Source organism: Spermophilus citellus (genome assembly GCF_964194105.1).
Source record: "Spermophilus citellus genome assembly, chromosome: 4".
Classification (NCBI taxonomy): Eukaryota; Metazoa; Chordata; class Mammalia; order Rodentia; family Sciuridae; genus Spermophilus; species Spermophilus citellus.
In genome coordinates, this window is record NC_138185.1 from 10,606,583 (window position 1) to 10,894,940 (window position 288,358).

General features: G+C 42.4%; 1 protein-coding gene and 1 long non-coding RNA gene across 2 annotated transcripts; both read left to right on the top strand.

The window, feature by feature from the left end:
• Nucleotides 1-88,848: 88,848 nt before the first annotated feature.
• DOK5 (docking protein 5) lies at nucleotides 88,849-235,931 on the top strand. The gene is made up of 8 exons (XM_081289687.1): nucleotides 88,849-89,366; nucleotides 159,450-159,557; nucleotides 188,914-189,028; nucleotides 189,123-189,242; nucleotides 191,825-192,014; nucleotides 204,837-204,972; nucleotides 229,196-229,316; nucleotides 235,206-235,931. Exons 1-8 carry the CDS (start codon nucleotides 89,301-89,303, stop codon nucleotides 235,268-235,270), a joined length of 921 nt encoding a protein of 306 aa, XP_081145813.1. The 5' UTR covers nucleotides 88,849-89,300; the 3' UTR covers nucleotides 235,271-235,931.
• Nucleotides 93,672-103,609, top strand: LOC308646565. The gene is made up of 5 exons (XR_014021424.1): nucleotides 93,672-93,945; nucleotides 101,109-101,176; nucleotides 101,800-101,973; nucleotides 102,086-102,159; nucleotides 102,517-103,609. It is a non-coding gene; the product is annotated as an uncharacterized lncRNA (long non-coding RNA).
• Nucleotides 235,932-288,358: the final 52,427 nt, after the last annotated feature.

Sequence of the window (288,358 nt, forward strand, 5' to 3'; positions counted from 1 at the left end):
ACCTTGACTTGTTCTGTAATAGGGTCATTTAGTCCAAACTTCACCAGTTTTGCTGGGTCCCCCTCACTACTGTGTTGACCCAGTTATTTGCCTGTGTGAGCATTTGTAAAGACAGGGGCCATTTGACTTTCCCATGGTTTTTTACAACTTTCTCTTCTCCCTCTGAAGTTCTTGTCTTCCTAGAGCTTGGAGGAGCCTTTTGAGGGCCCTTCTGGGCAGGCCAGCCTAGGTGGCCGTCTCATCTCTCCTGCATGTGTTCCTGGGAAGCTCCCTACACTGCAGATCCTCTACGGTGTCTGCCAGTCACTGCTTTGTGTCTCATTGAGATTTGTTAAAATCTATCATCCTCTGATGGCTCCCCACCCCCAGGTTCTGAAGTATAATTGATAAATAAAACCTGCATATATTTAAGGTGTACAGTATGATATTTTGAAATACTTTTGCTACCATTGAGTCAATAAACACTCTCACACCTCACATATTTTCAATTTTGTCTGTTTGTGTGTGTAGCACATACAAAATCCACTTTGTTAACAAATTTTACATATGCAATGCACTATTATTAACTATAGTGTTCACGATCCCATTAGGTTTCCAAACCTTATTTCTGCCTAACTGAAATGGTGTACCCTTTAATCAATCTCTCCCACTTCCTCTACACCCAGAAACTGGCCCTCTTCTCTCTCCTTCTGAGTCCTATTTTTTGGACTCCACGTGTAAGTGAGATCATGCAGGATTTGTCCGTCTCTGGCTTATTTCATTTAGCATTATGCCCTCCAGCTTCAGCCATGTTGTTGCAAAGGGAAGATTTCCTTCTTTTTAAATGATGAATAAGACTGAATAATAGGTAAACCACATGCTCTTTAACCTCTGATCCAGTGATGGACATGTAGGTTGATTGCATACTTGGCAATTATGAACAATGTCCCCATGAACATGGTAGTGCAGATATTCCTTCAAGATACTAATTTCACTTCCTATGGATAGACATCCAGAAATGTGACCGTTCGATTACGTGGTAGCTGTTTTTTTTTTTTTTGTTTTGTTTTTTTTTTTTAGGAACTCCATACTGTCTTCTATAATACCTGTACTAATTTACCTTCCTCCCAACACCATGCAAGGATTTTCTTTTCCCTACTTCCTTGCCAATGGTTGCTATTCTTTGTCTTTTGATAACAGTCTTTCCAACTGGCAGGAGGGGTATTTCAGAGTGGTTTTGACTTACAGGTGATAATGATGTGGAACACATTTTCATAGACCTGTTGGCCATTGGTATGACTTCTTTGGAGAAATTTCTGTTCAGATCTTTTGCCCCCTTTTCACCTGATTATTTGCTTTTTATTTTAATTTTGATTTTTGCAGTTGAGTTATATGAGTTCTTTATCCATTTTGAATATTGACCCTCTCATCAAATACCTGGTTTGTGAATATTTTCTCACATGCCACAGGTTTTCTTTTCACTCTGTTGATTGTCCCTGTGCTGTGTACTTGTCTGTTTTTGGTTGTGCTGTCTCTATTTTCAGTATCATATCTAAAACTCACTGCCCAGACCAAGGCAATAAGATTTTTCACTATATTTTCTTCTCCTGGGATGCTTTTAACCAGTCTGCTCCTTATCATTTTCCCCAAGCAGCTAGCCAAATTGTAGCAGGAAAACATGTTTATTTTAATATTTTATTCAGCATATTAAACAACCAAAATGTTATTACAAAAAGAAATCTGAACAAAATCCAACTCCTACAAAAATCATTACAGTGTATTTTGTTTGGAATCTGAAGCTTCTTCCTGCACTATTGGCAGAGATGATCACCCTGTGCTGCATCTCAGGAAATATCCTGGATCAGAATTACATCATTACTCTTTCTGCATCATTGAGAAGCCATTGGAATGCACAGCATTTTCAAAAGCCAAAGTCCACAGAGGGGGAAGCAGTCATAGAACTCAATTTAATTTCTGTTGTTGTTATTGTTCTTGTTATGTTTGTTTTAATAGGGAAACTGGTTTGCCTTAGATTTTTTTTCTGGATTTTCTTGCATTTGGATTAGAAATAATGTAAGTTTGACATTTCTTCTGAGGCATACGTGTCCTTGCCAATTTATTCTTTGTCTCAGCGCCTGCTGTGGGGATTATGCATCTGAGACAATTAATAATTGTGGGATGGTGACGGTTCTTGGCTCAGAACTCCTAAAAGAGCACCATAAAAAAAAATCAGAAACACAGAGAGGGTAAGAAAACAAGGCCTGTTTCTCTTAATTTCACATTTGGGTTAAGTTTTTAATGTAAGTCCTTATTAATAAATTTTTCCAAGAAACCAAGCACAAATAGTTAGATAAAGTAATTTTTTTAACACCACAGTGGATTTAAAAATGGTGTTCCTGTGTCCAGGCTCAATTTATATAAGAGCTTTTCAATTCTTGGTACAATGAAGGAAAAATACAAGCCATTTCCCACATCAGTGCCTAAGGAAATGTTGTATCAGCGGATGGCCAGGAAACAAACAGCCCAAGGTTCACCCACTGAGTCTCACATGTGCACTAGTTGCACCCACCAATGCATACACACTTCGCCAAACACTAAGGCATGAGCCTTAATCTGGAACTCTTTCCCCTTTATAGGAAGATGTCTTGGTCCCTGTGGACAAACAAAGCAAGTGACACTTGTTGTGGTAGCAATTTCAGATTAATGGCCTCCTTGAGTGTGAAAACTAAAAGAAATGATACCCAGTTAGAAGAATTAATCATGTCTTGACAGCCTGCCCTAATAGCGCCATTTTTATTGCTATGTGGTCAATTTTGTTTTCAGACTGAAATCACTCAGTTATATATCATCTGTGTTGTTTGCAACAGCTTTCCTAGTCTGCAATCCAAAATCCAGAATCAAGAAGGTGCTGGAGAGAGGTGGCTGGTGATACATTTTTCAATGAATCGGAAGCTTGGAGTCAGCTTTGATTTTTAATCAAATGCAAACAATGATGATACTAAAAACATGACCAGAGAGCTGTTGCCTTTGAAGTCAGAGATAAAAAGCACATGCAAAATAAGAGATAAGCTCCCTCTCTCTTAAGGATAATTCTTTCTCAGTGTTATGAAATATAAATACAAATGGGATTTTTGCCCTGTTGCTCCTGTTTGGTCTATTGATATGTTTCTTTATAATATGTATTATTTTAAATACTGTTATAATGGGTCAAAATCATGGGGACTCATTGAACATTAGTGGAAATTATAAATGTGTATTTGGAATTACAAATGGTAATTCCAACCCAGCCACCTTAATTAAAAATACAGTTAATATTTTTGTGACAAGTCCCTTAGAAGGTCACTTAGCTTCAGTCCCCTCTCTTAACCCTGACCCCCTTTTCACCTAACTTTCCACACAAAAGGCCATTCTGCTCAAATCTAAGGCAGGTGATGCCGCTCTTCTCTCAAAGCCTTCCCATCTCCTCCCGGCTCACTCAGAGCAAAAAAACAAAGCTCTCTTAAGATCTGTGGAGCCCTAGAGTAGGGGCTGGCAAACACAGCCCGCTGGCTGAATCTAGCCTTTCCTTAATTTAGTACAGTTGGTGAGCTAAAAACCATTTTTAACATTTTTAAATGGTTGATAAAACTCAAAAGAACATTTGTGGCATGCGAGAATGATATGAAATTCAAATGTCAGTGTCCATAAATAAAGTTTTATTGGCGCACAGCCACACCCCCATCTATTATGCATTTTCCCTGATTGCTTCTGTGCAGCGATGGCAGAGTTCAGCATTTTCCATTGAGACTGGATGGCCCAGAAAGCCAAAAATATTTACTATCTGACTTGTTATGGAAAAAAAAAAAAGCGCCAGCCCTGCCCTGAGCCCGCCATGACTCCTCTGCACCATTCTCTTATCTTCCCAAGTCCCAAACAGACTCAGCACCTGCTCCTTGTGGCTGTTGTTGGGACAGGGTCAACTCTGTGCTCAGGACCTTTGCATGACTCCTCCTTCAGCTGGCATGTGATTTTTGTTCTGCAGTTTCCCTCCTCCTTTTCTTCACGCACTTATTTTGAAACCTTCTGAGTTCTGAGCCATCCTATTTAAATGCAAACCTCTTCCTTTCACTCTTTTTCTTTCTTTTCTTTTCTTTTTCTTTTTTTGCAGTAAATTTGTCTTCCAAAATTGTCTCATCTCACATTGTCAATTTTTTTTACTTATTTTATTTCTTATTTGTCTTCACATTCTTCAATGTAAGTTCTATGAGGTCATAAATTTTTTTATGGTTTTCTTTTCTTTTTCCAACGATTTAATTCTTAAGACTAAACCACTGCCTGGGCTTGCAGTAGATGCTCAGTAAAGGCCTACTGTTTCAGTGCATGATGAATAAACATCACACACACACACACACACACACACACACACACACACACACTATGGTCATATCATCTATCCACTATATAAAGATAAGTTTGCAAGAGTTAAATGCCTAAGACAAAGCCTGGAATTTCATTTGCCTTCACAATGATCTTACAGGTTCTTCTTTTGGAGTGTTTTCCCATTATTTGTGGAGGAAAAGCACTCTTCTCACCCTCCCTTTTGCAACATCTTATCTGTCTAAAGGCTTCATCAAAACAGGTGCAGGCAGGGTTCATGGACAAAGCACCTGCAAGTTCTCTAGACACTGTTCTTGCAATGGCCCTGAGCAAAACTGTCCTTTCTCCATCCTCATCATCATGGGTTCAGTCCCTCAGATCCCCTTCATTCCTGGAGCAGTGATTACAGCAGCCCACTTGCCAGGAAGCCTGCTCATGCCAGGCGCTCTGCATGGTCATAGACTTGCTCCACTGGAGGGACACTGCTGATGGTGGGGACATGGTCGGTGCTAGTGAGAGATGAGAAATGGGACACGTGCCCAGATGCAGAGGTAGAAATGACGACCATGCCGCTGACTTGCCACATTGGAACAATCAGAACCACGTTCATGAAAGGTTGACATCAAAACAAGAGAGATGCCACCAAGAAAAAGAGCAGATGGTCAAAATGGAACCTGAAACCAACAGGAGTGTGGGAAGAGATGTCAGGGATGTTGGAAAAGTGTGCAGAGCCCTGTGGAATGAGGGAGGATGCTGCGTTCAAAGAACTCAAGGCAAACATTCAGGAAAAGTAATGAGTTAGGGGCAAAAGGTGTAGTTGGAGACTTGGGGGCTGGAGCAGTACACACCTAGTCTTAAGGCTGGGTTAAGACATAAGACACGTGATCTCTGTTCTCAGAGCAACAGGGAACACGCCTGTGCCTAAAGGCAGCAGGGAAGTGATGGGTGGCATGATCAGATTTGCACTTTGAAAAGATGGCTCTGGTTACACCACTCAACCCCAGATGAATCCATCTTAAAGCCCATGATATCTGTCCAAGCGGCCTCTGCCTGAGGTCCAGGTGTGCCTTTAAGCAGTGTGGTTCCCCAAGGTCTTGGGCAGAGGACAATTACCTGAATAGAGACCTAGAGCACATGAGGGGGAAACAATCATGCAGATAATTGAAAGAAAAAAGATATTTGAAAGAAGAAATGAGAGATGAGATATCATCAGCGGTACTCATGGGATAGGTTCTGGAATTCTTGAGTGCATCCCGAGAAGCGTTCATTGTGCAGAGAGAAGTCCCTTAAAGTCATCTCTGGGACATAGTAAAGAGTTGATCAGTGTGCCATGTGGCCTCAGGAGAGCTGGAGTCACAAACATGGCTTAAGAATCAGACAGCCGCAGAGTTTAACAATGCTCTTCCTCTCTCGCACAGCTTACTTCATTTCTCAGAGACTTGGTTTGGTTGTCTACTAAATGGGAGCAAAGGCTGACCTCCTATAGTTCCTGGAGAAACTAAGAAAGCTTGTGATGGAAACTGGCTGAGCAGATACTGACTCTGCCCCGCCATGCCACCTGGGCCATTCCACAGGCTCTTGAAGGCTCCTGCAGAACACACGGGGGGCCACGTAAGATTTGGAGAGAAGTTCCTATTTTGTTTTGCACTGAGATATTTCCTCCCTCAGCAGAGCTGATCTAATTTGTTTGATCATGGCCTCAGCTGCACCCATCAATAATTAAATGAAATATCTCACCGACTTGCATCTTTGGATTTTTCTTTTTAATTCCTAGAGTGGGGAAAGCAGTTAATGAAACAGTCAAATAAAAGTCAGTTATCCTTCAAAGCTGAATTTCAAAGGGAATTTGAATGAGCATCTACAAGATCACCAAGAATAATGTGCTTGGGGAGGTGTGGAGATTGGATCCACCTCTTCAGATTGCATATAATGCATTTAACTTCTTGCAGCACAGAGTATCAGTTGGAAAATAAATGTAACTTTCCTGTGGGGTATAAGATATTGCCACGAGAGAGTATTTTTCATCAAAGTTTTCTATGACATTATTCAAAATAATAGCTGTATTAGTCAAGACAAACTAAGCTATGCTTCAGTAACAAATACTGTGTAACTCAGAAAACACACCCCAAATGTCCATGATAGAATATAATAACACCTGTGTGATTCATGTCATGGTCTAATGTGGGTCAGGCAGCCCTCCTTCACTTGGGTCACAATGTCCCCCAGGTTTATGAGGCTGAGAGAGATGGGTGAGGCATGCTGGTTCTGAACAGCACTGGCTTGAGAATTGTCCCCCTTGCGTCTACTTATGCCCAATCTCACTCCAAAGACCACTTCTTAGATTTTGATGGGGTCACATGTCCTGCAGTGGGGGACCAGGATGGGGGCAGGGAGACTGGACAGAAAGCTCCTGCAATCCTAGGCAGAAGTGTGATCTCCAGGCAGTGCCTTGGAGTTTACCTGGGTTGGTTGAGTTCCCTAGCCAGAGCCACCACTCTGGCTTCTATTAACTAGAAGGTAATACCAACCTCCCTTCTCCTTTGGCTTCACTCACTGTCTCTTCCCCCTACTTGGTGACCAACGTGCCACCTGCACTGTCCCTGACTAGCTTGGCCTGGTAGACCATTGCCAGAACAAAGTCCTGTTCTGTGTCTGCTGAATGGACGAAGCATCTTTCCTTCATTGCAATTCAGTGCCATAGATCTGAATCTGCATTCTCCACGGGGAAGCATTGCACTGAACACATAAGCCGACCCTAATGTGAGAGCCATGGGCTTACATAGCACATCTGAAGTCAAGCTGTTATTATCTTTATTATAGCTCCAAAGGATCTGGCATGAAACCCATGCTCCCATATGTTTCTGGTAATAAAACTTTCTTGGAATCACACAGTCATTCGGCCTCAACCATGAGGAACCCCTGCTGTGGCCTGCTGGGCACTGAGACAAAGAGGTGTTTCTTGTTTATCTGTGTGTTTTGCTCCCAAAGCAGAAAGCATTGCCTTTTAGCCACACGCCACACTGAATGTCCAGCTTTTGTTTATGTTGAGCACTGAATCAATACTTACAATAAGTGATTAAATACAGCCCAGAGAGCCCACCATGGGCCAATTCATTAAAGGGGGAGCATCGGGAAGGCAGCTATAGAGTAGGACAGAAAAACATTAGTCTGAGCAAAAGGAGACCAGGACTCCAGCTCTTGCTGTGCTACTAAGTGGCTCTGTGACTTATCTTCTTTGCTCTTCCATTTTCTCTTGTATACTTTAGAAGGTAAATCTGGAAAACCTGAAGCCCTTTGCACCACTCACATTCTGTCATTATATTCTTTACAAAAACCTATTAGGAGACTAACCTGCTCTTCTGAATACATTCTAAAATAAATACATGAAAACACTTTTGTTGGAATATTATGCAGACATTAAAAAGTTGTGTTAAAATAATTAATGGTGTGGGTTATCATGTAAAAAATAATTTCAAAAGTAATATAACCATAACTTTAAAAAAATTAAAAAATATATGTACATAGCAAATAAGTGGCAGAAAATTAACAGTTTATTTTGGGGATAACTTTATTTCATTCCTAATATTTTTTTTCTGTATTTTTTTTCAAACATTCAAAATTCTGGTAAAAATCTTTCACTTCATTGTCTCTCAGATTTGAATCTTGGTGAAATGTTCAAATCTTGATTCCCACCTAGTGGTTTACCACTAATGCAGACTATAGTCCCCCTCTACCTTTTTACAACAAGTATTAGTAAAACACCCTTAACTATCATGACATTAAATTCATAAACAGGTTGGGGATGTGGCTCAAGCGGTAGCGCACTCGCCTGGCATGCGTGCGGCCCGGGTTCGATCCTCAGCACCACATACCAACAAAGATGTTGTGTCCGCGGAGAACTGAAAATAAATATTAAATTCATAAACAATATAACCTAACTATACATACATGATTGTTATACTAGAATATTATCATACAGAAGAGAAAACAGTGTAAATTCCAAGAAATAGTATGCATTTTAAAAATATAAGTGCTTAAACATAACTGCACTAGAAGTCACAATGCGGTCTCTTGAAATTCATGCACGTAGGTGGAAGGATGATGGATTCAGCAGCTTCCAGCACAGGTTGACCCATGTTTGGTGGACAGCAATGCAAATACTGTGATCAGATTTGAAACAAGAAAAGTTGGTTCCAGCAAAATGGAATACAGGTCTAATATTCCCTGACTTATACACAAGGTTCATGTTTGGAGAAGTCATGGAATATTAGAATACTCAAAATACATCATATTTCTAGAGAAATGGATTTATGTTCTCATCTGTTACTTTTCATTCATTGATGGCATTTGAATATCAGGTGAAAGGTGGGACGATTCTTACTCAGACAAGATCATCTTATGTTCTTGCATCTCAACCTCCTCTCCCAATTCTGCCAAGTTTTTATAGAACCCTCAGGATTAGGAGAATAAAAAAAAAAAGTCCCTATGTATTTCCAAACTCCTCTCCAGGGAAGGAACAACACCTGCAGGAAGCTCAGTTGTGCGTCCTTAGTTTACCACTACCACTTCCGCCAATCGCGGAAATCCATTCCCTGGTCCTTGAGGACAGTGTGCACATGCTGGTCAATCTACCTGGGTTGTCCTGCCTCATTTTCTCCAATTTAAGGTGTCTTGGCATCTAACATAAACTGTTATTTTATGTGCTACTAGGAAATTTTTTAAATGCTGCCGAAAAAATATGACTTGTTATTAAATGTCAAATATGTTCCAATTTCTGAGATATAAAATGCAAAAAAAAAAAATGGGCACTTAGAATCAGTGAAGTCTAGTCTTCACCCTTCACAGTCAGGCTGTATTAGGGTGAGCTAATTCTTAGGTGAGGAGGATGCAGACTCAGAGGCTGACATGGGGCACACGCTGGGGCCACCGCCAGGAGGGTGGCTTGCCTCTCCTGGTAAGCTAGGGTATGGTTAAGTATTTGGAAGGTTAAACAAGACAAATCTGGTGCACAGTAAGCCCTGGAGGACTGTTATTTGTTTTATATTATTATGAACAGTCCTATCTCACCTCCACTGGATTCAAGTCAGAAGATCCATTTCTTTTGAAGAGCTGACTCAACAGTCACACAAATTCCCAGCTTCTATCTGGTCTCCTTCCTCAGGCACACAGGCTTTGAGAATAAGGCAGGTCCAGCCATTTGGGAACACCAGTGCCTCATGGAGAAGCCAGCGCACAGTGGGGCTTCAACCAGCCTCTGTAGCTGGAAGAAAATTGACACCTTTGATTTTCAAACTCCTCCTCCTCTTTTCTTCAAAAGAAATCTTCAGCAGAAACTTACTGCGCACCCACAGAAGAGATGCCACATGGGCTGAAGTTCTTGGAAACCTCAACACCAGCCATATGCCATCCCCCCATCCCCAGCCATCAGGAGGTTCAACAGGGGCCCTGAAGATCTTTGAGGAACATTTTGGGAGGAATTGACACTTCTGTGTGCACACACACATGCACTTGGAGGCTCTGACAGGAGAGATCCCTTGTTCCTCTAGACATGACAGCTGTCATTCACTGGGTGTTGACTCTGCCAGGCACCATGCAAGCACTTCCCGGGTGGGAACTTAAAAAAAAGAGAGAGGAACTGGGAGATGCATGAGTGAGAAATGAAAGATAGAGACCAGGCAGAGATATACACAGGGTTTATGGAGAGAGAGAAAAAATTTTGAAGTCATTCTGTGTTGTAGCCAAGGGAAAAGATAAACTGACACCCTTTTTTCCCCTTAGGCCTCTTATCAAGCCTGCTGCATCTGTCCTCTGCATTTCAATGTTAGCTTCAGTGTGGCCTTGGCCAGGGAGATGGCTGCCTAGGGCTTTACAATGTAGGAGAGTTCTAGGTCCCTTGTTTGTCTAGAAGTAGGGTCTCTGGAGGAGTCCAGAGCTGTAGTGGCAAATAGAAGCTGGGCAAGGGAGCAAGGGGAGCCAAGGGAAGGCTCAGAGAGGAGAAAGGAGAAAGCCTGCACATAAGGGATTTCCTTCCATTGTCCTGAGCGCTCACAAAAATTATGAAGATTGGAAGGTGGAATTGGGCGATGGGCCTTTAGGTCAGGAGCTAAATGAAGTGGGGTTCAGTGGGCGAGGAGGCAGCTGAGAAGTGAGCCAGATGGGATTTGGGGGTTCCCCATGGTGAGCTGGACTCTGGGAGAAGGGAGCAGTGAACTTGCCGAGGGGAAGGGAGGGGTGGGCAGGAACCTTGGTGCTGGGCCAAGATCTAAGTTCTGGAGAAAAGACTTGTCACTGCCATCTCTAGGGAGTAGACTTGTGAGGAGGCGGGGAGGGGAAGGGCAAATCAGTTACCTAAATGAGGCCGGAGTGTGGGTGAAGAAGAAGAGTGCTGGGTGAATGGGAGAAGGTGTGTGGTCATTGTCCTGGGCCCTCGGGCCAGGATCCCAAAGCAGCTCACATCCCGGAGGGGAGAGCAAAGCTGATGGGAGAAGGTGATCCAGTCACTGGCATCAATGAAAGAAAAGTGGCCCAGGACTAATCACACACACACACCTGGGGTACGAAGCAGGTTTATTGTCCGGAGCCTGACAAGGCTGCCCTGCAAAAGGGGAGGGAGAGCAGCAGCCAGGAGGGAGAGCAGGTGTTGTGATTGGGCCAGAAAATGGAGGGGGTTTTTGAGATGATGTGAATGGGCTCGTGGTGTGAGGCGATGGAAAGATCTGAAACAGCCCAGACAGTAGGGTCCACCTTGGGAGGGGTAATGGGAGGCACTGACAGACGGAATAGGGGATGGTCCTAAGGTCAGGGTGAGGACCAGGGAAAGTCTAGATGGAGGCGAACAAGAGGGGAGAAGGAAAGCCTAGCCCCCAACTTTGTGAGGATGTCCCTTCCCATAAGGGAACAGGCACTGTGGAATGACCAAAAAGGAGTAGGTAAAAATCAGAAAGCCAAAAGCACAAACAAGCATAGGTGTCTGTAGGGTTGGTAGTAGGCCCCCAGAACTTCTTGAGGACTGAATATGTAGCCCCAGCACCTGGAAGGAAGAAGACAGGCCCACCTGAAACCCACAGCTACCCTGGGTTCCTGTGGAGCGATAGTCGCGGTTGGGTGATGGGGACCTGGGCCTCTTCAGTCCTCTGCAGCCAGTCCTGAGAGTTGGAAAGGGGAACCAGAAGGGCCAGATGGCTAGGGGCCGCTATGGTCTTGGGGACAGTCAACAGCCCTCTGTCTCTTCTGATGGCATTTAGGACAAGGGTCCAGAGGCTTGTGAGGCTTGGGACATCTACAAGCCCAGTGACCCAGGGCAGTCCAAGGTACCCTTCCAGGTGCCAGTGGAACCAGGGACGATGCTGAGGCTAGAAGGACGGCTTGAGTGAGCATCTAATATTTCTGCTTCCGGGTCCCCTTGTCTCTCCCGTTATACACCTTAAAGGCCACTCCCAGAACCTCAGCTTGGGGAATTAGGGGCTCCTCTTGAGGCACCTTAGTTTGGCCTTAATGTCAAGGACACTCTGGGAGAAAAAGTAGGTCATTAGTAGTTGTCTCCCCTCTGGAGCCTTAGGGTCCAGATTAGTATATTGTAATAAAGCCTTGTCAGGTGATCTAAAAATGCTGAAGGGTTTTCATTTTTATATTGGATGACTTCCTGGAGCCTTTCATAATTGATAGCCTTATGGGCTGCCTTTCTAAGTCTGCCATGTGGCAAGTAATGACTTGGTATCTACTAGTTACTCCTCCAGGGGAATTATAATCCCAGTTCAGGTTCAGATCAGGGATCACGTGAGTGCCAATCGGATGGGCAGAGGAGGTCTAATATACCTCATTAGCATAATCTCTAGCTTGCTCCCAAACTCACCTGCACTCCTCAGGCAGGAAGGTGTTAGACAAGATCATATGGACATGGCGAAAGGTCAAATTATATGATTGGGTCAGATATTGAAACTCTTCGATATATGTAGTGGGACTTGAAGTATAGGACCCAAGCCACTTTTTTATCTGTAAAAGATCTGACAAAGAGAAAGGCACATGAACCTTGAATTATACCATCTACCCCAGCCGCCACATGTAGAGGACAAAGAGATGCAGGTTGGGCAGAGGCAACCCGCGAGCATGTAGCAGGAGGAGAGAAGGGTGGCGGGGCCAAGGGGACAGTTGCTGCAATGGCTTCATCAGAAAGAGAATTGGGGTATGGTGGGGACTCATCCACTGGGTATGGGAGGTGAGAGCTAAGAGGACTTGTGCAGGAGAGCAAGAGTTGCAGAGAGAGGGCTTAGAACATAGAGAGAATGCTGGAATCTATGATATCTCTTTCTGTTTTCCCAAACACAATAGTTGAAAATATCCCTGATAATATTGGGATCTAGAGTGTTGTTATCCAAAGGATATTGAGGACAGATCAAGTTCCACAAACGAATAAGTTTTGGGGGTTTTAGTTCTGGGGTGAGAGACCATAGGTTAATCAGGAGGCAGCCTAAAAGACTATGGGAGGGAATGGATGAGGAGCCACCGATGGTGAGACACAGGAGGTGAGTTTAGAGGTTGGATGGCCCCCAGTCTCTAGTCTCTCTAGTTGAGAGGATGGTTTTGCTCAGGGGGCATCACCACTGCTGGGTATGCATCAGGGGGCGGGGCCTATAGAGGCACTTGGGCACCCTGCTGGGACTATGTAGGGGCAGAAACTGAAAAGATTAACCCAAGACCAAGAGATCTCACCAGGAACAACTCCCAATCACCCTCGGAAGTTTTTCTCAAAACCCAGGACCCAAATAAAAGACCATCTATAGACCCAGTAGACAGTAGGAATCAGCTGTAGCTGTGATTAGGGGTGCTTTGGACCACATGGTAACCCTGGGAGTGCCAGATGATCAATAGTCAATTCCCAGGATTATTTAGATCGACCAGAGATAGGGGTCTTACCTGGAGTGTCTGGTGGTGGGTGCAGAGAGGGCATTCAGCAGAATGGAGGGCTTGGTCCCATGGTGGAATCTGAATGGAGCCGGGGACACTCAGTGACCCTCAAAGAGGGAGCAGGCACACAGAGGAACCCGATCCCGGGTTTTGGCACCAATGAAAGGAAAGCAAGGAACTGGGAGATGGGCGAGCAAGGAATGAAAGATGGAGACCAGGCAGAGATACACATGGGAGTTTATTGTCAGAGCTGACAAATAAAAGCCATCTCTCCATAGATGGAGAGAGGCAAAACAGGCTTGGAGTTTGGAATTTTTATGGGGCAGGCTCAGGGATTAGAGCTGGACAGGTCTGAATGCAGGCGGTTAAGGGTGGAGTTGGTGTGAGGGAGTGGTGAGCCTTTCTCAGAAATGCCCTTGGGCAGGAAAGCGAAATTTTTCTTAAAATGGCAACTGTCACTTAAGGTAGCTGTCTGATGCTAAGCAAGGACCTTACAGGAACTTCTTTAGTCCTTGTTGAAATCCCATGAGGCAGGCAAAGCACAGTCCAATTCATAGAGGAATATACTGCTGACTAGCTCAGATGGCTGATGTGAAGCTAGGCTATTATCCAGGGTCTCTCTGATTCCTTTTGAGTTGGAGTCTGGCTGGCCTTGAACTCCTGGGCTCAAGTGATCCTCCTGCCTTAATCTCCTGAGTAATTTGAACTTATGATATATCTTGGATTCACTAAGTCAAGGTCAGAACTAAGTCTGTAACCACCTGTCTTATGTCTCAAATTTGCTTGTTTTCTGTACTATAACCCTACTAAAAAGTATATTTAATGGTTTTTATCCTTCTGGGATTTTAGAGCCTACAGCATTTGCTCATTTTTAAGAAGCTTCTTGTTATTCCCCAAAGCTGTGTTGGAAAGAAGGGAAGATCTGCAGGATATAACTTTAGCCCCAAAGAGCAAACCAAACTGAGAAGGGATGGGGAGATGAAGCAAGATTTTATTAATGCTTCAAGCCCAGCTCTGTATTGGGATACATTTCTGAGAAGAAAAAGTGAAATAGCATCCTGATAAGCCAAGCGTCATGACAGTAGGCATGTGGCTCCCTTAGATAAACAACCTGGCTCTGGTTTCTCTCTGAGGAGCTGTACAATGGTGTAGTTTTACATTTGATGGCTTGAAGCTGGAAAACCTAGTGCAAGATTTTTGTTGGGTTCTTTGTAGATTTCAGCCCCTTTATTCTGTTCTCTCCCCAATGATGCATGCTCTTGAAAACAGAGAAAAGGTGATGGAAATCATAACCAGCAGCTTCAGTAAATATTCAGTCTTTTTCCTTCTCATTTCCTTTGAAGAGATGACGTTGCAAATTTGCCAATTCATTTTTTTCCCAAGGCAATGAAAGCAGAATTATCTGTTAAGAAATGTGCAGAGCTGCCAAAACCCTGCTGAGCAGCGCCCAACATCTGGAATTCAAACTGTTGCCCACATGGGGAGCAAGAAAGCCATTCTCCTGCTGCTCATGGCAGATAAAGTCATGCTCATTAAGGCTTAGAGTGATGTCCGGGGATTCGATTCCACTGTTAGAATTCCTATCATTTTTCAGGAGTCTTGCCTCATGTTTCTGAAATCTCGTGAAGGTGAACCAGATGCTCTCTGAACAGTGGGCACGCTGCCCTCTGCCTGGAATTCCTCAGTTAAAGGCACTTGGTTTAAACATACAGCCACGGGATAGTCAGTAAACGTTTGCTAACCCGGAACTCCACCAAAAGAAACATGTTCAGTCATGCAGTTGATATGCATAACAATGAATCTGTTTCAGTATCTTCAGTTTTCTTTGTACTACAAAAAAGATTGAATTCTATGGAATATCTTCTTAGAATTTGCACTTTGGATTTGGATCACGAAGTGTGCCATCAGCTTCATTCTGCCCAGTGCTCACTGTGGCCATTGTGAGTGGACATGCCACTCTTTCTTCCAGGTCTCAGTTCGGGTCTATCATCTGGCAACCCCTGAAAACTGGGGGCACAGGTACTAAACTATAGAATGATACCAACTTGTCATTAAATTAACTGTTGAGTGTTTGTACAAAGAGCATTCAGTTGACAGCTTGATAAACAGGTTCTGTTGATCTTAGGCACAACCATATTGAGCAGGAGGCATTTTAATGTCCTAGCGATGTCTTTTGTGTGCTATTGGGTATTTTCTTCAGTGTGTGTAGAGCTGATCAGCAACTAAGCGGGCCTCTGATAAAATTAGGCAATGTTAGTGGCATATATTAACAATCCATGTATTTGAAGGGTTAAAATGTGACTAAATCATAATTACACATAATTATGAATATGTTATCATCTGTAATCATAAAAGTAATAAATAATTCATAATTCATATACAATAAATCAGCAAGAGACTGTGCCATAATTAACAGCAACAGCCAACACATAGAAAGTGTGTGTTATATTTATGCAACTCCATGTGTTAATTTTTAATGAACTATACCTGTTATAAAATGCTCAGATTTTAAATGTATGGTTCAATGCACACATATATGTGTTATAGTTAAAGCTTTGATCCAGGGTTTCATAAACTGACTTCCAGACCACTCACATATAATCGAATCAAGCCTTTATTGAAGCACACCGGTGGCGGCTGACCAGAACATAAAGCTCTTCCCCTGATCATCCCAGAACAATTGCAAGAGCACTCCTTATATGCCTGAAAACCGCAAAAGGGATGTTAGGGAAGATCTAGCCAATGCAAGCAAGCCAGGTTACAGAAGCAAGACAGTGCAGTCAAGCAGAGGGAAGCCTAACCAGTAATCAGTCACAGTTAGCCCAGTCACCCCAGTTACAGAAATGGAGCCCCATTACCCTAGTTACAGAAACAATGCCCCATTAGGTAGTTCTGTGTTCTTAAAGGTTTCTATAGCAAAAGGAAAAGAACATCTTGCCCCAGTCATGACTCTTCTACTTGGCATGGTTGTTTTATAGGATGAAGTCATAAAACAAAATGGAGTCACATTTGCTCCTACTATCACATATGTAACCCAAAAACCTATCAATTTATCAAGGTATGGGTTATTTCCACCCTCATACCTGCAAATTGTGTCCTTCCCAGTCAATTTCTGCCCTCCTACTTTTATCAGACAAGAGTAACCATATCTGACCTGACACCATATATGAGTGCTACCTGTTCTAGAACTTTTAATTAGTGAAATCACACAATTTTTATTCTTATGTCCATCTTCTTTCATTCAGCAAGTGTTTTGTTTTGTTTTGAGATTAAGCATACAATTCCCTGTAGTAAGAGATCATGCTCTTTTCAGGACCGGTAAGTATTCCATAACATGAATTGGCTCATCTATTTTCTTATGGCTGGACATTTTTGTGGTTTCCACTTTAAGATTATTACAAATTAAGCTGCTACATGAATGTAGGTTGACAAGTTATTTTGTAAATGTTTTCATTTATATGGGTAAATATATAAAATTAGAATTTCGAGTTCCCATGGTGTGTGTGTATAAATTTTTAAGAAACATGCAGCTAGTTTTCCAAAATGATGGAGCTACTTTCCCATCCACAGCAGTGTATGGGGTTCCAGAGGCTCCGCATCCCTGCTAGCTTTGATGGTGCGAGCCTCTTTAGTTTTAGCCATTAAAGTATGTGGAGATATTTCCCTGATGTAGGTTGTAACAAGCACTTTCCCAATCATTCCTATCTATCTCTTTGTAGGTCTGCTGAAGTCCTTTCTCATTTTGTAATTGGGTGACCGTCTTCATTATTGACTTGTAGGAATAAAAGTAGACACTGGATGCAAGTCCCTGGTTACTTACAAGCCTCACGATTACTTCCTCCTGATCTGTGCCTGCCTTATTCATTTTCTTAACAGCACTTTTTGGTAAGTAGAAAGAATACTTCCATGTTGTGAAGTCTAACTTTTCCTACCGTAGCTAGGAAGCTTTTGCCTACCCAGATTGCTTTCTGTGTCCTAACTATGAAATCTTTGCCTCTTTTTGGTATACACTTGTATTATTTCACAGTGTACAGAAATGTTGTTTTATCTTTTCTTCTTGAAGATTTATAGGGTTAGTTTTCACATTTAGGTCTGGCACTCATCATGATGACGTTGTTTGAATTTTCGTCTCTGATAATGAGGCAAAGATCAAGGTTATCTGGTTGCTACAGTCACCATTTATTGAATTCCCTTTCCTTCTCTTACTGAATGGCCGTGGCACCTTTACAAAGATCAGTTGCTCACAGATGTGTGGATCTTTTTCTAAAATTTCAATTATGTTTTAATAATCTGTCTATTCTAATGCAAATGCCACGTTTAATCTAGCTTAATTATAAAGGGCATCATCTTCCAACTTTGTCAGTGATTTTTCAAAGTTCTTGATATTTCTATCTAGATTTTTATCAGATAATCATTTTTCACCCCAAAAAACATCAGGTGGAATTTTGACTGGGATTGCATATGATCTGTAGGAAGTTTTGGAGAATGTTAGTTTTAGTACTTCTGAGTTTTCCTATTCATGAACATGGCATGCTTCTGCCTTTTTAGACACTCTCTAATTTTTGTAAGTGTTGTGGGATGTGCAAGTCTTGTGCATCTGTCACTAAGTGGACTCTTAGCTTTTTATTTCTCATATTATTGTTATTCTAAACTTAATTTTTCTTAGCTAGTATTCAAAAAACAATTAATGTTTGTGGATTGGCATAGTATGCTGTGACCTTGCCTAGTGAACTTGTTAGTTCTAAGGCCTATTATTCTGTACATGCCTTAAGATTTTTCTACATACACAACCTTGTCATTTGCAAGCAAAGACAGTACTAATTCTTCTTTCCAAACTTTGTGGCATTTATCTCTTTTTCTTTTTCTTCCTTTGTTGCACTGTTCAGGGTCTTGAGCAAAAATGTTTGTAAGAGTGGAAAGGGCAGACATCCTTGATGTTTTCCTGATTTTGAGAGTCAACATTCGGGTTTGTTACCATCGGACTCAGTTTGCTGTGGATGTGGAAGTGTCCTTTATCAGATTGTGAAAACTTTTCTTTGTTCCCAGTTTGCTGAGAACTTTTTCAGGAGTGGATTTTGGATTTCATCAAATATTTTTCTGCCTCTACTGATAGAATCATGTATCTTTTCCCCCTTTATTAATGTGGTGATTTGCGTTTATTGTTGAATATTTAAATAACCTTGTACCTCTGAAATACGTCGCCTTTGTTTATAATGTATTATTCTTTTTTCACATTGCTGGTGTTCATTTTGTCATGCTTCCTTAAAATGTTCTACATCTATGTTCCTGTGGCATAGTAGTAAGTATGTTTTCACTTCTTACAATGTCCTCATCTGATTTTGTCATCAGAGATAAGCTAGCTTCATACCATTAGCTATAATGTAGCTCCCTACAGCGCTTTCCCTGCTTGTGCAAGGACCTGGTTTTAATTCCCATTACTGCAAGAAAACAAAACAAACAAAAATAAGCTGTAACATGTTCTTGTCTCTATTTTCTGGAACAGTTAGTGGCTGACAAAACCATTTACTATAGGGGTTTCCTTTTAGGGAAGGTTGACTTTATGACTTGATTTAGTAGCACATGTAGGGCTATTCAGATTTTCTTGTATCTTCTCATGTCCATTTCACTAAACAGTGTCTTTCAAGGAATTTGGACATTTCTTATAAGTCATCATATTTGTTGAAATAAATTTGATTACAATATTCCCTCATTAACCTTGAAATGTCTGTGAGATTCCATCACAATGTATCCTTTTCATTCTTTAATTTGGAAATTTTTCCTTTTTTGTTGATTAAAACTAGTTTTTTATTCTATTGATTTTTGCAATTGCTATCTATTTTCCATTTTGTTGATTTCAACATACTTCTATTTGAATTTGCTCTTTTTCTAACTTAGTTAGAATCTTCAATAGTGATTCTAGATTTCCTCTTTTGTAAGATTAGCATTTCAATCTTATTTTTTTCTCAAAGAATTATAGCAGATGCATTCTATAAGTTTTAATTTATCATATTTCCATTCTCAGGAAGTTCAAAATCATCTCTTGTGATTTCTCTCATAACCCATGAGTTATCTTGAAGTCTGTCATTTAATTTATGAGGATTTTTTTTTTCAGGTATCTTTTGCTATTGGCTTTTAATATAATTTTGTGGTAACTGGAGAACATATTCTGCATGATTTCAGTCCTTTGATGTTATTGAGACTTTGGTTTGTGGCCCAGCCTGTGGAATATCTCGATGAATGTTTCATGCGCATTTGAAAAGAATGTCTACCCTGCAGTAGTTGGCTTGAGAGTTCTATATTCAATAAGTAGGTGATGTCAGCAGAAAAAACTCATGAGGCCTTGCTGCTTTTCTGTGCATTTCTTGTTACTGAGAGAGGATTTTAAAATCTGTATCTCTAATTGTAAATGTATCTGTTCTCTGTTTATTTCTATTGGCTTTTACTTTATGTAATTTGAAGTTCTGTTTTTAGGTGCACATACATCATGATTGTTACGTCCTAATTATAAATGGACACATGACATGATAAAATACCCTTCTCTATCCTTGGTGTTAATCTTGAACATGAATTCACTCTGTTTAATGTTAGTGATATAGCCACTTCAGCATTCTTAGGGAAAGTGCTTACATATTATCTTTTTTCATCCTTTTACTTTATCTTGTATCTTTGCATTGAAAATACTGCTTACAAAGAACCTAGAGTTGTGTCTTGCTTTTTGAAAAAATCTCACCCAACAATCTTCACCTTTTATTTATTATGTGCAGTCCATTTATATTCATTTATCTCAATTATTAATATGATTTGTTTGAAGTCTACCAACCTGCATATTTTCTGCTTTTTTTCCCACTTTTATTTTGTTCCATTTTCTTGTATTTCTACCTTCTTTTGGATTTGACAAATAATTTTTAATTTTTATTTAATTTTATATTTCATAGTGGTATTTGGGGCTCCATCTTTTGATTTATTTTTACAAGGACTACAGAGGGAATTACAATAAATATCCTTGATATGAATTAATTAATTAATTAATTAATCAATCTGAATTAATTCTGGACAACATAAATCTGAGCCCTATAGAAGTTCATGTCGATACATGTGTACTGTCTCCAACACACTCCTTCATGCTCTATCATCACATTTACTTTTACACAAGGTGTCACACACCTTATGCAGTGTTCATGAGCAGAGTAAATCTGATGCCTGTCACAATACCATAGCCACCTCTAGAAGTGTCTCCATATTTTTAAAGACAATAGAAAAATAGTTTTTACATAAAAAAGCGTTGAACATCTTATATAAGGAATCGTGTAGGTTCTGAAGTTATGAAATATGTATGACCTTGTCCCTGACCTTAAGTTCTCTTTCTAAAGCAAGAGAAAGAATACAAACAAATAATCAAACTACATTGTGATGTATGTCATACAAAGATGAGCGAGGACAGGGCATGACAGAAGTTTCATTTAGGCCATGAGCCCTGTTAGGTACCTAAAAGATGCCCAAGTGCACAGCACTTTAGAGGGTACAGTAGAGGGGATGTGAACAGACAGTAGGATCTAGAGAATGGGGCTTCCAGGAGCTTGTGAAATGACACTCCTGTCTTCAATTGTGACTTCATCCAATCAAAGTCCTGGGAAAACCCTGGGTATGTGGAATCAAGCAAATGACTTGTTCCAAGTTTTTATAGACATATTGCTGTGATGGGAAGGCAATGGAAACATTACTGGCTTTAGATCTTTTGAGTAAGAGAGCAGTTCAAACTCAGCAATAACATTGGCACTGTCAGGGTGACCTCTCTCAGAACATGGTACCCTTGATATTCCACAAGTGTCATGTCTCTCTCAAGGTTTGAATAATTTTATTTTATTTTTTTTACTTTTTGTTAAATAAAGATATACTTATCATTTTATTTTACTTATCCAATAGTGAAATATAATATCAGCAATAAAGGGTGACAAATTCTCAGTTTTATTTTGAGGATTTGAAATGCAGAAAAACGATTTCAGCGAAATGACTTTGCAAATCAGAATTTGTTAATTTAATATCTATTTGGATTAATTTTTTAAAAATAGGATTTTAAAAATACACATCTTTATCAAATTATAGGTTAAGTAATTTTAGACTTCATATAATAAGATCAATATTAGACATAAAGAAAAGGAAATAAAGTTTATAAATATTAAAATATACATATAATTAGAAAATGAAAAGAAAAAAAACCTATAATTATCTTTAGATTCTTTGTTTCTTTATTCCTAAAGACATGAATGAGAGAACATTAAAATAAACAAGCTTCATAAAATGACCAATAAAATTAATTTGCAAACATCAGTAACTTTTCCATGTGCTAAAAAGTAACCAATTAGAAAATACAACACACACGCAAAAATAAGATCTTATTCACAGTAATGAGAAAAACAAAGAAAAAAGATTAACACTTAGACATAAATTCAAAAAAGATGCAGGGCCAAATTAAGAAGGAAAACAGGCAAAACTCTTCAGAGGGACATAAAATAAAACAAGAATAAAGGAAAGCCATGGTTATCAAGTTAATGCAAATTAAAATGAGATAATACTCATCTGAAAGGGGTAACTCATCCACTCTCACCATTAAAACCTGAGCTCCAATTTGCTTAGTTTATCAACATCCTTGCACGGAGCCAATTCTTAGGGTAATAAGATAGAGCATTAGCAAGTTTGTGAATAAGCCTCACAGAAGAAGAGATCCAATGGAAGCAGGGTATTCAGAGGGGTGCTCCTGATGGAAGATGTTAACATTTATTGTAAGTGTCTCATGAATGGGTATCTTTCTTCATGGATTAAGATTATAGGTTAAGCAATTTTTCATGCTCAAAAAAAAAACATGAAAAATTGCATGTTTAAGATATATATCTATGCTCAAAATAGGAAATGTCATTGTTGCTTGCAGCGGCAGCCTCGTTACCATTGCTGTGGAAGGAGTCGGTCTCATCAGTTCATGAAGTTTTTCTCCTAATTGTCCTGTTGGACTGAGCTCCCATAAGCAAGAAGTGGACCAAGGTTTCTACTCAACAGCAGCCCCGGCAGAGAAGGGGCTATGGAACAGCAGCCTCCCTGTTTGTCTTGGTTTTGAACAGAAGCGAGTGATATTTTTAAACCTAAAGTGAGAAAATGGCAGCTCTAGTGATGACTCAAGCAATAGGCACCTGCAGCTGTTGCAATCTTTGTTAGTGAGACAGGGTTTGTTTTTTTTTTAATCATTCTTGACACTTTATTTCACAAAGGCTTTAGTGTTAGACAGTCTTCTGAAGCTCTGATGTCCAACTGTACTCCACAGTGCAAGTTAGCACAGGGGCCAGCAAATCCTGTAAAGAACCAGAGTAATTTTAGGCATTACAGCCACATGGTCTGTGTCCCAACTCCTCACATCTGCAGCTGTATAACCGAAAATAAGTAAAAGACTGTGCATGACTGTGTTCCAATAAAACTTTATGGTCACTGGAATTGGAATTTTATATGCTTCACATGTGTCACACTCTATTTCTTTTCAGCTGTCCAGAATCTAAAAGCCATGCTTATCTCCTGGGCTGCAGTACATGGTGGCCAGGATTTGGGTCACAGGCATAGTTTGCATCTCAGGATGATGGTATTCATTGATTCCCATTTGGCTGAAATTGTTACCAAGATAGGGTGTTGATGACACAGTGACAAGATCCAGGCCCTGGAGTTAGACAAGTCAGCAATACAAGCCCCACTATGCCCTTTGTATGATGTGTGACCTTGGTTCAGTTACTTAATCTCCTCACCTATAAAATGGGGACATTAATTAATACCAACTAACTTGGAGGATTTTTACAAAAAAATGAGTGCGGATAACACATGTAAGAAATACAGCACAGTGCCTGGCACACAGTGGGTGTTCATTAAATGGAAGTTGGTCGCCAAGTTGATTTTGAACTTGAGTGGGAAGCACAAAGGTACTCTTCTGGACCAACCCTGGACTACAGTGTCCACCAGGGCACATGGTTACCGGCACAAATCAGTCAGTTGTGTTCGGATTGCTTTGCTAGAGTTGTGGATGTACCATATGTCCATTTTCTACACACCTAGACTAGGTTTGGTCAGTGGAGACTGGCCTGAAGGAGACTTGGAAACAGGATTCCTCACTTACTGTGGATTCTGCTTATGGTCATTAAGGCCATTAAGGCCTTAGATACACAAAAGGAGAGTGTGAAGGTCACACTGCTGATTACAAGGACTGAAATATCTCATAGTCAGTCCTTGACTCACCCCCTCAAAGCCAAGCTAGCCATTTGTCTGCTAAAAGATGCAAAGCATAGAAACTTAGCCATTTTCATTTATTTTAACACATAGACACATGCATGATATAGGAGCACTCATGTGAAACAGAGGATAATCCTGTCACCTTTAGCTGAGAGGGTTTAGATAGATGAGGGCTCTTGAGGATTCAGCAAACTCTGTGGTTCACCAAGAAGATATGCAAGGCATATGCTCAGACTCCATTACTAAGCTCCAGAAACTCAAGCTCTTGGGGTCAGTCACTGCAGAATTGCCAGAAATCCCACCCAAATCACTCCCTCAGGCCTCTGAGGACCACTGGGGCAACCTCAGCTCCACATGGTGACTGTGGCTGTGTTTCTTTAGAAGCAAATCTCAGACTCAAAGCTTTGTTTTGATTGGCAGCCCATGGAAATTTAGGTCTCAGAGATTGGTTCCAACAGGCTCTCCTCCCTCCAACCCCCAAACACGTGAGTGCCACACCTGCACATTCACCATGGGCACAGGCTGCTCACTTTCAGTGGTAGGCACCTCCCACCCTGGAGTCCTACTTCACCAGTGCCCCAAGTCCTCATGAACTCCAGGGACAGACTCCTCAATCTTCCATGTGATCACCATGGCTGTGGCCCATGGGTGAACTGAGAGGCCAGAGGACTCTGCCAGAGGCTTTGCTGCCCAAGCACCCCTCTTCCCAGTCTATGAATGGGTGCATACTCCCATAAGACTGGCAGGCAAGAGAGGGAGTGTAGTCCCCTGTAGGCTCAGGGTCCTCTGAAATTATTTTGTTTGAAATCCTAGTTTGGGGTGGAATAACCGTTAGACAAATCAAATGTTCAGTGAGTTCCTTTCCTGGGGACTGACCTGCAGTGTCCTCTTCCTCTCTGGCTGACCTCGTCTTTTGTCACTCCAGGCCACTCTTCCTACTAAGACTCTTCTCCCCAGATTGGTATCCTTCAAGCTCTTTTCTGTTCCATTCTAATTGCCACCATAAGGAAACAGGGAAGAGACCCTGTATACCTGCAATACCCTTGTGATTAGCCTCCAAATAATCCCTTTTGATGAGTAGACCTGTGCTTGCAACTACTATGAAATAGCCAAAGTCCCCAGAAACACTCCTCGCCTGAAGCTAATTTAAGATTGGCTTTTTCTGATTTGCCCAGTTCTTCAGAGACCTGAACTTGACTGTGTTTGCTATTACATATGTACAAGACTTCAACAACCAATTCCTACTGGAAAAGCACCTGAAACCCAAAGACATTCTCCATTTATTTCTGTTTGCAAATTGGCTTATTTTCTTCAGCCATCATTATTGCCACATGGAGCTAAAGAAATGGACTTGTAAATATCTACAGAAGTAAAAAGGAGAACCAGCTAGTGTGAGAGTAAACATGGGTGCATGCTGGGGAGAAGGCAGCATGCAGACACAGGGAAACAGTCTGTAAATCAACCCTTGAAATATTTCACAGAAGTTGAAATTTGCAGGTATTGAAATGTCACTGACACAGTGGGGGTGGGGGAATGGTCCATTTCAGAGGTCAGCAAACTTTTCTTACAAAGGCCAATTCATAAATGCTATGGTTTGCAGGTTGCTTGTTCTCTGTCACAACAATTTTATTTTGCTATTGCCATATGAAAGCAATGACAGGTAAGATGTCAATGAAAGAGCTTGGCAGTGTTTCAATAAAACTTTATTCACAAAAACAAGCCCTAGGCTAGATTTGGCTGCCGGCATACTCTGATGACCCCTCACCTATTTGATTTCCTAAAAAGCAGAATATGATGTCTTTATCCTACATCCCAAAACAGCATGCCTTCCATGGTGAACTACTCCTCAAATTTGATCAGTAGCCTATATTATCTTCGAATTTTGCAATATCATCCTTGCAGGCAATCCTTCCATATTTCTAAGAACTTCTGACATGGATGCTGTGGTCCTCATTACAAACTTGAGGAAACTCCAACTCCGAAGTCTTAAGTGTTGTACATGGTGTCAAAACCGCTCAGAACCCAAAGCACAAGCACTTAAAGATCGTGTCAGACAGATGTGGACCAGGCCTGGGATGCCTAGGAACAAGTCAATCAACAACTGCAAACCTCATTTTATCAATGGGCAAGTAAAGATTTGAGCTCATTGATCTTTAATTTCCCTTCAGATATCCTTGTCTGAAATAATACTCGGTCATCCTGTGCACTTGCTCAACTCTGGGGACCCAAGCATTTTCATAGTGGCTTCCTGGAAACAAGAAGCAACGTTTCTTCCAGAATTCAGGCTATGCCTGACTCTGAAACAAGACCCATTGCTATAAAGACAGAGGTATTCTTGCTCAAATGTGTATGAGCCTAGAGTTTTAATGTAACCCCTAGCTCTTGTATGTAAACTTACATGCACCAGCATGGAGGCTAATTCAAAAAAATCTCCCACAGGCTAGGGATGTGGTTCAGTGAGTTGATACCCAGCACCACACAAAAAAAAAAAAAAAAAAAAAAAGAAAGAAAGAAAGAAAAAGAAATCTCCCTAAAAGTAAGTTGAAAGATGGGTGGTGGCTATCATTTGGAAGAAAAAGTCTATGGGAGAACTGAAAATACATATTTATATATCTTTTTTAAATTTTAAATTTAAATGTGATAATTGGAAACAAAATCCCAGTTAATGCCAAAAATGAGTTGACTAGAGTAGAAAGCAGGAAAAAGTGAATGTAGTTATTTGGGCTACATCGGATCTATGCAGGAGTTTTTTGGCTCAAGCCATAGGCACCAAATGTGGTAATGTGAACCGAAGAGATTTTTCAGAGCCAGATGGCGTCATAGGGTTACAGCACTCACAGAGTTAAAGGGAAGTGGCACACCAGGCATGGGTGTGACCCAGAAATGAAGATGCAGGAAGCTTAGTAACCATCTCATGTCTGACATGATCTGCTTCAAGATGCCAGCAGCGTCTTCTATCAGGTGCTGAAATTAAAATCCTGGTGGGGCGAAGTGCCCAGTGTGACATTTACTCTCAAACAGGTCCCTGTTCCATGGCAAGCAGAGGGAGTATTTTTCCCACACTAGCTTCCCTAGGAAGAGGCGACTCTTAGACCTATTCTACAATCAAAATTACACACAAATTGGGCAAAATAATTCCAAAAAGAAAATTCCTAGGAACTGGCAGGAAAAATACTACTATTACTACTACTACTACTACTACTGCTACTACTAATACTACTACTACTAATAATAAAGTGTTCTCTTCTAATAAGGGTCCTCTAATATTACCTAAAGATAATTAATTCATAAATGAGTCCATGTCTTATTCTTGGATTTATCCAGAAAAAAATGCCAGAGTTTATTGTCAAATGATAACTGGCTTTCTCTATTTGGCCAAATCTGACCTGAGATGATTAGCTTTTGGGGTCCCAAATTATTCATAAAATGCAAATTGGCTTCCTAATTTCCCTATCCCAAACAGTCGTGAGATATAATTATGCACTATTAAACACCTGCTAAATTAAAATAGGATGGGCGGGGAGACAAGGAATATGGCACGGCTGAGTGTCGCTGTTATGATGATGTGAAATTGATTTTCACAGGATGCCAGCCCCAGCCAGAGGTGGCTCCACATCACAGTGGCAGGAAAATGGGCACCTGGGTGGGTGTGCTGCAGTGTCGGGCTTTCCTTCCATCTACCACATGCACCTCCCTACTGCTTGGAGAGTTCAATGACTAAGTAAGATCCTATTTGGGAAGGAAGTAGGTCCTCCCTTGACAGCTCCTACATCTAGGTAGAAATTTCCTATTGATTCTTCATTTTATGGCTATCTACCATGTGTCATGAACTAAGCTAACCTTGGGGTGTTATAGGAATAAAAAAAATTATGGATTCAATACTAGAGAATAATTGGTTCTAATTAGGAGAGGACAAACACACTAAAGGTTGTGTAAGAAGCATACCCCAAGTGTGACTTAGGTGCTATGGACACATGGGCTGGGCTCTTAATCCAGGGTGGGATTCCCAATACAGAGCATCGTCCTCCCTTGCCAACCGTGTTTCCTTGACCGGCAGCATGGCTCCCACCTGGGACCTAGATATTACTGCCACCTTGGTCTCCTCCCTGGACTTCTGAATCAGAAACTCTGGGAGCCAGGAGTCTGTGTTTGGTAAACCCTTCAGGTGAGTAATTCTGATGTACCTCAAGTGTAACCACCACTGATATGTCAGCACAACAAAAACTGTATGTTTCTTATCAGACCAGAGATTCTTTAATTCTGATGCACATTAGAATTACTCAGGGGAATTTTTAAAAAGTTTTGATGCCAGGCCAAATTGACTTAGTCAATGGTTAGAGCAATGCATGGGCTTTTTTCTATAGGTCTGCACATAGTTACATATTTTTTTTAATTCTCCAAGTAATTTGAACCCTAAACTGGGATTTGCAAATTTCAGCCTTCTATGGTCTTTTAAATGGCAAAGTAGTTAGTTTAATCAAGGAAAAGAAAGAGGAAAGAGAAATGATGAGGTCTTTGTGTATTGCATGCTGAACAGGGTTGCCAGAGATGCAAAGAAAGAACAAAGGGAAAGAGGAGAGAAGAGGGCAGGAGGAACAGAAGCATCAGGTGACCGCAGGCACTCTGCAAACACACCTCATCCAGTTACAGCACCCCAGAGAGTGATACTGGTCCTTTCCAAAGATGAGAAAACAGGTTCAGATATGACCAGTAACTTCTCAAGGCCATGAGACTAGTAAACAGATCAACAGTCACACTCACAGTTAACGACCTCCTAGATGCTGGTCCTCTTTTGTGCTTAATGAAAGATGGCGTCATGCAGTGGACACACGTGTGAGTTCAGCCAGACCCCTCATGTCCCACTACAAATCCTAGTTCTCTCACAGGTGAATTGCATTCCCACTAGCCAGAGACAGAGCCTGTCTCTGTCTCAGTGTCCTCTTCCATAAAATGGGGACATAAATAACACTTAGGCTGTTGTAAAGTCAGGTGTGTTTCGTGGATATGTTTAAACTGGATCTGGGTCACAGTTAAGTGCTCACACATTTAAATACAATGAACATCTTAGAACTGTTACAACGGACCCCTATTCTCAAAAGACTCACTCAATAAGAGATTTAAACATGAACAGAGTAGTCAAACATAATATGACTTTACTAATAAAAATTCCAGGACTTCAAATGAAGTAAAAATGATAGATATTGAAATTAAAATTTAAAATATACCTCTTGTCCCAGTTTTGTGAATCATTTAGACAGAAGTGAGAAAATCCTTTAGTGAAAACATAAATACAAATGTGTTTCTCCCACTTGGCTGTGTAGGGAGGGAGGTGATAAAGAAAGAAAAGGGAGAAGAAGAGGAGGAGAAAGAAGAAAGAGGAGAAGGAGGAAGAGGAGAAGGAGGAGGAGGAAGAGAAGAAAATAATAATAATAAAATTCATGGAGAAAAAGATTCATAAAAACTAGCTTGAATACCCACCAATTAGGGGATAGTTGAATTTAGTATACTATGCCCATAACATAGAATATTTTGCAACTATTTAATCATTTTCCTCCATCTATGAAGAGATATTCATAAATAAATCACTTAATAAGAAAAGCAAGTTGAAGTGTAGTTTTTGTAGAACCTTAGAAAATAAAGACCTTCACATAGGTTCACAGAGTTTGCACAAAGACAGAACCAGATGAGGAGGGCTGCACATCAGTTTGGTGACTTTATTTAATTCTAAACTCTGGAGTTTAGAATTAGAAGACTAGAAGAGGCTTGCTAGTTTTTTGATCATTCATTTCTGTTTTCATTTTTTTTTAAATGAAGAAATAGCATGTGAGAAGGAAACTACCCAAACTTTCATGTGTCACACCGTATCTTGTATATTTACCCCTTCCTGCAACCCTGCCTTTGCTAGGGCTGCCCATGACCCACATCACATGAAGAGGTTCTGGAGGCAGGAATCCTGACAGGTTTGTCTTTGAACTCCCGGTGCCAGCACAGACGAAGGCACTGGGAGAAAGGAGGTCATGCATTGTGCTTACCTGCACCATGTGACATGCAGAGAGAGGCATGACTTGGCAATTGCCACCCCAAGCCATAAATTTCATGTTCTCCTTCTGGGTTTTTGAGATACGATGGAGAAGGAAAACCAATACAGTCTTGATCATTTCGATTTTGTTTGAATGCTCTGGGGCAAACTAATCTACCTTTTTGTGCTTTGAGGTCCTCATTTGCAAAACACTATGATTTGGGTCAGGTTACCAATCAGTCCTGTCCTTTTACCAACCAGGGAAATTTTGGACATAAATGAGAGAAATGTGAATGTCTAGAAATAAGTATGTGCAAATGACAAAGGTCACACATGATCTGTAACCTCTGAGCACGTCAAGTATGGTGATGACCCTGAGGCCAGAGTTCAAGACTTCCAACTGTGTTTTCCCTGAGTGTCCTCATTACCCAAATTATTTTTCAGTGCATATGCTTTGGCAAAAATGTGTTGCAGTCTCAATCATGGTCACCTAATGATTTGATCAGCAATCAACTAGTGTGAAGCTGATGTGAGTAACTTATTACAGCGCAACGAAGCATGCTTAGAATTTATTGCCTCGTGTCCTAGCAAATGAGAAATATAGGCAAGCTCATGCTGTAACACCTTGAAATCATTTCAGAGATAATGAATTAGCCAGCCTCACTTAGCAAGCCAGCTGTGTGGGTCATTTGTCATCTGTGGGTGGACTCTTTCTTCCCCTTTCCTCATTATCCCAGGAGTGGGAGTGAGTTAGGGGGAGCTTCTAGGTTCATTCTCGCCCCCCCCCCCCCCAGACGTGGCTATGACTGGGATCCAGAAGACTTTGTGGGAAGCAATCAGATTTCATTTGCTCCAGATGGCACTTTGGCCATGCCGGCGAAGTTGGACATCCTATTTGTGTGCTAAATCAATATTCCAATCTGGTCTTCTGGCGAAGTTGGCTTGAACTTGCAATGGAAATTCAGGGAAAATAAAGAAAAGAGGGTTGAATGTGGATTGGTTCCATTGATACTGAATCTGGACCTCCATTTTTTTTTTTTATGTCCATGAACAATGCAACACACAAGGAAACTAGACGATATCTTGTTAAACCTCTCTTACAAGACTACAGCACTTTAAAAACACTTGTGCCTGTCTGTGTGTTGCAGCTCTAGGGGTTGAACCAATGGTTTCATGCAGGCTAGATAAACCCTCTACATCCTGAACCAAGACTAAGATCTTAGTGATCTTCCTAAAAAAAAAAAAAAAAAGTGCATGACTCTGGATGAACACCGGGAGAATTCTTGCTTCTAGCAGATAGCTGAGAATGTCTGCCTATTCCTAAATCCCAAAACTTGGGCCAGTGATAACAAGATAACACCATGTCTGTGTGCTGACAATTCCAAAAGACAAAAGTGCTACTCAGACTGTCTCCAGTAGGAACTAATTTATTGGCTAATGTAACAGAAAAGTTCAGTGTGATCTTCAGGCGTGGCTAAAATGCAGGTACTCAAAATTCTGTCATTAGGGAGTCGTCTGTACCTCTTGTCCTTGGCTTCTTCTATTTTGGCATTAGTCAGGTTTTTGATTCATTGCAGCAAGACAGCCTCCAGCAGTTCAAGACACGCATCCTGCTAGAAGAGCAGCTGCACTGTGAAGAGAATCTCTTTTGTACAGTGATTTCATTAAAATCTTCAGGTTGTATTTCACTGGTCTGGCTTGGTACACTCTGGAGCCAAAGGTGGAATCCAGGTGGGAGAATGATCTGATGGGTCGTGCCTGACTGTTGACCTCCCCTGGAGTAAAGGGAGGAGATTGGATCCTGCATAAATCAGATGGAGTCAATTAAGGATTTCTTTCCAAAGGTCAAAAGATGAGCTGCCAATAAAGAACAGAGAATGGATGATAGGTGGCAAAACCAACCAACCTATCAACCAACCAACGAAACACTGCTTTCCTCTGGGGATGGAGACAGGGAGACCATTGGCATCCAAGTTCATTCACATCCTCAGTGTTTTCTTCAGTGGCTCCCCAGTGGAATAATCAAGCTGTAACCACTGGGACAGAACATTATTTTTTTTATTGGTTGCTCAAAACATTACAATGATCTTGACATATCATATATCATACATTTGATTCAAATGGGGTATGAATTCTTATTTTTACCTCGTGTACAGATTGCAAGATCACATTGGTTATACTTCCACGTTTATACATACTGCCATACTAGTGTCTGTTGTATTCTGCTGCCTTTCCTATCCCCTTCCTATCCCCCCTCCCCTCCCCTCCCATCATCTCTCTCTACCCCATCTACTGTAACTCATTTCTCTCTTTTTTCCCCTTTCCCCTCACATCCTCTTATATGTAATTTTGTATAACAATGAGGGTCTCCTTCCATCTTCCGTGCAATTCCCCTTCTCTCTCCCATTCCCTCCCACCTCTCGTCCCTGCTTAATGGTAATCTTCTTCTCATGCTCTTCCTCCCTGCTCTGTTTTGAGTCACCCTCCTTATATCAAAGAAGACATTTGACATTTGTTTGTTAGGGATTGTCTAACTTCACTTAGCATAATCTGCTCTAATGCCATCCATTTCCCTGCAAATGCCATGATTTTGTTATTTTTTAGTGCTGAGTAATATTCCATTGTGTACAAATGCCACATTTTTTTAATCCATTCATCTATTGACGGGCATCCAGGTTGGTTCCACAGTCTAGCTATTGTGAATTGTGCTGCTGTGAACATTGATGTAGCCGTATCCCTGTAGTATGCTCTTTTTAGGTCTTTGGGGAATAGTCCGAGAAGGGGAATAGCCGGGTCAATAGAACATTATTGGGCTACTTACAGCTCCATTGCTATCTCCCACCCAATGCCTTCTAAGAAGGGGGTCAGATGGCTCAACCCCACTATATAACTCACATCAAAAATTATGACAAGTTCCTTCCATTTTATTCTTAATGAAAAAAAACTGAGAGGTATAAGTGATCCCAATGTTCTAAACTCTTTTATTTAGTTAGTCTTTGCAGTGCTGGGGATCAAACCCAGGATCTCATGCCGACTCAGCAAATGTTCTACTGCTGAGCCCCAGCCCCAGCCTTAATCCCAATATCCTAAAAGAAGGATTCACAGAAAGCATTTGAAAGTATTGTTTAAGGAGAACTTGAATATAAGAGTGCTTACACTTTTAAACACCAAACTAAGAGGAGGAGAAACGGTTGCATTAAATTTTAATGTTAAGGAAATGGGCTCAGGAGATATGAAGCTGTACAGCTTGTAAAGTCATGTGAGTGCATTCCGACTTTAAATTCTTCCTAAATGCCACAGGAACTGTCTTACTTACATCAGTCACATCTCAACTAAAGAGGGAGCTGGTTTAGGTTCCGGGAAGCAAGCAGTACCTAGAAACCATGCCTGACTCCTGCTGCCCGCCGACCATGGACGCTTTATTACACCCCGTCTCTTAGAAACAAAATGGCTTACTTTAAAGTTAAAAGATTTGTGTCCATGCTACAGTGATGGAATTTTAATTCTTTCTCTTGGAAGATGAATAGCAAAGTGGGAAAGGTTTGAAGAGGATGAAAAGACCAACTAAGTATCAAATTTAATAGCATGGCTCATCTTCTAATTAAGTGAGGATCGGTTATATGCTTATTGTTAATGAGGACATTTCTGCAGGAGGCATTATTCTTCGAAAGGCTTCTTCCTTCAGAGCATAGAAGATTTAAAAATAGAGAGTCCCTGCAATCTATGTTCTTCAGCTCCTTTGGTGGTCTTAAAGGGGGACCTATATAAAAATGACCCTGTGGGTGCTCTCACAGGACTTTGCACACACCCTTATTATGGAAATTAAATCGCTTATTCACTATCTCATTTAAGAAATATTTCTCGAACACCAGCTATGTGTCAGACACCCAGATTCATTAGGGAAGAAGACAGACAAAGCTGTGCTCTCCTGGAGCTGACATTCCAAGAAGATGATCAAAAATATAGTAAGCAAGCAAATACACAAGATGATTACAAAATGACCCATCCAATCTCTCAGTGTTATGTAAAAAAAAAAAAAAAAAAAAAAAAAAGAAAGGTGGGGAAGGGAAGGTTTCTGGTCTAGATTTAAGGTGACATAACAAATGCAAATTGTGAACCCTGATTTTATCAAGATTTTAACCAATCAACTGAAGAACCTGATTTCAAAACAATTGGGAAAATTATATTAGATAATGTTAAGGAAGTTGTGTGTATGTGTGTGTATTGTGGTCGTGAAAGAACTATATCTATGGTGAAAGGTCAAGATGCTTACAGTTTTGCACCAAAGTATCCAATGACAATAAAACCAATAAAGAAATATGGGGAAGTGTTGAATATTATTCAATCTTATTGATGAGTATATAGGTTTGTAGTGATGCTCTCATTGGTTTTCTGCTTGAGCATTTTTATAGGAAATATACAAGCTATATTTATTATCCCACATAATACATAGTAACAGGTTGAAATAAGGTGACAGAGATGGCCATATTGGGGCTGAGTGGTCAGGAAAAGCTCAGAAAGTGGCTTTTAACCTGAGACCCGAAGGAAAAATGTGATGGCCACATCCGGAGCAGGGAAATATATCTGACAAAGGCAATGGCATGTTCAAGTAGCCGTTGGGAGAGAACTTAGAATATTTGAAAGTATTGGAGAAGGACAGTGTGGTCCAAATTAAAAAACAAACAAACAAACAAATAGTCTACCGTTTCCTGATGATAAAACTCTACAAACTAAAAATAGAAGAGAACCCCCAGCCTGACAAAAGACTTCTAGGAAAACTTTACAGCTAATACAATAATGAATGTAAAAGAATGCTTTCTCCCTAAGCTCAGGACCAAAAAAGCATGTCCACTCTCAGATCTAGAATCAGAAAGCAGAAGATAAAGAGCATTGCTAAAGATTTGGAGGAATTGGGAAGCTAATACACAGTTGGTGCAAATATAAAATGTTGTCCCCTTCACCTTGGAAAACATTCTGAAAGTTCCTCCATAGGTTCCACAGAAAGTTAACCTGTTCCCCAGCCACTGTGCATACTGGGAAATGAACACAGGTGTTCATGTGCTGAGGGCCACAGCCGAGTCGGGATGACGCATGGCATTTTTGCCAGAAGTAGTGGTTGAGAGGTGACACCAGACAGCCATTAAGATGATGACTTTTGAGTTCTCCCGGAGTTCCCGTTGAGTTCCGGTTGAGCTCTCGCGGGGAAGTTGGTGAAGTTCTGGTGGTGGGAGTTCCGGTTGGTGTGTGGTGTGTTCCTGGAGGAGCCGCGTGGGTGGCGTTCGGGAGAGTTCCCTGAGAGTGTGCTGGTGGAGTTTGGAAATAAAGTTTGTTCCTGCTTGAGTGGCTCATGATTTGTTCCCAGCCAGACTGCGGCATTCATGCAAAAACCTTTGATTATATTATTTCCTCTCTATTTTTCTTAATTTTTGTACTTTAAAAGACAGTTAATAGAAATAAGACTGAGGTCTCACAAGACACAGTGGGGTTTTGGGCTTCATCTGAAACAGATTAAAAAAAAGTACAGTTGGTTGTTGGAGGAACGAGATAAGCGACTTCGAATGGTCAGATCATCCTTGTTGCTCTGACAGTGATAAAATTGATTATGGCAAAGGAGGAGTTTGGGAGTAAGAAGAGGAGAAAGCAGAGGCCAGCTAGGAGGTGGCACTTGTACAGAAGAGCCGTGATTTGAGCATGAACCAAGCTAGTGGCAGTAGTGAAGGAGAGGAATGGAAGGACAGACTGCATTCCCAGGAGACTTAAGCATAGCCACCCCTGACCCATGGCACAGGATGCCAACAAGGCGTCCGTAGGAATTCCTTCTAATTCACAAATAGAACGTTGAGCGAGTAATTCTGAAGACCTGTACCTCATTTGAGGGATTCTTCTTCTTCCTTCTCTAGCCTGACATAAAAACTATCACGTGTTGTTCTTCAACATAAAAAATGTGTCGCTACTAACTCTCCATTAGCAGGCATGCTGTCTAAGCATAACTTGCCATTTTGCATTCTGCTGAGCTCATGGATAAGGTAGAAGCTGTGTCATGCCCAAAATATAGAGTGCAAGGGCAAGGTCATGGTGAAGATCGGATTTTGCCTTTCTTCTAGCAATTTTTTGGCCAGGAAAGAGTGGAGCACACCCTTTGGATAATGTTGTGTGTTTGGGCAGAGTGTACATGATGTTTCATGTGTGTGAGGTATGTATCATATTGTGTGTATGTGCAGGGTGTGTACCTTCTGTGTGGGTCATGCTACATGGGTATGGGGGTATAGACCATTTTACGTAGGTGCATGGGATGCACAACATGTTACGCATATGTGCAGGGTATACTTCATGTTACCTGGGCATAGGAGTGCACATCATGTTATCTGGGTGTGGAATGTATGTTATGTTGTATGAATACAGGGTTTGTGTGTATGTTACCTGAATGTGGGGTGTCTATACATGCTGCATGGGTATGAGGTGTCTGTACCTGTTAACCAGGCATAAGGTATCTGTACCGTGCTTCATAGGCATGTGAGGTGTGTCACATTACACAAGTGTGCATTTCAGTGCTTCTGAGTGCCACTGATTCACAGTCGACCTTGGCATTGAGAAAATGGCTTTTCCCATTGTCCGATAAGACTCTGTGACAATTGGAAGAGGGTCACATCCTTTGTGCCTGTTGTCTATTGGTATGTGGAAAAAAATGAGTCAGTGTGTTCTTTCAGGATCAAGTACACCCTTGGAAAAACAACCAGCTGAGGCCGAGGAGGCAACTGACTGCTCTGGAGTAGAGTTTACGGCAGGACAAAGTTAATTAGGAGAGCGAGTGTTGGATCTGGGTTTATTTTTTCCTATTGCTGTTATAACTGGTCACCACAAAATCAATAGCTTTAAACAACACAGATTCACTCTGACAGTTGTGGAGGTGAGAGGTTCACGATGGGTGTCACTAGGCTAAAAGCAAGGTGCCAGCAGGGCCCCGCTCACTGGAACCCAGTAGCATCCATTCCTGTGCATTTGCTGGTTTGGGCAGCTGCCAGCTTCCTTGGCTCATGACCGCCTCCCTGTCTAAGGTCAGTCGTGGCCAGCTGAGGTTCTCTCACACTGGGTCATCTCACTGACTCTGAATCTCCTGCCTCCCTCTCTCACATGTAAACACCCCCATATTTCACTGGGGCAACTGGATAGTCCAGGATGATCTCCCCACTTCAACATCGGCTGATGAACCACCTCGTCCCATCTGCAACCTCAGTGTTTTCCTGCCCCGTATTACAAAACGTGTTTACAGCTTTGATACATTAGGACATAGACACTTTTGAAAAGAGACATTTTTCTGCCTACCAGAGGAATTAAGAATGTGCTTGGGGCTAAAGCATCTCGGTTCAAATCCAAGTGCTGCTACTTACTTAATTGTGTGATTTTGGAGTTAACAGGTTGTTTTGTTTGTTTGTTTGTTTGTTTTATCTGTAACAGATGATAATTGGAACTTCTTTACAGGTTGTGAAGAATAAATGAAAATCATGTATGTGTGTATGTATGTATGGTAAATTTATATTTACCTTAAAAGTTTATATGATATATACACTAATATATGTAAATTATGTGTGTACACAAACACATTGATTTAAATACTTGTTTTATACATTGCATTAGCCTCTTGGATATTACTTGCCAAAATTAATACATTCCTAGGGATTATATCATCCTCATTAACTGCAGCCTGGATAACATTCTTTAAAGAGAAATAATTGCATCACCAATTCATGAATATCATCTATTTTCTTCCTGTCTCCCTCCCTTCCTTCCCACTTCCTTCCTTTCTCCTTACTTTCTTTGAATGGAACTCTACCTTGAGTTAATAGGATGATGTAAATCAAGAAAAAAAGCAATCCACATACTACTGAAGGAACACACAATCTTTATCTAAGAGGAACACACAATCTTTGTCCAAGACTATAATATTTATTGTCCATTCAACTTGCTTTGTCTCAAAATAGATTTGATAAATAAACGATAGCATTCTGCTAAGTCATATATAGATATTTCCTTTTAGAGAACAATTCATTGTATGCATGCCCTATATGTGGATATTTTCATGCCTCCAGGATTTCACTATTATTATTTTTAAAATGTCATAATGAATATTCTGGCACATTCATTCTGCTGATTCTGTGGAACTCAGTTTCCTCATCTGTAAAATGGATTAATAATTGTACCTAACTCAGGAGTTGTTGAAAGGATTGAATAAAGTAAACTGAAAGGATGGTGAGCTCTCGGTGAACATTTGCCATTGCTACTCCTAATCTCAGACTCAACAAGGTTCATGCTACTGCACTTAGCTTTACCAGTAATGCATGGATCTATCACTATGCTCAGGGATTCTGCCATATGCACAGTGTTGGCTGAAGTAGGAAAAGAGGAAAGGGAAGCATGAAAGACCCATCCTGCCTTCAAGGACCGGGGTGGGTGATGAGGAATCCACATGCTGGGGTGGGGATCTGAGCTTGTAGGAGGTCGTGCATGCTAAATCTGAAAATGGAAGTGGGGGGCAAGGGAGTAGTCTCCCAAAGGAGGTGAATCTTGGACTGGTTCTTTGATGATGGGCATGGCAGTTCATACAGGATTTCATATTAAATTTAGAAGAAAGAGCATCTCCAAAAATGGATTGATTTACATACTGCACTTTTGTTGATGGTGACTCAAGATTTGAATATGAACAGCAGAACACCTTGCAAGAAGGGGGTGCTCAACAGTGCCCATGGAAGAAATGACAGTGTGAAGAAGGACTCTATCCTTCTCCTCAGACTTCTGTTCTTGATTAGGCAAAAACACTTTCCTAGATAAATGACTAATTCCAAGTACATCCAAAAGCTGAATAAATCATAGGAGTAGTATTATATTACTGAAAGCCAATATTACAAAAATTTGAATAATGAAGTTTATATCGTCAAGATGGATCACATGAACACCAAACCAAAATATGGTATCACGTCTAAATAAAGATTCTAATTTTATAATAAAGCTGTGCATGTTGACTTTTTTTCACTCATTAAATTCTAAATCCTTTTTTGGAACAAGGCATTAATTTAAAATATCTCATGCACCAAAGATTTGTTAGGTAACTTTGTGCCAAGTACCCTGCTAAGACCTGGAGAGAATTTTTTAAAATGATGAGACCTGGTCCTTCTCTTTAAATATTTCATAATTTTAACAGACTTTAATTTTCATACTAGTTAATAGCTCTGTCATTACCAGCTATGTGACTGTGGACAAGTTCGCTAATGTCTTGGTGCCCTTTCTAAACATTTTCCTTTCCCCTGTATCCCCCAACTATTGGATTATTTTAAAATTAATGCTGGATATTCTATTATTTGCAACTGTCAGCCCTTCCTTAGGCACCCTAAAACTTAACATCATCCTAAAACCATCATCACACATAAAAATAAGCAAATAAATATATATGTAAGTAAATGAATAGCTTTATAAACTATCTAGTGTTCCAATTTTCTGATTCATATCATACATCTTTTCTTTATAGAAAATCTTTCTTTTTTTCCAATCAGGACCCAAAGGTCACCCACTGTGTTTGATAGACATCTCTTAAACCTCTGCAGATGAACAGGTTCACAGTCCCCTCCCACCTCCTACCCTTGCAATTTACTTGTTGGAGAAACCTAATTATTCTATAAAATTGCCTTTCTAGATTTTGTCCATTTGATAAGATGCTCTGTTGTTTGATATATTGTTGTGGACTCAAGTCCCCTCCCCCATCTCAAGGATGCTTCCTAGGTCCTTGGTGGTGCTGGGTGCTTCCTGTGAAATCTCGCTAGGAGGCAGAAAATGCAGGCTCTGCTTTTGTGATGACAGGTGGGCTGTGGGCTTGGGCTGATGCTGCCCCAGCCTCCCCTACTCAGAGCTGATTTGGCAGCATTACTTCATGCAGCCTCAGCTGTAGTCTCCCAAAGGAGAGACTACTCTGACCTTTTCAGTGGAGAGAGATAGAAAATGCACTTGCTTTTTAATTAAAAATTTAAAAAAAATCCACCATGAGTTTATAGTGCTATTAGCAATTTAAATTTACAATTACAAGATTTTTACTTAATTTCTTTGATTTTTTATATGAATGTCTACCTTTGTGCTGAAAGACCTTGGTTCCTACGAATCAAGATACCTACTTGCCCCAGCATCACAAACAAACAAACAAACAAAAACCTATTTGCCTCAATTTTTCCAATTTTATTGAGGTGTGTGACTGACAAATAAAAATTGCAGATATTTAGAGTATACTCAATGGTGATTGATATACATGCATACTGTGAAATGATTATTGCAAACAGGCTAGTTAACACATCTATCACTTCACATAGTTACCGTGTGTGTGTGTGTGTGTGTGTGTGTGTGTGTGTAGAACACTCAAACATTAGAGGTCTGCTCTCAATAAGTTTCAGGTCTGCGTGACATTATTATTAGCTGCAGTCACCGTGCAGTACAAGGGGCCCCAGTTCTTGTGCTTCAATTTAAATCCTATGTGTGCCTGTGATTAATCCTGTTTGTGTACATGTGGATGTGTGTCAGTCTAATAATATCATATTATCATAATAAATAGTTGTGTCAGAAATGTAATACCAATATTATTATTGAAAGAATTTTGCTTTTATAATGTGTCCTACTTAAGATATACAGTCAAATTACTGTGTTTTAAAATCACTTCAATTTCTTTCTGTGTGGGTAAGCCACCAGTCAATACCCATTAGGTTGATTTGTTTTATTGAACTTTCATTTTACAGATTTTTTTTTCTTTCAGAATTTGTTCAATTAAGAGCATGAAAATAGAGCCTACAGAATGGGAGAAAATCTTGGCCAGATATTCCTCTGACAGGGGATTAATATCCAGAATATATAAAGAACTCAAAAAGCTTAACACCAAATAAACAAATAAATAAACCAATTAATAAAAGGGCAAAAGAACTAAACAGATGTTTCTCAAAAGAAGAAACTCAAATGGTCAACAAACATGAAAAAAATATTCAACATCTCTAGCAATCAGGAAAAGCAAACCAAAACTACACTCAGATTTCATCTCACTACAGTTAGAATGGCAAAGATGGAGAGTGCAAAGAATAATAAATGCTGGTAAGGATGTGGGGGGAAATGTACGCTCATTGTTGGTTGGACTGCAATTTAGTACAAACACTCTTGAAAGCAGTATGGAATTTCCTCAAAATACTAGCAATATTCCCACCATATGACCCAGTTATCTCACTCCTCAGTATTTATCTAAAATCAGCATTCTGTAGTGACACAGACACACCGGTGTTTATAGCAGCACAATTTACAATAGCCAAGTAATGGAGACAGCCTAGTTACCTGTAAATAGACGGATGGATAAAGAAAATGGGGTATATATACCCAATGGAGTTTTACTTGGCCATAAAGAATAATGAAATCATGGTATTTTCCAGTTGATGGATGGAAATGGAGAACATCATGCTAAGGGGAATAAACCAGACTCAGAAAATCAAGGGTTGCTTGTTTTCTCTCAGATGCAGAAGCTAGAGAGTAGTAAGGGGGAAAGGGCAGGGAGATGGGATAACATAGAGACATAGTGACGATCCGTGGAGTAGAGGGAGGAGATGGAGAGGGAGGGGGACAGGACAGGGGAGGGACATCAGATGAATCTAACAAAATCATGTTAGGTGCATGCATAGAATTACCACAGTGAATTCCACCTTTATGTATATGTAAAAAGCACCAACCAAAATAAATGAATCAACAAGTGAAAGGAAGAACAGTAGGGGAAGAAGGGGGCAAGGTAGGGAAGGGAATAGGGCCAAGGAGTAAGTCAAACTTCATGCATGTATGATTTTGTCATATGTAACTACTAATAAAAGGAGAAGATAATTTGTTTTATAACTTTGATCCAATATTCAGGGAAGTTCATCTTGTCCCCCGTCTCTTGACCTCATTCCTCAATGACCTGATGGGTAACCTTTTACTTTTAATGTTCTGCTTTGTCTTTCCGTTGATTATTTATAAAACTATAAAATCACCAAATGTGCATATGCATAGTATAAAAGTATTCCCTTTGTTAAAAGAGTTGCGCAGAACTTCCTGAGTATCTTCTATGGCTTATTAAATCCATTGTCTACTGATGAACATTTGGGTGGCTTCCAGTCTTCTGCTATTTTAAATAGGGCTGCAATTGTCTTATACATGTGTCTTTTAAAAATTTTTGCTGGTGTGTCTTTAGAATAGTTGCCCAGAGGATGGTGAGTAGGGTCAGAGGGTGCATGCAGAGGTATCTGTGTTCCGCATTTCTAAATTTCACGTCATTGTGTTTTCTAACCAGGGATGTATAAACATGCTTCTCTCCTGGCAACCACATCCAGAGATTATCTCTGCCAACAATGTGAGCAACAGTATCTACTTGACCACAAAATGTCAGATCATCAGTGGTATTCCAGACTATGCCACTGGTACAAAACCACAGCAACTAGCAACAAAGACGCATCATGCTTCTCTGGAGGGACCCCAACCATCAGATGCAGCTTCCAAATCCTAATTCTCCTTCTCATACTGTAACGTATTCTGGTGTCTGTAGGGAAATACTAAGGATGTTTGTGACACAAGTCAGCTCTGAGGCAGTGTTTTAGATTTTACACTCTGTTAGGAGCACAGAGGGAGAATCTATACAGTATGGCTTCCACCCTACAGCTATTTCTGCTTCATTCTTCCCTAGATTCCAGGGTTGTTTACAATAAGCATTCCAGACCAACCAGGTAAGTCCTAGTAAAAGTACTAGAATGCTCTGTTATTTTAAAGAAGGTGTGTTTGAGGAGAGCCTCCAAAGTTAGAGGGAGGCCATCACAGATCTGCTATTTACTTCCTTCAGCTCTTATGAGCTGAAGTTGAGCACCTTATCCAATGTTTAAGGTTTATTTGCTTTGTTTTCTGTGAGCCATTTGTTCATCTCCATCACTCATTTTTTCTAATAAGATTGTTGAAGCTTTTCTTTTTCCTGAAGTCTCCTTATATCCTAAGGGTATCAATCCATTGCTCTAATTTGCACAAATATTTTTTCCTGTTTTCTCACTTCTATTTTTACTTTGTTTGTAGTGCAGGTGTTCATATTTAAGTTGTCCAAATTCATTGGTCATCTCCTTTTTGTGTATGATTTTTGAGGTATAATAAGGAAAACTCTCAACATGTTCAACTTATAGACAGATTCTTCAGTGTTTTCTTCTAATATTTGTATTGTTTTGCTTTTGGACCACTTGGGAGTAACATTATGTACAATGAGATTTTTAATTGTATTTTTTGCATGTAGCAATGCAGTTATTTAAATATCACTCATTAAAATGTCTATCTTTACTCAATGGAGTTAAAATGCTGAACTTTTTGCACACACATTTGCCTGCATGTTTGAATCTATTTTTGGATTCCTCTTCTTATACATTATATGACTTTTACATGTTTTAATATCAGATGAGACTAGTTTTTCTTCATTCCATTCTTCTTCTTTTTTAGGATTTTACTAATTACTTTTGTTTTTTTTTTCTCTTTCAAATGAATTTCATGATAAACTTGTCCAGCTCCTCCAAATATAAATGCTTTTTTTTTTTTTTTTACTGGGATGAAGTTTAATTTTTAAAATTGTTATAGAGGATGGACATTTTTACATTACTGTGTCTTTACACAATGCTGTGTCTTTGTCTTGTTCAAGTTGATTTTCATGTTCCTTGGGAGTATCTTACAGGTTTCCTGATAGCTCCTGAACGCGTCTCGTTAAGTTTATTCCTAGGTATTTTATTCAGTCATTCATTTTTAATTTCTTCCTCTGTCACTGGGTCTTCCACAATTTACCACCTTCTATACTGTGTATTCAAAGTCATTGGTTTCCATATGCTGATTTCACACCTGCTACTTTATTAGATGAACTAACCATTTGTAGAAACATTCCACTGCTTTGTTTAGGTTTTCTAGAGACAGAAATATAAGTCAGCCCTCTGAAAATTGACATCATCTTGCCTCTTTCAAAACAAATTCTTATGCCTTTAGTTGTTCTCTTAGTGTGCCAGTTTCTTAAACTGTAAGATGAAAACAGTGATTTTATCTATTCCCTGATTTTGTTTTGTGTATTAAATGATATAACGTATATGAGGGGCTCAAGGTGCCTGTACACAGCCATCCTGATCAATGTGCACAGTTATTTGAAGATACTCTATGTGTACACGTGCATATAGATTTCTGTATTGGATAAAATAAATATTTTAGGACTAAGCAATTCTTTCTAATATAAACATTTGCACAGCTTCAATTTAGAATTACGTGTGCATATAAAATCCCTCTCTCGGCTGGGGAAGCGGCTCAGAAGCACAGCGTTTTTGTGGCTTGTGTGAGGTCCCAAATTCCATTCCCAGCACCGCAAAAACGAAAAACTGCTTTTTCTAAAACTTCAGTCTTCTGTGTCATCTTCACAATTTTTGGTAGGTCTGTGTATCATACTACTTTTATTCTTATTTATTTAAAACTTTGCTTTAAATGGAAAAAAAACCTTATTTTTCTTTAGGTATACCATATATACTTAAATGTATTATATAGTAAAAATGCATATGATATGTCTCTATATTAAACATAAAAACATTTTTCAGATGGATATTAAAAAAGATTTACTATTAAATTTTACAATTATTTTTTCACATCAGGTTGGGTGTGGCAGTGGCCTCTGGCCCACCTACTGGTTCTCCTACTCAGGAGGCACAGGAGTTCAGGGCCAGCTGGGACAACATAGGGAGACAAAACAAAGTCACTTTATATCCAGCATTTTGCACTTAAGGACCATCAACAAATTTACACTCCGGCAGGATCCAACCTTTTGCTGTGAGAGAGTGGACAAGCTTATTTGCAAAAACTTGAAAACTCTACAAAGGTGGGCCCTGTCTCATCTGCTGCTCTGTAGATATTTGTGGGATGGATTGATTAGAACAGTTTTCTGTTCTTTTCACTTGCTTTTTGCCCAACTTGGTGCATGAAATGGGAATTGTCACAATAGGTGCCACTTCCTGGCTTATGGCTAGTAGAGTCCTGTGGGCCTTGGAGGCAACCGCAGAGATGTGGGAACTGGGTCACTTCTACAAAATTGATAAAGAAATAAGAGAATCCCATGGGTTATAGAGACTTGTGTTCTTAAGAGTTTGTTCCTTGGGAGATTTGCTTTTGATGCTGGGCCATGTCCTCATTCACATGTTTTTCTTGCACTTCTGGAAATTTCCTTGTACGTTAATTTGAGTCATGAGGTCTTACATCTTTGCCGAGTGTAGTGCTGATGCCATCACAATATAATTAGAAGTTTAGAAATGTGGGGTACAATGTAGCGAGGGTATATTTGGCTTTAGTTAGATCTGCAATTTATATAACCAGCAATAACTCCATCCCAAATGTTAAACATTGTCTATAATTAGAAAGGCCCCCTTTTATAATTGATGACAAAATCATTGTAACTGGTGTCTAATGGGGTTACTTTAGATATTCTTACCACTGGGAATGTGTCGGCAGCCAGTTTATGTCTTTCAAAATAAGATTCACAAGAAACTGTGCCTATAAGAGAATAAGGTCATGTCATAAAGCACGCTTCTCTTATGTTCTACTTTGTTAAATGACACAGTTTGTAAGTTTTCAAAGAGCCATCTGCATTCTATAATTAGAGTCATATATTTTTCTTCCAAACACTTGACAAATTAAGGATCCCAAGGTCTCAAACATAGCTGTTCACAGCATGTGCATGAGGCTAGAAGGCTCTGTATATATCAACTGCAGATGAGGAAGATGGGCCGCCAGTAAGAAAAGGCAAGATTAAAAGAAAAAAAGAAAGAAAAAATTAGTCTAGGGACAATATCCAGCTTAAAGTCCCCGCCATTCTCAGGCCTGGGGAATCCTCTGAACTCGGCTGGGCCTGCTCCCTGTCTGAAGCGGGAGGTAAGAAGAGTCCAGCAGGGGGAGCCGTTCAGCTCAGCAGAGGTTTCCCTGAGCGCCTATCAGGGAGTGTGGGTGTGGGAAAAGTAGGAGAGTTCCTGCCTTCAGGAGGCATACTGTCTCTTCTTCAAGAAAGGGAAACAGAGATGATTCCATGGCCCACAGAGGGAGAGGGGCAGTATGTGAAATAAACGTGGGAGAGAGACCAAAGGTAAGTAGACAACCATTTCTTCATTCGACAACCCAATAGGCATGAATTGGCACTTGTCATGGACAGAGCCCGGAGGTACCAGGGTTCACCACTGGACAGGACAAGCAGCGTCTCTCATCTCACAGATGCACACCACTTCACGTGTGCACCAGGTGGGCTTGAGAACAAGGAAGAATAAAGTGGGACCGAAACAAAGAAGAGGTGGGGATAGGAGGAGGCTCTGTGATAAGATGAGGCATAAGTCAAGGCTTGCAGGAAGTGACGAGTGAGCTGTGTGACGCACTACAGGCAGTGGAGACGTGACCCACAGGCCCTGAGGTGGACGGGCATCGGGGGAACAGCAAGGGATGAGAATGGAGCATGAATATGGTAGTGCCTTGCTGTGTGGTGAGGAGCTCAGAGTTCGTTCTGTGTAATAACGGACATTAAGGGGTTTTAGAGGTAGTAACATGATCCACCTTACTCATTTATAAGGTCATTCTGGCTTCTGTGTGTGACAAGGTACTTTCCACAGCCAGTTGTGTTAGGGCAGCGGGAAAAGTTGCCAAGAGACCAAAGAGACCCAGGGATCTGAGGTTCCCAGGGAAGGCCCTGTGGCCACAGGAAGGACTAACAACATCTGCTCCTCGCAGTGCCTCTGGCCCTTCACCACCAAGTGACACCTCCACCTCTCACAAAGCTTTGTCCAGAGCAGCCCTAGACAAGCACATGTCCCCTCCATAGTGCTCTGGTTCATACCAGTTGACACAGGGAGGGGTTTCTAGGCTAGGCCTGCTTTGTATCGTTGTACGACTACCAATCTGTTTTAAGTCAGTTTTTCATCAAAAAGACCTGGCTAGAACAATTAAAGGAGGCAACGTTTATTTGGCCGATGGTTTCAGAGGTTCAGTCCATAAATGGCCAACTCCATAGCTCTGTGCCTGAGATGGGGTAGAACATCATGACAGAAGGGTACAGTGGAGGACATGGCAGGACATACCTAGGCAAGTAGGGTATGGCTGGGGCATGCCCTTGGGGGTTATATTTTGTCGCTGGTGAGCAGAGCTCTCTCACTGCCTCCTGACTGCCACTCAGTTAATCCATGTCAGTGGGTTAAACTACTAATTAGGTTAAGGGTCTCAAAACCCAGTCATTTCACCTCTGACACATTCCTAGGAATTTGGATATGTACAGGAAAGCATTTTCCACAGGTATCGCTAGATGCTCTAGTTTCCAGTGCGTGTGACAGTCACTATCCCTCAAGACAATACTTACCTGGACACACTGGTCCAGGCCTCTTTTCCTCATTCCTTTGCTGTGGTGGGGTTCTGGGGAAGGGAAATGGGGATTTCAGGACATGGTATTTCACTGTCCTCCCCTTTTCCAGGATGACACATCAGGTAAGATGAATAGACAGAGAGCAGATGCTGTGACTCTCAACAGAAAGGGCACTTCCACATCAGGACGCCATTCATTGACCAGGGAGAGGCAATAGGACACCAGAAGGATGCTGAGCCACCCTTTTGGCCTGTGGAACTGGGTATGGCAGAAAGTGTGGTTCCCCCTTCCATGGTTTACCAAAAAACTAATATTTTAGTTGACCTGAAGGGACAGGGAAAGCAGAGAAAACAGGTAGGAGAAAGGAACACCTGGTAGCTAAGTAATAGGTATTCCAAGTCACAAGCCTTTAGAGGAGGAGGATTTTGGAGAAGGAAGCAAAGAAACAGAACAGTGTGTGGAGAGCAAGTGATTACAGGTCGGTCGCTAGCCAAGGGGCTTCTATTTTTAGGCAGCTTTTTTTTGTTGTTGTTGTTGCTGTGATCAAAAGACCTGAAAAGAAGAATGAGAGGAGGAAAAGTTTATTTGGGGCTTATGATTTCGTGGGTCTCAGTCCCAATGACAGACTCCATTTCTAGCTGCTTCTTCCATTTGGCAGAAGATTGTGGCAGAGGAAAGCAGCTGGGGACATGACAATCAAAAATTAGAGAGAGCCCTGCTCAAAAAATAATACCCCCAACGGCATGCCCCCAACGAGCCACCTCCTCCAGCCACACCCTACCTGCCTACAGTGACCACTCAGTTAATCCATTCAAGTGGATTAATGCACTGACTAGGTTGAGGCACTCACAACCCAATCACTTCACCTCTAAACCTTCTTGCGCTGTCTGACACATGAGCTTTGGGGGCAACACCCCCATTTAAACCGTAATTGCTTCCTTTTTCGGTAGTGAAAAGAGAAAGTCAAAGTCGTTATAATACTAAGGTATTGATTAAGGAACTACTTAAAAAAGTCATCCTGGCTCTGCACCAGTGGCTATCATGATGGTGTCCTCGTTGATGGAGAGTTGATTCTTGGATGCTATAAATATTGGGAGATGACCACAAAGGGAATCAAATCTGTTTCCTGATTATTATAAGCAATAAGAGAACCCTGTATTTAACACTTTCAGTCCCAGGACACAGTTCTCCATACACTGTCATTCCTGGTATGTGTGGTTTGGGGACAGACACACTAATAAATGTCTCTCCTGGACCTGACTTATCCATAGGGTTTTCATGGTTACAGTATCAGGGATAAGTGTCAGAGGAGGGGCGGGGCTTGAGTGAGCAAATTGGGCATAAAGCCACAGGTAGCAGCCTGGGACAATGTTGGGGGTTCAGACATTCTGCATCCACTAGCCCCCCTCCCTCATCCCTTTAGAGGGCTGGTATAGTGCAGGAAGTGAGAGACAAACCCTGGAGTCAGATTTCAAGTTCTAATTAAGCAAACGTCCTTGGCTTATTCTCTTTACCTGTCTATAAAATTGAGTTTAAAATTGTATGTTGCATAGGGTGGATGTGAGTCTTTGATGAGATGGATCATGTGAGGTCTTAGGACAGGGCTGAGCACATGTCAAGCTCTAGTGGCACCTCAGCTACCATGTCCTCCACCAGCCAGCACGACACTATCACTGTTCCAACCCCCGTAGTCATCACTCTCTGGTTAATGGTGGTTGGGAGTGATGGTCCTCTTTCAAATTTGACTCTTCTAAATGTTTTTCATTGTTTGATTTGTTTTAAAAAAAAATCACATCTAAGCTCACGAGATGAGTCAACATATTCAGTAATCTTGTAACATTCTCTGTATCATAACAGATAGAAACTGAGCATCAATGACTGTCCTACTCCATAGCTAAGATGATCATGTCGATGTCTGACCTGCTCTATCATTCCATTTCCATTTTCTAGATAAAATTCCTGAGTTTTAGGTGTTGAAATTTTTAGAGTATTTGAGAATGGGGTTATACAGATTTCAAGTTATAAGTGAAACCATATAAAAATTGATCTTTTATTTTTTGCTTCTGAACATTCTTGTATGTCTGTCTTTTCAACATTAAGAACATTTTTTGCTTATAATACCTTATTGAGGCAGAAGTTTCCTGCCTATAAATTCTTCAATTCTTCTTTCTTACTAAGACAAACCATGATTTTGATGACAACATGACCATCTAAAAGTCTATGATTCCCACTATCCCTAGTAGATGAGGCTTACCATACGATAAGTTCAGACCAGAGAGAGGTATACATGGAAGTTACGTGTTGGGACTTCCTGGGATGAAGGTAGAGTGCTAAACTCCTAGGTCCTCTTTGTTCTTTGTGGTTTTTTCCTCTTTCCTGGCTGAAATATAGACATAATTATTGGAACAACATCAGCCATTTAGCTATTGTGAGGTGTTCTTGAGACCGAAGCCACATACTAGAATAGCAGAACTGAAAAATAGAAAATTGAGACATCAGATTTGTGAATATTGCCCAATTTTGAGCTTCAAGCTAAATAAAGGAAATAAAACCCATATATCTAACCTATATATTTCTCCTTGCCTCTCTTACTCCTTCCAATATGATACAGTTATTGAAATAAAGTGTAGAAATTCATTTTTTCTGTGATTGATTAGTGCTAACATTATTTTTTCAAAGCAAAAATAATTTCCTAATTCTTTTAATCAACAAATTAATAAGTTTGTGTTAATAAACATGGACTATCTACCAACAACTGTGATAAACATCATGAGAAATGCAATGATTCTTTTGGAGTCTTATAAACCATAAGACGTTATAATCCAGTGTGTAGTTTGATTGTATTACCATGTCAGCATCCAGGGCTTGAATATTACAGAAAAGTTATAAAGATCTAACTGTATTTCCTCTGGGATATCAAAGTAGCATATTATCTGCACTTAGTACTAAGAACCACGTCTAAAATACGTTTTTTTTTCCAGGGCATAATATTTTTAAAAGCCCTTCTTCCACCAAAAAAGAAAATGCTATTTTCAAATGGTAACAAAGTGCATTTTAGATAATTGTTCTGAAACTAGTCATTTTCAAGATACTATATTACTATACATAGCAAATGTCATTCTGAACCAAAAAATGTCTGTGAACAGTACATATTTTCTTTTTAAAAATGTATTTATCCACAAGTCAACAGCATAAGTTTATTTTTCTATTTGTCCAGGGGCGTTTCTGAGCCTAATATGGTCCTCTTTAATTCGTACGATGTTTTTACCTTCCAGTAAGGACCTGAGTTCTTGTGGGCATAGAAACCAAAAGAAATGTATGTGATTTAAAAAAAAAAAAAAAACAACTCTGTCTCAAGGAAATTCTGCTGAATTCTTGGGGGTCATCATTAAAGTTGAAAGGATCCTCTCAATACTGTATGTAGTTTGAACGTTGACCAAAAGTTAAGTTATGATATTGTTCACAAACCACAGGATTTCCATAAACATTTATTTGGAAAAGAACTGGTGGTTATTTTGTAGCACAGTTCTGCCTTAGGACACTTAATGCCTATACACCTTTGCTTTTTTAATGCCCTGATGATACAAGGGTAGCATACATTCATTCATTCAATGATATAGCTAGATTTCAGGCACTCTTCTTCTTAGTACAAAGTTATAGCAACTTGAAAAACAGAACTCAAATCCTAATGCAAGAGAAAAGCAAAAATAAAAAATCCCTCATTAAACAAAAAATAACTTAGGGTAATTACACACATACACAGAGAGAGAGAGACACACAAACACACAGAGGAATAAAAGAGTAGACTGATTGGTAGGGACAAATCTTGACAGAGTAATACAGAAAGTCCTTCCATGGGAGCACATTTGCATACAGATCTGTAGTATGAACAGCAGTGAACTATGCAAAGATCTACAGAGACAGCATTCCACCTAGCAGTAGTAGCAGGTGCAAATGCCCTGCAATAGGAATGAGCTTGAACTGTTCTGAACCGCAGTGAAACAGGGAGAGATTTATGGTTAGAGCTAGACAGTTTCACAGGGGTGGGTCTTTTAGCCCACAAGGAGGTGGTATATCGTAGTTCTGCCCTAGAAGAGGGATTAGGGGCAGGAAGACATGTTCTGATTCCTAAAATGTTACTCAGGTCACAGTGCAGAATGTGAATCAAAATGAAGTAGGAGAGTTAGGAGACTCTTGCTTAGAAAGAGACTGTGGTGGCTTGGACTGAGTGGAAGTCATGGAGATTGCTCACAAGGCACCAAATATCACACTCAGGCTTCAAGATTATAAAAACCTCACAACATTTTGAAAAGGTGCTAGTACTATTCCTATTTTCCAAGATAGAGAGTTAAACTCAGGTTTAAAAGCTTCAAGTGAGTAATAGTCTACTGTATATGTACGTATAATTAATAGAAGCAAATTAAACAAATTGAAAAAATAAAGCTGCATGCAATCAGTTGCATGGTTGTAAATGGCAGACTCTACACTGAGTCAGTCAAACATTGACGACTGTGCTGTCCGGTGCTCTATTATCATGACTTCCAGGAAACCTGTGCTCTTGATTTTCATGGAAGTGATGAAAATCAGGGAGTAAAGGCCAGTGCTTGGGGGTGCAGGGAGGGACTATAGGATGCTCTTCTATGGGGACATATCATTCCAGCAGCCTATTGAGACTGTAAAGGCCTGAGATCTTACTCTATTTGCAAACAACAAATGGCAGGCTGAAGACATGAGTCTTTTGGATCAGAATCAAAGGAGCTTATGAAGCACAGCAAGCAGGATGGGCCTCATATCTGTGTCAGCTCATACTGCCCTCTAAGTCTCACGGTGGGGATGTTGGGCAGGATGAAGTCATCAGCACAGTGGCCAGGGAACACTAGGCAGGGGGAAGTTTTTGCTGTTGTGATAGTGAGCAGTTAGCAAGATTGCTCACTAAGAAGAAAAGGTCATATTTCACCCCTTGATTTTCCAACTGCAAACAGAACCCTGAAAAGTGACCTGGACAAAGAACAGTTTGGACTTCAATTCTTCACATTCTGCCCAGAAGGACTGTGCAGAAAGGAACAGGGCCCACGGCCATAGACTCTCCAAACCTCACCTTCAGCCTCCCCCAGTAGGAATAGAGCCAACTTTGGAAGAATCTTTTCCTCAGGATTAGCACAGGAAATTTCCCCAATTTAACTCTCACACCATTTTAGAAAGAGGGAGAAGAATGCATGAGAAATCAGGGTATTGTTGTGAGAGTTATCAATGCATTAGACCATAAGTAAATGAATATCCTCGGGCTCTTAATAGGGTTTCCTATTCTCACATAAAAACAGGTTAGGGAAAAGGTGATTTGCTGATGATGTAATTCCTTCTCTTTTCTTCTTATTTTTCGTGGTGCTGAGGATCAAACACAGGGCCTTGCATTCACTGTAATTCTCTAAACCTTCTGCCCTAAATCTTCTAAGCATGGTGTTCTTACCAACAATTTCCAAAGCGAGGAGGAATGAGTGATACAGAGCGTACCATCATTAGCAAGGAAAGCTCACTTCTCCAGAGGCCCAGAGAGAGCTTCTGTTTACTTTCTCTTGGGCTATGCTTGGGTCACCTGCTTTCCAGGTGAGGGTGCAGGTGCTCTCCCTGCTGTCCTAGGAGCCTTTGCCAGGCATTTGGACAGAACTACAATTCTGTGTCTTAGTTCTTTCAGGCTGCTGTAACAAACCTCCACAGGCTGTGTGGCTTATAAACAACAAACCCTTCTCACAGTTCTGGAGACTGGGAGGTCCAAGTTCAAAGCGTCCACAAATCTCGGGACTGAGGAGGGCCTTTACTGGTTCACAGATGATAGTTGTTTTCTTTTTCTTTTTACCACATTTTTTATTGGTGCATTGTAGTTGCACATACTGATGGGCTTTATTGTCACATGTTTGTACATGCACACAATCCAACAATATAATTTGGGCAATGTCACTCTCCAACACTTCCCCCCTCACTCGCCCATGCCTTTATCCCTTTCCTTTTATGAATTTTTCTTTGATTTTCATGAAACTCCCCAGAACCTTTCTTTTCCTTTTTCCTCTCTAGCTTCTGCATATGAGTGAAACCATATGATCTTTGACCTTCCAAGTTTGACTAATTTTGTTTAACATGATGGATTCTAGTTCCATCCTTTTTCCTGAAAATACCATAATTTTCTTTATGACTGAATAAAACTCCATGTGTTTATATACCACATTTTCTTTATCCAATCATCCATTGATGGATGCCTAGGCTGGTTCCATAGTTTGGCTATTGTGAATTGTGCAGCTATAAACATGGGTGTGCGTGTACCACTATAGTAAGATGCCTTTAGTTCTTCAGAATAAATGCCAGAAGAGTAACATAGCTGGGTCATGGAAGTTCCATACCTAGTCTTTTGTGGAGAACTTCATACTGATTTCCATAGTGGTTTTGCTAATTTACAGTCCCACCAACAGGGTAGAAGTGTTCCTATTTCAACACATCATTGTCAGCATTTATTTGTATTATTAATAACTGCCCATTGTATTCTTATGACTGCCATTCTGACTGGTGTGAGATGAAATCTCAGTGTAGTTTTGATTTGTACTTCCCTAATTTCTAATGATATTGAACTTTTTTTATATATTTGTTGGCCATTTGTATTCTTTCTTTGAGAAGTGTCTGTTTAATTCATTTGCCCATTTATTAATTGGGGTATTTGATTTTTTTGTATAAAGCTTTTGAGCTCTTTATATGTTCTATATATGAATCCTGCGTCAAAAGAGTAGCTGGCAATATTTTCTCCTATTGTGTAGGTTTTCTCTTCACACTCTGAATTGTTTCTGTTGCTATACAGAAGCTTTTCAACTTGATGTCATCCCATTTATTAACTATTAGCATTATTGAGCTGTTGGAATCCTATTGAGAAAGTCATTGCCTGTGCCTAAAAACTGGTGTGTTGACCCTACATTTTCTTCTAGGATTTTCGTAGTTTCTGGCCTAATTCTGAGATCTTTGATCCATTCTGAGTAGATTTTTAAGCAGGGTGAGAGATGGAGTCTAGTTTCATTAATCTACATATGGATAACCTGTTGTCCTAGCACATTTGCTAAAAAGGCTGTCTTTTCCCCAATATGTTTTTGGTAACTTTGTCAAGGGTCAGATGACTTTGTGGCTTTGTCTCTGTATCTTTTCTTATACCATTGGTCTATGTGTGTGTGTTTTAAGCCAATACTGTGCAGTTTTTGTTACTATAGCTCTGTAGTATAATTTGAAGTCAGGTATTGTGATTCCTCCAGCATTGCTTTTCTTGGGGGGTGGGGGTGGGGGTTCCAGGGATTGAATTGAGGGGTACTCAACCACTGAGCCACATCCCCAGCCCTGTTTCATATTTTATTTGAAGACAGGGTCTCACTGAGTTGCTTAGTGCCTCACCATTGTTGAGGCTGGCTTAGAACTCATGACCCTCCTGCCTCAGCCTTCCAAGCTGCTGGGATTACAGGCATGAGCCATTGTGCCCAGCCAGCATTGTTTTTTAGTCTATAATTTTGGGGCTTTTGGGGGGGGGTTTATTCTTCCAAATGATTTTAGGACTTGTGTTGTCACTGTTCCGTGAACAATGTCATTGGTATTTTGATGGGCATTGCATTGAATCTGTGTATTGATTTTGGCAGTGTGGCCATTTTAACAATATTAATTCTGCCTATCCATGAACATGGGAAGTCTTTCCATCTGCAGAGATTGTCTTCAGTTTCTTTCTTCAGTGTTCTATAGTTTTCATTGTAGAGGTCTTTCAACCTCCTGGGTTAAATTTATTTCTAGGTTTCTGTTTGTTCCTTTGTTTTTTAGGGTATTGTAAATGGAATTGTTTTCCTTATTTTTTTCTCAGCAGATTCATTGTTGGCATGCAGAAAGCTATTGATTTTATTATGTTGATTTTTGCAACTTTCTTCTTTGCCAAATTTGTTTATTAGTACTAGGAATCTTTTGCTGGAGGGTTTTTGTTTGTTTTAAACTTTTAGGTATAGAATGCAATATCCTCTGCAAATAGTAAAAATTTGATTTCTTCCTATCCTATGTTTATCATTTTCATTTCCTTCTCTTTCCTAATTTCTTTAGCTAGAATTTCTAGCACTATATTAAATAGGAGTGGTGAGAGTGGAAATCACCCTTACTTGTTCCAAATTTTAAAGAATATGCCTTCAGTTTTTCCCCATTTACTATGAGGTTGGCTTTGGATTTTTCATATAGTCTTTATGATGTTGAGGTAAATGCCATTTATCCCTAGTCTCTTTAGTATTATAATTATTATTATTATTATAAATGGGTACTTAATTTTGTTTTAGGTCTTCCCTGTATCTATTGAGATGAGTAAATGATTTTTGTCTTAATTTTGTTTATGTGATGAGTTACATTTATTATTTGCATATATTACACCATCCTTGCATCTCTGGAATAAAACCAACTTGGCTGTGTACAACTTAATATGTTATTGAATGTAATTTGGTAATATTTTATCAAGTATTTTTAAATCTAAGTTCATGAGGGATATTGGTCTGTAGATTTTTTTCTTGATGTATTCTTGTTTTGGTGTGTGTATGATACTGACTTCATGGAATGAATTTGGAAGTATTCTATCCCTTTTTATTTCATGGCATAATTTGAGGAGTATTGGTATCAGTTCTTCCATAAAGGTTTGGTAGAATTTAGCTGAGAACCCATTTGGTCCTGGGCTTTTCTTTATTGAAAGGCTTTGCATTACTGCTTTTATCTCATTACAAGTTATAGGTCTATTTATGTTTTCTATGTCCTTTTGATTCAGTTTTGGCTGATCACATTTGTCTAGAAATATGCTCATCTCTTCTGGATTGTCCAATTTATTGTAGTGTAAGCTTTCTAAATAGTCACTAAGGAGATCTGCTGGATTTCTGAGATGTCTATGGTGATTGTTCCTTTTTCATGTCTCATTATATGATTTTGTGTTTTCTCTTGGTTAGTTTGGCTAAGGGCTAATCAAGCTTGTTTATCTTTGCAAAGAACCAACTCTTGTTTCTTCTATTCTTTGTATTTTTTTTTATTTTTTAAGTTTATTGATTTTGGCTTTTGTCTTAATTATTTCCTTTCTTCTAGTGATTTTGCAATTGGTTTGTTCTTTTTCAAGGGCCTTGAGATGCATCATTTGGTTCTTTACTTGGTGTTATGGTTTGATTATGAGATATCCCCAAAAAACTCATGTATGAGACAATGCAAGTAGGTTTGGAGGAGAAATGATTGGCTTATGATAGTCTTAACCCAAGCAGCTAATTAATCTCTGATGAGATTAACTAAGAAGTCGTGTGGTGTGGCTGGAGAAAGTGGTTCATTGCAGGTGTAGCTTTAAGTTATATATTTTGTATCTGGAGAGTGAAGTCTTTCTCTGTTTTCTGATCATCATGTGAACTACTTCCCTCCACCACACTCTTCCACCATGATATTCTGCCTCACCTCAAGGCCTAAGGAATAGAACCTGCTGTCTATGGTCTGAGACCTCTAAAACCGTGGGTTACCAAACAAAATGTCCCTCCTCTACAATTGGTCTGGTTGGGTCTTTCGGGCATAGCAGTGAAAAAGCTGACTAAAACAGCTTTGGGATATTTCTGGTTTTTAATTTAGGCACCTATAGTTGTAAATTTTCCTCTTAGAACTACTTTGTAGTGTCCTAGAAGTTCTGGCATGTTGTATCATTATTCTCATTTGAGTCTAAGAATTTTTAAATTTCTTTCTTGATTTCTTCTATTACCCATTCATCATACAAAAGAGTATTATTATTCAACTTCCATTTTATATAGTTTCTATAGGGTTTTGTTATACTAATTTCTAATTTCATTCCATTGTGATCTGATAAGATGCACGCAATTGTATCAATTGTTTTTGTATTTGCTAAGAATTGCTTTGTAGCCTAAAATATGGTCTATTTTGGAGGAGGGTCTATGAGCCACTGAGAAGAAAGTGTTATTGAATGAAATATTCTATAGATGTCAGATACACTTGATTTATAATATTTTCATGTTGAAAGAGTCTTTTCTGAGTTTATGTCTAAATAGCCTATCTAATGGTGAGAGAGGTGTGTTGAAACCACCTAGTATTATTATTGTACTACTGGAGTCTGCCTGAGGCTTCAATTTGAGTAGTGTCTCTTTTTGGCACTCACATTTGGAGCATAAATGCTTATTATTGTTACATTTTCTTGTTGAATTGTTCCCTTTACCAGTATGAATGAGCTTCTTTGTCTCTTCTGATTAATTTTGGTGTGAAATCTGTTTTTTCAGATATGAGACTAGCTACTTCTGCTTGTTTTCTGGCTCCTTTTGCGTGGTATATCAGTTTTCATCCTTTCTCTTTTAGCCTGTGGCTTTCCTTGCTTGTAAGATGCATCTCTTGAAAACAACATGTGGCTGAGTCTTGTTTTTAATTAATTCTGCCCGCATCTTTAAAGTGGAGAATTGACCCCATTTACATGCAATGTTATTATAGAGGGATGTTTACTAATTCCTGACATTTTGCTTCATTTATCATGTTTAATTTGGTATTAGTTCTAATTTGCTTAGCTACTCTTTAAATGAGTTTTTTTTTTCTCTCTTGTGAGCACTAAGGGTTTTTTTGTGCAATATTTGTTTAAGTAAGTTCTGTAGTATCAGTTTAGAACACATGAATTCTTTTAATTTGTGCTTCTCTTGAAAAGTTTTTATTTCATCTTTGATTTTGAATGATAGATTTGCTGAGTATAGCAGTTTTGGTTGCCAGTTATTTGCTCTCAGGACTTGGAACACATGGTTCCAAGCCATTGTGGCTTGTAGAGTTTGCGCTGAGACAAAATTTTGCTTGGTTTGCCTGTAAATGTGGCTTGATATTTTTCTCTGGAGGATTTTAAAATTCTATCCTTGATCTGTATGGTTAGGTATTTAAATTACACTGTATTATGGAGAGCTTCTTTTTTTGATCTTGTCTATTTTGAGTTCCAAATGCTTCCTGTATCTCAATGTCCATTTCAGTTTGAAGCTTTGGAAATTTGTTGTTGTTTCCCTGAAGAGTTTATTCATTCCATTAGCCTTCATCTCACAGCCCTCCTCATTTCCAATGATTCTTAAACTTGGTCTCTTCATGTTCTCATGGAGTTCTTGGATATTCAATCATGGTTACTTTTTTTCTTTTCTTTTCCTTTAATGTTGTCTGAATGTTCAAGGCTGGCCACTTTGCCTTACAGCTCTGAGATTCTGTCTTCAACATGGTCTACTCTATTAGAAAGACTTTCAAGTGTACATTTTATTTGTTTTATTGTGTCTTTCATTTTATTGTGTCATTTCATTTCTGTTTTGTTTTTAAAAAAATATTTCTATCTCTTTATTGAATTTTTCATTCAGATTCTGTACTGACTTCTGTAATGCATTCAGTTATTTTTCTGTGTTCTCTTGGAATTCATTGATCATTTTTATAATGATTATTTTGAATTACATGATATTTCATCCACTTTAATATTTTGGGGGTCATTTTCTGTTGAATCATAACCTCTAGGAGATGTTGTTTTAGCTTACTTTTTCATATTTCTTGTATTCATATGTTAAGTTTTATGCATCTGTTGTAAGGGATTTATCTTTCACTCTGATGTGAAACAGCTTCACTTGTCAGAGTGTCCTAGATCTAGATTAAGATCCCCTCATAGATGTGGTGTCCACAGCCTTTGTGTTATTATTATTATTTTTTTCTGTTTTTGCTATAGCAAAGGATGTCCATACGTGGAACTCAGGAGCCCACCCCTAGCCATTTCTACTTGGGGCCTATTCATTAACTTGGGTTTTTGTCTCTTATATTCCTTTTATTAAAGTATAGCTGAAGTTTGAGTATCATTCATTTGTGTGGAGTGGGGTGAACTGTCTTTTGATTGAATTTTGGTTAGAAGCAGAGTTTCTACTCTTTGAACTTGTAATGTCCCTGTAGGTTCCCAGCATCTTACAGAATATGGGGAAACAAACAATAGCAACAACCAATGCAAATGATACACACCATTAAAATAAATACCTGGTCCCTACTATGACATCTACATGTTAATTGCCACAAAAACCCAGAAATGGTGGGATCTGCAATTGCCAACAGAAAAAAAAAAATAAGCATGAACCAAATCTGGCATTAAACAAAACAACAGGTATAAACTATGTCATCTACAGTAGTAATAATTGCAATAGCATTAATGGTGGTTGCAGTTGTTAGTGTTAAATCAATTGTTAAACCAAGAGGAAAAAAATGTGCTAGGAAAGTAGAACAGAGTCTTCACTTACAAAAAGTGAACAGAGAGACTGCAGAAGAAATGTAGCATGTACTTAAGGAAGGAGGAGAAAAATAGAAGTAAGAAAGTAAGGGGAGAGAGAAAGAGAGAACAATAAAATTTGGCTGTTAGTAGGGGGAAAAAAGAGAAAGAAACAGACCAATTAAAAAATACAAAACCAAACCAAAATGTATTAGTCAAAAACTCTAATCCTCAAAAGACAAGACAAGGAAAATTAACTACATATGTTAAAAATGAGGGGGAATATATATATATATATATATATATATATATATATATATATATATTCATATTCATGAACCAATCAGCACAACAAAAACTCACACAGAAATAAAAAAACAAAAACCAAGAAATAAAGAAAGAAAAAAGATTCTTGATGGAAAATGAAGGAATTGTCCCCATGAGGTTGTGACACACAGTCTATAAGAATAGATGCTCACTGTCTATGCCTGACTGTCTTTCTGTCTTTCTTTTTCTTCTTGAGCTATATCCTGAGAGGGAGAGCAAGGGCTGGAGGTCGTTAACCATTTTCTCTTTTTGTGCTGCTCATGGAGCTGCCAGTTGGACTGGTCTAAGTCTGAAGCTGGGTCAAATAATTCTCAGCTTCTCTTCTCACCCGTATGAGGTAGGATGGAGTTCTGTCCATACAGAGCAGATCGATGCACCCCCAGGACAGGACAGCAGACTTCTGTGAGTGGAGTTCCAGTGGGTCAGGCTTAGGCCTAAAAGGGCCTCAGGAGCTTTACTGGGTGGTTTCTGCTCTGTGGAGATTAGATCAACACTTTCCTAGATTCTGAGAGTTGTCAATCTATGTCAGGGGTCTAAATCTCAAGAGCCTCCCAAGAATTCTATTCATGGAGCAGGGGAGCCAGTCCTCCACACACCCTGATTCCTGGACCCACAGCTTTCCTAGGCTTAGTCCCTGAGACTCTGCACACACACCTGTTCAGATTCTTGACCCACTTCAGCTTGTCATGTGAGCCTTTAGGCTCAAAGGAGAAGTAAGTTGGGATTCCCTTCCCTTTTCTAACTTGAATCCCTCTGGGTTAAATATTCTTTGTGCTCCTGTTCTGCTAGCTACACCCTAGGCCACATGATAGGCACTTGCCAAGACTGCATAGGCATGTTCTCCTCTGATCTTCCCACTCCTGCAGCAACTGCAGTGTGGCCACCCCAAGATGGCTCCTGCCTCAGCATTTCATGCCAGTTGGGAAGCATGGGACACTATTCAAGCATCAGTGCACAGTACAGCTTCTGGATCAGCTAAGGGCAGGCTGCTTTTCTGATCTCAGATTTTTCTGTATTAAATCTTCCCTTTGTGTTTCTCTCTGTTCTCTCTCCCTCTGTGCTGAACTATCGCTACTACTGCTGTTGCCTCAACCAGCTTGGCTCCAATGTAGTCTTTCTTCTTTGTTTAATGTATCCAAATTTCTGAGTCTCTAAGATGCTCTAACTGTCCAATATTGAGTTTTAGTGAAATCCCTCTCTTACCCACTCACAGAGAAACAGTATTCTGCTGTTTGAATCCTGAGCCACAGAGGAACTAGGTATGCTGCTTTCCTTTCGCCCACCATCTTGATTCTCTGATCTCAATGATGGTCTTCTTTCTGTCTCTTCACTTGGTGCAAGAAGTAAGGGATTCTTTGGGGCCCCTTTTAAAGGGGTGCTAATTACCATACGTCCTCACCTCCACAAAGCCCCAGCTCCTACTGTCATTATGTTGGTGATTAGGCTTCAGTGCAAGAATATAGGAACCAATATTCAGACCACACCACTCTCTGATGAGGGAACAAAGTTGTGGTTTTGCGTTGGCCCACCTATCCCTAGTCACTCTCTGACATTTAGATGAGGGCACTACTCAAGAAGGGTCAACTGGGTGACCAGAATCACTAAAAAGGTGGTGATTTTGGAAGTTGTTACCCAGGGGTAATAGTGAAGAAGCAGTCCATCATCGACACCAATGGATTTGGCTATGGATACAGAGTCTGCCAATTAATTTGGCAAAGAGCTGCTCTTCAGTGAGCTTGAATAAAGAGTACCATAGAGGACAAAAGGGGAATAATTTGAAATGGGATTCAAGCTTCACCTGTCCCAAGTCACTGAGTGGAGTGAGAGGTCTTCTTGGCCCGTGTTGTCAGGGGGCCAAAGCAGAAGGTCATGGATGGAGAGAAAGCTGTTTGTGCGCCTGTACCTGTCACAAAAATCCCAGCCAGCATAGTGAAGTCTGCGACTCTCTGTGGGCAACAGCCCAGCACTCGGCCCAGCCGGTCTGGCTGTGGCTTTAGTCAGCACTATTTTCCTCTTCTTAATAATATTCACCATATTGACAGTAATTTGCAGGTTTTAAAGTCCTGCATATGTTCCTACTGAAATAATCCTTTCGTGCTTTTCTGAGACCTTGCTGGAGAAAACCACCTGAGCTAAGCAAAAAAATAAAGAAATAAATAAAAGGAAATTTATACATTAATCAGAAAATGCCTTTGGAATTTCCCCAGGCTCTTGCATAAAAAGAACTGCCCAGAGGGAAATGACAACAGCAACATTAGGGAATTTATTGTTATGCATCAGAGTCATAATCAGAGGATATTTTTCATGAAGAGTTACTTTACACAATTAGGTCTGTAATATTTTTTAAAGCTTAATTTTTTTTAACTTGCCCAGCGTTAACACATTTATCACACAAAGAGTCTATTATTGTAATTTATTGGAGATCTTGAGTATACCTATAACTATAAATGTGTTTTTATAGGGATAGCTGTTGGTGGGTCGGGGGTGCATAGAGGAAATTTTTAAAGTATTTTTTAGCTACACATAGGCACAATATCTTTATTTATTTTTATGTGATGCTGAGGATCAAACCCAGTGCCTCACGTGTGCAAGGCAAGCACTCTACCACTGAGCCACAACCCCAGCCACCATACAGGAAATCTTAAAGGGACCTCATGGATAGATACATTTGGGAAACTAGCTTAAATGAGCCTCAGTTTCCTCATCTGTTGGTTGGGTTGATAATAGCAAAAATGATATTAACAATAATAGCAGCAATAAGAGTGATGATACTTGCTAATAGTTACCAAAAAGCATTGCTCTAAGTGCTTCTCATATATTTGCCCATTTAACATTTTTGGTTTTCCTGGTATAATTGGTATAATGTTTTGACTTAACATTTTGATATATATGTACATTGTGAAATGATTGACATACTTGAACTAATCAACATGTCCCATTGTTACCGCTGTTGACCTGTGACGAGTCCTTGCTTCCCCGATGTTGAAGAATAACACCAGAGAAGCACGCCGAGGCAAGGTCAGAGTAGAAATTAGAAGTTTATTAAAGGACAGCAGAAAAGACTTCTCCCGGAGGAAGAAGGGGACCCAAGAGGTGGAATCTGTGGAAGTGCGGTTGTCTCCCCTTTTTATAGTTTTGGTGATGGAATGTGGGTTGAAAGGGGCCAAACAAGAAATCTGGGCAGGAAGGACTTCATTATCACTTCTTGGGATGGGCTATCTCCAAATCTGTTGGGGGCTGTTTCCTGGGTTCCATTAACATTTCTTTGGGGTGGACTTTGGCCTAGGGCCTTTCTGGGACTTCATTAACATTCCATGAGTTGTCCTGCGTTTCCTGGAATCATTCTCAGCATGGCCTCCATTTTAGATTTCACTCGATATGACCCGATTTACCTAACTACACTGACTACCTAACTTTAAATCTGGCTTCACCATCACTTCACAAAGTCACCATTTCCTTCCTCTTTTTTTTTCTTCCTTCTTTTCTTCCTCTCACCCCACCCTGCATTTGGCGGGAGCACTTAAAATCTACCCTCTTTGCAAATTTCAAGGATACAGTATGGTTTTGTTAACTGTGGTCACCATGCTGTATCTTAGATCCCCAAGAACTTAACTTTGTGGTCCTGGACTGGCTCCTGTTCCCTCTTGCCCCTCCCCCACCCTCCTAGCAGCCACCAATCTGCTCTCTGCTTCTGTGCTTTTGACTTTTGGAAATTCCACATGTAATTGAGATTGTGGATCTTTGTCCTTCTGTGCCCAGTTTATTTCACTTAGCATGATGTCCTCTGGGTTCATCCATGTTTTACAAATGACAGGATTTCTTTCTTTTTTAAATTCACTCATTCAATTGTAAGGGTCCGGCGAAACGTCGGAGAAGGAGAGACCACACGAGACTAGCTCCATGCAATGGCAAGGGGGATTTATTAGGGATCCGTTCCAGCGCGCTGGGGCTCCGTGCTCACTCAAGAAGGGAGAGCAGCCCAGAGCCCAGAGCAAAGGTCAAGCAGAGCTTAAGTACACTTTTTGGAGAGGGTGGGGGGCTTTGCATACATCAGAACAAATCATCATGAGGCGCGGGAAAATTGAACAACAACTCTGATACATGATTAGTCCATTCATTGGCGGGAACAGGCTGGGCAGGGGTGATTGGTCACTTCTAAACTGGGTACACATTCAAACTGATTGGTTCGGGCCCTGTGACAAACTGCACAGGGCCCTAGGCTCAACGGCCAGTAGGGCGGCGTTGTCTTAACTATCTCAGGAATCTGGGTGTAACAGAGGAACTTAATAATACCTAATCTTTTACATTTTAATTCAAGCTTTCCAGCTTAGAAACTTTACCCTTTCAAATACTACTAATAGTAACCTATTATAGAGAAATGTGAACATGAGATGCACGTGATGTGCCTAACACAGTACTTCATACATTGAAGATATTTAAATGTACATGTTAGCCAAACTAATATTAATTGAATGAATGACTTGGCAAGCAAGTCAAAACGGATAGACCAATCAATCACACATCCAGATTCAGCCAAAGAGCTCCAATTTCTGTTGGATAGTTAATTTTAGAGGTGATGCCAAACCCCCTGGGCAAAGAATTTTTAAAGTATGTCTCACCCTGCCAGAACTTATAAAAAGACATTAACGGCAAAAGATCTCTTGTCCGGATTCTTTTAAACCAGACCTCCAAAGACTCAGAGCCCTAAATGTAGGCCTAGCTCTAGGACCCCGAGAGTTTAATTAAGTATTTGCACAACAGATTTGTTTAAAGAACGCTTTGGGAGGAGAGTCACAGCACCTGCCGCGATCCCAGAACGGCTCTGCACCCAGTTGGTGTTTTCCTTTCTGTGTCTGGCACACGCAGCACTGAGCAGCCCTGTTTAGGACACGCATCCAGTCAGGCCCACAGGAAAGGGTCATGTGGGCTTCCCATGCTGCCTGGTTTCAGCTGGGTGGCTAAGCCCTTCCCTGTGGACTTTTAAATAATGGGCACAGAAGCTGACACTGCTCATTCATTCTTTCTTTCATTCATTCATTTCTCTAGTCCCCAAAGAACATCCAAACACCTTTGAAGAAAAGTCAATCAGATCCCATTTCTTAAATGTTAAAAATCTTGAGCATGTGGCCCTGCAGGGTCCCCACTGCCCTGGGCTCTGTTCTCATCCCCCCCCACACACACCGCCTGGTCAACCACATCTGATTTACTTCTTTTCGCTGACACAGCCAAACTTGCTCAGCCACAGACTTCTACCTTCCCGAACATGCTCTTCTCTATCTTTTTCTGTAAAGTACCAGGTAATAAATAGTTTAAGTTCTGTGGTCTAGAGCACCTGACTTCACAGTACATCAGCACAGGTAAAAGAGTATCTAACAGATAATGCATGATTCGAGCCAGCTTCACCCTACTGGGTTTGTTCTTGATAGACCAACCTTGCGACTCCGTGATTCTGCCCCTGTGACTTAAAAACAGCCACAGACTTTACACCAACAACGGGCATGATTCGGTTCCAATAACACTTTGTGTACAAAAGAAAGCATCAGACTAGATTGAGCCCACTATCATTTGCCACCTCCTCATATGGAAGGTAGGTAAAGTTCCAGCAATTAAAAAGCTAAGCGGCAGCTAGAACGTGAATGCCAGTCGTCCTGTTCCTTGAACCCTAGATTTTCAATTCTGAACTTCTGTTCTGCCTCTCCTCTTGTAGCCCAGCCAGTAGTTAAGGATACCTCAGTTTTTAATAATTGCAGTAAATCTTTATTGAGTGCTTAGTACATATCACTGTCTAGGGATCTGCCTATCGCCTATGTATCTTCATCATCATCATTGTGTTCAATGAGTCTTACAGTGTTGAGAGAGGATGATGCCATCCAAGGTCTGAACAAAAACCTGAGTTCATTGTTTGCTAAGCATGGAGACCTATTCAGCTAAGGCTCAGCAGAGAGAGAGAGAGAGAGAGAGCCTGTCTCTCCAGGGTTTCGGAACATGCTGCATTGAAGGACTGGCAGGTTTTCAGAAGCAGAGTTGAGACATCCATGGCTGTCAGCTCTGAGACTGGTTACACTTGAGGAGGCTGCCCTGATACTCTCAGAAGAATGGGTTTGGGCAAGTATCATGGACAGTTTGGGATGAATTTAAAATATGCTGGGTGCTGGGTCTCATGCCTATAATCCCATTGACTCAGGAGGCTAAGACAGGAGGATCACAAGTTCAAAGCCAGCCTCAGCAATTTAGTGAGGCCCTAAACAATTTAACAACACCTGGTCTCAAAATAAAAATAAAAATGGTTGAGAATGTGGCCCGGGTTCAATCCCCAGTACCAAATATATATTCATATATATACATACATATATATATATATACACATACACACACACACCACACACATCTATATTTCTGGTGATTACCTAGTAGAGGTGCCTAAGTTTTCCAGGTTCTTTGGTGTAGTGAGAGATAGATCAACGACATGGAAACTGAAGTCCAGCTCCAGACTTCGTCCTCCTGCATGACCCTCTCCTGCCTCCCTGTCCCAGATTGTACTCAGTGAATGCTGATCTCTTACCAGCATTTAAGTTAATCCCTAGTTTGCATCTGTACATTTTATCCACTTGAGCTCATCATTTGTTCTCATCTCTGTTCCTCTTTCAGGTAACAAATGGCTACTTAGAAAAGAGCGTCCACAAGGCCAAACTCCTTGATGTGAAATGCAGTGCCGTTTAAGGTAATTGCTCCTAATATTTTAGCTTCTAACCAAAAAGTCAAGCTTGCTTTTGCTGAAAGGTTAATAAGCAGAAATCTTGACTTCCCAGTACTTCAGGACAGATAAATGACTATATGAAAGATAATGCAAAATTATAGCCTGGATTAACCCTACTGGCTTTGTTCTTGACTCTGGGATCCACCTTGTAAAAGATCAAATGGAAAATTAAAGGAAAAGACAAGTTTTTCTCTCTGCAAATTTATATTCCATGTTCTACAATCTATAGGACTAAACAGTCATGGCCAACATTTATGACCAAATTAGGAGAGTTGTAACCACAGAGTTATAATTGTCTCTTTTCTCAACTGCAGACTGACTCAGAAAACTGGAGACTTGGACTTAGGACAACTTTTCCTAATAACCAGGTATAAAATCCTGGGAAATGGGTTGAAACTATCAGTTTTATTAGTTGTCTAAGTCTACCATAATAAAATTGAGTCACATGCTGCATAGTGACAGTGTGGTCCTTGACAGACGGCGATCGTGGTGATGGCTGTGCCATACACCTCAGAGGGAGTGCCACCTAGATTTGTGTGAGTGCACTCTGTGAGGTTCACACAGGACAGACACGCCTGCAGACACATTTCTCAGAATGTGTCCCTATCGTTAAGAGACGCACATCTGTAATACGAACCGAATAGCTTAAAGATTTATTTGCTCATAGTCCTAGAGGACAGAAATCTAAGCTCAAGGTGTCAACAGAGCCACGTTCCTACTGAAGCTCTCAGGGGAGAACCCTTCCTGGTTTCATCAGCTTCTGATGTTTGCCCACGAGCCTCAGTGCTCTCTGGCCAGTAGGTGAGTCACTCCAGTCTCTGACTCTCTGTGTGTCTCTGTGCCTGTCTCTCTTCTTCCCCCACTCCCGCCTTAATAAAGCCCTGGTTAGTGTTGTGCTAAAGACTCAGCTCATCCTAAATAGTTACATTTTCAATGACATTATTTCCAAATAAGATCACATTTGGAAGCACTGGGGGTTAGGATGCTGACATCTCTTTGGGAGGTACGATTCAATCTGTAACACAAGAATTCCATACTCTTATTTGTTTAAGATTGCCTTCTTCATAGGGTGCTAAGGAGGATAAGGAGAGGCAAATTCTTTGAGGAAAAAGTACCGTGTACTTACTAAACCTATCACTGCTAGTTTCATCCCCCAAATGAGGCATACTCATGGTAAAGCCTTTGAAATGCCTAAAACTCTGTAGTTACAAATTGCACCTTCTTTCCTCCTATAGGAGCTGAGCCCCTTAACCTGCATTTTTTTACTAGGATAATAAATAACTTCAAACTAAGTGATACATACAAAAACAGATGCTTTCTGACCGGGAGGTGATGCTGCAGCAAGTTATAGAAATTGCTTCCTTTACTTATACAATACACACTTAGGAGAAGACCAACTTCTCCCCAGAGCTGCAACACGAGGTTTCCAACTTTTGGACAACGCAGTCCATATTTGGCTGCTTTTTTCATTGAATTTCTAGGAAACAATGTCAATTCCTATGGAATCTCATGGAAAATGCAGAAAGTACTGCAGGCCTCCCAAGGAATAAAGTTTACATTAATCTGAACAACAGCTCCTGTGATCTTGTATTGGCTTCATTCCTCACTCACTCACTTACTGAGCAAATGAAGAGCACACTAAACATCAGCCCAGATGGGGAGATGCAAAGGCAGATAAGAGGTGGTCTGTGCCTTCGGGGAACCCACAGCTGAGTGGAGAAAGAAAGGGAAGAAGAGCCAGAGTATCCGCAGTTCCACCACAGAGGCATTTTTGCAGTACGGGGGCTGCAGCTCACATATCTGAAAGAAACCAGAGACAGTTTCCTTGAAGCAGAAAGAAAAGCAGGACACCAGGTGCACCTATAATCCCAGGACCTCTGAAGGCTGAGGCAGGAGGATTTGCAAGTTCAAAGCCAGCCGCAGCAACTCAGTGAGGCCCTAAGCAATTTAGTAAGACCCTGTCTTAAACTAAAAAAAATAAGAAGGGCTGGGATGTGGCTCAGTGGTTAAGTATCCCCAGTTCAATGCCTGGTACCAGAAAATAAATAAATGAATACAAATCAAGGAAATGACTGTGCAAAGCCCAAAAGATCATTCCATGTTATTCCTCTATGTGACAGGAGTGTAGTTCAGGAGGCCTGTAAAGACAGTGGAAGTCACAGGTAGAGGGGTAGGTCAGGCTAAGGAATTTGGACTATCATTGTTGAATAATAATATTTTTCATTTTTTAAATTTAAATTAATCTGAACTTGCCATATAGAATTTAAAGTATAGAAAAATATAATTATAAAAACTGAAATCACCTTAATCGCAGATTAAATTAAACACCCAGAGATAAATTAGGATTTTTTTTGGATACTCTTCAGTTTTCTTAATAATTAAATGTTTTTGGTAATGTATTTATTTTAACATTATTATTTATTAAAATGTTGACAGCTTGCCAGGTGTGGTGGCATACAACTGTAATCCCAGCTGCTTAAAGAGGCTAAGGTAGGAGGATCGAGAGTTCAAAGCCAGCCTCGGCAACTTAGTGAGACCCTAAGCAACTTGGTGAGACCCTGTCTTAAAATAAAACTATAAAAATGGCTGGGGATGTGGCTCAGTGGTTAAGTGCCCCTGGGTTCAATCCCCAGTACCCAATAAATAAGTAAATAAATAAAATGTTGATAGCTCAATCTATTAAGAGAAATTTGTCTTTTATTTTTCTCTTTTGTAACTTCACATTATACTGTAGACTTTGTCTCAAAAGAATTTTTTAAAGGCTTTTTGACATAGCTATATTTTTAAAAGATGATTAGTTCTGGCAGCAGGGAGAGGTTCCAGAGTCCTGGAAAAAACATTAAGGCAGATTGAGCCCAACTTTGGTCAACTTTCTCCACTGGCAGCCCTTGGATTGATTTGGTCTTGATGTATTTCAACTTGTCATATGACTCACAGAAATAAAATTCAGAGTTCCCTTTTTATGAAGGAGAATTTTAAGCAATAAATGAAAAATCAAATGTCTTGAGAAGAAGAGGAGAAATAGCAATTGAAGCAATGCTTCTTTTCTAAAAATATACATCCCCTCCTTTAAACTTACAGTCTGCGCACGCAGAGTATGTGACACTTGGAGCCTCGGAAAGCTATAAACTGCATCATTACAAGGCACAAAAGCTTTGTGGACGATATTACAGCAATCTCAAATAGTCTGACTGAAGAACAAATCTTAGATCAAAATAGCATCTTATTACACATTGGAATTTTATTTATCCTTGAAATGTAAGATAATAATAAAAATGCCATTAGAATGGATCAAAATAGGCCTAATGAGTGAGCATGAAGTAAAATAATTATGCATAAGAACGTGGGCTTGTTCAATGTCTGTCAGGCAGTCTAACTTCAAGATGGTTAAATGTTTTTACTGTAAAAAGTCAATAGTTCCATTTTAACAATATTTATTAAAATGGATAAATTCCAGTAAACTAAAGAGTTCAAAAACAATAAGATAATCAGAATAATTTTTTTTCTTTGCTTTGTCTTCTTAGAGGCTGGCTAGTATATTTTTCAGTACACCATGTGACCAAAAACTAATAACATGTATCTATGATGACATGTCATATCTTCAAGGATAAAGAAAAACAATTAAGTGTCTAGAGGGGAAAACCAAATGATAGATAAGGAACCAGTGAGCAGGCTAGCTCCAATCTCCCCTTATGGAAATGGGATGCTTATACAGCTCTAACGATTGTTGGAATATAATTTTCAGAAACAGATTAAATTCGGACTCCCAGATAGATAGCAAAATGAAGATATGCAAAATATTTTACTTTATTCGTATGCAGGATCCAGGCTGATGTCGTAACCTGTACAAAGGGAAAGTCCAAACAAATTTATCTGGAGTAAATGATATTGAGATGAATTGCAAAGAAGGTAATTTAAACCTCTATCTATCAAGGAAGACATACTTTGTGTGTCAATCTGTTACCTACAATTTACTGAATTGCAACACAGCTCAAAGTCAAGGAACAAACGAAGATTCTGACGACTAAGAAGGGAGTGTGATGGAGAGTGTGAACTCTCCCACCGAAACAAAGCTTTTTAAACCATGGATCCCCCCACCTGGCCTCTTTCTTCCATTCTGCTGGTCTCCTGCAATATTCAACATAAGAATTAAATGGAAATGAGGACTAAAGGTTTAGGAGGAGAAAAGATACTGCAGCAAAAATCTGGGCTCAATATATCACTATTACTCTTCAAGAACAATGGATAGATAACTTCCCACTGCATGAAGTGTGTGGACTCAGGAACTTCTGCTCTTTGGATCTCAGTTGGAGACAGATCCTGATTCTGAATGGAACTTTTACATGATCAGAGGCCTCTTTAAGAAAGAAAAGGCATTCGAAATAAAGAATAGAAAATCAGGTCCAGAGCAAATGTTTTGTTAAAATGAGGAAATAAATCTAAAATTGTAAAAGTCATTAGTTTTGAATTCTGTTTCTCATGATTCCCACTGAAAGAGAGATGAGATGTGTGGTGCATCTATTGTCCCTTAAGCTATGTTGCAAAGAAGATGGGCACTGAGAGACAACTTTGGGGCCAGGAGTGGTGTGTTTGTTTTGGGGATTGGGGTTGGCTGTAGCTCTTCAGCCTTGCTTCTCCACAGCATGTGTAAGGGCAGGATCACGAATGGTTAGCAAAAACTTCAGTGGGCGTGTCAGCAACCATGAACACGTGAGTATATTCCACAAAAACCAAATCCTTTTGTCCCACATTCAACTTTCCCTCAGCCAGGCATATGAGTACTCCATCACCATCTGGCAAAGCCAAAAAAAGTAAGATAGTTGGAGGAAAGGGAAGCAGTCACCTTAACTAACTGTGGTTAAAATTTACAAACAGAAAAGTGTCTATGTGACAGTATTATTAGTAATCTGCCCTCATTTCTCACTATGTCCCCAACTTCTTACTTACATAAACCATGGAAGGCACTTAATAAGTCTGTTTAATGGTTAAATAACTGCTTGATGGAGCAGTATGAAAGGAGGGTTCATTGATCTGAGGTTTCATGGCCCTCACGATAAGACATATGGAAAATATTATTCAGCAGGCTTTAAAAATGATCATTTAGTAATAATTGGTGCTAATTTGTTATCAATGAATCAAATAATAAATCAATACATTAAATAATAATAAACAATCACATCAATGATTAATTGATTAAATTACATGGTGATTTAACTCAAGTTAATAAGTTATTACTTGACTTATTAAAGTTACAAATATAAAACTAACTTTTAGAGTGTAGCTCACAAATTTATCATTCTATTTGTAAATCCAGCAAATATTAACAATCTCTTTTAAGGATGTTTGACAAATATTTGGTTCCTTTTACAATACTTCAAGCATTTTTCAACAGATTGTTTAAGCTTAATGTATTTACTTAAGTATCCCAAAGGCATGAATTAATAAAAGCAGCTCTCGTAAATATTTATCAAGTCTTTTCATTTACTAATATTTAAACTTACAAAAGTATGAGACATTTTCATTTTTTTAAATCTTTCAAGTACATAAAATATGCATAAACTCTTTACTCATAGAGAAATATTTATACAATGGTTTTGTTATTAAAAATTTTTTTACTTCATCTTAAAATATCAGAGATGCATTTCCATGGAAGGAATGGAGCTCCCTTTCCAGATAACCAACGTATCTATGACCAGAGGTTTTGTCCAGAACACTGCTGGGCTTTGACTGGCTACCCCACTGGGACTTAAGGAACACGTTTCCTTGTCATGTGGCCACGATTCCAGGTCACGGTCCATTGGTTTACTGCCCCACCTTTTGGTTATCACAGTTCACTAGTGCACGGGTCTGTTCTCAGACTCCACAGTCCTCTCCTGGGTTGCTTGTGTGGTTTGACTTTGCTTTCCCACCACCTCTCGAAGCCCACTACGTAGGTCCTTGCTAACGTGGGGAAGTTCAGAGTTGTCCTCAGGTCCATTAACTGAGCCTGTTGAAACAAACTGCCAAAGGAGAGCTCATCAGAAGCAAAACCAGGACAGTCAATTGACTCACCTGAGCACAGAAGCCATCTTCAATGTGATAGGAAAAAAGAGCCACAGAATACCTTATTCACAGGGAGAGGACAGAGCGGGCTGCATGCTGTTGGTACTGTTAAAGGAGTCACAATAATATTCGGATGACATAGATGGGCCAGAAGAACTTGGAACAAAGTTCCTCTGGGCTTTATGGGTTGTATTTGATTTCAGTGTCTTCATCTGTGGTGCATTTTATTTTTCTTGGTTAGTGAATTTTCAGCAGGAAAAAACTAAAGACATTTGTGCTCCTGGGGGGAACCCTTCCTGTGCCTGGAAGAGGGTACAGAGACCGGGAGGGAGGAGATCACTGAGACCTAGAGTCTGGTGCTAAACCTCAGACTCCAAGAGCTGCACCTAGGGTGTCGTTTCCCCAACACTAGCAGTCTCTCTGTGATTATGATGGGATTTTAAAGACAAATATAATTTCTGCTTAAGGAAAAGGTTGTCAGTTTGATGAGATCATTTTTTAACATATTCTCAAATGAATACACTGGTAGAGATGTTTAGTGATGTCCAAACTGTGACGTCTCACGTGGCCTTTGTCTGATTTGAATTTAAAGTTATGAGGTCATTCTACTGGCAGGAAAATATAAGTACATGACCTAAGGATAAAATCAAAGACGTGTTCCTGCTATTCATAAGACTGCATCAAAGAATTCCAGAAAAGGAAAATAATTGCATTAAAAAACTGGGATCAAGAGAGACATAATTTAATAGTAGGGTTTAGTTATATATGATAATAGTGCACACTGACTTAAAAATAATTTTTGAGTGAAAAGTACAAGAACAAATGAACAACTGATATATGGATCAAAATCTTAGATTATATAAATCATGGGGCTGATTTAAAGAATGTTGTTTTACATAGTGGATGTTTATATTCCTTTACACTCTAACGCAAACACCAAAAATACCTAATGAGAAAACAAGTGTGATTCCACATCTTACCATATAAGCAGAACCCAGAAAACAGGTAGAATCAAGGGGAGATAAATATTGCTTAATTCTTCATCCTTTATAAATAATTAGACTTTAAGGATTTTTGACATAAGCTTGAAAACTCCATTAGTGTTGACTGCTGACTCCTTCAAGAGATCATCAAAAAACCTGTAGGTTAAGCAAAACCAGGTTTGCTATGTCTGCAGTAAGCAGGGACAGAGCACAGGAGCATCCCTGAAGAGAGATTTACACATGGGCCACGTCTAAAGTGATATTGCTAGAATGAAGTCTAAGAGGTTTGGGGGTCTGGTACAAGGAGATCAATGCAAACACCTGACTGGGATTTGATAATTAGTGTAATAGTGGTTGAGAATTGACAGATGGAGAGAGATGAAAAATTTGAGGTAAATCTTCAAAGAATGAACAGCATTTTGGTGAATGCACTTGAAGAACCTAGCATTTCATAGAGAGAAAGAAAGATTACTGTTCCTGGTTCTGAAGAGAACACCAAGGATAGCCCACCATTAAGCTAAAGAGATTTCCAGAAGTTCCTGAAACAAAGAAGCGATTTGCAATTTCATTTCAAGCAAAAACTTCCTGCCCAGAAATATAATGTATAATAATAAAGTTATGTTAATCTGATTAAGTAATGTGAATGGAGATAGTAGTAGTTGTCAGTAACTTTTTTTTAAGCATCAGTGTTATTAAAAGTTACAAAGGAAAAATAGCCTTTTATGAAAGTTGAAATGCAAAAATGAGTATAAAATCAGAAAGCAGAAATCAGAGTAGGAGGAAGAGCAAATATCAATAAGGATTAAAAATGAAAATGGATTAAACTATGTAGTAAAGGAATGCACATAACCATGTTCTAGTGGAAGGCAAACGTACTTTAAAATGACAACCGAAGGTTAAAAATAAAAGATGAGCACTGATGAGTTAGGTTATCACCACAACATTAAGAGAGAAGTTATGTTAATATTAAAAGCTAAAATTCAAAGCAAAGATTATTACTATCGTAAAGAAATTTTTTAAAATTTTGATGATACATCAATCATTGAAAAAATAGAAATGAATCATTATGCATAAAATAAAAGGGCATTAAAATATATAAATCAAAAAGTGTTGAGGAAAGCAGATAGGAGAAGAAGAGAAGAAATTAAGGATGATTTGGGGGCAGGGGCACCAAGAGATGCCAGTAATGGAGTGAATGAGCTGTGAGTGGGTATGAACATGGGCCATGTAGGTGTTAGGGCTCAGAACAAAATAACTCAAAATATGGTACTTTGGCAAGCTGAAGGGCATTGACATCCTGAAGGGTTCAACAGAAGTTCTCTCTGACTTCCAGCCCAGGATTCCTCTTACCCGAGGAAGGACCTAGACCCCAGAACCTCTCCTCAAAGCCAGCCCTAATACCTAGAAAGGTCACTCCCTCCCTTCTGTCTCTCCCTTGAAGACCCTCATTCCAGAGGGTCCTGCCATTCCCTGTAGGGTTGAGAGAGGCTTCAGCTACACGGACAGGCCAAGCTAATAAGCAGATGGGCTTGCTGGGTCCCCCGTGGTCTCAGACCATTAGGTAAGACTTTGTGCAGCCACTTCTCCATATGGCTGTTGTTCCTGCTTCATCAGACTAAACATGAGAATGGTTTGCACTGGGTCTTTGGGTCCTGCAAAGGTTCCCGTGCCACGTAAAGGTTTGATGACACAAGCTGGTTATGTTTTTCTTCTAACCAGTCTTTTATTATGGCAGTGTGAGCAATGGCATCACACCTTCTTCCCCCATAAAGGAAAAGGTAGCTTGGAGATGGGCCAAGGCGATGTCAGGAAAGGCCCTTCCAGGTCAAACGTGGGAAAACAGAGTCAAAGGGGTGCCATTTTGAATGTCAGTAAGAGTCTTGTGGTCCAAAGAGAGGAAGTAGGGGCAAGAATCCAGGGTTCCTGACAAGTTACCTAGTAATTAGACCTGGACAAAAAGTGTTTCTAAATCTCATGGAGAGAGGAGAAAAAGCAGTTTCTCCCTTACTCGTGGCAAGGTTCACGGCTGACAATCAACGGCAAAAGACAGATGAACAAGAGAAAAGCACAAATTTATCTAATCTAAGTTTTCAGTGGCATAGGAGCCTTTAGAAGTGATGGACCAAAGAAACAGGGAAGGGTGTATTTTTATGAGTTCTGATGGAGAGCGAGCAGGTCTCGAAATAAGACTGGGCAAAAGCAGGTAGGAGCTCCTGGGATAAACTGGGGGAACTCAGCAAGTCGTCTCTGTTTGGGTTCTTCTTGGCCTCTCTGTGTAACAGAGGAGAGAATACTTTCCCTGCACCCTCTGAGGGTTCTGTAATTGAGTTCATGAAATAAACTGACAGTAGTTAAATAAACAGGACAAAAACTATTGGATATACATACATATGAATGGAAATCCCATTAAAATAAGAGAAGGGCGAGATGGTTGAAGTTTATGCATCATCATGAGACATTGAAAGGAAGAGGGGCCTGGGACTCCTGAGTGGTGGCAAGGACATAAATCACAGGAGAGCACAGAAGTGACTACATGGAGTACTGAGACTGGGCTACTGTGCACGTGGAAATTCTTTCAGTTGAAAGACCTTGTCTCACCAGGGCCTCTTTCAGATACTACTTTCCTAACATCACTTTCCTTTAGAGACATAAGTTGCTTTTACAAAAGGGCAGCTGTTCAGAGGTCCTCCTGTGTCTGCAGTTTCTCCAAATAACCAGCTCAACATATGCCATAGAAATGCATTCTGGGGGTGCACATTCTGAGCTCCTCCAGTCATATTTATGGGTGATGTGTCCTGACCTGATTCTTTCCTTCTCTGTACAAAGTTCTAAGGAAGATGATAATGTGGACATAATTATAGATTCCACTATCTGTTCAGCATCTCAGGTCCTATGGCCTGTGTATAGTTTTCTTCCTTCCTTCCTTCCTTCCTTCCTTCCTTCCTTCCTTCCTTCCTTCCTTCCTTCCTCCTTTTCCTCTTTCCTTCAGTTATGCTGTGCATTGTCCTAAGCAATGGACTCTCAGGTAGACCTGTCAGAAATGACCCTGTTCATGCTTGGTCTCATGGAGACAGAGAACAAATGGGAGACAGGTTAACATATCACTAATCAAGACCATTTCAATTTGTGGTAAGTGTTCTGAGAAAAACAATAAAGCTCTGTTTCACGAGATTGACTTGGTTGGAAAAGGAAAATCAGAATGAGAGCAATACTGAGTGAGCACTTCAAAATGGAGTTGGGGGTGTGAAGGACTCAGGCACATCTCAAGCTGCTGCTTGGTCTGAGAGCTTTGGTCCCCTCCACTCTGACTGCAGACATCTGGATTGATCAGATCATTGCACTGTGCCCAGAAACTCAAAATGCCTAACAGGAGGATAGGCACTCTTATTTCTTGGACATTTTTGCTTAATACATGCATTCTTTTCCTGATTTTCTCCGGGATCTCTTGGTCCTCAGAGCCCTTGCGTTGTTTTCCAATGTCAACAGGAATTTCTCTTTAAACAATTTTAATTCCTTTGTAATGATTTAGAGCCTTTCCCCTGTATAAGCTCCTGCTTTCCCTGCCTCCTCTAGAAGACTGACTCAGAGCCACCTGAGCCCATGTCTCCCAAATTGCAATTTCTAAGGCACAAAGTAAAATTCCCTTTTTACAGCTTCTGAACTTGAAGTGTTCAACAGTGAGGGTCCTAACTGGGATTCAGAGGTCAAAGGAGGCTTCTCACAGGAAGTGACACAGCTGAGACCTAACTGCATGGGTCAGTCGTGGAAAAGGAGAACATGGGAGAGGCTGGGGTGGGGGCGCGTGGGTGTGTTCCAGAAATGGAAAGAAGGCGTTGGTGACCAGGGTAACAGCAGAGGAAAGGCTGTGACAACAGGGAGGGGATCCCAGGTCTATCTGTCCTTGCAGGCCATAGCAGGGAGGGGATTTTATTCTGTGTGCCAATGAAATATGGTTTTATTGAGGCCACTTCAAAAGGAAGACGAATGTTATCTTCCAGCCAGCTAAAATATTAGTGCAATGCTCTGAATAGTCCTGCTTCTATCATCCATAGTTACATGTTTACAGTTATTTAAATAGATTGATGTAAGAGGTAATGATTGAAATTTGCAGGGGGAATTGAAGAAATATTTAAACTATATTAGTTTAGTTTGGATTCTCCCCACAGAGGATCGGCAAAACAGACTTTTTTATTGCTCTAGTTCCTTAGAAATTCTTCTGAGTATTTGATTTCATTTTTTAAAAAGCCCAGGAGCATCTACATGCTTTAAGAATTCTGATATTGAATATCAATGATTGTCAGTGGTTCTAGATAGTTTTTGTAAAGGCGTTATTGAAGTGATGATCTTATTGCATTTTCAGGCACAGCAATTTATGGTCTATTGCTTGTAACAGGAATGAAATAGAGATAATTTAAATGTCCATCAATGGAGAAAAAAGCAATAGAATGTGTTATTGTCATATGAGGGACAATGATTCTAGAAATATGTGGACAACTGAGGTCCACGGGTGTAGCATGTGCAAGGCCCTGAGTTCAACCCCCAGTAACATACCCACACTTGCATGTGCATGCATACATGTCTCTTCAAATGCTATCCAGAAACACTTTCACAGACACATCCAGAATAGTGTTTAACCAATTGTCTAGGCACCTCGAGGCCTACTCAAGTTGGCATATGAAAGTAACCACCCCAGGGAGCAGGTAGGAATAGACTGGGATCCACCTCAAACCAACATGCTGATCTGATATCTGGGAAGCGGGAGAGAGGAAGAAGGAAGAATGGGTAGGGAGAGCCTCAGACCTCAGCAGAAGCTGAGAAGGTCTCAGCGGGAGGGAATTCCCATCAAAGTCGCCCGTAGAACAGTTCTAAATCCAGCAGAAACGGACATCTTAGCAATCCTGCTTCACCATCTGTGGCAGGAGGTAGCCTAAGGAAAATGTTAGGGGTGTGAACAGCACCAGTAAGATGGGGCAGCTGGAGGTTGTCACCAAAGATTGTCCTGAAGGCAGTCGAGTGGCCATCACAGGCTGGCCGTGGTGAAGGGGTTCTGTGACTGAGGGAGTGTAGGAAGGCCAGTGAGGCTGGAGTTAGGAAGCCCAAAGCTAAGAAGAGCAAGATGCCCTTGGACAGCCAGGGAGAAGTCTGTGCTCCAAACAGTGAGTCCAGGTCCGAGGCGCTGGTGTTTTAAACAGTACGGGGAAGTATTAGACTCATTGTTTGAAACAATCTCCGGCATCTCCATGGAGAATGGCTTGGACACCTTGAATTAATAGAGTGCTTTATTTGTCCAGCCAAGGGATGTGGTGTGGTGGTCTAGGGACTTGGAAATGGAAATGCGGGGAAGTAGAAGTGTCTAAAGAGTATTTGAGGAGGAAAAATGAACAGCAGTTGGTGACATTTAATTGTGGTACCTGAAGGACAGGCAGGTATCTAGGGCAGTTCCTGGGTTTTCTGGGTCTTACAAGTAGAAAGATGGTGGTGGCAGTTCCTGATTTAGAAGAAGCTGGCACTGCCTGCTGGCCCTCCAAAACCCTTCCTGATATTCCTGTTTTCTTTATAGAGGCCAAGTGCAGACAGTCATGCCCTTGTCCTTCTTTGATGGTGAGGCTGTGAAGGGAGGGACATGCACTGGACCACTCTGGGACATATTTATTCCCAGCTACAGGAGAGAGGCAGACACTGAAATAACAAGATCAATATTTATTGCTCATAAGCCATCAAAGGGAATAAAAAGGAATCATAAAAAATATGAAAGTAATAAAAAAGGCAAGAAAAGGGAAAGGGGAAAAAGAATAGTTGGAACAAATGGGAAACAAATGGCGGATGGACAGACTTGAAGCTAACCGTGTCAAGAGTCACATTGAATGACAATGTCTAAACATCTCAACCAAAGGCAAGAACTGTCAGGTAGTATGACCTGAGTATATGCTGCTTATACCATCAGCCCCAAATCCACTTTCAATAAAAGGATACAAATAGATTAAAATAAAGATGTATGAAGATTCACCAGGCTAACCACAGCGGAAAGAAAGCTGAGGTGACTATATTAATATTCATCAAAGCAGGTTTTGGAGGAGAGATTTTTAGCAGGGATGGAAATAAAGGGGCCAATTCATCAGAAGAATCTACAATCCTGAGTGCTATGTACCTAAGGAGAACATTTCAAAATATGTGAAACAAGAATAGCTGAGAACATATAGACGATTACAGCCAGCAACTTCAATCCTCTTTCAATATTTGACAGAGAAAGAAGGCAGAAGACCATTAGCCATGTAGTCAAATATATGGATCATACTCTCTGGGCCATAAAACATAAAGGGACTCAAATATACATATTATCTCCTTTACCAATGATGGCATTAAATGAAAAGTTAATAACAGAAAGATACCTGGAAAATTCTCAAACCAAATAACATATTTTATTTTAAATTTTTTTTTAAAAAAGAGAGAGAGAGAATTTTTTAGTATTTATTTTTTAGTTTTCGGCGGACACAACATCTTTATTTTATTTGTATGTGGTGCTGAGGATCGAACCCAGCACCGCGTGCATGCCAGGCAAGTGCGCTACCGCTTGAGCCACACCCAAATAACATATTTTAAGACACTCAAGGGTCAAAGAATAAATCATAACAGAATATATATATATAGATAGATAGATAGATATATCTATAGATATATATGTATATTCATGTGTATGTGTGTGTGTGTATATATATATACACACACACACATACATATATTTTTGTTGTTGTTGTTTTTGGTACCAGGTATTGAACTCAGGGGCCATTTGACCACTGAGCTACATCTCCAGCCCTATTTTGTATTTTATTTAGAGACAGGGTCTCATAGAATTGCTTATCACCTCACTGTTGCTGAGACTGGCTTTGAACTTGCAATCCTCCTGCCTCAGCGTCCAGAGCTGCTGGGATTATAGGTGTGCGCCACCAAAATAGAAAATATTTGGGCTGGGGATGTGGCTCAAGCGGTAGCGCGCTCGCCTGGCATGCGTGCGGCCCGGGTTCGATCCTCAGCACCACATACCAACAAAGATGTTGTGTCCGCCGAAAACTAAAAAATAAATATTAAAATCTCTCTCTCTCTCTCTCCTCTCTCACTCTCTCTTTAAAAAAAAAAAAGAAAATATTTTAAACTTAACATGAGAACATACAACACATTTAAATTTGTTGGATACCCCTCAAGAAGCAATTAAAGATAAATTTATAGCACTACACACCAATATCAGAGAAGAAAAATTGGAGGCAATCAGCTCGGCTTCCATGCTAAGAAGCTACAAATTAAACAGAGAACAAAACAAAAAATAAGCGGAGGAAAGGAAGAAGAGTGGGAATCAGTAATATAGAAAAGAAAAATAATTGAATCAATCAATAAAATCTTAAGTTTTTTTTTGTTTTTGAGCATAAATAAAAATTGGTAAACTTCCTGCCAGATTGCTTCAGAAAAGAGAGAATCAAATCCTCAATATCAGGAATTATAGATCTGAAGATTATACAAATATTAAAAAGATAATAAGAAAATATTAGGAATCAGTTTAATAAATTGGGTAACTTTGATGAGATGAACAGATTCCTTGTAAAACACAAACTATCATGTAATCCAGTCATTGCACAGGTAGGTATTCACCCATGGGAGGAGAAAGCATGCATCAGACCAAGCGTTAGTACTTTAATGCTCATAGCAGTTTTATCTGTAATAACCAAACTGTAAACAGCCTACAAGTCCCTCAGCGGATAGAAGGATGAACGAGTTAAGGTATAGACACACCATGGATTAACACTCCACAATGAAAAAAGAAATGAACTGTTGATAAATTCCACAACCTGGATGCATCTCAAAACAATCGTCCTGATTGAAAAGAATCAGACCAAACAGAATGTGTATGTAGGATTCTATTTATAGAAAAATCAAGAAAATGCACAGGTAATTTATACTAATAGAAAGTATATCCACGGTTGCTTGAGGCCTAGAGTCTAGTGAGTTGGATGCAGGATTAAGAGGAGGAGGCTGAGATCTTTGGTGATGGGTCTGTTCATTTACTTGCTTACGGTGATGATATCAATGCTCTACTTAGGTCAAAACTTAGACAATGTTATACTTTATGTATTTGCAGATCATTGTATTCTCTTATTCCTCAACAAAGCTACTTCTAAAAAAAGTGTGACTGTTCATGGACATGAAAAGTTAAGTTGGTAGATGTGTGTGAAAATTCATAAAATGCAACAATAAAAGTGTTGGCTCTTATTCTGGTGTCTGAGCTGCTAAAAATATGCCAATGACCTGATCAGAAATACTAGAGGGAGATAATGTTAGGAAGACTGAATTTTTTCTTTTTAGACATGTTAAGATGGGGGCTGGCTGCAGGGCCTACTCTATGGCCTCCCTCAGCTTCCTAACTGGTCAGTGAAGTTTCCCAGATTCTCTGATCCATCTAGCCCTCTTCCTTCAGGACAGACGTCCACTATACTGCAGCAGGCCCACATTTCTCAGTCCTTTGAAGACAAGTCCATATCACTAAGTTCTGGCCAGAGGTGGACAGAGGTGAAACTGACTCCTGCAACTTGTCACCCTCATCTGTCTAAGGAGTGAGTCCCTGCAGTGGCAAATGCCTAGTACCTGGTAGCAGTGGCTGGTTTCCCTCCCGGACTATAATGCATTTACACAGAAACTGTGTTCTGAAAATGAAAACATTCCAGACACAATATTTTCGAAGTGAAGTTGGAAAGCTGCTTCTCTGGGTGCTGTGCCCCTAATCCCTGAGCAAAGTTGATCCCTTCTCCTGCCTCCCCTAATCCTTTCTCTGTCTCACGGAAGAGCCAGGTTTCTAATGCCTTGATTGTAGAAGATGGAGTAGATCCCCAGGCATGGGGAACTGTGAGGGTTAATTAACCCTGGTAGAGCACTTGGGATGTGAGACTTGGCCATGTGGCACATTTTATCCAAGGACCTCAAGAGACGGCACAAGGAGGGCTGGTCCCATTTATCTTGGTTTTCCAGAAGTAACAAGGCAGGGAGAAATTAACAGCCCGCTCAGAGTCACTGGTAAGTCTGGGAATGGCCCCTGAAGCCGCCGACTTCTAAACGCACAGCAAGACTGAGCATAGCAATGCTGCTAGCTGTGTTTTGAGAAAGGGCTTGTCAGGGGACGCCTTTGTCACCTACTGAGTTTCCCGTCTTTCCCGGTGTGGCCTAGATTTCCTTGCTTTGCAGAGACCCACAGAGAAGAGGGCTTTTTTCATTAGAAAGAAACTAGAGGCCTGTGTGTGCTTTTGTGTCCTTAGATTTATGTAAAACTTAAGGCACGAGATCAGCTCATGCAGAAAGAAGGGAGCATTCTGATTTTTAAAAGTTATTTAAAAAAAAATCACACAGGAGAAAATGAAAATGTCCACTACTCTTGACAACAAATAATTACCATTGCTAATATTTTAGTGCAGATACAGTCAAGCTGTTCTCTACACCAAAAGCACATTATTTTAAAAAGGGTCTGCCCTAGACAATCTATAATATACAGATAGATATATAAGAAACTTCAATTCTCTCTCACCTCGTCCACTACCACCCTGTTTCTGGTCTCCCCATTCTAGTCCCCAGCCTTTCTCATCACCTCCCAGTGATGGCCAACCCTATGAAGATAGGAAGTCGGCCCTCTGCCTAGCTGCTCTATCCACTGCCCTCTCTAGCATGGGTGGCTCAAATAGGAGCTCAGACAGCATGTACAGATATCTTTTCATCTCTTTTAAAGGCAGTGATTTGGATTTGTAACAGAATGGCAAATGTGACTTCCTGATGACTTTGTCTTAGCAGAAGCCTGAAGGGCCTAGGGGTGGAGAACATTTAGAAAACATTCTAAAGCAAGGTGCTAGACCATCTGTGCAAAATTGCAGAAAAGAAAAAAAAAATCGCAAGCATTTTGTCTCCCAAAATACAATGTGGTGGTTAAAGAGATCAAAGAAGGAATACTTCTTGGGCAAGAGCTGGTCATCTTCACCTGAAGTGTGGACCGGGGAGCTCAGCCTTACCTTTCAGCAAGGGAGCAGTTTTTAAGAGGACAGAACAGAGGTCTGGGATGGGCTAGTTGCCCAGCTATGGCAGGGCTCAGGGCTGCAGCTGACCCGGGAGCAAGCTGTCAGGGGGGCTTCTCTTCTGGCCAGTTCTACACACAGGGAAACAGCCAGAACTGTCTTAGAATGGATGGCCCAGAGAAAATGCCTGGAATGTGCATAGTCCTGGGGCACTGGAGTCCTGGGGTTGGCAGGGGTAAAGCATAGCCAGACTGAGAGAGGACCTGCAGGTGGAACTCACAGCAGGTGGCTCTCTAATGAGTCCCCAAAAGCCTGAGAGAGAAACAGCAGTTTCACACACCTGCTACCTCAGGGCATCGGCTCTAAGGCAAAACAAGAGTAAGGAAAACTTCCTGTGTGTTCATCAGGAGCAATGGCTGCAGTGTGAGGCTCCTCACTGGATGCGTCTTGGGATGCACTTCCAGAATGGGAATGGTTCAGGACCAAAGATCAACCCTGATCCAAGGCTCTACTTTATTCATAGCCATCACCACTGTGTTCAGAACAGTTCTGTCAGTTGATATAAACCCACATTCTCATCAGCAGTTTTCTTTTTCTATTGGTTTTTGGGTAATCTCAGAAGTGGATTTTAAAATGATCTCCCCACTTTTTTTTTCCAGTTTCCTTTAATTCATCTTTAAAAATTCATCAGATAGAATAATATTTAAAACCTACAAAGCAGAAGCCCCTTCATAATTTCCCCCTTTTGAATAAGACACAGTTTCCTTGCTGTGGCTCTCAAGGAGAGGGACTGCACTGTTCCTTTCTGCCTCTAGATCTCTGTGTCGCCTGCTCCCTCCTCTCTGGGCTTGGATCTACTCTCTGGCCCCAGCTCCTTGAACTTGCCCGAGCCTTTCCCTGTGTCCCAACCTTGCACAACACTCTGTTTCGAGCTGGACTGCACTTCCCTGACATTTCCTGGAGCCTCTTCTCATCTTTCCTATCTCAGCTTAAAGGTCATCTCCTCAGAAAAAGTTTCCCTGTCCCTCTCCTATATCATCTCCTGCAAAAAATTATACTTAAAATATTTAACGTTAAGTATGAAGAATAAGCCATAAATTGCTCAGTGCAGTGGTTTAGGCTGTAATCCCTGTGGTTTGAGAGGCTGAGACAGGAGGATTGTGAGTTCAAAGCCAGTCTCAGAACTTGGTGAAGCACTAAGCAACTGAAACCCTGTCTCTAAATACAATATTTTTAAAAGGCTGGGGATATGGCTCAGTGATTAAGCACCCCTGGGTTCAATCCTTAGTGCCCTCTCCCTCCAAAAAAAAAAGAGTAAGTTTTCCTTATTTCTCCCTGTACAGTACACCTCTGATTGCCTGTCCATCACCTCCTGTGGCTATATTTAAAACATGCAATCAGGGCTGGGGTTCTGGCTCAACAGTAGAGCATTTGCCAAGCACGTGTGAGGCCCTGGGTTCGATCCTCAGCACCACATAAAAATAAATAAGTAAAATAAATGTATTGTGTCCAACTACAATTAAAAAACAAATTTAAAAAAATTAAACATACAAATCAGAGGCCCCTTCATAATTTCCTCCTTTTGAATAAGACATAATGTGGGTATATTCAAGTTGTTTATTTACTTGTTTATTTTTGTCTCTCCCACTGGGATATAACCTCTATGGGGACTGCAACTTTATTTGTGTGTGTGTGTGTGTGTGTGTGTGTGTGTGTAAGTTTATTGTGCGAATCCCTGCCCAGAGCATGTACTCAATAAATATGTGCTGAGTGCGGGACCGAAGAACTGAGGCAATGGGTAAGGGAAGCACACCTGATCCAGGTTTCCTCCCGCCCACCTGGCGTCATCCTAAGTCCTTCTTCTTTATTTGGATGAGGGCTAGTGGAGGCAAGCCCTTGTGTGGAGCGACACCCCCTCCTGGGTGACAGCCAAACCGTTTTCATGACTGCAGCGGCACCTTGCTAGAGGAAAGGCTGCGTATGTTTCTGTGACCCTCCCACTGACAGCAGCAGGCAGTGGGGCCAACGCTGAAGTTATTTTTGGTAAGGAACTGGACAAGTGCTGTGCCAGCCTCAGCCTGGGTGCTTTGTGGCACTTGGTGAAAATACAGACTCCTTTGGCAAAGCTTGAGAGCCTGCGGGCCTGTCACCTGCTCTGGGAAAGGGCAGAAGCCTCTGAATTTCTGCGAATAATTTTCTAAGCAAAGCAGCTCAATGCTGTTTGTAATAGTAATAATAAGACTAATAAGAGCTGGCCAAAAGGAATGGAGAGGGCAGGGCAGGAGTTGTTGACGTGTTTGAACTTCTGCTCTAAAGGCAGTGGGCAGAGTGACTCTTGCATTAATTTCTGGCTCTCAATGCTATGGTGAGAAGGTTCTATTTTAGTGTGGGATATGGTTTTGTATCATATCAACAAGATGTCCACACAGAACAGCCTGACTCTATTCTCTTTCGAACGTACATTCATTTCTGTTTATTAATATTTTTGTAATAAGGGCAGCATCAGGACCAGGACTACCATGAGGTAAGTGAAGAACCTAGAATGTGAGACTTAAGGAAGTGTGCACTCTCGAGGTCATGCAAATGTAAATGCAACTGACTGACCCACCCATTTTCAATTCATTTTCTTCTTGTGGCAACAGAACCATGCCAAATGGAGGTGGCACTCTCCATTCTCCCTTGGATGCAGATGTGGCCATGTGGTAAAATATTGGTCCATGGGATATGAGAGACATCCTTGCAACACCTGAATCACATTCATCTGGAGGTTATTGTCCTTTCTTGGGACATGGCAGTTACTAGCTGGAGGGTGGAAATCATGTCTTAAGAAGCAGGTTGACCTGTGAGCCTGGTCCATGGACCTTATGAACTGAGCTTGCTCCTGCCCAGGACCACCTGCCCGCCCAGCCTGAACTGTTACATGAGAAAACTGGTATGACAACTAGACCTCAAAATGCCTTCAGTTGCATGTCTACTTCAATGACATAATATGTTCCTGGAGTGCTAGATGAGGGTTTCTAACAGTCTCACCAGGGCTTGGTTTGCTTCTCTTTAGTTCTTCATTCTGCTTCTTCTGCATGCTCCCTGATAAGTACTCTCCTAGGGTCTCCTGATGGATCAGTAGCTGCTTGGCTGCTTCCATCCAGGCTGCATTGTAACCAATGGTTGGAGTCTATGTTTCAGTACTCAGATAAAGTAATCTAGATAACTGTAAATCAGTTAACCTGAGCCATGCACCCACATCTGAACCAACCACCAAGTATCATAAGGAAGGCATTGTACATGACAGTTTACCTGTACTGGAAGGGGTAGGGTGTGCTCAGAATCAAAATGGCGACCACTATTACAGGGAGGGAACCCAGATGATGAGGAAGCAAACTAAAATAAATGCATGCCATAAAGAAGCAGCACTAATTGAATGAAAGCAGGGATTGAAATAACAATATTTTTTGAATCAGATTTATCTCTAATGAAACTAATTTTGTGTAATTATATCTGGCTGTCTATAGTAGCGCAAGCTGTGTATTATGTAACTCAACAAGAACTACTATATGGTATATTTCTGTGATCCTTTCCCTTTGTGTCACCATGGCATGTTGCATAATTTGAAGAAATCTAAGGGGCTAAGTGAATGGCATATCATAGACTATATTTTTCATGTATTATCAGTTTGATTTTACCAAACAAAGCATATATTGGACTCAATCTTGAAATTAAAACTGTTGTTATTTTCACATCTAGTTTCTTTCTAGTTTGATTCTAATCTCCTCATTTCTAGTTTAATTATTTATGGATGGTTATTATACTCAACATTAACTATCAAGGGATGGATTTCTTGACCTGTTTTTCTCAGTTATTATTTCTGTTATTGTGAGCCATTTAGTTCAAGCTCCTTATGTCTTTATTTCTTCATTATTTGTTTATATTATACTGTAGATTTGGTCTACAAATGATGTGATGGACAAATTCCTTCCATGAACACCTCTATTTCATGGCTACCATGGATTTTATATATATTCTAATTCTTCAAAAATAGCTTTCCAAGTGACTTTACCATTTTCTCTTCTTTTGGTGAGAGATTTAAACTTAAAGAATCATTTTTCATAGAAGGCCAAGTGAAGACAGAGCAGATGGTTTGCTATACAGCAAAGATGGAGTTCTCCCTGTCAGAATATTTGCCTTTTGATTGTCCCAGTTTAGTCTCAGTTCTCCTATGACACATTGGGCAACTCTCTTTTTTGGCACCCACCAAACCAGGGTGTCTAAAAGCCTGTGTTTCTGATGAGAAGGGGAAGCTTCTATAATCTTGGAGTCAAAAGCTTTTTATATCATCTCCAAGTAATCCACTAGAGGGATGGATTATTTTCTCAATGGCTTTGACCACAGGTTACTCAGACTTGGTTTGGTCACCTCTAGTGAGCAAAAAATGGTCTGATTGCCAAGATGTTCTTTGCCTCTGTGGACACCACAAATGAGAAAGGTCTTTAGGTTAGAGACCAAATAGTAGGAACTCCCTCCCCCAAGAAACCTGCTCTTCAAGAGGCACAAGACTGTGTGGAGCAGAGCTGAGGGCCACATACCTCCCTTGCATCCTGGCTGAGTCTCCAGTGTGGGTCCCTGGACAAGTATTAGGGCCTATTCTTCTGAGCATCAGCTTCTGTAAAACATGGATGCTAGCACTGAACTCATTCTTATCTTGAGAAATTGAGCACAATATCCGGTAGAGTGGTGCTCAGTAACTGTTAGTGGCCATCAACTCATGTCCCCAGGAATGTGTCTCAGTCTGGAGCCGTGAGTGGAAAATCGCGTCCTGTTCCTGTTTATTTTACAGACATATTTACAGTGCGGCTGACTTTAAAAGGGTATGCTCTGCTGATGGTGAGCATTATATGCCTGGCATTTACACAAGGGGGTTCCTGCCTCAAAGGGTGCAGGGGAGTTTAAGTTTAGAGGCGTTAATCCTTGCAAATGCCTCGGAACAGTGCCTGGAACCCAAGTGGCCATTTGATAACCACTAAGAATTTACTGAGCACCTATTTCAGGGCCAGGCTTTGGGGACAACAATGAGGCCAAGTCTTGGCCTCTAGAAAAATTACAGTCCTGCGGGAAGGGCAGATTCAAAGGAGAAGAACATGGCAAACCATACAATGAAGGCCTGGTGCTGGATGTCAAAGAAACCCCAGGGCGCTCTCCCCTTAAGCCAAGACGTATAGCCAAGGTCAAAGCCAACCAGAGCGACCCTACCTCTCCAGGCAAGCGCACCCAGTGTCAGCTCTGTTGGCAAAGGATCAGGGCTGAAGGGAGGGGTAGGGATGGCGGCGGCTGGAAAAGGGTGAAATTTCCAATCAAAATAAGTCACCCGAGCAACAGGAGGGGGCGCGTCGCCTGGGTTGGTTGTGGGCAAGGTGCGCGGGCCGCTGGGGCGCGCTGGGCGGGGTGGGGCGGGATCGGACGGGGGCGGGGGAGGGGGCGAGCGCGCGCCTGAGTGTCTGCGCGCGGGTGGCCGCGGCCTGGCGCTGGGACCCGCACGGCTCCTCCTCTAGTCTCCCTCCTCCTCCGCCACCTCCCCATCCTCCTCTTCCCCTGACCCCTCCTCCCCTTCCTCCTCCTCCTTCTTCCTCCTCCTCGGCCGGGAGAGGCCGCTGGATCTCTCGGCAGCCGCGCTCCTCCCCCTGGCCGGCCGGGGTGGAGTCAGCTGACGCCGGCGCTCCAGCCTCGCCTCCCCGCGCCGCGCTCCCCAAAGTGGCTGCGAGCCGGCCGCCCACTTTCAGGGTTGGGGGACACGGAAAGTGATGCACGCCTCCTGACGCCTGGCCGAGCCGCAGCCCGAGCAGCTCGCCTCTTCAACTTTCTCCCCCAGCTCTTTCTCTCCACCCTGCCCTAAGCCCTCCCCGGAGCCGCTTGGGGTGCGTGCTCTTGGCTAAGGGGGGTCAGCGGCTGTCTGGGATGGCTTCCAATTTTAATGACATAGTGAAGCAAGGGTACGTGAGGATCCGGAGCAGGCGCCTCGGGGTGAGTATCGATCCTTTGCTGTTCCGATCGCCCATTCAATGGTCTCTGCCCTTCGCCAGCATCCCCGGAGGTGGCAGGAGCTGGCCGGCAGCGCGCCGGTGAACCGCGCTGGGGCTTCGCAGCCCACATCCACATCTGCCGGGGCTGCCGCGGGGAGGCGGGCGTCTAGGTATGTGATGATCTATCTTTATCCCGCGGATGACTTGGCTTTCTGGTGGTGGCCACAGTAGCCACTGGAGCCCATCTAATCGACATAAATATTTCTCGGTAGCCATGGGAGTTAGAGGCGAGAAGCCGGGCCGGGGGGGGGGGCAGCCTGACGGATGGCCCCGGCGCCCCTTGTCCCACTCGCCGCCAACTTCACTTTTTCAGGGGACGATGTGAGCAAGGGCAGTGACCCTCTGACCCCGGCGAGAGGTTTCTGCCAAGCGAAAGGTCTTCTTGGACCCGGCGCTGGACAGTGACTTTCCGAGGTGTTGGCAGGCGAGGTGGGCTGGCCTCTGAACAGGGCCAAGTTGGGGTAGATACCCACATCTGAATTTTCCCTCGTCCTTAACCTGGGCGGTGGATTTCCGTTGCCGGAATACCTTGTAGACCCAAGGGAACCTGATACCTGGCATAGAGCAAGCGCTTCCTAACAGGAGCTGAAAGAAAGAATGAATGAATCTGAGGGCACATGGGGACAGATGTTGACACCGGATGGCTCCTTTCTTAAACTCCTTCTCTGCTCAGTGTGGGGTACTTCTGAAGTCCAGCCTCTCTTTGGGTTTGATTGAAGAAATTCTCAGGAGAGGGGAGGATACTGGAATTTTTTTTTGTTTTTTAATACCAAACTACATCACTTCTTCTTGCTTTGTGTCCAGTATTGTGACTGTTTTGGTGGATGGTGTGCACTTGGGTGAGGCTGTGGCGGCGTAATGGGGGAAGAAGAGGGAAGTTCAGTAAAGCCTGAAATACCAGTGCCCTCATGCTATGGCATGGCCTCACTAGGGGTGATAAGTTGACTCTTTTACTCTACAAACATGTCATTTGGTATCATTCTTTTATTTAGTCTTTGGACATTTATTTATTTATTTAATGTTCCAGATAATTTTACTGAAATTCAAACAGAAATTTCACAGTAGTGAGATGAGCTAGGGAAGAATGCTGGGTGGGGAAAAGCATCCCTATTTATTAGAAAATCTTGCCAATTTGGCTTTTTCCTTTCTTTTTTTTCCCCTGCTGAGTACCATGTTTTAGCAATTACATCCTGTGTTTTGTGAATGCATAAATATATAATTAGGGAGAAATGTATTAGAACTATCCAATCTTTATTAGCTTTGCCAAAGTTTCTGCTCTGCAAATATTCTTATCGGCAAGGGTAAGCATGCTGGGGTACCTAACCAAGTCACTCCCATGTAAAGGACAAGAAGTAACAGGAACTTTATATTTTTCATAACCTTATGGGCCAGTCAACTTACAATTTTGAAGGGAGCAATAACAAAAAAACATCATTCTAATTTTACATTGACTCCATCATGTCAATGGAGGGAATTGGTGATAGACATTCATTCTGTTAGGGAACATTCCAACAGAAATAGGGCATGCATTATTAATGCACAAAGTATGAATTATTCATAAGGATCAGAGTTTATGCCAAATTGTGACACATGGTGACTTATTTGAAAAACTGGTTACCATCCCTTTTGAGTTAATGGCAATTGAGATTATTTTTTTCTGTCCTATGATAACTGACACAATATAGTCCTGTGTGTGCCAACATTTATGGACAGATATTTGAAGCAGAAGGGAAGGTAATATAGTTTAGTCTGCATTTGTTTAATATTTTAGAGCATTTTGAACCAGTGAGCAGTACATTTTACTGAGATTTTTTTTCATTTTATCTGTGTTGATACTCAAAAAATATATGAGGATATTCATTGAATTATAGTTATTGCTCATGGAGAGAAAAGGTCAAAATATGATCAAACAAATCTGGCCTGGTCTTATTTGTTAACATCATTTCTTTTTAAAAAAAATGTGCTTTTGGTATACTTTACAGAGGAGGCGGATTTCTTAGTTGTCAGAATATAGTGCAAACTAAAGTTTTGTTGGAGGCTGCAAGTAATGGTGAAGGATGCTGTAGGGAAATGACAAAGGACCCTCTTTCTAAAGTCAGCGATGTAAGTAGTGCTAATCTAGGCTGCTTATAGACCAGAAGAGCATGCAGAATGTACATTCTGGGCACTTGAGTGAGTCTAGAGAGAGGATTTCATGCCGGGCACAGAGTGGGCACTCAATAAGTGCTCATGGCCAGATGCAATGAGGGACGTGGTGCACGCATGACCTTGCAGTTCATAACCCTCCTTGGAGCTAACGTGACAGGGGCTTTACTAATGGAATCCAGACAAGCGTCTGTGGATTATAACCATGTTTGAGAGGGCTTATAATTAAACAAGAAAACAGCATTTCATGGTAAGCAGCTGTTGTGTCAAGGAATGTTCCCTCAGGTTTGGAAAAGGAGGAGACGGGAATGAGTTCTGCTTGTAGTACTTGTGAACTCTGTGACCCTTGACTTTCCAGTTTTCTAGTTTGTCTGTATAAAAAGATTCTTTACTGATGTTCTTGGGAGAATTCAATAAGATAATATCTATGAACCAGAAGTGAATGCTTAGAGCATTAATTCTGATTGTATTATTGTCCTTTCAAAGAATTAGGGTTGGTGAAGGTTATAGAAAGTATGGGTTTCCTTATTTATCTATGTAGAAGTGTTCAAAGGCATAATTTCTTATTATTTAAATTTATTTTAACTGATATATGAGAACATAAAAATTATACATATTTATGGAGTACCATGTGATATTTGGTACATGTATACATTGTATAATACTAAAATCAGGGTAAACATGTCTAGCTCCTCAAACATTTTTCATTTCCAAATGGTAAAAAAAAATTAAAAAGGCATAAATATTTATGCAGTTCTAGAGTTTTTCATTGGATGAAGCTTTTACAAAACACATACATACAGAGACATATATGATACATTTATGTAATTAAGTGGTTTTTCAGTGGAACAGGAAATATTCTAAGACCATCTCCATTTAAGTATGTCAAAGATAAATGCTCTCCTTTCACTGAGATCCTATGTGAAAGTGATAAACAAATTTGTGTGTGTATATATATATATATATATATATATATATATATATATATATATATAAAAGCTTACTATTTTCTGTAAACACCAGAAAGCTTAATGAAATTCAACTCGTTTAATTTGAAAGTCTTAGTGTCTGCACATCTGCATTCCCTAGCTTCATCTGCATTGGTTTGTGGAGGTCTCAAGCTGTGCCCTGGGTACAGTATTTGTTCAGGGATGTTGATGCTAATATCAGGGGAGCTGAATGGGGAGGGGAAGCAGAGATCTATAATTATCTGACCAATTCTCAGAAGACACTGAACATTTCTTCTTAGATGAGTGGTCAGGCAGGTGGTTTATGCATCATCCTGCAAAGGGCTTGTGTATGTGGGTGGGTGGTATTCACATTCTTCCCTTGGTATCTTTCCTTGCAGTGGAGAAAATTTAACAGTCAATAATTGCCCTGGCTTGTCCATAATGCAAGTCTCAGAACTTCAACTCAGACCTGTGTTCTTCATCTCTATGCACTCCCTTAACTACTTGCCTTTAAATAACCATTCTTTGCTCTTATCTACCAGGAACTTATCATCTTGGACTGCTTGAATTCCACTCAAATTCTCCTTTCTACCCCATATCTCCACTTGGACATGGAACAGATGTCTCAGACTTCATGCATGTGAACATGATTCTTTCTTCCATACCTTCTCTTAGGGTTGGCTCCAGCTCAGTCATTAGAGGTCTCAGCACTAGGATCACCGAAGTAAAATCCAATCATCAATCAATCAAGCAAGCAAATCAGCAAGCCCAGGAGCCTTGCCGTCTCGTCTCCTCTTACCTTGTGTCACTGCAACCAGTCCATTAAGAGATCTCCTGGGCTGTGTCTCTGAAGTGTGTCTAGAATATAGCTCCCACCATCCTCTGCTAACACCCTGGCCAGACCCCCCTCCTCTCTCCCTATGTTGTAATAACTTCTGTCTCCCTGCTTTCACCCTTACGCTTTCTAGTCTGTTCTACCTTGCAGTTTCCAAGGATCACTTTGGCTGCTGAGACTCCTAAAGGCCTGGCTGACTCATCGCTTTATCTCTCTCTCTGCTCCCTCAGCTTGGAATGCTAGTTCCCATGGTCTCCCCCTGCCTCCTCCCTCACCCCACCTCCTCAAATGCCACCTTCTGAGCGAGGCCTCCCAAGCCACCCTATCTTGTTTCTCCCCCCATTCTCTGATATCCCTAGGCTACCACTACCTTACCTTTTAGTTTGTATATTTTACTTATTTATTGCTTGTGTACCCCATAGAGTAGGTGAGTCTCCCCAAGGTCTAGGATTTCTCTCTCCTTTAATCCTAGCTGTGTTTCTAGGACCTGGCATAGAATGGGCACTTGACGAAGCCACTGTTGAGACGCAGAGGCTCTGACAGAAGACTGCTTTCAAAGCCCAGCTCAGTGACTGGGGGTATGACTTCTGGTGAGCTTTTAAATATGTATAAGCCCCAGACTTCTAAAAACAGGGAGACTCCTAATACCCACCTAATGCATGCCTGTCGTACAGGGCTTAACACAATGCTTGACACAATAAAAACCCAATTAGCGTTTATTACTGTGCTCACTCCTGCTACCAGTGCTGTTGGAGACAATGATACTTACATGGTTTTTATTAGTAGTAGCTTCTATTGCAGGGATGTCTATTCTCAAAGAAATTGCTGCTTAGCAAGGGAAACAAACTTAATAACCACAAAATAATTAATGTACAAGCACAAATATTGCTCGCCACTGAAGCTGAGTATAGGAAGAGCATTAGTCTTTGTAGGAATGTTTCTGAGTGTGTGTGGTACTGAGGATTGAACCCAGGGAAGCTGTACCACTAAGCCACATTCCCAGCCCTTTTTAATTTTTTTATTTCAAGACTGTAATTCACTACATTGCTTAGGGCCTCGCAGAGTTGCTGAGGCTGACCTGGAACTTGGGATCCTCCTGCCTCAGCCTCCTGAGTTGCTGGGATTACAGGGATGCACTAGAGTACCAGGTATTTTTGGTCCTCACATAAGTGGCAGTGTGCCTCATAAGGAGGTGCAGGTCTCTGTAGAGCTTCTGTTTGAGAGAACTCACCAACTTAGGAGGTGTTGCTCTTAATTTGGAGCCTTTCTCTTGGGTGGCAGAGGATGGATTGGAAAGGTGGCCAGTGTCTAGGAAGAAAGATTTTCTAATCCTTCCCTTTCCCTGTTTCACCTGACCCAGTGTGCAGGACAGGTTTCATATTTATTTAATGTTTTCAGATTTTCATGTTTGGGAATCTGTACATTTTTTGTGACATAATGACAAAATCATAACATAATATGAAAATCGTAGACATAGAATAGAGTCATCTTGTGCCCTCATCATGTCATTTTTGTTTTGGCATACACCACATACACATACATACTGCTCAGTAAGACACACAAAGTGCTGCTTATCTCCCCGCAGGGCAAGAGGCCAGATAGGGCATGGATGTCCAAGCTCCTCAATGTCCCCTCATTTGGATAGACTTTCCTGCTGTGGGGGTCCACATCAAGAAGGCCTCTCTGGCCATATCTTAGGCATCTTTTCCTGGATGTCCATATGGGTGATGGGATTCATTATGCATAAATTCAGCCTTCCTCATCATCTCTGACACTGATTTAAGCAATGAATGGCCAATTGTGTGGCTTTATGTGTTGACATAAACCAACTTACAGATAGGATAATATCCCACATTTGCCAAGGAACCTTTTAGGATCATGTTCACTAGATCAGTAGACATATTTATTTTTTAGGCAGCCTTGTAGTTTTCATGAGTAATTATTTATCTTTGGTATTTGAAGAATTTAGTTTTCATTTGGGATCTATTTGCTGTTGTTCTTTTATCATTCATCAAATATTTATTGAGTGCTCACCAGTAAGACCTTGAATGAGACAGAGGCAGTCGCTGCCCTCAAGAAGCGGACAGTCTCATTTTGGGCTTGTGTTTTTCACAAGAGGTTAATATATGCACAGTAGGCCAGGGTGGGCTGGAGTCCGAGTAATAGGGCCAGTACTGAAGAGGAGAGATATTTGCAGGTCCCTTCCTGATCCACTTTTGTAGAATAAGGAAGGACAGATATGATTTTCTCTTACTCTAGGAATTTGATCCTAGTCAGGTGGAAAGGAAACCTTTGAAGATTTTAGCTCAGGAAGAGATTATGGTGCCTTCCTCCTGCAGCCCCCGTTCCTGTGAAATTCAAAATAAAGTTGTGAGTTTCGAAATGCCACAAGATATATGTGAATGTTGGAGTTAAAATAGCTCCTTCCCAGACTGCAGATGGCTTACATTTTGGATAAGGACTTGGAAGCTGATCTTGGTGGAGCAGCCGGGGGCTGTCCTTGTCTTACTAGTGTTCTGAGCCTCCTTATGTGTCCTGCATCCCAGAGAACATAAAGGCTCTCGTGAGTATTGTGCTGCAAAGTGGAGTGCTCAGCCAGGCTCCAGGGGAAGGGCCTTAGTGATTGATCCCTGGGGTAGTGCATCATGGCCTGCATCAGAGTCCCACACAGGTCTGGAATCCTGCTACAGGTCCTCTTCAGCTTCTTTGCAAGAGGATAAGAATCCCTGTCTTATTTTTAAAAAATTCACCTTTTTATTTTTAGAGAATTGTAGGTTCAGTGCATTTGTAACAAATACTAGAAAGATAGCCCATGACTTGGTACAACTTTATAATACGGTGTCAAGACCAACACACTGATACTGATCAAAACACAGAACATTTCCCTCACCACAGGGTCCTTCTTGGTGTCCTTTCATAGCCACTCTGTCCCTCCCCTGCCCTGCATAATCCTAAACGCCTGACAGCCACTAGTCTGTTTTCCAGTTTGATAATTTTGTCATTTCAAGAATGTTATGTAAATCGAACCAGACATTATGTAACCTTTGGGGATTGCTTTTTTTCTCTCACAATAATTCTCTGGAGAGCCAGTCAGAGTGTGGGTTTCAGAGTTTGCTCTTTACTGCTGAGCAGTGTTCCCTGGTGTGAATGTCATACAGTTGGTCGAGCCATTCACCTGTTGAAGAACATCTGGCTGTTGTGAAGAAGGCTGATTTAAACATTTGTGCAGTTTCTGTGGGAATGTTTTCCTCCCTCTAGATGAGTGACCAAGAGTGCCCTTGCTGGCCTGCGTGGTAGTTACAGGTTTCCTTGTTTTAGGACACTGTTTAACTGTAGGGCCATTTGCATTCACACCCAGCAGTGCATGTGCGCTCCGGTTTGTCTGTGTCCTCATCACCAGTTCTTGGTGTTAACTCTGCCGAGGAGTGCAGTGATGTCTCAGTGTGGTTTTAATTTGCATTTCCCTACTGGGTAGTAACGTTGAGCATCTTCTCCTGTTCTTGCTTGCCATCTATACGTACATTTCCATAAGGCGTCTAGGTTGTCTTTCAACTATTGAGTTTTGAGAGTTCTTTATATATTCTAGATGCTAATCTCTTTTCAGATTGGGATTTTCACATACTTTCTCTGTCAGGAGCTTGCCCTTTCCAGTCTTAACATGGTCTGTCATAAAGCAAAAGTGTAAAAAAAAATTTTTGTCAGTACTGGGTATTGAGCTGATGATGGTCTCATGCATGCAAGCAGTCTGCCACTGAGTCATATCTCCAACTCCAAAGTTTTGAATTGCAATGAAGCCCATTTTATCACCTTTTTCCTTTTATAGATCATACTTTTGGTATCCTTTGGCTGCTTGGGATTCCAGAGATTTTTTTTTCCCTAAAAAAATTATAGTCTTCTCTTTTGCATTCAAGTCTGACATTCATGTGAGTTCATCTACAAGGTGTATTTTAAGTTGAGGTCCATTTTTGCCTGTGAGTGTTGGGTTGCCCCAGGACCATCATTAAGAAAGTTGGCTTTTCTCTTGAATGGGCTTGTGTGTGTCCCCTCCTGAGGCCTCTGCTCTGTTCCCTTGCCCTACACCCCTGCGTATGTGCAGCAGTGTGTCCTGTGTCTGTCTGCAGCTGTGCAATAATTCTTGCATTAGGATAAACTGATTCCTCGTAGTTTCTTCTGTTTTCAAAATTATTTAGCTATTGTCATTCCTTTGCCTTCAATAGAAATTTTAGAATAATATTGTCTGTAACTACTAGAAATCTTTCTGGGAGTACTGTCTCATTTTTTTTTAGTATATTTATAACTGAGTGAGTGCATTAGATTTTCCATGGTGGAAATAGGGTAAGTTTGGGACTCACACACTACTTTGAACTTCAACTTGGCCACTCACTGGCTCTGGAGAAAATTGCTTACTTTTTTCTGATCTTCAATTTCCTCAGATAAAAATGAGGATAATAATATACTTTTTGCAAAAAATAAGTGTGTCTAGCTCTTCATCTTGTGCCTGACTCATCATAGGAACTCAATAAGTGGTCATAATATTGATTTTTATTTCTTACTGGTAAAACATTGAGCATGTGTGTTGTGTTATGTGAAAGAGCCATGAACTGGTATAAAATAATCCACTCACATCCCAACAGAAAAGCCACATCTTTGCTAATGACCCATAATATCACTTCTTCCTCTTGCTGTTGACTTCAGTGATATATTATTTTATAACACTGGGTTTATTTAGGAAAAAAAAAAAAAACAAGGGTTGAATACATTAGCCAAAAGAGCAGAGCTTTGGTTAAAATGCTGGCCACAATGTTTATACCTATTAACCTTAGCAGTGTGGTCCAGATGTGAGAACCACAGGTCTGGAGAGAGTTTTAGGGCATTCCACAGCACTGAATCACAGAATGAAAATAAGTGTTAGTTATTATCCAGTGCATCTCAAAGAGTTCACAGCTAGTCAGCCTTTTAAGAGACAGAACCATCCTTAGGTACAAAGTCATTAGATTAACAGTATTTCATGACATCCATTAACTTTATACTATGCTAAATTTTACATTTACCTTCAAGCAAAGCTGTTACTGTTTAAGGTAAGAATTTATTGCTCTCTTTAAAATAAGCTTATTTAATTTAAAAGGTGAGGCAAATTGGTGGATAATTAATTTATAGTGTAGGTATTACCAAGAACGGACAAAAATCAAAGTATGTGGATTTGGCAGATACAGTGCAAATCCAGTCGGTGGCCTATGCATGATGGAAGTTTGGGAAACTCAGCACTATTGTACTTAACCTTTAAAACTATATTTTCTAAAAATGTCTTCACTTATAACTGCCATGTCGCTTTATTTTATACAAAATATCTTAAAAATTATGCCCTACGTGGAAAAAAGTCCTATTTGCCTATCTTTCATAGAACTTCCCTCTGTCACAGTAGGCGTGGGTGTCACCACTATCCTAAGCCTGTGCACACTTACCTGGAGGTGCCCAAGCCCCTCACTCAGCTATCTCATTCAGCTACGTCATGCTTATGACAGTGACTAGCTGAAGGACAAACTAGAATGTCTTAGGGAAAGACCAACTCAAATTAAAACACTAGCATTGAGTTCAAAGCTTTTACTTAATACCAAGTTCATTGGTTAGCAGAGAATTTAAACTCTTCATATATATATATATAATATATATATTATATATATATATATATATTATATTATATATATATTGTATCATCTTAACATCATATGTTCATTAATAAAGTACATTTATTTCAAAACCTACAAGAAAGCCTACACCTGGCAGGCTGACTCTCATAGGAACAGTTTCTTGGTTTTCAGAACTCTTTGTACCAGTTTGCAGATGTTCTGGCTAATGTACCAAAGAACCACTTTTTGAGTCTGGGCTGTTTTCTGTCAGCTGTGGCCCCAGGTCCTGATGTTATCTTGAAATTAATATAGCCTCCATCACGTCATCCTTGATTTGGATGATATGAGGTGCAGTGAGAAGTGAGGGGCATTCCTATGGAGCTTGTCCCTTGGAAGCCTTAGTTGGTTCAATCTTCTCCTCTTTCTCACTTACTCAGGTATCTGGATTATGGCCTCACAACAACCTTCTCTTACCCCCATACTCTATTATGTGCCCCACATTCCTCTAGAACCTCACACTGATTTAGTCTATGCATAGGATTTAAATTAATGTTCTTATTTTGTGCCAGGTATTTCTTTTTACTTCTCCACCTCCTGCTCACTCTCATACATACACAGCACATGTGTTGGTTAATTTCTTCCACTAGGATATAGTCTATGAGACCAGTTCGTTGCTATCTCCCCAGCTCGCAGCCCATAGAAAATGCTCAAAGTTGATTGTTTGAATGAATGAATGGTTTTACTTCAGGTCAGAATAATAGAATGAAATGTTCTGATGCAAGAAGATAAATAGAAATCTGCCTTTATCCCTTCTAATTATATTGTAGATTCTCTTATAATACATAGAACATCCTAGAATTTTTTATAGTTGCTGTTTAGTATGTTATCTGAAAATTCAGTATCAGAGAGTAAAACAATGTTGAAGGTTTGGATTGATACTCTTAAAATTAAATATCAGAGAATGAAACAAATGTTTGGATTCAAACTATTAAAATTAAATTTTATTTGACTTTTATATAGATAAATGTGTGTTCTTGTACAAAATCTGAAGATTCAAAGTTTATACACTGGACAGTAAGTTTTCCTCTTGTTTTTGTCCTCGAGTACCATCTAACTCTCTTTCTTCAAAATACCATTGTGAATAGTTCCTTCCAGAATAATCTATACATCTAGAATTTCATGGGTGTGAGCACACGTGTGTATGTGTTTGTGTGTGTATGTGTTTGTGTGTATACTTGTATGTGTGCCATGGATTCTGCTGAACAACATTTTCTTATTTAGTGTTATGCCTTGCTTTTTATTAATAGGATAGGATTCCACTGTATACCCCTATCTTATATATTATTTGCTCATTTATTCATTCTATCTTCTTTCCTTCTTTTAAACTGTATTATAAAATATGTGTGTGGAATATGTGTTCCATTTTAAGGATCACGAAACTAAGAGATTTAAGATGTCAAGGTCTGGGTCAGGTCACAAAATACTCTATGTAGCAGGGTCTAGATTTGAATCTAAGTCGCATCTCTTTTGTGGAGCACTGGGGTAATTCATTTGGTTTTTCTCTGTTACAAATAGTGCTGCAGGCCTGTCCTGCTTCCCCAGTGAGAGTCCATAGGTGAGCGAATCCTCAGAAGTAGGACTTATTGTCCAAGGGGTTTTGCTTGTATGAATGTGGCCATGGTGGTGTCCTCCCACAGTGTGTGAGCCAGCTGCGTCCTGCCCTGGCCACTGTGTGCTTGGAGAACTTTGCAGTACTTTCCCCTCTGCTAGCTGAGAAACGGATCCCTCTGTGATAGCCTTTCTGAAGAGTGACACTGAGTTTCTGACTATGTTATGATTAGAGTCTTTTCAGCTTTGCAGCCTTTTTTTTTTTTCTTTTAAGAAATGATGTTTAGCCAACTTAAAAAGTAGGTATTAAGTAAACATATAAATCATGATTACTTTATGAAAACAAAAAAGTACCTTCTTGGAAAAAGGCTGTTGTGAAATTGTTCATATAGAAAATGAGATAAATTGTAAGTTAATTGTGACTACATCTGTTTTATTCTAAAAATAGAATTTGAGCTCTGAAATTCTGATTAGTATTTATTGGGTGAAAAGATTTATTCTTTCATTGGCTCAAATAGATGTCTATCAAGTAATGCCGCCCAGCCTGCCTTTTCATTGGCCTGATTGATCTTGTCAAATGCTTCAGGTGAGCCTAGCTGGGCCACAGGGTGGGGGGTGGTGGGAGGTGACACAGATCTCTTTATTGGTAGCTAGACAGGATCTCTGAATATTGCCTTTGTTGTCCCTGGGTGACTGCGAGCACAGGCCTTGCTGCATCTGGAGTCTCTGAGTTCCTGCCCCATTAGCTCTTTTCTGTGCTCCAGAGACAAGCTCTTCCCCTTGGTGTCTGCACCTCTCATGCTTTGCTATGTCTGCAGAGTGCTTGCGGCTGGCTCCAACCTCATGATGCCTCCCTAGAGGTCTATTTGACTACTAGGCCCAATCTGGTCTCCCCCAATCTTTAATTCCATATGGGTCATCTCCTCACAACTGCTCATTTCTTTGTTGCCTGCTTCATCTTCTTACCTCCAAGCACCAGAGACTAAGTGTATTGTTTTGCTCATGGCCCAATTTTCAGTGACTAGCATAATGTCCAAGTGCCTAGTAGGTGCTCAGCAAATATTGCGGTCAATGAATGAAAACCTGAAATAACATCATTCCTGTTACATGATGAACCAGACAGGAAACCCCAGCATGGAACACGCGGATTTGCAGATCCCAAGAGGCTCCAAGGGATTTGTGGAGTTCTATTGTCTGATTTGTTTGTAGGCCTTTGATAGCAGGCACACCACAGTCCCCAGGGCAGGCCAGACAGCACAGGAGAGGAACCTGGCCAGAACAAGGAGGCACTGATTTTCAGCCCTGTCCTGCTTCTGATCATCAGCTGGGACCAGAGCATGTCACTGAACCGCTCTCACCCAGCTTCTATGGCAGCTGGATGAGGTATAAATGCCTGACTGTCCTCCCTCCCACCTGTCTGCCCCTGCGCCAGAGGTGTGACTGTGGGTGTGGAGTGCATGCCTGAGTACATGGGACGTTTGTTGTGTGGCCCCAGTCTGGCTCCCCAGAACCCCCTCGGCTTCCTGAGTGCAAGACAGAAGAGAAACCTTGGATTGCTCTCCAGAACTGGTGAGTATCAGACCAAAACAAGAGCTGAAAACCTTCAGTTTACTTATTTTGGATTCCCAAAGTTACCTTATTTGAGAAAAAGGCAGAATTTAATTTCCTAGAATAAAAGAGAGAAAGAGAGAGAGAGGGAGGGAATGAGCAGGGAGGGGGGAGAGAAAGGCATATTCTATCTAAAACAAAGGATGACACACACACACTCATACCCATCCATATATATAGACAACTACAATAAGTTGGACATTTATATGTATATATACTTGCTAATTAGCTAATATCTTACATCACATGTCCATGGTAAAAAAAAAATAGAGCAATAAAAAAAGGGTCAATGAAGAGGATATTTCCTTCCTTCCACAGATTCATTTCATTTCCCAAGATGGCCATGCTTAGCAGCTTCTTCCACATCTGCAGAGATTTTATACACAGACATATGTAAATGTGCATGTGCTATGTGTGTACATATATCATTTGTTCTACATCTTTGTGTTCATATTATATATTGTCCGTCCCTTTTCTTTTACTTTTTGTTAGAACACATTCCAGAAATTTTTATGGATGCTCAGTATTTGCTTATTTGTTTATGCCATGATTTATTTAACTAATGCATGAATAATAGGCATATTAAGATAATTTCCTGTTTTTGCTGTTTAAACAATGAAGCGGGGACAGGCTTGGGCATGTGTTTTTGTATACACGGTACTATATTTCTAAGATAAACCCTAAAAAGGAAGTTGCTCTTACAAAGTTATGCACTTACAGTTTTCATAAACCAGAGTTCCTCTTGGAGGCTATACAGGTACAGTGGGACCAGGAGAGCTGTGAGTATTTATTGTACCTGGTTCTAGCTCAGAGTACGTGTGTGCGTGTGTGCATGTATGTGCGTGTGAGTGTGGAAGCACACTGGAGCACGTGCATGGATATTAGTTCAACTTTTAAAGATGTATTTATCCCTCCATTCCTTGGCTCAGTCCCTCACTTGTGAGTCTGTTCTGCATGTGGCAGATCGATCACTTTAAAAATTCAGCCTGATCTTGTCTGCCTGTGTTTGAACTCTCCAGTGACTTCCCCTCACTCAAGCTCAAGACATTGCCCTGTGGACCCCACTGGCCTGGCCAGCCATGTGTCCTACCACACTCCCCAGCATCAGGCAGGAGCAGAACCCACCACCCTTTGATCCTGCAGTAGCGCAAATCTTTCCTTTGCTCTCCCTCATGTGTTTTTTCATTTACTGGAAATGTCTTCCCCTCCTCTTTGTTTCCCTGATTGCCTCTCATCCTGAAAAATCATCTGGGAGGTCATTGATATGCTGCTGCTTTTCCTGACACCATCCCCCATCTAAACTGTGGAGGGGACCCTTGCCCATGTCCTGCGCAGGTGGTGGAATTTGGGTTTCTTCTGCGTTTAACGGGCTGGCTGAGAAATAGAGAAAACGTCAAAGAAACCACAGGATGAGGAAGTAATTTTAGAATGTGTGTGTTGCTGGGGGTGGGGGGGGGAAGGGCATGGCTTTCAAGCTTCCACACTGGAGAGAGAGAGAGAGCGCCCACCCTTGCTTCATTTATATGGGGGAAGCATCAAAGGTTTTTCCATGGAATGTTCTTTGCCAAATAAGGTAGGAGGTGGGCTGTACAGTTTCCAACAGGTTATGCCCCACTCTGGAGCTATGAGAAGGGTCTCCCTAGCCCTTTAAAGACAGGGGTGACATACAATGCACAATCCATTGAGAGGGAGGAGCCACGAAACAGTTTGCTATGCCAAACCTAAATCTCCCTGGCTCTAGGCTGAATGAAGATGCTCAAATAAGCTCAAATAATTCACAGGTATCGTCCCACAATGGGGGAGGCATTACCTATATGTGGACATTGGCATTTAAATAAGCAGAAGTGACTAAAAAATTCTCAGTTCTTTAGTGTCCTGTCCACATTCTAAGTGTGGCCACATAAGCAGTCATCAGTGGCTACCATGTCGAAGGATACTGATGTAAAATGTTCCCGCCACTGTAGAGAATTCCACTGGACGGTGCTGCCCTGTTTTATTTCTTCTAAACACTCACATCCCTTTAAAGTGATGTGTGTGTTGGTTTTAGCTCACTGGCTTGTGAGCTCCATGGGGTCACACCTTGTTTTTTTCCTCCTTCTTGCTCTTTCTCAGGTATTGTTCAACCACTGTTGAGGAGTGAATGGTGAGTGAGGGCCCTCTCCCAGCTCTGGGATTGGTAATTGTGCCTCAGTGTTCAGCAGACCTTCAGGAAGGGAACGGACACTCCCTACTTTACCCATGTCCCCTTCACCACCATTCCTTTCCATCACACTCTTGTTCTCTCACCATTATCACCTCTGAAGTCAAACCTTTCCCTTCAGACTGACATTTCAGAATCCATGGCCTACTTGAGGGAATCTTGACAATAAATGACTGGCGTGGCCTGTGTGGTGGGCCCAGACCCCACCACCCCCACCTTCAGGGCTGAAGCTGCATCCCCCAGCAAGTAGGAGTGCCGCTGAGCCCACCCGCCCCCAGCACTGCAGAGTGCTGCCTGTCCCACAGCCAAGCCCCCTTTCCCGTGGCATTGCTCACATTCAATGACTGCTCCAGTTAGGGACAGCTCTGCAGCATCCAGGTTCCTGGGAGGACTTTATTGACAGCGACTTTTGACTGATCTGTACCCTTGACCCCAAGAGCTCTGCCCAGTAAGTGTCCTGTGTGCAAATCTCCTTCCCAGCATCTGCTTCCCAGGAAACTCAAAGCAGTAACACCTTGATGTGTAAATGAGAATCTGCTGTTTTAGCTCAGCCTTCCAAAGACGCATCCAGAACTTTTATGAGCATCTGGCGTGATTTATTGGTCCATAATTTCTCCCTGTTTGGATCCAGTGTTCTAAAAGCTATCGTGGTTCTTTAATTTTCATAAAATGGAAATTTGGTGACTTATTAAATTTATTATGTTGTTAAAGATTTCTGGTCTCTTTAATAGATTTATCTATTGAATGAAAATACCTTATTTTATTACATTAAATTTAGATGGGGTAAATTGTCAGTATCGACCCTGTTATTTTTTTTTTTCTGGAGGAAGAAGCTCCAGTAAACAGTAAGTGAGATTTATATGCATATTACTTGAGTTTTTTTTTCTCTTGAAAGGTCTGATTATAGCTCTCTTTCCTGAGAACCTGTTTACACCATCATAAAAAGGTAATTCTGGCTGTGGCTTGTTGCAACCCAGAGGGAAGGAAATGCTTTTGTCAGGGGATTTGATTCCACTTTCATCCTGACAGGGCATTTGACCATGAAATAGCCCAGTCACCAAGAGGAGACAATTTGATTTCTTTCCCTCATAACTGGATCCACTAGGTGACTCTGAGTTTCCAGGGAGTGTTTGTGTAATAGATGGAGAAATGGAGTTACAGAGGTGTGCTGACCAGCAGATGTTTTGAGATTGATTAAGGATTCAGAAGGAAGTACATTTCCTGGGGTTCTGGGATATCTGTTAATGAGATTGACAGTTTTAAACATAGGACTGAAATGGTTCTTTTTATTCAGAAATGAATTTCTGATGTTAAATTCATTTTGAAGAGAGAGAGAGAGACACAGGATGAAGTGTGTGTGGGAGGAGTAGAGGTTGGACATTTTATTGACCTTTAATTTTGAGTTTTCAGAGATAGACAAGGTTGAATTTTTCAAAAGTGAAAAAAAATCCTTTTGTTAGACTAATCGCTCCACTGTTAATTTTAAGAATGAGTAAACTTTTTGCTAGTTAAGGTCATGTATCCCAGGGATTTTATAATCTTGATTATAGATTAAGTATCTAAAGTTAGAAATAGCAGTTTTGCAGTTCATCTTCCAAGGTTTCAAACTGAGAAAGGTATTGGTATATTATTCATTGGAGAAAAGACCAACAGAAAGAATATGTTATTTTTGAGTTTCTCAGTATTCTTTGATCTAATAAGACATGCAGTGAAGTCCATATTAAATTTAAGGATAACATGTAAAGAAAATAATATTAGTTCACCTATTCCAATTAGAGAAAAAAGAAGTTGACATTCATAGTGCAAAGACATTAATTGGTTCGATTCCTGTATTTTATTGATGGGGAACTGAGGCTAAGGGGGGTTTCATGACTTCTGTAAGGCTCTGGTCTCTTTGGAATGGTACTTTTAAGCTGTTAAGTCTATAACCTTGAACTAAGATGACAAATGACTGTGAGAGGTGGCAGACAGATCTTTCTGTGTCATGGCTTCACTGTACTTTTGGACATGTTACTTAACCTCTCCTGATCTCAGAGTCCTCAGCTAAATGGTGTTATTTATGAGATAGTTTCTATCTTATAGGGATGTTGTGAACCCTAATTGAAAGAGTTGGTGTAGAGCATTTCTTAGTCTGTAGGTTGCTTTGCAAAGCAGGTTCTAAAGCTGGAGACCCTGACTGGTTGTTCACTTAGATTCTTGAGCCAACCATACCACCAGGAGCTTAGACAGCCCTTAATGAACCAATGGATGGATACCACAAACCAAAATGGGAAGGAACTGCTTCATGTCTTACTTAGGATCAAATTGTTGTAAATTTTGGGGCTGGGGATGTGGCTCAAGCGGTAGCGCGCTCGCCTGGCATGCATGCGACCCGGGTTCGATCCTCAGCACCACATACAAATGAAGATGTTGTGTCCGCCGAAAACTAAAAAAAAAAAAAAATTAAAAAATTCTCTCTCTCTCTCTCTCTCTCTCTCTCTCTCATTCTCACTCTCTCTTTAAAAAACATTGTTGTCAATTTAAAATGTCAGTTTAAATAGTCTTGCATTTGAAAAATATACAGATACTTCCCTCTTTAAACACCTATTTCCAAACTTGTAATTAAGGCAGATAGTGTTATCAGCATGTTGGTAAAAGGCATTGCTTTCTGTCTGATAGTACCGCTATAACAAAATACTACAGACTGGGTAATTCATAAAGAATAGAAATACATTTCTTACAGTTTTGGAGGCTGGAAATCCAAGGTCAAGACATTAGCAGGTCTGGTATCCGATGGGGGCCCAGTCTCTGCTTCCAAGATGGTGCCTTGCTGCTGTCTCTTCTGGTGCAGAGGAATGCTGTGTCCTCATATGGCAAAAGGGAAAGAATAGCAAAAAAAAAAAAAAAAAAAAAGTTTATCTCTGGTTTCCTCCAGACTTCTCCCCCCCCCCCCCCCCTACTAGGGATTGAACATGGTGTTACTCTACCACTGAGCTGCTCTCTTAGTCCTTTTTATTTGTTGTTTTGAGGCAGTCTCACCAAGTTCCTGAGGCTGGCCTTGAACTTGCAATCAATCCTCTTGCCTAAGCCTCTTGAGTCACTGGGATTACATTTTTCCAACTCATTGATAAAAAGCATTAATCCACCCATGACGACAGAGCCCTCAGGAACCAATCACCTTCCAAAGGTCATATCTGTTAACATCATTGCACTGGGGGAGAGTTTCAACAGGAGCTTCAGAGGGGAAACAAACCACAGCAGGTGTCCCTTAAAAGGATTTTTCACCATAAGGTGAAAAATCACCCACTGATGAATATGAAGTCTTTATGGATGAATAAATAATGAATTTGTAGGCAGGCTTCTACTTCCCTCGTTTGCTGTATCTTGTAGAAAACTATCCCAGTATATTGTGAATGTCAGAAAAAAAGGACAATTTTGGCACAATGTATACACATGTATATTAGTACATGGCTGAAGAAAAATGAAGAAAGGCATGGTTTCTAAGGTTTTCCTCCAAGAAGTGACACTGGTTGGAAGTAAGGTGAGTTGGGTGGTCATTAGATTTTTTTTTTAATTGCTTTAAAAATCTGTTTATGTATTTATTTAATTATCTGTGTGTTTGATTTTACAATGCACATTTATACCTTTTGCAGCAAATATTATAGATCCTAATTGGCCAGAGATTAGGACCTGTCACTGGGAAATGAGAGTTTTTAAATGATCCCACTTTATTTAAAATATATTGGAATTCTGTTTTCTGTTGATAAGGGCATATATTCCATATATTGTGTTGTCCTGAAAAACATCATCTAATAATGTCACTGACCTTTTCTGATATTTATCTGTTGGGACCTTGGAGACTGACAGATTGTGCTCATCCATATGTAAATGTACCCATTTGTCACTTTCTTCTGTATATTTTCCTTCTCAGGAGAGATAGCTAGGTACCTTAGCATAATTATTGTGGCTTTGCACAACCATTATACAACATGTGGACAATTAGAATGAAATTTATTTCCCTTTAGTGACCATTATTAATGTTGTTTTAATTAAGAGCATTGATAGCATGGAGTTTCAGCAACATCCTTCTCAATGTTATAAATTAGAAAATTGCATCTCTCTTTAGATATCATACTAAGTTTGTCAAGAGAACAATAGCAGCTCAGGTAGTCAACAGAGAGAGATGGGGTTTGGATTCATACCCTGTATGTTTACTATTGCCATTTTAGACTTTGAGGCTCTGTGTTTAGATGGAACAAATGGGAAAAGGAAGTCGAACCAGTTTTTTCAGAGTAAATCAAGCTGATTTTCACTTGCAAAAAATCTCGATGACTTGTTCACTTCCAGATTTCCCAATCACTTTGCAAATGTTGGTGTTTGCTGTATGTAACAGAATGACATTAAATATTTAAGAGCAGGATCCTGGTGAACTTTGTAATTTATATAACCAATGTATTTTTTCCTAGGATAATAGTAGAAAGTGGGGAAGGAAATGATTATGTCCCTTTGAGCTTATTTTATAAAGTATCATTTCCCAAAACTAATATTTTTATAGGTTTTAACTCTTAAGCCAAGTAAGTGTTTTTCTGTGGAAGAATAAAGCCATCTGACTACCCCATCATTGTGTTCTGTTTTCTTGCAGATGTTGAAAAATAGCAGTAGTGACAGAAATTATGAGCTATGTGAATTAGTATTCTGAGTCTGCACTTCATCGAGGTGTGCTTAGCAGTAGCTCATGTGATTGTACAAGGTTCTATCCACAGGCATGTCCGGGAGAGTTAGTTACTGTTGGTGACTCCCATTTTATGGGTGAAGAAATTGAGGATTAGAGCACGCACTTGTCCAAGGTCACATGGTCCACAACATGAACCTATAATTTGGGTAAGAGTGCATTTAATTAAGTTAGATTAACTCCTAGGGCAAGGCTTAATCATTGGTGTTACTCCCTTAGGAAGGAGGCTGAGGATTCTAGCCTGCTATTCTAAGTTTCCTGTGTTCCTTATCTCTGCCTTCTCTCTTCCCTGATTCTTTAAGGTCCTATGTTTTAGTTCCACTTAAGGTTTCAGGAAATGCAAGTGCAAAGAGGTTTGCAGTTGTCCTGAGTCATAGAAATGGCCAAGAATGGGATAGAATTTGAATTTATGGCTGGGGTACTCATATCTGCTGGATCTGCTTCCTGTTCCTACCCTGATGGAGATAAACCAGAAATGCATCAGGCTCTTGTGTGGGTGAGGAAGTGTGGGTGAATCAGGCATTAGCCACAGACTGCAAGGGAGGATGTCTTGCCAGCAGGCAGTTGGAACTTGAGCCCGGAGAGAGGAGCAGTTACTAAGTGTGAGGCGCACTGCTTTGCTTATGTTCTCTCTGGACAATTTAAAAAGACCATGTGTACACTAGAAAGATTAGGCTGATTAACTGAGGTTACACAAACAAAACCCCCTCTGTTTTTGTGGCTGACCACATTACTTGACTAAGTGGCTGGAGTATCAGATGACAGAGAGCACTGGCCATTTTAATGTCAGAAAACAGGACTGGTTGAAAACCTTGAATTCTTACCCTAATATTGTCTTTTTAGATATTATCTTGAATATTACTTATCCAATTCTTCGAAAAGGAGGAGAAACTTCAAAAGTTTCTCATAAAGAAAAGAACTAAATAATGGACTTTAAGGGACACAAACGAATCCCCTAGCTGACTTGGAAAGCTTTGTAGTGGTGTCACTGGGCTGTCCCAGTACTCTTTGCAGGATATTTATTCCTTTAGGAAATCAGACTAAAGCAAAATTTCATAAATAGAACCTTCTAGAAGAATTTTAATAGCAAAATCACCTCGTTGGATACAGCGAACAAAATTTGAACACTGAACAGAGAAAACTGAAAAGAGTATATCGATGCCAATCAACATTTACTTTTTATAGTCATTGGCTTCATTTTCCAATATTTTCCCTGTTACAAAATTATATAAACTGTTGTGTGAATGCAAATTTATTATTGTAGCATGTATCTTTCCATTTTTCACCCTAAACATCAAAAATTGCACATGGTTGCAAGTAGCACATATTTCCAACATCTTATCCTGTATCTCTTTTTAAATGTACAATCAATTCTCTAATCCTTGGGTTTTGCATCTGTGGATTCAACCAACCTTGACTCTAAACCATTTTTTAAAACTTGCAACTGTACTGAACATGTACAAATGTTTTTCATGTCACTGTTCCCTAAATGATACAGTGTAACAACTACTTACATGGTATTTACATTGCATTCAGCATTGTAAGTTATTCAGAGATGATTTAAAGTTCACAAGAGGATGTGGGTAGGTTCTGAACAAATACGGCACCATTTGATATGAGGGTCTTGAGCCTCCAGGGATTTACATGTCTGTAGGGGGTCCTGGAACCAGTTCCTTATGGATACTGAGGGTTGACTATACTGTGGTACATTGTGACTATTTTCACAAATGGCTACATAATGTTTAAAACCATAATTTTGAAGCCCATGATGACTAGGTGCATAATTTATTCAATAATTAAAACATTTAAATTGTTTCTAATTACAAATAACATGCAGGCTGTTAAACTTTGACCATGGTTTGGATTGTTTCCTTGGAAAGGATGTGATTATGAGGCTAGAGAGTTTGAATATTTTATGACCCTTGATACATATCATAAATTAACTTCCCTATGGGCTATGACAATTTACACTGCTGCCTGCAGTGTCTGAGAGGACAAAGATCAGTGTTTAAGACTAGAAATCTGGCGGCATGCCAAAGATGAAACTGTCATTCTGTTTGCTTTGCAGTCAGCCATGCTCTGGTTATAGGACTTGGCTGAGGACCTTAAACTAAGTAGTTTAACCAAGTCATCCCTGTGGTCCTCCTTATACATTTTTCTGCCCTTAGCATGAAGACATGTATGGTGTTTTGTGACTTCCATAATTTTTGAACCTCTGCAAATTCTTTAATTCATTAAGGAATTCCATTATAACCAGAGAAAAATTAAAATGCACTCTTGCTAGGGTGAGCTGTGACGTCTGTAGCACATTAATAATTGCCCCCAAATGATTTCAGTGAACATTGAGATTTCATTTGTTTTGAACTGGAAAGAGAGCATGTGATATGGATTTCTGAATTTTCAGCACATTAAATCCCTCAGTTAATGCTCTGAATGCAATTTACTCCTTATGCTTGCTAATAATGGAGAACATTGAATTGGTTATGTGGCATGTGCCCTTTGTTAGTCATTCCCATTGATAAAGCTGTCTGTATCCATTGCAGTGCTGGGAAAGCCAATGAACAGGGTGAGTGCACTTGTCACTAAGTTCTGCTCACAGAGAATCTGCCCCCGGGCTATGGGTGGTGTGTAGGTAGCACATCAGAAACCAGTTAACAACTGAGTCAGTTGAATAATCATTGTAGTAGTCACCTGATTATTGTAATAGCTTAAAATATTTAATGCATTTAATTTCATTTGTAGCTCCATGTATTGCACACATTCATTCATCAGTTCAGCAACACCTTTTCATCAAGTTCCTATAATGTGTTAAGACTCGGAGTAAACCAGAAATGGATTAATGCCAAGTATTTCTTTGATAGGCATTCATTTAATCCATCATTTTAATGTCACTCTAATAGTTAACACCACTTAAATGCAGATTTTACAGTTACTCAGTTACAGTTTATATGGATTTAAATTTTAACATTAAAAGTTAAAAAGGTACACAGTGAAAACTCTCTCATTTCTCTATTGTAGCCTCTCATTTCTCTCCAAAATAGCAATCGATTTTCTACATATTTTCCCAGCTATATTTCAGTCATATGTCAGCATGTATATACATACGTACACCTGCACATTTTTACATTTGTGTGATGTATATACTTACATCCTGTTTCCCCCATAGAAATGATACATACACTATATACATTATTATTTATCTATTTTGTGTCACTTGTACATTTTGAAAATCTCTCATCATGAATTAGAGATCGCCCTCATTTCTTTTTATTTTTCTGGCTGCATGGTATTAGATTATGTTATTCTGTTAATTTTGAATCTTTAAGTCTTTTATCCTTTTTATTGTCATTATAAAGAACACTGCAGTGAATATTTTTGTTTTTAGGTTTCTTTCCTTTAATTTTTTAAATAAGTGGTATTGTGAATTTTATGTAAAACAGATTTTTATGGCTGCTGAAAGATTTTTTTCACATGATCTGGAAGTATTGATCAGTGGTGTGTATGGAATACACGGTGGGTGAGTAGGGGGAGATGCAGCTGTGTATTTATATTTGTAGGTATCTGCTGGTATTTGCATGAGGAATAAATGCAGTTGCTAGCTGGTGACAGAGACAGGTGCAGGGGTGAGAGAGAGAGCTCAGAGCCAAACTGATTAAAACACACTTCTGAAATCATTCTGAATCTTGAGCCATGTGAATGTGTTTTTTTTTTAAGTCAATTTTAACTATGAAGTTAAAAAAGCATAATTCACTATTGTACTGCCATTTTTGACTCATGGGTACAAATGGCTTAAAAATAAGGGAAGTATAAGTATAGTACCATCGAGTGAAGTGTGGAAAATGAAAAGGTAGAAATAGGCATGGGATACATCCATTGATCAGACCTCATTCAGATTTTGATTGCCTTCATCTCTGCCTCTTACAGAGGATAGAAAATAATGTTATGTTTTACAAACGTCAGTCATTTCCACATGGCCTCCAGTTTCTGTCACATCTATGGGCAGTTTTTACTGCTATGCACTAGCTATCTTCCATTAAAATGATTTACTTTTCGTTTTGTTTTAAATTTCATTGCAGTATTATTAATGAAAGAAATATCAACATTTTGCATGAATAGAAGCTGAATTAGTTGAGGATCTATCAGAGAAGCAGAGCCACTTGGAAGTATTTAAAAAGGGAGTCTTGGGCTGATTTCTTCTGCAGTGCTGATAGTGGGTTTATAGAGCGTAGGTGAGCTTGGTGCAGAGATGAACTGGAACCCCTGAAAATGGGTTGGAAGCATCTGATGGACAACACTTTCAGCCCAGCAGCTTCAACACTAGGGTGTCCTGCAAGGAGAAGATGGTTCCTGTCATCAAGGTGCTGAAGAGGGACTTGGCCCAGCTTTCTTGGGAGTTGATGGAGAATCTACAAGGAGCTGAAGAAGTGGCAGCCCCACTTCTGCCCCAGGCCAACGCACTGAACCAGCTGCCAGAGACGAGGCCCGTGATAAGGCAGTGCACATCGCACTGACTGTTGGGAACGCATGGACAGGGCAGCTGCTTCATTTCCCCCTCCCAGACCTTGTGATCCTTGCCAACTCTGACCTAGACAGGGAGACAATTCTTGGAAATGTAGTTCCCAGCTTAACTGAGTAGATATAAAATCAGCCTTTCTCTAAGGGTAACTAAAGATAAAAACTGTAAAACCGAAACATTGTGAGATACATTGCTCAGGGGAGGCTTTGGGAGGCTTTTCTCTGTTGAAAAAGAAGACCAACAAGTTTTAGAAAAATGATTGCTATCAACCTAATGGAACGTTCTCCTTGAGCCCTCACAAGGATGGACATGATGGAATGAATACCCTCCTCACTGTAGGATTCTGTGTTATTTATCACATCTTCCAGTCCAGCCTCTGCTCCTCCCCCAGTGCAAGCGAGGGCAGATGGTTGATGCCACGCTTGGTCTCCTCTGCATCTCCACTTCTTAAGTGACGGAAATGATGAGGTGGAGGATGATGTGGTGGGGAGAAGGGAAGAGAGCAGAGCCGGGCATGTGACTTTCTTCACTGTAGACCCCCACGTGGAAGACCTGTCTTGGCCACATATCAGACAAAGGTGGGCTCCATTAAGGGCTGGTTGGCTTTGAGGTGAGGGGTGAGAATCCAGTGTGGCTCAGATCTTTGGGGACTTGTGACTCTGCCAGTATCATCAGAGAACTTTGGGTGTCTGATGAATCCTCATGACTGAGGATCCCAGGGACTTGCTTGGTAAGTGTTGAAGGAAGCCAGGGCTGACTTCTCCCAGGGATGCTTCCATTTGTCCTGCTGGTGTCCCTGTGCTGTCTCCTGGCTCCCCTGTACCCTTGGACTTGTGCCTGACCCTGCATCTGACTGCACAGGTTGTAACTGTTTTATCACTTTAGAAGCAGCTGGTTTTGGGGCACATTGCTCACAACCTTTGCAGAATGGAGATATTTTGCTCCCAAATCAGCACATAATTGCAAGGATTAAAGGAAGGTTGGCACACTATACATGGCTGAATATAGTCTTTCTCTCTGCTGCTGTTTTTGCAAGTAAACTTTTGTTGGGGCGTTGCCACGCCCCCTCATTTACATGTTGTCTCTGGACTGCTTTTGAGTGGCACAGCGGTGGTGTCCAGTGGTCCTGGCAGGGGTCTTTTGTTCCACATAGTCTAAGGTACTTACTGAAGAAGTTGATCAACCCTGATTAAATAAGTTAAAACATAAATTCAGTTCACAGAAGTTTATTGGCTATGATTTTGAGACATTGGATATACAAGAGTGAAGAAGCAGAGAGCAATCCCTGTAAAGCTCAGAGTCCAACGGGGGAGACAGATAGAAAAGCATAAAAGCAAAAACAAGACTGTGAACTGTTTCAGGTTATCCTGTGGCATGGAGGGGTCAAGGCAGAGCAGGGAGGGGACAAGGCAGAACAGGGAGGGAAGGTGGTGTGTGTGTGTGTGTGTGTGTGTGTGTGTGTGTGTGTCGTAAGTTGCAGTTTTATTTGGGGGTGATCAGGGCACCCTGATTGAAAGAGTGACATCCATGCAATGTCCCAAGGAAGGGGGGAAGGAGCCACGTGAATATCCGAAGAAGGAATGTTCCAGGCAGAAAGAGCAGCCTGCACAATAGGACAAAAGCCAGAGGTGGAAGTGGGGTGTTGACCAACAGGGAGGCCTGTGTGCCTGCAGTGGAGTGAGCAGGGAGCCTGCAGTTTGGGGATAGGACTTGCTCCATTCCTATAAGGACACTGCATTTCCTTTTCCCTGAGAGGGAAGGCGCTGGAGGGCTGTGAGCTGGGACCTAGATTACATTTTGTTGTTGTTGTTGTTGTTGGTACCAGGGATTGAACTCAGGGGCACTCAACAATTGAGTCATGTCCCTGGCCTTATTTTGTATTTTATTTAGACACAGGGTCTCACTGAGTTGCTTAGTGCCTCGCTTTTGCTGAGGCTGGCTTTGAACTCACAATCCTCGTGCCTCAGCCTCCCTTAGCCACTGAGATTCCAGGTGTGCACCACGGTGCCTAGCCTTAGATTACATTTTAAAAGCATCACTCCTGCTGGTGGATGGAGGGAGTGGGAGCTGGGAGCTCCAGTGGTGGCCTCTGCAGCACTCCAAGCCGCTAGGATGGAGCTGTGGACGTGGTGAGAAGCAGCCAGGTCCTGCTGTAAGGTACAAGGAAGGACAGGAGTGTGTTGGGAAGGATCCGGGCTGACTTCCATATCTCGCCTTGGTCAGCTGGAGGACTGGGGTGATTAATGGAAAGTTGGTAGAAACTGAGGTTCTGCAGGTTTGGGGGTGAAGATTAAGAATTCTGAATTGAACTGTTTCTGGCTTGAGCCTTCCTAGGGAGAAAGACAACTGCCTGGTGATTTTGTGTGACATCACTGCTGTAGGTCTGAGTGGCTTTAGCAGAACCACCCAAACAGACTGGTTTCTTTGGACTTAGCCATTTGCAGCTTTCTTAATCTCTCTATATCCTTGTCCTTACCTATAAAATAGGGACAGCAGCTTTATTTGGATAATGCATCTAAATATTCAACACACATTAGCTCTTAGTATAAAAGATGCTATAAAATCATTAGTTTTTCAAATATTTATTGAGAACTTACAGTGTGCCAGGAACTTCTGCAGCATGGAAGATGTAGTGTAAATAAGACAGAGGAAGATCCTGCCTTCAAAGAGATCATAGTGGGCCTGGGATGAGGAGCAGATGGCAAATAAATGAAGATGGGAAGTGGAACTAAGAATTATAGAGACCATTAAGGTACTTATGTCCTTGAGCAGTGCTGTCCAAGGAAATGCAGTGTGGAGCCATGTGTGAGCCACAGGCGCAATTTAGAACTTTCTAGAAGCCTTGCTAAATAAAATAGGTAAAATTAACTTTAATAGCATCTTATTCAATCCAGAATAGCTAAAATATTTTCACTGGAACATGTAATGTTTATAAAAAATTAATAATAAAGCATTTCTCATTCTTTTATTTGCTAAGTCTTCAAAACTCTGCTGAGTATTTTACAGTTAGCAACACTATTCATTTTGGTCTAGACACATCAGCACCTGAGAGTTGCTGTAGTGGGCAGCAGGAGTCTTGAACAAGTCCAGGTCTTTAGATCGAGAAGTCAGGGAAAGCAGAGACTCAAGGACAAGAAATACAAAAGACTTGAGGGGGCAGCCCTTTTGTGTGGAAGATGGTGAGGCAGAGCTGAGGGCTAGGGTAGGTTGTCTGTGTTACTGAGAAGACAGCAGCAAGGTCATTGGGGCCACAGCCTAGAGGACAGAGAGGATAGTCATGTGACTTTGGAGAGCACGGTGAGGTCAGATGATGTGGGAGATTTGGAGTCCACAGTGGGAAAACATTCTGAATATTCTGAGAACCATCAGAGTGTTTTAAGGAGAGAGGTTGACATGGTTAAACTATCATGGGCCGCTGTGCAGAGAGTCAAGGTCTTGGCAAGAGTGGGAGCAGAAAGCTGTGGGAGATGCTGTCAATCCCACTTCGGAGGCTCAAGGGCAGTTGGTGAAAGTGTGTGATAAACAGGACTCATCCAGGCAAAGCTGGGAGAAAGTGAAGTTTTAAGACAGAGTGTGTCCTAGGTCACAGTCTTCAAGCCTTTTTGGTCACACAGTTCATTGCATCAATGCAGCTCCCACTATTTTATTGATTATGCATGTTTGTTATCAATCCACATAAAACAGTATTGTTTTACTAAGACTCGTTTCTTATTTATTGCAGAAACACTGCCACATGTGCACAAATAAAAGTTCTAACATGTTTTATTCACTTCACTTCCCCCTATTTTGGAGGTATCTGTCCAGAGTAGAGGGTATTGCCCAGGCCAAGACCTGAGGGTTTTAAGAAGCATGTGTGACGTGTGGGGATGGCAGTAGCTCAGCACATCTAGAAGGAAGAGTGTCAGCAGGGGGTGGGCAGGGTGATGGCAAGGTGGAGAGCTGTGCGAGGGGCCACGTGGAGAAGAGCCTGTCGGTGCTGGGAGGATTTTCTTATGTTCCCACATGTGCTGGAGGCCAGTGGGGGCTTTATTCATTCATTTATTTTTTTCCCACGTTTTTTATTGGTGCACTCTAGTTGTACATATGACAGGGCTTGTTACATATCTGCATGGGCACACAGTGTAACAATAAAATTTGGCCAGCATCACTCTCTTTTTTTAGAGAGAAAGAGAGAATTTATTTATTTTTATTTTTTAGTTCTCGGCGGACACAACATCTTTGTTTGTATGTGGTGCTGAGGATCGAACCCGGGCCGCACGCATGCCAGGCGAGCGCGCTACCGCTTGAGCCACATCCCCAGCCCCTGGCCAGCATCACTCTCCAACACTTCCTCCTTCCTTCCGCTCCTCCCACCCTGTGGTCCCTTTCTTCTACTGACTTTCCTTTGATTTTCATGAGATTCCCCCCTCCCAACACATACACCTTTCTTTTTCTTTTTCCTTTTCTAGCTTCCACATATTAGAAAAAAAAAAATGACTTCAGCCTTCTGAGTTTGGCTTATTTCACTTAATTTAGTTCTCTCAAGTTCCATCCACTTTTCTGCAAATGACATAATTTGATTTTTCTTTGTGGTTGAATAAAGCCCCATTGTGTAGATACACCATGTTTTCTTTTTCCCTTAATCCATTGATGGACACCTAGGCTGGTTCCATAGTTTGGCTGTTGTGATTTGGGTATGCATGTTATCACTGTAGTAAGACAACTTTAATTCTTTAGGATAAATCCTGAGGAGTGGTGTAGCTGGACTGTAGGGTGGTTCCATGCCTCGTCTTTTGAGAAGTTTCCATACTGATTTCCGACGCGGTTGTACTGATTTGCAGTCCCACCAACAGCGTCTGTGTTCCTTTTTCTCCACATCCTCCCCAGCTTTTATTCTGATGGGGGCTTAAGCCAGTGAGGGTCCCCTGTGTTCTGGTAAGCACTGTACATTCATTTTATTGCCTTTGCAGTTTTTAACTTGGGCAAAGCAGGAGCAAATGAAAAACTTGGAAGTGAGGTGGTGACACGAACATTTATTGTGATCCAGAATATCCTCCTTTCTCTCCTCTCTACTTTCTCTAATTAAATTCTGTAAGCCGATAACTCGTGCTGGTAAAGACCAAGCTTTAATCACAGGGAGAAATTTCCTTCCAAGACAGACTGCTTGCCAGCTGGTCCCGACCCCTGCCTCCACCTCTCCAGGAGATAGGTGCCGCCTGGGGCCAGTCTGATGAAACCTGTCCAGTTGTACTAAAATCTCAAAGTGTCCACAGGAAGCTTTCAGACAGCTGCACGGGTACTTTAAAAAAATACTGATTCACAGCCAGATGTGTGCGTGCATGATTTGATCCCAGTATTCAGGAGGCTGAGGCAGGAGGCCAGCTGTAGCAACTTAGTGGGCTCTGAGCAACTAGCAAGACTCTGTCTCAAAATTTAAAAAAAAATTAAAAAAAACCCAATTTACATTTTTTTGTTTGCAATCTTTATTTGTTTACACTAAAATTCCCTGGAAAACTTGCTGCTGTGATAAACAAAGCTATTCACTTTTCTCTGCTCTTAGGTCTTTTTCTTTTCTTTCTTGATTAGCACGCCAGGGAAGGAAGGAGCTGTTTTTCTGTCCACAAAGGATCAGTCATTCAAGAGTCACACTATACTAAATTCTATAATGTTTGTTTGCTAAATATCATAATTTTTTAAAACTTTATGCTTATAAAAATTTTTAAGCTTCTTATTAGATTTAAAGAGAGAATAAGCTGTGTTATTTTAAATTCCTGATCATGGTTAAGACAGGTATTTTATACTCCGAATGTCACTTTAAAATAATGAATAATTGAACAAATTGATTGAAATATCGAGGGAAGCATCTTGGGGCTTTCAAGATGATCTTGACTCTTATTCCGCAGCCTGGTTGGTGCGTGCACATTTCCCTTCCTGACCTCAGCATCCAGTGGGCCCTCCCTCCCCACTTTGCTTTGCTTGAGTTCACTTACGTGGCCCTGGGGTGTGTTGGGCTGGAAGTCTGCCTGGCTTTGTGTGCTCACTGGGCCAGAATGACTCTCCTTGCTCAGCCATGGGGAGCATGCCCCATCTGCAAATTCACTCGATTTCACTTCTGGGCCTCTGGAGTCGAAAGAGCAGCCCATTAAAATGTGCATGAGCTAGCGGGCTCAGTGCAGCGGGCTTGTTCAACACCTCTGTCCATTGTGCTTAGCAAGACTGTGTACGGTAGCATTCGTGTCTGAGGTCAGTGGAACCTCCGGACTTGAGCATCAAGGATGCCGACGACGACCACAGTAACAGCTGCCATTATAGAGCATTTTCTGTGTGCTCGATGCTGAGCTAAACATTAAGTAGAGTTCTGCAGCATCTGGTGTATGGTAGGTATTCAGCAGAAGTCCTGACTCGGCTTTGCTAATGCGGACAGTTAGGTCTAAGGCGGGGAGGTCATTCACTAACCTCACTCAGGTCCATGCAGAAGATCCTTCCTCTGGCTTCTCTTAAAGGTGCAGCCAAGGAAAGGACAGTAGAAAAGGTGACAGATGTCTGACCTCTTAAGAAAAGAAAAAATGTTCCAATAGTTTAGTTTTTTTTTTTTTTTGTTCATAGTTCTCTGGGAATTTGACAGCTACTGGGTCATCTATGGTCCACTTTTGATGGACTTTAGGTACAGATTCTAGCTAGAGTTTTTATCAGTTATTGTGCGAATGACAGAAGAACCCAATCCAAACTGAGAGAAAGGTTGGTCTTGGCTCCTAAGACTCAAAGGCCCAGGAGAGCATCGAGCCGGAGGACTAGCCTGTTGCCTGGACCTGGTTCCTTCTTGGCTTTGTGTCCCTTCATTCTCAGAGGCTGTTCCCAAGGTTGCAAGAGCTGTTCCCCAGCTCAGACCCTTTCGGATACTCATCCATCAGCAGAAGGGTCAGGGGCTGGCTGGGGGAGACAGAGACAGAGAGAGGCAGGAAAGAGTTTCTTTCTTTCCCTAAGAGCTGAGGAAACATTCTGAGCCTGATTCTCAGTAGTCAGAATTAGACCATCCATCCACCTCGGAGTGAGCAAGTGACGGAGATGGTGGGTTGGAGAACTGGCGCAGGCTCTAGCATGGGGTTTGCCTTCCCTGTCCCAACAGAGCCAAGATGGCTTCAAAATGGACATTTGGAGCACTGCCCACTAGTGACAGCAAACACATGCCAACCAAGGCAAATGGTGGACGTCCGTCAGATTAAGAGAGAACTCACCTTTGAACTCCAGAGAAGTTTCTGACCTTTTGTCTGTTCCTTCAAATAAAGTCTTTCTGAAAAAATGGACTTATTCAAAGAATTAAGGGGGAAAAAACCCAACTTTTCCTCCTCAAGGGAATTGTCGATGACTATGCAGAGTTGTACATTGTCTGACTTGTACCATGTGTCACTTAGACCATGGTGACATTTGATGAGGATTGACAGAAACTGAAAGGAGTTGACTGACCTGGACCACTACAGTTTGTTAAAACTATGAATTGTGAATTTCCTCATTTTAGGGGTCAGTTTGGGAAGCTGACTCTGCTCTTTATAGATTATTTAGTGATGGTATTTAGTAACCAGTGGTTGAGATGTACAGGCTGGTTAGTTCTTCACCTGTGGGACAGGGAGGATGGTAAAGTGTGTGCTTGGTGAGAGTCAGAAGCATCTTTAGTAGTATTCACGCTTGTGGAAATCCAGAGAAATTTGCTAGGGAGGATCTGCTTCATTGCACTGAGGTGTGCTGGATGGTGACTTTAGTGGCCCCGAGGTTTCTGTGACTCGGTCCTGACCTCAGGCACCTGGAGCAGAAGTGGGATAGAAAGTGATCAAGGATACGGAGGAGCAAAAGCGGCAGTAGTGCAGGGTTGGGCCAGTTTCACCCACAAATCCCTGCAGTGGGTTTGTTTCCTAGACCCTGCTGGACACCTGACAGGTGTCTTTTTTTCCTCCCTATTTATCAGCAGGTCCTCAGGTTGTTTGGAGTCGTTGTATACCCAGCTAAAATACTTCCCCCAACTTCCCAACTTGGGCTCAGGGGCTCTGCACATCACTGTCTGATTATGACTTTCTGGAAAAACTTCTGGTAGAACCATTGAATGAGGGGCTGTCTTCTGCTGCTTCCCAAGAGGAAAGCCCCCAGAGGTCAGGTAGCTGTGTTGGGACTGTGGGCAAAATAGGCCACCATGATTGTTCTTCCAGTACACTCAGATGAACACAGTTCCCAGTAAGTAAAATGATCTAGCAGTAGTCGATCGACCTCTGTTGAGTGCGCTGTCTGCCAGGCACTGTGCCAAGGGCTTTGTGTTCCTTAATTCACTTAGTCCTCACACAACAGTATTGTTAATCATACTTGTAACAGCATCTCTATTTTATAAATGAGGCTTAATCATTATAAGTCACTTGTCCTTGAGTGCTATGTGTGAACAGGCCACGGAGTGTGTTCCATGACCAAGTGACTGTACTTCAGCACAGTGTAAACTTGCCATCTGAGGCGAGCCCTTCTTATATGTGTGGTAGGTAAAATGGAATAGAGGAGGAAGCTAAACAAACAAATCAGCAACCACTCTGCCTTCTAGCAAGTGTTCACATCATTCTCAAGTTCAAGAGAGATTTGGAAGTGGCATGTTCCATGTGACAAAGCAGAGTGGAGAAGTTACTTAAATTCCTTTGTCTCAGACTGGAAGACTGGTGGGCACCTACAGTCAATAATGGCCCTCAGGGTTTGGAAATCCAGTCCCTGTGGACTAAATAACCAGCACATCACGACCTCTCTGTTCCTGACTTACCTTGTGAATCTCTCCTTTTCATCTCCATGTCGTGGATGGACTTGACTCCTGGTTGGAGAGATTGTTCACTGTAGAGGAAGTGTATGCTTTTGTTTCAGATAGCCTGTGTTGAAATCCCTAATCGAGTTTCCTGACCTCAGAACTTCAGTTTCACAAAGTGAGAATAACAGTGCGACTTAACCAGTGGGGCAGTTGTGAGCATCCTGGGGATTAACGGTTAACAGACACATAGTAGGTGATACAAACTCCAGGGGACAGACACACAGTAGGTGCTTGGAAGTGGGCTATGATTGTGATGATTATTCCAAAGAGTCAAAAACTCATATCTTGGAAGGTTGCCAACATAAAAATGTGAGAAGACCTGAGTAGGATTATGGTAAAATAGTCCTGCATGGTGGCTCAGGCCTAGGTTCTCAGCTTTGTCCTTTTCTCCAATATTTTAAAACAAAATTGGAAATCGGATTGTATGTGAAATTTGGTTTAACTTTGGAATGCCTTGCAGGGGATAACAACCACACATCCATTTGCAGGATACCAGTTTCCCCCCAGTAAAAAATAATTCATTCCTTTCATTTATTCATTCAACAAACCAGAGAGGTGGCAAGTAGCTCAGAAGTGAGTCATTTTTTTTTAATTCTCTAAAATTTATTTACAGTTAATAAGTTAAAAAGCAAAGTACAACCAAATTGTAAATCTTAATCATATGCACATTAAACTGTCCAGGGATCAGAAGTGAGTCATAAAAGGGCTAGAGAATAAGACCCCCAAAGGGAGGTAAAAGAAGCCAGATTGTTAAGTCAGGAGAAGGGTGGGCTGTAAGGTGCCTATGCATACTTTGCAGGGATAAATACAGGGAGAGATTTTGAACAGTTGAGGTTGACTATTTATCCTTTAATTCTGGAGATTAGTACAAAAATGGATTTATTTTTAAGGAGTAACACTTCCAATAAATTTGAGAGACATTTTTTGAATGCTGAGAATTGTTAAATTTCAGATCGAACCAGAGAAAAAAACGGCAGACGTTTATTTTGTAAAGGTGTTTTTTAAAACAGGCCAGGTTATCCGTGTGGGGTTTGTTTGTGGAGTTTGGATGACCTTGGGATGACCTCCCCTATCTGGGATTTTGTCCCTGAGTTGCTTATTCTGAAGGGATTCAGTGTCCGCACCCAACTCTGCACAATTGCTGTTCTCTGCATGGTGAGGTTGGAGAGATGAACTGAGAACTGGGTGATTTGGGATTCTGATTGCTTGAGAGGGTCTTTTGCCCCTCATCTGCCATAACCGCTGCAGTTATTGGGCATGTGACTTTGAAAGCAGGGCTCCTTTGGAGTTTCCCCTGGGAAGTCACATCTTCTGGCTTGACAGATGCCAACTTGACTTTTTCTCCTCTTTCATTATTCTGAATAATTCTGCCAAGCCCTCATCACCCCAGTGCTGTGCTGAGCATGAGAATTCGCCTTTTTCGCTTGTCAAAAGATGTCAAGAATTTCTAGGAGTCCATGGTCCTCCTTCAGTCTTCAGAGGAGGAATTCCAAGGATTCCAGAAATGGCAGCGGAGCACGCTTTGCTCGCTCACTTTGGTTCAGGTGTGCTTTAAAAATTCAAAGCTTAATGGGATCTTAAATATTCTCTTTCCTTTGCCAAAGAACTTCGAGTTATTTTAAAATATATGGAGGGTTGGTTGCCTAGTAACCACAGCTTCACTAGCTTTCTGAGAGAAGTTTTACCTTTTTTTTTTTTTTCCTTTTGCTACAGAGGGTGGTCAGGGAAGAACAATGGAAGATGGGGTTCGTCCAGAAATGAATGAAAAGTAAGGCGTCTCTCTAGGGTCTGAGGTCACATAAAACCGAGGTTAGAAGGAACATGTAATATGAGGTCCCTGTCTCAGGCGAGGAGGAGCAAGTTCAAGGAAAGGGGCTTCCTCGTTAGTTATCTTTGCTTTTGCCCAACAGTTTGGAGTGTATTGAAGAGGACTGAATTATGGAAATGTGCTCTGTCCCTCTCTTCTTTCCTTTGTATTTAAAAACAAATGCAGAGGGCTGGGATGTGGCTCAAGTGGTAGCACGCTCGCCTGGCATGCGTGCGGCCCGGGTTCGATCCTCAGCACCACATACCAACAAAGATGTTGTGTCCGCCGAGAACTAAAAAATAAATATTAAAAATTCTCTCTCTCTCTCTCTCCTCTCTCACTCTCAAAAAGACCTCGTGCCCTGATTTTTGGGTTAATTATAAATGATTCCCCCCCCCCAATTCTGTTACTTTTAACCCAGTGGGAAATGCACATTCATCCAGATGCTGAGCTGGTTGGCATCACCAGCCATTTCTCTGAGCCAGTCCAGGGCTGTAACTAACTTGTTCCTCAGCTCAGGGTTGGACTTTGCAGAGATCCGTGGGGCAATGGGACCTTGCGAACTCTGAGTTCAGTGCTTGGCACACCTTTCCACATTAAGACCCCTCAGGCTGCTTTTCTTTCTGACCTTAAAAAAAAAAAAAGCACTTTGATCGAAACAGAAGAAAACAGAGTGTTAGTTAAGTTAATGGAGCGAGTGATGCTGCATGAATTTGGAATCCTAGACTTTATTCACTTAAAAACATTTATCAGTCACCATCTCTGAGCCAGGCTCTTGGGCCCAGGACACTGTGATAAATGAGACAAGCAAGGTCTTTCTAGGTTGATTAAACCTCCGTCTTGTGGAAGTAGAAGGGCTTTGAACCTTGAGAGGAGTGTTTTTTTAAAAGACGTTAAGATGAGTGAATAATTGTCCCGAGAGCTGGCTGCTTCACGACAGTTTTAGGTGTGCAGTGGACATAGTGGGCTCTGGGCAAACTACACCAGCCTTCTAACCTTTTAGGGGATGATGACCTTTCTCTGCTAACTAACTTCCTTTGGGGTCCGTGCTGGGGACACGGCCCTGGATGGGAGGAGTGGCTGGTCCAGCCCTCACTGTGTTTTGTCCTGTGTTTCCCCTCATGTCCCTTTGCTACCTCTTCTTCTCCTTTCTGTGCCAACTGTTCCTTAAGTCCTGTCCAGTGATGTCTCCTCACTCTAATTTAGTAACGGGTGCCACTATATCTCATTATTGGCTTTAATTACATGAATAATGCATAGCACATTCTCCATGTGGGATGATAAAACTGTACAAACACACCAAGGCCAGTGTCCTTCTGTCTTGGTTCCCTCCTAGGGACAACCATTGCTATCAGTTTGCTTAATATAATTATGGATGGTTCCCAGGCATTTACATAAATACCTACCTGTTTCCCTAGACATAATCATTTGGTATGTGTATTCTTTTATGTAAAGGGTGTCCTGTGTGGAGTGTTTTAGAAGAGGTGTTACTTACTTACCTGGAGAGAAATCCCATGTGCATAAGAGGTAGTTACTGCATTATTGTCTGCAATGGTGAAAAGTTCAAAAGAACATATGTGCCCACGCAGAGGCAAGTAGCTAAGTAACAATTAGCTAAGATCAAGGTGCCCCAAGACTGCGTTCCTTAGAAGGCTTCAGTGGGAAAATCGTTTTCTTGCCTCTTGCAGATGCTAGAAGCCACCTTGGTTCTGGCATGTGACCCCTTCCTTAATTTTCCAAGAGCATTGCTCCAACCTTTGTTTCCATTTGTCCCTGGTCTGTCTGATGTCAGAGACTTGTGGTGACATTGGGCATATCCAGGTAATTCTAGATCATCTCCCCATCTCAAGAGCCTTAACTTAATCGCATCTGCAGAGTGCCTTTTGCCATTTAAGGTAACACGCTCCCCTCTTCTGAAGTTAGTGATATCCAGGGACCCATTTTTTGTCTACCACAATACATCACTTTGATATTGATGACTAAATTCTGTAACTGGACACCTCTTACCAATGTCAATTCAGGTGCAAATTTGTGGAGTTGTGAGCTTGTGTTCTTTCTTGATTAATCCATTGCAGAAAGTTAATTTCCTTATCAAGACAAAAATCAGTCCCAAGAAAAAACATCTTTATTGTTTTCCAGTGGACAGTGGCATGGCTCTCCCAGGTGCTTTGCCTCCTAGGAGCAATGAGTTCACAGAAGCCCAGGCTGTCGCCGCAGAGAGCCCCGACGGCTGGCACTCAGCGGCTTTCATCGGGGTCTACATGCATGTCCAGAGCAGACTTAGGTGCCTCTCTGTGGTGCTCAGTGATCGGGGGATGCTCTGGCTGACAGCAGTTCATGACATACACATCTCTTTCTACTTGAATTGCTTCTGACTCTTAAACTGGGGGTTGGGGGAGCAGAAAGGATGTGTGCATAATAGTAAGATGTGCACTTGCCGTGTGTCATGCGCCCTCAGGCTAAAGATAGACAGCGTCTCGGAATCTGCTTCCCATATTCTCATCTCCCCGTGTGTAATGCCTTGAGTGGGCCAAGTGCGCTGGTTCTAGAATCCCATTATAGGGGAAGAAGAGCTATATTTAAATACGCATGCGGAGAACCCCTTGTCAGCTACAGATGCATATTTAATTACTGTAAGAGAAAAATAGGAACCTGGATGCGACATGGGGGCTGATTCTATTCAAATTGGGCTTCTAATTTAGTCTAAAAGGAGCTGAGCAGTGCCGGTAAACGCTTGCCTCTTAGACAAAGCACATGTGTGTGTTCTGGAGTTCTGTTGTATTTAAAGGGGGTATTTACAGCCAAGGGAAAGACACAGTAAGGGAAGACCTTGACCTTAAACCTTTTGCAATTACTATGGCTTTTATTGGGCATTTGTTAGTCTGGGGTCGGTAGAATGTTTCTGAGCTGCATCTTCTGTCTGTAATATCTTGTGCCAAGAGCTTTAGCCTCAGAAAACTGTGGGTTCCTTCCTCCCAGTGGTGGAGACAGGATCCAGCTCAGATGGTTTGACCCTACATGTATGCTCTGCAGTGACCCAAGATCTAGCCCAGAAACAGATGTTGAAAAAATTAGCATAGCTATTCACTCATTGGTTCAGTTACTATATACGTATCAAAAAATCAAGATTTTCCCTAGGCCTAGAAATATTGAAGTTGAATTTAGTTCTTGCCCTCAAAAAATTTATGATCTAGGGAGTAGACCCACTTCTAAACTAATATAATACGAGTTAAGTCTTTAGCATCTTTGCATGGAGTTTATAACACTGAATTTAAAATGAGTTTTTCTCAGTGGTAATTCTATTTCTATAAACTGCCTCCTGAGCTCAGAATACCTCATATTACCAAGTTTCTTGAAAGCCATGCAACATGTCTCGGGATTCATGTTTTTGCTCTACAAGAATCTTTCAAGATCTGGTGTTGTGGCTCAGTGGTAGAGCACTTGCCTAGCATGTATGAGGTACTGGGTTCGATTCTCAGCACCACAAATAAATAAATGAAAAAATAAAGACCCATCAACAACTAAAAATATATAAATTTTTTTTAAAAAAGAATTTCTTTTTTATTTGAGAATTTAAAAAGTGTTGCTTTGTACAAAATCTTTAAATAATTTAAGGAGCTGATTTGATTTGAGAAGTACATGCTTTGATAAACCACCCCTGTGGGCTTGGTCACAGCAGCCTGAGGAGCTAAGGTGGCCTCCCTCCTGGTCACTGAGCCCTTGCTTCTTACCAGGTACTGAGCCAAGTTCCCTACAGGCCTCCTCTCAGTCTGTGGCAGCTGCTGTCACAGTCCCATTTCTTAATGAGGAAGGTGAGGCTTCATGGAGTCAGTACCATGTCCAGGTTCACCTGGGCAGGAGTCAAGCCACTCCAGTGGACTGGCTTTTAACATCTGCTGTGTCTCAGGTTCTGCTTTTATTCTGCTCTGGCGGTTTGACCTACATTCTCTTGTACCAACAAGGCGGGGGTCCTGCATTTGAATGGAGCCATGGATGCATTAGAGGTTTAGCATCTGTCTCATAGTAACTGCTGAAAAGTATGAGCCATTTAATTAATATTAGATCTATTTTTTTGCTTTTATTAAAAATTGCAGTCTTTATTGGTTGTTCCTATTTTTGCCTTTAAAATTTCAACCATCCAGAAGTTATGGAATGAAAACTCCTCCTCTATAGGGATGCAAAATTTAACACCATGCACTGAAGATGAGGGAATGATAAGATTTCTTTAATAGCTACAGAAAGGAAGGCACATATTCTCCATGTAGTTCAAGATTTCAACGTTAAGTGTGACTTGCAGTCATTTTTTTCAAATAACTAGTCTATACTTTAAATAATATTATTAAGTCTATGACATCATCCTCTTGCTATCCAGTGGAGAAAGAGAAACAACCTGCTTAAATTTGATTGTTCATTAGTTTGTTTGAAAATGAATGACATGTTCAGTAACCCTATTTGTGAATTTGGCTCTATGCTATGAAATAACCAATTTGCCTTAGTTTATCTTCGTACTAGTATTGGTTGGGACTTCAAACAGATATGGTGGATTAGAAATCACAGATTAGCTGGGTGCGATGGCCCACACCTGTAATCCCACCAGTTTGGGAGGCTGAGGCAAAAGGATCCTCTACCACGCGGCCTGCGCAATGGTTTCATTAATGAGGTTCTAGGCATAAAGTTAGTTAGAAGAGATCGAAATAAAACACACAAACTCAGTTACCTTATTTCTATTGCTAGGTCCGAGACGGCTCACCTCTCTGGTTCCCACCTCTAGCCGCCCAGCAGGGCAGCGAGGATTACTCAGGGCTAGCAGGAGAGAGAGAGAGAGCGAACACGCCGGGGAGTAGCCCTTTATTGGGGAACAAGAGATTCAGGGGAGAATTCCATCCAATGAAGGTTGAGGGGGGCTGCACTCCAAGGTCAGGGTCAGTGATTAGGTCCCCGGGGTCAGTGGTCAGGCACACCCCCACACGGATGGGCTCTCTCATCAGGAAAGGGTCGGGAAAGCTTCGACAGAGCCAGAGCGCCTCAGGCCCTTAACGGGAGTCACCCAATCACATGTCAGAATGGCTTCCCACAGGATCCCAAGTTCCAGGCCAGCCTCAGCAATTTAGCAAGGCTCTGTCTCAAAACAAGCAAACAGACAGACAGACAAAAGAATGATTGTTTGTGGCAGATATCGGACTTCAAAACCTCAATTCCTACTCCCAGGAGAGAATTTTGTTGTTTGAGTCTTTTGGTCTTTGACAGTCAGGTGTATTCTCCCTTCTGTGATGCAGCCACTGTGTCCCTTGACCTGTAGGGCCTCTGCACATTCGAGGTCTTGTCACACTGCCCATGCCATTGAGCCTTCTCTGTGCCACAGCTGACTGGACCAAAGACCTCTCAGTAGAACTCCTAACCCAGCTCCACTCGGCTGCTCAGTCCTTCCATTTCCCCGTGTGGCAGCTCCGCCTTTTCCGTTGGTGGCTGAAAGGTCAGTCTTAGTCCTCTTGGACTCCTCTGGTTCTCTCTTGTTGCATCAGCAGCTCTTAGCAAGTCCCGTCACCTGCATGTTCAGAGCATCTGGCTTTAGTTCTTAGCACTCCTGTTGTCACACTTGAGGTCACAGCTCCACAGATTGTCCCCTAGACTGTTGCACTGACCTCTTGTCTCATAGCCACTGTTGCCATTTTTGGTCAAGCTAATTTTGGGACTGTAGGTTAGATCACTCTTAGGGTCATTCTTTAAACTGCTGTAAGTCTTATGTCTGACTCAGAATAAAACACAGACTCTGTCTCTGGCCTCCAAGGGTCATGTGATCATGCCTGGGCTCCTTCTCTGGTCTTGCCTCTGACACCCTTCCCTTCCCTCTGTAGTGTGCTGTGCTTTCTCTTAATTGTGGCAGGTGAGCTAGCCTCAGGGCCTTTGCTCTTACCCTCTCCCTGGAAGGTGTTTCCCTGAACATGGCTCAACCCTCTGGCTGAATCAGCCCCACAGAGACCTTCTCTGAGTGACCTCTGAAGAAGCTTGTGTCCTCCCCCAGGACCCTTGCCCCCCATTAACTGCCTTCACAAAACTTATCACCAGCTGTGGTCTTTTTTAATGACGTGATCTCTGATACCAAATTTGCGATATCTTTTACCATGTGAAATCTCCAAAATCTCCAGAAATTTAATCAGTTCTGATTGTGACTTCTGAATCCCACAGGAGATTGCAGATGCAGGACTCCATCCCACAAGACTACCACTGCTTCAGACACCAATGACAAATGGGGTGCCCAAGCCACTCATGTTTTGCCTGATTTTGGGATCCCTGTGATTCCCTTCCCAGGTTTGGCAAAATAATTCTCAGAACTTAGGAAAACATTGATGCATTTAGTAGATTATCATAAAAGATGCAGCTCAGGAGGGGCCGCATGGGATAGATGTGCAGGGCAAGGTATGAACGATTCCAGGAGCTTCCCAGCCCTTGGCGGGTGCTGCTCTCTGCACCTCGGGGTGATCGCCAGCCTCCAAGCTTCTCAGACCCTGTGGCTCAAGAGACTTTGGAGGTCTCATTGCAAAGGGGGTCTGAAGAGATCCCCAGCCATGGGTGACTGACCCTCCTCTCCCAGCAAGTACAGAGTTCCAACCCCTGAATCACACAGTAGGTTCCTCTCACCAAGTGCCAGGTCTGGTGGAAGGGGCCAGTTATGAATGACAAAAGGCACTCTTAAACTCCCATGGCTCAGGACATTGCAGGGGTTTTAGGAACTCTGTGCCAGGAATCAGGGACAGAGATAAAATATGTTTCTTCTTGGGGTGTCATGCCAGGCCACCTGCCTCAGGCAGGGTCCACTTTGTGAGTGTCTCCTGTACCTGCTGCAGTGAAGTGCTCTAGAAGCAGATGACTTTAGCCAGTGTTGTTACTGCTCTTTGTCAGCACCCAGAACAGGGCCTGCTATGCCACTGTCACTCAGTCTGCACTGAAGGAGCTACTTAACTGAATTAACTTGACATTTATTAATTCCATAGTTCATAGAGGAAGACCCCTGATAGAGGCAGACATGAGTGAGCACAGGTTGCACAAGAGACAGAGAAAAGGAACAACAAAGTTTGGCTTTGGTCCTTAAGGATACTTTTTAATTTTATTTTTTATTTTTTTTGTGGTGCTGGGCATTGAATCTGGGGCCTCATGTGTGCTAGGCTAGCACCCTGCCACTGAGCCATATTCCCAACCCAGGGCTTTGTCTTTCTTCTCTCCATAGGAAAGTTCCCTGAGCACAATTTGCCTCTGTCCTGAAAATAGCCTTCCCTTCAGCGAGGTCAAAGGAGTGTTCTATTTGCTGGAAGCCAAAGACCGTGGTGAATGCCATCCTAAAAAGAAAAGTGTATTTCCTGTTGGCTGAGCGCAGTGCGCACCTCCTCCCCCCACCCCCAGCTATGGTGCTGCTGAAATTGGAAACCCATTGGCACTCTAAAAGGAGCCACTGACCTGGGCCTCCTGTAGTGCACTTAACTTCAAAACTCTAATAGAAGTGTGATCATGAGTCATTAATTGTATTTAAGGGCAGCACTAGGAACCAATTTCTTCCTGACCCTTGAATCAAACACTTGGGGTGTTTGTTGCCTGGCTAAAGAGTCGTGAGATGGGGGTTAGCAGTGGTTTGCCCCACTCACCTCTCATCGCACCCCCCATGTCTAATCTAGCTTGAGAGGTGGTCGAATCCATCCTGGTGGTGGAAGGCGAGGGGGAGAGGGAGGCAGAGCTGTTCAAGGGAAGGCTGGGAATGGAGGAGCCGTGGCCTGTGCCAAGGCAGGAAGCAGCGGAGGGCTGCAGGTCGAGGGCTGGCTGGGGTGCTGCTGGCGTCGGTTTGGTCCCCTTGCCAACATCAACAAGTGTACTCTGAGAGGTGTGCGCATTAGAGTGCAGTGGAAATGATCAGGACATGCCTTTTGAAGCTACGGTAGGGGTAGGACCCCCTGCCTCTGCCTTCCTGGACATGTCCCCTTGTGTGATCTGATTTAGGCACAGCTGTTTCCTGTGTCTAACCTGAAGCAGCCATTGAGCACTGTCAGGTCTCTGCATCCTCTGTAAGTGCTCTGAGGATGTTGCTTGCATATCTTCATTATTCATTGGAAACTGAGACAAAGAGGAGTTAGGTGACTGTTTACACAAGGTCAGCCAGTTGAAGGACAGGCATTTTCCAGAGCCCCCTCTCTCTGACTCTTGAGCCCTGTGTGAGACATGTCATTCCCTAGAGCTGCGGTATTCCCCTCTGCCGTCTGATTTTGCCCTTCGTGATGTAATTTGCAGTAAGACAGCCCGTGTGCTCTTGGGATCCTAGCTGCACTGAGCTGCCCTAGTCCTTCTCTTACTAAAAACCAGACCTTGGAGGGAGGAGCAAGCTGGTTGCACTCTTGCCACTCTCGGTGGCTTTTTAGCAGTGGTGGTTGGCTGTGATTTGTTTCCAGTCCTTTGGAGAACACTAATCGAGGGTGTTCCTAAGTGGATAGCGGTCATTGTCCCATGAGGGAATGGGCAAGAGTTCCTGCTCCTCCGGGTGGCAGTGCTCCCAGGGCACACGGGTTATTTATAGTGGTGTAATTATGAGCGTCCTTGCTCAGAACGGAAACCTTTTCCCCAGGGCCAGGAGACAAACGAACACACTGTTGAGTTCTGGCACGAGAAGGTGGAATCCTGCTCTCTTAATTGGTTGGAAATCTTTATAATTAGTCATCTGATTGACAGTGGGATACAGAGGAATATTACTGGAACAAATGGAAGTTTACCGGGTGGGTTGGAAGGAGTTCTCTGGACTAGAGCTTTAAAATCTTCTTTCGCTTTCAAATATGCATCCTTTGAACATATTTATATAGGGAATAAACCCTGTCTGAGAAAATATCCACTGAAATGCCCCAAAGAGCAGGTAACACACTGTGCTTTCTTTTTTTCTTTTTTATTTCTTCATGACGAATGAATAATTGTGAGACTCCTATGGCTGACAGGGGACAGACAGACGGAGCATGAGGTTATGGGAATAAATCTATAAAATAGGCCCACTGTGCTGACACCCACATGCTTTCTTTTTTAAAAAGCATTTACCTGCAGCCCTGCCTGGCTTAGGGGGCCAGGATCTGTTACATTCCTGAGTAAAGAACCTGTCATCTGCAGGAGCCATGCAGGCCCCAGATGCCACTAAGAACACTCAGTTACCCTGAAGGCATCCCTTTTGTGATCCTAACACACACCAGATCTCAGAACTCAGGAGGAGGAAGATAATTTCCCCTAACCATAAAATCTGTAAGAACAGGTTCCAATTAGAACTGGTCAGCACGGGCCAAAGTGGCCTAGAGTTTTCATGGCAGTGGGGACTTGAAAGCCTGATGTCATCTTGCTGTCAGTCACCAGTCAAGAAGTGCAGCTGGGTGGGATCTGCTGCAAACTTCCCGGGGACCCTCAGTAAAACTGAAGGCAGGAGAGGCGGGCTGTTGTTCCTCTTCTCTCTGAGGGGATGCACTCTCCCTTGAGAGCGTTCCCTTTCCGTCCCTTCTAATAAACTCTTGCCTGTTACTCCCAGTGACAGGCTTGAAATTCTTCTGACTTGATCACAAGAAGTCGGGGTTTGAAGGGAGGACTTTGCACTGCCTCTGTTTTCCTGGAGGGCCCCAACCTCTCTGTCACATGACTCCAGGTGACAGAGAAGATGGAAACCTCTAGATGCACATCTAGCCTTGAGATGTGCTAACTGACCGCCTGGAGGGTTCCTCAGCTGTGGAGTGGAGTACCACTGTCCATTTGAAAGGAACCAGGCAAATATTACAATTTAATGACATCTATGCATTTTTAAGGAGTTATTATCTTTTTGTCTTACTGGAATTATAGAGGGGTTTGTTCAAAGTACCATTTCTTACTCTTAGGTCTTCTGATGCTTCCCATTTGCTGATTCAATTTGTGTTGAAGATTGGCCTGCAGATAAATATTAAGAAATGAGCAACTTTTAAAAAACTTGTGTGTGTGAGTGTTTTTTTCTTGTTTTTTTCCTTCACGCCTCTTCCCAGTTCCAGTCTGCATTTTGATTTCCTTCCTGCTGTGACCGGCCACTCTCCCTCACCAAGTTCTCCTCCTTGCAGCTGCCTCTCCTGCTAAGGGCCACTCTCTCCCATCTCTGTCCAGGAGGCCTGTGTGAAACAAAAAGAGGCTTTCTTTACCCATTTCCTGCATTCCTCCTGTGTGGGGTTGATGAGGTCAGATTTCAGAATCGCCACCTCACAGTTTTCTCCTGCTCCTGAGGTTGGATGAAGACAGGCGGTTTGTGGAAAAGCTTCTCTGCATTGTGAAGGGTGAGGCCCCAAATCGGACAGCGACAGCTTGGCGCCAGGATCCATAGAGTTCTAGCTAGTGAATATTCAGGGAAGAAATCTATTTGTTCCCTTTGATCCAGAGCTGGCTGCCCAGGGTGCTGCCTGCCGAGTGAAAGGGAGCCCAGAGGCCCAGGAGCCCAGCCCAAGGGTCATTAGCACTCCTGATTGTCTCCTGGGATTCCAACTTCCTGTGGACTCTTTTGCTTTCATTGTGAACCAAATGAGGACTTGGCAGGAACCCAGAATGCATGGTTTAAAGAAACAAAAACCAAAAAACAACTTGAGAATACAAAAAAGATGTCCAATTGCTGTAAGTCCCCTGGAGCCATGTAATTAAATTAAACCATATTTTTTCAGAACTACCTGGAGCGACTCCATCTTCCAATAATAGATATCTCTGGGTACACATGGTCGCCTCTAAACGCCCAGGAAACATACTAGGCTGTCTGGTATCCGAAAGCAGCCCTGTTTTTCTTCTCTTTCTCTCTTTTTCTTTTCTTGTCTCCTCTGTTCTGAACACCTGTGTGAAAGACCAGTGTGTTTTCCTACTCAAAGCGAGAGGCACTTTAAGATCGTATGTTTACGACAAACAGGTAAAGTAAAAGAAATAATGATATTTTATTTGTCCTAGACAGTGTCTATTAAGGTACCGTTTGCCTGGTTTATTGTCTCACCGAGAAGTGGTTTAATAGAGCTGAGGTTTTTCCGTGGGTTGGATAAAGACGCTGAAATAATTGTGCTTTCAGCAGAAAGAGCAAGCCACAGAGAGTCTCGTGTTACTATTTCTCTCTAAAATGCAAAGCTTGAGCAACTTGCCTGGATATATGGATCTGGTCTTTCAATGACATCTGTAAGAATAGAGTAAAACTCAGAGTCAGGAGAAGGTGGCTGGGATTTAGTTTTTCTTAACTTTTTTTTTTTTTTTAATAATTTAGCAAACTGACAAAAGAATACAAGGAAAAAATTTGTGTCCCTCTGTAGGCTATCTAAGATAGTGTCCCATCTGCAGTAGAGAGCTTTGCGTGCACTAAACATCAAGAAGGGCCCTACCTGTTTTAAGTGGGAGGGTGTTGATTTGCTTGCAAGTAGATGAAGTAAAGAAAAGTGTGGAATATAATTCTTGATGAGATCGTCTTTATTTTTTTTTAATACACGCATTTATGTACAAATAGAAAGGTGTACAAATTTGAATGGGTTTGGCTGCACATACCCCAGTGCTCAGAATAATAGTGGCTTATATAAAGTGTGTTTAGTTTTCTTTCATAGAAGGGAAGTCAGTGTTGGCTTGATGGTTCTGTGGTCAACAGGAAACCAAGTTTCTTCTCTGTGTCTGCTCCATCTTTCTAGTACATGGCTTCCCCACCTAAAGGTTACTCATGGCCCAGGGTGGCTGCTGGAGCTCCATGCATCATGCATTTTAAGAGCCAGAAAAAGGAGGAAAGGCAAAAAGCCCCACAGATATTGTCTCCTATTCAACAAGGCTTCCAAAAGTCCATAAAAAACTCCTTCTTAGATCTCATGGCCAGTGTTTGGCCACCTGGTTTCCTCTGGGAGCCTAGAAGGTTGCCTCTCAGGTTGCCCCTGGTGGAGGGGTCTGTGTCTTTTGAGCAAGAAGAGAACAGCTGTTGGGAGATAAGTGTTTGGAACTGCTGCAAGTGGCAACCTCTGGGCATGAGAACGGAGATGAAGCGCCCAAAACCTTCCACCTTCTTTACACGCTCTGTATTGTTGGCTTTTTAAATCAAATAGCAAAAAAGCTAGGAAGTGCATTTTCAAAGAAGAAACAGAAATGTCAAGGGGGAGAGGCGTGGTCACCCATCAGCCCCAGGTGGACAGAGTAATAGAAACTGGGTTTTCTGCCTTGCTTGGACCTCCTCTTGAATGCCAGAGTGTCTGCACCATGGGGTGGATTGCTTCTCTGTGACCCTGTGCGGGGCCTGAATGGGGTCAGACAGCAGGGTACTTAACGCAGGGTAGACTTCCTGCTCTGTTTTTTGCCATTATTAAAACTATTTGCAGACATATAATTTTAATGACAAGTGCTAATTACTCGCTGCCCTTTAGTTTCCTGATGGCTAACAAGGCCTTTGGGTGTTAAAGAGGACAGACATAATGTAAGACTAAAATATAATGAAGGCTTTGTTGAGCTTGTACAGGCCAGGGGACAAGTACATGGGTTCTTCAATCAGAATGGCTTTTTAATTGTGGTTTTAATATCACAGACCACCATTTCTCACCTCTAAGATGGTAATGGTAGTAGCTCCTTTCCCTGCCTTGGAGTTGAACTAAGAATTAAAGAAGAGAATGCTGGTCAGGTGACTGGTGCTCAGTAAATGCTCAGTTATGTGAAACGAGGGTGATTTTATTTCTAGCACAGGGTGCCAGGCCTTCTGTGACTATTTTGAGTTTTGCCCCCCGAAGGTATGGAAGGGTAGCGTTTTTCAATGAAAGCTTCATTGAGGCAAAGTCGACAGGCCACAGCTTCACCCTGGTAAATTGTGCAGTTGTTGGGCACGTTGGCCTGGGTGTGCAGCTGTCACCGTGGTCACTCCGTGTGTCCCTCCCCTCGATCCTTGCGGATTACTAGCCTGCCTTCATCTTCTGTTGATTTGCTGCTTGTGGACAGTTCATGTAGGTGGAACTGTCGCAGGTGTGACCTTCAGTGCCAGGCTCCTCCTGCTGGTTTGGTGTTTCCGAGGCCCATCCCTGCGGTGGCCACGACAGTTCTTCATTCCTGTATCAGGCAGAACCTCAGCAGTGGGCCTTGGCCCCAGGCCTGCACACATGGCCCGTCCTGCGCACCTGGCCCGTTTCTGCCTCGTGCCTGCTCTAGGAGCACTACAGTGAATACCACGTTGAGTTCTCCCACAGACGCACGTCTTAAATTTTCCAGATGTTCACTTTGCTCAAACGCTTAGCGGCCTTCTTAGAGGAGGCCAGTCCATGGTGACGGATGTGGAGCTGCTCCAGCCTTCGCCTCACCTCCATAGTCCTCCCTGCGGGCCTCCTCCCGTTTCCCCAGTTCCTCTGGTGACGGAGGTCCCAGTGGCTCCACGTCTTCTGTTGCCCTGAATGTGCTGTGGGGAATATCCTCGCCACCCGGCGTTTCCCATAGCAGGAGCATGAGGGGAAGCTGCATTTCTACAGGCAGAATTGCTGAGCCTGAGGATATGGATCTTTCTGGAAGACTCTCGTCCACCCCGTGGAAGTCATCGAAAGGCACTCCTGTCTGCTGTGAAGGTCCAGGAAGCAAACTTTCCTCTGGACTTGGTATGAGAGTAGCCGTGACTGTCCTCCATAATTGGTTTATTTTTATCTCATGGAGAATGTGACTCATAACTCATCAAGTTTGCAATGTGTTACTTGTTTAGATCCAAGTTTGTAGCTCATCATGAATAAATGTATGAAATGATAGTCTGGTTTCTGTGTTCGTGTCTTTCTGCCGTTACCTGTCATGCAATATTGGAGAGGCATGATGTCAAAGCTTAAAATTCACATTCGAATGAGTCTCAAGTCAGCCTCAGTTCTGTTGCAGGACCTCAGAGCTACCCAAGAGGAGGACTGGAATCACCCCGGGCCGCCAGCCAGGGAAGCTTTGAAATTTGGGGTGAGAATCCCATCAATAGGATACTGAAGGGTAAATTGATGCTAAAGAAGAAAGAAATCCCCAGCTTGGCTCCGTGTCATAATAAAGCAGAATGAGACACACTTCAGGTCCTACGGTGTTCACAGCTTCTCCCATGGTTTGCTTGTGCCTGCAGCGAAGGATCACAGACCTCCAGCCTGGTGCCTCCACGTACTGCTACTGAGACAAAGTCTCAGGGAGGCTGGGTTCCAGTTAGTTTCTAGAGGAAGGGCTGCCAGTTTCTATCTTTTCCAAAAGCAAAGGCAATTCCCATAAGCTTTGCAGGTGCAGGTTACTGAGAAAGCACAAAGAATATACATGCTGCCAACTCCATTGATATTATTATTATTATTATTATTATTATTAGTTGCATTCATTTATTTCCACATTCCACTTGGGAACTGTTTTATCATGTATTCATCATGATCCTGTTACTGTATTGGAGCAGTGCATATAGCAGACCCTCACAGAACTGTAAGTCTAAAGAAGATTGCTACATAATTACCAATATAGTTTGTTTGTGATGAGGGGAGGTCAGGGTGCTCTTGGTGCAGATATGAGGTGCCTCTCACAGAACTGATTTACACAGTGAAGATTTATGAGTGTGTCCCACATGGCCAGCACAGTGCTGGATAATGCAATGAAGAACCTAGACAAATAATCTCCACTTCCAGAGTTGCAATCTAGTAAGAGCATGCATCATTTATGAAATTCTTAGCATGTGCCAGACGTTGTTCTAGGCTGCTTTAATTATAGTAACTCCTTCTATCCTTCTATCCTCTTGAGAGGTTTGTTGAGTTTGGTACTATTACAGTTATCCCAGGAAAGACAGAGAGGTTAAGTAACCTGCCTATGGTCACACTGCATGTGTGTTTTGGAGTCAACATTTGGAACCAGGCACTTGGGGTCCTGAGATTGTTTTTGGCTTGCATTGTACATGGTCCTCTGTATCTCTGCCTGCACAGTGACAGGAAGACGGCTTGGGGGAAGATTTGCTAGAGGAAGTAACAGGGGAAGTGAAAGACAGGCCCAGGTAACAGGATGTGGACTGGGAAGGTTGCCCCACACAGTGGCTTTGCACTCGGGCACCAGCAAAGTGGTGTGTGGGTAGGGGGTGGAGGCTTCCAGAAGGAAAGGAGCCGGTGGTGTGGGAGGCTGTAGCTGGTCTGGCTCCTGTGAGTGGCACGCAGACTCCAGATCCCGTGAGGGGTCTGCTGCCGCGTTGCTTCTTTCCCACTGGCTGCTCCTGGCCCAGTTGCTTTGCTCTTTTTCCACGTCTAACGGGTTGGCAATGACACTTCCAGCCAGGCTCAGGTTTGGGCAGGACGCCAGGAGGCCGGGAGACCTGGGGCTTGAGTGGCGTTTCCTCTGGCTTTGTCCAAACCTCCTGGCCTAGAACTAATTACTGCCACCAGAGTTTGAAAAGCCTTTGAAGTTCTGAATCTTTTCTCCTGGGACAGCCGGCATGTCTGGGCTTGAAAACCACGTTGGTCTCCGTGTTGCTGACCTCAGAGCCTTCTCTGCTTCATCCGTGGTGCTCAGTCATCTTGAGGATTGTTTTCCAACCGGACAAGTACTTGGTTTTACTGAGGTTTAGAACATTTCCACTGGGCAGTTCTCATCAGGCAGGTCAAAGTCTCATTGATTATTCCTTTTCAATCTGGGATCAAAGCTTTAATTGTGAGAAGACTCTTCTGTGTCTAACATGTTTTTGACCTCAGAACTGTTGATGTCTTGGGGTCAGTTTTTCTTTCTCTCTCTCTTTCTTTCTTTCTTTCTTTCTTTTTTAAATGATGAGCATTGTCTTGCACATTTTAGGATAGATAGCAATCTCCCTGTCCTCTACCCACCAAGTGACTGTATTATCTCCCTGATTGTGACCACATTGTGGTCATGGTGGAATGACCTGGGAAGGCATCATCATCCCCAGGGGAGAACTTGCGGTTCTTTATCATTTGATTTATATTAGCTCCCCATATATGCAGTTTCCATTTTCATGATTCCAGTCTGAAAATATTAAATGAAAAGTTCCAGAAACAAGTAATTCATGAGTTTTAAATTGTGCACTGTTCTGAGTAGTGTGATGGACTCTTGGGTCAGCCCACTCCATCCTTCCCAGCACAGGAGTCAGCCATTTGTCCAATGTGTCCACGCTGTATATGTTACCCACCTGTTCGTCACTTAGTAGCTGTCTTACTCATCAAATCAACTGTTGTGGTATCACAGTGCTGGTGTTCAGATAACCTTTATTTTACTTCATAATGGCCCAAAGCAAGAGTGGTCATGCTCGTATTCAGATACACCAGAGAAAAGCTGCCAAGTGCTTCATTAGGCATAATTGTACATTGTCACAAGAGAGGAAGCTTACATCCAAACATATGTTGTTATAAATGTACTGTTTTATTATTGGTTATTGTTGTTAATCCCTTACTGTGCCTGATTGAACTTTATCATAGGAGTGTATGTGTAGGGAAAAAAACCACATATGGGCTTTAGTACTCTCCGTACATTCAGGCCTCCGTTGGGGGTCTTGAAATGTCTCCTTTACATATAAGGAGGAAGTAATGGACATTGTTTTTATGAACCAGATGATTTTTAGGAAAGGGCCATTTTGTAGCATTGCAGGAATTTTGGATGTAGACATTTTCCCAAACTATTATAATCAATGTTAATAGCGATAATAAAATAATAAAACAGGCATTTAGGAGACAAATGCACAAAGAACAAAATAATAACTTTTATCAAGCACTAAGGAGTGGGTACATTTACACAGACCTGTGTGGTATAATTTACTCTTACCAGCACTTAACGGATGCTCAAATGGATTAGTTACTTACTGAAAGTCAGACTGCTAGCATGTTTTTTCACTTTGATTTCATCCCAGATTAGTGTTGGAGCTGTATCTCTCATTAAATTTATGTTAAAGCATTTATATATATATACATATATATATGTATAAGCATTTATATATATATACATATATATATATACATATATATATATATATATATTTATATATATGTATATATATATAAATTATGTATATATATATATTGGGAATTGAACCTCACTTTACCAGTGAGCTACATCCCTACCCCCCCTTTTTAAAATTTTGATTCAGAGTCTTGCTAAGTCGCTTGTTTTGATTATTGATTAATATTTTAATCTTTGGTTGACTCCACAAGATACATTATTGCTTCCTCTAAACAAAAGTCAACAGTAAAAGAAGAAACTTATATTTTTTCTCCATGGTATAAGAAAAATAGCGTTGCAATTTGAGAGGAAACTGGTGACAAGCAGCAGTGTCTGTGGACGACCGCCTGCCACTCTGTAACTGCTCTTAGCTAATCACCTCGTTTTCAGCTGCTCTGCTGATGACTTAGTACAGTATCACTTTCTTGTCAGGATTAATCTGATCCCTAAAGAGTGAATTCAAGAAGAAAATGGCCGGGGCAGGGGATATTCACCTAGCCAGCGGTGGAGCTTGTCTTGTCTGGGCAGCAGGGCAGGGCCAGGGAAGAGGCAGCCTGGTATCAAATACTGACTCCCTGACCTATTAGTTGGGGACTTGGTCACCATGCCTGTGGGCCTTAGTGTGTTTGTTCTTTAAGTCTCTGTAAAGGGGGCCTTACCCACTATAGGTGACACTGCACTGAGAGGGTATGGAGTGCTCGGTTGAGTGGCTGTCAACTAGGACAGAGTGGTCATGTGGCAGGAGGAGGAGGAGGCAGTGGAGGAGGAGGAGGGGCAGAGCGGCATCCTGAAGACTTTAATTTCTCTCACCCTTAAAAAGCAAAAGGAAGCCACCTTGTTGGCGCTGTCACTTATCCATCTCTTCACAGCAAGAAGAGATTTTTAAAATTTCTTTCTGGGAATTATCCAGGAAAACCTCCAGTGCTTCCTCCATGACCACCTGGGTTTCCCTCTCCTGAATTCTTGGCTTAAATTTTTTTACAACAGGACTCTTATCCTCACCCTTTTTCTTTTTTTCTGGCAACATCTGTTCCTTGTGGGTAAAACAAACAAACAAACAACAACAACAACAAGAACAACAAAAAACCAGTGCTTTCTCAAGCATGGAATTTGTTTCTCTCCCTCTCTTGGAGAGTGGCATTCTAATTTTCTGTGCTGAGCTCTCGCACCAAGTGGTTTTTCCCTGGCGTTGTGCCAGTGATGTGGAGGTGCAGATCTGAACCCCCGAAACACTGTCTCCTGAGCCAGTGCAGCCACTCAACTGCAGAACAGGCATTTTTAATAAAAACTCCCTAATTTGAGATTTTAATATTTTGTGACAGCAGATAGATATTTCTCAATTCTGCCAGAATCTGTTTCTAATTATAGGAATATGCTTGTTTTTGTCTATATGGAAATTTCTCCATCTTGAGGTTCTGTGGTTTTAGAACGAAACCTACTGATGTATGTATGAAAACACTGATGTGACAAATGGCCACCAGCCTTTCTCCATGGTATAAAAAAATAGCATTCTAGTGGAATAAACTTTAATGAAAAATGTGTTCTGTAATAGTTCAAAGAAACCCTTCTTTTAAAACAATGTCTCTCAGTCTGATTGTACTCTATATATCCTGGACCTCTCTCTCTCTCTCCTCTCTCTCTCTTTGTCTTCTGAACAAAGAGTTATGCTGGTTTGGAAATGTCATGTCCACTCTCGGCTTTTTGATATTGAAAAGTACCATTTATGAAATTCTGGGAATTGCATGAGCTTGTAGTAGGACTTTTCCTTGTTCATCTCATTGCTCATTTGTTTGTTTATTCTGACCTTCAAAAACAAAGAATTGAGAACTCAGTGCTCTTTAGGCCTTGAGGATAAAATGCTTTCATTGTGTAAGGAGGAAGGGGACAAAGTAAGAATGCAGACGAATTGGCTGGCACCATGGCAGACCCTGATTTGAATCAGTGCATGGGGGCCCAGATGCTTTGGATGTGGCTGGAGGGAAAGTTTCTGGAGAAGGGGCATCATGGTAAGTGTTGAATGTACCCATGGACTGAGCTACTTCCATAATCTTTGCTCTGGGAATTTGTTGTCCCCATCCACTCCAACTCTGGGCCCACCATGTGAGGTGAAATAATTAGCCAACTGGACACAAGCAAAGCTTATAAAAGCATTTTCAAAGTTCCAGTTCTAGGGGGAGCTGTACCTTTCCCTCTTCCTCCCACTGTGACTGTAAACTTGGGACATTTTATAAAACAAGTCAGATCCAAGAGTTCTCGGAAAGGTAGACAAAGGAGATATGTTGGCTTGCTATGGCCTCTTATATGTCACACATGGAGCTGAAGAAACCAGCAACCCAGAAATGTCAATAGGCATGAACAAGAGAAGTAGAAGTCCAACAAATGTTTGCTCTCTCTGGCCAAAGTATCAGGAAATGGGGCCACCTAACAAGATAGAAAATGTTAAGGTAATGACTTCTCTATTGCAGCTGAATTCTGCAGAAGAGACCATAACCCCACCCTCATCAGGCAAGGCCAAGCAGCCAGGGGTCCTCCATCCTTGTGAGAGAGTAATGAGTGCCCCAGAACACCACCAACAGAGCATCTGTGAAGACCAAGCAGAGAGCTGGGACTTTCATGCTTGCCAGTTAGTTACAGGCCATCCCCACTGTGGTGGAGCAAGGAAGCCTTGATTTCCCAGCCACCATCAGTATGGAGTGCTGTGCCACCCCCAAACTGGGAAGGCATACAGGAGACCAGTGATATCAGCATCTCCCAGAGTAATGACACCCCAGATGTGGAATCAGTGGAGACTGTGAGCAGATAGAGCTTCCGTCCCCTATCCAGTGATAATGAGGCCCCCACAAATGTCACAGATTCTGAGGGGGAGCCCAGTTTTCTCTCGGCAGTGATGAGGAAGCTTACTTCCCAACCCCTTCCCTGCTGTGGCTATTAGAGGAATCCAGCTAAAACCAGCCTAATTAAGGTCCAGAATCTCATAACATAATGCCCCAGATGCCTAGATTTCAATGAAAAATTGCTTGTTATACTTTGGGAAGATCTCAACAGACACCAACATTTGAGATAACTCAGATGGTAGATTTAAATAATGATTATATTAAAGAAGTTATGATAAAAATACTCCCAAGGAAGCTGGGCACAGTGGTATACACCTATAATTTCAGTGGCTCAGGACACTGAGGCAGGAGGATCACGAGTACAAAGCCGTTCTCAGCAACAGCAAGGCACTAAGCAACTCAGTGAGACCCTGTCTCTAAGTAAAATATAAGATAGGGCTGGGGATGTGGCTCAGTGGTCAAGTGCCCCTGAGTTTAATTCCCAGTACCCAAAAAAAAGAAAAAAAAAATAAAGGTCCCCTGAGGAACAATCACAAACATGCCTGAGACACATGGGCAAAAATTGAGTCACAAGCAAAACTAGTAGAAAATTTCCTCAAAAGAAATCAGATTCAAAGAAGGACCAAATATGAAATTTAGAAATAAAAAATGCAGTAACCAAAATAAAATGTAGAGTGGACAGACTCAACAGAGAGGAGTATACAGAGTAAAGGTAGAACAATAGAAATCACCCTGAAACAAAAATCACAACTGAAACAAAAGAGATAAAATAGACTGAAAAATACATTGCCATTTTGGGTACCTGTAGAACAATAAGTAGAGATTTACCATTTATCCATATCCTCAGGCTCCAAAAGAAAAGGGACAGGCTGAACAAAAACTCAAAGAAATAATGGCTGTAAGGAATTGGAAGAGTAAATTCAACCTACAGTTGCTAAAAGAGCTGCCAACCCAGAATCTCATGTCTAGTGAAAATATCCTTCAAAATGAAGAAGAAAACAGGTCATTGCCAGATGAAGGAAGTTGAGAATTTGCTACCAGCAGATCTAGGTTGAAAGAGTAACTGATGGAAGATTTCTAAACAGAAAGGAAAGGATACAAGAGATGTAAGAAGGGAAGAAAGAACTCGGTAAGCAAAAACACAGGTATGTACCATAGATTTTCCTTCCCATGAAGTATTCTAAATTATCTTCAGAGGTTGAAGCAAAATTTATAATAGTGACCAATGTGATTCCAGGCATATAGAGGAAGTATTTAAGACAGTTACAGACAGATGAGTAAAATTACCTTAAGGGTGATAAGATTTATCCCAGAGAAATGAGGACTTATTTTCATACAAAAATTTGGATATGAGCATTAATGGCCCACAACTGGAAATGACCCAGATGTCCTCCAGTGAAGAGTGGAGGACAGACAGACTAATACATCAGTGCCGTGGAATACTCCCACCTGGGTGAATCTGCAGAGACTCATGCTGAGTGAAAAATGCCAACCCAAAAGGAAACATCCTATAGGAATGCATTTCTACACCTTCTTGAAATGCCTAAATTACATAAAAGGAGAAGAGACTATGTTGCCATGCAGTGAGGACAGGAAAGCATGGAGTAGAACATGCTTGTGATGATAAAGGGCAGGTGAGGGAGCTTGCAATGGTGGACAGGCTCTGTGTCTTGGCTGTACCAACGTCTGTGTTCTTTTTGTGGCCTACTAGAGTTTTGCAAGATGTCTTCTTTAGGAGGGAGAAATTAGTAAGGTATACTGGATCTAGCTGTAGTATTTTGTACATCTCTAGGTGAGTCTACCATTATCTCCAATTAATAAGCTTAATTTAAAAGTTAAAAAAAAACCTAAACACTGCTCACCTCTCTGGGCCCCTGCTCACTACTGGCCAGTTAGAGACTCAGAGATACGCTGTGCAGCCCTGAGTCATCCCAGGCAGCCTCAAGACAACCTGTTAGATAACTGTTTACATGTGAATGACCCCAGCCATGGTCAGTGAAGCCAAGTCAGATCAAATGAAGCTGCTCATCAATGGTCACATTCTCGAGAAGTGGTAAATGTTGGTTGTTTTAAGCTAAGTTTTGGGATGATTTGTTATATATGATTTCTTATAAGTGTACTTGTATATACATTTACAAATGATAATTTATTTTTTGTTGCTTGTCCTCTTGTCTCTTCTTGTGCTGATGATTGAACCCAGGGCCTTGTGCATGCAGGGAAGTGCTCTACCATTGAGCTACATCCCCAGCACAACAATTTCTTTTTTAAGTCTACTGAATACTCAATGGTTACATATTGCCTCAGTGTTCTAAGTCCATCTATGATCATCATCCCCAACTGCCAGGCACTGTGGTACACTCTGGAGTATTTGGATATCTGTCTCTGCATGATAGAAAGAGAACTTTTGGACTTTTTATACTGCTGTTTTCCCAGTGCTTGGGACAGTACCTACCACATGGTAGATTCTCATTAAATATTTGCAGAACTAATGAACAAATGAAGGAAAATTAGTGTATGTTGTCCTTGTTTACATACATGTGATCACCTGATTGGACAGTATGAGCTGCTAACCACTCTGGAACACTTACTTGCATACCAAGAAATATGCTAAGTTCTTTAAGGGTATTAATTTATCCAGTTTTTTAAGACAGCCTTATAGAGAAGATAGTAAAACTAAAAACCTTATATATACAGGCCTATGCAGATAGTGTGTACATACCTGCCTGTTCATTATGCGTAATTAGGTGTTTACTAGGCATGACACATCTAATATGTCCTTCATTGAATTCCACAACTTCTACTTTACTTGGCCTTTTCCAGGCTTCCTCAGCCTCTGAAACTTCATCATTCCACCTGCTAGAGTTAAAAATCTTGGAATCCTCTTGACTCTTATTCTCACCCTTGTATCCAGTACCATCAGTAAATCCTGTTGACTGAATTTTCAAAATACATTCAGATTCTGAACACTGCTCCTCTTCCATCTTGGCAAGTCACCCCCGCCACCCCCCCACCCTGGCCCCAGCCCCGGCCCCGGCCCCCTGCCTGGGTGGCACTTTGTACCATTCTCTAAGACAGCTGTCCTGCTTCTGCTGTTCTGCTCCACGGTGCACCTGATACACTCAGGTTGTATCTCTCCCATTCGGGACTCTCCAGCTCATTTCTTGTAACACTCAGAGAAAAAGCCAAGGTCAGACCCATGAGGCCTGCCCAGCCCAACCCTCCCCATACCTGGCAGCCTGCCCCTCACCTGCTGACCTCCTCGTTCCATCAGCATGCCAGGTGTCATGATCGTGCTGTCATTAACATAGACGAAGCATGGTTGCATCTCTCCACAATGTCAGTATGTATTGAATCACAAAAGTTCATGGGCAGCCCACTTTGAGCAGTGGCAGTTGACTGAATACTTGTGGGTCGCCTGGTGGTCAAGTCAGGCAAACGGAAGTTCTTTTATTCCAGTCTTAATTTTTAATATCTAAATAGTCAAGTCGTACCTAATCACTCACTGATATATAAACAGGCCACAGAAAGACTAAGAAAGGGCCAAAGTGGCCCCAGGTTGCAGGATGCTGAGCCCAGAGCACAGGAAGAGAGACGGGAGAGCAAAGAGTCAGTGCAGGTGCTCAGGTGACCCAGTTCCACAGAGTTGTCAAAGTAGAGGGGTCTGAGGATGGCAGTTTCAGTTGCGGAGTGTCAATGTGGAGCGGGCCATTCGTGATCATCACAGGCAGGAGAAACCGTAATGGGCCAAAGCCCGATAGGGACAGGAAATCAGAGGTTTGTTGCTGTGATGATTTTCCAGGACCCAGCAAAGTACCTCCGTATTCAGTCTCAGGGGCTTCCTGAGATTTCCAATGAGAGGTTCTCATCTGGTAAGGTTGATCAGTTCCTGTGCCCCGTGTTCCTGATATGGTTTGGGATGTCCACATGGCAGGTACTCCTTGATTTAGTTTGATAAGTTGGCACAAATAAGTTACTTATCAATTTGTATCTTACGGTGGTGCTGGGCAGATGGTGTTTGTTTCCTTGTAGGAACAAGGTATGAAGTTGTTCTTCCTTGGCACTCAGAATGGAGTAGCTCACGGCAAGCCACTGCTTTATGAAACAGAGTAACTCAGGGCAGGCACAGCCTGAGAACTGCTGTTCTGTACATCAAAGAGTGATTCAGAGCAGGGCCTGGCCCGCTCTGCACACCTGGCATGGTCAGTCTCAGCTGCTTCCTCTGCCTCCAGCCCTCTGCCCCACATCCATCTGTTCAGTCCCTTGTGTGTTTCAGCTCTTGGTTCAGCCATCACCTTTCAGGTCTCCTGCCCGCCATTAGTAATTCCTATGCCTTTCCTTGGTTTATCCTCCTCCATGGTGCCTGTCTCTGCATGCCAAATTATCTACATAGTATAGAATGCACATGCGTGTACACATACATGTGCTGTGCACCTGTGTGCTTGTGACATAGCTATCTTATTGATCATAAGCCCATTGGAGGAGTGGATTTGCCCCCTGTTTTGTTTGCAATCGAATCCCTTATGCCTGAACCATGCCTGGCACCTGGCAGGAGCCCAGTGAATATTTATTGGATGAATGAGTGAACGATATCAGCTCCAATTTGGTTTTTGAATGGAATACTCACCAAGTTCTTCAGCTCTCCAGCGGCTGTTTGGCTTGTTTCTCTACAAGGCAGGTTAAAAATGGAAGCCATCAAAGGCACACAAGTGCTTGTGGCTTCTCTCTGCAGCTTTGCAACTCACCTTTTTCTTCCCATGCTGTCCACCTGGAGAACTAGGCCACCGGGGAGACAGGGGAACAGAGACACAATGTGCCCTTGCAGTGCTTGTGTTCTGTGCCCTGGAACCGCTGCACCGAGAGGGTGGGCTTTCTCTGTGTCGAGTTCCTGGCAGATACTGATTCCATCAGAGTTGTTCCATAATAAAGTATTATTATCATTACTTTGCAGTACTGGGAAAATGACCCTGGCCTGGCACAATACAATTGCTTTTTTGATTAGACTAAAAACTGCATATTTACTATGCCTGTTTACATATATACTTCTACATGAAGAATATGTGGTGAAGAAAGCAGGACAATAATGTGATAAGGTAGCCAGTTCTCCCAGGGTCTGCAGTGTCTTGTCAGGGCATGGGGTTTTGCCCTAAAAGCACTTGGCAGCAAGAAGAGCACCAAAGTGATCAGTAATGTTTCAAAGGTGGCCCCAGATATCATGTAGAAAATGGATGGAAGCGGCAGGATTGAAGTAGAGGACACTCTGAGAAGCAGAAAGTGGTGGTTTAGTTAGGGCATCAGCCCCCTGCAGAGAAGTACAAACATTCCAGGTTTGGCTAGAGGGAAGATTCACAGACCTCCGTGACTTGTGGTTTGTGTTAAGAGATGGTTTTCATAGCAGGTGAAATTGTGACTGCAACACACATGTAGAATGAACATGTGTTCAGGATTCTACATAACTGTTAATTAAATGAGGGAACAAAGCAGACTATTATAATCAGCTCACAGCGTACTCTAAAGGACTCATGCATGTGTGTAGCCAGACAGTGAATGCGCGTTTGAAAGGAGGCGGATCCAGCTTCATGGGCAGTGGGATGTGAGGAAGTCAATCAAACCTGTGTGAATGGGACATAATTTGCATCTTTATGGATGGGAATTATTTTGCATTGTTATCAGTTATCTACCATTTATGGAACTGTAGAATGAATACCTTCAACAGAATCAGAAGCAGGTAATGCTGGGAAGGATTAGGCCAGAGAATCCATAGCTTTCCAATGAAGCACAGATTTTTCTCTAAAATTCCGTGTGTGTGTGTGTGTGTGTGTGTGTGTGTATACTAGAGGAGAAACATATTAAAATGCAGGGAAAGTATCCTTTTTATACTTGATAATAATTTGGTAATAGCATTTTCTATGCTACAGATATTATTTTGCAACATCATTTTTTAATGATGGCCATTTCCAGTTTACAGACATGCCATATTAATTGAAGATATCCATCCTCTGGAACATTTAGAGAATTTCCAGTTATTACTCCACAGAACCCTCTTCCCACATATTTCCATATTATTTTCTTGGGGAGGATTTCCTGGAAAGAGTATTTTTGGGTAGAAGTGTGCACAAAATTCTCTGGAAAGGTTGTGCTCAGTAAAGGGTCACCACGGCTAAGTGATTGCCTGTGGATATTTCCTAAGTATTTTTAATCCTCTGTGTACATATTTTATTTTAAGATTAATTATACATTTTTTTTTGCTAGTGTCTTTCTTTGCAGTGAATTTAAAATGCACCTTGCTATCCACAGGGTGTTCTTCTCCAAATTAGCATTTCTTCTCTTACAAATGAAAGGTACATAGGATGATAGGCATGATCATGCTGTTCACTCATTAGAAGATTTTCCTTTTTCCTTTATAAAGTACATGATTCTGACCCAACTCATTGTTTTAGAAAGTAGGTTTGGCAGCAGCCTACCAGTTAGGGCTCAGAGATGTCAGAGAGCTCCCTCTCGTTCTCTTCACGTACCTGCCTCTCACATCCTACCACGGCAGGATCCTTCAGAGGCCTTCAACATCTTGGGCTCTTATGCCATAGATGCAGAATTTTGCAGTCAATGGCAGACAGAATGGGGAGGAGATTCGTGCTGGGCTCACTCCTATTTCCTGTCTCTCTTTGATGAAGACCTGCCTTGACCTCAGGATGTTATCAACCTACACTGTTTTCTGGGGCTACTGGGGAGTCCCTGGACTATGGCATTTCATAGCCCCAAAGGGAAAAGAGGGTAGCATGAGTCCTGGAGGGCAGCAGGAGCCAGAGGGGAGGAACAGGTGCTCATGGAGCAGGACTGGAAGCTCTAGGTGGTGGGCAAGGAGTCAGTCTATCGGCCTGGACTCTAGTTTGCTGCCCCTGTGTCTAAGGAAATCCAGCAGACTAATAGTTAGAAAGGCACAAGAAGCCAAGAAGAGCAGAGACATGGCGTGAGATACTTCTAATGTTGTTAATAATCCTTGGGCTTTTACGTTTCTGTCAAGGATATTGAATATGTTTTTTACTTAAGGGGAAAATGCTTCTTACAAATTCCCAGTAGACCTTGGAGTCCTGGTTCAAGGTCTAAGACCCCAATTTCAGAATCTCCCTCAAAAACGATTACTGTAGGTGAACACTTGGTGCCAGCCATCTTAAAATCACAAATGCAAATGCCACACTGAAATAGATTAGCTATAAAGTAGTCATCCAGATGAAAGAGCATATGGCCACAATGAGATGTCTCTCTTTTGATTACGATAAGCATGAAAATAAACTTCTCACAGATGGCTCGACCCTCAGGATGAGTTTTTGCAACCCTGGGATTTTAACTTTTCTGGAAAAATCCTGGAGTAATGGTTAAGAGCTTGTTTTTCAGAATCAAGCAAACCCAAACGGGACTCCTGGCTTGCTTGTTTCAGTGAGCTTGTGAACCCTCAGTAAGATGTTTAACCTTACTATTGCTAAAACTTTCTCATCTGTAAAATAGAGACAGGACTAGCACCTGCCTCATAGGATTATTGGGAGGATTCATTGAAATGCACACACAGGGCTCAGCATTCTGCAGCATAGAGAAAACATTCAGCCGGTGCCAATCACTGGTACTAACATGTTGATTTGCTTTGGAGAGTTGAAGAACATGAGTCTGGAATATGAGAAAGATGCTAGGTCAGCATTCTGTGGCTGAGGATGAATTTTTAGAGCTTGGGGAGAATGCTTGGAGGTGAGAAAGTTCACGTGAAGACAGAAAGGAATGCTGTGAATTGGAAGACAGTTGTACCTACCTTTCCCCCAGTGTGTGCTCTGATTTCATAGCATGAGTTATGTCCCATGACTAGATCTGGGATACCCAGGTCTCCATGAGAACATGCTCTTCAGAGGCCACCCCATTAACGGTAGCACAGTGATTCCCCTGCTGTCCACAAGGAGACTCAACATTTGGTGGCAGGGTGTGGGAAAGCCTCAGGTCAACACTTAAATACAGTTTTATTGAAGTAAAATTTTGGCTTGTGAGGAGATGTGGAATATATGGGGTTCTCACATGATGCGTGTTTGCTCCTGGTCCCCCCCAGGACATAACTCGTCAAGCAGATTTTTATGTTTAAAATGCACAGAGTTGAGAAATTCTTCCACAGACCCGCAGTTAGAAACCATGGCCCACTGCTTAATTTTGTAAATACAGTTTTATTGCACTCATTCATTTACATATGTCCTGTGGCCACTTTCATGCTGTGTCCCAGGAGTTGGGTGGCTGCATTGAAGACCTCAGTGCTCTTGAAGACAGAAGTATTTCCTACCTGGCCCTTCATATAGTTTGCTGACACTTGGAGTAGACCCTAGTAAAGACCAAAGGTCAATCTTCACCCAGATTTTCCTCTTTTCTCCTGCTCACATGGAGACAGTATACTGTTTTCTTTTAGCAGAATTTTGTGACTCAAATTTGCTTTCTATTTATCTTTGTAACTGTGCATCCTGCAGAAGTATAACTGGACTGTTTGTGACATTGTGATGGACTGCTAATAATATTACAAATGCTTAGGCATACTCTTCATTGTTTCAGCTGCTCCTTGGCAGTAGAAATCTTGGTGAACCTGCCAGAATATTCTTTGGTAGAAAAAAAGAAACCAATGATAATGTTAGATATTTTAAACCAGACTAAGCAATCATTAATGGATATTGAGATTTTTTTTTTCCTTTTTAAAAACCATTCTGGAGATTAAAACAAGTATGCTTTAATCAAGCAGGTTTTTATATTCATCAAAGGTCACAGAGATAGAGTCTGGCGAAGTTGCTGAGGCTGGTCTCATGCTTGCAATCTTCCTGCCTCAGCCTCCTGACTCACTGGGATTACAGGCCTGTGTCACCATCCCCAGCAAGAATATCAAACTTTAGAGACAGGAACAGAAAACGGAAGCAAAGCAAATTATATTTGGATTAGTGAGAATTTAAGGCTGAAAATTAAATATAATAATTTACCATCCCTAACAGCAAAATCCACACTGAATGAGATTTTCATGTACCACTAACTCTGCTGCTTGCCCACGCAGGGTGTTGGAACTGGGTGGCATGCTTCTGTGTGTGAGCTTTGGCAGTGGCTTGTGTAGACTGACTTGTCCTAATCACTACTTTGAAGATATTCACAGAGCCTCATGTTCCCTAAGTGTGAAGCCTCAGATCTGTATGCACATATCTAAAGCTGTGGTTCTGATTTTGCCCCCCAGAAGGAGCTATTTGGCAATGTCTGGAAACAATTTTGGTTGTTTAAAGGGGTCAGAGATGGTGTTACTATGGCATTTAGCAGAGAGGCTGCCAAATACCTTACATAGCATGGGACAGCTCTCTAGTACATAAAGTTTCTCTGGTCCCAAATTTCAATATCTGAGATATCTCTATATGAAAATTTTTCTGCCATTGAGTTCTCCAAAGGTGTATTATGGCCAGTTCATAATAGGATAGGTAAAAGGTTCTTATAAGTGAAAACATCTGTTAGTTAAAAAGTCAGTTGAAAACGTTAACTAAATAATAATATGGATGTTAAGTAGATTTGTTAAATAGGAAGAAGAAAGTTAAAATGAATTTATTGAAAAATCTGTTTTGAACTGTTAAATCAAATGGGATGGGATTGTTTCCAAATTGTCATCCTTTGAAACAAAGTCTGTTCATCCAGCTAGTCTGTGCATGTTTCCATGATTGGTGAGTCCTCTAAGCAATACCAAAGTATTTAGGATTCGGCTGGGAGGTGGCATTCCCAGGGTTCCTAGGCCGGAGTGTGGCAGCAGTCGAAAATGTGACTTTAGGGGCTGGGGATGTGGCTCAAGCCGTAGCGCGTTTGCCTGGCATGCGTGCGGCCTGGGTTCGATCCTCAGCACCACATACCAACAAAGATGTTGTGTCCGCCGAGAACTAAAATAAATAAATAAATTCTCTCTCTCTCTCTCTCTCTCTCTCTCTCTCTCTCTCTCTCTCTCTTCCTTTCCTCTCTCTTTTTTTTTTAAAAAAAAAAAAGAAAATGTGACTTTAGCACAAAAGACTGCATTCGCCTTAAGTGCCTGTCTCTCAAACTCGAAATGGCATCTCACACTGCTCTATTTCAAACACCTCCATATGCCCCTTGTTGGAACCCTTGTTGGAAATCCTGGTCTCAGCGGGCCTCATCTTGAAACACTTGCTGGAGAATTCCTTGTCACCAGTTGAGAGAGAGAAATAGAGAGAGAGACAGCATTGTCTGAAGGTACTTTATGAATATTTATGGTGCTGGCTTGTAAATTAAAAATAAAATGCTTAGAGAACGTGTTGAAGACAAATTTGTCTGGCCTTACCCCAAGTTGAGCTTCTGAGTTGCTGGATCTTGGCTCAGCACTAGAGAGCTGCAGAGTTACCAGTTATCTTGAGTGACACTGGGCCACACTCAGAGTCACCAGTATGTGATGGCTGACAGCACCAAGGAGGAATCTTGATGGCAGAAGCCACTCTCGGCCCCTCTGCAGACTCCTTCACTGCCGTGTGCTTGTGTGTTGTAGTTTGACAACCTGAGCCACCTTTTCATAAACCAAACATGAGTGTTCCTTATCATCATCCTGCCAATAAACTGACATGTTCTAATTCCTTCCATGGTGACTTTCTAGCCAGGCTGGATATGAATGGATGTGATGATATTTTTGTTCTTATTTGACTGTAACATTGCACTTTTGTCCCTGCTGCTTAATAAAACAAAAGAAAAACAAAATGTGAGAAGCAGAAGTCCCCCAAACTTAAAACAGATGGATCAAAGGTAGACGTGCTGAAGTTGAGGAATCTTCAGTCTGCATTGATGCAGCCCTTGGAAAGAAGCCAGGCAAATCCTGATCCAACTGAGGAGAAAATGAACAATTTTTTTTTTTAAAGTCAGAAATGTTCTCATTAAAAATTTGGCTTGAATATTGAGACATAATTAGGAAATTGAAAATAACTTTCTTAGAGAAAATATTTTTTTATAGTGGGCATATTTTTGCATACCTTTAGAATGTTTGGTTTCTGAATCTATTCTCAGGGGCAGATTCAAAAGAGGTCGCCAATCATGGAATGATAGTGAGAAGGTCATTTCTCATACCCTTTATTTGAACAAGCAGGGTGACAGTCAGTCCTGTTTAATTCTATCCTCTGGTAGTGGCACACCATCCAGAGAGCCATTGTCTCATGTTCCTCAGAGGTAAGTGGGGTTGATTAGACTCTTTGCTAAGTCTGCCACTGGGGATGCAGATGTTTATGGCTGGGTCTCCTCCCCAACGAGGGCTTTCTTCTTGAACTCTTACCAATGGCTCTCATAACTTGCCTTCTTCAAGTTACTTAGTCTGGTGGTTAATTAGACTGTGATCTGATGATAAAACAAACAGGACCCGAGAAGAGTATGGAGGATGGTTAATAGATTAGGCTAAAGTACAGTTAAATATCTCTGCATCTTTTCACTTAAAAAGTTTCATTCAACATTTTACTCTGAGATAATTGTAGATTAAATTTAGTGATAAGAAATACTACACAACGATCTGGTACCCTTGACCCAGTTTCTCTGGTAGTAACGTCTTCCATAAATAACAGTACAATACCACAAACAGGATTGATGTTGATACACTAGAGATATATAAGTTCCTCACCATGACAGTCCCACAGGTTGACCCTTCAGAGCCATACCTACTTCTCTTCATAGGCCTCATCCATGGTCTTCAACAACCATGGATCTGTCTCCCATGTCTATAATTTTGTAAGGATGGTGGATAGGCCTTGGAGTGTAGCCTAGCAGGCGCAAGGCCTTGGGTTCCATCTAAGCATTGCAAAAACTGTAATCCACTGGGTTTACTTTTTGTCTTCCCCCCTCAGTGCAGGTCTCTGGAGAACCATTCCAGTTGTTGCATCTGTCAGTCGCTCATATATTTTATTGATAAGCAATATTTCAAGGTATGGCTGTACCATTGAACCATTCACCTATTGAAGGGCATATGGGCTGTTACTGGGTTTTGTTATGAACAAGACTGCTGTGGACGCTCATATGCAGATGTTTTGGAAGGCTACAATTGGGATTTCTGTGTTTTCAGTTCCTGAGTGCAGCTGCTGGTCATCTGTGGCTTGTGTGGTTCTTTTCAAGAAAATACCACTTGTTTTTCAGAGAAGTAGCACCATTTTACGTTCCCACCAACAGTGTATGGGCGATCCATTTTCTCCACATCCTTCTCAGTATTTGGTGGCAGTACCATTGTTGTCATCATTTCAGCCAATCTGACAATTATACAGTGACACCTCATGGAGTTTCAGTTTACGCTTCCCCATTGGTGGTGACATTGGACATCTTGCATGTGCTTTGGGATTCTTTGTATCTCTTTGATGAAATGTCTTTTCATGGCTTTTGATCATTTGGACTTATCCTGTTTTAATTTTTTAATGTTGAGATTTGAGAGTTATTTATCTACTCCATAAATAATGTGACCTCCTGGGTCACATCTGGCTTGCAAATATTTTCTCCCAGTCTCTGCCTTTGTGTTTTCATCCTTGTAAAGGGGTCTTCCATATACGAGTTTTTAATTTTCATGAGGTCCATTTTAGCAAGTCTTCTTTGGGAATGGTTCTGACATCGAGTTGAAGTATTCTTCTTCCAGCATTTCTTTTACCTAAAAATGTCTGTACTTTTATTTTATATTTAAGTCCGTTTTCAGTTACTTTTTGCATAAGGAGCCTTTGAGTGTTCCAGTCAAGGTGGGGTTGTCTGGCCCTCACTTCTCCTGTGGGTGTGCACGGGCTCTTGCACCATTTGGTGAAAGGTTATTCTTTCTCACTCAGCTGCTTTTCCACCTTAGTCTATGTTTTAATATCCCTGGGTGGATTCAGTAGCTCTGCAGGATGAAAGCTAATAGAATTGGCGTTAATTACACTCTTACCTCTGGGTATTTAAGAAATAACAGAAGTCTCTTCTATTTAATTACAGCATTAACTTTTATTAAACCAAACAAAAACTAACAAACAAAACCCCAAATCTATTCTCATGACCCAGAGAAAACATTGTTAACATTGGTGTATGTTTTGTCTTTTTTCATACATTTGAGTATAGTGGAGATCATGGCATAAATAAAGTTTTATATTCTGCTTTCCCCATGGCATATTATGAACTCTCTCATGTCATTAGAAATTCCTTCTGGAACTTATTTCAGGGGAGCTGCCTATGTTATTCTGTTGCTGGATAACATATGTATTTGTCGCGAGGGGGCAAAATTGCGACGTATGTAGTCAAGGGGGAGAAATAATGAATGTCCACGTGCTTCTGCCCTTTTCAATGCTTTATTCACTCAAATCACTCAATACAATTTCACTCTATAGGTTCTTATTCAGGAAAACAACAATCCTTAATGCTAGGCACTGCAATAGACATAATCAATTCATAGCAAACAATTCTAGATTAATTAATTCTAAGCACTGCAAACACACTTCATCATGACAGGCTAATGACAGGCTTTCCCTCTGGATGCTAAGTTCAAAAGTCTTAAGCCTTAGACTTACGTCCAGCAGATGCACATTCACTCAGACTGCTGTGATCAGGTCCGGAACCAAGGCAAGCTTCTCCTGGTGTGGGGTAGACAACCGGTTGAGGAGAGGGTCATATGGAGAATTTGCGGCTCACACCAAGGTCCAGACGAGGCGGTAGAGTTTGAGAGCAGTGAGGATCATGCAGAGGATCAGGAAAATGAGGACAAGTGATGGGAATGTCAGTCCAGGTCCTCATCAGGCTCTCCAGCTCGAGTGCATCCTTGTTTCGTCTGGCTGAATCCCTGTTCATTAGCTCTATTATTTATACTAAATTTGGGGGCTTTTGACCCCCCTTTCAATCCTTATCAGCTACCACTGGCTTTCTCCATGACATCATTTATCCTGGGGTCAGAAACATCTGGTCTGGTGGTCTCCACCTTGAACTTCTCACCTTTCCCTCTTATCAGCCAAGGACAGCCTGCCAGAGGCTTCACTCTCTCAGAGTTGGGGGAAAGGACTTGTTCATGTCTGAGGCCATACTGGAGGCCTCTGTTAGGTGTGCCTGGTGAGACTGCAGTTTTCAAGCCTAATGCCACCCTCACATTATTGTACATGTAGTATAATTTACTGAATACATATTATATATACTCTCTGCATTATTATGGCTTTTCTATGACGACTATCTATGTTATCTTATAGATATAAAATATATATCATATATCATGTATTGCATATCATAATATATTCTGCTATTTACTATATTTCTGTGTACCATATTTACTGTATATAATAACTACCTATGTTACCCTATGGATGAATAACATACATTCTATTGTATATTACAGAAGTATTATGATTTACTTTGTAACTCCTTATTGTTGAAGATTGAGTAGTTTCTATTTCTCATCATTATAAACAACTGCTAACATTTTAGCATCTGTTTAGTGGTATCAGGCACATTGCTAAGCCTCGGTATTCAGAATCAAACTTCAGAGAAGAGTGGATCCACTTTCTTTTTACCTTACCAAATAAGATAATTAGTGGGACAGAAGAGTAAAATGGAAAATATTAAGCCTCGAAGACAAATACTAACAAAGAAGAACTCCCCCCACCGCCCCAGCAAGACTTGTAAATAGTATTTTAAATTTACTTGATTCTGGTTTGAATGACCAAATGTTTGACATAGATTTTGTTCTGTTTCATTTTAGAGGTTCTTATACATTATAGTACATGTAGCTTATTTATGGGTAGAAATTACAAAACCACACGTGTTGCTTTGAAGATAGTCAAAGATTGTCATGATGACTGAACAATTGTCACACAGCTGCACTAGAATATGGAATTTCTCTTTTGTGCACTTTGTATCTTTGCCTAGGATAAATCCCCTTCCATATTTATTTATTTGTTTAATACTGGGGATTGAACCCAGGGTGTTCATCCACTGAGCCACATCCCCAGCCCTGTATTTAAAATCTTGAGACAAGTTCTCCTAAGTAGCCCACGTTGGCCTTGAACTTGGAATCCCCCTGCCTCAGCTTCTGAACTTGTTGGTGTTATAGTGCATACCACCTCTGGTCTAAATCTTATTCATTTAAGGTCTTTGTCAAATAGCCTTTAAAAATCTGAGCTGCAGCCTTAGTTTGTAGCCCTTCAGCATTGACCAAATTTCCTAAGCATGAATCTGGTTGGTGTTGATTATCCAATTGTTTGCTGGCCCAGAAACTTGCCTTCAAATGATTTTCTTTTGATTTCAGTAACTGTTTTCAGTAATAGTTTTCCATTGTGGAAATAATATAGGTTTTTAAATGTTTATTTTCCCAAAGCAACCTCAAATTTCTGGCTTGTGGATATGTTACAGGTGAAAACATTAAAAAAAATAAATAAAGAAAAGAAGTGCAAATGATAGTAGCAGCTAAGTCATTGGACATGCCCAGCTCAGTCTTTGTCTTTCGTTCCAGATTTATCAACGATGCTGGTTAGTGTTCAAGAAAGCTTCAAGCAAGGGTCCAAAAAGACTGGAGAAGTTTTCCGATGAACGTGCTGCATATTTTAGGTGTTATCATAAGGTAAGACTTGTTGCTGCAGCTTCAGAGAAATCTGTTTTCAAGGAGATAACTTGAATTGATTGAGTCTGAAAACTCATCTAAGTTATTTAACGAAGATCCTAATAGTGATTTTTTTTTGTTGTTGTTGTTGTTGTTTTTTTTTGTGGTGCTGGGAATTGAACCCAAGGTCTTGTACAGCAAGGCAAGCACTCTACCAACTGAGCAATGTCCCCAGCCCTCTACTAGTACTTTTGACATGGACAAACCATTCCTACAATAATGATTATTTGCTAATTGTTTAAAATAATTGACTCATGTAAAGTGGCTCTTGTGGTCTTCTACTCTGTGTTGTTGTTTTCTTTCTAAGACCATGTTGCTATGTGATTTTTCTGCTTACGTAGACCCTCCTCCGAAGAGCAAGCTCCCCGAGGGAGTGGATCTCCTGTGTCTCACCCAGTGCCTGATGCAGAAGAGATACTTGTTCACTTGGGGAGGGCCGGGAAGGAGCAATGACAGATGATGGGGAAGAGGACCCCCATTAGTATATTTCTCCAAGTCTCACAACTAAAGTTAATTCAGATTTGTAGTTTTCTTAGTGAAACTTTATCACTAATAGTACTAACTAAAACGTATTATTGAGGAACAGAGTGCTAAGGCAAATATGAGATTTACTTACTGTTCAGATTCACAAATTCAGCAAGTCTTCCCTGCTACGTGGCAGTATTTCTCAGGCCCTTGTTAACACGTGGCCTGTGTATTTCCTCTTTCATGAAAATGTGTAGAGTGTCTGGTTAATGCTCTCCCGGGCACTGGTTATTCCCATATTGAGAAAATACTACTCCTTTCTATGGAGGACCTGTGGTTATTTTTATGATAAAATGTTTTGATTTTGGATTCCCACTTTGAAGACTCTTTCATCTTCATTTGGTGAAAATTCACTGGGGCAGGATTTTTTGCCATTTAAAATTTTATGTGAAGCCAGTAGATCTGTTTACCTCAGGCCTTGGCTGGGTGGGGAAGTGAACAGGCTTCCCTTTTGCTCAAATTCTTTAGAAGTAATGACTACACAGCATCGGATAAAAGGCGTGTGCTGACACCTCTGTTTATGCAATGTGAAAAGCAATAGCTGTATATCCCTGCCACCCTTCATGCTGGGGATGGAACTCAGGGCCTCATGCATCCCAGGCAGATGCTCTACCATGGAGCTACACTCGTTGCCCTCTACTGCTTCTCAAATTAGAGAAATAAAGAGTTTGCTATGCTTTATGAGCTCATCTGCACATTCATGAGAAAAGAAAGGACCTAAATTATGAGTCCAGATTACCTCTACCATTTATCTTCCATATACTGGATATTTTCACTCGGGAAGGAGTTGCCGAACTGCACATCTATTACTGAGGAGCAGTGATCCACGAAGCCAGTGAACCTTCACAAGCAGTCTTGAGTCAAGCTGTTCGTTTCTGTCACACTGGAGATTACTGGGATCTAGTCATTTGGAGCCAGATATGTTACATGCCACTTATCTCATAGGTACCCAGTATCCTACCTAATAACAAGGTAGAAGGGTGCTGTGGGAATGCCTTGTTGCAGTTTTTCTTGAGAGTCATGCCCTCGGGTGGAACTCCAAGTGCCCAAGCAGGTATCTGTTCATTTTTTGGAAAAAGATGGAGATTAGGTAGCCAGAAGTTATAGTTAGGCTCCAGCTCTTCTCTTGAGAACCTCAGCCAGTATCTAACTTTACATTCAGCATCCTGCCCTTGTATTCTCTGATTGTAGTGTATGGCCATGATGTCCTTATGTCCCTTTGGAGTGATTTTGATATCACTCAAACATAACCCATTCTTCCCAGTCCCAACGGTACTACCTTTCTGAGTATAGAAACCTAGCTAGACAGACTGTGTTCTCTGGACAGACCTAGGCATACCTAAGAGAAGTGAGGACGGCTGTTTGGAATCCTCCAATCTAGTCCATCAGTACCTGGTGCGGGCTTGGTGTTCAGAACCCGTGGAGACTAAACACTCCAACAACCTCTGCTGTCACCACTGGGCTGCTCATTCCTGGCCTGCCAGGTGCTACATCCCATCAGGACACTGTCCACCTCAAATCCCTGAGCCAGGTCCTTTCAGGGCCTTTAGGATCATGGGATTTGGCTCCTGTTGTCAGTTTAACCTCATCCCTCACTTTCTGCAGTCCCATTTGACTGCTCCAGGTACCTGGGATGCCTGCTTTCCTGAGAAGATGCCAGGCACACCCTCACCCTTGCTTTTCCTCTTTCCTGGAATTCCTCCCCTGCTCCCATACCCACCTTGCTTACTCTCTTACTTCCTTCAGGGCATTCCTCACATTCCTCTCTGAGTGAGGCCATTCCTTGACCCCATTATCTAAAGTAGAATCCACCTTCACTCCTCTTCCAATCTCTGCTCTTTGTTCTCCTTGGCACTTTTTGTTGTAGTCACACATAGATGTTACCTGTCCACATGAAATAAGGTCCACAAGGACGGAGATTTTCTTTGTGTGTGTGTGTGTGTGTGTGTGTGTGTGTGTGTGTGTAAATGTTGGGGGGGGGCATCAGTATCAATTACTAGTATCTAACACCTAGTAGACACTTTTTAAAGTACTGGCTAAAATGAGACAATGAATACTATCAATAAAGGAAACGGAATGCATATAAATGTTGGTGTGCATGTATTTATTTAGTTCACCAGAGGAAATCTGTAGTTGAGGCATCTGAAAATAGGAAAAGGAATTCTGCTTTGGAGGAGATAGGATGCATTAATGAATGAGAGTAGAAGAAGCCAGGGCTGGGAAGAGTTGGACGGACAGGTTCAATGGAAAAACCCAAGTGGATTGAAAAAGTCTCCCTTGAATGTGTGAGGAGTGACAGGAGGTTGGAGACAAACTCATTCAGATTTCTACCTGCCGGCTTTGGAATTTAGTATGCAGATCTTTGGAGAACTTGGTAAGCTACACTCTCTTTCATCTGTCATGATCATTAACCAAAGTTCAAAGCATTAGGAAGGAGAGGAATTATCTACATTAAGCCTCGGAGCCCTTGATGAGTTGCTGTAGTCGATTCACCCTCCTGTGCTCTTTCCGATCTGATGCATTTAGTATTAATCTCTTGAGGGCATATAAAAAGCCGAAGTAATTCTGAGATATGCATTTTTTATCTAAATACTGTGTAATTTATGAATCTTGATCATAAAATACCAAGGTTATAAATAGCACACCGTGACTAGACTTCAGACTGTGTTCTAATATAAACAAAGCAATTTCCAAAACAAATGAGGAAATATACATCATGCTCTCGATCTATATAGAGGTGGCTTGGCCTGTGTGGACAAGTCCCTCCTGTGGGAAATATGTAGTATTCGTGAAAGCCCATTTCATTGTTAAAGATATTTTTTTTTAAAAAAAATGCCAATTTTGTGTGACTAATTCTTTTAAGAAGTTTTAACATAAAAAATTGTGGATTTTTAAAACAGTGCATTCTGTACTGAGAAGGTAGCTGAGGGCACTCCCATGCAAAATTGGGAGATAAATATGTGAATAATGCATACAGGGAACAATTCACTTTGCATTTCTTTACCCCTGCGTGGTGTGACACCCTGAGCTGTCACAGATGGCTCTGAATTTGATTAACTGTAATTGCAACAACATTACAACTCCAGCAACTGTAAAAATAGTCCCTGACCTTCTTGTTAAACTCTAACTCCCTGTTTTCATTCAGGAAACAAGCTGCTCACACTAGCCAGGAGATCGGGAGTTTCCTTGCACAGTTTTACTTTTTTGGGGATGAGTAACAATTGGGGCACAAGCTTAAGTGGAAGGAAGACCATCTGCTTTCCAAACTGAGGCAAATGGTGTGGCAGGAGTTGTGACAGCCTAGGATTTGGGATACCTGGGTACTGGTCTCTGTGCATCTCTGTCAAGTTCCTTCTCTCTGTGTAAAGCTGATCCCCAAGGCACATCCCACATTTGCTTCTCCATTGTCACACAGTACTGAGCCAGGGTGACCCAACTTATGGTGGACAAGACAATTCCAAGTCCTGTACTACAAGTGTTTTCCCAAAGGTGTGCCAGAGTGTGGGTGACAGAGACTGCAGTGTTTAGCAAGCTTTTTGGTCACAGAAATTTGGACGGCAACATTTACACCCCCCATCTTTGAGATCTGTAATACACTGTAGCTCTCATGGGCCCTGAAAAGTTCCATGAAAATCCGAGTAACTTTGAGTCAGCACTTCCCAAACTGATTGGGCCATGGATTTTCTTTTTAATCACTTGTTCCAGGGAGCGGATGACTTGCATGCCAAGGAGAGCAGTCTGGAATGTGCTGCTCTCAAGCCTGACCTCTTTTATGAACTATCAACTTGGTCCATTGTTTGAACAGTGAACAACTAGGGATGACTGTTCCTACTTCATCAAACATTCCCTTCTGATGTGGCTGCCTGCAAATATGTCTTTTCAGATATCTTAAAATACTTCGCAGCATTTTCTTTCAATGCCCAAATACCTACTGTGGAGTCATCACTTGCTTGTACAAGAATTGACTCAGTAGATCATGTTCTGGAAGTTTCCTTTACTTATGGAAGAGGATGTGACTCCACACCTTCATAAATGAAATTATAGCTTTACATTAATGCTTTTCCCAAAGAGTAAATGCTCCCATGCTCCCATTTCTAAGGTACTAGTACAGGAGGTTAACTATGATATTAAAAAAACCCTCCATTTTTATGACCTGAGTACTTTTACTAGTCAGGGAGGTACAAGTGCGTACCACAGTGCCAAAGCCTCCTGAAACATGTGCATAACTGAGATAACTCTGCTTCCTAACTGAGCCTGATTTCTCCCAGGGTCCCCTGTCTCACTGCATAGCAATCCTGTCATTCAAGATGGAAGCTAAGGAGTGGCCTGTGATTCACCCTCTTGTCCGCCCCCCCCCCCCCCAGATTCCCTCCACCTACAGGTCTGTAGGTGCTCTTCTCCTGCTGTGGGTACCTTTCCTTTCCTGGTCCATGTGGCAACATTGATCAATCCCTCAAAATCTCCACTTTGTCTTCACCTCCCCTGGATCCTCCTTGACCCAGCCTGAGTTAGTTCATCTGCCAGGACCATTTTGCATAAATGTCTCAGTCACACTGAAAGAAATGACTTATATTTATAGTGATGGCAGATTTTGCCCGGCCCATTCTGATGTCTTCGTTACACTGTTCCTCCTGAGGATTGTGTATCTGATTCTTCAATGGACTCAAGACTGCTCAAAGTAAAGACTGTGGCGCTGCAAGGTGTGTTCTGTGAAACTAAGTCCTGGCCTAGGGGAATAAGCAGGGAAGAAAGACATGAGTCCTTGTTCACCTCTTTCTCTCCCTTGTTGATTGGAAAATGGCGGCAGCCATCTTGGTCGACGACAGAGGAAAGTCCAGGAATTGAGGATAGCACAGCAGCACGTCACGGGAAAAGAACCCCAGAGCTGGGTATTCCGGCTGGCATGAGAATAAAAAAGCCTGTGGAAATCACATGTCGGGCTCTCTGCCATCTGGCTTGAGCATGTTTTTTGTCTTGTGGAGACCACCATTTAAGAATGGAGACAGCCCCCTGGTATTTGTATAGGATGATTACACTTTAAAAATCTCTACAAGAATGCACAAGTCTAAAACAGTCAAATGGGATTGAAGAGCTTGTAATGCAAGGTGTGTGCTAATTTTATCCCTCCCCTCCTGTTGTGGGTTGAACTGTCACAATCCCCAAATGACATAGTCAGGTCTCAACTCCCAGGACCTCTGGATGTGACTTTGTTGTTAAGAGGGACTTTGCAAATGTTTTCAAGTTAAAACCACTTTGTAGGAATAGAGTGGGTCCCGATCCAGTTTCTGGTGTCCTTCTAAGAAGACAGATGACATAAGAAGAATGACACTGGAGAGAGGCAGAGATGGGGGTGATGTGTGTATGAGCCCAAGGTGCCACCAGAAGTCAGGACAGAGAGGCATGGAACAGTCTCCTCAGAACCTCCAGGAGGAACCAGCCCTGCCCACACCTGATTCTGGACTCTGGTTTGCACAGCTGTGAGAGAATAAATGCCTGTTGTTCAAGATGCCTGGTGTCATGGTTTGGGTCCCCCACAAGCTCCTGAGTTGAAGCTTTGGTTTGCGGTGTACAGAGGAGGGGCCTTCAGGAAGGGACTGAAACCTGAGGGCTGGGACCTCATTGGCAGGTTAATCCATTGAGATTGACAACTTGATGGCATTATCGCACGGTCACTGGAGGCGTGGCCTAGAGGGCATATCTCACCCCATTCCCTGATGACTGCTCCGAGGCAGTAGCTTTGTCTGCCATGCTTGTTCTCCCTGATGGTCCACCTCACCCCAGGCCCAGAGACAGTAGAGCCAGTGAACTCACCATGGACTGAAACCTCTGAAACTGAGCCCAAATAATTCTTTCCTCCTTTAAATTGTTTTCCTTGAGTATTTTATCACAGTGACAAAAATCTCTCAGGTCATGGTTCTTGTTACAGCGGCCCTAGGGAACTGATACACCTCCACTAATTCTATTCCATTGTCTTCACTCCTTGGGTTCCATTTCCTGGTGGTGGTTGCTTCTGTAACTCTGCATTATTTCAGGCTTTGGGCCTGAAAACCTCCTGCTTCAGCCTCCCAAGCTTCTGTGATTACAGTGTGCACCACCATGCCTGTCCAGGCCAGAAAGTTTACATTTTGATGATGTCCTATTTGTAACTTTTACCTTTATGAATCATGCTTTTGAGATCAAGAACTCTTTTTTTAACTTTACATCCTGAATATTTATTTACTTCATACCTAATTCTAAAAATTGGATAGATTTAAAATTTACATTTGAGTCCATGATGGATTTTTTTTTTTTTTAAAGAGAGAGTGAGAGAGGAGAGAGGAGAGAGAGAGAATTTTTAATATTTATTTTTTAGTTCTCGGCGGACACAACATCTTTGTTGGTATGTGGTGCTGAGGATCGAACCCGGGTCGCACGCATGCCAGGCGAGCGCGCTACCACTTGAGCCACATCCCCAGCCCCTCATGATGGATTTTGAGTTTCATTTTTCTGTAAGGTGTAAGATTAAGTTGGATTTAATTCTTATTTGCCTATGATTGACCAATTATTTTGGTACAACATTTTGAAAAAATACTTTTTCTTCATGGAATTACTTACTTACTTCTGTCAAAAATCCTTTAATCATGTTTGTACAAATCTATTTGTGAAATCTTTTTCCTTTTCCATTGGTCACTCTATCTATCTCCCTTCCGGTATCAAAGTCTTTTGATTATTGTAGCTCTGGATACTGGGTAGAGCAATTCATTCCACTTCATATTCTTATTTTCAAGGTTGTTTTAATTATTCTAGTAACTGTGCCTTTTTTAAAAAAGAGAGAGAGAGAATTTTTTAATATTTATTTTTCAGTTTTCAGTGGACACAACATCTTTATTTTATTTTTATGTGGAGCTGAGGATCGAACCCAGCGCTGCGCGCATGCCATGTGAGCACATTACCGCTTGAGCCACATCCCTAGTCCCCCTGTGCCTTCTTTTAAATGCTTAAATAAGCTTATCTGTGTCTGCAAAAAAATTGTTGCGATTTTGGAAAGAATTTTATTAAATTTTTAGATCAAATTTTCAGAAACAAATATTTCTCTGTTGAGTCCATCCATGGACATGGTATGATTTTCTATTGAGTTGAGAATTCCATAGTTTATCTCATCAGCATCTTATAATTTTCATCCCTTATCCCATGTTTTTATAAGTTTGTACCCAATTATTTAATTTAATTTAGATTAAATTTAAAGTCTTTTTGAATAAAGTATTTAACTTACATAAAACTGTTATTTTTGGTTTATAATCTGATAACAATCATTTAGTTTAAATGATTTTTTCCTTCCCCATAATCATTGGAGAAAGGAAATCATAAGTGATTATTACTTGGCCCTGCATTTTGGAAAGAATTTCAGATGTTTGAGGATTTTTGGAAATTTAATTTGTTTAGTTTATCACTGATTTATTAGTTTGCTGAATGAGTTATATTCTTAAGAAACACATATTCCATATAACAAAATTTTTTAAAAAAACAGACAAAAGCAAACTTTACCTATGAAGCTCATTAGCTATAGATGTTTTTCTCTTACAAGAATTTTTAGTAACCTGTATCTCTAGGAGTCAGACTCTCTGGCTTCATGTGTGAGTGTATATGTGTATACATAAACACTTGAATATAATCCAAGTACACACAGAAAATCTCTATAAATGATGTCACAAAGGAATGGATAGGTTTTCTCCTTTTTGTGAAATGGTAATCAAATAAATTTTGGGTCTGGGGAAAATTATAGACTGGTATTAGCCAAGAGTGTCACTGCCCATAAATTTGTGTTAAGATAGAAATCAACTTTGCTGATTAAAGATTATTTTCTTTGCATATTTCTTCCTCCTTTTTCTCTTTATAGTTTTTTCTTAAATTATAAAAACTACACATATTTCTTGTAATAAATTTAAACATTTCTGAAATGTGAATAACACAATGAAAAAACAACTCTGATACTGGGTCCTGTCCTTGACTTCACCAAAAAACACTAATAGGTTAATATATACTTTTCTGACATTTTTATCTTCTACACAATTGGAAACATCTTTTTATACACATGTATATTATATATTCAAAGCAAAAATGGTGTAATTCATTACATATTGTGTCTAAGGAGACCATAAATTTCAGGTTTCCCCAGGATACTGTTGGTCAGCCTGTGGCTCATGTGTAATTTCTTTGGCTTTCAGGGTATTCTGGGAGTATTTCGGAGTACTCTGGGAGAGTTTATATGGTCACACTAATTATTCTAGCTCACTTTACCCCAAGTTTGGTCTCTAATTCTAAGTCAGTAATTAATGCTACACTTCACTAATGTACACTCTTAGTGCGCCACACCCAAATTGACAGACAAAAAGATTTCCAGTTGTTTGTTAACAGAAATTCTGTTACAATAAAGACTTGTGAATTTGTCTTAATGCTAAAAACATGTTAATGCTTTGGGATGAAAGTCTTAAAAGTGTGATTATCAGGTGATCTCCTACACCTTCAACTTTTTTATAACTGCTGCCAGATTGTTTCTAGAAAGATTATTCAGCGTCACATGCCCACAGCTTGTGACAGTGCCCTTCCTACCAGATTTCATTCTTTAAATTTCAGATGTAAACTTTCAGTCAGTGTATTTTCCCCTTAAGACAGACACAAAGAGCAATCGGATCATTTCAGTTATTTCGCATGTACAAATACAGATCGGCTCTGAGGGAGACCGTCCAGGTTTATAATTGAGACAGGCGCTAGTCCAGTCTATTTTAAGTGACCAAGGGCATGTAGGTATTTTTGGAAAGAATGAAGCCATCTAATATAGGGGTTGGGATGTGACTGTCTAGACTGGATTTTTCTTAAGAAATCTTTTAGAAATGTTTGCCTAAACTGCTGTGTTCAAGCATTCTGAGGAGAGACTTGTGAACAAATGCTCTGTGCCCACAACTTTGGTTAGAACTGAGCCGGTCTCGCCTTGCTTATCTCTAATTACTGGATCTGGCTCTTCAAACCATTCTTGCTCTTATAGGAAAGATGACATGAAAAAGTTGAAAGTTTTGAGACATTATCTGAAGTCTTGGAATTTTTTTTTTAAATGAAAATGTTTATTAGAGTAGTCTGAAATTTTAGACATAATAATTGTGTAATAATAATCACCATCATAACTTAATTGGTTGTTTATTAATACTCTAAAAACATCGAGGACCTGGATTTGCTTTCATACAATTTTTATTTTTTTGGAGACAACCTTACAAAAGTTAAAGGAGCTCATATCTCTTCACTTTCGGTGGGATAATGGCTTTAATTTTTTTTTTTTTTAAGAATAAAGTAATTTGAAGCTTCTGCAGAGCTTAGCAATTTGCATATACAAAGTGAATTGCTCACTTAATTCATTCAGCCCCACAAGGGAAACAATAATTAGAATACAGCTCACAAAGGAAAGGCGGAAAATTGCCTTTTAGGTAGCTGTCCCGTTTTCACTCGGTAAACATAAATAAATCATCATCTGTAAATTACCATCTGCAAAAGAAGGGGGAAAATTGGAAATCAAATTCTTGTTTTCCTAAATGGCTTTTGACTTTGTAGCACACCAGAAACATACTAAATATTTCCACATAATGCCGACTAATTGCATAATTCTGACAGGAATATTCTAGTTCCTCAAGGGAATACACTTTTTAAAATCTGATTGTACTAATCTTTGGTTGAAACCCTAGGAGAAATTTCTGCAGTTTCTCCATCTAGTTACAAAATAATCCACTTGGAAAATTGAATTGTGTAATTTGCAATTGTTTTCCAAGTCGTTAATGTGAAACTACATTGGTAGCACATTAAACTTCTAGGCCACTTTGTTAGTTGGTGGCTGTTAAACATTTATTTCAGTGAATACTGTCACTTATGATGAATCAGACATCTGGAGTATGGCTTTAAAACACACAAATTAATTTTCAGTCTAGTTTTAGGGATCCCTAATTGGAAGGCATACTTAAAGATTTAACAGAATATAGGAGAGTAGTGGGTATTTCTTGTCTCTGACAGGAGCTTGGTACTTTGTGTATGAGATAGTAAGAAAACCAGACTTCAGGAACTGCACAGTACTTAAGCAGCTCTGAAGTCTCTCCCTGTCTTTTCCCTCTTTCCCATTCTATCCCAAGTGAGTCTTGATCACTTATTTTCCTGTGTCTACTGGGTCCTCCAGACTTCATTTCTTGCCCTCAAATCCTGCTTCTATCCACCTGAAGGTTAAGAGTACCTTGCATGGCCAAACCTCTGCATGTGGCCAGACTCCAGCAGGTGTCATTTTCAAAGATTCTCTGTGAACGGCTCCTCTGGTCATTGCTTGCTATACATCCATGTCCTCTAACCACCAGATGCTGGTAGCTTTCACTCATTTTTGACAATCAAAAATATCTTCAGACATTGCCAAGTGTCAGGGCAGGGTGGTACAACCGCTGATCTGCAGAAAACCTTTAGAATGTATGGATATGGCTGTTCCATTTCCTGCTGAAGCCAATTAATAGATGCTCTTCAGGATTCACGATTCACATTGCACGCCTGTTTGCGGCACACAGGGCTCTTTAGGATCTAGCCCTGGCCCAGCTGCCTCAGCCTGGTGCCTCCCCATTTCCCAGGGCCACCCTGTTCACCACGTCCTTCCCTGTGTTTGCATCATACCTGACTACGGTTGCATGGTTGTGCACCTGGGGTTTATTTTGCCTGGGTGCTCGTCGTTGTTTTCAAGTCTCATTACCCTTTGCTCCTTTTTCAAGACCCACAGTAGAAATCACAAGACTGAATCCAAGCATGACGGTGTCTTTGATCCTTTTCTCTCTATTCATTTTAGTGGCATTTGGTGGTGTTGAACAGAGCCCTCTGCCTGTGTTTGATTAGCATCTCTGCTCTTGGCCCTCTGTGGGGACAGGTTAACCGCTTTGGGCCTCAATATTCCTGTGTGTCCAGTAGGAAAACATACCAGCTACTGAAGAAGACTGGGCAAAAGTTAAACGACCTGATTGACATGAGGTGTTGGAAACCCCGTTAAGAACTAGAGAAATGCGACTTTGCTGTGGTTGCAAAGCTGTGAGGAAGCCTCTCGGTTGAGGTTCCCTGCATGGCCCACAGGTGGGGCAGACTATCACTTTTGTAGGTCTGGGAGCCTTGGGGTGTGTAGATTAGGTCCCTGACTCTTTCTCTTTCTGTGATGGTGTAGACATTCTCTGGACTCTGCCTTCCTGGGGTCACATGGGGTGTCGTTGCAGTGGTTGGGGAGGGTCCAACCCAGGGCATGTTAATGATGTCACTGTGCCTCAGTCTCCTGGCTTTTGCAGGGGCTGCCCTGACAGCATTCACCCTGGGAGGCAGAGAGTCCATAAGAAGCCCTTTTGGAGGGTCTGCGCTGTGAGGGCACAGTGTTGGCACTGGCAGGACAGTGACAAACCAAGAGAAGGAGCTGGCCCTACTCTAGCAAGGAGGAGACAGGATGAGGATGTTTGCACCTGGAATGCACCAAGGGGGACGCAGAGAAGGGAAGGGGTGACGGTGTAAAAGGGGAGGGGCGTGGTTTTAGATAGAGTCATCAGGAGAGGTGTCATAGAGAGGACACCCTGTCAACAGCTGAGGGGTGGGGGGCAATGACACGTGGAGAGGAAGGCAAAAGAAGCACAAGGTCCCTGAGCAGGGAGCATGCATGACAAGGACAGAAAAGACTCCGAAAGTGAAACGGTTTGCAGGGGCTTGAAAAATATGCTAAAGTTGGGTTTTTAAGATGGCAAAGTGAATCTCAAGTCGGCTTTATTTCCATAGAGTTGTGTTGCTTCAATATAATGACCTCCAGCGAGGTCGCCTGAATCCAGAGCCTAGGTTTGCTGAGAGGTGTGTGGAAGCTCTCTCAAGGTCCAAGGGACCGTCCACTGGGAATGCAGGATGTCAGCGTGCAGCATTTTTCCTCCAGCTACGGAAAGAGGGCCATTTCTCTTAGAGGAACTCAGAGTGCGTGGGAGGGAGACACACAGTTGGGATGCATCTTGAGACAAGTGAATCAGAGTTTTTTCCGATTGAGTTTCAGGCAGTGCCATCCAACACGCTCACATGCTAGAGCCAGAAAGCATGCCACCAGCAAGGCAGCCTTCTGTCCCTTCCTGCATTGCTCCAGGAAAGGCGAACCCAACGCCTTCACCATCTGCCCAGAGTCTCTGTGAAGCAGGGATGCTGTGGTGTGTGTGTGGGGGGGAGGGGGCGAGAAGGCCCTGCTAATGATGGAGTGCACATGCCACCAAACGGCTCAAGAAGCCAAGTGTCACCTGCATCCCTTCTCAGTAGGTTTTAGAAGTGTCACCTAAGTGGACCTTGTCATCCACCTGTACTTGGTTTTCTTCATGTTCTGCCTGAGCACAGGCAGACCTTGGAGTTGGAATGACAGCTAGCTGACTGTCTGCTGAGAGTCCACAAAGAGACTGATGGTGAGTCTGAGGCCCAGTGGCACGATCCCCTTCCCAAGCAGACTTCCTGTGAGCACAACAGCTCATCTGTTGGCAAATCTCAGTCAAAAATGGAAGATAAGGATGTGCAGTGCGTAAGGACCGCGTGGTGGAATGTGCCCACCTGATTACATGCACTAGTTACAGTTTTTGAAATGAAAGAAATGAAAAGCAATAATGGTTCCAGGAATCGTTAGGATCTGTATTTTTAGATTAATTTAGTGTGTGATGGAGACCAGGAAAGCACATTCAGCCAAGATTTATCTTGAATCTCTTGATCATTATATGTGGGCTTAGGTTGACAGAGGTTAAAAAGGACAGAGTTTGATGTGGAGAGGGCCCAAGAGTATTTGTTAGAACGTGGTGGGTGGGAGGATGTTGACAGGATGTGAAAGCATCTCGCAGCTCCAATTACAAATAGGAAAATGGCTCTTTTGCAATAGAGAGAAAACATAGCTAGACATGGAAAATTCTATGAGAAAACTGATATGATCTTTTCTAAATACAATTATCATTTATAAAACTTGGGAGTCTCTTCTAAATTGAAAATAGAAGAAGAAATGCAATGAAACAGTCTTCTTTGGATCCTGGACTAGAGGGATGTAGGTAGGCTCAGAACCAGCTCTCAAACATTTTGGGGGACTTTTAAAGAGCTTTTTATACTGGATATAAGTTAGATGATACAGGAAATTCTTGTCTGTTTTCTTAGTTGTGAAGCTGACATTGAAATGATGAGAGTGAACCTTGTTTTTTGTAATCATTCATATGTGGATGTCCATTATTTACTTTCAAATAGTTCAACCAAAACCAAGTGTTTGTGTATGCACATGTACACACTTATATATGTGTAGAAAGATGGATGAGCAATAAAGTAAAGCTGGTAGAAAATGTTAATAATGTTGGTTTTAGGTGGATGACATATTTGTCTTTATCAGACTGTTCTTTCAGCCTTTCAGTGTTTCAGTCTTCAAAATAAATTTTTTGGTAAGAAAATCGCAAACAAAAAATTACTGCAGAAGACAGCAGCAGGCATAATACAGAGAATTTTTTTTTAAATGAAGTGTTAAATGAATTAGAATAAAATAGAACTGAGCTAGTTCCCCAAATGTAAGTCATAATATTTAATTTAAATTTGTTTAATGCCTATATCAGAACATGATATTAGATCAAGTACACATATAATAATACAACTATATGTTTCATAAAAATCAGTTATATGTTTCTATAAGAGATGCATCTGAAATGAAAACAAATATAAAAATAAAATGGGCATACATACAATGAGATGCTATGCAAATCTCAAAAATTCTTTCATATTCAATAGCATGGGTAAATTCATAAATGTGATTTTGAAAGAAAGAATCCAGAAACCAAGAAGATACATGGGGTATGATTCCATTTATATAAAGTGTCTTTTTGTGGGGGTGGGGGTTTATTTGGGGATTGAACTCAGGGGCACTGGACCTCTGAGCCACATCCCCACCCCTATTTTGTATTTTATTTAGAGATAGGGTCTCACTGAGTTGCTTAGCACCTTGCTTTTGCTGAAGCTGGCTTTGAACTCACTATCTTCCTGCCTCGGCCTCCTGAGCCACTGGGATTACAGATGTGCGCCACCATGCCTGGCTTTGATAAAGTTTTTTAAAGACAGAAATTAACCAGTGCTGAGAGATCAGAATAATGGTGTGCATGTCTGTCTGTGTATGTTACTGACAAGGACAAGTATTATCGACTGAAACTTCATGAACATTGATCTGGATGGTGGCCACATATGTGTGTGTGTGCAGGTCAGAATTGAGGGGATTGTGGTCTTGAAGTTTCTGTTCTGTACCACATGTGCTTGTTCACGGGGCCAGGTGTTCACGTTTCTGCACTGGGTGTGTCAGGCAGCATTTCCCTTGAGCTGCAGCCTGAGCTTTAAGACTGTGATGCCACATGTACCCACATCAGAGTAAGAGGCTGAGTTTTCTTCAACATGTTAAGGTTTGAGTAGGAAAGATGAGTTTAGTTCCCACTGGCTTCTTTGGAATTCACAAAAATTTAATTCTTCCTTAAAAATTAAGATTCACATTGCTGGTTTTCCTCCTCTCAAGTGATATACTTTTAAAGTTGTAGCTAATAATTTTCAGAAATACCTTTCAGCACATTGTCTCCCAAATGGTTTGCATCTTCAGTTTGAATCATTAATTCATTTACTCAGCTAGCCAATTATTCATTCATTATTATACAATTTTTAAGGCCTGGATGCTACAGAGAATGGTATTAGGAAATACAAAGCCATTTAGAAGCCAGCCCCGCCTCTCTTTTTTATCTGTGAAATCATAATTAACTTACTTCTTTGATTTTCATTGCTCTTCATAATTTATTTAGTAATAGTACCAAGGACATTACATCATCTAGGGAATTTAATATCACATTATAATCATCCAGGGCTCGTGAGGGGTTGTCTTCAAAAAAGTGAATTTATGATTTACTGTTGGGAAGAGGAACAGGGTGGGATTTATTTCTTAATTTAATTACAGTAGCTCTACTTCTGTGTAATGGGACACTATAAGATTTCCTCTGGGGAAAAAAAATTAAACCTAAGTAATTTAACCATTGAAGTAAAACCGCTAACCAGTGTTCTGGTAGAGTTCCTGATTCTTATGTATTTGTGTAGGAAATCTAGCTTCTATCCCAGAAGAAGCACCATTGTTGCCCAGTAGGATTTGAGAGGAAACAAAAAGGACACCAGGGTGTGTACTAGCCAACATCTGCTCTAGCAGTGATTCCAGTCTTGGTTGTAAAGAGCAGAGAACCTTTGTCTTTTCCCTTTTTGCATGAGGATGAGTCTGGATTAGCTGTGGGTGTCCTCAGTGCAGATGGATTAGTTTGGCTCAGTTGAGATTCACTTGTCTACTCAGGGATCCAGGAAGAAGGTGAAGGGTGGTGTTCTCATGGTGGAGTTGATGTTCAAGGAGGGAGGGATTGCTTGATTATGCCTACCTTTAAGAGGCTTCTTGAACATGGCTCATATGTTCTGTTGGCCAAAGCAAGAAGCCTGGCTAAGTCCAAGGTCATCAGGAAAGAGTGGTATGGTATAGAAGGGAATGAATCCCTGTGAATACATAACCAAGTCTGTGACAGGAAATGAGCGTTGCTGAGAATTGTAGGATTTGCGTGTGGTTTGATTTAAATACCTTTAAATCCTAGAGAGAGAAGCATTTTGCCACATGGTGTATCTTCACCTGTCTTTTCTAACCTCCATGCTCAGGAGCACACTTTATGTCCAAGGGAACCTCCTGTTGAGATGTTACCTTTGCCAACTGAATTTTCAAGGTATTTCTACTATCACCTCCAAATTCTGAGTTAGTCCATGATACTTTCTGTAAGAAATAGCCCCAAGATATCAGAGATCAGATTAGTATGAAGCTAAGCTGAACTTTTCTTGAAGGAAGAAAATCATTTTTGAGAGAATCAACCACTTTAATGGTTCTCGTATTGACTTTTTAGGAAGTCATAGAGACCTTTCTGGTCTCTTCGGAGAGCTGTAGAATTTAGTTCCATTCAGGAGAAAGATATCTGGATTTAGTGATCTTAAATATATTCTGGAAAAAGAAAAGAAAGTTGAAGGGGTCACCAAATTGAAAGGACAACTGGAAAGATAGCAGACCAGAAAACAGAAGTTTTAATTTTTTTCTAATTTGGTCTGCTCCGGTTTTTGCATGGAGGTTATATGAAGTGTAGGAAAAGGGCTTACACTCAATTTATACGCCATTGTAGATCATGACGTTTGACTTTGTTCTTTTCTGTTGTCAGAACCTTCTGATAGTAGTGGAGCTGGACCTCAGGTGAGACCTGTCTTTGCGACGGTTCTTCTGTCCTTTGTGTCATATTCTCAGACATACTTCAGGTTTGGGCTATGTAGCTTTATTTTCTTTCTCACTTGGGAAATACAGTTGTGAAGTGGACAGAAATGGCTCACAGAAGACAGATGGCCATCTTTAGATCAGAGACCTTCTGGACATCAAGTGAGAACCGAACCAGGCTTGTCTGTTGTCACCTCTCTGCCAAGCATATGAGAACTGCTTGGAGTGGCTTTAAGACCTTCTTGGTTGTGCCCTGGGCTGTTGCCTCAGTAGGAACCTAAATGAAAAGACAATCTGTTTCACAATAGTAGAATTGATTAGCAAGAATAGATTTATGATGTTTTCCCTAATTATATAGGTTACTTGCCATCAAGTCATTATTTTTTTATTATAAACAGTTATCACCTCTACTCTTAATATTTTGGTTAAATCAACTCATTTTTTGTTTAAATAATTCCACTATAAGAGAAAACTTTATTACTACCTTTAATAGAAAACTTTATTACTACCATTATAATGAACAGAAATTAATACTGAAAAAGAAATGCAATGAAAATAAAAAGAAAACAATGATTTTTAAATTATGTTTCTCTTTTTTTCTGCCTGCTGGTAGTCTTCTTTTGTGTGTATGTGGTGAAAATCAATAACAGCAACAAAACAAAACACACAATCTACTCTCAACAAAACTTTAAGCCCATTTTGAAGTGCAGTATTGTTGGTTGTGTGCCCATCATTCTACACAACTTCCAGGATGTCATGCCCACGAGCAGAGACTCCCCCGCTCCTCCCCACAGCCTGTGTCAGCCACCCGTCCAATATCTGCTTTGATGAGTTTAACTCATTAGCTACTTCCCTTAAGAAAAGTCGTGGAGTACCTGCCATCCTGTGATGAGCTCATGTCACACGGCATAATGTACTCAAGGTTCACTCATGCTGTAGCATTTGACACCATTTCCTCCTTTTAGAGGTGGAACAGTGTTCTTTGTGTATGTGTTACATTTTCTTTATCACTCCTGTTGGTCGTTGTGAACAATGCTGTCATCGCTATAGGAGTGTGAACATCTCTTCAATCCTGGTTTATGTTCTTTTGGATAAGCTCCAAGGTGGGATTGCAGAGTGACATGGAGTCCTGCTTTAAGTTTCTGGAGGAACCTTCAGGGTTTTGCCCGTAGTTGTTATAGCATTTCACCTTCTCACAGTTGAATCCCAAGGGCTTCTACTTCTTTGCTTCTTCACCAAGATTCTTTATCTTTTCTTTTTGTATGATAATATCCATCCTAATAAATGCATTTGTCTCCCTGTGGTTTTGGTTTGCCATTTTTGTGATGACTAATAGTGCTGACAATTTTCACTGTTGGCTATGTTTGTCTTCTTTGGAGAAATGTCTCTCTTCAAACCCTTTGCCCATTTTTAAATTGGTCTCTCTCTCTTGTTCTGATTGGTATTTAGTTGAAAGAGTTCTTCACATATTTTGCATATTAACTCCTTTTTAGAAATGTGGTTTTACAAATATTTTCTCCTATATTAAAAGTGTTGAGAATTTTTCATGTTCCTTATATAAAAAGGGAGAGTGAATTGTTTTCTTAGAGAAAAAGATTCCAGTTTTACAACCCTTGTTATGCTGTTAAATGTGACCTCCATTATGTTGAGGTAATTTCTTTCTATTTCTAGTTTGTCTACTCTTTTTAACAGGAAGGGGTATTAGCTTTTGTCAGATGGTTTTCCAGTAACTAGTGAGATGATTCTGTGATTTGTATTCTTCATTATGTCAATGTGGTGTAGTACATGAGTTTTATATGTTGAGCCGTCCTTGCATTCTAGGGATAAATTCTACTTCGTCATGATGTGTGACCTTTTCAATGTGCTGTTAAAGTCAGTTTTCTAGTTGAAAAATGTGCATCTTTATTCATCAACTATATTGGCCAGTGTTTTCCTATTTTTGTGATATCTTTGTCTGGCTTTGACATCAGCATTAGCTGGCTTTATGAAATTAGTATGAATCAATCCCTCCTGTCCTCTTCAATTTTTGTTTGAAGAGCTTGAGAAGGATTTGAGTTAATTCTTTAAATGTTTGGTATAATTAACCTGAGAAGTCATTTGGGTTTCTTCTTTGGACTTTTCTTTCTTGGAAGGTTTTTGACTAATGGTGGAATATCTTTGCCAATTATTGGTCTCTTTAGATTTTTATTTCTTCTTGAGTTTTGGTACATTGTTTTGTTTTGATGACACTATTTCTTCTAGGTTCTCTAATTCGTTGGACCTTATAGTAGTCTCTCATAATAATCCTTTTGTGTCTGTGACATTGTTGTATTGTCTTTGTAAAATTTCTGATTTATTTATTCTAGATTTTTCTCCTTTTCTAGCTAAGAATTTGTCAATTTTTTGATATTTTAAAAATAGCTTAGTTTTATTGATTATTAGTTTTTGCTTTTTTTACCCTCTATCTCATTCAGTTCTACTCTGTTCTTTACTTTTTTCTTTCTTATGTTCACTTTGGGTTTAGTTTATTCTTTCTCTGGCTCTCTGAGGTGCCAAGCTAGGTTATTAATTTGTGATTTCATTTCAAGAGTCATTCCTTGCTCTAATCTTCCCTCTGAGTCCCATCTTTGCTGTAACCCAAAAGTTTTGTTATGTTGTATTTTCACAAGATATTTTCTAATTTCCCTTTTAATTTCTTTTTGACCCATTAAATGTTCAAGAGTGTGCCAATTTCTACATATTTATTACTTTTTCAGTTTTCCTTCTGTTGATTTCTAATTCCATTCCATGTGTTTGAAAGCCTATTTGGTACAATTTAAATCTGCTTAAATTTATTAAGGCTGGGGCTAGGGATGTGGCTCAAGTGGTATCACGCTCACCTGGCATGTGCGGGGCACTGGGTTCGATCCTCAGCACCACATAAAAATAAAATAAAGATGGTGTGTCCACCAAAAACTAAAAATAAATATTAAAAAATTCTCTCTCTCTCTCTTAAAAAAATTGTTAAGGCTTTGCTGGGGACCAGACTTGTGGCCTACAGAATGTTCTGTGTTTACTTTAGAAGAATATATTCTGCTGCTATTGAATGGAATCTTGTGTTTATGTCTGTTAGGGCCAGGGTCTTCAGTATTGTCCAAGTATTAATCAATGAATATTCTATCCAGATGTTCTACCCATTATTGGAAGTGGGGACTCAATATCACCTACTGTCTCTGTGTTGTCTATTTCTCTCTTTGGTTTTTCCAAGGTTTCTTCATATGTTTTGTTGCCCTTTTGTAAGGTGCATATATATTTATAATTGTTATAACTTTCTGATGAATTGACATCCTTATACAGTATTCTTCTTTGTCTCTTGTGACAGTTTTTAGTTAAAATCTACTTATGTGATGTACTTGGGGCCAATCCCTACTCCCTTTTGATGATAATTTGCATGGGATATCACTTTTCAATATTTTACTTTCAGCATGTGTGTGTCTCTAAAACTAAGTGAATCTTGTAGACATTATATATTTGTACCCTGTTTGATAGTCCTTTCAGGCACTATGTGTCTGTTGTTAGGGAGTCGGATCCATTTACATTTAAAGTAATTGCTGATACAAAAGACTGTTGTTATGGTTGGTTCTGGAATCTCCCCAGGGCTCATGTGTTGAAGGTTTCGTCTTCACTGCAGCAGTGTTCAGAGGTGGGGCTTTGGGAGGTGACTGGATCCTGAGGACTCTGACCTTATCAGTGGATCGGTCCATGAATGAGCTCATAGGCGAAAGAACTATTGAGACATGTGGAAACTATGGGGTGGGGCCTAGTTGAAATGAGTGGGTCCTTTCTTGTCCCTAGCCCCTTCCCTTCTCTCTTTCCTGGCTGCCATGAGGTGAGCAACTTTGTTCTACCACACCCCTCCACCATAATACCTTAGCTTCTCTCCAGTCCTAAAAGCCAGCTGACCATGGAAGGAAACCTCAGAAACCATGAGTCTAAATAAATCTTTCCTTCTTTAAGTTGATTTTCTCAGGTGTTTTTCATAGTGATGGAAAACTGATTAACACTGCTTTATTGTTGCTTTTATTTTATTTTATTTTTGTCTTTTCACTATTCAGAGCTGAGCCCAGGTTGAGGCTCATGCATGCTAGGAAAGAGCTCTACCATTGAGCTACATCCCCAGTCACCCTTCCCACCCCCCACATTTTTAAAAACATATCTTGAGACAGGATCTTGCTGTTTCCCAGGTTAACCTCAAACTTGGAATTCTCCTGCCTCAGCATCCTGAGTAGATTGTTGCTATTTTGTTAATTGTTTGTGCTTGTCTTGCTCTTCTTCTTTCCTCATTCTTCCCCTGTTACCTTCTTTTTTGATTAGTTAATGGTTTTTGTAATGTCGTGCTTTGATTTCTTTCTCATTTTCTTTTGTGTTTTTTTTGTGTGTGTTTGTGTGTGTTTGTGTGGTTACCATGGGGCTTGCTTAAAATATTTTATTATTACAGTAATGTCTTTAAAAATAATAAAACCTTTAACCACACACAATACCTGTACTTTCTCACCATTTTTTATGTTACTGATATAACAAATGACATTTTTTGGGGGGGACGTTGAACTCAGGGGGACTTGTCCACTGAGCCATATCCCAAGTCTTATTTTGTATTTTATTTAGAGATAGGGTCTCACTGAGTTGCTTAGCGCCTTCTTTCTGCTGAGGCTAGCTTTAACTTGCAATCCTCTTGTCTCAGTCTCCCAAGCTGCTGGGATTACAGTCATGCACCACTGTACCCAGCAAATGACATGTTTTATGTTGTGTATGCATCAATGTGTTTTTGTGACTATAGTTTATACTGTTGTCTTTTCACTTTTATACCAGGATGAAAGTCACTTATGCACTTCTTTACAGTATTAATGTGTGTATACATACATGCACACATCTTTTTCAGCAAACCTTCTACTTTCTTTTGCTCTCATGTTGCTATCTAGTGTTCTTTAATTTAAACTTCAAAGACTCCCTTTAGCATTTATTGTCAGGCAGATCTTGTGATGGTGAACTCTTTGGGTTTTATATAGGAAAGTCTTTTTTCCCCTTCTTGCTTTTGTGGTACTGGTGATTGAACAGAGGGCCTCACACATGCTAGGCAAGCTCTCTACCATGGAGCTATATCCATAGCTCTCTCCTTCATTTTTGAGGTCAGTTTTCTGTATAGAGAGTTCCTGGTTGGTAGGTTTGTTTGTTTGCTTGTTTGTTTTAGCACTTGCAATATATCATATATCATACTTTCTTTTGACCTCCAGGTTTCTGTGACAATGTTATGAGAGTCCAATTTTACTTTCTTTCACTGATTTAAAAAATGTCTATCTTTAACTTTTGACCATTTAATTATAAATGTACCATGTGGATTTCTTTGGATTCATTCTAGTTGACACCCTTTGGGCTTCTTGTATCTGGATATATATATTTCCTTGCCCACATTGGGAAGGTCTCAGCCATTATTTTTTTCAAATCAGCCTTCAGCCCCTTTCTCTCTATTCTCCTCTGGAACTTCTGGATGTGTGCTATAATCTGCCCTTTCAGTATCCCATAAGTCCTTTAGACTTTCTTCATTATTTCTCATTCCTTTTTTCCCTCCTTTAATTGGATGATTTTGAATGTTCTGTTGTTGAATTTGTTAAGTTCTTTTTCTGCTTGATCAATTTTGCGGGTGAGCTTCACTAGGGAATTTTCTAGAATGTGCATTTAGTCTTTTTTCTCTTTGTTGATCTTCTCAGTTTGTGCATGCAGTGTTTCCCTGAGCTCATCTGCATATTCGTGACATTTATTTTGAATTCCTTAATAGGTAATTCATAAATCTCTGTTTCTTTAAGATTGGATTTTGGAGATGTATTTTGGTTCTTTGGTCCATGTTTCCTTTTTTTTTTTTTTTTAATGTGCCTTATAACTTTGTGTTGAGATCACATTTGAAAAAAGATAGCCATCTCTTTCTTCAAATCTTTATGGACAGGTTTTATATAAGAATAGCTCTTCAGTCTGCCTGGGTAGAGATTCTGGGGATTATTAAAACCTTTTCTGTGGTTGTGTCTTCTTTGGGATTGTGCATATAAAATTCCCATTTACAGCATTTGCTAAATTCTTTAATCAGGAGTCTAATCTTTTGTTCTTTCTTCTGCCGGGTGTACTGTAGATTCTCTGAAGCTCCTATAAACTGTCAAGTCTTTTTTTTTGTTTTTAGTGTCCCCAGACTTGTAGAGAGAACTATGCACTTTCAGGGATCTGAATTTCTATGTTAGAAAGCAGTCCCTCTAGTTGCCCTTGTAAAAGTGTGAACATGAAATATATTTTTCAGTTTTCATTTTCCCTCTCCAGGAAGAAGCCAGGAGCTGGGAGTTGTTACTTGACCACCTTGTATTGAGCTGGGAGGAAGGAATATGATGTGTGAGTTCCATAAATTTCGCTCCTGGCTTCAATGTGAATGGCTTTTGCACTCCCCATGAAGTGCATGAGACCCTTAGCTGATTTCCAGATTTCTCCCAGAGAGAACTGGACTTCATTTTGTTGAGTTGGTGTCTGCATGGGGGGAAAGAGGATCTGGGGTTTCTTACTCTTCCATCTAGCTCATGATAGCCCTGCCAGCAGTCCAGAACACCTGTTGTATCTTTGTTAAAGGTAGTTTTGTAAATGCTAGAGAATTATTCCTCTGTGTAAGCAGAATTCATGGATTGGAAAAGTGCATACTACTTCATCCTGTAAAGTTATTCCAAGTTGTTGACTTTGGGATTAACTGGGGTAGCAGGAATCAAAAGACCTGGTGGTAGGCTGTATCTCCCCCCCGCCCCCCCCCCACACACACACTTAATATGTGTCTTTGGGTCACTTCATGTTTCTAAACTTATGCTCCATATTTAGTGGGAGTAACAACACCTAACTGAGTTGTAATGAAAAGTAAATCAGGAAATGTATATATACCAAAGCCTTAATAATTTGAAAATATTAACCATATTCAAGGTAGCATTATGTTAGCCAAGGTTCTCAGGAAAAAAAAAAAAAAAACATGGTTTCAGAAAAGGAGAGATTGGATGGAAAATAAAAGATGATTAAGCAAGCATATTTCTAACTTAGATTATTAGGATTAGTTGTGGTGCTCCGAGACAGGGGAAGGGTGGGATTTGGGAAATGAGTTAGTGCTTTCAGTGAATCTGTTTGGGAGATGTGCTCTACCTTTGGCTCCAGTCCTCAAACACTGAGGCTGGTTAACTTGGAAAAAGAGGGAATTTCATCCAGTGCTATGGAGGAGCACCATGTCAGGCCTGGAAGGGCCCTTACTCCTCTGAGGATTCGCCCAGTGGTAGCTGATTGTCTCTTTACTCTTTCCACTGCTGGAATGGATCAGGCTACCACCCTCCCCCACTGAAGCTCCTGGAAAAGAGTCTGATTCTCTGGGAAGAGGAACATGATTGACACCTGGGTCAGCAGTACACACAATGGAGAAAGAAAATGTGACAGCAGGAAATCAGGCTGCTGTGCCTCAAAGGAGCAGGCAGAGAAGGAGGCAGCCAGAGCGGACACTCCAGCATGGCTGCTGTAGGAAAATCAGGAGCTGTGCTTTGGGGCCAGGAGGGCTACCCCAGCATCAGTCACCTGGGTATACTCCCCACATATCATAGTGAAACTACAGCTTAATTTGTATGTAGGGATTAATATATTAATTTAAAAGAACCACACTATTGTTTAAAGAGTATCTGGCTAAGTCTGCAGAACATATCTTACTTTAATTGAATCAAATTCGTTTTTAATAGAAATATACAATGTTGAAAGTCCATATCCAAGACAGAAATAATTGTGTGGAATCAGCAAGGTGTGTGGAGTTTGCTCCCCTTTATTTAATAGGTTTAGATATTCATTGAGTACACGCTGACATATTCTTGTGCCTGTGTTGTGCTTAAGGATCTGGGTAGATTTCATACTATTTATCTCTTTGTATGATTGTATTTTTCTACCACACACAAGTATTGCATTTTTCACTAAGAAACAAAAATAAGAAAGTAACTAAATGGGATTTGATGGAACTGAAGGGAAAATGGAAAAGGCTTAGAGATGCTGATCTTCTTCCTCTGTCTTTGCACAGCTTTATGGAAAGGTAGATGAGCAGATGCAGGGACTGCAGGGTTGGCTCATTCTAGAATGCAGATGTCAAAGGCAGGGGTCCTCTGCAAAAATCTGTGAGCTGAGTCCTTGCCAACCATGTAGCTCTGCTGCAGGTCCTTTGCAATGAGAGAGCCTGTGTGTGGAATGGTGGGCCCCGGGTGTACATGCTGCACTCCGTCAGGCCATGGAGCCTCTGCTCAAGGGCTTGCTTCTCAGAAAGAGCTTCCTAGAGAAATGCCCCTGAGCCAGACTAAATCCTTCAGGCCGATTGATTTGTCCTCAGAGCGCATCCTTATTCCCAGCCTGATGAAAACTTGTTTTTACTGACACATAAGCTCCAGGAGGGCCGTGATATTGCCGCCCTCCATGCCCTGACCCCGCACTTGACTCTACATGGTCAATGCCACAAACAAATAAGTAAGGACATAGCAATAAGGAGGAATCAGACACTGGGAGGATGGTGCAGGCAAGGACGATGCTGGGAGCAGGACTGTAGATCTAGGCGCACAGCAAAGAACTTACCTGTGAGGTCACACGCAAGTTTCTGCACTGGAGGCCACTCTGAGACAGACAGCCACTGCACCGTGAAGCGGTCAGAGCTCCCGAGGAGGTCAGCTGTGCCTGTGGGTTGAGCTGTGCTGAAAAATATGGGGGCTTTGGAAGGACTTTGAAGAGTCAGATTGAAGGTGCACAGAAGGCATTGTTCCCCCCCAGTCCTGAGCGCGGTCCTCGGTGAGGGAATGTTGAGGGTCCGTCACAGTCGGTCCTGAGGGTCAGGCGCACTGGTGCAGGCTGATTGGCCCCCACTTCTGTAACATTGATGTGGAAAGAGAATCTGAGACTTTACTGAAACCCATGTTGGCTTCAAAAGTGACTCTTCTGGGTCAGATGATTGCCTTGTCAAAGGAATATTAAGATATACGTCCTGCCTTGGTATTCTCATTTGTTGAGAGAAGTAATGGCGGGGATGAGTATGTTTGACAAGAGTTTTATGTGGCTCCTGAAGCTCTCTGCGCGCATTAACCAGCCATTACAGTTACTGCTTGAGCATGTATGCTGAGGAAGCTTCTGTTATAAATTATGGAGATCCAGCTCCGTGGAAAGTAAGGTTTGTATGTGCGTGTGTGAGAGAGAGTGTGGGTGTGTATATATGTGTGAGAGCATACAAGTGTGTGAGTGTGAGTTTGTGAGAGAATATAATAAGCATGTATGAGTGTGTTGTGTACATGAGTGTGAGTGTATGAGTGTGGGTGAGTTTGTGTGTGTGTATGTAAGTGTAGGTGTATGTTTATGAGTATGTGTGTGCAAGCCAGGTGTGTGCATGTGCAAACCCAGAAGGTTGCTTTGGAACCTCAGGACTCTGCCTGCCCTGTGAGCCCTCTCTAGCCTCCCCTGAGCAGGGGTGTCGCAGTGCTTACTGTCTAAACTAATTTCCAGAGTGGGCAATAGTGACTGACTCATGCAGTCCTGTTACATTTCCTGACTGGTTAGGTGACTTATGTCTTCCTCTTTGCCCTTAATGGATCTGTAATGAAGTGACATATTTCAAAGTCATGGCTGCATCTCAGGCTGCAGTGGGACTACTCTTTAATAATGTCTCAGTGGAGGGTTAAGCCTGGCACACAGGCTACCTGCGTCTGCAGAGAGGAACCACATTGAAAAGAAAGAGGTCCTAAATGGGAGACGATTTCAAGGGCTACACATCCTCTGCTGAAGGTTTTCATTGTTATTTATTTATTTATTTTGAAGTGCTGGGGCTGGAACCCAGGGCCTTGCATATGCTAGGCAAGTGCTCTCTGAGCTGCAACCCAGCTGGTTTTATCTTAATTTTTTGAGACAGGGTTTGGCTAAGTTGCCCAGGCTGGCCTTGAACTTACATCCCCCTGCCTCAGCCTCCCAAGTCACCTGGGTTACAGCTGTGGTCAACATATCTGGATTGGTCTAGAAATTTTCAGGGTTAGTCATGAAACTGGCCCCGGGTTCAGTTTGCTTCGTTCATGTCTTTGTGCTGACATTTTTTTAGGTGTGACTTTAACCTTTTTCAGCCTCAGTGTCCTCATCTGCAAAATGCTATAATGATAGCATCCACCTCTATGGCTTTCACGAAGGTCAGATGATTCATTCTGGATATAGCATGTGATAGGGGCTCAGTAAATGATGGCTGTCTGTAAGGCTGCTTTTCATTGATGCTGTCCATCAGAAGTCATTGCCAGTGACTCAAGTCTAGCTGGGAGCTGGAGATGAACAAATAGATGAATTACAAGTACTGTAGTCAAATAGATCTACAGTGCAGGATGTGGGGATCACACAGAGGTGCTAGTCAACTCACCCTGAGGTCAGGGCACATTTCCCAGAAGAGCTGGGCCTGGAAAGCAAAGTGAAATTTGGAGAAAAGAGGCCTGAAGCTCCCTGTGCGTTAGTTTGTGGGTGGGTGAGGTCTTTGGTTCATAGAGTCCATGTGTATTTATTGAGTTTTTACTATGTGGCAGACTCCGTGTTAGACTCAAAATACCCAGTAGTAGGCAAAGTAAATAAACAATTTGCCTTCCTTATGGAACTTTCCCTCCAGAGGCAAGGCAGGCACTGAACCAGTAAGTACAATGGCCTGTGGAGGATACAGGGAAGGCACAGGATGTCACTGGATGGTAGCTTGAGACCAATTGAATCTTGGGGTGGGATTTCCCACATGGCTTCTGTGAATAATGAAATGGGTGGGATTTCCCACATGGCTTCTGTGAATAATGAAATTTCACCCAGACCTGTGGTGAGTAGGAGTGACCAGGGAAGAGGAGAGAAGGCTCTGTGCTTGCGGGACCATGGAGTCTTCTGGGGACAAAATGAAGTCCAGCTTGCTGCAACATGGGTAGCATAGAGCATGCTGGTGAGATGCACAGGGAGACCGCAGATGGTCTCGAGGTCCCCTGGACCAAAGCACTGGGACTTTGTCTCTAGGGCAATACGAAGTCTTTGAAATGTTGCTTTATGCATAGAAATATCAAAATCTTATGTTTTGAAAATTTTTGAAATATCGAAAATCTTATGTTTTGGAAGATCATCTGCTACTTGAAAAGTGAATTACTGGGGTTCAAAATGGAAATTCAAATGAAGACCAATAAGTAGCTGTGGCAATATGACCATAGCTTGTACTGGGGTGGTGGTACACACAAGGACAACAACATCACTCATTGGACCTGACAGCTCTGAGGGAGTCAATGCCAGTGTAGGAGATGTGCTGAGCCCCTGAGGACCTGTGTGGCGAGGTCTGAGGTGCACTGTGTGTGACTCCAAGCTAAGAAAGGGCCAGTGGAAGGTAAGATGCAGAGAATGAAGTAATCAGGTCAGCATGTGCAGGGTGTTTATTTCTCTTCCTACCTACTTCTTGAGCCAAGTGTTTATTGAATTTAGAGTAATAGATGGGAGAAGAATAGCACCATTGTAGGCTAAGATTGATGGGCGGCAGATTCTTTTGTACAACAGCACAAAAGAGATATATTAAGGGGAGGTTAAACTTGTCACTGTGAAAGGCTTATTTATCTTGTAAATACTTACCCTAGAGCTATCTAAGACTTCTTTCTGGCAGGACCCACATAGGCTGCCCCTCCAATGCAGGAGAGAAAGAGGACAGAACTGTCACTGTGTTTCCACAGGGGACCACACCCTTGGGGTGTACAAAAGTGCTGGGGGGGTGCAAGGAGTTGTGGGAAAGGGAAAGAGACAGAGTGTCTGATAGGGGCAGGCTTCTTGCTGACAGGAATATAGTGGGAATGTGCAGTGAGTGGTCTTATGCTGCAAAACAGGGGCCTGGAAACCAGGACAGGGTGAAAACCTTTGGGAAACCAAATTTGTTATTGATTCCATGTTGGTGTGTGTGGCTTGACTCTCTGGACTCCTGACACTCCATCTATGATGGGCAGTGAGATGATTTAGATTTGCTTTAGAATTTGATTTAGAATTGCACCCCCTCCCCTCCTCTCCCTTCCTCTCCCCTCCCCTCCCCTCCCCTCCTCCAGGCTCCAAGTGTTTAGGATCTGCACACAGGGAGATGGGACGATGGCTTTAGAGGCTTCTGCAATTGTCTGCGAAAGCCTGTCTACAGGTAAGAAGATGGACTTGAGAACTATCGAGAAGGTAGAAACACTTTTGGACAATTTAAAAAAGAAATAGAAAAAGAAACTTGAAGCAAATTGTCCATGCCTGTGCCACTCTGTGGAAAGAATCTGTTCAAGCTACCACTAATTCCCTCGGCCAGTTCTCAGTTTTCAGGTCCAGTGGCCCTGTACTGTGCACCATGCTGTGCTTATCCCTGGTCCCCAGGGTTTGTAGCCTGGAGGTGCTCGGCAGGGGCTGTGACCATCCTTTCATTTGTTCACTGTGCAGGTGACGGAGCTCAACAACGTGAAGAACGTGGCTCGATTGCCGAAGAGCACCAAGAAGCATGCCATAGGGATTTATTTCAATGACGACACCTCCAAGACATTTGCTTGCGAATCAGGTTTGTCTGGGGCAGGGTTGGGAGGGAGCTTTGGAAGCCTTTGACTTTCAAGTGGGCACTGGGCACTCTTGTGACCTTTGGGCCATTCCTGCAGATCTTGAGGCAGACGAATGGTGCAGAGTCCTCCAGATGGAGTGTGTGGGGACACGAATCAATGACATCAGCCTGGGAGAGCCTGACCTCCTGGCCACGGGGGTGGAGAGAGAACAGAGCGGTATGTACACAGCAGTCTCGCCTTTCCGCTAAGCTCTCGTGCCCCATGTAGTAAATCGTAAGCCATCTTCATTAGGGGAAATTTTTGAATTATGAAAATGTATAAAGCAATAAGTAAAAATAACCTTTTCCCTAATGCACAACCTGTGTTGACAATATGGCATATTTTTCTCCATAATATCTTAACTGGATGCATAATCTGAAAGTGCATAGCTAGGAATTTTGAGGGACCTACTGTGTGCCAGCTGGTGGAAAGGGCTTTCAGTATTAGATTATTTAATTTTCCCAGCAGTCCTTGGGCATGCATATTATTAATTCTCCTAATTTACTGATGAGAAAACTGAAGCTTCGGAGAACTAAAAATCTTGCTCCAACTCTGGTGCCTCCTTAGTGTTTGATTCCAGGCTAGGCAATTAGACCATATTTGACAATGCACAGATTTTAAACTGGAATGAGTTGTTGTGCTGCCATTTCACTTAAAATGTTGTTGAAAGCTTTCCAATGCTTTCAATAGAATTTAAACTTCATAACTGTTTTATCAGGTTTACCCACTTAAAAAAAATCTGTGACTTTTAAAAAAACTGAAATGCATAAGCCAAACTCTGAGCTCAATTCTTGACCTAGAAATAAATCACTTAAAACAATAATGACCTATATATAAAGGAACTTTTTAGCAAAAATCAATGTTGGTTTATTGAAAAAGCTTGGGATAATTACTTCATCTCCAAGCCTTGTGACAGGGTAGATTGGGCCCCAAGGATCTGCTTAGTGACTGACGTGGGCCAAGAGGATTGACCATGGGCAGGTCACCGGAATTAGTGGTGAAATGCAGAGGTGAACCTGTCCTGACCTCTCCACAGGCAGCTCTTCATTGGTTATTAAAGCATGCTCCCCTTTCCTGGTGCAGCTCCTCTTTGCAGATCGGGAGATTGACCCCCAGAGAGGATAAGTCATTTGTAGGGATATCTCCCAACCCCCAGACTCCTCCTCCTGTGGTTAACTAAATTGGGTAACCCCTGCCAAGAGAGGTCCACCCATAGCCTCATAGATGAATGCCTGGGAGCCTAACAAAGCAAGGAAAACAGGAGTTTTATAGAGTGCTCAGATCAGCACTTTTTTTCCCCAAATTTGTATTGGTGAAATAATATCCTACTGGCACGATAAACTGAATTAAAAGACTCAGCTCTGCCTTGGAGCTGCTGTGCCCTGCCAGTTCTCTGTGCCTGTTTCCTCTCAGTCAAATGGAAGTAAGAATACCCCTGGTGTGTAATTACTAGGTATCATTATGAAACTCAACTTTGTCCTTTAAAATACATTGCAGTCCTAATTTGTAGAAATTCAAGTAATCGTGATGTAATTGTGAAGTAATAGTCACTCCCTCTACTATTATTGTTTTCCTGAGTGAGATAGAATTGTGGAACTTCTAAGCAAATAAATTGGTGATCATCTCCCTTTTTACTTAAAGAGACAGTCTTTCTTACTTGGTCCAGAACTCTCAAGGGAGCAAATTGCTCTATTAGATTCTATTTTTAAAATAATTGCTACTGGAAAGCAGCAAATATCCAATGATTGAGAGTTTGAAATGATTTAGAAAATTTAAATGGATACAGTTCATGAACATAGTCTTGATCTATTCACTAAATTCAACTAAAATCTATAAAAATCTATTGCTCATCATCTCATAAAACAATTAATTTATAATACCTCTAATATATAGTTGTTATTCTTTTGTCAGATGTGGACAGTCTACCATAATGATGGCTTGCTAGGTGGAGATGTGTTTGCTACAGTAACAATATATAAAGATTTCAATTCTGTAACTTCTTGTGTTAATGAATTGTCTAGAAATACAACAAAAATTCTGTGTGAATGTATCTGTGGGGGTGAAAATTTGGTTGCAGTAACCAACCAAGCAGTTGTTTGGTTACATTTATAACCACCATCTGAACAAGCAAATGAATATTTTCTTTCCAGTAATTGGCTAAAGAAAGTATTTTGTTAAAACTAGTTCAAATATGTCCTGTGGTGTTTTTCCATATGCTTTGTCAGTTAAATTGCATAGTATGAATGTGAAGTTTTTTTAAAAAATAATTTGAGATACAACTTTATTGGCTTAGTTATAGAAGTTGTAAGTTGATCAGTATGACTTTGGTATTAGTAAACCATAACATGATTATTTGGCACCTGCATCTTTTATGAACACAAAGACGTAGCTGTAATTAATATGTGCTTGGCAGGGAAAAAAAAAAAAGCTTTTAAAGGTTTCGTTGCTTTAGTCTTTTATTGGCATACATACTTTTTATTATGCAAATTTACAAAGTCCAAAAATGTTCTTTGCTCATGTAAATAGTGTTTAGTGTATGTTGACAGCCAGGGTGTATCATTATTATCTCATTTGATAGGGTCTGCATTTAAAAGTCATTTCCTGGGACAGCTTGTTTATGAGAAACATTGGTTTCCCTCAGTACTCAACCAAATCCTATAATGTGAGCTTGAATTATTTTTGAATGCTTCTCTGTTCCTACAGCGTCTTTGATGTTTTATTCCTGGGGATTTTAGACTAACCTTTTGTTTTTCTCCCAGAGAGATTCAATGTGTATTTGATGCCATCTCCTAACTTAGATGTACATGGCGAATGTGCCTTGCAGATTACATCTGAGTACATCTGTCTTTGGGACGTCCAGAATCCCAGAGTCAAACTCATCTCTTGGCCGCTAAGCGCCCTGCGGCGGTATGGACGTGACACCACGTGGTTCACTTTTGAGGCAGGGAGGTGAGTGCCAGGTTGTCAAATGCCCCTCGTCTCAGCTCTTGTTTCTGTCTTCCAGGCTCCCGTGATGGAGGCTCACCTGCGGGAGGAATCCTGGAGTTCACTTGGGGAGACCCCCAGAGCTGTGGTTCTCCAAGGCCAGGGGTGGTGCAGAATATCCATGTATTCAGTGTGGCCGATTTCCTGGGGAGGGGTCTAATGTTTTGCATCTGTGATGTGAATTTTCATTATGCAGTTTGGTTCTGTACCACACACTGAAGTCGAACTGGGTAAAAAATTCTGATCATGTGTGGTCTGTGGGGCTAAGCTAAACAGAGGCTAGTGCTTGGAAAGCTTCCAAGTTGTTTTTGGGGGAATGCTTCCTCATCTCAACTCAAATGGTAGATCATAAATATCGGGGGGGGGCACTGATATTTTTCGAGTTGCAATTTGTTGAGTTCTGTTTTGCTCAAACTACAATGAATGACATAATCAACAGAGGTTGATTCTGAAGCTTGTTCATTTTCATCCCCAAGAAGCCCTTGTTCTTTTTAGGAGAATGCTTCTCTGTTCCTATAGCGTCTTTGATGTTTTATTCCTGGGGATTTTGGACCAACCTTTTGTTTTTCTCCCAGAGAGATTCAATGTGTATTTGATGCCATCTTCTAACTTAGATGTACATGGCGAATGTGCCTTGCAGATTACATCTGAGTTCATCTGTCTTTGGGATGTCCAGAATCCCAGAGTCAAACTCATCTCTTGGCCACTAAGCACCAAGAAGAAACAGTTAAACCCAAATGTACCCAGTGATGCTCTTCTTTTGTGGGAGGGAAGATGGTGCCCACAGTAGCTGTGCAGTCTCCACCTCTTCCTCCTTCAAATTTTAGCTCTGTTTTGAAACATGACAGAAAACATTTTACATTTTAAAAATTTCTAGTGTAAATTAAGCTTTAAGAAATGCAAACCCTTCTACATGTGGCCTGAAATTACATTCAGATTGAAAACAAGCCAACTTACGACATGGAAAATAAAATGTTTGTAAAACAGAGCAGCTCTTCCTTCAGGAAAATGATATTTGATGTGAGGAGAGTAAAAACAGAACTTTAAACTCTACTTTTAAGACCCAGTTCCTGGAAGTAGAGGACAGTAATGCTCCCTTCAAATTAATCTATTTATTTTATACAAGGCTTAATTATGCAAAATGTACTTTTCAGAATAATTTGTGGTTCTCACAACTACCCTAGAAAGTTTTAAAATTCGTCCTTCCCATATAGCTGTTCTCTGGTTTATTTTATTTTGAAGACCTAGAAATGAATCTCTCAGATGACAGACATCACCACATTTTCCCTTGTATACATATATGAAAACATCACAGTGAATCCCACCATCACATCCACCCACAAGAATGGGATTCTAACTAGAATAAGATATATTTCATGCTGTATAATTATATCAAAATGGATTCTACTGTCATGTATAACTAAGCTAAAAAGATATAGCAGGAACTAAAATATATATTACTAAGTGAAAGTAGTCCATAGAAAAAAAGTTACATACTGTGTTACTCCAACTCTCCAACATTTTTGGAAAGGGCCAAACTAGATAGTGAAAAAGATCAGTGGTTGCTGGAGACTGGGGACATGAAAGATGAGTAGGTAATGAAATGACAGGGACCTTTAGAGCAGTGGCACTCCTTTGAGGGTGCTGTGATGTGGGTACCTGGCATCATACAATTGCTAGAGCCAATAGAACACATGGCACACAGAGAGAACCCTAACACAACCTGCGGACTTTGGGTGATGATTGGTGGGTGTGGTCATCAGTTGTAACACATTCACTGCTCTGGGCTGGGAGGATATTGAAAATAGGGGAACTGTGGAAGGGTAACCTTCTGTACTATCTACTCAATTTAATACACTTAACAAAGTGTATTAAGATAGGGAAAAAAGCTACGAAAGCAGTTCACCTACATTATCAATGTAGTCATTAAAAATGGAAAAAAACAGTCAAACCCAAATGTACCCAGCAATTCTCTTCTTTTGCCAGAATTGCCTACTGATTATCCTGGAGGGAGAAACCTATTAGTAATTTAAGCATTGGTTTGATCACATTGGTATATTCTACCCTTTGTAAGCCAGAAATTATTATTATAGATTATTAGGTATTACTACTACTATATTAATTGTAACTAGTAAAATCTAGATATTCTGTAATAAATACATACTTTCTATTACCTATGAATTCCCCATTCTTATTTCTTATAGACATCTAGTAGAATTTTTCATCCATCAGGACTTATGGGATGATAATGAGAGGCATTATTCAAACATTGCTATTTTTCAGTTGTTTTTTAATGTACTATGTATAGGAAACAGTGCAAACTAAAATGTAAGTAAAATCTTTACAGTGTATCATGACTTTTTTTTTTAAAGAGAGAGTGAGAGAGGAGAGAGAGAGAGAGAGAGAGAGAGAGAATTTTTTTTAATATTTATTTTTTAGTTCTCGGCAGACACAACATCTTTGTTAGTATGTGGTGCTGAGGATCGAACCCGGGTCGCACGCATGCCAGGCGAGCGCGCTACGGCTTGAGCCACATCCCCAGCCCTGTATCATGACTTTTTGAAACTGTAAAAAATTATCTCATTAATCTTGAGATTTGGGGGGCACAAAATTCCAGGTATAAAATCTATACTACTTATGTCATGCAGAAGTTTAATCCATATTGAAATCTAGTAAGACTGCTGTGATCTAACAGATTATTTAAAAGACTGGCATTTCTCCTGAGTGCTGTAAAAAAACCATAGAGGTCTGTAAGCAGGTGGATTTGGGTCTGGGCAGATGTGTTAATGCCCTGTGTGTGTGTCTGTTTGTGTGTATGTGTGTGTGTGATAGAATTGTTTTCCCACGTTGGGTAGGTCACTCTGACCATTATGTGGACAGTAGGGTAGAAGGATGGGTGTGGCTCTGGGGAGAAATTTCCTTGCCTTACATCATGCACAGTCTGGGTAGTTTAGATGACTACAGGCTTGGTTTGCTTCAGTGTCCAGTGGTGCCCACCAGTTTCATTTGAGAATCCTTAAGTGGACAATAGAATTGAGGGATGGGTGTGGACATGGGAAAATATAGAATTAGCTCAAGCAAGCGAAATGGCACATGAAAAGAGTCGATCTATTGGAGACATCAGTTCCAGAATTATTTCAATGGTCTTTGACCAAAAGATATAAAGTATTGACTTGGAAAGTGAAAGGGCCTCATCCCATGACTTTGATGGCCCCTTAGTGGTCTGTCCTTCTGGGAATGCCATCTAAGGACTCCAGCAATTAGATGGTTAGAATACCCACAATCTGGGCATACAGAGTTGTGCCTCCAGAGTTGTGGGAACACAGAATGTTTGTTGATTTTGAAGAGCCTTCTCATGTGGCGGGCATGCTTTGCGTGACTGGTACAGACTTGGCATGGAATGGAGGGGCAGTGAGGGGACTTTGCTCTTAAGCTCTGACTTATTCCTCAGGCAGCATGTGTAGTGTGAGGAGCACTGCTTCAGGACTCAGAGAGACCTGGGTCCTAACCTCTTTTTGACTAATGATTTACTTTGGGCAAAATGCTCAAGTGTATCTGAGCCAGATCTTCCCTGCAGGGTGGTGACCTGTGAGGGTGCCAGGTTCCCCTAAATGTCTTTGATGTTCCATTTTGGTCATTTTGGAGCAGGACTTGGCCCCGCAGGACACAGGCAACCCAAGGTAATATGACCACTTTGTATTTTGTCTGAAACTCAAATAGAGATGAATTTTTATAGTTTCCATGAAGGCGCTAGGATAATAAGATCATCTGTGTTCCCCCCAAGCGTGAAGGTTTCTCTCTGCCTTACTTTTGTTAGTGAAGATAATTTTTTTCCTTGGCTATTTTTGGATGTGTGCAAAACAAGGCAGTTTCATATTACCTAATAGAATGTTCTTCCTCTATCATTTCAAGAAATGAGCAGGAGCCGAGTTTCTCCAGGTGGTTTTCACATATCCAACATGTATCTGCAAACCTTTAAGACTGTGCTCCCCAGGACACAGGGATTCTTCTTCCCAAAGACCTTGGGCAAAGATTCATTCACATCCAGCTTATTCCTGCTCGGTGGCTCCAGTTCCCTCCAGCACAGCTGACAGGGAGGTGCTCATAATAAAATGGACTCGGAATTGGAGAATGTGAAGTAAAATTATTGCCTTGCCACACAGGGGCTGTGGGAACATTGCCACCTATAAATGGGGACAATGTATTATTTATCATGAGATTGCTATGAAGATTCAGTAAAGGCACATGTGAAAACAGCTGGGAAGTAGCAGGCACTTGAATCGACCCAGACTGACACAGAAAAGAAACTCACTGGCTTATGTAATTCGATCTGGGGTTCGAGATGGCTTCAGGCTTGGCTTGAATCAGTGCCCAGGTGGTGGTCCTGGGTTTCATTTGAGAATCCCCTTTCTTCTAGGAAGTTACATTCTGGCTCCAACTGATGAATCCTGGAGCTTTGAGATTTTTCCACACCATCAACCAGTGGAAGGGAGATAATTACGGTCAGGCAATGACCATGACATTCACCCTTCCATTTAGGCTTTTTACTGAGAACTTTACACAAAGCTCATAGGACACAAATAGAATGGGGAGCTCCTCCCCTGGCACCCAAGGCATGCTATGGCCAGCAGAAAGGGAATGGATGTGAAGTCTTAGAAAACTAATAAAATGCAACCAACATAGCGTTTAATAATTGCTCAAAGCAAAGAGGGTCAAGAGGATTTTATCTACAGTTAGCAGTATCACGCATAACAGCGCTGGATCTCCACATCAGTGCTGCTCAGCCAGGGGTGATTTTGCTCCCAGGAGACATTTGATAATGTCCTGGGATATTTACGGTTATCACACCTTGTGCAAAGGCACTGTTTTCATCTGGGACATGGAGGGGCCAGAGGTGTTGGTGAACATCGCACACTGTGCAGAACAGCTCCCCACAACCATGGATTATGGGGTGCAGTTATCCAGGGTTGAAAACACTGCTCTAGCAGGTGTCTCAGCCATTGAAAATACCCAGTGACAATTAGCCAGCCCTTGCTTTGTGCGATGACTGTTAAGCTTTTTATATGTGGCACTGTAAAGCCACTCAGTCGTCATAGAGGCTGGAACCTATTTTGACTCTCCTCTTGGAGGGAAACTGATAAAGCCCAAGGTCCCAATGCCCCAGGTTAGTAAGTGATGGGTTCAAGACTCACATTCAGATGGTCCACTTCCAGACTCCATGGATCTCTGAGAGGGCGCTCCTTCTGCTGGAGGTTAGCCTAATTCTTAATGAGCTTCTTCAGAGTGAAAGAGAGTGGTGCTCACACAGCTAAAGCTTGCCTCATGCACTAGTGTGTAAATGTTCTTAGTTGGACTTTAATTTTGGAGCCTTCTATTGGTTCTTCTTATTTGGAGTGAAGACACGGACAGCTGGGATTGTCCACTTCTCCTGGGCAGCTGTGTGAGGATCACAGGCCGTGAGGGTCCCCCACATGTCGTTTCTTCCCTTCTCCCCCCAGGATAAGCAGTGTGTGAGTGCATTGCCTTGAGGAATCTTGAAGATGAAACATGAAATTTGAAATAAAGTGCAACTGAGCAATTAATTGCTGTCAAAGACAAAGAACAGTTCATTTATGTGGGGGACCAAGAGACATACTTTGTTGGTTTGAGGTGTTTCTAAACTTTTGTCTGTTTCATTGCACTTCAACACTTCGGAACCTCATTTCAACAGAGCAGACTGTCAGGGCCTCTAATCTTCCATGAGAAGATCCAATTGGCATGAAGCTCTAACCGCAGCTATGTCCCCCTGGATCCATCCTGGAAATATTATTGTTTAAAGAGGGGTGGCCGGTGTCCAGTGAGTTTCCCTGTTAACGTTACAGCTGGATGCTGAGTTCACATGTTTCAGTGTCAGGCTGCCTTAGCTCCTGACTGATTTAAAGTAATACCCCAGGTTTTGCACCTGCAGGAGTGAGAAAAAAAGCTCAGTTGACATTTGGCAGAACGTACTAAATAATTCCCACACATGAGAGCCTTTCTTCACCAGCTGGAGACAGTCTTTCTTGTGCTTTTGACATTATTTTAAGAAAAACTTTTAGAGTCATCTCTGTGCAGTAGAAAAGGGAACTTGCCCTATTCAGTTCACACAGGTTTCCACTACTGGAATATTTAGAAGGTATGCCTTACTTTTATAATTAAAATCTTTTTATAGATAAATGCTTGTGAGAAATGAGTGGCATTGTTCATATGCAATTTATATATACTTACCCTTGTGAAATACATGAAAATCCAAATTGCATTGCCTTCCTTAAGTGGAGTATATGGATTGTAGAAAAGCTGCTTTTTTGAGTAGCCTTGGAAAATAAATCATACCTTTCTTGTGCCATTTGTCCTAAAAGTCATTAGCTGGTGAGATGACTTTTCAATGGACAAGAAAATGGTTTCCTTCTCTGTTTGATGAGTTTATGGATAAAATAAAAATTATATTGACATCTTTTGAATATTCTCCATTTGTCTATGTGATTCTCATAATCTCTGGTTTCTGAATGTTTCAGAGATGATACCTGCATTCTTACTAAAGAATTGAAAACACGTGTACAGTACAGTGCTCTGAGTTCTCCCTGCTGTGTCGAGTAGAGGAAGTCAAATGTGAATACTGGGTCCCACATACTTGCTTAGAAGATGTGAAATTCTCTTCTTTGCAAGAAAACAGAAATATAATTATGTCATTTATATGGCCATTTGTTCCTCATTAGCATTTAATCTATAAGAAGATTTTAATTATAAAAGTAATGCACATTTACTGTGAATATTCCAGTAATAGAGGCATGTATGAAATTAAAAGGTAGTGTTCCCTTTTCCACTGCAAAGAGCAACCTCTTGACTCACCCCACTAAGAGATGTTTCATTATTGCACCCTACTCTGCCAGACACTGTGCTGGGTGAGGGGCTTAGAAGACAAACAGGATGATGCTAGCTTTGTAGGGAACTTAAGCTAGGTCCTGCCTCCCCCGAGCTTCTGTGATTTTAGCATGTGATTTTAGGAATCTCTAAAGGAAAGGATGGCTTTCTTCTGACCTTCAAGGCAAAGTTAGCACTCACCAATGCCTGTGGCCATCATAGTGCAATTCTAAAGAGGGTGAACAGGACTGGCTTTGCTGAATCAACAGAGTCCGAGTCAAGACCTAAAAGAGCTAAGATGGTGTGAGCCATGTGGGGATTACGGGGGACAGCATTTCTGTATGAAGGCGAACAGACGAAGTGCTGAGGAGGAGGTGTCGCAGGCACAGCCAGGAGGCTGATGGGGCTGAGCAGAAGGAGGGAGGGGGAAGCAGGCCATGGTCCAGGTGGAAGCCCAGCAGAAGGTGCTTGTGAGGAATTTGGCGTTTAGTCGTAGTTGAGGAGCCCTTGGGGCTTCATAGAGCTGGGCAGCTGCAGAGTTTGAGCGAGCAGCCCTCCCAGGACTGCTTTCACTTCTGACACCACCTGTTAGTTTAGGGGTTCTCAAACCAAGTGAGGTGTTGATCATTCAGTGTCCCCCAGGTGCACATCCATTCCCATACTTCTGAGTCACCCTGTGGTCCTGCATCGTGGCCGCCACTTGTCCTTCAAGACACATGCGTGCTGTGCCTTCCCCTTGGAGTGTCCCTGAGAACCCTTCCCCATGAGCTTTGACATTTCTGGGGTTCAACGATAATGACAGCAAACCCTAATTAAATGCTCACGTGATGCCAGATTGTTTACTAAACATAAAACCCAATCCCCCACTCGAGCCCCTTGGGCTTTGTGTGATCTTCCCTGCTTTCTGCATAGGAGGTCACTAAGACCTCCAGAGAGAGAGGAGCAGGTCCCAGGTCCTGATCCTGCCTGTGAGGGAGCTGGGGTTGAGGCTGCTACTTCCCTGCAGAGCAGGGCGCCAGGCACCGTGTTCCCAAGCACAGATGATTTTATGTCACAGAGACATGACACTAAAGTGTCACAGTGATAAAGCCATTTCCTTTCAATTTGTTGATTCTTTTGATAAATTATGGAGAAGCATTGGGCCTGGGCGCTGAAGAGTCTTATCCACTCTTTAGCACTTCCCAGGGTACCTGTTACCAGAAAAGCAGACTCCAGCTCAGGCCTTGGACAGCAAGAGGACCTCGGTGGAGTTCAGTAACGTTGTTTGTTTTCGCTATATTTATTTTTATATGTGCTTTTCGCTGTATTTACTTTTATATCTCCTTTTATACCCTTCTATTTATGGTAGATTACAATAGTTTATGATATTGAATCGATGATGCCATTTACAGCGCGCATGTTTGAGTGGGCAAAAGCCCACGGATATGGCAAGGATCACAGGTGGCCTGAGCACTGGACAGCCATCTCCAGACCATGTGAATGCTGGACGTGCACTAGAGCTGTCCCACGCTCACAGGCCTGGGTGACATCGTGAGATGCTAGAGTGTCTCACAGCAGGGCCAGGGAAACCACCCCAGGAGCAGAGACTCCAGCCAGTGTGTGCTGCCTGGACGGAAGCTGAGATCCGCTGGGTGAGGCCAGTAGTGGGAACTGGAGCAGCCTGCAGAGAGTCCCCGCGGCCCCAGGGCGAGGCAGCCCAGCAGGCCTTCCTCAGAAGGCCTTCCTGACCTCTTAGTCTTAAAGCCTAACTCAGTTTCTCTCTTGTCCTTTTGGATAGAGTTCAGTGATTTCATCAAGCCAGGATATTTTGTCTTCCAGGGGACATTTGTCAACCAATGGAGACACTTTGGTTGTCCCAGTTGGTGTGCTAGTGTATAGTGAGTAGAGGGAGGCCTGTGACTTTCAGAAAAAACTGTCTACGTAGAGCTCAGGTTCCCTGGGAAATGACAAGCTCCCTTGAAGACTTAATGGTACTCTCCACGTAGCGGGTTTAATAGTTGTGATAAAGCCAGGTGAGAGCCATCGTCATTGTCTTTCAGGTAGTGTTGCTCTTTGAAAATATAGAGCACCTTGGAGTTGGGGGCGAATCCTGCCCCAATGTAAGCTCTTCCTTATGTACAGAGCCTCAGCACATATTTGGTATGGATTAATTAATGAATTTCCCAGTGTTTTCTGAGCGATTGGTCTCTTCTGGATTCTTGACCGATTGAATGATCCATGTTTGGAATGACAGGTGTATCATTTAGGGAAAATAATGGTAGAGAAATTCACCAAAGTTATAACCCCGTCTCTATGGCCACAGTGTTCCTGTATCTGACTCCTGTTCTTGCCAGAGAAGGTCAGATAGGCCATCTTACACTCCTTATTTTTGCCTCCTCTGGGTGTCCAGTTCACTGGTTTCTGGGAGTGTGGGGCCCTGGGAAAGTGTTCATTTATTTGGGATATCTTTGGAAAAGCATCCAAGGTTAGAACAAAGAATAAAGAGAAAGAAAGAACCAGGACCATCAAAATCCAAAGTGCGGACTTGCTCTTCCACCCTGGGTGAACCCCTAAGAAAGCTGCGTGTTGTTTCCACAGAGATGTTGTGGAGTGAGGTTACATAAGACCATTAGCCTCTCTGCCATGCTCTTCTTTTCCTTTCTTTTCTATTTTATTACCCCCTCTTTTCTTCTTACTGCCTCGAGGCATTTTCCCATTACATTATTTTGATGATGGCCTCTGGTGACATTAATGCTTTGTAAAGCGGCTTACGGAAGAGTCGGAGCCCATCAGCCCGGTGAGGTGGATGAGGTAGGAAGGCTGTGGGCAGAGGCCCTGGGAGGTTGAGAAGAAACCTGAAGGGCAGCACTCATTTATTCCTGCTTCCTGGGTCACCTGTGTCCTGCTGAAGGACACACATCTTGAGCAGAAGGACAGAGGTCCCGGCAATTTAACCAAAGGCCTCATTTCTCTTCAGAGCTCTTTAATGCATTTTGACTTTTTAATGTACTCTGGGGGACCTTGAGCCACATCAGGTTGCTGAGAACCTTTTGGCCCCTACACAGCTTTAAAAAAAATAAGGAACAGGTTGTTGACATTTAAAATTCAGAGATTTCACAAAATGATCAAGATTTCTGGCTTTTCTTAAATAAATCAGAAGCTGTGGCTCCACTGGATTCCTGCCTCAGTAGACCCTGGCTAGGGCTGGCTGGGCCTCTGATCTTATACAAGACCCGTAACGGACACTCTCCTGCAGAGGGTCCAAGAGACTTTATCCACTCACTTTCTCTGCCTAGTGGAGTTGGGGGCTGTGACTCCCAGTTATTCCTGTAAGTGATAAGCTGTGTGTGTGTGTGTGTGTGTGTGTGTTGTGTGTGTGTATGTGTGTGTATGTGTGTTCAGGACCCTCAGGCATGGGTGAGGGTGGTCTGTGGAAGTCTGGTCTATGGAAGTCAAATAAGAATGCCAGGGCTGGGGATGTGGCTCAAGCAGTAGCGCGCTCGCCTGGCATGCGTGCGGCCCGGGTTCGATCCTCCAGCACCACATACACATACAAACAAAGATGTTGTGTCCGCCAATAACTAATAAATAAATAAATATTAAAAAAAAAGAATGCCAAAAACTATAGTTGTTTTGATTTTATTTGTTTTTTTTTTTTAAATAACAACAGTATTTGAGAGATTTAAATGTCACTGAAGAGAAGGGGTAGGCTCGTTGTATTTATTAAAAGTGGACATTGGATAAAACTTAATTTCAAAGAGTAGATCTCTTTAATATTATGATCATAATACAGATAAAGCATTACACCATCAGTCTTAAAAATAAGAAAATAGCAAGCTATATAGATTGATGACTGATTGATCCATAATTAGAAAGATGTATTGGGTCACAAACTAAACTGTACTTTTTTTTTTTAAATTGTGGGTTGGGTTGCACTTAAAAATAAAACATATTGAAAACTGCAAAGGCCACTAGATTTCCAGACTTTAAAAACGCAGCTGCAGAGTTTAGATTTGCAAAGATTGATTTGCAAATTGATTATCCTGCAAATGTTTCTGAGTGACAGGTGGCTTTATTCTTTCTGGAAGAAAAGTATTTGTTTAAATGAGTAAATAGGCAATGCCCTCTGTCCTAGGAGAAACAAGACTGCTTTCTCCTCGTAAAGAATGCATGAAGGTGACTTCCTCCTCTTAATGAATGAGGGTTTTTGTGTTTGATGGAGAAAAGGTCTATGAAATCCATACACCTTGCAGAATTAAGTGCCAGGTGGTGCAGTCAACTTTGCATGGTGGCCTGCATGCAGAAGAGGTGGCAGTAGGGGTTGCAGAATTGTAGGATATTTCAGGAAGGAAATGGGACTTGACTGAAAAATGCCTTGAATGTTAGTCTTAATTCTTTTTCTTGGTACTGGGGACTGACCCCAGTGGTGCTCCACCCCTGAGCTACATTCCCAGCCCATTTATTTATTTATTTATTTATTTATTTAGAGACAGGGCCTTGCCAAGTTGCAGAGGCTGACCTTGAACTTGTGATCCTCCTGCTTCAGCCTCCAGAGCAACTGGGGTTACAGGCGTGCACCACTGCACCCAGCTATTTTGGATAGTTTTAGTTCTTCCTTGGATTAGAATGACTTAATAATTAAAGGCACAGGATCAACTTTATGAACTAGTTCTTTATAGTAGCTCATTGAAAGAGCTTCTTTTGCCCTGTCCTTTTTCTTCTCCTTACATAGCCCATCTTCATGAAACTCAAGTGAGGCAGATTGTGAGCATTGACTGAAGCCCTGCCATACACGCAGAACACTGCCATATGGTCATATGGTACCAGGCCAACTGTGAGAAATCAGAGGGATAAATCTTCCGTGTTTTTATTGCATTAATTGCATATGCTGGAGTAGACAAAAATATTAATCATGGTTTGAGCTGGAAATGTGCTTAGTTTCCATGTTGCATTAAACACTTTTTCAGATGTGAGCAAAATTTGGGCACTAAATCCAGTGTTTCAGCAAGAGGTTCTCAAGGGGGACCAGGGCCTTTAGAAGAATCAGGTCCTTGGAAACAAAAAAAAGTCTACCTCCTTGTTTACTGTTGCCATATCTATGCATCAAAATCAAGCTCTTGTAAATGTTCCTGCATATAATTTTTCCCATGTTTTACCATATTCATAATAATTAAATGTTTTAGTGTATGTATTCAATGTATATTTAATTTTAAAGCACTTGTTTGGTCTTATTGTATGTGGTGGTCTCCCTCTATTGATGAAATTGTTTCTGGTTTTAGTGGTCTGGGGTGGAGGTGACCTTCCTCTTGACACTTGACAACAATTATCAAGCCAGGCAGCTTCCCTTGAAGAATTTCCCTTTGTGTTCCACATATTAATTCAGCACAATCACACTCATTAAACATAAATTAGCTGCATTCGATCCATGACATCGAATGGAAGCTAGAATGAAATTTGATCTAGAATGTTTGTTCGGAATGAAAGAATCAGTAAAGCCACTGCCTGGGAGGAGAGTTAGGACAGAATCGAAGAGCACTGAGGGATCCTCCTTTCACCTCTGAGCTGAGCAGCTTTGGGTCTGCTAAGAATTTTCTGGAGGCCGGTAGGGGGAACACAGTGGCATGGGCTCCTCCTGGGGAATGGGAAAGGGAAATGGAGGGATGACCCTGGAACTTAAGAAGCACCTCCTTTGTCATCTCCTCCTCTGCTTTGTGACAAAATCATTGAGCAAGTGTTAGCTCTGGGTGCTGGGTTCCTGCCCATATTTATAATAACTAATTGGACACTTGGAACATTTCGATTCTAGTTACCTTCATTTAGCAAATATGAACAGGAATCCTGGTATCATAAAAAATAAATGGGTGTGAGATCTTAGTACCAGGAACTTCAGGAGCGGGATTTCAAAGCTTCCTGTTTTTGTCTTCACAGGATGTGTGAGACTGGTGAAGGGCTGTTTATCTTTCAAACACGCGATGGAGAGGCCATCTATCAGAAAGTCCACTCTGCTGCTCTGGCCATAGCAGAACAGCATGAACGCCTGCTACAGAGCGTGAAAAATTCCATGGTACGTGTGGAATTTCTTCTTTATGATCCAGTGTGTATGCCACTGCAAAACGCAATCTGGGGATTTATGTGCCAAACAATATGGGTAGCATTCTTTGAGCAGATGGTTGACATCTATATTCAAAAGTGTACAATGTGGAGTAAATGCCATCCTTGGAATTCCCCAGTGACCAGTTGGTAAAACCCTAACCATACATCCCTGATCATTCACTTATCGACTTTGTGATTAAATTGTTGCACATGTGCACCTACATCAAAGACAACTGGGATGTGTACCAACATATATGGACACAACAACGTGGATTACCTACCTGTGGGAATGTATTCATAGCTGTATTAGAAGTTATAATTGCAAATGCCAACAGAGGCTGGAGAGAACACAAATGAGAGAGGAGGGCCCAGGGAAACTTGAAATGTCAAAAAGCCCAGGACCACACTGCTGTTGACACAAGATGAAAGGTTCTGGAGAGGTGGAGACCTTGCTTTTTCAAGGGAAGCCAAGGATTTGATTCTGGGTATAATATGGTCCAGTTGGTAGCTTTTGGAAACGAATTGCATTGAAAATAGCAACATTTGTTGTGCCAAAGAGAACCTAACATGCTATACACAGCCATGCGTCTGTTGCTGTGTGGAAATGCCAGGAACACATGGGTACTCTTGAGTCCACCCACAAGACACCCACTCTTTCCATTGCATAGTGCTGTGGATGGCACCCAGAACGGCAGTTCATTAATTTCTTCCTTTGGAGAAAGCACACAATGAATGCACACAACTAAATAAAGAAAATCACATGTTTGTAATCGTAAACATCTACATAGACTTCATGCCTGGAAGAAAATAAAGCTGAAAAAAGGAGATTTAGCATGGTAGGAGTAGGATACTTTGAACAACTATGACTTATTTAGTTTCAAGGAAGGACAAAGCAAGCCAGTAATGTCACTTTCCCCAGACCATTCCCAAAGGACCTGTGTACACAGCACACAGGTTTTACAGCAAGGGTCATCAAAACCCTCTGGAAAGAGCCATATAGTCGATATTTCAGTCTTTGTGGATTAACATGGTTGTGGCTACAGCTACTTACCGGCTATTGTAGAATGAAGCAGCTATAGAAAAATTGTAATAAAATAGGAATGGCCGTGCTCCAAGAAAAACTTTATTAATGGACACCGAAATTCAAATTTCATATAAATTTATTATATAAACTATTCTTGATTTTTTTCCTCCAATCATTTGAAAATATTTTTTTAAAACCCATTTTTTCTTTATGGGTCAAACACAATCAGGCAGCAGGACAGTTTACTGTTGGAAGGGCATGAGCACAGACAGTGAGCCAGCGTGACTTGAGACTTCAGGAGAAGCAGGAGCTAGACTCCTGCAGTAGGTGTAATGTCAGAGGTGGTGACCTGGATGGAGTGTCCAGTCTGGCTGGGACATGGGGTGTCCAGGTATGTGGTTAGACTTTATTCTGGGATTGCTGTGAGGGTGTTTCTGGTCAAGATAATGTTTAAATGGGTAGATCAAAGACAGCAAATTGCCCTCCATGATGTGGATGAACTTCATCTAATTGGTCAGATACCTGAATAGAACGGAAGGCAGGCTGAGAGAGAGCTGGCACTCTGCCTGATGGTCCAGAGCTGGGACGTCAGGCCCCTGCCTTGGAATTCATAGAACTTACTCCACTCTCCTGGTTCTCAGGCCTTCAGACTGAAGATGCTGGAACTTCACTTTCATGATTAGGTGAGCCAATTCCTTAGAATCAATCAATCAGTCATTCATCCATTCAATCTCTTTTTCTCTATCTCTCTCTTCCTGTTGATCTGTTTTTGGAAAACCCTGACTAATCTGGGACTGATACAGGAGCAGACACAGATGATGCAGAGATAGAGATCAATGCCATATAGCGGTGTGTAGGATCCCTGTCAACGGAGGCAGAGCTAGTTCCAATGCCAACTCTGAAACATTCTGGTCTGAGGAAAGAAGCAAAGTTCTTGATTTCTCCAGACTCCAGTCTTCTGCTTTGTATAGTGGGAAAGTTAATAGTATTCATCTTTGAGTCTCCTTGTAAAGTTTAGGTGAGATATGCTTGTTATACATAAGCTTTTCTTTTTGAAATAATGGACCCTTTGTACCTAGTTCTCCAGATACTTAGCAGTTATGGATATTTAACTATAGGTAGATCAGTGGATGGATGGGAAGATGGGCTAATGGGAATAAAGAGATGGAGAGGAGGAGAAAGAGAAACAGAGCTATAAAACTCAAGTCATTGAAAACTTAGAGGGAAATGTCACTGCATTAGACTTGTGTGGCTATTCTGTTAGATGCTTTTAAGCTCCTAAAGAAGTTTTTCTAAAATTACCTCATTTGCGAAGCCATAATTAGCATAAATTGTTTTGTGCTTGAAAGGCAGGTTCTGCACGCACATGTGTTTTCCATTTACAACCTTCTCATTATTTCCACTAAAAATTAATCGAGAATATGAGTCATTCATTCAGATCATCCCATTGCAAATTTAACTAGAAAATAATGTCATCCACTCTTAATTCGCTATAAGCTTAATAAGTTCTGTAAAATGGATGTGATTTTTTAAAGCAACAACATCCTGTTTTAGATGATATGGGTAAAGGTCCAAAATGGGATATGACACTCAAGCAGGTTGAACTGAGGGTTGTGGAAAGCTGAAGATCAGTGAACTTGAATATCTCTGATCAGGGAAGAAAAGAGACACTGTGATAAAATGGAATATACATAGGTGACACTGCTGGCCTACCGTCCCCTGGGCTGTTCAGAGTTTTCTGGAACTGGGAGTAGATCCACACAGGTGTGGCTGAGCTCTGCTAGGAATGGCCTTGCAGTACTGCTGGCTTGGTTCTCGGAGGAAACTGAGGCCATTACTGGAGAAGGATGGGAAGCTCACCTGGAGCCTCAGCCTCGTTACTGGGAAGCCCTCCCTGCCATTCACTGCTCCTGCTGTAAAACCTCAGGGCTGCACCTGCAGATGGAATGCCACACCCAGGACCCAAGCTGGTCTGAAGTCACAGCCCTGAGTGAAGTGACGGAGCCCTCTTTGCTACCCTGAATCCCAAAGCACGTAAAGACCAGGCTGTGGGTTGTGTGCCAGCAACAGCCGTGGTTGGCTGAATAAGAGCTCCCCAAAGGTGCCCAGGCTGTGATCGTAGAACTGACAAAAGTCACCTAATGTGGCGGCAGGGACTGTGCAAATGTGTCCCAAGCTCAGGTCTTGGAAGGGGCCGTGTCCTGGATGCTCCAGTAGGTCCAGAGTGACCTGATACGAAGGGACCGCAGGGAGTGAGGGGTGGGGTGATGGGAAGATGAGAGCAGAGCATCAGAGAGAGACTTAGAGGTGCCATGCTGCTGCCGTCAAGGCAGAAGGTGGACTGTGGGCCAGAGGAGGCAGGCGGGCTCTGGGAGTTGGAGGAGTCTCAAGAACTAGAACCCCTGAAAGGAACCGGCCCTGATGATACCTTCAGCTCTGTGCAACCAACTTCAGATGTCTGGCCTCCATGCTGTAAAACGCTCTATGTCACATGTTAAGACACCAGCCAGTGATCATTTTTACAATAGCCACTAGACACTAATTCAATAATGACATCAAAAATAATAAAAATAAAACATGTGTTGCTTTTCTGCTCTTTGATGGATGGTATTTCAAGGACTTCTTGTCTCCTCTCTAACCCTCTCAATGACCCTTGGGTTGAAGGCCCAGGATACCTGGCTTAGAGCTAGTGGGGCCTGGGTTTGGAATGGCTTGCCAGGATAACCCCATGTTTCCCCAGTGGTCTCAATCCATGATTAAGGAAGTCACCTGCCGTCACCCTAGAATGTTCTGTTGATTAAATGTGAGTCTCAATTCTTGCCCACTCTGAGGGAGAGGTTACCGCACAAGGGCATAAACTCCAGGAGGAGGAAGTCAGAGGGGAACCTTAGCGTCTGCCGCTTACAATATTTATTTAGTGATGGTTTTGTGTCATTGGTGCTGAGGCTGGTACCACTGCCTTGCATAGGTGGGACAAGTGATCTACCCTGAGTCACACCCAGCCCTTCCTTAGAACTTTGATCTCTACTTTTTAAATATCTTTCCTACTTCATGACAATACCATTTGTTTTGTGTGCCTGGCTCTTCTGTAACTGCCGCTGCTGCTGAGTCTCCACTTCTGTGGCACACCAGGTAGTTCCCATCCTTTTCTCTACTCGCCACTGTGAGGTTACCCGTTCTCAGTCACTTGTCCATTCAAAAATGTTTATTGAGGACCTACTTCAGCCTGTGTGCTACAGGACACCATGTTAAATAGACACGAGAAGCTCGTGTCATGCGGCCGACAGCAGAAGAGAACATTTTGTTCACAATCCTCAATGTGCAAGGACTCACTGTTGCCGGCTGCCTGTCCTGCAGAACGCTGGACTACGGGAGCCTGGGGTTCAGGATGGGCTTGTCTGGCTCCTGAGCCCCCAGTTCTGCCGCAATGCCTCACTCCCTTGAGGGGTGGTAGAGCACAGAGCTCCCTACGCAGCAGTCTTAGCATTTTCAGATCGCCTGAAACCTTTTGTGGGATACCTGCCCACCATCTGCAAAGTAATGTGTTGGGTCTTATCCAGGAGAACATGCCTGAATATACCGAGCGATTTCTAGAAACATCAACCAACTTACCAAAAAAAAAAAAAAAAAAAAAAAGAAAAAGAAAAGAAAGAAAGAAAGAAAAAGAAAAAAGGGAAAAACAACAACTGGTTAAAAGAATTCTCATTTATTTTGGAACGTTTGGCAATAGTGAGCTGGTGGATTATGATCCCTCCCTATGTTCCCACACCTCACATGTGATGTATTTCTGTCATTCTGTTGAGGGTGATAGACGAAGGTGGGGGTGGGACAAACAGTTGAATGGGACGAGGGGGCTCTGCCTCTCCAGCTGCCTCCACCTCCCTGGGGAAGCTGCAGAGGAGGACAGCTTGGGTCCTCCCTGAAGCAGCAGCTATTTTTGCCACCTTTGAGATCAGTGTCTGTGACGAGGTCTAATTTTGGAACAAGGAGTGGCAGTGTGTGGGATGTTCCTCATGCCACCACCAGGCCTGTCATTTTTAGAATTTCCTTCAAGGAGTGAGCTGCAGGGTGAAGAATCCTGCAGCTTAGCGGGTCTTTTCAGGGCTGCCAGGGTGGGCTCCACTGGGGGTGGAGGTTGCTCAGGCCCCTGGGCGACTTCTCCCTGCCCTCAGGATCCCTGGTTAAACACAGGTCCCAGGGTCAATCTGAGCTGAGCTTTCTCACCTCTTTTTGTTCATTTAGTGGGTGGATATACTTCCAAATTGGATTTCCCAAACAAGATTGACCAGTGAGCTTATAGAATTCAAGTGATCTTCTTCTACACTCTTGAAACCAAATCAATTTATATCAACCTAATTTTAAAAACAGTATGCCACACATTTTTAAATATAGAGGGCATCAAATAAATTATAGAATCTATTTCATCTCTGTTTGGACACTGAAATGACCCTTGCATGCTGAGCTTAAATGTATAAACACCTTGCTCAGAGTCCCTCCCCTCCCCTCCTCACAGCCCCACAAAAGTCTGATTTGCCTCTTCTACTTATGGACTCTAGTTAATTGGTTAATTTTAGCAAACTGCTTAAAGCAATTATCAGCTTTTTTTTTTTCCCACAATTGAACTAAAAAAAATTTTTTTAATGTCTTGGCCTATTAATTATTCCAAAACTTTTGTGGAATACCTGTCCACCATCTGCAAAGTAATGCGTTAGGTCTTATCCAGGAGAACATGCAATCAACCCTAAAAAAAAATCTTTTGCATCTTGAAAGGAGTTTAAAATTCATATAAGGAATTTAAATTTATATGTCTCAAAATATGCAGGAATATAGTTCTATGGGTTCAACTTGCTGTGGTCTCTTTGGGGGACAATTTGTTCTTTTTTGTGTGTGCGTGGTGTTGGGGATGAAACCAGGGGCCTCGTGTAAACTGAGCAAGTGCTTCAGCACCGAGACACGTCTCTGGCTCAATTTGTTCTTACTTATCAAAGCTAAATTCACACATAGTTTTGCTCAGTAATAGTATTTCTAGGAATTTACTCCAGAGATGTACTTGCAGAAGGGAACATGACATGCGCACAAATGTCTATCCTCACACTCCTCTTTTTAGCTAGTATTTGTGGATCACTTTCTCTACCAGACAGCACACGAGGTGCTGCAGGAAGGACCTGCTCCCATTCTTAGGGAGCTGATTTTGAAGTACCAGAAATTACTAGAAAGGGGTGAGTCTTCCCAAAGGCCACTGATAATAGCTCATGATCTGATCTAACAGTAACGACAGGAGGCCGATAGTGAGAAATACGTCACGGTGGCTACGCGGATTGTCGAATAGCAGTGTCAGAGGTACACAGAGTAAATGAATGAGGATGAAGCAGAACCCTCAGCATGCTCTGTCCACTCACGCGTGCGTCTGTAAATACTCAGCTCCTCTCCTGGGGAGATGCGCACGTACGTGTTAACACTGGCTAACCAGAGAACAAAACAGGTTGGAGGATCTGGGAGGGATGTGGTGTCACTTAAGGTTTGTCCTCTTTCATAGAATTTTTTAAAACCATGCCTGCACGATTGTATTTATAGAAACAGAAACAGAAACAGTTGAGTTTCTGGCATGAGTCAAATGGGACTAATGAATGATGGGGGCGAGAGAAGGTTCTCCCACTGTGAGTGGCAAACACATGTGATACAAGATAATGAGGCAGATTTTTTTTGTTTGAACCCAGGAGTGTTCTACAACTGAGCTAGCCCCTAGTTCTTTTCTTACTTTCTTCTTTTTTCCCTTTGTTTTTCTTTTGGAGATACGATATTGCTGAGTTGCCCAGGCTGGCCTCCAACTTGTAATCTTCCCACTATTTCTAGAGTCACTGGGATCACAGGCATGTGCCACCCCATCCAGAGACTGATTTTTAAAAAAATATGTAATCAAGCACAAACAATTGATAGGGAAATCATCATCACTCTGCAGAGGTCTCTGTCAAGGGTAAAGAGCATCTTCTTGGAGAAGGTTTTATTGGAGCTTAGGTCGCTGTAGTGTTGTTGTTTATTCTTGGTACTAGAGATTGAATACTAGGCACTTTAGCACTGAGCTGCATATCTGGTCCTTTTAATTTTTTATTTTGAAACAGGGCCTCCCTAAATTACTAAGGCTAGCCTTGAACTTGTGATCTTCCTGCTCAGCCTCCCAAGTCAATGGGATGACAGGTGTGCATCACTGTGCCTGCCTCCATGTGGGTTTTCATTGTACTTTTGTCTGATAATCAAATGTCACCTTACCTTCTACCATTTCTCCCAGAGTGGTGAACTCCTGACATCGTTCCATGGTCGTTTAGCTTCTGGCTGTTCCTCTGTAGGAAAATGAAACAGATTGGATGTTACCAGCAGGTTGTAGCTGGATATAGTCAGGCAGTGCGTGAAGAGCCTGATGGTAGCAGGGTTCATATCATGGCCCTTCCTCATCTCAAGATGTTTCTTGGGAGTGGAGGCTCTGAGTGAATAGGGTGAGCCTTACAGTATGGTAAGTATGCAGCAGTATTTTTTTTTTTTTTGCAGTGTGTGTGGGGGTCCCATCCCATGGATTGAACTCATGAGCACTCCACCTCTGAGCCACATCCCCAGCCCTATTTTGTATTTTATTTAGAGACAGGGTCTCACTGAGTTGCTTAGTGCCTTGCCTTTGCTGAGGCTGGCTTTGAACTCAAGATCCTTCTGCCTCAGCCTCCTGAGCTGCTGGGATTATAGGTGAGGTGTTAATCACAGTCAAGAAGATAGAGATGGGAACAATGATAGAGATATAGAGATGAAGGAAATCAAGTTATTGCACTTGCTAATCTGTTTTGAGAAGTCAGTAAAGTAGTAAGTTATTGCCAAACATTCCCTGTAAAGAGCCACATGGTAAATATTTCAGGCTTTGTGCCATACACCATCTTTGCTGTTGCTTCCCTACTTTCCCCTCTCTTATTTTTTACTTTAAACATTTAACAGCCTTTCTTAGTTCTGGGCCATGCAAAATCAGTCCTCTAGAATTCGACCTGAGTCTATAGCTCCCTAACCAGAATGCAGCATGGAGAGGAATGTAGAGGTTGAGCAAGGATGGTGTCACTAACCATGAAGGTCACAGCATTCTGGGAAGGTCCAGATGATTATTTCTGCTGAATCGGAAATGGGGAACTTCTGTCCAAGAATTTATGAGCATGTCCAAGCATGAAATAGGAGGCCTCTTCCAGAGAAAAGCGAAACAGTATCCCTTGGCCCAGGTTCAGGCAGCCAGGAACATTGGCCAAAGCCTCAAATGTCCAGGCCAGGAACAGGAGTTAGATTTTCAGAGATCATGGGAGTGTTGTGAGCCTAGAATGCAGCCACTTTTTGTTTAGTCTGTGATGTTTTGGTTCACATGGTATTTTTTAAAATTAAATTTGTTACCAGCAATTATTATGGGAGACTGCATGTGAAATACAGATTTCTTTCTTAAAAAATAGGAATATCTGGTTAACTGAGCCTGCCTGCCTGGTTAATTGTCTGTCATTTGGTGTGGGAGGCCATCCTCGCATGTGATTTGAGCTACCTCCCTGGCTGGGTGAGAGGCACTTAGACACAGCTGTGTCAGAGCCTTCCCCACCCTTTCCCAATTCGAAGGCTTGTCCGAGCAGAGGCTTGTCCGAGCAGAGGTGTGTCTGGCCAATGCCCCGAAGACCCAATTGTCACCCCTGACCTTGGGAGGCTGCCCCCCTTAACCTTCATTGGATGGGATTTTCCCTGGAATTTTTTTGTTCCCCAATAAAAGCCTACTCCCTGGCGTGTTCTCTCTCTCTCTCTTGCTAGCCTCTTCTGTAAACCTTGCTACCGTATTAGGTGGCTGGAGGTGGGAGCTAGGAGAAGCTGTCCCGGAGCTTGTATTAAAGGTAATTAGAGTCTTGTCTCTTTAATTTAGAACTCCCTAGCGTTTACTCATGAATTGAACCTTCTTTCATGAAGCTAGCGCTGGTCACGTGGCAGAATTTGGCAATGGTGAATGCCCTTAATTTTTTACTAATTCTCCCTCTCTCTTGTCTAGGTAACCAGAGTAGTTTCTGCATGACCCACATGGATATTCATGTTGGCAACCCCTGATTTAGGGGAATGACATGTATCTTTTCTTCCTTCATATTTTTGCCAAGACATTTATTTTCTTGATACTGCTTTTTGGTGAAGATTATAACTATTGCTTCGGTAGCCAAGGCTGGCTCTTACTGGGGAAAGTGTCAGGGCAGATGTATATTCAAGAGTTTATGTTGGAAAATGCAAATATGTGTGTGCATCTGTGTGTGTGTTATTGACAGAATCTAATAGAAGAGTCTGCTACAAAAGAGGAAACTAGGCTTTTGTGTGTGTGTGTGTGTGTGTGTGTGTGTGTGTGTGTGTGTGTTTAATCAATGAGGCAAAAACTGAGTGGTGAGCTTTTAAAGGCTCTGTTAGGTCTGATCAGTATGATGATCATGGAATTTTTTCTTTTGTTCTAAACTGGGACACTTTTGAGAGCAGAAGTAGACTCTAACAAGAGTAAGATTAGCTAGGTAATTTGTAGGCTCAAAAGGAAAACATAGAACCCTTGTTTAAAAAATTTTATAATTTTCAAGATGGCAGCTATAGGACATGAAATTAAGCATGGGGTCCTTCTAAGCATGGGAGCCTGTGCCTGTGGATACTTCGAATGCCCATGAAGCCAGTTCTGATTAAAAGAGTGCCTATGAATAGATTGCTGCTGGGCAAACTGGAATGTGTAGTCATAATCGTCTTTGATGTTGCTTCCCTACTTTCCCCTCTGATACTTTTTACTTTAAACATTTAACAGTCTTGTTTGATTCTGGGCCATGCAAATCAGTCCTCTAGTATTTGACCTGAATCTATAGCTCCATGACCCTGGCTCTAAACCCTGGTTCTGAGGCTCTAAACCCTGAATCATTGATTCTCAATGGGTAGCAATCGTGTGTCCCAGAGGACATTTTGTAATATCTGGGGTCAGTTTTGGTTGTCATCACTGGTAGTCTTACTGTCATCTAATGGATAAAGGCCTGGGATACTGCTACAATGCACAGGACAAAGAATAACTTGGCCCCCAACAACAGTGATTCCAAGGTTGAGAAACTGGGTTCTAAAAATACGTGAGTTCTGCTAGAGGGGGGGCCAGAATCTGCTGGATCACTGTGTCCAGAATTGAGTGCTACTTCTGAGCTGTGGAACTTGCCTCTCTTTGCCTTAGGTACTTGAGGTAACACGTGGGTGGTAATGACAGTGTCTTTGCCTTGCCTTGCTGTGTGGTTCCCATGAGCTAGTACACATGAGGTGATGGAAAGGAGCTAGTAAGATTTAGCAGATGTGAGCAGTTCTAGTGATTCTGCTCTTACTCCCTCAGCTGGTGTGAAGTAGACCAGGAGGCAGAGAGGCACCGGGAAGCAGCAGGGTGTAGCAGGCGACCCAGGGAATGTGGGTGATAGACTGAGATGTGTCCTGCAGTCCTTGATGCTGTTAGTGCATTATCAAAGAGCCCGACCACATCAGACTACAGGGGGCTTTCTGTGAGGAGCTAAGCATGGCCCAGTACTCAGCAGGGACTTTATAAATCTGCTCAATTACTTCTTCCTCTGAAAGCAAAGTATAACCAAGCAACAAGACAAAGTACAGTGCAGATACGTGGGCAGATGCTTCCACCTGCCACCCACCACGCCACTCCAGGCAGGAAATGAATCCTCCCTCCATTCTGGCATGTTCTAGTCACCTTGCTTTGTTGACTGAGGGCATGGTGTCTAAAGGGTCAATCTGACCAGGTGGGATTTTGCCTTAGATATTAACTTTAAAAGTGAGAAAGTAGCTGCCCCATTAGGCTGCAGGCCTCTGGGGGCAGGGACAAGGCCCCATCTGCCTGCTATAAGTTCTTGATATGGGCATAAAAGTTTGTTGAACAGACAGAAGGAAGATCAAATAAATTCCGTTATGAGCATAGATTAAAAAAAAAAAAGGCAGAATTCCAAGTTCATTTCCCTCCTGGTGCCCAAACAAGGCTTAGGGTCCAAGCAAGCCGGATTTAGAAGGCCACAGAGAGCTCAGTCCCTGCGGAGCGCTCTCCTCGAGTACAGGCGGGAGAGGATTTCCCTAAGAAGGAGGCATGAGGAATCACCAGAAGCAAAGGGAGCAATGATTTTGTTTTATGCATGTGGTTGAGGATTCAGATGGCTCTGAATAAATTGATGCAAATCACTTTTGTTCCCCACAAAAATAACCGTGGGGGTACATCTGGTATGCGGCAAAATGCTGCACTTGGGAATTTGGCCCCAAATGGTTGATTTTACAAACAGTCTGCTTGTCAAAGCTGAGCGCCACAGTGGAACCATTGTTTCAGCCAAAGTTCTGCTCACCAAGGCCCGTCTCCTTTGCATTTATTTTTTTTTTCCTTAGCAAGAAAGTGATCTTTCTCTTGTACCCACTTTTTCTTTTCTTTCTGTCTTTTCCTTTTCTTTCTTTTTCTTTGAATGTCTAGGAAATAAGCCCCTGCTTGCTCTTTCCTTGAAAGTTCAGTACTAGGCTGTGATGTTTTCATAACATTTTGATCATAGGAATACCCAACCCATTGCCACCAAATGTCAGAACAAGGGAGAGGAGTTGGAGAAAATAAAGACAGCTCTTTGGGTGACTCTTGGTAAACATCTGTCAGAGCTGGAGTCAGGCTTATGCAGCCTATGAGGTGAGGATGGGGTTTCGTTAGAAAGTTGGGGAGACTGTGTGTTTGGCAGAGAGTTAATTTCCAGTTGAAAGAAGGACCTTGGGACAGTAGGGTTTCAAGGGCCTGGTCAAAGTTCTGATACTCTATTCCTAAGGTGGCAGGGGAATCCTCATCTCCTTGTAGCCCAACTTTTTGGCCAGTTGCTATTTTGCTAAGCTTTGGAGATGCAATCCAGGTAGCTTTGTTATTATGAACAAAACAGGCACAAGCCCGCCTTTTAGGGTGTTCACAATATCCCCAGCTCTTCCTATGAGCTGTAGCTAATAGCATAGCTCTGGAGTGAGGGCCAGCTCCCAAGTCCTAGCTGGGCATCCCTCCAGCTTGGTGTCCTTGAACAAGTGCCTTCCACACCCTTACAATTTGTTTTCCCCTCTGTAAAGTGGGAACTATATTAGTTATACCTTGCTAGGTAAGACACTTGCTTGGCTCAGCACCTGGTACATACCAACTACAGAAGTAACTTGAGCTGGGATTATTACTGACCTGTACTAGGAGAGGATGATTGGAGAGGGGAGGGCAGATGGTAGCGGGTTCTTGTCACTAAGAGATTCATTCATTCATTTGGTCAATTCATACATCAATGATTCAGTCATTTTTTATTAAGTAAGTGCCTCCTATGTGCCTGGAATCATGGAATGATATGTGAGAAGCCTTCTCTGGCCTGAGGAAGGAGAGAACTCAGCTCAAGGCACAATTAGCATCATGTGGGACAGACGGTGACATGACTACAGCTGGGTTTCCATTGGGTTCTCTGATCAGATCCCAGAGGAGTTGGGTTTTATTCATTTCTAGGTTTCCAGCCACTGTGGTCTGAGTATATGAAGGGATGGGATGAGTGAGTGGAGGAAGCAAGGACCCTGAGTGCAGAATTCAGCTGTAGGGGTGAAGGAAGGGGCAGGAAACCACATCAGGAGGCTGAGTCCACCCAAGGGCTTTGTGCTCCATCTGGCTCTGTGCTGAGGGGCTGCATGCTTTGTTTCCTTTAATTTTCCCAACTATTTGGAGATAGGGACTGATTTTTACATCATATCAAATTTAACTTTTACATTAACTCATGTGTGTGAAATTTAACTAACCACAAAATTAACATCATGCAGATGATGATTGCTGCTATTTTCTTTTTCATTGTTTGTAGGCATCTCTTTCGCTTCCTTTCTCTTCAGTTGCAACTCCTGAACCTTGTTAAGAAATGCATGTCTTTCTGTCCTCCTGTACCATTCTAAGCTGCACCGGTACCTGGATCTACCTATAAGTTTAGACACACATAGGTATATGCCTGCCCTTGCAAGCAGGGGTTTGTTGGGGGCCCTTGTTTATTTTACAAAGTTGCGACCATGTTGCTCATTTGCAAAGAATCTACTTCTAATTTACCAGTCAGTCTACCTAGTGGAAATTGTTACAAGTTGTGAAGTCAGCGCAGATTCTGGTGCTGGCAAACTCTGGCCCAGGGACAAAATCTGGCCTGTGCCTGTTTCTTGTAAGTCAAGTTTTATTGGAACACAGCTCCGCTCCCAGTCACCTGTGTATTGGGCTGTTTCCACCAAGAAACTGAGGAGTTTTAGTTGCCAAGTGAGACGGTGTGTCCTGCAACAGGAAAATTTGTCAACCTCTACCTTATCCGTTCTCTACAATGACTTTATGATATTTCCCAGTCTTTATGATATTTCCCAGAATTTATTGGGCCTATCTATAGGTATATCAGATTTATTTTGCCACTAAAGAACAATGCCATAATAAACACCTTGGACCTGTGTTCTTATATACTGTCAATGGTAAGTGAGTATCTAAACTATATCTTAATTAATGGAATTTTCTAAACTCAAGAGTAAGATTGCTGAATTGAAGCACATAAATACATTTAAAAATATTATTTTAGAAATTTTCTTATTGGTGCATTATAATTATACTTAATAGTGGAATTCATTATGCCATCTTCATATATTCACAGAATATAATTTGCTCAGTTTTCTCCCCATTCCCTTCCCTTTCCCTCCTCTCTTTCCTTCCCTCATCCACTTGCTCTATTCTGATCTCCCTGATATTATTATTTAAATTAGTGCATTATTATTATTATACATTTTAGACATTTAAACAGGTATTGCTATATTGCCATTCAAGATACTAAAGCATTTACATTTTGTGAGTCCATTTCATAGAGGAGGCAACTGAAGATTAAAGGCTCACGATTTGGTAAGTGGAGTTCTGTACTCCGAGCTGGGGAGGGAGGGGAAGGTGCAGGTGCCCTGGGTCTCCAGCATTGTGTTGCTGAGTCACCTGCAAGGCTGGCGAAGTCAGATTCCTGCCCCCCTCCCCAGTCATGTTCTAGAAGATTTGGGATGGGACATTGGAATTTGCATTTCCAGTAAAGACTCAGGTGATTCTGATGCCTCTGGTCCAGGGAACACACTAGGAGAACTGTGTGCTAAAATGAATCCTTGGTCCTTGGTCCTTGGGGGTTGGGGGGGAAGATATATACTTTCAAGAAGAAGAACTGTCTCAGAAGAGGCAAGGAAGAGCATAGGATCTAGGGAATGACTGGCCTTCTTCCTTTGAAGCCCTTTATGCAGAGAAAAATCCACAGTAAAACATTTTGCCTGCCCAGTGCTGAGAGCAGAATGTCAAACGTGGCGTCGTTTCCCACTTGTCTAGTCACAGTGGACCTTGACCAGTCTTTTCAAGCATATGGCCATGTGTGTTTACAAGGTTTCTTGTGTTTAGGAAGCAAGAACAAGTGGTAAGTTGCTGAATTCCCTTATTGCAGAAAACTCCATTCCTTTATGAAGTAGCTCTTCCTTTAGCACCGAGGGAGAGCAGCTAATGGAGAAGTGAGGAGAGAGTGCACAGGACGTCATGCAGGTCTCTATGCACCTTCAGAATGAGTCATCTCTCCTCACGGACCACGTGGTTGCCTGTGATGATTACGGACCGTGTTCCATATCATCTCTGTTTGAGAGGAATTGCTTACTGCCACCCGACAGAGTGATTAGCATTTTAAGCAGTTTGTATTGACTAAATGAACCTGCTTCATCAAGCAGAAAGAGCCCCAAAGAATGCAGCCAATGTGTTCATCTCAATAAATTAGGCCCAGCACCCAAGGGCAACCTGCATTAGTGAGACCCTTGTGGGGGTGAAGGATAAACCTTAGAGACACAGACTTGTCCAGCTTGGTAAAGAGACTGTACACTACACAAATTCATGCTTGATTTTTCAAGTCTTCTTAAGGAAATTCATTGTGTAAGACTATTGTTCACTGGGTCTGGATTTCGTAGAAACAGACCTACCACTTTAAGATTCAGCTCAAAACATATATTTATTGTTCATGAGATATTCGGAATACTTCTTTCAAGTTAGACTTGAAATTATGTTTGGTTTCTTTGAGAACTCTTTTTTTTTAGTCTCCTTTTAACTTCTGGTTTTCATTTTCTAGCGTCATTTGCAGAAGAGCAAAGGGGTGGAGCTGGAGTGGAGGGGGGGCCAGTAGCACCACAAAGTCCAGAGCGGGAAGAGGCGTCCTCCTGGCAGGACCGAACCTGGCGGGGTGGCCCCCTTACCTTTTCCTCCCCCAAGTGCCTTATCCAAGGTCACAGAATTCCTGGAGTTAGTGAATGGCGTAGGGTGTAACTTATTTTGAGATGTGTTGATTTCAGTTTGCACGTGGTCTAAAGTCAAAGAGTGCTGAGGAGGGGGCAGGATAAGTCTCCCACGCTCTGGCAGCCCAGATCGGACGTCCTGAGGGCCAGCACTTGGCTGGATTCTTTGGTATCCTTCCAAAATATGGACAACATAATAAATATGAAACATATCTCTTTATTAAAAATTAATTCAGTCTACAAATGTGAGTGCAGCGGTCCCCCCTTTACTTTTAGGGGATGCCTTCCAAGACCCTGGTGGGTGGGTGCCTGAATCCATGGCTAGTGACTAGCCCTGTATGCATTGTTTCGCTTATTCATATGTAGCTAACGTCACGTTCAATTTACAAATTGGCAGAGCAAGAGAGTAAAAGCTAATACTAAAACAAAAGAATTATAATAATATGTTGTAGTAAGAATTATTTAAAACACATGGATTCTTTATTTCTGGGCCCATTTTGTGTTTTTGGACTGTGGAAACCTGACAACAAAGGAAGAGAAATCGTGGGCAGGAGGCTGCTTTATGGCACCGGCTTATGTCTAGGAGGCAGGAGTACTGCAGAGAGCAGGGAAGAGTTCTGTCCTCCAAGGAGTTCACACACTGTTCCAGGGGAGATGGACAATAAGCAATCAAAAGTCAATAATCAACATATAAATATTCATCAAGAGTTAATGAGCACTCTGAAGAGGATGATAAGTGTAAGCAAGAGAAAGTGACCAGAGCTGTCACTTGGTAAAGTAGAACTCAGGTAGAGATCTGAGGAAAGGGAGCAGGGAGCCTTTGAATTGTCTGAGGGCCAAGTGTTTTAGGCAGAGGGGAGTGAGTGCAAAGGCCCTGAGGCAGCTGCACACTCTCAGTGACCCACCTCCTCCAGCAGCCACACCCTACCCATCTACAGTTACCACCCAGTTAATCCATTCAAGTGGATTAATGCACTGATCAGCTTAAGGTTCTCCCAACCCAATCACTTCCTCTCTAAGCCTTCTTGCACTGTCTCATACTTGAGCTTTTGGGGGACACCTCACATCTAAACCTTAGCAATTCTCAAAGTATTACCCTTTTTCTTTCAAATGACTACAGATTGCACAATTATGTGAAGGTAAGACTTCTTTGTTTAACAATAAAAAATGAAATTGCCAACTTATCTACTTTTTTGATAGAGCAACGTTTAAATGTAATTTTTGAGTCAATGGAAAAGTCCCTTTGATATGCAAATTAAAATTAAAATTTAAAAACATTTAAAAACCAGTCATTGGAATAGTTGTGGATAGAGTGGGTCCCCAAATGAAAATTGTGGTCAGCAGGAAAAAAATGCTCTAAAGGAGATTGGGTCAGGATTTAAATCTACTATCTCCTATGGTAAAAAAAAAAAAAAAAAAAAAAAAAAAAAAAGATTAGGAAGTGGAGCAAAGAAAGGGTGGTACAGCCCAAGGACAGATTGAGGTGGGGGCGTTGAAATGACATTGTGGAGATGGTGGTGTTTAGCAGTGTAGCATGTGTTCATAATATAGAAAGAAGACAGTGCAACTATATGCTCAGGCATTACACATGCACATTTTAAAAAGACAAAGAAAACAGGCTAACATAATAGAGGTGCTTTTTTATTATCTTTGTTGGTGGGAGATACTGGATACAGGATTGACTTAAAGTTTACCTTAGATACTTTTTTGTATTACCTGAACATAAAAAAAAAAAATAAGAATACTAAAAAAGAACACAAGTTATTACAAGTCTAATTAAATCCCTTGTAAGTATTGCAAAAATGTGGGCCCCTCTGCTCTCTCTGGTGCCTAGCAAAATATGTCCAGATCCAAAGCCTGAGCTGTCTTTGAGGGAGCAGCCTCAATGCAGGGCCCCCTAGGGCGGAGGGCTCCTTGGCTCCCTCCTGCTCCTCCCCTTGGTGCCTGTAGTATGGCTCAGCTTGCGTTTGTCATTGAAGGCCCAGGTGGTTAATATGTTCTCCATGCATATTTACTTACTTGAGCTCATATGTGGCTTTCTTGTGGCCATTGCCTGAAAACTTTTTAAGGCTTCTGCCCTCAAGCCAGAAACACAGTCTGGTATCAAACATTTCAGTTTTAAAATGAATATGAATGTTCCTATGATGACCTTGTTCAGAAACCCTTGCTAAAGAGAGTCTCACTATATGGGGCTAATTATAAATATTGCTCACCTTCATAGAACCCCACAGTGAATCACATGTGGTCCAGGAATTAGCTGCCAAGTAGTAACTCTTTTTCTCCGGCTTTACTGACAAGCTATTCAGGACGGAGGACGGTTGCCTAGCTAGCCTAGGGTCGTGCTGTTTTTTTTTTTTTTTTTTTTTCTGGCAGATTCTGGGCATTCACACAGATTGTCTGGTTTGCAAGGCTGGCCTCTTACTATGATGGGAAACTTTTCCTAGAATGGTTGGTCCAAAGGTGTTTGGACTTCCAAGTGTAGTCCCTTGGTAGTGAAGATCAGAGCTATCTGGGGATTCATCAGAAATCCAAATTCTTGGGTTCCCTCTGCAGAAACTCCAGGGGCAAAGCCAGGAATCTGCATTTTAACAATCCTTCCTGGATTGTTAAACAATACTTCTGCAGGCTAAAGGAAGATCCAGGATGCAGAGAGCATGGGTGGATTATGTTTACAGACACCGTTTTTGCAGGAGAGCAGATCAGCAGAAGTTTTATGAAGAACTGTTGAGGATGCAGCCTGGAAAATACTGGAATGTGGTGGCCGAGGGGACTGCTGAGCTTTGAGCAGAAGGACAGAAAGATATGGAGACACAAGTCTCATCTGGAATTCTTTCTTGGGCTGGGTTATCCTTTCTGGCTCAGCTTTGCCCACAGTTTGTGTTTAAAATAGCCATAGACATTTGTTGGTTATAAATATATCCTTTTTTGGTGGGGAAGGGTTACAGGGGATTGAAATCTGGGGCACTCTACCACTGAGCCACATCCATAGTCCTATTTTTTATTTTATTTAGAGAGAGGGTCTCACTGAGGGTTTAGCGCCTCCCTTTTGCTGATGTTGGCTTTAAACTTGGGATCCTCCCGCCTCTGCCTCCTGAGCGGCTGGGATTACAGGCATGTGCCACTGTGCCTGGCTGTCAATATATTCTTTTTTTAAAAAATATTTTAATTGTAGATGGACACAATACATTTAGTTTATTTTTATATGGTGTTGAGGATCAAACCTAGCGCCTAACACGTGCTAGGCAGTGTTCTACCACTGAGCCACAACCCCACACAACCCCAACCCTCAGTATATTCTTAAACTGAGGAAATCGTCAGGATTGGAGGAGCATTGGAAGTTTCGGGGGTTGAGAAGATTATCCAGGAGTGGATGTGGCTTCAAACTCACAGCTGAATCTTACTGTCACAGCAGTGTCTCCGTGAAGTCCCATCAGGGCCCAGATTGAGAGCATGGAAGATTCCGGTATGGTTTGCATGTACCAGAAGCCCCTCTTGAGTTACTTTCAGGAGCAGCCCAGGGAGGTTGGTGGGTCTGAGCAGGGTGGAATTGGGTCTTAAAGTCCTGATCTGCTGAATGGGCCAGGCAGTGTCACGAACACAGTGTACAGACTGGAAGCATCAATCCATCACAGACTGCCAGGCTGTCCACATTTGCCCACCACAGTGCTCTGTGCTAAGGCAACTGGGTTGCAGAGAGGGACACTGTGGTGCCGTGCTGTGGCGAGGATGGTCTGCAGCTCTGCACTTCTGAAAGAGGTGCACAGCACCCAGGCAGTGACAGCCAAACTGCATGAAGACGGAGGCTGTAGTGTGGCCTGCTGCTGGGGGGACAGCTGTTCCTTCCCCATTGAAAACCATCACAGTGGTCTGGTCACTAGAATTTTCTCTCCCAGCAAGGTGCATGTGATGTTTTCATTATGAGGACAGGCCCTGGACATTCGCCCTCTTCACTGTGAGTGTTGGGAAGTTTTTAAAAGGATCTGACTGCTGTCGACAATGATGATAAATACCATGCTTCAGCCATGGTCACACAGGTCTTCGTTTAAATGTCACTTCCTCTGAGACTGCCTGACAGGAAGTATACCTGCTAGTTCACTGTATAGTGCTTTAAAACAATGTATGTCACACATACTACCTGATTTTTCTATCTTGGGTGACAGCTTCACTGAGATATAAACATGCCATATGTACCCTGCTATGCACATGGACCCTTTGAGGCTGCAAATTTAATAGTTTTAATATATTGGGGTTTGTGAAGCCATTGACACTATCTATTCCAGGATGTTTTCATCATCACCTTTAGCTGTTAGCTCCTAGACCAAGGCCACCCCCCAATCTGCTTTCTTTCCCTAGAGATTGGCCTGTTCCAGACAAATTTTGCAAGAAGAATAATTCAATATGCGGTCTTTGTGACAGGATTCTTTCACATGATGGAATTATTTTAGGATCACACAGGTAGTGTGTATCAAATTCCTTTTTTTTTATAACAGTCTAATAATTTTTCTAAATTTGTTTTCAGTGTTATTGTCTGTCTCTTAGTTTTATAAGGAAAGAGACTTATAGTACCACAGAGCTGACGCGGAGCAGCATTGAAATTGTGACAGGGGTCTCCTGGTCCATGGTCTCTTCTCTCTCCCGGCAGCATGGTGCTACCCAGTTGGTAGCCCAGATTGACTGGCAGCACCAGGACTCAGGCTGGGCTAGGAAGAGACCTACAGGCAACCCGTCTGTGTAGGGGAAGGCTCACTCTTGAAGGACAAGGGGCACTTGTTTGACTTCATGAAGCCTGTCTCTCCTCCCTGGTGGCATCTTGAGCTCATGCTGCTGATGGCACAGCTGAGCATGTAGAACTGAACTCTCCTGCTACTGGTCTGTCCTGAACAATTATAATTACACACAAGCAGATCTTTCCCCAAGCGCTTCAGCTCACACTTGAATGACAAAGCAGAGAGCGAGGTGAAGTCCTTACTGTGTCTTCCACAGCCAGCCACAGACAACCATGCTGATTTAACCTGGACCTAAAGTTTCTGCATGAATTCAGCGTTGGGCTAAGAAGACATGGATTTGTTGGGTTGAGAACGGTTTCCTGCTACTTGGTTGGGCAAAGGCTGGGTTTCTGCATTCTTTCATCCATCCACCACACATTCATTTAGCCTCTGAAGGCCCGGGTCAGTGCTGAGCCCCAAAGATAAAAGCTGTTGTTCTCAGCTCTCCTAGAGTTCCAGGTCTGCAGAGGGAGATGGGCTAATTTAGTAGCTGTCGCACAATGGAGAAATGATTGGAATAAGCACAGGGCTCTGAGGTAGCTGTTGGGAGCACCTGATCCCCTTGAGGGAGGAGAAGGAGGAGTCTGAGGGAACTATCTAGGGAGGTGATTGGCGAGTCTTGGCAGGAGGTGAGAAGGGGAGGGTGTTCTCAGGCTTCAGAGCCAAAGTGCCCCTTGGAGGTGGGAGCAGCTGAATGGCGCATTAAAGGCCAGGGGAGGCACGGGAGTGGAGGGGCTGCTGGATCTGGGCTGTCTGACAGGAGATACTTGGTTTATTGGCTGATTAACTCAAGAGACTGGCCTGTTTGCGCCCCAAATTCTAACAACTCCAGTGTTTCATGAAACTCTTCGGTTGACTTTCAGAGGAAAGAAAATGGATGGTTTATGATTTTTACCATTTTTTAAAAAAAAATACATTTTGAGGGCATGTGTTTGCTGGAATATGCGGGGCCAGAGTGTGGGGCAGCTGTCGTATATAGTTTGTTCCAGTGCAGCACCGTGTCTGTACCTGCACGGAGCTTAGAGCACTTGACGCATTGGGGGAAAGATGTGCTATAATAGTGAAGATGTGCTGATTCGTCGGGATCTTTTCCTGGGCAAGGGAAGCCCAGATTAACATCTGTGCCATTGTCACCTTAATCTGGACAGGGAAATGCCCTTCATCAACTGCCTCCTGGGCAGGGCCTTTCCAGTGGCAGCTGTCGAAAATGAGAGACTAGCAGAGCATGCTCCACGGCCTGCACCATCTAGCCCACGTGCCCACAGTCCACAGCACCCACCTTTTCAGACGAGGCCTCCCTCCTCCTCCACCACCCAGGCCTCCTTCAGCCACCATTTTCAACCAACATCCCCTGCAGCCTCCCTGGGCTGTTCAAGCTATGCTCCAGAGGAACAGTGACTCTGGCTGGAAATGATCTCACATTTTGAGTGGCCTTTCCATAGCCCGACTTCAGGAATGTCATTGTCACATAATGGCATAGAAACCCCTGTATTTTTATGGTTGAGGGTAATTTTTATTATTTTTTAATTATGAAAGTATTATGCCTATTGTTTAAAAAAAAAAAAGCCAAACTATTTGAAAGGGTGTGTGTGTGTGTTTTTCTAAAGGAGGACGGTCATGGTTCTTTCCAGATTCTCCAGGTTGCCCTGTGTTGACTCTTCCTCAAACGGGTGCTGGCTCGGTTTTTCACCCGTGATGACCATGAGTGCCGTTCATTCCCTCTTGGCTAGTTTGAGTGACGTGAGCATTCAGGAACACAGGGAACTTCCCTGCTAGACTGTCACCAAGTGACACCCTGAGACTTCTCAGGCTTAGAGAATTATTCAGAGATATTTGCAGTGTTAGAAGGGAAGGCTTTTCTTGTCATTTTTCCTCTGAGGACAATTAGAATGTTCCTTTTATAAAATTAGATATTCTTTGAAAAGGTTGAGGGGGAACCAGGGAGTCAGGCTTTGCACTGTTCTCTATAAAACATGGTGTGGGTGCCATCTCATTCTTGCTCTTAAGGAGGGTTTCTAAAAATACAGTCCCATCATGCAGGGACACCTAAATGGTTTTGCAGTAAGAAGTGAATAATTTGAAGTGACTGCTATTCCCCAAGTGTTAGCCTTATATTAAGAATGTTATTACATTAAATTTAATCTTTTTATATTTAAGAAATCAAATAGAATCTCTAAATTCAGGCTTCCCACCATATTTCTTAAAATCCATGTAAATGAGATGGAACGTTACCAGATGTCACCAAAAAAAACTGTTGCTTCTTTTTTCGGAGATTTTTACATATTCAGAAGGAGCTGCTGAACTTTTCTACTCACTTAGTACTTAGCTTTTGTGCCTTTTAATTTACGAGTGCATATTTAGGAAAGGGTATCCCATGAGACCAAGTGTGTTGCAGTTCTACTTAGGGACACATTTTGGTAATTGATATTAAGACGGGACCAGGAATATTGTCCAGAAAACCTACTATATGCAACATGTAGCAACAAAATAATCTTTTAAGTAACAATTATTATCTTTATTCAAGTTGAGTTTCCTTGACCCGGTGCGAGTCTCCAGGACATGAGCCTCGGTCATCCTGGCTTTACAGGGTGGACATAACCCTCCAATGCCAAAAACAGGTAGAAGGGGACACTTTTCTTTGAAAACAGAACCTTAAATGGGCATTGATTGCTGTTGTGTCGCCTTTTCTTTCTCCTGTGCCTGTCTGTGCTCAGCGAGGTGAAGCAGATGCACTGTACCCAGCTCTCCTACACCCCCTGGGCAGGTGTTTAGTGCCACCGCCCTTCACAGGAGCAGCTGCAATGGCATTGACCAGGTGTGACGGTTGGTCTGTGCATGGGGCAAAATGTATGTGTTTCTCCTCAGTGTAAATCTTATGTCTCTAGGTAAAACAGTTGCTAACCATCATTGTGGACTGGCAATTCCCCAGGTCTTGACTGAGGGGCACTTAGGTTACCTCTAGTTGCCACTGATTGAAAACCATGCCTCAGTGAACATCCCACACAAACCTGTGTGTCTGGGTGGGATTTTTTTTTTTTTTTTTAAGACTGGGTGCATCCAGGAAATCAAACTTTGTGAAAAATCACTTCCTGTGCAGTGGCATGATTGACTGTGTCATGGCTTGTCTAGGACTGGGGATCTGGGGAGAGAGGACCCGAGGCTGCTTCCTGTCCCATGCCCATTCTTCTCGAATGCCTGTCCCCATGACTGACCCCTTTTTACCTATACCATTAGGCCACCTTCTCTCAGACACCTCCCTCCCTGTGTGGTCACCTCCCCTGATGTGGTGTGGCCACTGGCTACTCCTGGAAGTCCAGGGGCTTGTGCCATCCTCTCTTTTCTTCCCTTGGTGTCTGAACAGTGACCAGCAGAGACAAGGAACCTGGTCAAACGTGCAGGGTTTCTTCCTGATGCTAGATGTTGGGCAGCCAGGTCAAGGCAGATTGAACCCAAAGGGAGTAAGGGCTAAGTGGTGCGTTAGCCTCTGGCTCCGTGGACCCTGGTCTCCCTGGAGGGTGTGGCTGTCTCCCGAGTGGTTTTCACTCACTCACTTTCTCCCATCATTGTTCCAACACAGGATCTGCTCTGGCCCTTTCCTACCCGTCAACAATCCCATTCAGCACGTATTTCTGGCTCACCCACAGTGGGCCAGGAAACCTCCTCGACCCTCTTCAGGAGGGAACAGAGGACAAAATGGACATAAACCATTGGCACCCCTCTGCTGAGTGTCTTCCTCATAAGAGTTCTCATTAATGCCTTGGGGGATTTGGTCTTGCTGGCCTGACACTGGTCACTGGCCTGGTCCTGGAACTGTGGCCAGCGCAGCCCACCAGGATGAAGCTGAATTGGAGGAAAGGTCCCCAGCAGAGCATCCCTGTTGCCAGCAGGTGAAGGGCGGGTGCATCTGGGCAAGCAAGGACATAGCTGTCCACCACGGCCAGGGAAGCCCCCAGACGCACCGAGGGGCTGGCTCCGCGGCCCACCGGCTCCTGGCTCTCCTGCTTCCTCCCGCGGTCAGTCCTTTCGCCTCGGCGCTGCTGACACACCGCTCTCTCCTCTGCCCACAGCTCCAGGTGAAGATGAGCGAGCGGGCCTCCTCTCTGAGCACCATGGTGCCCCTGCCGCGCAGCGCCTACTGGCAGCACATCACGCGGCAGCGCAGCACGGGCCAGCTCTACCGCCTGCAGGGTAAGCGGGGCGACGAGTGGGGGCAGGCGGCAGCTTGTGGGGGGCCCAGCTCGGCACCCCTGGCGAGCCACTCTGGGAGGCCCCTTGGGGAGGGCACCACCCATCGGGGCCTGGAGACGGGGATGGGGGGACTTCGTCTTTCCAGAAGCCTGGTCCGCGGTAGCTGCATTTCTGACTCCTGGGCCCTTAGCCTCAGAGATCCTAGATCTCAAGTTGTGGGGTGTGGCTGAGCAGTCCTCCTTTTGAACCCATCCCACAGAGCCCGGGCAAGGTTGCGGGGCTAGGCTTTGAGAAATACGACTGATGAGGGACAGCATTAGCATTGGTCAGGAACTTACTAGAAATGCCAACTGTCAGCGCCCCCAGACCTGCTGAGTCAGGAGCTCTGAGCCCAGGCCCAGCCAGCTCTGCTTGAGCAAGCCCTCTGGGTGCTTCTCCTGAGTGCTGCAGACCCCTGGACGAAGTCAGGGAGGGAGCCATAGCTGCATGACTGGAGCAAATCCTAATGAGCTGTCTCCCAGAAAAGTGGCCTCTGGAGCCGGGTACAGACTCATGCATTGGGAGGACAACAGAACAGTTAAACATTCTATTTAAGCTTTTCCTTATCCTTCTAACTGTGATTTTTTATTATACTTTATAGTAAAAAGAACACTAAAAACTGGACAGTTTTTCCTCCCCCTGCCCTAGTTAACTCTTCCTCATCTCCAGTCTTGCTGCCAGTGCCCCTCTACTATCACTACTGTGCAGCCTCTGACTCTGATTATGGGCATCCTGAGATGGAGGTGATGCTCTCATCACAGTTTGCATTTCATGTTCCATCAAGTGATCACTTGACTTATGCAGAGACACCCAGGAGGGCAGGAGAGTGGGTCTGGTTTTATCCTTGCCATCATATTCCCTGGGCTTTGCATGAACCAGCCATCCCCTTCCCACCCCCATAGTGTTTCCTGAAAGATGCTGTAATGTGAAGGAGGCAAAGAGGATATCTACATTTCTGACTTTAAAAGACTCCACACTCCAGTTACTAGCAGGAGCATGTGCGTAGAGGTGCAGAAGTTGATCCTGAGTGGCTCAGTGATGGCTGAATTGATATGTAAATGACAAATAGGACCAATCTACAGAGGGGGATTGGGTCCAATTATGGCAACTTCAGAAGGTTTTGCAAGATTCAACTTACATCATCATAATTTTTTCATATACATACCACTGAGACTATTACTTAAATTTTATTCTGTCTCTTCTATTTAAATATATTTACATATTTTTAAAAAGTGTACTTTACACTGTTATTACCACTGGTTATGCCTTTCTAATAGGCAGTAAGATAAATAATAATTATTGACGTTTTAAGAGCTGTTCACAACCTATCTTAAATTATCCTGTTGGTCAAAGGGTGGTCAGTCACTTACGTGACAAGTAAATGAGAAAGTTTGTGTATGTTTGTATCTGAACCACCTCCCTTCCTTTTTCTCTCCTTCTCTGCCTTTCCCCTTAAGGAATTAAATCAGGAGACATTAATGATGGTGGCCCTATGTGCATCATGATGAAGACATAATTTTCTTATTTTGCTCATGTTTGTGGGTTTCAATTCCTGTGCCCAAGTCACCTACCCTTTTGGATTTCAAGCTGATGTTTCTTGGCAGCTGGAGGCCAATATTTAGAAATCATACAGACCCTTACAGGAGAATTTTTTTTTGAGAAAAAAAGTAATGTCCTCTTCAAATTTAGTCCTCGAGTGCCACCTGCTGGTCTGTTTATTACTCTGGTGGGGAGAGGTTCCAACCTGTGCCACATACATGAAGACATATTTAATCTGCCTTCCTTTTCTCTCCCATTCCACTTTACAGTTTTTAGATAAAAATTCTCTTCTGTGGTAGGCAGATACAAAAAATCAATATATTAAGGACCTTTAGCATAGAAATTGGGAGAAATTTATGAGAGAAAAGCATTCGGCCAATTTTTGTTGAATTCCTTGTCCACAGGATTCTTTTAGAAATGCATTAGGTAAAACAGGACTAGTTTTCCAAATGTGCTCTGTTCAGGGCTGACCCTGGGAGGCAGCTCCCCCTCCCACTCATCAAAGAAAAGTACTGTGGTCAAATTTTGGGGAGAAATGCTAAATGTTAAATTATCCTCTTGGAAATTCTGAATACAAAAAGGTCTTTTCAAGCCTCTGAGATATCCTGCAAGTAGACAATCTGTTTAATTTTGTTTAAACTGAAGCTCTACAAATTTATTTGAACACAAAGTCTATTTTCATCTTTTCTCCCCCCTTTTAACGTAAAGACATGTTAATATACTGCCTGTGAAGGGCTGAAATCCCAGACTCTCCCTTAGGAAGGCCAGCCCCAGATAGTGTCTCTTAAAAAGCTATTATTTCTGAGGAGCCATTGTGCATGGGGCTTTGGACAGGCACCTAAAACAGGTGATCTTATTTAGATCTCAAAACAGCTTCCTGGGAGAGTAATTGATTCTCACTACCAAGAAACTGAGAATCTGAAGGGCTAACAATATGCCCGGGTTCACCTGTCTAGCAGGAGTTAAAGTTTAAGGTTTTCGCCTCTGTTCTTCAGTCCATCCACTCACCCACTCGCAGGGTAGAGGTTTAGTGGCATCTCCTTCATGCTGTGTACTGTGCTAGATGGCACATGTGGGCAGGGCTGCTAGCCAGGTACATTGCTCCTCTCCTGAGCCTTCTAATCAAAGGACAGTCACAGGCAACTTAAGCCAGCATTCAGTTTCTGATATGATACATGTAATAGTGATAAAGAAAAAAATTATGCTCTTTATAGAGAGCATTTATAGAAAGGGAATCCAAGTTGTCGGTTTGGGGGAGACAATGACAAGGCTTTCGTTGGGTAGCTATTGAAAGCCCAGCACTTATGCCAAGACCTTACGTGTAGAAGAGACAGCCAGGGAAAAGCCTTCTCCGGGGAGAGACTAGCAAGTGCAGAAATGAACTGGGGAGCGTTCAAAAAGCAGAGGAGAAACAGTGTGGCGGGTGCCTAAAGGGTGTGAGGAGACAGCTGGGGTGATGGCTGCTTGTGCTGAGAGGGGAAGCTCAGGAGGGTCCTGAGCATGGCTCTGACAGCTTTACTTCCTAAGGTAAGGGATGGACAGAGAACCAGAGGATGCAGGAGAGCAGCCTGAGGCCACTGCACATCGGCAGGGAGTATCCAGCTGTAGCGCAGGGCTCCTTTCCCACACCCTCACCACCTTCTCCCACTCACCACCTAGGAATCATTTCCCTTAGGCCACGACGCTCCAGTGCCCCTGTAACTTCAGAACCCTTCTTCCGCAGTTGTCTTGGGAGACAGCATCACCTGTTTCAAAACTAAACCAAGAAGAAATAGGCATCTCTGTCATGTATCAGATAGGAAATCAAAGAGTGGCGCCACATGTGTGTCTCTCCAACAGCATCTTTCACGTGGCCGTATTTGCTTCTCTGGCATTGGCAAGGCACGACTGTCCTCTCCGTTTCAGTGAATGAAGAGACGCAGACCTGTGGAGGTCAAGGACTTGCTCAAGTTCATGAGGCTCATGGGTCGAAAGTTGGCATTGGAACACTGGTGTTCCTAGTCCAGGGCTGTTTTTCATGGCATGATCTTACTTGTGGGAGAAAATTCTGCCTGGATTGGAAGTCATGTGCCCTGGGATCACAATATCTCCAAAGCATTGGGTCCAGCCCACTTACATATTTATTTTGATGATGATAGATTTTTGGAGCAAGTGGCTGCTTTTCAGAAGTTAGTGCAGTTTTATGAATATGAATTTGAACACTCTCACGTATGTCGTACATACAGCAGTTAGAGAAACAGTAGGATAGGACCTGAGCCATGGGAAGGGGCGGCAGTAAGCCAAGCTGTCAGAGGCACATGCAAGGCAAGACAGAGAGAGAGAGTGGCATGGGGCAGGAGTGGGAGGCAGGCCCCTGGTGCTGCTGGCGAGGGCACAGGCTGCAGTCTGCAGCCCCCTGTAGTTGGTCCTGTTCTTTCTGGGTAGAATGCAGGGCCAGTATTGCCTTCCAGTTTTCCAAGACAACCTGGAAATTGTCACCTTCATGGGGGGGTCTGCAGTCATTTAAATATTGGCAGCAGTTTCACTTTTGTGGGAGTCTGGGTCTGTGGAGGCTGGAGAAGGCCTGAGCCAGATGTGGCCTTCAGGCCAGTACCAGCTTGTGACCCTGTGTGACCTGCCAGTGTGGGCAGGGGAGGAGAGTCCATTAGTTCATCTTCTGTCCTTAAACTAACCACAGCTTTCACACCAAGCCAGGAAGATTGTTAGCCATTATGCTGGAAGCTGTTAAGTGTTTTCCTTTTGACTTGCCCCCAAGTGGATGCTGCCTGTCACTCTCTCCACTAAAGGTGCAGCCAAGGGCTTTGCACTTGACCCAAGATGTGAATTTGGCATTGACACTGTTTGCTGGCCGCTCCCCCAGGACATTATCAAACTGGAATAGTTCACACCTGCTTGTTGACTTCTAGTACTCTCTCCCATTAATATAGTGTGTGTGTGTGTGTGTGTGTGTGTGTGTGTGTGTGTGTGTGTGTTCTGAAAAGAGAATAGAATGTGTTCCAGAGAGCAGTAAGTTCTGGTCACGTGGGGTGCTGTGAGGTGGGTCATTGTTAATGGGCACAGTAATTCTATGTCGTTTGCTCTTGGTTCAGATTTGAGGCCTGCTCCTATCTGAACCTGTGGTTTCCTTTGTGTCTCCCTTTGTTTTGCTGTTGTGCTCAGAGTCACTTAAGTAGGGCTTTAAAGCTCATGAAGCCCCTTGTGGTTTCTTTGATCCTGGTAGTACTGTCTGTAGAACAAAGCAGATGTTCCTCCTCATTCTAGAAAAGTGGAAAATGAGTCAGAGGTCCTGTCTTTCCGTGCCTACCTCATGCTTCTGGTGGGAAGATTGGAGCGTGTCCGTACTGAGGTCTGACAGCAGTCAGGGATGTTTGTGATAACATAAAATAACAATGGAGGACTTGAGGGCCACAGGCCACCATAAACCTGCTTGCTTGGTTCAATGCTTAAACAACACTGCTTTGAGCGTGTAGATGGGCAGACGAGCTGCCTTGGCCCCAGCCCTGCCGCATTTTGCCCTGTGCTTGCTGGCCGCCTGCTTTGGTTATCACACACCACGGCAGATTTTGCTGCTTGAGAGCTCCCTCTAGCAGCCTGAATTCCTCCGGTTCTGGCAACCCCCTGCCAGCAGGTGGCAGGAGAGCATCTTGGTTTAGAACATCAGGGGCTACTGTCTGCAGGGATTGGCAAACCAGGCCTGTGGTCCCATCCTGCCCACTGTTTTCCTCAATAAAGTTTTATTGAGACATGTCTGCTCATTCACCGCATATCAACAAAGGCTGACTTTGTGCCACAGGCATCAGGACCTTTATAGAAAATGTTTGGCAACTGCTGTATTATGTCACACAGGAGCTGATTTTTCTTGATTTTCTTGGCTTTGCTTGGTTTGGGATCTATACTTGAAATAAAAAAGGATGAATAGATTTTAAGACATCTCCTTTATATTTATAAGGAGATACAAGCAAAAGTTTAAGCAAAATATTCTTATTTTTGCTTGGGTTTCCATGCAAATGTTTCCATAGTCCTGTGTTTGTCTTTTACCCCCACTGAACATCCTGGGTGTAGGGTTTGATATAGATGAAAAAGAGGAAGTTGACTTCTGATGGATGGAACACAACCCGATGCACAGGCTACATGCAAATATATGCTAATCATACAGTCTCATGACTTATTTGCATATCACAATTGGCCCTAGGAAAGAATCTCATGTCATGAGGATGTTACTTATTTATATTAGAAGTAGAAACTTGTTACTCATTTGTCCCTGGACTTTCTTGAAATCTAATTGTTGCTTTTCAATTCTTTTTGGAAAAGATGTCTCCAGCCCTCTGAAGCTTCACCGGACAGAGACTTTTCCTGCCTACCGGTCTGAGCACTGACGGTAGCTGCCAAGAATTGTTAGCACACTTATGATGAGTGAGCCACAGATCCACGCAGGAGGCCACAGAATGGCGGCAAGGGAAGTCACAAGGAAAGAAAGAAGCCTGGTGTCCTGGCTCATTGTGTGGTCACGGGAAACTCTGCAATACAATACATTTTTTTTCCTTTTCCTTTTCCTTTATAAAAAAGTCTTAGCCTGATTGAAACATGCTCTATAGATACCGACTTCCCCCTTCTTTACAGCTGGATGGAAAGAAGTCAGTGCCACAAAGTGACTTTCTATCGTAGACACCCACCGTGTCCCTTGCTCTTCTCTGCCTCTGTCTTTTTGTGGATTTGTGTAATTTTCCTTCTGTTTCAATTGTATGACAGTCAGTATCGACAATAAAATGGCTCTTAATTATTTGATATTTGTTTACACCCTATACCTCAGTTACTGATACTGTGGTTAACTACTGGAATCATATTTGATTGTATTGCCCATTAGTCAAATCAGTGTTTGGACTCACCCTCCACCCGCTATGTTCAGAACTAGACTTCCAAGAACCCCTTTATTATTGTTTACAAGGTACAGTTTCTCTCCTTTCATCACCCCTTTTAAAGCCTTTATTTTATTGGAGTACCTTCATAAAACATTTTAAAATAAAAGATCATTCTTCACCCCTATGGTCTTTGGATTCTGGCAACACAATTTTCTCTGTATCCTCAGCATTTCCCATGCATCTGTGAAACAAAACAAAACAACAACAATAAAAAAACTTTCCTTATGGACTGTGAGCACACCTCTGCATTGCCCTTGACATAAATTCAACCATTTATGCCTTTGTCTACTTACTCAACTAAGCTGCTCTGTGCTGAGCATCTGCAGGAGTCCAGGGGTGCAGAGACACAAAGACCAGGGTCCTGGGCCAAGGACCTTGATCCCAGAGGAGTATACCAGAGAGAAAAAGTGGCAATTACAATACACAGTGACATCTGCTCAATGGGCCCCGTGGCAATGACTTCAACAGAGAAAGTCATTCTGTCCTCCACACTTTATCCTGAGGAGGGGCCAGGTAGAATTGAGTCTGTGAGCACCTGAGGTTACATTCTTTGGAAGCTACATGAGCAAGCCGGGGAGCTGTGCATCTCATTGCTGCCCTGTTTCAGGAGCGTAGCCAGCTAAAATACAGGGTGCACAATTACATGTGAAATTAGCATAAATAGTGCATATGGTTTATGGTATACATGTGTCCCCACTAGTACATGGGATGGGATTATATTCTTTAAACTTACTTGCCTGATCTGTGTTTTTCTTTCTCAAGCCTGGCAACCCTAGCCCTCAGCCTTAGAACTGTGTCTTGACACATAGTTTGTGATTGACGAATAAATATAGAATGAGTGGTCGAGGAATAAACTCATACCCTTGGGTAGAAACCATTCTTCATTGGAGGCAGATTCATATGGGTTGAATACTTTCCTCATGCCTGGCACTGGGCTAGGCCCTTCCACAAGTATTATTTTCAACAGAAGACAATTTCCTATAGTCTCAGGGAAGCTTTCTTTTGCTAAGCCCCAAGAAGGAGCCATAAAAAGGTTCACAGTGATTTGTGTTCCTTCCAGAAAGTGCATCATTTCCTGAAATGGAGTCAACAGTATCGGTTAGATCCCAGTAGATTTGGCCCTGCTAAATTCCAAGTTTTCTGAGCTCAAGGATCTGGATGTCTAGGATCTGAGTTAGCTGGGATTCCAAGGACATGGCTGCTTAGGATGTTGTTCTCAGGAGTTGGGAAATATTGGGGAAAGGAGGATTGGATTCAGCTAGCTGTTAATTAATGGATTAGGGCTGTATGCATGGTTCCTTGCCAGGGGCCTCGAGGAATACCTTTGTGACTTCCCCCTGGGATCCCTTTACTTCCTTTCATATCATTTCGGTGTATTCTCCTCCTCCCAGGTGAATTCATTTTCATCTCTTAAAAATTGTTTGCCACGTGCGCTTGATAATTCCTTCACCTTTCATTTCTCTGTGTCTGTTGCTTCCTTTCTTTTTCTTTCTAAGACTGTCTCCTAAGACATTCTCTCTGATTCCCAGGGCCTTGGCAGCCAAAAGGGAGATTAAGTTGAAGCAGATAAAGGGAGTGGAATTAAAGAAATAATTATAATTTTAATGAAGTCAAAATTGCTGAAGCAAGTCTCAGGCTACTGAGTGGGCAGAGAAATGTTACTGAATGTAGTTAACTGCAAGTCAGGAGCTCTTTCTGGGTATTTAGGGGAAAAAACACATCGAAAGAAGAGAGAGTTGTTAGGTTGTCTTAATTTTTTTTTAAATTTATCGCTGAGCATAATTCTGAGTGTTTTAGTTGTATTTTCTTATTTCATTCCTGCAATGGCTCCATGAAGTAAATATAGTTATTATCTTTGTTTTATGGAAGTGGAGACTGAGCAGCAAAAAGTCTAAAAGTCTTCATTCCTACACCCAAGACCTTCTGCTTGTGGAGGGTGAGGCTCACTTTTGAATCTAGGCAGTTGGGTTCCTGAGCCCACTCTGGAACCTCCTAAAAGAGGCTGCCTTCAGGAAGAGCAGGCTTTTTCCACAGAGGGTCTGTGTCAATGTTTTGGTCTTTGTACATTGTAGGGTCTCCCCTGCCTTAGAGGCAAAAGCAGCCACACAGGGTGCATAGGCAGGCAGGCATGGCTGCTCTGGTAAAGCTTTATTCACAAACGGAAGTGGCAGGCTTGATTAATGCAGACTGTCGGTGTCACCCGCTGCACCTGCCCTAGATAATAAGACCCCTTAATACCATCTTTGATAGGGTGTGGATCTCCAAGCAGAAACATGGGAAATTAAGCACTTTAATATCTGTTCTTACGTTAGGGGAGTGGGGATGTGAAGTGGTTTTGATTTTTGACTTTCTGAATCTCTAACACAAGCAATGAGTGTGCAAGTGTCAGAAAGGGGCAGCTTTCCTTAGCTGCAGTGAACTTGCTCATGAGTTAAGCCAAATTCCAAGGCGCTCATGCCAGTGCTGCCAAGACCCTGGAGTCTGCAGGCTGAACTATGGGATCCTTCGTACACAGTGTTGATATTTCAATTATGTGTGGGGAATGTGGCATTGAGAATCATATTGGAGGGTGAAGTGGGAAATGGGAACTTTTATCTTCTCCTTTGCTTGCTTAGCCCAGTGATAGACTTTTTCCCCAGCTGAAGGCACAAGACTGCAGCCATTTTTTAGCTGGTGTCTACAGTAAGATGGTGTGTTTCTGAAATGTTTCACGTGCAGTACTCTTGCACACCACCCAGAATAGGTTGTGCAGGTCTTCACTGCTGGGCCTCATCCCTAGGCTCAGAGGCTTCAGCGATTGCTCAGGAAGCAAACAACTTAAAGGAACATACATTTCTAGAAAGGGACATTTTGCTATTTCTCTGTGGGACACTCTACATTTCGGGGAGATACTATACCAACTTTTGGTCCCACTACACCTATGTCCATTTTTAGATTTCCATTATGACAGCAAACTTGATAGCTCCCTTTCATATTGAGGTTTCAGGTTCTGTTGGTTAACTATTGAACGGGAGGTGTGAAAGTTAACCCCTGGCTGAAATCAACACACACACTTGTGGATCAATCTACTGTGATTGGATTCAGCCAAGGCAGAAAGAACCCCGCCTGATAATCATTTGCCCAGTTCTGGGCTAAATGAGGTGCCATTGGCTCTGTTCTGCACTCTAAGCTAACAGTTCTTAAATATTGGCAAAAGACAGTCCATAGATCTGAGGTGGAGCCCTCGAAGCTACATTCTTCAGTCAGCGTCTCCAGGTAATTCCAGCACAGGTGGTAAATGATGTAAAATCCCATTTTGGGAGCCCCGAGTTGACATGGGGAAATGGGGAGTGCCCGCAGGTTCGAGAAGCTTCCAATCAGCAGGTGTTTCCACTCAGGACACCTGTGGGAAGCCGGAAAGAAGAGACGAGCCGGAGGACTGGATTTGAGGCTTCGAGGGGGAACGCGCAGGAGCCGTAGGAACACCCAGGTACAAAGCGACATTGTGGGGGGGATGCACTCGGGAAGCGGAGGTGTAGCCTGAGCTCTGGAAGCGGCCTCCGTGGCTTCTCCAAGCCTCTGTGGTGGTTTGTGTGTTGCTATAACAACTAATAAGAAGACTCGGTTTGCCTTTCTTTGTTTCTCTGAGATGCTGAATGCTGGCTCGGATTCCCCCTGGCCCCCGGGGCTTGGTGCCGGCCCTGGTTTCTTGTGTGCACGCCAAAGAGGCCAGCTCCCAAGGCCTTGAAAGATTTGTGGTGTCTGTTTTCATATTCAGCCTATAATTGTCATGTGGGAACGTCCTGACCTGCTTGGGTCTGATAAGGTTCCTGGTTGAAGGCTTAGTATGAGTCGACAAGGACCACCTGCCCCCCTCCGTCCTTGCTTCCGCCTACCAGTAACTTTCCATTCTGTCTGAAAGAAATATATAAGTATGAGCTGAGATAATAAAGAGAGAGTCTCCCCCTGGATGAAGAACCTTGGTGTCCTGTGAATTCTTTTAACCCCGACGTCTCCCGCCGGACTTGGTCCAAATTCGCCGGACGCGGCATATTGGAGGTTCCTACCGAGATCGAGGAAGGTAAGCGGGCGGGGCTCCCTCCACGAAGAGGGAGGATTAATAGCCTTCGTAAAGAGAAGGGGAAAAGAAGCCTTCGTAAAGAGAAGGGGAAAAATAGCCTTCGTAAAAAGAAGGGGAAAAATAGCCTTCGTAAAGAGAAGGGGAAAAATAGCCTTCGTAAAGAGAAGGGGAAAAATAGCCTTCGTAAAGAGAAGGGGAAAAATAGCCTTCGTAAAGAGAAGGGGAAAAGAAGCCTTCGTAAAGAGAAGGGGGAAAAATTGAAACTTTAACTAGGAACAGGTAGCTACCATGGGTAACTCAGCAGCCAAAGTTCGTCTGGCCAACGAACTCAGAGAGCTGTTGAACACACAGGGAACCAGAATAAAACAAAAACTGCAACAGAATTCGTTGAAGTTATTGCCCAGGCATGTCCTTGGTTTCTGACAGGGGGATTTCTTAATAACAGTGATTGGGATCAGGTCAGATGTGATTTACAAAGATTGTTGAGGGATCAAGGTCCGGAAAGTATCCCAATCGCCACTTTCTCTTTATGGAGACTGGTTAAAGATGCTTTGTTAATAGATAAAATAAAGATTAAGGAACAGCTTGCAGAATGTGAACAAGTCCTTAACCAGGTCCAGGAAGAGCAAATGGCAGAGTCCTTACCCCTTTCCCATTATTCTTTCACATCTCCTTCTTCATTCTTAGATCCACCCTAGCTGCTCTCAACCCTGCCTTCTCATCTTCCCCCTCCCTAATAGGCCCACAGAAAAGTCTTAACTGACCTTCTCCAAAATATTCACCATGGCTTATTTTAGGATTTTCAACAAAAGAATCTCTACAAAAAAGTTCAATGTGGATAAATTTCCTATTTTCATATTGCCCTGTTTTATTTGGCTACTGTCTGAAAAGATCAGCACTCCAGGCAGGAGTTAGACACTCCCTTACTAGTTTTTCACAAAAATATGTAAACAAGGCCTCTAGCCTTGAGCTGGGCTTCACAGTGCTGAGTACATTTCTAAGATAAGGGAGTTACTAACTGGGCTCCATGGTAACAGCTGGCAGGAGGAGGAACTGGAAAGGGAGATAGAGGAACTGGAGGGTCAAATGAAGAAGTCAAGATTTAAGGCACCTACGGCCCCGATCCCTGTTGTGCTCCCTCCTTATAACCCCGATTGGGACGAGGACAACCCCAGAAGGTGGGGGGGGGGGGGAGAGGTTCAGTGGCAGCCTAAGACGGCCCAAACTTTTCCAGTAATTGAAAACCTGGATGCCGATGGACAGCCAGCCAGAGTGCATTTCCTTTAGCCTTTAAAGATATCAAACAACTTAAGGAGGCAATTATAAATTATGGGCCTCATGCTCCCTTTACATTAACCCTCTTTGAGTCTTTCTCAGCTAATCAGTTGGCTCCTAATGATTGGCAACAACTCTGTAGGGCTGTCTTATCAGGAGGAGATTTTTTGTTATGGAAAAGTGAATATCATGAGAGATGCCGTGAGTTGGCCCAAACTAATCAGAATGCAGGTCATCCACAGAGGAATGCAGAAATGTTGACGGGGACTGGGCAATATGCCACCATTGACCAACAGATAAATTTTAACCCAGGCGTTTATGCTCAGATTGCCGCTGCTGCCGTGCATGCCTGGAAGGCCTTACCCGTCTCCAAAACAGAGGCTAAAATTTCAAAAATCTCTCAAGGACCTTCTGAGCCATATTCAGACTTTACAGCCCGCCTAATGCAGGCAGCGGGAAAAATATTCCCAAACCTGGAACAGGCCATGCCTTTGATTAAGCAATTGGCTTATGAAAATGCTAATACCTACTGCCAAAATGCCATAAAGTCCTCACGAGCCAAAAGTGTTGATGATATGATTAGAGCATGCAAGGATATAGATGGGCCCCATATCACTGGTCAAGTTCTGGCCGCGGCCCTTAAGACTGGTTTTCAAAAATCTAACAATCAAGGGGTTAACCTGAGGGAATGCTTTAAATGTGGCAAAAGGGGTCACCTACAAAGAGATTGCCCGGAATTTCATAACAATCCTGGCGGAGATAAACCTGGACTTTGTCCCCGCTGCCGTAAAGGCAGACACTGGGGTAGTAAATGCCAGTCCAGATGGGACATTGATGGAAACCCCATATCGTCGGGAAACGGGAACAGGGGCCCGCCCCGGGCCTGGAAGCCAGAGTGTATGGGGCGGTACAGAGACAGAACAAGCTGCTACCGCAGTAAGATCTTAGCCAGGCGGGGAAAAATGCAGACAAAATCAAACAAAATGTAATCGGCTAGGAAAACTTGGGGAACTTTTGCCTCCAAAATGAGCAGCGGACTCCATGTTGTTTGCATCACCATGGTAACCATGGGGTGCCTGGCCCGAAGAGCGGCTTCCTGGTCCCACCTTCCACACTCTTGGGGGCTACCGATTGGTTCTTCCACAGTCACTCAGACAGGACTTCTGGTCCCGCCTTCCAGCCACTAACCTGTACTGCTGTGTTTCAGATTTCTACCGGAGCTGCTCAGAGCCTGTATTTTTAAAAGATGCCTACCTGTAAATGCTAACGAAACATATCTTTTTCAGACAAAATTTAATTCTACAGGTTTCTATGTTACAGTCCTAAATTTAAGCTAGTTCTAAGTTAAATAACCTGACTTTTTCTTTATAGTTGTGTTACTAAATAATGTTCTATTGATGAGAGATATCAAATATGCTTCTTTATATTTTACTTTTAATTTTAGAGGTTATGAGAATGCATTTGCTCACCACAGGAACATGCCGGCAAAGTTCCTGTGATGACCAAAAAATCCTTATTTTCATTGCTAACTATAAAAATAAAAATGTATACTCAAGGATCTTATTTCAGTTACATCAAGTGACGTCACATAAAAGAGTGCACTCCTAATTAAAAAATAAATTAAAATGGATCCAAATATTTTAAGACCACGTGGTTACATAAAGTTAATACAATTATAAGTTAAGTTCTTATTCTTAATATATATTTTTTAGATATTTAAATAACCTATATTTGTTAATCCATAAATTAATTAACACATGCCTAATTGATTAGTTAATATATATTTGCCTAATTGTTTTCCTCCAACAGGAAACCCATAATTTATGTTTTATATTTACATTTATCAAGATACTCTGCCTTTTCAGTTACAGATATTTGAGATAAGTGTGTTTACTATAAATTTACTTTTAAGTGAAAATACAATCAAGTAGTTTCTAATTCTCAAGGTTACTGTTTAAACTTATAAGATGATAAATCATTATAATTATTTCTACAAAATATCTAAGGGTTTTAACTATACTTTCATTGATATTTCTTATCAAAGTATAATAATTTGTTTATAGATTCTAAGATTTTCAGAAATTGTTCCAAAGTATATTTTTTTTTTAAGAAAAAGGTGCTTCAACAAAGAAAAGGCACACATGGATCCTAATAAGAAGAAAGAAATCATCTTTGGGTAAAACAAGGTCTTTATATTCATTTTCCTAAAAAAAAAAAAAAAAAAAAAAAAAAGGAGAGAGAGATTTTTATATTGGTATCTAAACAGATGATGTAAAAAGTTAGAACAATTAAAAAAGAGATTTATATATACTAAACTGACTATAATTAATTTAAGGGTATTTCAGGTTATTTTCCTAATTTAACTATACTAATGTGAGCAAAAATTTTGTCCATATTTTGATATGATAAACACCTATTAAAATGTAAGTTTATTTCTTTAAAGAAAGATCCTTATTGCCTAATAATTTTTACTGTTTAAGATAAAGATTAATTTTGGTAAATAAATTCACATTGTTGATTAAATATTAAGTATATTGAACTACTAACTTAAACCCCTGTATGACCTTTTGAGAGGAGACCCCTCACCCACCTCCCTGTGAAAACCTACTCCAAAAGCCTTGAAGGCCCTCAGGTTAATAGAGAAGGCTCTGCAAGACATGCAGGTTACCCAGATAGATTATTCTATACCCCTATCATTTATAATCCTGCCATCAAAATTAACTCCTACTGGAGTGTTTTGGCAAACAGGTCCCATCTATTGGGTCCATCTACCCGCTTCTAACTCTCGGGTGATAACTCCCTTTTATGAACTAGTGATAAATCTGATCTGGAAAGCCAAATATTTGGGTGATGCACTGTTTGGAAAAACTTTTGACATTCTCATTCAACCTTATACCCAGGATATGATTTTAAAATTACAACAAGAACATAATCTTTGGTGTCTCTTCCTTTGTAATTTCAAAGATCAAATTGATAATCACTCTCCCCGACATAAACTTCTAGTAGACCTTAAAAAATGTCCTATTATTTTTCCTAAAATTATTAAAGGGGAACCTATCCCGGGAGCTCAGACTGTTTATACAGACGGAGCAAAAGGGGGGTTTGCTGTTGTTTTTGATGGATCTCAAGTAATTCGACACCCTGTTCCTAAACTGTCTGCCCAAAGATCAGAAGTTGAGGCTCTAATTATAGCCCTTAAACTATACAATTCCATCCCACTTAATGTGTATACTGATAGTCTCTATGTTGCTAATTTAGCCTCAGTTATTGAAACAGCCCCTTATATTGGCAGGCAATCTACTATCATGGAACAATTACAAACGGTTCAGCTCCTTGTTTGGGCTAGACGAGATCCTTTATTCATTGGACATATCCGAGGACACTCAGAGCTCCCTGGGCCTCTGGCGGAGGGTAATGCTAAAGCAGATGCCGCCACTCATAATATGGGCCTAGTATACACCATAACCAAGTATGATGAGGCCTCACAACTCCATGCTAAATTCCATCTAAATGCACAATCTTTACGCTTCCGCACAGGATGCTCGCGTGATCAAGCTTTACAAATTGTTTCCCTATGCCCAGTATGTGCTCCATTTCTTCATTTTCCCAGTTTGGGTGTTAACCCTAGAGGCTTACACCCCAATGATATCTGACAAACTGATGTTACCCACTTCCCTAGTTTTGGTAAGCTGTCTTTTGTACATGTTTCTATTGATACATACTTTGGCTATATCTTTGTTACATTACACACTGGGGAAAAGGCCAAAGATGTTATTGGACATCTCTTAAAAGCTTTCTCTTGCATGGGCAGTCCACGTTGTCTCAAAACAGACAATGGACCCGCATATATAAGCCAAACAGTTCAACGGTTCTGCACCCAATGGGAGATTGAACACAAAACAGGTATTCCTTATAACCCCCAGGGACAAGCAATTGTGGAACGAGCCCATCAACATTTAAAAATTTATCTACAAAAAATAAAGGAGGGGGAAATATATAGATGCTGCCAGGGACCTAAGGCCTATTATTGTGCCTCGTGGGGATGTGAAACCTTTAGTAATGGGTATTGTCTTAAGAATTCACCCAGGAATGACTATGCCCACTTCTGGCAAACAATAGAGGGAGAATCAAATATTACTATTCAGTTTACTTCCAATGGAAAACAACAACCAGATTGGACTCAAGGATATCTCTGGGGGCTGCGTATTTACACCCCCGGACAGTACAATCCTGGCCTGCTTTTTTGGCTCAAATTGACCATAGAACAGCCTACTGGAAGTCTAATAGGACCTAATCAGGTGCTCGGAGACCAAAAGGCCCCATCTGGACCCAAGCAGCCCACAGCCCCAACAGTAAAACCTTCCCCCAGCGGTCAAACAATAACTATGGGCTATCAAACCTTTGATTATACCCCTGAGCCCATACACCCTGGAACTGGAGATCGTCTTCTTAATTTGGTCCGAGGAGCCCTTTTCGCTCTCAATGCCACTAATCCTAACAGGACCCAAGATTGCTGGCTATGCTTGACCTCCAGGCCGCCCTATTATGAAGGGGTAGCAATACTGTCTAAATTATCCTCTAATACCACTGCAGATCCCAAATGTTATTCTCTGCCCAGCTATAAGTTAACTATCACGGAGGTCATGGGACAAGAGGTTTGCTTGGGAAAGGTGCCATCTCTGCAACATCACCCGACTAATAAATCAATCCCAATCTGATTATTTGTGGGGTCCTAAAGGGTCCTAATTTGCTTGCATTACTGGGTTAACTCCCTGTGTTTCCATGGCAGTCCTAAATACAACTACTGATTTCTGTGTGCTGATACAATTATGGCCGAGGATATCTTATCATGGATCAGACTATGTCCTGGGACACCTTGAGGGACATACTCGGCTCCCCAGAGAACCAATAACTATGACTATTGCCCTCCTATTGGGCATAGGCGGAATAGCAACTGGAATAGGAACCGGGACAGCCGCCTATGTCCAGGGAGGTCAATTACTAAATTTACAAATGGCTATGAATGAGGATTTAACAGCCATGGCCAAGTCAATTACCGCCTTGGAAAAGTCCCTCACCTCCCTCTCAGAAGTTGTGTTACAAAATAGGAGGGGACTAGATTTATTGTTCCTAAGGGAAGGAGGACTATGTGTAGCTTTAAAGGAACAGTGTTGCCTTTATTTAGATCATACCGGGGTAGTCCGTGAAACTATGGAAAAGGTCAAGGAAAGATTGGCTAAAAGACAAAAGGAGTTTGAAGCACAACAAGGATGGTTTGAACAATGGTTTAAAAATACCCCATGGTTAACTCCTTTGATATCCACTGTAATGGGACCGCTTTTCGGTCTCCTCCTTATAGTTGCTGTAGGCCCCTGCCTAGTTAAGAGAGTGACACAATTTATTAAAGATCAAATTAACATTCTGACTTCTAAGCCAATACAGGTCCATTATCAATGCCTACAAACCAAGGATGATTTTGCTGAAGTTTGTCTCCGACCGATTCGAAGATGATTTTTCTACAATGATCCCTGCTTCATGCCTTCCTCCTTTTGCCCCCTTCTTTTTCTTCTTTATTCCTCTCCTCTGACTCTATGCCTTGTCGAACCAGAACCAATTAAAAACCCAATTATGACTGGCTGAATAGATACCACTGAACGCCTTGACTACAACAAGCTGATCTTGTAGTACCCAGAGACGGGCAACTTTCACGCTTGCACTGCAACCTAAGACAGGGGAATGGGGCCTCCCCAAAGACGGGTAAGCACTGTAAGGGCAGTGAACGACCTAAGACAGGGGCTACTTGATTCCCTTTGGCGTGCAACAAACAAAGGAGGGGGAACTGCTGGCTCGGATTCCCCCTGGCCCCCGGGGCTTGGTGCCGGCCCTGGTTTCTTGTGTGCACGCCAAAGAGGCCAGCTCCCAAGGCCTTGAAAGATTTGTGGTGTCTGTTTTCATATTCAGCCTATAATGGTCATGTGGGAACGTCCTGACCTGCTTGGGTCTGATAAGGTTCCTGGTTGAAGGCTTAGTATGAGTCGACAAGGACCACCTGCCCCCCTCCGTCCTTGCTTCCGCCTACCAGTAACTTTCCATTCTGTCTGAAAGAAATATATAAGTATGAGCTGAGATAATAAAGAGAGAGACTCTCCCTGGATGAAGAACCTTGGTGTCCTGTGAATTTGTTAACCCTGACGTCTCCCGCCGACTCGGTCCATTTTCCGGACGCGGCAGCTGAAGGGCAAGGGCTGCCCAAACTGCTCTTTTTAATAGGAAAACCAGCCAGGAGCAGCCAGAGGGAGCAGAGCGCAGACTGCCAAGGACAGCAGAGTGGCGGGGTGGGGGGGGTGAGGGGGGGTGGGGGGGTGAGAGGGAGCTACTGCCCGCCCCCAACCCACCTGCCCCCTTCCCCTTGGGGTCTTGCATCCTTAGCTCCAGGGCTTTCTTACCTCTGGCTTTTGGTGGTTCAGTGCTCCCTCCTCTACAGAAGGCACACATGGCTTGGGTGTGTTATGAGAGATGGCAGGTGGGATGTTCGCTTTGAGTTTTGATGCACCTTAACTGCTCTGTGTTTCTATATAGCATGTTCACGTTTGCTTTTTTTTTTTTTACATGGGAAACCCTAAAAGACCAGGGACCAGGTTTCATCCTCTGTTCCTAATTTCAACAGTTACTCCTGTAGGCCCAACTCTGTATTAAGATGTCTGAGGGAACCAGAGAAGTCCTGTAGAGTGTCGGAAAACTCTAGCCCCAGGGTCAAAAGTCGCTTGCTCTCTGCTTCAGTACATAAAGTTTTATTGGCACACAGTCATGTCTCTTTGGGTTGGTATTACTTATGGGCTGCTTTCCTGCTGCAGCCATTGAGTGGTTGCTACAGGAGAGGCAGAAACTCACAGCAGAAGGGTGGCAGAGGGGAGTGGCTCAGGACATGGCAATTGGGAAGCAGAGAGAGCTCTGCTCACCAGGGATAAAATTTAAATCCCAAAGGGAAGCCCCTGGTGACCTACCTCCTCCAGCCCCACCTTACCTGCCTTTGCTTACTATAGGTAGCCACAGATTGGGTTACAATTCTTTATCTAATCATTTCACCTTGGAACTTTTTTTGCATTGTCTCACACATGAGCTTTTCAACCATAACCACTGCATCCTCTAGAAGCAGCTAACCATCTAGGCTCTAGGCTCCTGCACACAGCTTTCTACCAGTAGGACCTGAGAAATCAAGGTCCTCCCTGGAACAGGGTGTTCCTACAAACATAGTCTCTGTTCTCCTTCTTTCCAAAGGACAACTGTTGAGACTTCATCTTAAATACTTGGTAGTCAAAGGTCCTTCCTAAGACACCCAGACTGGAGGATGTTGTCAATTAGATGCTTTGAAGTGCTCTGAACTTTAAAAGTGGGAAGCACTCATGACTGTGGGTAACATTTTCTGGGCTGTGCATTCCCAGCCTCCCCCTGCCTCTGCGAGCTGTGTGAGGGCAGGGACTTCTCTAGTTAGTTTAGCTTTGTCTCTCTTGCACCAAACAAACTACCTGGTTAATTTTGCAGATGCTCATATTAATATTCATTTCCTAAATAAATGGAAAGTGAGACAGCAGTGAGTGCAAACATTAAGTCATGGCATAAACTGATGAGATTCTGCCTCAGATGAGTAGCACAGACTAAGTGCTAGGGATTGGCAGCCCTAAAAGACCAACTTACCTGCCTTTCTGGAACTCCTGCCAGTGCCACGTGTAAAATCCAACACCATCCCTGGTAAGTGGCTACCTTTCCCACCCCCGATTTTTTTTTTTTTTGCTGTAGAATCTGAACCACTGAGACTTGAAGCAAATTGACTCCCAGGGTTTGGGAGTCAGTATGTGAATCCAGGGCTGCCTGATTAAAGTCCACATTCCTCTAGACATTGATGCCCAAATTGTGTGCACCCGAGCTCTGGAATATGCAGACATTTTACAGAAACCTGTGATACTCCGCATCTGCTGGACCTTCAGGAACCACTAGCTTAGGGCGATTTAGTCTCAACACAAGAGCACACAATGATGTCACTCTTCTGTGAAGCTGGGTTTTGGACAATTGCTTTGATCAAAAGCAAATACGATAGGGATCAGAAAATGAGGACGGTGGTGTCCAGTCTGATTCCTAGGTTCTAGGGGTTGAAACAGACTGAATTTGGAGGGTCCCTTTGAAATTTAGAACAACTTCCTCGTGCTGAGAATGGAAGCTGGAGAGCTGCCCCCAAGGCCCAAGGAACCTGGGAATGGAAACTGCTCCCCTCTCCCGCCCCATGCACATAGCCATGCTTCCTCCACTGGTTCCCACCTTCACTCTTCATTCCCTCTTCTTCTCTAAAAGCTCTGCTCACCTTCAGAGATTTTGAAGATGGAACTTTTAAAACAATAAGTTTCTTCTTCTCTCTTCCTCCAAAGTTGGCTTTGAGTAAAACCTGTTTTCCTACCAATTTGACTCTGGGCAACAAGCCCCAGTACTGGTGACACCTGTCACAGTTTTGGTGAGCCAGCCAGAGCAACTATCCTGTCCTTGAGCAAGATGGTCCAAGCTAGCAATGCTCTCTGAGGAGGAGGCAACCAATGTGCTTGTGGCTAGCCAGACCCACAGGGTTTGATCAAGGAAAGATCCCTCAGCTACCTGGAGATACTTAAACACCAGAAGACTCATCCCTTTCCTTGCCTTGACTACTTAAAAAAGGCTGTATTAGTAAGGCTGATTTTTAACAGGGTATAAGTCCCAGCGGACTCACATATTAGCAAATAATTGTGGTTACTTAAGAGTAAAATATAAATTTTTCCTTTTGATATAGGTGTATTTTTAATAGCTATCAATTTGTCAGGCCAATAATATTTCCTAAATTGTTTGGACCTACCAACTAAATAATTGGAACCTATACCTGTTTCCTTTGACCTAAAAATTCTGTGAAAAGAATTTTTGTGGCCCTAAATGCACAGTTAACAGAGAATGTGGGCCAGCCCCTGTTCCCCATTAGTCCTGCTTTGCAACTGACTTTAGCTGTAGACTCTGTGACTTCTGTTCTGAGCCTTGTGTCTAATGCACACAAGCATGGCTGGTTTCATGGGTGTGTAACCTGGGCAGCTGCACAAGACTCCATGTTTAAAAGGTTCTGCTCCTTTATCTAAAGCCCTGCTGCACCTTGAAATTTTTACTTCATTTTTAAATTTTTTTAAAAATTTTTATTTATTTATTTTTTTAGTTTTCAGCAGATACAACATCTTTGTTTGTATGTGGTGCTGAGGATCGAACCTGGGCCGCACACATACCAGGCGAGTGCACTACCTCTTGAGCCACATCCCCAGCCCTCATTTTTAAACTTGCTTTACAAGTGAAATCCAATGGGCCAATGGAGGGGTGTGTGAGCCCAACATGTCCCCACAAGGTGACTGTTTGCTTACTGTTCCTGGCAGCCATGTTTGCATGTAGCATTCACGATGCCCCCTAAGCACAAAGCCAGATATGCCCAGTAAGATGCAAAGCAAGTACAAGGGAAGTGTGTCACATATGCCCCTGAGTAGAGGGTCCCTAATGGCTCTGTGAGTCTTGCTCCATGGACGAGAAGTTACTTTAAATGCAAAAAGAGCACAGTGAGGCTCCGAGAAGCACACACAAGTACGGAAGCCTGTTGCAGGTTTTATTCTCCCTCGACACAGAGGGAAAGCAAAGCGGAGCAACTGCAGCTCCTCTGGCTCTCAGGCCTCGATTGTCAGCTGTGCGCCAATCATGAAGTGAAACACACGCAGTTGGGATTGTCTTCTGCAGCATTTCTGCTGTTTTGGACAAAACAAAATCTGTGTGCCTGTTCGAACTGTGACATATGTGTGGGGTGATTTTGCCATCCATCACGTAAATTAAATGTTCTTCTATTAACATTTTAAATGGATATTGTACAAGATAAAGGCCACATGGTAAAATCATGTACATATATTTAAGATGTTAATATTTCTTTATTTTCAGTGGTTAAATAGCAAATCCAAAATAAAATGCCAAGTGTTAGAAATACCGGGGTACTGCAAGCAATCCAACATGTGCTCAGAAGTAGCTCAGCAAGGCAAAGGCAGAAGGGTGTGCTACAGAACAAGGTTTGGCAAGCAAGCATATTTGGTTGGCAGCCCATCTGTTTTTGTCCCTAAGGCAGCACTGTCCTGTGCTCTGATGGAGGAGCCCGGGGTTACAGTCTACACAATTGGCTAATTTTAAAATTGGGGCAGGCAAAGGATAGGGCTATAGTTAAAATGGCTACAATTGGATCTCACATCCCAATTTTAAAGGGAAATACTATATTCTGAAAAATGGACCACCAAACTCTCTATTTCTCACACCAAGTTGAGAGAAAAAGCGAGGAAGAGAGGAAAGTACCTTGTGTTTTAGTTCCTTTAATGACACTCTTGTCCTGCGTTTGGAACAAGGAGTCCCGTCTTCCTTTTGACCCGCCCTGGGTCTCACAATTACGTAGCCTACCCTGTGCACACAGATCCGCAAAGGAGAGAGAGCCTCTGCCTCTTTTGGACTTCTCCAAGCGACTCCCACCTGAGATCTTTAAGATTTTCACCCAGTCATTTAATGATTGGCCTGGGTTGAGGACAGAAGCCACAGTTCATATGTTAAGTAGATGCTGGAGCCAGTCACAGAGACTGAGCAGAGCTCAATGCTGAGTTCTTTCCTCATCACTGAATTCCTTTTAGTCTCACCTTCAGAACAAAGAGAGATAGAAGAGCATTTGGTTATCAAAGGGAGCCAGCCCCCAAATTTACTTTCCTTTAGCTGTCATGCAAATTTCCAGCCAGAGGCCTAGCAGGATGGCTTTGAAGATAAGGATCACAGAGCCATGGGGGAGGCTTCAATAGGCCCTCTGATGATCCTGTGATTTACGTGGAGAAGGAAGAAAAGAGCCAGAACAATAGCAAGAACTCTGCTCTGAAGGCATGAAAGCTGGTGTCTAATTCTGGTCCTCTCTTGCCTGGAGGAAATGTCAGTTAAGAGACAGTGGGTCAGACAGGGCTTGTCCAGGATTTCCCCAAGTGCACCCCAGGAGATACCATTTGAGGTTCTGGGAGTTGGTGGAGCAGGGATTTGTCCTTAAGTGGATTTTTGGTCAATGTTGAATCAAACCGATTTCCTGATGTGGACTTCTTGGTGCCTCACTTTGGGTACACAGTGAAGGAGGCTGGCATGGGACGCCACCAGACCTGGCATCTGACAGGCCAGAAGCTATTGTCAGGTAGGTGAGGGCAGTGTCCTTAGCTTAGCATGTCCTCCAGCACAGCCGTTGGTTAGTGGTTTACATTATTACATTGTTATTATTTCCAGATACTTCCTAATGATAATCCTTAGGGCTCAGGCTCAGAAACAGTGATGGGCCCCAGGTAGGGAGCTCATTGTCATTTCATGAGTTCTGACCACAGTGTGGGGAATACTTCCTTGAGGCAGATGGGGGTGGCTCTAGTGGTGGAGGAGGAAGCTCACAGAGAACAGGCCAGTCCTGTCTGAAGCCTCGCTGGGGAGTGTGGAGACCTGCGGGGACTAGGAGATGTAGAAACCCCCACAGCGGAAGAGGTCCTCAAATGCAGTCAATTCTTGACACACAGGAATGTGGGCCCAAGAGTTGCTAAATTTTCAGGGTTTTTTTTTTTGTGTGTTTTAGATTAATTAGAAGCTGGAACTCTGAATGTGTGAAATGTCTCAATTTTTAAGAAATGGGAACTGATTTAAAAAGAATCTTGTATTAGTGAATATCTAGTAGGTCTAAGGATAGAAAAGTCCTCGGGGGGCTGGGGATGTGGCTCAAGCGGTAGCGCGCTCGCCTGGCATGCGTGCGGCCCGGGTTCGATCCTCAGCACCACATACCAACAAAGATGTTGTGTCTGCCGAGAACTGAAAAATAAATATTAAAAATTCTCTCTCGCTCTCTCCTCTCTCACTCTCTCTTTAAAAAAAAAAAAAAAAAAAAAAAGGGGCTGGGGATGTGGCTCAAGTGGTAGCGCACTCGCCTGGCATGCGTGCGACCCGGGTTCGATCCTCAGCACCACATACCAACAAAGATGTTGTGTCCGCCGAGAACTAAAAAAAAAATAAATATAAAAAAAATTCTCTCTCTCTCTCTCTCTCTCTCTCCTTTCTCACTCTCTCTTTAAAAAAAAAAAAAAAAAAAAAAGAAAGAAAGAAAGGTCCTCCGGGCCAAAATCAACAGGAGGCCTTACATTCAAACCCCCATATTGAATTGAGTTGCTGGAGCTGGGGGTGCAGATCAGCATAGAGCTCTTGCCTAGCATGCTGACGCCCTGGGTTCTATCCCTAATACTGCAAAAACAAAAACAAACAAAAATTTGAGTTGCTGTGGTGATCATTAATTGTGTATTAGCCATCAATAAAATCATCACTGTATAGGTGGAGAGCTAAAGTGGCAAAGAGTGATGTGGTGACATGCTGGGTGCATGATTCCCAGGGCAGGAGATATTTCTTTCATCAGTTTTGATTTTTTTAAATATTTTTTTCTCTTCCTTTTTCTTCCCAAGCCACTCAAAGATGTTAAAGCCGGAACCCCTTAATGCATCTCCCTGAGCTGACAGTCGGGGCAGTTCTCATAGACCTGAGAGTCCAGTAAAAACCTTCCTCCAGATGTTAGTGATTGGCAGGTGTGATAAACTTGACCACCGCTTCCTGAAAAGATTGCAAGTTCTGTGACCTTCATATTTGCATGAAGCTCCCTTAGATGGGCTTTTTTTTTTCTTATCCACTTTCTTACAGAAACCCAACTGATAAAGTATTACTTTTGTGCTGTACTCACTCTGATTTTATATGTAACATCTAACATTTGCCAGAACATGTGAGATACCTTCAGGTGTGGCAGCAGCAGATTGGATCTGACATTTCAGTAAGGCAAAGAGTTGTTGAAGCCAAGTGACTGAGAGAACTTAAATGCACATAGAAAATAAAGATTCTCCTTGGGATGAAAGTCACACTCCTGAGGGTTTAGATGGAGGCCATGGGTGGAACATTATAGGCCTGGGTTTGAATCTTATCTCTGCAATTGATTAGCTGCTTAAACTCAAACAAGTAGTTTTGTTCATGCCCAGTTTCCTCATCTCTAAGTTCACTGAAGTAATTCCTTACTTGGTATGGTTGAGATGACTAGGTGAGCTCAAGTGTCCAGCGGGAATCTCTCCTGCGAAGCAGCCTTCAGGAATGCTGATCAGTTTGGGAGTAATGGTTATATAAAGGAGAAAGAAAAATTCTTTTCCTCATCTGTCTCGATGTTCATGGCTGAGTCCCTGTAAAAAGAGACCAATGAACAAGAGAAAAGTCTACACATTTATTTGTATGTGACATGAGAACCTTCAGACATGAAGACCCCAAAGAAACAGGTGCATCTGTGCATTTTTAGGGACAGTCTTTGTGCATAAGAGTGCTCAGAGGACAGGGGCCTGACCTCATGGTAGTGAGCAGGATTTAGCAAGGTGATTCTGCTCAGATTCTCCTTGGTGTCTGTGCGTGACATTTGGGTAGGGTAGCACACATGTTGCATGAGGGTCTTCAGGGGAGAAGGGAGGGACAAGTTCAGAGAGTGACCTGCTCATCTCAGCTGCTTTCTCAAATGTCAAGATGCTGTACTTGGGGTCTTGTGCTCTGAGCCCCATCTGTTATCAATTTTGAGGACTGGCCAAGAAAGGCACATGGTTCTTGGCTTCTTAGACGGTTAATCAGAATCAGAATATTCCTATAATATGTAATTTGAATGTCAGGAAATTCCAAATCAAGTAGAATAAAATGTTGGCATTTACTAACCCATATACTTTCCTTTTAAACAATCAGCTCCACAGAGTCCCATTAATATAATATCCCTCCTTTCTTAAGTGCAGTCTGATGCATTTTGACAAATGTACAGTTCTATTGCCACCACCACAATCCAGACCCCAGGATTTAGAACATTCTGTTGCTTCAAAAGTTCCCTCCTGACTCTTGCCAATCAACCCCCACCCTTTGGCTCTGAGAAACCATTTACCTGCTTTCCTACCCTACAGCTTTGTCTTGTCTCCAATTCCATATAATTAAGATCATAAAATATGCAGTGTTTTTAAACTGTGGGTGAAACAAATTCAATGTGTTTTAACCTGCAGTTTTTTAATAAGACAGAAAACATCACAGTGAATCACACTTACCTCATGGTACATTTTGTGAAATATTGGTTTTAGGTGTGTGCCCAAGTCTCAGTCTGTGTTCTGAACCACAAACCACATTTCTTATTGTGGCACAAATTTCAAAACAAATATAAAAATTGACCCTAATAAAAGCTGGGCATGGTGGTGCACGCCTCTAATCCCAGCGGCTCAGGAGGCTGAGGCAGGAGGATCACAAGTTCAAAGCCATCCTCAGCAATTTAGCGAGTCCTAAGCAACTCCGTGAGACCCTGTCTCTAAATTAAAAATACAAAGGACTGGGGATGTGGCTTAGTAGTTAAGCACCCCTGGGTTCAATTCCCAGTTTAAAAAAAATGATCCTAATAATTCTATTGGGAGGTTAACTCCAGGATCAACCTTGATGTGTGGTTGAACAGCTGGTGGCTGAGGCTGGAGAAGGGGCAGAACAGGAATAAAAATACACCTCAACAAACTTCACTTCTGGCTGTTACTAGATTCTCCAGGTACTAACATACAGACATAAAGTTCTGAATGCCCACCTCAGGCGGGCTGCTGCCTGTCAGGATGGGCACAAACCCAAGTGTTCTCTGCTCACAGACTGTGTGTGAAGCGTCTGAAATTGGGTGGCTTCAGCGTCTAGCCCAGGTTCAAGCCTGTGCTCTGCCACCTATGGATGACCCTGGACAATGCCGTCGGCCACCCTGCGGCTCAGGTTCCTACTTTGTGAACTGATGGTCAGGGTTCCTACTTCTCAGAATGTCAAGTGGACTCAGTAAGGCAGGGTTCACCCCCTCGGGCATGGTGGGTGCTCCGGCTGTATTATTCTATATGGTGGGGGCTGTCCTGTGGTCTTAACTCACTAGATGCCAGTAACACCCTTTCTCTGTCCTTGTATAACTGTCGCCAGTCATTGCCAAATGTCCCTTGGAGGGGGACAAATTGCCCTAGTTGAAGAACCACAAAAATAAGGCATAGACAAACTATCTCTGGCCACAAATCCCTTCTTCTGCTCTTATTTATATCATGAAATTTCTCATGCTTATCAGGAATACAAAACACTGGGGGGCCGGATCATCTGTCAAGCACCAAAAGGGTCTCAGCTCACGGGGCTCAGACAGTGAGGTGGCTTGCATCTTGGTAAATTATTTATTTATTTTTTGTCAGATTGCCATATTTTAAGGCCCTACTGTGTGCTTTTTCTAAATGCACATCCTTGGGCCAGTTTTTGAACAGCCTGCAGTTCTAATTTGGATATTGAGAATAGCAGTCACCTCTTCCTTTTAGAGTTCTTAAGGGGACTGAACAGCATAACAGGTACAGAGCCCCCCCCCCCAACGTGTGACTTTTGTTTAACAACAGTGATACCTTCCACAGGCTCTGAGCCAATCCTCCATCACTGTCCCCACTGTGAGCAGCTCGTCCTGCTCAGCCCTGAGCTTTCTTGGTTTAGCATGCAGAGCCCCATGCCTAGGGAAACCCCTCAATCCCAAGAAGCTGGTCACCCGATCATTCTGCAGCAGAGATATGAGTATTCCGTTGAGTCATTTGGTCCCTAAATGCTGACTGTGCACTTTTACTAATGAGCATTGTGCTCAGGGACGAAGGTTCAATGAGCCTCCATGTCCAGCAGGAGAGGCACCATGAGCTGCATTTCAGAGGGCTAGGAGCACCCAGGGCACACTCAGCCACCGTGGCATGTGCCTCCACAGAGAAGGCACCTGAGGTCAGAGCTGGCCAGCGGAGGAGCTTGAGCCCAGCAGAAGCAGATGTGATCAGCACGCCTATTGTTACTGACCTAAAGAAAAGAGTTCCAGTGTCTTGTACTAGGAAGTAAGTGACTTATAAGTACAGGAATGGGTGCCGTAGATGTGAGCCAGCGGGGAACCTGCCCTGCCCGGGCTTCTCAGCTTGCCCGGAAGCTGGCCCTAGAGGGCAGGGTGACTTGTATTGGTTCATGATCTCAGACCTGAGCACCCTCCCAGTTTTCTGCTAGGCTAAATCTTTCTTGAACTGAGTAGTGCTTCTGAAGAATTAGTTATGCACTGGGATTACGGAGGCATTTTGTTTTAAGAGATTGTGGTTGTTGAAGCTGACAGTGTTGATTGCCTATGAGATTGCCATTTCCTCCCTAGCAGCAACCCCAATTTGGTTTGGGGAAGCAATGAATCTACTTCAAATTTATTTTCCAGACTCTCTAGGGTTTTGTGGGACACAGTTATGGCCAAGGAAATGTAGACAGAATTTTCTGCAGAAGGGTTCCCAATAAATCAAAGCTTAGCATCTCTCATCCATGGCACTTTCTCCTTCAACCTTCCTGGAATACAGATGTGATGCCCGGAGGTGGAGAGGCCATCTTGCCTCTATGAGGATCAAAGATACTGGGTAAGGATGCCAGAGAGGATGTTCGAAGAAGCTTGGATTCTTGGTGACTCTCCATCAGTAGCTGGGCCAACCATGGAATGCCCACGTGAGGACTCACATAAAACATTTCTCTTTGCTTAAGCTGTTTTAGATTTTCTCTGGTACATGCCAAAAAACGTAAAATTAATTGAGACTGATTTTTTATTTCAATGCTGTTTGGCAAATGTTGTGAGCATTAACACCTTGCTGATGTGGACCTATTATAACCTCTCTCAGGGTGTGTGTGTGGTGCTTCTGGTTGATGGAGAATTTACGTGATCTGTTAGGCCTTCCTTCCCCATGAGGCACAACAGCTGTGGTGCCAGGGACCCACGATCCTCTTCGGGGTTCATGAAAATGTTTTACTCCTTTTAAAAATCAAAAGTAGAACTCCAATTTAAATTTATCTGTCTTCACATCAACTTAATCATATGACTTTTAATACCACACCTTGGAGGAAGAGGCTCACAAAATAAAAATTCTTACCACCCATGAGTATTACCTCCTCCTTCTCCTCCTCTCAAAAGGAACTGGTCTTCTGTTCCTGTTCCACTCTGCAGTTTTCCTCTCGTGGGTCACACACTTACATTCAACAGAGGCAGTGGGGACGTTGGAAGGGCTTTGGCGTCTAGCAGAACTGGGTTTATACTTTCATGGCGTCAGACAAGTTTCTGAATGTCTCCAGTTGTCAGTTTTAGGTATTCGATCAATTGAACAACAACTTCAATGTCCACAGTGCACCAGGCACTTGGTGTGTGGGGGTGACGTTCTTATGAGGGTTATAGGAATTGATACTTGTGGAGCCCAGTGACCAGCACGTGGGAGGCACTGGACAGGTTGTTTGCCATCAGCCCTGAATTGGCTGTGAGCTGTGAGCCTCAGGTTTGCTGCAGTGCGCCGTCGTCGTCCCTTCTCTCTGACTCTGTGCAACGCTGGGTTCCTGAAAATAGCTTCCTGGCAGAGTGGAGGCCCCCGTGTGCTGCACAAAAACTGCCCTTTGCCCAGAATGGAGTCAGGGCCGGATCTTCTTCCCACCATCATTGCTGTGCCTCCTCCCTCTTCTGAGGATTTTGTTCTGCACAACTGTTTACAAAACTCCTCCAAGCACAGCAAGCCGAGAGCAGTGTAGTTTCAGCTAATTCAAAGGTCTATTTAGCCAACCTTCATTGGAAGAAGCTGTCAGAATTTCAGACTTGGTTTATTCTTTTGTTGTAGGGGATGTTCTTTCCTCCCTTATTATGGCTCCCTTACTGATCCTATGATAAAAACTATTGGTTATTAGAAAAATGTGGATTTCCCCATTATAATAATATACTGGGCCACATCCGAGTGTACTGAGGATTTTGTAGTATGTGATAAAAGTGCCAAATATAATTTGTATGTAAATGTTCTATGAAAAGAGTTGCTTTTATTTTTTTTTCTATTGCGTGCAGAAAAACATACCACATGCATTTGACACAAACATAATGCCAGATCCCGCTGTGATAAGAAAACATCCTCCTACAAAGTTGCCAGTAGGGGACATGAAATGTCCCTTGGATCAACTTATTCAGATTCGGTGTAAGAGAAATCAGTGCATCTTTTCTCTAGGCGGCAGAGACTTGGGACTTCATTCCCTCTGCCACGGAGCGTGCCCGTTTTCAATCCATTTGCTCCCTGCCTGGTTCAGGAATTCCAAAGAGGCACGGAGAGAACGTGTGCCAACGTGCTCCACCCGAGGGGGACATCACTTTACGGAGGCTGCCTTGTCCTCATGGAGCACTGAACTCAATGAGCACCAACTCTCCCCCACCCTCTGTGTCTGGGATCCATCTCCAAGGACCTTCCTGGTCCACAACCCTCTGTCTCTTCCTTACTTGACTTGTGAGCAGATGGTGATGGTGTGCCTATCAGGGGACAGGACGCTGCTTAAGAAACGGTAATTTGAAGCCAGACATAGTGGCACACTCCTGTGATCCCAGCTAATTGGGAGGCTGAGGCAGGAGCCAAGTTCAAGGCCAGTCTGGGCAACTGGGGTAGATCCTGTGTCAAAATAAAGTAAAAAGGACTGGGGATGTAACTTGGTGGTAGAGCACCCTGAGTTCCATCCCCAGTAAACAATCAAACAAAAAACAAACAAAAAGGTAGTTCAGATAGCTTGAAGCTCTAAATAACACATTAGACTAACTATGTATGCACATAATTTGGCCTGAATCTCTCAAATGCACTGCTGTGGTGGGCCTCGTTCCAAGTTTTCTCAATCTACTCTTTGGCCTCAGGCTCAGCTTTCTCGGGACAGCAGGGGGTCATGATTCACTGGGCATTCCCATCCTCTCTAAGAAGGCCAGGGGAACGTGGGAGCCTGCACCCTTTCCTGTGTTGGCTCCCTCCTCCAGCGTGGCCAGCAGTGTGGGAAGTGTCCATGAGCTGAAGTGCTTTTATTCCCCAAGGATGTGAGTGAGCCTGAGACCTGGGCTGCAAATTCCATGTGGAGATACGGCTGGGGAGTCCCCAGCCTGTAGAGGCCCAAGCCTGTGGAGGCCCACAGATGGAGAAGCATCAGGGGACACCCAGAGCATTTTGGAGTCTTGGAGGAGGGTAGCCGTGGGAAAGGACAAGACGGTGGGCCAGGAGGGAAGGTAGTGGACCAGTTTGGTGGATCTGGTGGTTCTGCCCAGGAGTGTCTATGATGCCCTCTTGTTTGGGTGGTGTGCTGGGGCCCGCCCACCTGTCTTTACACAGAATGTGAGTCCCACGAGGGCAAAGATCTTTGTTGTGTTTACTAGTCTCTTCTAAGCACCCAGGAGAGTAGCTGGCACATGGTGTGAGGCCAGTGAACATTTAAACGGGAAAGACTGAGATCAGGGCGCATAAATAATACCACTTTATGTTAAATTACAGACATATAAATGTGCAAATATTTACACCAATATGTGCATATGAGTGTTTCTCTGAATAGCAAGTTAGGTGTCGATACACAAATAACTCAGAGTGTGCACACCACAGACAGCTTGAATCTTACGTGTTAACATCTGAGTTGAGAGATTTACGGTACATTTTAAATTATTTTTTATAAACATCGGTGGTTTATATTGTCTGATTTATTCAGGGGATAAATAACACTTTTAGAATACAGAAAACATGCATGATCTATAAAGTGACAGGTTTTTGGGGTGATTCCCTGACTTTGACCTTATCAAACAGTGTGGTTGACATGGAGATTGTAGTTGGTTTTCTCCAGGAACGTAAGGGCTTATTTGTTGAAGGTTTCTGTGAGGAAGTCGTGTTGGTCAGTTCTGTAGGGCTGAGCAGGCTGCAGTTTGGGGTTCTTTGAGGCAGGGAGGACACACTGGCTTTCAGGCAGCAGGATACTAGATCCAGCAGCCCCTCCAGTGTGAGATCCCTGGGCAGCAGACTAAGTAGTTACTAGCTTGTTTCCGTCTCTCTGTTGGCTCATGCAATCCAATTTCTCTGAAATGGTTAAATTCTATTTTGTGTTGTTGCTTATACAATTTTTTTTTGGTGCATTCTTGTTTAAAAATTGAAACACACACATTGTTAAAAGGGTATAAATGTAAGAGAAAATGAAACTATATTTGTACCTAGTAGCCATAACCATTTTTAACAGTTTGGTATTTCCTTTGTTGTTTCTATGCATATATATAGATCCCACTTTATTTACAGAATTATAGTTGCAACATATACATAGTTGATTCTTCCACTCAAAAATGATATAAAATTTTTAGATCATTAAAAAATCCTAAAACACATGCTTTTCATTGTTTTATTATATTTCAGTATTGAATTTAAATGAGTCAATCATTGTTCCACACTTAAAAATTTAGGTTATTTCCCCAAAATTTCTTATTATAAAGAATATTGCAATGAGAATCCATGAATTTGCATCTTTGGCTTTCCAAGTACCTTGGTCATTTTCAAAACTAACAGAACGAATTCATGTTCTTTCAATTGATTTTCACTATGCCTCTTTGACTATTTCTTTGCACTGATTAATTATTACCATTGACAAAAAAAAATAGTTCTTTTCTGGCTAAATAAATGGATCATGGCAAACCCACTTGTAGATGTAGAATGTAGCAGAAGGTTCCATGCTTTCCTGTTCTGCTGCTGCCTGGAGATGGAACACTCCCTGGGTCCTGGGGGTCACCTTGTAGAGGTAAGGAGCTTTTGGGGACTAAAGGATAAATGCTCCTTTCTTCTTCTTTAGGGACACCTGTGACTCTGAGTTAACTTCCTTCCTCCACTCCTGTGGATACCTGGTGAAAGTGGAGGGCCACCTGTTACAGGACTCATAGGTCAGGGCAAAAATTACCACTGAGCTAAACCCTGCTTGGGCCTGGGAGCAGCCCCAGGTGAGCCCCAATTGTGTGATGGGAAGCTACAACTTTGGACTCCCTTGCATGTGATGACTTCCTTCTCTAAACTTGTCCCTGACCTGGAACCCTTACTCCCACTGAAGAGAAGTGCTCTCTGCTGTCCTCCTGGCTTGCTCTGTATCCCCAAAAGGGCTCCATGGGGCCGGTCATGGTCCTATGAACCTAAATATTAAGTTGAGCCTAAAAAGATGACCTTGTTAGTGTTGCAGTCTCAGAGTCATCAGGAACTGAACCCCAAATCTGAGTCACATCAACTCATTCAGCAGAACTCAACTCCTTGACCCAGTTTCCTTGATTGTGGAACAGAGAGGCCAACACTTCACATCCTTTAAATGGTGGAAAGAGAAAATAGTCACAAAACTGAGTCAGACCCCCAATAAACAGTGGTAGTGGGAGTCCTGGTTGTTTTATAAAAATTAACATGAAGATGATTGATTAACCTGCTCTTCCAGCAAGGGCTGTGCAGTCCCTCAGGGCTCTGCCCTTTAAATCCCTGCAGCTGGCCAATGCTCACAGAAGCCGACCTGAAATTCTTAGCATGTGAATTTATATGAGTCAATCATTGTAAGCCTTTTGTCTTTGCAAAGACAGGTGTCTCTGCACTCAGACCTTTGCACTGGACACCACCGATTATGGAGATGGCTTTAATTCCAGTATAAGATGTGCCTGATAAATTAAGCATATTTCCTAGACAGCCCAGATAGGCATTGCTTTAGGGGCTTCTTCAGAAGCAGAGGGAGAGGGGAAAGGAGAGGAGGCTTTGGAGGAGGAAGAGTTGGCGACAGATCAGTGCTCCCAAAACATGTCATTCATTCTTCACCATGACTCAGTGATTCAGTGGGAGAAGTCACATTCAATCCATTTCATTGGCATGACACCCAAGGGGTGAGAGTTTAAGTTCCCCCAAATCCCTAGGCTCATAAGCACCACTTTCAAATGCATTCTCAACTTGGGGAGTCCAGGGTAGACTGCAAGTGTCCACGGGCTTCTGCAAGTGCATATGGGTCCTCTCCACCTGAACTCGGTGCAATGAGTTCCTCTCATGTAGAGCTCATTCTATGGGCTGGAGAGTCCATTAATCAAAGGGAAAACTCTCCATGTTTGGGCTGTAGGGACTTATAAATAAAGAGCCCTGTGCTCCATAGAATGGTAAAGATTGGCCCCAGTCTTGTTTCTTCCGGGTTTTTAGTGGTGCATAATAAGGCCACTGTTTGCTCAGGGCTTGGGCTCCCTGCAATGCTCTTAGCTTTCAGGAGGCTGATCAGCGGCACAGAGCACTGGCAACGTGTTTTCCCAGCTCTGCCCTTGCAGCCCTCTGTGGTGTCTTGGCAGTTATTAGCTTTGGTTTGTAGATAAATGATGTTGTTGTCTCTGAGAGAAGAGAGTTGCTCTTAGGAGCTTGGGTCCTGGCTGCCAAGCTGGGCCGCCCTGGGCATGCCCCGTGCCTTTGGCTATTCTTGGAGGGAGTCCTCTAGATCATTGGATCTTCATCTTTCTGCTTTCCAACTCCACCTGGCCAAGTCTAACTCATTCTTTGTGTTTTCATTCAAAGGTTACTTAATTAAATCCCAAGGCTGGTTCTGGGTCCCTCACCATGACCCCCTGTTCTCCTCCTGTGGGGAACCAATCTCCTTTTGACTAGTCACTGTCAGTTGTTCCCATTAGACTTGAACCTTCCTAAGGGCAGGAACTGAGTTGGTTTTATTCATCCTGATGTTCTGTTTTAAACAATATCTGAGGATAGTCAGCAAATGTCTTTTGAATTCTCTTTGGAAAAATTCAGGCCTGCAAATTAAACTTTTAGATAATCTACAAGATCACAGAACCACTGAGGTTAATTGGGCAGACGTCCACAGATCTCAGTACACAGAACCTTCTCTCAATGCTTCAGCATATCAAACACTTTAATCTCCACTGTAAAAGTTAGCCAAGGGTATTCAGACCACATTTGGACATCTCTAGTGATTGTGAGCTCACTTTCTCTGGGAATGTCTTATTGAGGCAACTTGAAGCTTTGGAATATGGATGTATGATGGATGGATGGATGTATAGATGGATAGAAGAATAGATAGATGGATACATGGATGGAGGAATGAATGGATGGATGGATGGATAGAAGGATGGATGGATGGATTGATGGAGGGATGGATGGATGGATGGATAGATGCATGGATGGATGGATGGATAGATGGATAGAAGGTTGGGTGGGTGGATAGAAGGATGGATGGATAGATGGATGGATAGATGAATTGATGGATAGATGGATGGATGGGTGAATGGATTCACTAACTGAATAGATTTTGCTGGGGACTCTCTCTGTGCTGGGCCCTTTTCTAGGGAAACAAGGATGAATAAATGAAGCCTCTACTCTCTGAGAGACACAGTCTAGGGCAGAAAGCTGAAAACACTCACAGTGCATTTCATATAATGCCAGGTGTGATTACTATTGCAGAGGAACTAAAATGGCATAGACAGGATCTGGTGAGGTGGGAAGGAAAGACTATTTTAAGTAGATTGGCCAAATAGACCTTCCTGAGATCTGAACAAAATGAGGGAGGGCCATGAGAACTTCTCAAGAGACAGGCTTCTCACTTAGAAGGAACAGTGGAGCAAAGGCCCTGGGGCAGGAAAGCCAGGAGGCTGCAGAGAAGTGGGTCAAGCAGAAGCTCTGACCTCAGCCACTGTGACGCCTGAAGGTCACCAAGGATTTAATTTTTCTAGGTTTGATGGGAAGCCACTGAATGGCTTTGGAAGGGAAGTGAGGTGGTCTGTTTAAAGGGCTCTCTGTTCTGTGGAGAGGAATCTCTAAAGAAGGGGAATGGTGGCATGGAATTCAGGAGGAGGAAAATCTAGTCTCCCATGGGGAGGTGCTGGACACTTGGACACATCAGCTCAGCTTCCCTGATCTGTCCTCTCCAGTGGCAAGCCACTCCCCAAGAGGGATGGAGCTGTCCCTGGCCCAGACTCTCCACCTTCTGTGGGCAGGTCCAAGGAGTAAGCCCAATGCTGGGGTGGGAGGAGGTTTTCACACCCTCTACTCCTGGCCAGATGGTATGTCCGCAAGCTCAAGCAGAAAATAGATTACATTTCTAAATTTCCTCCCAATTAAGTTAAGTTCCTCTCTGGGCCCCCAGCCAGCTGGATTGAGAAATCTGTCTCAGCTATGAGGACTCCTGCCTTGTCTGGATTATGCAAAGGTCCTGGGGTCCTTTGCTGGAGCAGTAAGAAGAGACTACTGGTCACTGATGAATCAACAGCTGCTTCAGGTCTCATTGTCCCCCAAGGTCTAGCAGTTTGGTCAATTTTGAGAGAGACTTAGGGCATGGAAAATTTCTACAAAGCTCAAAGCGTTGGTTTGAGGCACATGACATGGAAGTGGCACTCATTGCAAAGAGGGTATAGTTTTAAGTCAAAGGGGTTTAACCTCTCAATCATTCTAGGAGCGTTGCTTAAATTAGTTAAATGGTGATAAAAGTTAATTCCTCATTCTAAAATGTACTTTGAAATTTTGTTCAATTCCGTTCAATCAACATTCCATTTACATCCTTTTTGAAAAGGCAGCACATAAATCAGTAATGCTTTATTAAAGAGAGAGCCTGGGGCTCTCTAGTGCATAGTGAGATGATGGAGCCTGGGTCTGTCCCCTGCTGCACACACCTTCCTGCAGAAGGCAATGGTGAGTGGAGCTGGCATTCAGGGTCCGTGGCAGGGACAGGTGAGCAGGGAGTGTCGTTCTCTATTGCTGGCATCGTAGCAAACCTGGACTGTCGGGGTGACCTCGCTCTCTATGAGCATTATACAGAAATGCCACACCTCTCTTCCTTGCCACCCACCGTGGTGAAACAGTAACAGAGGATTCACTGATGTGTTCACTCACAGTGTGTCTGAAGTCCTCCCAGGAACCAGGCCTCTCCTGTCCTCACGAAGCATACACTCCCGTGAAACCCACGATAAAAGCAGATTAACAAACGGAAATGTCAGATGGCAATCAGTTCTAATGAGAAAAGTCAAAGCAGGTCTGCGGAGCTGCAGGGAAGGGCTTTGTGCATTGGGAGGAAGGGGGTTGTATAAAATTCTCAAGAAGAGTGCAGGAAGGAGTGTGCCACACAGGGTGGAGAGAGGCAGCGGCCTTGGAACCTGACATCTGATCCCTCTTCAGGACTACTTACTTCATATGTAACATGAGCAAATAAGGTAACGCGATTGTGGCAGAGTCACTGCAGACACTACTGCTGATAGTTACCTGGGTTAGGAGAATCTTGCTTCGGCTTTTTCTCTCTTTTGGGTAAAGATGGTGGTGGGAGCTGACACAGCCATCCAGACCCAGGTTGTTAATCAGGAAGACACAACTTAGGAGGATCTGGTGTCCCCATGTGGTGGAACCGTCTGATCAGCTCTGTTTCTGGAGAGAGAAGCAGTAGGTATCAATTCCCCAAGGCCAGTTCACTCTGGACCTCAACTCTGCACTCACCTGTCATCCTTCAAGATCTTTCTTTTAGTTCCACCAATACATATTGTGGGATTCGGGGGTAGAAGAAGGGACAGGAGTCCCCAACCCTAGAGTCCAGTGCTTCCAGCCTAGTAGAGAAGAAAATAGAGTTTATAGTTATTCAAAGGGGGTTCACACACTGTGAGTGAACACATCAGTGAATCCTCCATCACTGTTTCACCATGGTGGGTGACAAGGAAGAGAGGTGTGGCATTTCTGATTTGTTTAAGAAGAGGGTGCTTTGAGCACATATGACAGGTGGGGCCTGACCTAGGCTGGAGGATGTCACAGGAGGGTCTGAGGATGGGTAGGTGTGATGGTCTGAGCCATCAACTCGATTGGTGGAGAGATGTCTAAGATTAAGAGGCTTCAGGTGTGTCAATGAGGGTGCTTCTAGGAATGACTGGTACATGGGGCAGCAAACTGAGGGGGACCCACCCTAAGTGTGGGCAGCATAGATCAGAAGATGTAAGCTCAATTCTTCTTGAGCGGATGCTTATATTGCTGCTGCAATCACCAGAGGACGTTGGATTTCAGCTCCTTTACTCTTCCAAAGAGACGTTGACTGGTGACTCTATAGGAAAATCCAGGCCTTGAATCCCAGACTGAGGCTGTATCACTCGTCCCTTTTGTTCTGAGGCTTCAGCTTCTTGGAAGAGCCACTTCTGCTCCCTCAACTCCCAGCTGCAGATGGCCACTGAGTGACAATCCAGCTTCTGGTTGTGTAAGTTACTCTAATAAATACCCTTTCCTTTAATCATTCATATGGACCCCTATGAGTCCAGGGTATTGAGATTTAAGAGGTCTAGAAGCTCATCTCTTGGTGAGGATATATATATATATATATATATATATATATATATATATATATATATATATATATATATATATATATATATATATATATATATATATATATATATGGTTGATTCTGTTCTTCTTGAGAACCCTAATATAGCAGGTAGTCTACTGCAGGGATTGGCGGCCTGTTGTCTTTTTATATGAATAAAGTTTTATTGGCAAATAGCAAAATCCTATTTTTTTTATGCATAAACTAGGATTGCATTTGTGCTACAATATTATATTGAGTAGTTTTAATAGTTGTATATGGCCAATGATGAAACTATTGCATATCTGGCCCTTTAGAGAAAGATTTCTCAGCCTGTGTTGAATAGGCAAAGGGATGGAAGAACATGAGCCGGGTGCACCAGGAGAGCATTTTGGATGGATGAGCAGAGCTTCTTACCAGAAACTAGGAATGATGAACTCAAAGGCTCTCAGAGACCCAAAGGGTAACACAAAGGAATAAAGTAGAATGTATGTTTGCATATCGCCTGGGGAAGATCCCACAGAAATCTGCTTCCTGCCCGTTGTGGTTTCAATAAGATGCAATACTTGGTCTCTTACTTATGTCGCCACACTTAACAGACACATAGATATAAAATAGTTCCCAGATATAAGAAAAACTCAAAGCCAGCATACTGACAAATAACAACTTAAATCCAAACCCGTATTAATGGGACAGTGGGATATGGTGAGACTGTGGAAATACAGGCACATGCCTGTTGGAGATTTTCTTAAAGAAATTATGGAAATCCAAAGTTTTGTGGAAAACTCTCATTTTTGAAACAAAGGCTTTTGTTTTGTTTTGATGGTGTACAGGCCAAGATCTTATCTCTAGATCCAAGCTGGAGGGTCCCTGTGGGCTCCTTTGAGTGCAGAGTATTGAGATTTAAGAGTTCTCGAAGCTCATCTCTTGGTGAGGAGAGAGTTCAAGTGGCCCAGGGCGACATGAGGACTATTGCCAATGTCTTGGCTGGGCACAGAATCACGAGCCACCACACCGCTTTGTAGATTCAAACAGCAATTCTTTATTCCCGAACTCACACCGGCCTCTACACACGTTCTGGGGCAATCCCAGTTCTCCTCCGCCCAATTCCCCTACTCCACGAGGCTTTTTTCCAATACTTTCTGAATCTCACGAGAACTCAACGGGAACAAGCAGCAGGAACACCCTAATCCCGGCAGCAATAATCTTCAACCTCCAACTTCCCTAAAACCCCTATTGTCTTAAACCGGGAACGCCCTAAACCCAAGGACCGGGATACTTCCTCAAACCTGATCAGCTCTAAACCCGGATCTGCCTTGGTCCTTGGGCAAGGTCACCTTACATGCAATGTCAACAGCGAAATTCCAAGGCAAGTCCATTTAACATGGGGTACGCTGGCAAGGAAATTTCGATGCGTCATTCCTACTTGGCAATGGCCCTCAGCAGACTGTGGCTGAAGTTGTATATCCTGTGGCATGTGCAGTGTGCTAGGTCAGGGAGGGAGAAACCAACGAGGCTGGGCTGGTCTCTGTGATCCTTTAGGAGGTGGCTGTGCAGTAGGCATTAAATAATGGGGAGTCTGGGGAAGGTGCAGCAGGAAGAACAGGTACTCCTGCAAGACCATACCCAGGGAAGACACAAGACTTAGAACAAAGGGTTTGTGGGGATTTGGTCTCCTGGGAACAAGTCGCGTTTAAGGAACTCTACAAGGTCAGCAAGTAATTTGAAATCTGAGCTCCTTCTATTATCTGCAGTTCAGTGTCAGCCGGCAGCTGACCTCTGGGGTCAGGTTGGGATTTAAATTCTGAGTTGTTTCAGAAATTGCTGTAAAGACATTTCCCACCAGGTGGCGATGTTTTCATTTGGAAAAAAAGGAGAGTGGCCTAAATGAATGAGCGACTTGAAGGATGTTGGCTGGGTCCTCCCATCCCTGCCTCAGCTGGGCTTATAGCTAATAAAGTTAAAAAAAAGAAAGAAAGAAAGAAAGAAAGAAAGAAAAACGGACACACTTTTCCTTTTTTATTTATCTTATGGTACTGTCTGTAGTTCCTGCCACACCAAGCCCAGAACATTTATTTCTACTGCAGTTGCTGTCCTAGCTGTGTACATGGGACCCTCTGTATTTTTCCAGGAATCTTCTCTAGAAGCCGGGCTGCAAAAGAGAAAGGGCAGAACGGCAGCAGGTGTGAGGAAATGGTTAGAGAAACACATCAAGGCTGAGGAAACGAAAAGCCAGCCTGCGTCTCCCTCCCTGTTTCCCAAGACGCATGGATTTAGATGGACCTGCTGTCGGAAGACCTGCCGATGAGAAAGGAGCCCAGGGCCACTTTTTTTAGAGATAATTTTTCAGTTTGTCCATCTGGAGAGGCTCAATCCAAGTGCCCCCACCCAGAAGGGACTGGCATTTACTTCATCAGAGTCCGCAAAGGGCAAAATCCGGAGCTGAGAAGGGGCTGGATGGAGGGAGGGTGGAGACCGAGGAGCGGCAACCCGCAGGCAGGGCTCATTTATTCTGGTGGCCTCATACAGGGTGCTCCTGTGCAGATTGGCTCAACTCAAAATGACAGTGTGGAATTCAGGTGGTCCCTCAGGAGGCTGCTGCCAGCCCTCACAGCAAGGAACCGTCCTGGGGGTCCACGCTTCTTTTTAAAGATTGCTTTCCTCTCCCCTCTCCTGGCTCCTGCATAGGCACTGGTCGGGCTCTTCTGCAAAGAAAGTTATTAAGCGGCACCCCTCAGCTTTCCTCTTCATGGAGGGTGACAGGATTGTCCTGCTGGAGGCTGACTTCTCACAGCACTCGGCCATCCTTCCTGGCCCACAGGAAGAAGCTGGGCAGGGAGCCACAGGGAGGGCAGTAAATTCAGGGAAGGTACCGGGAAGGGAGGTGTGATGCTACTTCTGGGGAAGGGGGGGCTCCCTCTGCACCTTCTGCCAGTCCTTCCCTGGTTAGCTCCGGTAGACGCTGCATCCTCACCTGTAATGTGCAGGGCAAAGGGTGACCAGAGCCAGTTTCTGAGCCAGTGGCTGAGGTTACCATGTGAAGGTCCTCAGCAGGTGTTGCCACACCTCCTTTTCTAGAGGTGGGGTCATGTGGCCCACTCTCTGTCCTCAGTCTCACCTGGAGATTCCTTCTCCTGCTCCGAGGGCTGGAGTTACTACCATCTTCCCTCTACCCCCAATCCTGTGTCCTTCTTCCTCTTTTTCTTCTTCGTCCAGTCTTGTGTTTGCACTTGTGTGTTTAGAATCTGCATTTCATTCCCAGGGGAAGAAAGGCTTTGTGGCTTCTTATTGGGGGCACTTCTTATCCTTCCTTGTTGTCCCCTTGCTGACTGGAGCCTCTCCCTCACTCCCTCTCTGCTCCTGCCCTCCTGTCTGACTGATGAAAAGGTGGTGCTGGGCATTGATGAGCTGCAAACCTGCGGATCCACCACTGGGGAAGATAGACTCAAGCCTGTGCCTTTTCCTTGTGGAAGAGATTTCTGGATAAACTCTTCCACATGGAAGGGATTGGCCTCTGGCTGGGTGGGGCAGGTTTAAACATGGGAACAGAGCGAGAGACACAGACCAGGAGAGCTGCCTTAGCATCTGGCCTGAGGAAGGCTGACTGTGCACCCTGCCTAATGTTCCTGTCCCAGGCGATCCTGCCAGGCACCACAGGTAGACCCAGATTACTTGGGCATTCTCCTCTCTGCCACACTCTTCCCTGGGAGTACCAACTGTTGCCCTGTGATGGTATCACTTAGCCGTGGACCTCGTCCATAGAGACTGGCTGCAAATCTAGATGTTTGTTATGAGCCGCCTCATGGGCCATCTATTAAAACTGGACTGCAACTTACTGGGGATACTGGATTCCAGTGAAAGTATTTTTATAGGAATAGGGGATATTCTAGAAGCTTTTCTTTGAAATCTTTTAACTAGGGGAGGAAGCTAAGGTTTCTCGATTCCAGTTCACCTGGATTCAAACATTACATAGATCAAACTTGCATAGTGGGGAAGTTTTCTGATTTCTTCTTAATGTGATTTGAATCAGCAACGTACAGGACATCGATCAATCAGAGTCTGGTGGGATACTATGCAAAACAAAGCAAAACAAAACAAAATCATTTGGCTAAGTATGGAAAAAAGAAATAAGGTATTCTATAAATTGGCTTCCGGGGAAGCTTCTGAGTTGGTCATGAGTACCTGGTTGGCCGCTCCTTCCCATTCTGCCCTGTAGCACTGGGCTATTTCTAAAAGGTATATGACAAAGCCCTTGGTAGCCTTGCCTGGCTCCTCTCCTCAGTGCAGTCTGTGCTCAGGCCCCTCCTCTGTCAGCTCCTCCACCCGCACATGCTCACTGTCACTCCCAGGCCCCACACACATGGCTTCCACCTTAGTGACACCCCTTGCGTTCTGAATGCACTCAGTTTAAACAGTCCTTTCTCAGGGATGCACCTTCTGGCCAGCGTGCAGCCCTGTGGTCTGCTTCATGCTTTTTTTTAGCACCGTGGATTGACCATCCCCTCACAGGTCTTACCCTTGCTGAAATCACATGAATAACTGGGCAACTTGTTGCTGAAGGTCTGTTTCCTCCAAACAGCTTTATTGAGGTATAATTTGTGTACTCTAAAACTCAGTAATTTGTAGTAAATTTATAGAGTCATGCAATCATCACCAGAATCCCTAGGTAGAACATTTCCTTTACCCCTAAAAGATCCCCAGGCCTGTCTGTGGTCTGTGCCTCTTCACATCCCCCTCCTCCCCCCAGCCACTAGTCTGCTCCTGCCTCTCTGGATCTGCCTATTTGGGGCATCTCACTTGGACAGAATCATACCAGAGGTGGCCTCTGTACTTGGCATCTTCCCAGTGCTTGGTGTGCTGCTTTCCAGGTGCTTCCATGGAATAGCATGGATCTGCATTTTAGTTAGACTCACAGAGACGGGGGACTAGCGTACTGGCCCAATTCACAAATATTGACAGTGTAGTAGACTTACTCTGTGCCCCATGCCGAGCAGACATCCATGCAGAGGCAAAAACCCCTCCTTGCTGTGAGTTATAAATTCTTTTCTGGAAAAAGCCAAATAAACAGAGAATCTGTAAAGCAACCTCAAGTTGTGTTGAGTGTTACAAGAAGAAGAAGGAACGGGAAGTGTGGAGAATGGTACTTGAGGGCTTGCTTAGCTGGTGAGGAGGTTGTGCCTGCCAGGGGCTCAACAGGTATTGATTTAAATGATTGTGAAATAAGTGAATGATGATGTAAGATGTTGCAAAAGGCACCAACAGGGATATGAAGTAATGGTGTTTGGTTTCACTCACAAGTGTTACTGTCTTCTGTGGCGTTTAGTGCTGGGGCCTTGGTGAGCAGAGACCCCATGTGGGGCTTGGCAGGATGAGTCTGAACCAGACAGAGAAATAGAAACACACTGAAAATCAAGTACTTGTGCCTGTAAGGTCTGCAAATGGCACAGGCGAGGATGGGAATTCTCAGCTCAACGACTTACTCTGTGGTTTGGCAAAAGCACTTAACTAGCAACAATAAAAATGTTGGCATGAAGTGTGTTGAGTGGTTTCGGTATATTCTTATTTTGTATTTCACATACGTGATCTGTTTTGTCTTCCTACTAACCAAACGTTGTGGTGGCTGCTTGTATGATTATTAAGTGATAATCACAGCGACCATAATTACAAAACCGTGTTGTTATTACGATAACAATGAACATCATTACATGCTGCGTGCTGATCTAAGGACTCAACTGATGTTTGTCACTTAGCTTCACAGCTCCTGAGGAGGCAAGTACAACTGTGTCCCCTAGATCACAAGCACCCTGAAGGGGGAGAATCATCTTCAGGATGATTCCTGGACAGTGTTCAAGGAACATCTCCTGATGTGATGGACAGAGGGATACCTGCCACTCGGGGTACCTGATGACTCAGCCAGGGTCATGCAGGTGGAAGACTCAGGTGTGAGCTCCGTGAATCCGAGTCGGGGCCCATACACTTCATTTTTCATCTGGTTTGCTTCTTGGATTCGGTTTTCCTTCTGGGCAGCATGTAACCTTCGATCCTTGAGGTCCCTTCTGGCTCTAAATCTCTCCATTCAGAGCTACACTGCAGTGCCGTGTCTGTGAATTATTTGTCTCCCTTTTGATGGTGAACCAGGGAGTGATAAATCCAGGGATGAAGGACTTAGAGATGTAGGCCAAGGAAAGTTGTGTGGAGGAAACATCCGGGGCTGTCCCTCGGAGTCCTTTCCGGCACATAAGGAGGGGATTAGGAGAGACAAATGGCTGTTCCACCTCCACCGCCTAGAAACTAGAGTATCGTGTGAGTCGATCACCTGGCCTGTGACACATTCAGCCCATGTGGGGTGAGGATAGAGGTCTTAGAGCCCAGGCAAACCTCATTAAACGTACTGGGGTCCGTCTATATTGCTGTTCCTGAGGGTTCAATTTAGAAATGCTAATCTTAAAAGACATACAAATAAGACACGTTCATCACAATGATATAAAAAAGCCCTTCCGACAGCTGCCACTCCAGGTCCAAGGAGCACACGTCTTCCAGGGGCGGTGCAGCCACACCTGTGTAGAATGAGACCCTCTCTCCAGTTCTGTGGTGAGTGTTTATAACCTGGGCAACCCTGAGCTGTGGTCTGAAGCTTGGCCACCAAACTCAAAACACCAAGCTAAATGGTCTCCTATTGGAAGCTCAGTGTGAGAGGCTACCTTAAAATGGTCCTCAATTCCATAACAGAACTGCTGCTGGTGGCAGCCATTACTCAGGCCCGGGTGACGTTTCATTACATTACCCTGTTGTGTTGTCTCTGCAGCAACTCTGACCTGAAGAGATCTTATATGTTTATTTGTTCATTCAGTTGTCTAGTTCCTCCTACAGAAAAATCATCTAGAGTCACCTTCAGTGCCCAAAATTGTCTGTGGTATTATGGATGCTCAATGATGACCCATTGACGTAATGAATGAGTGACAGGAGAATCATGTCTCCCTCACCGTCCACAGGCCCTGCTCCAGCCCAGCTAGGTAACTAATATCAATGGATGGCATCTTAGGAAGCAGATCCAATATTTCTCCATGTTCAATATTTAAAAAAATACATTTTTTTCTTAATAGGAATAGTACAAATGTTTTCTAAACCATTAAAACTTAGTTCATTATTATGAATATTTTTTCTAACAATATTTAGCAATTTACTATTTCTTTATATATAACCCATAATAGGAATAGACCTGAGATTCTTCAACCATTCCACTACTGATGTAGCTTTAGATTATTTAAACTTTTTTTATGACAAATAATGCTGCCATAGACATCCTGGGCCATACACCTCATGCGCTTCTACTTCATTTTATTAGGCTAGGGTCCCCAAAGTGGATTTATATTTTACTTTTCTGTTGTTGCATAACAAATTGCTGCAGCGGGGGCAGCTTGAAACCACAGAGGCTATTTCCTTAGCTCACTGTGGGGCCAGAGTAGCTTGGCTGGGTTCTCTGCTCAGGGTATCCAAGGCTGCAGTGGAAATCTCCACTGGGATTTGTTCTTTTTTTTTTTTTTAATTTAATTGATTTTATTTTTTAAATACATGACAGTGGAATGCATTACAATTCTTATTACACATATAGAGCACAATTTTTCGTATCTTTGTAAAGTATGTTCATGCCAATTCATGTCTTTATACATGTACTTTGCTTTTTTTTGCATTACAATTCTTATTACACATATATAACCACGATTTTTCATATCTCTGTTTGTATAGAAATTATGTTGACTCCCAATTCGAGTCTTCATACATTTACTTTGGATAATGATGTCCATCACATTCCATCATTCTTGCTAATCCCCACCCTCTCCCTTTCCCTCCCACCCCCTCTGCCCTATCTAGAATTCATCTATTCTTCCCATGCTCCCCCTCCCTACCTCACTGTGAGTCAGCCTCCTTATATCAGAGAAAACATTTGGCATTTGTCTTTTTATACACAATGGATTTTTACTCAGCAATAAAAGAGAATAAAATCATGGCATTTGCAGGTAAATGGATGGCACTGGAGAAGATAATGCTAAGTGAAGTTAGCCAAGCCCCCCAAAATAAAAGAGACATGTTCTTATCTCAAGGCTGCTTACTCATGTGGGTGGTAGGGTTAATTTTTTTTGTGGATGTAGAACTGAGGCTCCCATCTAGTGGGCTCTTGGCCCAGGGTCACAGAGGCACCCACAGTTTGCTGCCATGTGGCCATCTCCGCAGAGATCCACAGAGGGCTGCTTGCTTCTTTAAGGTGAGCCAGGATCTGATGGGGGAGTCTGAGGTAATGACACCTCATCATGGGTGTGGCATCTTATCTCCTTAGCCATATTCTGTTGATAATGAGGTCACTCTGCCTGCTGGTACTCAGGAAGAGAACATGATGAAAGGGAGGGTTCTCTGGGAGTCAGCGTGGGGTACAGCCTCCACCGGGTTGCTGGGCTAAATGGTAGTTTAATTAAATACTGCTACATGTTGCTAACTTATGTAGTACCAAGGCTGTATTTCCCCTTTCCTTCCAGCAATGTATGAGCTAACTGCTCCTTATTTTCCTTGGGGACTATTTTTCTAATTTAGAGAGACTTATGGTTTATTTGTTGGGTTTTACTTATTTGACACAGAATCAAATGTTTGCTTAAAAGCTATGAATGGACAGATTATGGCATCGAGCAGTGCTCGAGAGGTCGAGAGACAGACCTGGTTTCACCTGAACTCTGCAACTTACTGGCTCTGTGACCGTGGGGAGTTTCTCAATGCTCTAAAACCTCAGTGTCCTCCTCCAGAAAATGAGATTTAAGAAAACCTATAATACCAATCCTGTTGAGCACTTCCACTGCTTACTATAATAATCCATGTAAATTAGCTGAGTGTCTAGCAATTAGCTCTAGCTTTACTGAGAGCCAGTTAGGATCGTTGGCCCATTGCTAGCAGTAGCAACAGATCTTCAGCAGATTTGCAAATATGTAGATAGCAAAATCTTCACCAACGTTATATGTCATGGTTCTAATTATTTCAGGCTATAGAACTAATGACAGGGCCTAGGTGCTGATGGGTACAGCTGTGTGTGTGATTGTGTTTGCCTTATGTGCGAACTACACAGAGACTAAAGCAGCATATATTTTGAATCATTGTATTGTGGTATGATTGACATGTAAAAAGCTGTGCATATTTAATGACTATCCATCTCAATGACTTAATGGATAAATGTACATCCAGTAGACATCACCACCCTCATGGCTCAGGCATGCCCATCACCTCCCCAAATTTCCTCCTGCCCCTTTATTATTATTGTTCTTCTTCTTTTTCTTTTGGAAAGAATACTTAACCTAAGGCCTACCCTCTAAGCAGATTTTAAGCATACAATGCAATATTTTTAGCTGTAGGCAACATGCTATAGAGTCAATTTCCAGATTTATTTATCTTAAGTGGCATTTTTAAGCCTGGTGTTGAAATACCTTTGTATTCAGTGATATTGAAAAGCCCTTCTTCTCTCAAAAGGTCCTGACTTTCTCAATACCCATTAAGTATTGTTTTTCCATTTCCTTGTTTTAAAACTCAACTTTCTCTTTCATCACAACAATCCCTCAGAGTACTAGAAGGGATTATTTATTGAGTTTGTGAAGTGATCTTCCTCATTAATCATGTGGAATAAATTCCTTACACTGAGATTGAAGACAGGTCTAATGTAGTTGGGATGGACTTCTAAAATCTTCTGACAATTTAAGATTCATTCATCTGCTTTGTAGGGGCAAGTGGTGAAGATAACAAATAAATAAATAAATAGATGCATAAAAAAAATAATCTCTCTACCTGCCTATCTACCTATCTACCTGCAGATCTAAAGAGAGACTGAGAAGACCACAATATAGATATATCTGTATTGATATAGAATTTGGATATATGATTTTTCAAAATCTTGCTTCTTGATAGTTTTAAAACTTGCTTGTTGAAAGTCTAATTATGTAAAGAAGCAGCAGGCCATGTTTAAAGACAGGTCTTAATCTGTTTTGTGATTCAAAATACTGGTTGAAGACTCTAATCCTGATTCAGACGGACACAACTTTGGATCTCGGATGTGCCATGAACTTTGCTACCTTTGGTAAATGACTACGTTTCTGAGCCACAGGATTATAATTTATTCAGGGGAGTTGACAAATAAGTTCTCGACTCCAAGGGGTTATGTGTCCCTGCCAGGGAGATTTGGCACAGAAACAATGGGCACCAAGAAATGAGGCACTTAGGGCAAGTGGAGAAGGGCAGCCTGGTGGGAGTCCACAGACTGTCCTAGAGAGGAAGGCTGGAGAGAGCTCCTCCAGGAGGGGACTTGCAGAAACCTACTTTGGAAGGTGCTCATGAGATTAACAGAGCTGACGAAGCCTTTAGAACAGAGCATGGCATTTATGCTTTGAAAGATCACTCTTGGATTTGGGGTCCTTTCATAACTACTAACACATATCCATTCCTAGAGCCTCAATAAACACTTGAGTTTGGGAACTAGCAGAAGCAGAATTAGGGACATGAAGATATGGACGTGTGAAACTCAATGTGGAGGGCTGAAAGGGAGAAACTGGTGAGAGATTGCAGGAGCAGAGGCAGCAAACTCCTGTCTTCTGAGACCAGAGGGAAAGCACACGTGTGTGTCTATGTATATGTACAAGAACTTGCATGTGCATGCACACACATGTGTTTGCATGTTGGTGGAGGGGCCAAGCTCTATAGCCCCACATCTCTACTTTTAAAATATACTTTCTTTTACTACCAATATTTTGAGGAATTGAGAGATCTTGTTCTTGGGATCAACCCTCTCAAGTCCTCCCTCCCTGGTTGTGCAGAGAACATTCTGCTCCATCTTATATTTCTTCAAGTAATCTGAAGAACCTATATGCAATGCAAATTTCATTTAGATCCAGTTTGGGGCGGAGAAGTTTTGCTCCTTCTGCCATTTGCTTCTCAAATGGATTATTTCATTTACTTGTTTACACAGTGAAACAAAATCAATCCAAAGTTGTTGGTTTTTTTTTCCCCCAGGATTCGTGATTGTCCAATCCCAGTAGAAGAGTGCTTAAATCGTGTGATCCATTGCCTAATGTAGGACAGAGCATTTAATTATGGTTTAATTATCCCTGCAGATGTGGAGTTCAGTGATGATGTGGTTGGTTGGTGGGCAGCTGCAGCGTCTGGGTTTCCTGCTGTATTTTTTTGAGACCCAAGTTGTTTGTAACACAATCAGATTTGCGCATGATAGCTTCCTGGCCCTATCAACTGAGAATTTCATTGCTTTCAAATTTCAAAGCTTTTGTTATCACTACAATTGTGAACTAGACAGAATCAAAGCAAAAAGAAATGCCATCATGTGAGGAGGATGAAGTGGTCAGGTCCAAGCTACAGAGATTGCAACTTTTAGATCACTGGCAATCCAATTCCTTATCCATGATGGGGGTTACTTTTTATTTCTGCTATATTTAATTGTGACCTCTTTGCACTTTTACTACAGAGGTGTCAGAGATTTTTAAAATGCATTTTTCCCCCTTGCACAAAGAAAGATTAAAACTGTTTTCATGAAAAGAAGACACGGGAATATAAGCATTGCATAGATGGCTTCGGAATCTGTCTGCATCTGCTTAATAGGATAACAAAAACAGTTATCAGAGAGATGAGCCAAAGAATAAAATGTCATTTTGCAGAACCTGGGCTACATTTCTGTTCGCACTGTTAGCTTGGTATGCATTAAAGGAAGCCATCAGGAGAGAATAAACTTCATGGCAAGAAAGTTTCAGCTGCTCTGTCAGCTGTCACAGGCTGCGAGGTGGCTGCAGTTGGAGTTGAGTTTGTCACTGAAACTTCTGCTAGGAGGGTGCCATAAATTGGAGTCAGGGACAAAAAGCAATGAAATCTAAATGAGTCCCTGAGATTGAGGAGAGACTTCTTAAGACCAGAGGGCTCAAGAGGATGTTTTAGCATGCTACAACAGGACAGCTGCTGGCAAGTGGCTGCTTTCTGTAGCTTCTGCTTCTAGACTCACTAATGATGTTCCCTGATAACCTGCTGGGGTGTGCTTGCTGAGTGATGCCCTGGTACTTGGTGCAAATGTTGGATGCTCAGGTGGTAGTGATTGGGGGCTTCATTTGTGTGCTCTTATATGCAACAGGGTTGTAGCAATTTCTTATTGCTATATTTCCAAAAACCTATCTCTAATTTGATTCATATTGATACTGATTTAGGATTGCACAAATAAGAAATAAGAGGGACCAAGGGTCACAGCAGTCCAGTAAGTGAGGAAGTTGAGGAATCTCTCTCTGCCTCTCTTCCTTGCACTGTCATTAGATACCAGGTTGGACAGAAGGAAGAAATGGAGGGAAGGTGGAAACTTTCTGTAACTGAGTTCTGACTATGAGAGAAAAGGAAGGAAATTGACTTGGTCCCAGTTAGCTTGCACTCTTTCTCCTTCATCACCATCCTCTGGTGTAAGGAGACTTCCCCGACAGCAGGGGAGGAGACCACAGGGGATTAGAGAGGCAGGAGCTCAGGAAGCTTATGTACAATGAACGGGAAGATTGGGTTGTGACCAGGGGTGTTAGTTGGCAATTCTGTGGTTAAGAATTTCCATAAACTCAATGACTTAAAAAAACCCCACAGATTTATGATGTTAATCGTGCTTGAGTTCAGATGTGGCCAGGGCTGTGTTTTCTGGGGCTCTAGGGGATATCAGTGTCCCTGACTTCTCCAGATTCTGGAGGCCACTGTGTTCCTTGCAGTCACTCCTTCTAGCCTCAAAGCCAACAGCCTTGCCTCTTCAATTCTCCCTCTCTCTCTTTTTCTCTCCCACCTCAAATCTGCCTTATACATCTTTATCTTTGACCCTCCAATGGACCCTCTGGATATGAAAGATCATTTCTCCATCTCAAGATCATTAACTCAAGCACATCTTCAAAGTCTCTTGCCATGTGTGTTAGTCAGCTTTTTATTGCTATGACTAAAACACCTGACAAGAACAACTTAGAGGAGGAAAAATGTATTTTGGCTCACAGTTTCAGAGGTCTCAGTCCATGGTTGACCAGCATCATTGCTCTGGCTCTAAGGTGAGGCAGAGAGAGAGAGAGAGAGAGAGGGGGGGGGGGAGGGAGGGAGGGAGGGAGGGAGAGATATGGAGGGAGGGGAAGGGGCTGCATGTCCCCAGTGACCCACCTTGTCCAGGTATGCCACATCTGCATCCAGTTACCACCCAGTCAGTCCATTTGAGCTAGGATGAACTGATTAGGTCAAGGCTCTCACAATATAATAATTTCACCTCCTGTATTAACATTGGAGCTGTTGGAGGATACCTTATATATTAACCATAATACATATAAGGTTCCATATTCACATTCTCGGGGGGTGGGCATGAAGACATCTTTGAAGGGCCAATTTCAACCTACGATTCTAGGCTTTAGCAAACAATGTCAGACAGCTTTTCATTGCTGTGACTAAAACAACTGAGAAGAACAACTGAGGAAAAAAAGTTAATTTGGGCTCACAGTTTCAGAGGTCTCACTGCATGGTTAACCAGCTTCATTACTCTGTACCTGAGTTGAAACAGCACATCATGGTAGAAGGGCATGGTAGAGAAAAGCTACTCAACTCACAACAGAGGAAAATTAACCCTATTCTAGGTATCTCCAGACCAAACAGTCCTTGGTCCTCAAATTTTGCAGAAATTTCTAGAACTATATAGGAAAACTCTAGAATTGTATAGGACAACTCTAAAATCAAGAATAAGCCTGTCATAGTTTTATTTTTTTCTCTATTGAATTATCTATGAATTTCATACTTGTTTCGAAGCCTTTCACCAAAGCCAACCTTTAAAAACTTAAATTAGAAACAGGTATCTAAGGACATTAAATACCAATGCCTGGACCACTGGGCCTTTTGATCTGTGGAGATGCAGACTTTGATTATACATACTATTATGGATCCAAGTTTTTCCCTTTTGTTTGAACATTCAGAAATAAATCCACTGGCTCTTTTGAGTTCTTCTGTTGCCCAGCTCTGTCTGGCTCCAGAGGCCGTGGCTGACTCATCATTTCCGTAGTTTCCATTGGTACAATGCTTGCCTCTTCAGGTCCCATGCTGAATCTGGGGAATGTTTTTTTTCTGGAAAGAAATTCTGAAATTCTTAAGAGCATAAACTCTGGGATCACACAGCTGAGCTTTAACCTGACCTTCACGCTATACTGGCCATGTCACCTTGGGCAAATAGCTTAGCTGCCCCTATGATTCATTTTACTATCTTTAAATAACGATGATACCAAGGACTCTCTAACATTATTGCAGTAAGGCTTGTGGGTTGAGATGGTTGTGCCACACAAAGGGTGCTCCAGTGAATGTTACCTCTGATCAGCACCAGGGACAAACCAGGCCAGTATTTAATGGAAGGTCCACATGGAAGAGAAATCTTTTTTGATTATGGCTTCTTTCTTAACTTTTTTTCTTCTTTAGATTGGTCTAGGAAGTGAAAAAAGTAAACAAAAAAATTTCTTACTTTTGGCTCCTTGAAAGCTGTCATTTAGTCATTAAAAGGGATTTTTAAGAAAATCCCTTTACCTCATTTACCTTTGAGCTACTCTTCTCCCTGATTCAGGCGGATTATTTCTGTCTCTGGAAAGCCATGTGCCTCTCTCCTGGAGCGATTACCATACACCTGTCCCTTCAGCCTCCTAATTGCATCCCCTTTCCTCTGCATTTCTCTTTATACAAGGGATCAACTCCTATATACATTTTTTTTTGAAAGTTCTGGAGGAGAAATGCCTCCTTTCTTTGTACTTTTATGTGAATTAAGTTTGTCATCAATTAACCACCAGAACATTTTTGCATGACCAATGAAATCCTGAACTCGGGCATGTTTGTGTGAGAATGGGTGTGGTAGGTAGAGTCCTGGCCCTTGTGATGTCCACCTCTGATTCCATGGTGTAAATGTGTTACATTATGGGAGGAGAGACTTTGTAGGTGGAATCGAGGTCACTGATGAGCTGACTTAAAGATAAGGGTCGTGCCTGGAGTTACCAGTGTAGATCCAGCGTCATCACCTGAACAGGAGCTTTCTCCTGCCTGAGGGCAAAAGAAGTCAGATTGCAGGCCAGAAAGTGGCTGGAGGCATTTAATCATGTTTGAAGACAGAGGGACGCTGATCCAAGGAATGAGGGTGGCCTCTAGAAACTGGGAATCAGTCCTGGCCAACAGATGGCAAGAACTCAGGACTTCAATCACACAACCGTGTGAACTGAATTTCACCAGCGGTTTGAATGCTCGTGTGTGTGTGTGTGTGTGTGTGTGTGTGTGTGTGTATTGTCCCCCAGAGCCTCCTGGAAAAAGCCCAGGCTGCCTGACACCTTGGCTTCAGTGCCTTGAGGCCCTACACAGAGTACTCAGTGGAGTCCAGCTAGACTTCTGAACTTCCAAACTGTGGGTGGTGAGTGTGTGTTACTGTAGGCCCCTATGCTGTGGTCATTTGTACAGAAGCAATGCAGAACTCATGGGGTCCTGGGGGTGGCTATATTAAGTAAAATTTATCCCACACATGCCAACAGCCAGGCCTGGCTCTCACTTATGGATTCCTGGGTAATCATATTTACACACTTGCCCTGTGTCATTCCAGGGAAGTGCCTGGTTCCCACCAGTGATTGTTCCTGTGCATCTTTAAATCAGAGGTGCCTCAGAAGCATGCAGGGTGAAGGAGAGCATAGGCTCTATCATGATGAGATCTGAGTTGTTTCTTTTTCCCCTGGTCCTTTTAATTTTCTTCTTAATGGGAACTTTTCTGTTTTCACTGTTTTCCAAATAGGAGACACAGCCAAGCTTATGCAGATTCCCATAAATGTGAAAGAGAGAAATAGAGATACAGGCAGTGGATGGTAGAGAGGGCTGGTTGGACAGCCTCATGGAGGAAAACAAAGTGGAGCTTAATGCTCCACTGACCTGATTTTAACTCTTGCTCTCTATGATATTAAACAGAGTTGTTCTTGCTCCTGTTTTTCTTTAAATGGGTATCATTTTCCCCATCTCGGTAAGCTAATTTGTATATTATAGTTATTATGGACTGAATTGTGTCCATAATATGTGATTTTTATATGTGAATTTTATATGTGAATACCCTTTTCCTTGTGACTTCATTTGGAGTTAAGATCTTCAAGAAGGTAATTAAGGTTAAAAGAGATCATATGCATGAAGCCCTAATCCAATGGGACTGGTGGGTGTCCTTGTAAGAAGACACTCAGAGTGTGTGGGCAAAGAGAAGACCAACTGAGGACACAGCAAGAAGCCACCATCTGTAAGCCAAAGAGAGGTTGCGCCAGAAGCCAATCCTGCCATACCTGGATCATGGACTTCCAGGCCCCAGAGCCATCAGAAATGTACTTCTCTTATTTGAACTGCCCAGCCTGTGGTGTTTGGTTACGGAAACACCAGTTGACCACTTCAGGGCTTAATGAAGATTTTTTTTTTAAGTAATAAAGCTTAGTAGGTATTACTTTGCTCATCCACAAATTAAGCATTAGCTGTTAAACCTCCAGAGCATCCCAGAAGGCTCTGTTATGGGCTAGTGGAGGTTTAGGTGGAACAGCTCTGGGCTGGTCAATGCAAAGGGGTGCAGGACATGTGGGTCTCTGTGAGCCCAGAGGACAGGCACTCAACTGCTGCTCATTCTGTCTCCCATGGAGCAGATGCTGTGAACTGAAATCTCTGCAGGAATTGGGTGGCTAAACTGCAAGAATGAAGCAAGCTGGCCATTGACCGTCGGACCACCCATCTGAAAAGATGAAGCCACCATTCTCGGAGAACAAGGAAGAAGTATGTGCTATCTTATTTTTCAATAAGGGCAAAGACAAGATTTTCATGTGGAATTTTGTGTCATTTATGCCTACTATTTATGCTTGGAATAGTAACGCCCTATTCTCCCGTGGGATAGTACAGCCTATTACAGTGCATGTCAAACCACCATGGCTTTGGGATGGAAATGGCCTGGGGGCCAGTTTCAACCTCTGGAATACTATTGCTCTTGTTCCAGGATCCAGGTTGGACCAAAGTTGCAATTGAGCTCATGCTATACCCACAAGGTTGTAGAACTTCAGACAACCTGCTTTCTTAAGAGATTACCAAGGCGGAGTCCTCAGAGCCTGGCTCATGGCAGATTTCCATTAGGTAATTATTCCATAAGTAAATGAGGATTTTTCGCAGATCAGGACTCTGCGTAAAGAGACAGAGACACTGTGGTGAAAACACAGAGCTTGGTAGCTCCCTTGGAAGCTGAATTTTGAGTTGGCCACTAATGCCAGCTTGATGTTCTGCTTAGTAATCACATTCTTCCAAAACAGATTTCTCAACAAGCAAGTTCACTGAGGGGTTAGCTCATCTCTGGTGTATTCTTTTGATGTGAGCACCTGTGCTATAGCTAGCACTGTGCCAAGTGCTGGAGACACAGGCTTGAACAAAGCCCCTTGGAATTCTCCTCCCACAGAGCTGATGCTCTACCAGCTCTAGATTCCAAATCACAATGCGCCTTACACCTAGATTCAGTTTGTGACGTGTGAGCTGGTTGAGGCTGCTGAGAGCCATGGCCGAGTCCAAATGACGTATGGCATTTTTGCCATTGAGATGATAATGGTTATGTTAAGCTGTGTATATTAGACCCCTGCTGTCCACCTCAGCCTGCTACTTTGGAGTTCTCCTGCTACTTGAGCTGGTTGAGGCTTCATGGCTCCTGGAAAAGGGTTTCCATCTTAATTCTAGATCCTACTTATTTCAGACCAGGATACCAAACTGAGTGGATGTACCTGTCATAAGCGAGTGCCATTTTTTGTGACTAATTTACACAAGTGATTTTTTTTTCCCTCTTAATAGTCTCAAAAGAATATGGTGTGGGAGGAATTTATCCCCCTCCTCCCCATTTTCAGAAAAGCAATAAAAATTCAATTTAAATATCTTGCTTTAAGTTACTTGCCTGGTAAGTGGTTTTGTTACTAAAGGCACTGTAGGTATGAGACCGGGGGGACTGTGTTAGTCAGCTTTTCACCACTGAGACAAAATATTTGAGGGAAAAGCTTACAGGAGGAAAGATTTATTGCGCTTACAATTTCAGAGGTTTTGGTCCATGTTTGGCTTCACTTCTTTGGGCCTGGGGTGGGACAGAACATCCTGAGAAGAGTGTGGTGGAGGGAAGCTGCTCACCTTATGGCACCCAGGAAGCAGAGAAGAAGGGGCCAGGGACAAGAGGTAGTCCCCAAGCTCCAAGGACCCACTCCTTCAACTAGGTCCCATGCCCTGTGGTTTCTGCCACCTCCCAATAAGGCCACCAAGTTACCCACCCACTGATGAGGCCAGAGCCCTCAGGATCCTCCCCTTCCTCAAAGCCTCACCTGTAAACACTGCTGCGTAAGAACCCAGCCGTCAACACAGGAGCCTCTGGGGCCTTCTAGAGCCAAGCACAACAAAACTCAACCTGAACTGAGAAAATAAAAGGAATTCACGGCCTTTTCAAACTGAATAGCTTGTGAGTACACACAGGGGCCATGTTATCAGATCCGTCTTTCTGTGTTTCTCTGTTCTTCGGTTTCGGCTCAATTCAGCATGGACCCCAAGCTCCAGTACCCCTCTCAGCCTCTCTGTACATCTGGAGAAGAAAACACAATTTCTGTGGAAAGTCTTGGGGTTCAGTCCCATTGCAGTGAAGTTCCACCTCCGGAGCCAATGGATGCAGCAGGAGAGATGCAGTACGGGTGTGGCAGATCATGATTTCCAAAAATGCCCTAAAAATAATCACGTCTGATAAGTTCTTCTGGAACATTGCCAAGCCCCTCTGCAAGGTAGAATCGGTGCCCCTGCTTTGTGGGGTCAGGTGGATTTTTGTGATTGTCCCAAAGAAGAAAATTCCGTGGAAGTGATGCTACATGATTATAAAGGCTGGGGCATAGCAAGTCACACTGCTTTCTCTTGGGTCTGTCCCTTAAAGAGCCCTCCTCGGGAGTCCCCACAGTGTTGTGAGGAAATCCGTGTCACATGGACAGGTGACACTCTTTTAAGTGTCCTGGGCAGTACACTTAGTTAAGGTACCCAGACCTGTGAGAGCTGAGACTTGGGAGGACTCTGGACCCTGCCTGCAGCTGCCCAGCTGCCTAGTGAAACACAGACATGCTATCCTGGGTGGGTTCAGTCCAGGTTGCTTATTTATGGGCAAGAGAGGATGTTCTTGCCATCTTAAACCACTGAGTTTGGGGGAAGTTTGCTTTGTAGCCAGGATAACCGGAAGATTGATCAGAGTTGCATGACCATTTGGGAAGGATAAGAGCAGAAAGAACCTGAGCCAATTGGAGCGACGAAAAGTGAAGGAGAGATGGTCAATAGAACATAGAAATTGGGTCCTTTAGCCAGAAGAAGGGTGTCAAGGATTAGCAGACACAAATAACAAATGCCCTTTATGGTAGTAAAGGAAGCTACGGATATCATCTCTAAAATTCATGCTTTTTAAATTTCATGATGGTTTTCTTCTTTTACCCTAAACTGCCCACAGTCAAGTTAGGACAGAGTATAAAGATATAAATGACAATATCACACGAAGGTGATTATCCTTTCCACTAGAGCAGATAATTGAAGACTGTTGCCTTAGCGTGGGTTCTGTTTCCACATCGAAGATGAGGATAGTGCCAGCCAGCAAGACTGCTCAGCCCTTCACCCATCATGCCTTACCCTGTGTCTTTGTGGAAACTCTTTCCCGGTCACGTCATATGTTTTTGTTGCTTACTTATGAACGTTTTCGTATCAAAAAGGCAACTGGGTCCTGAATGCAAATGGTAAACGTTAATTGAATTACTTTGAATTATTTTCTGAATTGTTTTACATTTTCATGTTGTATTTCTTCCCTGGTATTTGTCTCCAGGCATCAATGGGAGAATAAGCACATGTTGTGAACATGAATTTTACTGGAGCTTGGGGAAGAAGTGGCTGCCAGAGCGTGGTGATAAGGCATTAGTACTCGGTGATGAGCCCCCAAAGACAGTATGCTTCAGAAGTGCCTTCGGATAGCTGCACCATCACAGAATAATTTACAAATATGATCAATCATTCAATATTCCAAGAACTGATGGCAAGGCACATTAATACATTTTAGGGGAATTAAAATTCTTCCAGGGTTCTGATTGGTTATCTTGCCAGCGTTCAGTGAGAAAATACATCTGGGGAATATTTTCACATACGAGCTGGAATAATTCATTTCCTATTTCTACCCATTCCATGAAAATTTGCTGATTCATTGTCCCCATTTCCAACCAAGTTATCTTTGAACAAAACCAGCAGCATTCTGCCACCTGCTCGTAAATACAGGGCAAACAAGTCCCTGGTGTTCTCTGCAAGCCTCTTGGGGTCCTACCCAGCCTTTGTGCCTCACCTTGCCTGCCCCCAACCCTCTACCACTGATCTTGTCTCTCTCAGGCCTCAGGTTTCCAGCTGCTTGCTCGCTGCTCCTGAGACTGACTCAGGTAGGTGCTGCTGCTCTCTGCTGAGTCCTTCTTCAGAAGTGCCTCCTCCCCACCTTCCACCTTCTACTGTCCTGATCAGCTTCCTGGATGCTCCTGAACAGCACCTCTCTTACTTCCTCTGCATTCCAACAGCACAGTGTTTATATATTATTTGTAGAAATATTTATATGTTTTTGTTTTAAGTATCTTGTCCAGGTCCAAAGCCCCAATTAAGCTGGGAACTCTTTGGCAATTAGGATCTAAGTCTCACTTTGAGCTCAGTTGATCATGAGGTTTGATTGTATTTTCAACTTGGTTCATTCCAAAATGTTTTAAGTTGAAACATAAAATTACAGTTTCTGATGGTCAAATATTATTGGCTATCAGCAATTTCATATGTTCAACTAATAGAAAAGTTTTGCATCGTGAACACATTGCACATCCACTTATGGCGGGTATGTCTGAGAA

Coding starts and splice junctions, on each gene's coding strand:
- DOK5 (XM_081289687.1), top strand. CDS start 89,301: ATGGCTTCCAATTTTAATGACATAGTGAAGCAAGGGTACGTGAGGATC. Junction 189,029..189,122: donor GACATTTGCTTGCGAATCAG/GTTTGTCTGGGG, acceptor CCATTCCTGCAG/ATCTTGAGGCAGACGAATGG. Junction 229,317..235,205: donor CCAGCTCTACCGCCTGCAGG/GTAAGCGGGGCG, acceptor TTTTTGGAAAAG/ATGTCTCCAGCCCTCTGAAG.